Below are 288358 nucleotides of genomic sequence, written 5' to 3'. Positions count from 1 at the left end.
TATTAACTGGTTGCATATTGGAATGACATGCACCTGATATAGTCTGGGCAGAGAAACTAGACACAGGAGGGGACAGCTTGTACTTTCTCCCGTGCTCTGCAGGAGACTGGGCAAACTGGACCTAAGAGCACATCAAAAATTACAGATAGGTTGTCTAGTAACAGTCCAGAGCAAGAAAACAAATAAGGAAAACAGAGAGATGAGAATCTTATATATTCCACAGAATAAAGTACTGGTTAAAACAATTCTAGCAGACTTGTTTCACACCCACACCCATACCTCATATATGGGACTTGCTAAATATGCCTGGCCCATCAAAAGAAAATTAGGAAGCTTAGATTTGTAAATCATCAACCAAATATGTACATTGTAATATGATGCATGAAGACTAAGGGTAGATCAGGATTTGGCTTCCAACAGGGAGGCTGTTTTTACTGATAAAAAGCATTCCTTCATGAAATGGGAATGTTCTGTTGGAGTGGGCGGTGGGGGGGGGCAGGACCCAATGTGGTGCTGATACTGATACCTGATGTACTGAAATCAGGACATTGCTTTTGGAAAGTTCTCGCAGACCCTGGAAAAGGGATTGTTCACACTGGATCAGGTAATGGGTGGAGACAGGGTACCTACTTTCCAATTCCTAATATAATAAAGCTACTTTTATTTTCTTAGGGCAGGGATGGGAAACCTGTGGCCCTCCAAGTGTTATTGCGCGCAAGCCTGTCCCGCCCTTCCCCTTTTCTGGTACCAAACACATGCGCACATGCACAATTTTCTGTGCGCACATGCACAATTGTAGATACATTGAACGTGCACAAAATGGGAGCTGCCTGTACAATACTTCCTAATTTTGCTTTTGGTTTCCTTTCAATATTGAGTTTGAAACAAATTATACTGACAACAATGTATCATGACTGTGGCCTTGCCTTTTTCTTTCCTGATAGTGACATTTTAAAAAACATCACCACCCAACACAATTTTGCCCTGAAAGATTTTTATTTTGCAGCTGTTTTCAACTTTGTCTCTGGTTTCTAGAAAAACCATGAGTTCCATGGATGGCCCCACCATAAGGATGCTTTTCTTCAGTTAATTCTAATTTGATGTACTTAAATTGTCCCATTCTAGCTAGTGTTCCCATGAGAAGACGCCAAAACTATTCAACTATTATTTACAGCTTTTGCCAACCTGGTACCCTCTAGATGTTTCAGTCCATTCCAGCAAAAAAAACCACAAAAAAAACAAACATGGAAAATCCAGCATAGAGATAACAACTAAAACCAATATAAAGCCATCAGTGGGATAAGGTTGGCCTTTAAGTAGGGGTAGGGAAGCACCTCAGCAACAGGCTGTCTCTGACTTATGGCTATTTGTTTCAACATCTGTGAAACAAGTGTATGCCTACAAGTGTAAATGAGTAGGAAGCTCACCGTGCAGTAAGGAAACATGCAAAGGCAAGGTTCCTGAGTGTGCAGAGGTGCCTGCCATCATCATCTAGATGGCCAGCACCAACGTGGACACTGATTTTGAGGGGGGATGAATCAGGAGGGTCAGAAGAGGCAGTAGCACAACCCACAGGTGCTAGACCAAGTCCAGTAAGCAGAGACCTTCAGAATCAGACATGCTTGGACTGGAGACCCCTGAGCTAGGACCACCAGTCACTGCAGCTTCCAAGCTGGACCCCATCATGAAGCCAGAATCATTGCCTTTAAGGGCCTCAAATGCCACTGAGAATGTTCACCGCAAAAGGTAGTGTGCTCAATTAAAAAGAATGAAGAGACGGCAGTGTATCAGACTCCAGGACAGAGGGCTGAACCTGTAGGAGTCCTGGGAAGGGTAGTCAGGGCCAATAGAACAGCTCAGTTCCTACACAGCACATGTTGGAGTTGTCTTATCTCAGGGTCCTGTCCAGGGTCCTGAAATATATACTGTATATCTCTGGTCACCATTACTTCCTGATTACTATTATTGACCTTTTGAATTACACTGCCTTTGCTTGTCAGTCTCTTGCTCTTGCTACTTGCTCAGAATTATTGCTAGATCTGCTTCTTCCAGACTCCACTGTGGGCTCAGTCTCGAAGTTGATCCTTCTGCCTGTGCTCCTATGGGAATCTAATCTGCCCTGTCCCAATTTTGTTGGAGTTTGTATGTTCCCAGCACTGAGAAATAAGGCAATACATATTTCTAGGGCCTTAAATATCTTATTTTCCTCGTGTGTGCACTGCCTTCTCAGAAGCAATTCCCCCTTCCCCCAAGTTCAATGGGACTTACTCCCAGGTATAGGATTTTTTTGGCCTTGGATAACGTTGGTACGAATGGTACAGATGTGGTGAAATAACTAAACAATGTTACTACAAAGGCTAATGACTCTTGGCTTAAGTAACCCCCCCCCCTCACTTAAATAGCAGTGTTGTCTCTCAAGTAGGTTCAGTATCATTATCCATGCCTGGCTGATGGAAAAGTGACATCAGAAGACAGGTTGTGTTGGGGCACAAAGTGGTTCAGCACCCTCTGCCCAAACACCTCTTCTGCTCTGTAAATTGTGCCCCACACACCACTGTCTGTCTCAGGAGGGGGGAACCTCTACCCTTCCAGTTCTTGTTGGACTCCAATACCCACCAACCCCAGCCATCACAGCCAATGAGAGATCAATTTTTTTCCTGATCCTTAGTTCCTCCAGATGACATGTTTATTGAGCTTGCATAGCCTGATCTGCTTTCACAAAGCTTACATGGAAGTTATACCATGTACAGTCTTTACCGAGCATTTGTTCTGATTTGTGGGGAGGCTATATGCCAATGAGCATTCGTTCTGATTTGCTTGCCACTATGGTTATATGGCTCCCTGTTGATCAGTCTTCTATCCCACACTTTGCATTTCCTTGTCACTTGCTTAACTGCAAAAAGTCCTTTAAATAAAGGTGGATTTGATGTGCCAGAACACCCTGATCCACTTTATTTGCTCAAATCTAACCTTGTGGTATACAGTTGAATTCCTCCTTTTTGCAATTTGAATTGCAAAAAGTACTGATGGTCCGGAGGCAACCCAGTTATTTTTCTAATAGAGCTTCTTGAATTTCCAAAAAGGAGCAGAGTCTCCTTTTGACTGAGTTTTCTTCTTTTACTGCACCCACAAGTGGACATCTTATATAAATGACTGGGTGAGGCAGAACAGTTAATGGGTGACAACTAAGGTGTAACTGGAACGGAGGCTGCTTTGCAGTGATCATGAAAATTTTCCACCATTGCAACTTCCTGTGTACAATCTTGGCTCAAGCTAGGACAGGGATAAGGATGGGGATTTGCCTTAAAGAAGGGCTAGAGGGGTTCTGAAATGAATTATTTTACATGCACAGGCTGGAAAGCCTGCCGAAGGGGAGGAAGGTGAAGTGGGGGGGGAAGGGGGGACTCCCACTGCCACAGAGCAGCCCCATTTAGTTCCTGTGCTGCCACTAGAATCCCACTGTGACCCAGATTTAATCTATTTTTACCTCTCTTGTTTTATTGTCTTCCTTTTTTCTGCTCTGCATTTCCCTACTGCATCATTTCTAACAGCAGTCACACCTACTAATCTTCCCTGTCCTTAGCTCTTTGCTCTACTGCCTATAGTTATTATTTCCCTTATGAGTTGGTTCTCATAGAATTACCCCAAAGCAATTCAACAGTAAAAATATGTAAAAAACAGTAAAAAAGAATTTCAAGTCTAACACAGATACAGACTGGGATTTTTATATTTTATTTTAAATGATCTTCACTTAAAAGTATTGTTGGGAAAGGAAGGTCTTCAACAGGTGCCAAGAAGATAATAGAAAAATACACTACGAAAGACTGGAGAAGTGATACCCATTTCCTTTTACTTTTTGTAGGTTGAATTTATTATTAACTCCTTCTTCCCCTTGTGATTTTTTCTCTGTGATGGCACTTGGTAAACTACTTGTTCCTCCAGCCCAGAAATGGAAACCTGCAGCCTTCAACACATTATTGTTGGACTTGAACTCCCACCAGCCCCACTCAGAATGGCAAATGGTTAGGAATGATGGAAGCTGCAGCCCAGTAACAACTGAAGGGCACAGCTTTGTCATCCTTGCTCTAGCCTATGTACCACATTTTCTACTTGGTGACATTCCTGCTGAGATACAACAAGCTACCACCACCCACTTCCTGCACTTTCTGTAAACAAGTGAAGACATTTTTGTTCCAACAAGCTTTCACAGCTGGACAAGTGGGTCTTTATCATGAGTGTCCTCTTCTTAGGGTTTCAGTCTTTTTCTAAATGTACCTGTTGTTTTGTGTTTTTAACTATCATCTATGTAAACTGCCCTGAGAAATCAAAGATGCTGATGATAATTTCTTCTTTCTACCACTTGCACAACCTAAGCATATTTCCACTGTCACCATCTTCCCGCTTCTTGAATTCACCCTAATGCATCTCTCCATCTTTACTGAGAGGACCTGTCCATCTGTCTTTCCTCCCGCCAACATTCTCTCTCTCTCTCTGATTGGATTTTTTTATCAACTTTTATCAGAACTGGGATGGGTGGGGGAGGAAAGTTTTATGTCATTCAGAAAGATAGTTGTCAATATTGTGTTGCTTCCAGAGATTATGAAAAAATAAAATCGATAAGATTATATGATTTGGCTTACTTTTTGCCTTCCTCTGCTGTACATCTTGCATTGCTTGACTGAGCTATTTGAAGTTATTCGCTCATCAAGCACCTTTTGCAACACCCTTTCATTGTGGTGTGCAAAACTGAAAGTTAGGCTCACAGGATAGGATCCAGAAGAAAGAAGCTTGGCAGCAGTACTGGAGTCACTGTAAAGAACTTGCAAGAGATTGTGCAGTTCCTTGTGCAAAATTGAAGCACACCTCAGAATTTCAGTTCCCTTTTCATGTGCAGCTATCCTTTGCTAATTCAGAAAAGGCCTCAAGAGCAACCCTAATATTATTTCTGATTAACAGTGGGAAAATTATTCAATAACTTCTTTTAAGTTAGTGATTTAATTAAAGTAAAATAATACCTTCACGTTCTATTTGTACCATAGTTACACTTTTGGAAGACTGAAAAAATATGTTCTCCCTGATAGGGAAGTGATGATTGCACCAGGATTTAAGAACGATTGTTTCTTAAAGTGCTTGTAACTTCCACTTTATTAAGTAACTATCACTTGTAACACAGAATCCTGGAGTTGTGGACATTTATTTTCCTTCTCATCACCTCTTTAGACCTTTTCAGTCTTAGTATTGCCAGTGCTTAAAACCAAAAATTCTCAAAGTTGAATGCGCCCTGAGGCCAGGGTTTATGTTACAGGGGGACAGGCCTTATGTTGGGAGGAGGGCACAACTAAGCTGTCCGCAATGTGACTGGTCAGTTATTTATGTATTTTTATTTACTTTATTTTATTTACTTGGTTATGCCCATGCCCAGCATTGGGCAGAACGCAGATCAAATTTGGGGAGAGGTAATCCAACAGTTTTTGGTGGGTTGGGTTTTGGGGAGGATAACCTAATGTGGAAGTGTTTTTCCCCCACATGTATGAACAAAGCCCAGCAGTAAAGCTGTCTATTCACTTGTAAAAAAAAACCAACAAAAAAAAACACCTGATCCCCTTTACCTTTCCTGCAACTGGACCATGAACAAAAACCTAAGTTTTTCTCTTATTGGTTGAAATACCTACGATTGAGGGTGCTTCCAGATCATAGCTGTCAACTTACAGATTTGAAAATAAGGGGCCAGCAGCCTTGAAAATAAGGGACCAGCAGCCAAAATAAGGGACCGCCAGCCTAACCTGTTCCAGGCACTCCAGTCTTCCTGTCCTCCTGCAGTCTGGTCAAACTCATGCTGGGTAGCTTCGAGAACACTGTCCAACCAACTTTGTAACCAGAGGTTCAACTGAATAGAATCTGAATCACATGCACCACAAGGCCTATGCAGCTTCAACTTAAGATGGCTCCCCGGCCTGGCTTTGCACTGCAAAGTTTGCAGCAGCACATGCAACAAAATGGCATCCAGCATTCAAAAACCCCCTCAGCTTGCATTAACTAGCCACACACAAGGCATGCAAGCTCCACCCCCCCAGTCGTTCTTAGACTTCTTATTGGGTGAGCAACACAGCCAAGCAACACAGCTGGAGCCTCCCTCCTCCCTGGCCGGCAGGGAGGGAAGGAGAGGAGCTGCTTACTTTGAAATTTAAGGGACATCATTTAAGGGACATTTAAGGGACATCCATCAATAAGGGACAGCAGCGGGACATGGCACTGGAATAAGGGACTGTCCCTTCAAATAAGGGACACTTGACAGTTATGTTCCAGGTGGGTGTTTATCGTGGGGTAGGCACACCTCGCACATGCATTTTTTTTTACAGCATCTACATGACGTTTCTGGCATCAAAATGGCTCCCATATCTCTCCCCCCCAACCCTTATCAGATTTGCCCATTCCAGGAAAACCCCAAAACTGTAGAAAGAAAGAAAGAAAGAAAGAAAGAGAAAGAAAGAAATGTTACCAACTAGCAGTTTGCAATAGCAGAACTATCCTTTTACAATAGTAACCTTGCCCCATCTAGAAGTCCCCTCAGGTTCCCCATGTTGGAACATGCAATATGATGCCACTTGTTTCAATATTGCAATGGTCCTGTTTCATAAGTAATGTATTGAGCAACTGCTCAACATAGTGGTGTTCTGCCAAGTGCATGGGGGCAGACTGTTGCTTCATAATGGCTCTAGAGAACAAACCAAAGGCTGGGCACAGCAACTGACCCCTCAGTCCTTGGTGGGATAGCTGTACATGCAAATACGGTACATTGTACAAATCTGGTTTGCCTTTTGCTTCTGGCATGCCAACCTTTTCCATGTCATCTGCAATAGCTCAAGATTAATGGATAGATCTGGCCTTCCTTCTCCCAGACACCAGGTCTAATGCTCCCGCACATCTTACCAGATAGACCTGGCCTCGCAGCCATTGGGCACAAGTACTGCATCACTACAACTTAAGTTGATTCCTAGACTTGAGGTGCTAAACTAGTATCCTATTTACTTCTATTTACTTTCTTTAGCTGCTTCCAGGCAACTTGTTCATTAAGCATTCATCTTGATTACTTTGCACAAAGTTTGCAGGGAGGTTATACACACCAACATTCATTCTGGAATGAATTCATTCAGCATTCATTCTGATTAATTTGCAAAGACACTATTATATGATGTCACATCAATGAATTGTTATCCTACAGTCTCCAGTGCACCCTCCTGTCACTTTCCTTACAAAAAGAGAGAGTCCAATTTCTTAATTGTGCAACCTGATTTTACTGTTATGTGAGGAGAAATCAAGAACAGTTAAGAAATGCTTCTTTCAGTGCATCCCTTCTCTAGGCTCCACTAATCCTTGATGAGTTCACATGGTCAGTCTTTGTTTAAATAAGTCACAATCTACCCTCTTGTCAGATGAGCAAAATACAAGATGCAAACCCCATAATAACTAAAAAGCTAGCTCACAACATTATGTCATACTCTATGCCTGAACTGTGCATATAAACACAAGTAGCCCCTGCCCCCAATGTTCCTGTCTGCTCCCCCACCCCTGACCTTCCCATATTGAACAGGGGTCCTAACCACACAGAGACTTCAAAGCATGTTCACGTGAACACGCATGAAAAATACCCTTCATACCTTTACACGCAACATGCATGGGGGAAGCATGTTGGGGACAGGGCTAGTATGTGCACCCGCCTGCCATGCCCCATACTTGTGTTTGCATTCCCCTTTCAGGCATAACAGAGCAAGGCTTACTATGTCTAAGAAACTCAGGGCGGGTTTTTATGCTACTGCTTTCTACAGAGCACACTATTGTGCCTCCTGAAGAACGAGTATGAAAGCTATACTAGATAGGACATGGGAGTTTCATGGCTGGAACTCCTGACCACCTGTTTCTTTGGACAAATCAAACAAACTTTGTGGGTATTTGGATCAGGGCTAGAGCTCACAGCAAACCTCCTAACTCTTTGGTCATATCCATGCCATACATGGCTTCCTCTCAAAGGATCCTGGGAACTGTAGTTTGTTACAGGTGCTGGGAACTGTAGCCTTGTTAGGGGTAAACTACAGTTCTCAAGATAATTGGGAGAAGCATTATGCTTTAAATGTGCTTTCAATGTGTGGTGTAGATGTGACCTCACACCCAGACTCTGATCCAGATTTCCCTTTCTGGGAATAATTTACATTAGTGGCTGAGTGGAAAACAGACAAAAATTTAATTTGCTAGTCAGGATGAGTGAGGAGTGGGAATAGACTCGGATAAGAGATGGGAGCACTAACCCTCCAACACCACTCAGACATGGTGGGTGCAGAGCTATTATAATAGCAGGGATACTGGGGTGTGCAGGGGAGGGGAGGGGAAGCTCGTGAAAGGTAGTTTTTAAGGCACCTGGCAGGCCAAAATCTGACTGCAGAATTGCATTCAGCTTGGTCACAGATTCTACAGGCACCATTGGCAGGTGTTAAGCTGCTGCTAAGCCCCTCTTTGACACTTTTTCTAAAGCTAATTGGCCGCCCAACCTCCTGCACACTGGGGCTGGGGCAGGGGGAGGAATTCTAAACAGGATCATAGCTTCGTAGGAACTGGTTACAACTCCCCTCTCTGTGCACTACAACCCTGATGAAAACTAGGAACTTCTTCACTTTGTAACAAATTCCCTGGGTGGACTAACAATCCAATCCTATTTCCAGGGAACTTTTGTAGCTCTGTGAGGGTCTCCTATCAACTCTCAACACCCTTAACAAACTACACACCTCAGGATTCTTTGGGGGAAGCAGTGACTACCGTATTTAATGTGGCATGATACTGCTTTAAATGGATAGTGCAGATGTGACATCGAGGCACAGGATTTCTGTGTGCAATGACAATTTTATTTTAATTTGTTTATCTGGAGAAGTGTTAAGCATGTAAGCCTCCATCTCCAATCTGAAGTGAAACATCTTGCACACAGACTTCTGACCATTGAGGCATTGTCTTTGTTTTTTGTTTTCTCCTTCAGTTTTGTTCCTGGGAATTGTCTGATTACATTTTATCATCTAAGAAATGTAGAATGATCAATGAATTCAGTTTCTTTCTAGTGCAGAGAATAGCAGGGAGAGCTAAACGAAGGGAAAACGTATGAGGAAGCAGTTTAGAGTTCCATTTTAACATGACTGCACTGGTCCCTTCCCCTCACATTGTAAACAACCACGTAGTAAAATTTTTAATTCCTCTACAAATGTAAGAACAGAGTATTTAGATACTATGACAGCTCACTAGGTGCATAGCTTTGCTTGTCTGCTCTGAGTTGCTACATTTGCACTCAGGGTTTTGTTCCAGGGGATCTGTTGATTGAGCATTTATCATGATTTGTTCCCACAACTTTTCAGAGAGATTAGATGTTGCCTGTGTAGGGACTTCCAGGGAGTTGCCTCCGGTAATGGCTGAATTCCTCTGATCGGGAGGAATTTGCCCCGTGGGAATTTGGGTCTGGCCGCCACGGCGAAGGGGGAGACCCGCAAAAAATCACAGGCAGGAGAAGCCTGTGAACATGGGATTCGGCGGGCACCTTTTGCGCCTCCCCTACTCACGAGGAAACCCGGTTTCGGGGGTCCGGAGCAATGTGGGGTGAGTGGCGCGGTGCTTCGAATCGTCTGCTTCTTCCACGGAGCGAAGCCGCATAGCTGTTATTGGAGAGCACTGACCTTTTCCTGTGGACAATTTGACTTTAAAGTAATTACCTGTGAGTAGAGCTGAAGCGGGAGAATTGGACTTTTAAACGTTTAATTTGGTATCGTAATGGGGAGGTTCAATACAGGAAGTCCGCCTTCCCCTTTTGTAAATAGACAGAGGCAATGAGGCTGCAAGCTGAAGTCTTGGAAAGCCTTTTGTAAAAGACTAAATTTCCATCGGTAAAGAACATTAAACTCCCCCCTTGGAGGCAGGAGAAGAGGGGGGAGTCATGGACTGAGTATGCCTGCAGGAGAGAGCGAAGAGAGCTAAAACACCGCCGCTCTGACCCTGGGAACGGGCTGCTAGCAGGACTGACGTTTTTTGGAATGTTCATTGACAGTGTTTAGAACGTTCATTGACAGCTAGCATAAGAGAAAATACATTGTTTCTACTGTCTCCGGCTGCTTTTAAAAAGGAGTAAAAGTAACTGAAAACTGAAACTAACTTTGGATTGTTTGAACTGTGTTTAAAAGAGGACACTATTGACTAATATAAATAGAAACTGTTTCCCCCTAGTGGAAGCCTTTGAAACTGGTCACTTTATAAGAGCTGGGCTAGGGGAATTTCCAGCTGCAAGATAAAAAACTGTGAGACTCTGGGACTGACCTTGAATCTTTTAAGTGCTATGGCAAATGGAAAGGAAAAAACAGACCAGTCAACTGCTGAAAAAACATTAAGGTCTGCTGCCTCTGTACCAGTACACTCAAAACCAAGAGGAATGTCGGCAGAAGAGGCCTTGGCGGTTGCATTACATAAGATAAATGATTCACTGGAACAGCTTCACAAGAAAATAGACGTGATAAATGTGAAAGTGGATGTTGCAATTACTAAAATCGACTTAAATACAGAAAGTATAAACAATACCAATACAGAAACCACCCAGAAATTGATACAGGGGTCTACTTTGATACGGCAAACTGAGGAGGAAGCCAGGGACAAAGCTGTTGCTGCTGAATGTAAAGTGACACAGCTGGAGAGAGAGAGAGAGTACCAGCCCTACAGAGGCAACTTGATGAACATAAGTTGACGCTTGCTATGATTGAACTTAAAGAAAAACAGATGAATCTGAGGATTAGAGTTCACCTTTGGTGGACATGCCCAAGGATTAAGACATTCTGGGAGATGATTTATAACAAAATGAAAAAGGTATTTAGATATACCCTCCTGAAGAAACCAGAGGTCTTTCTCCTGGGCATGGTCGGCCAATTGGTGTTAAAGAAGGATAGAGCTTTTTTTACTTATGCAACAACAGCAGCAAGAATACTCATCGTGAAGTATTGGAAGACACAAGATTTACCTACCCGGGAAGAATGGCAGATGAAGTTGATGGACTATATGGAACTGGCAGAAATGACTGGCAGAAATCCGAGACCAGGGAGAAGAGTTGGTGGAAGAAGACTGGAAAAAGTTTAAAGACTATTTACAGAAATATTGTAAAATTAATGAATGTTAGAAGAATGTTGGAATGAGGTTATATGGCTTTAGTAGAAATGTTATAAGGAATTAAGTATAACTAGATTAATAGAATATTAAAGGAAAAATAAGGTTAGAATGTGTTAAGATAATTATAGGATAGAAAACAGAGGAAGATGGAAAGGAATTGCTGAAACAATTAATAGAAATGGAATACAAAAAGGGAGGTGTGAGGAGGCCGTTGAAATAAGTCAATGAAAGATAGGATATTGAAGTTGTTTGATGTGTTTTGAATTGTTTTTGTTTTGTTTTGTTGATGTGTTGGTGTTGTGTGGTGTTTGTGTATTGTATTGTATTGTTCTTTTTCTGTGTGTAGTGTTTAAATTGTTGGAAAAGTAATAAATATTATTTAAAAAATAAATAAATAGATGTTGCCTGTGTATTGAGCATTCATTCCGATTTGTTTGCATGAAGCAACTGTTCTACCACACTTTCCAGCACATTTTCCTGTCACTTTCCTTATTGCAAAAAAATCTGCTGAGGGGCAGGTTGTGTTTGTTGCACAAGAGTGCAACCTAAATTTGCCGATCTGTGATTGAATCCCACCCAATTATGGTATCAATATGGACAATCCAGGATCAGTTCCAGGTTTGGGAACCCTTAGGAAAGTGCTTTCTATGAAACCCCTCCTACATGGGTCCCCCACCTCCTCCAGCCACAAGCTGACCTGCTGGTAGCAATGGCAGTCAACTGTGAGTCAGGGTTTTAAATGTCCCACAATGCCCGAAAGCAACCAATGTAGCATTTGCTCCTGGGCATTGTGGGAAATTTAAAAGACAGCTTGTTGTTGCATGCTGTCCAGGACATTTTTTTGCTGCCAGTGGGCTGTTCAAGTGGGTACCCTGTCCAAGGGTATCAGGAGTCAAGAGGCAATGCTTGTTTTGGTTTATCTTACTGCTGCATTTGGAAGGTTTTCAGTTCCCCTGCAGCTTAGTTCACTTGCTTGAGTCATCTATATTTGTTCTACTGACCTCCCTTCACCTCCAAGGCATCGGTTGGCACATTACACTTTGAACCTTTTTGCTTTCTTTTTATGGTACACTATTAATCTGGATTAGATGGGTTGAACAGTTACAAATGTTTGGCAATGAAGAGCCTGGTTCAGTAAAGGAATTGGCATTGCATGATGCTTGGCTTTCAGAGCCTTACAATCCTATAGGCCAGTGGCGGCCAAACTTGGCCCTCTAGCTGTTTTGGGACTACAATTCCCATCAACCTTGACCACTGGTCCTGTTAGCTAGGGATGATGGGAGTTGTAGTTAAAAAACAGCTGAAGGGCCAAATTTGGCCACCACTGCTATAAGCTCTACAGTGTAGAGAGATGTGTGCAGACATAGTTTGTGTGCATGTGTGAATTTTTTATTAAGAGATTTCTATATCACCCTCCACCAAAAATAGTCATGGGATGGTTTACAAAAATGAGATGATATAAAAACATGTCACAGAACTTAAAGCAGAAATAGTAAAACAATTCTCATAAATTGCAGAAATAGCATGTTGTAAGCATGTTTCAGTATGTGTTTCTTGATGAGGGATAATAATGCTTCGTTAGTTTCCATAACAAAGTGACTTTAACATTTTAAAAATCTTGTTTTGTGGTTATTATAACATTCTGCACAGTTAATTCTAGGGGGGGGTGTGGATGTTAAAAGTTCATGTTCCAACACCTGTCTGCTTTCTGAGTCCATTTTGCTAGCCAAATTTCACGCATTAGCTCATCAAATTCCCTAAGAAAAGAATATAGACTAGCCTTCTCCTACATTTTCCAATGCTTTTAGTTGCTTTCTGTTATTACCAAAAGCTATTTTGATAATGAATTTCCTTTGCTAGTGTGTATGTGTGCTTACATAAGACAATGCAAAGTGCACCTGAATTGACAGAGACAAGAGGAGAGATTATCAAATGAGTCTGCTAACATGATGCATCATTTTTCATTCATTAAGCCTGGATTTTACATGTTTAAAAGCTTACTTTGCTTGCTTCGCCCCTCACAAGTGTGCTAATTTAGAAGATCCTCTTTTAGTAGGGGCCCAACCTGAAAGAAGTCGGCAACTGTCAGAGTACATCAAGTGACCTGAAGTCTCTCTCTGGGTCATATATTTCCCCAGAATGCACTGTGCATCTTTGACTCCAGGGAGTCCCTTGAATTCACTAGATTTTGATGGCAGCACCTGGCTTGACAGAGCCTACCTCAGCCACTGTGGCACAAATAGGTTGGTTTAGTGTTGTCAGGGTAATGTATTCTGAGCCTGGATGGGATGTTGCACCACTCTGAGTACGCCACTTTCAACAACTCCGAGTGTGTAGACACACACGGCCATAAAGTGCATTCATTGTCTTCTGCAGACACATTTTTTGGGTCAGTGCACCCACACCGTCATCTTCATATTGTTGGTACATTGTTCTTTTGGTGTTTTGAAAGTGCCTTTCAGTGGAACAGTTAAAAGCTGTCTTGCATTTTGTGACACATTCTGAAATGCATTTGGCTTGTGTGGAAACAGAGAACACCTCCTATTGGGCAGGGTCTTATGACATTGTTAGTCCGCACCTGAACCATGGAGATTAACCTGAGAAAAACCTGAGCCACTTGGTGTTCTAATCTACCTGGAAGATAATCAAATTGTTTTAAAATGTGGCTTAAAATGTCTGAACAATTATTTTGTGCACTGCTGTTGTTGTTGCTACTAAAGTGTTAATATCAGTTCACTCACAATGTTATTGTCTCATGTTCTGCAGAGCTCAAATTATGGGGAGAAAGGCAGGGGGCTCTTAATAAGACCCTTTATTTAAGACCCTTATTAAAATCCATCCATTTTAGCCAGAAAAAAATGCTCCTGTAGCCTTCTAAAAACAGTGACTGGGGTGGAGGGAATTAGAAAACGATAGCTTCACCTGTTCTCCTTTCCCCTCAGGATTGAGTAAAGGCTATGAGAACTTGACTCTATACAGCAGATGTTTATCCTTTGTTCCATGAGCATTACCCAGGGGTTCTGTGTAATTTTACAACCTCCTGCCTCTACTTCACTCTCCCGCTTCTGCAGACCAATCATCTAAGTTTCACACTGCAATTAAAAACTTTTTTTGCAGTGAGATTCCCCCTCAAAAAAGATTAAATAGAACATATCCCAATGTTAGTAGCTTATGCTGGAGGTGTCAGTTTAATCAAATTTTCCATATTCTCTGGTCATCTTCATAGAGCAGATCATATTGGCACCAAATATTAATGGAAATAAGTGAAACTGTGGAATACGAACTGCATCAAGATCTCTAATACAGTAATATTGTTTGGATACATCAAGGAAGTTGCATTACAGGAAGATGAATAAATTATCCTTCACCTTCTTATGTCACCCTGGCTTTAAAGCACATGATTTTCCCCCAAAGAGTCCTGGGAACTGTAGTTCCCATCTCACAGGAGTACAATCCCTAGAATCCTTAACAAATTGCAGTTTCTATGTTTCTTTGGGCGAAGTTATGTGCTGTTGGGTGTGCATTAAATGTAAGGTGTGGATAATGCCTATATGTCAAGCATGTGGAGTGGGGCAAGAATAAGATCCTCCAGAAAAAGAAAATTGGCTAACCAAGTTCTGAGATATGGTTCAAATGCTCAAACTTACAAATATAATAAGGATTAGGGAAGGCCGACAGCAAGATGATTCATTGAAATGTGAGGCTTGTTTATATCATACTGTATTGGAATGTAAGGATGCAGGAGGAAACAAATGCATATAGTTTATTGAAGCAGACATATATTTAAATATATTTGAAGTCTAGTTGCATATTAAATATGGCTGGCTAAAGTAATCTCATTTTAGAACTATGATTATTTTATAAATTAAAATAAAACATTGGGTTATATTGAAAAATGTTGAATGTGTTTGTACAGTATGTATCCAATATTTATATAACATTTCTGTATTTGTAGACGAATTAATTTAATAATGGATTTTTGTCTTTAGTGCTTATGATAATAAAATTTATAGTCATAAAAAGGAAAAAAGGAAAAGTTAATCTCGAGTGTCAATATAGTGTGTCAAGGATGAAATACCGTATGTGATTTGCACTAAGAAGATATCATTGTAACTTTCTAGAAGATTGTGAACATACGCAACCTATCATTTTTTGTTTTTGTTCATAGTCGGCCTCAAAGACAGAGAAGAGAAACACATGGAGAATCACACAAGCAAGGCAGGTATGCTACTAAAAATTGAACAGGCCAATGTCCTTTCCTATGCCTTCTCTCCTTTGTAACCACCCCTACCCTCAGCAGAAGTCAGTACTGATAAAGTTTTCAGATCACACCCATGCCAGTGTAACTAGAAGAGTAACACAGCAGAGCTTCAAGATCTTGGTTCTTTTCCATTGTCAGCTATTTCAGACTTGACAGTGAGGAAAACTCTTTGCCACACAGTTCAACGTGAAGTGTTTTAGAGCCTCAAGTCACAAGACAATTATTCACACTATATACATGAAGTTAGAAGATGCTGGTGCATCATAAACTATGCACTACTAATAACTAAGTATAATAACCTGGGCTTAGGAGGTTGTAGTAAACATGGCACAAGAGACTCAAAAAGGGGAGAGATCCACACAAAGCTGCTGGATGCTGCTAGCTTTACATCAGCCAACACACATACACACAGGGGAGGCAGGGAGAGAGAGACTTCTCCTTTGGGCAAGAAGTCATGCCAGAAGCCTGTCACTTTGAGCTGTTTTCAGGAGGCATGATTGTTGTCTGGGACCAATAGCAGGTGGTAGAGCACCTGCTTTGCATGCAGGAAGTTCCTAGCATCTTCAGAAAGGGCTGGCATGGAGCCCTGTCTGAAACTGGAGAGCTGCTGCCAGTTAGAAGATATTAAGTTAGGTGGACCAGTGATCTGATTCAGTACAAAGCAGCTTCCTATACAAAATTAAATCCAGGGGTATGAAAGCCAACGGAAGATGCTACCTCTCCCTCCCATTCTGCTAGGTGATACTGGTAATGGTGAAAACAAGCAGCCGGCCAGCGGAGCTCTTGATCTCGAGTCTATTTCCAATGGTTACAGTGGAGCAAAAGTATTTAGGCTCGAGTACCACTACCAAGTCCCTGTCAACATATCAAGTAACCAGCGTGTTGCAAACTTGAAATCGAAGCTGTGGGCCTGAGCAGCAAATTACCTCAGCCCTGCTTTCGAGATAAACCAGGCACACATCCAGCTCAGACCGCCTAGACTGTGCAACCAAATTTGCTTCCCAAGCAGAACTAGCACAACTTTATACTCATCCAGCTAAATGCAGCCTGCACATCAGCCCTGTATGAGGCCTGTCGCATGCATGGCAGCTTCCCGATTTGACAAGCCCAGACAGACAGGAAGAACTGCTTTGCCGCGTCTCCAGTGATGGGCTACATTTGGCTTCTGGGGTGTGTGTGTGTGGAGGTGGGCCTAAGCTGAGGTGACTGTTCTGAAGTAACTGCTTCTGTGTTTTCGCCGTCCCCTCTTTAAGGCTCTCTTTGCTTTTCCTAAGATACCTGGAGCAGGTATGGAAGAAGCCTTTTCTCTGCAAATGTGCTTCCGGCCTGGCTGGGTTCCCAACTTGCCACATTTGCACTTGGGCTGCAGCCAGTTGGCTTTTCAGCATTGTTTCTTTAATGCCTGTCACAAAACTATCTTAGACTTGCTTACAATTCACTTCTCAGTGCTTCCTGGCCCTGCCCCTATTCCTGTTTACTTAGCAATTACGGTAAAGATACATTAGATAGCGTGCTACACGCTGCACAATGTTGTGTTTGTTCAATAGGGACTGAAGAAGCTGAAACGTGCTTTAGCACTCCTATCACACTAGCTGTCTAAAAATACACCAGATCATATGGGGTTATTTTTCAAAGGTTTTGCATAGCTCCCCTACTAGTCCGTGGTTGTTGGTGGGTCCAGTTACTTGAGCAGAGCTGGAGGAGATGAAGTCAGTGACATGTCAAATGTCATTTCATCTCCTCAGTCTGTAATCTTATATGCTCTTTTCTGAGAGGAGGTTCCATTCAACACTGCAGAACTTACTTCTGAGAAAACAGGCATAGGATTGAACGGCCAATGAACTCGGCGAGGTTATCCACCACTCTAGGAAATATTGGGGCTGGACTATTTTTTAGGCATTTAACCAATACAATTACTTGATTTGTGTCTCCACACACCAGATTAGTGTTCTGTGAGCCCCCTGGAGAACCCACATTAAGGAATAGTGCAGTAGTACAGTTGTGTAATTGTGCTTTTCTCTTTTTCCACATAGTCCAATATTGAAACGAAGTCCTGATATCACCAAATCACCACTTACAAAGTCAGAGCAACTTCTGAGAATAGATGACCATGACTTCAGCATGCGGCCAGGTTTTGGAGGTATGACATGTAAATTTCTGATGATAATCTCTTTTCCTCTCTGTGTTTTCTTAAATAAAAGAAGTCTATAGGAATAGTCAATATCTACAGGTAAAGGTATTCCCTTGCTTTAACCCTGAAGTTTAGCTTTCATGCACTCCCCTCAGGAGTGGCACGTCCTACTTTGCCGCCTGAGGCAAAACAGGAAGGTGTCATTCCGCATCACCAAAGCCTCCCTTACCTGGGTCATGTGGCAGCAGCAGTGATGGCGGGTTCTGGCAAGATCACATGGAGTGCACAGGATCTTGTGAGATCTCCCTGGAAGCCAGTGCCCCTGCCTCTTCTCTGCCAGCGGTGGAGAAAGCAGGATGGGCAGGCCGCCTCTTGGCATTCTGCCACCTGGGGTGCTGCCTCAGCCAACCTCATGAGTAGGTCGGCCCTGACTACCCTCACAGAGTCACTGTGCATTCAGTTAACGCCAGGGCAGGCGGAAATATACGGTAATAAGTGCAGCTTCCTCTATTGCTGCATCCTGATGCTGAGAAGAGCTGTGTACATTGAATACCTGCCTGCCATTAAGCTGTTAAAGCCGGGGTGGAGAACCTGTGGCTGTCCATATGTTGTCAGGTTACAGTTCCCATCACTCCCTGCTTCATTGACCGTACTAGTTGGGGATGATGGGAATTGGAGTCCAATAGCACCTGGAGTACCACAGGCTCCGCCCCCTTGTGTTAAGGATGAAACCAGGTGGTCGCAGAGGCTGGGGGGGGGGAATGTGACAAGCAGCTGATGTGGCTTGTTTGCTTGAGTGAAGTGGTTATATTTTGATAAAACTCAAGTAATATATATTTTTTAGGAGAGTGAATCAGTGCCCTCCCCCGCTAATCCCAGATGTGGGAGGAAAAGGGTATTTTGAGGGCAATAGGGAAGAGTATTTTCTGTGGCACTTTTTCTTATTTCCGTATTGAAGGGCTCAGCTCTGGTTTTTAAAACGGGTTCAGATGCCTGACTGAAATTAAGCCACAAATATGTCTGTGACCTTATTTAGCTCAGTAAACGCTCCTGTTGTGCTAAAGTGCCTTCAGTTTGGCTCTATCATATTCCTCATATAAGAACATAAGAACTGCCCTTTGCTTGAGGGTTATTACGGATGGTGGTTTAAATGTGACGTTTGTTTGGCTTTGCTGGCTAGTTCGTCTCTCTTAACTGATGGGCAGTTGCCTTTTTGAAAAGCTTAGGAACAATGAGCTTTTGTTTGTTTCTGCAGCGTATCTCTTGCAAGCTTATTGGCCTATCTGAATTGCCAGAGAATATTTTTTTAAGTACAATGTTATGTGCAGATAAGTACAATTCCCTCATAAACTTAAATTATAAATGGAAGCCTTAGAACCCCTCCAGACTGGTATTTTATTGTGGATGTATTCTGTGGCACATGTTGGATTAAATCCACTTTCTTTGTGCTTTCTTTCCCCAATGCTATTATATTATCGCTGTCTGAAAGAGCCACAGTGCAGCAGAAACAGGACAACCCTCTACCCCACAATAACATTTGTTACACGAACACCAGGAAGCTGCAGGATAAGCATTTATTTGAAATGAAGACCAGAAACGTGACTGGCAAAATACACTTTGACTGGAGGAGTGTTTGAGGCATAGAGCAGAGTATATTGAGTATACAAAAACAGAATCCTGAGAATACAAAAAATTAGGCATGCCTGTTCTAAAAATGGACATGCCTTCTATTAAAAATAAATTTCATGGCATTAAGCTGAATCTTACTGCCTGGTTGGGTCATATTTCTCTGCAGATGGCAGTGAAATCCCAAGGCTTTATTTCACAGCGACTGTGTGTGTACATGCACATTCGTTTATTTTAGAGGTGAGGAACCTCAGGCCCTGGGGCCAAGTGCAGCCCTGTAAGCCTTACCTATCTGGCCTTTGGGAGTTGCCTGAGGCCCCACTCCCTCCTCAGGCCCCACCTCTCACCAGCCCGGCTTCATACCCTTCTCCAGTGTTTTTGCCTGGCTGGAATGTGCCTTTGAAGACTGATAATGCCTCTTAGCTGCCCGGATGGAGAACTCAGAGGGGCATGTGGGTGTTTGCAGAAACTAGCCTACTGTAGAAGAGTAAAATTTACATTTCTTGCTCCACCCACTTTTGTCTCCAGCCCTGCCTGCTCACCACCACCATGTGGCCCCTTGAATGCTGCCCAGAAGGGAATAAAACCATCAAATTGAAAATGGTTCCCCAGCCCTAATATATATAATATGTCATCAACTAATGCACCATTTTGCTGACCTAGCATTTTCACTACAGAAAGAATATTTTAGATTGCTCCAGGTTAATGTTTTACTTCCAGCATTGTGGTTGCGTGCTATACAAAATCCAAGCTTTTAGGACAGAGGATTAGGAAAACATGCTTTCTTATGCCCCACCAGATTAAAGAATGTTGTAATTTATCTACCCTTTCCTGGCTGACAGATGGTCATTCAAATCCAAACTACCGGTACTATTTTACCCCTTGATGAGGGAAGCTTATTGTTACTACATGCGCAATATGCACAATACAAGTTCAATTAGTTGTAAAAGGTTAAGGGTTTTTTGTTGTTGTTTTTTTGTCCAGCACTGTTCATGGACCTTTATGCTTTTAGCAAATCTCATGTTCTGTAATTGCATTATTAACTCATGTAGAATTTGTGTATGCATTTTACTAAGATAATCTTTGCTGAAATAGAAATGATAATATTTATCTCCTAAGTATAAAAAGTGGAAAGTGGTACACATATTTGGCTGAGTTCAAACAAGTGTGTCTGCAACATCATGACTGTACAAAGTGTCAAATGTCTCAAACCATGTTTTCGTATTCTCCTTGCTTCTCCTTGATCATGGAACTTATTGATGGAGGCAGACAGGTGGTTATAGCACTTGGGGAAGGACTGTAGCTCAATGGTAGAGCATCTGCTTAGGATGCAGAAGGTTCCATGTGCAATCTCAGCCATCTCCAGGTAGAGCTGGGAGATATCTTTTTGTCTAACATCCTGGAGAGCCACAGCTATGTAGACAATACTGAGCTAGATGGACCATCGGTCTGACTTGGTATAAGGCAGATTCCTATGTTCCTAATTGAGAGCTAAGTAATGAACCTGCATGTGTGAATAGGCCATAAGTGTTTTGCGTATATATCAATATCATTTTCATTTTTGATGTCCTGGCTTTTTAGATATTGGTCTGCCCAAAGGGACCCCCCGTGCTTCTTACTTTGTGAGTAGGGGTGGCACATTCAATCTTCATCCTCTCTTGCTGGAGGAGTAAATGATAAGCCTCCTGTATGTTGCTTTCACTGCGAGCATCAGGATCTCTGTAATTAGTTAAGGGAAAACACAATGCATGGTTTACCTGTTCCATATTAAACCAGCCTTTGCCAACCTGGTATTCTTCCGATGTTTTTGACTATGTATCCCATCAGCACCAGCCAGCATTGCAGTGTAGTCTAAAACATCTGAAGTCCTCCGGTCTGTGAAGGCCTCTAGTTTGCCTGGGAACCAGCCCAGAGGTGCAAATGGCCTGTGATCTCACCTAGCAACTGTGTGCTTCTCTTTAATGTTAATGTTTCGTTGTTAGAAGGTTCAGCTCACCCCTAAGTTAATTCTTGGCAGCTAATGACAAATAACCCAGGTATGATTTGGAGTCCTTTGCTGTGCGGTAACTGCCTGTGTCCTTAGACATGGCAGCCAGCAAACCATTTTGCATGCTTCCCTTCTTTGTGAGAGCCCTACTGCAAAATACTTCTTCATGTGTTCTCTTTTAAAAACATATAAACAATTCTGATGCGTTGCATGCTGTGTTTTTTATAGGCCCTGCCATTCCTGTCGGAGTAGATGTACAAGTTGAAAGCCTGGACAGTATTTCAGAGGTTGACATGGTAAGTGTCATGCCCATGTTTGGATGGTTGTTCTTTCTGAACAAGAGGTTTTATGGAATGGGCTACTCTGAAAAACAGAAATCATGTTAGGAGTAGGAAAAGAGATTACTGAGGGGGAAACACTTAGGCTGCACGCACACCAAACACTTTAACCACATTGTTTCCTCCAAAGAATCCTGGTAACTGACCTACAATTCCCAGCACACTTAACAAACTATAGTTCCCAGGATTCTTGGGGGAGGGAGCACCATGACTGTTAGATTGGTTTAAGAATGCTTTAAATGTATGGTTTGGGTATGACCTAAGACATGGATTTGTACATTAGTTTCAAATCCAGTCCAATATTCCAATGGGAAAAAATGTATTTAATACAGCACATCTTTAACTATGGAACAGGGGCAGCCAAACACTTGTAGGATGTCTTTGCCATTCTACCTGAATCTTACAATTGCAGTGTAAAACTTATTTCCTTTATTACATTGGACTAAGAAATATTTATGGATTAAAAAATAGTAATGTGAATTAATCATGCCAACCTAGCAGTCTGAAAGCACATCAAAGTGCAAGTAGATAAATAGGTACCGCTTCAGTGGGAAGGTAAATGGCGTTTCCGTGCACTGCCCTGGTTTGCCAGAAGCAGCTTTGTCATGCTGGCCACATGACCCGGAAGCTATACGCCGGCTCCCTCGGACAGTAAAGCGAGATGAGCGCCGCAACCCCAGAGTCATCCGCAACTGGACTTAACTGTCAGGTGTCCTTTTCGTTTACCTTTTTAATGTGAATTAATTTTTCCCTGTCTCAATTTCTGGCTTATGCTAGGACTTCACCATGACACTTTACCTTAGACACTACTGGAAAGATGAAAGGCTATCGTTTCCAAGTACCAACAACCAAAGCATGACCTTTGATGGCAGACTAGTGAAAAAGATCTGGGTGCCGGATATGTTCTTTGTGCATTCCAAACGATCCTTTATCCACGACACCACCACAGATAACGTCATGCTCCGGGTCCAGCCAGATGGGAAGGTGCTTTACAGCTTGAGGTAAGGAGAAATCCACAAAAATGCTTGGTTGAGCTTCTGGAAGCATGCCAACCTCATCTCTTGTATGGCTGTGTGCATGAATTCTCAGTGGGTGTAACCCAGATCAAGACATATCACAAGTTTGTGCCACTAACATTATCCAAGTTCAGAATAACAGATGACTTAGTGTATATGGAGAGTCATCTGGTGGACGGAGCCATTGTCAGCTTCAGATTTGGAGGGGCCCTTGAGAACGATGCTCTCAGTGGACCCTCTCCTTTGCCATAGCCATTACTGCCCATTCCCTTGGGTCTCCCTCTGGGCCCACTCTTCACACTGCCCAGAATGAGGTGCTGCTGTTCCTTCTCTTTTGCATTTGTCACTGCTTGCAGACTTAGCAATAGCAACAGCAAGGAGAAGCAGGGCAAGGGTGCTCCAGAGCTCAGCAGTGGACCTTATGCTGGAATGTCAGGGGTTAGATTCACTAGAGATAAGTAAGCATAATATTTGTTATCAGTCAATTTCACAACTTGTAACAAAAGTCAAGAATGGCAAAGGTCTCCTGACAGTGTTGTCTGGGTGTTGTCCTGCTTTGGGGATTCACGTGTGCCAAGTTTGGTGTATAAGACAACCCTTTTTTGCTCCTAAGTCAGCAGGGTACCTCCCACCACAAATCTGGTTCACTTCTTTTCAGCGCAAGCCAGACCTGTTAATTCAGAAGCAAGACCCCATGAGTGATTTCTTCCCTAATCAGTGCAGCCAACACAGCCTACCATGTGCATGTTGAATGAGACGTACTTCCATTGGATCATTGGGACATCTAGGCAGAAGCACCAGCTTCTCCAGATGATTGAGGGGGCCCGACGCAACGTCTTGATGTCACACACATCGTACAATGTCCTGACGTCGTGCATGGGGCCCTTTGAATATTGAGGGGGCCCCACCCTCTTAAAAAAAAGATAGGGGTCCCCATAGTGCCTTGGTCCCAAGGAGCCGGCGCCCCTGCTCCTAGGTATGTGTGCAGAGGACTACAGCCTTAGGGAGTGACCCTAGTTGAATGCAAAGGAATTACTTCTCCATATATAAAGAATTGTACTGCCTTGAAACATGTGAAAGTGTTACAAACTAGGCATGCATCTAACGTGCATTATTCCTGCTTTGTGTTTTCTTTTTAAAATATGTCGCTTTTTAATCATGTAAAAGGAAGACATTTTAAATATGCTTATTCTGTTTCTAGGGTTACTGTAACAGCTATGTGTAACATGGATTTTAGTCGCTTTCCCCTTGACACGCAAACGTGTTCACTGGAAATTGAAAGCTGTAAGTAAACGGGATCTCTGCAGAAGGCCCAATGCTGATGGCTCACATTTTGTTTCAAAATAGGGGTTGTGTGCTTTTATTCTGAAAGGGTGTTCCTGTGCTTTCCATAGCTGTGTGCTGGAGAAATTATGCAACCTCAGCATGAGTGCTGTGCGCACATAATTGGTACTGCTGCCCTAAGAAGAGTGAGCACAGCTCACAATGAATTGTCCCACAATTCTTTTTTTCCTTTTTTCTCACAAAGATATAGGAACAAACACCCTGCTTCTTCTCTGTGGCTACTTTAATTTCAGTTAAAGCCCTCTTGCAAAAGGCGACCGAGTACAAACTCCCTCCTCTACTGCCCCTGCAAGTCATGGCCCTTGCAGGTCTGTGACTAGATTGGATGACGAGGAGCCTAAAATAATAATTATGTGGTTTTTTTTAAAAAAAAATGTTGCGGAATAGCCTACAGCTTATACTCCAGCAAACAGTCTACAGACAGTACAGTGCCCCTTGTTTTCTTATCTCTTGTTGTGGCTAATTACTGGCATCATAAAGCATTGTGCAAAAAAAGGAGTAAGTAAAATTATTAATGTAAAAATTTATAAATTAACAGCTGCCCACCTTTTGCTTCCACTTGATTAAAAAAGAAATGGATGATATTTTCAGAGGTGAAACTGGGAATTGCGAAGAAGCAGAGGCAATACATGTCCTCCACCCCCCAACATTGATGTTAAAGACTCTGCTCTCAGGTCCTTTCCTTATTCTCATATATGTCAACAGCAGCTATTCACTTAAATGAGAGAAAAGTAAATAAGAGCTCATATTAAATAGAAAATAAAATCCTGTCACTGGACTATATGGTGTATATCTGTTGACAGTAAGATAGCATTCGGTACGCGACTTAGGCCACAGTGCCAACTGGCTTCATTACAATAAATGAGTTAATATTTCCTCCCTTTCTAGATGCTTACACTGAAGATGATCTCATGCTGTACTGGAAGAATGGCAACGACTCCCTGAAAACAGATGAGAGGATATCGCTATCCCAGTTCCTCATACAAGAGTTTCACACTACCACCAAACTTGCCTTTTATAGCAGCACAGGCGAGTGAATTTTGACAATAAAGGCTGGACAAGGCTCAATTATTGTCGATTTTTATGGAAATAGGTTTGATCTCTACTTGGAGAAACTGTCTTTGGACTTGCCAGAGAGGCTGCTGTGGCATCATGTCACACTTTGTCTTCAAAGGGCTTCAAAGGGCAAAGGGCTCAGCAGCCGATGCCAGATTGTGCTCCTGAACCCCAAATTTGGGTTTGTGCACAATGCTGTAACCCAGTATCTTTGGTACTGGGTTCATTCAGAGAGCTTATTATTAACAGGGTGATAATCTCATCCTGTAGCAACTGCGTTTTGAAAAGGCTATTTAGAAAGGAGTTGCTGTGCAGTAAAAGCTTCAAAGTTCTATGACCACCACCATGCAAACAACATGGTAGTCATCTTTGGGGACTGCTGTTTTGAAGTCTCTATTATTCAGGAGTACATCTAAGGTGTGCAAAACGTTTGGATAGTTGTAGTTATATGAGGTCAGCACCCTTCATAAACTACAGTTCCCAGGATTTTTTGGGAGAATGCAATGACTGTTAAAGTGGTACAAGATCACTTTAAATGTAGTGTGGATTTGGGCTTTTGTGATTGACTTCTACCTTCTTTGTCTCCTGTAGGCTGGTACAACCGCCTCTACATCAACTTCACTTTACGCCGGCATATTTTCTTCTTCTTACTCCAGACCTATTTCCCTGCCACTCTGATGGTCATGCTGTCCTGGGTGTCCTTTTGGATAGACCGCAGAGCTGTGCCTGCAAGAGTTCCTTTAGGTAAACAAACCAAACCTTGCTGTGTCTGACCTGCTCTTTTTATAGCATTGCCAATCCAGGAGGGTCTGTCTGAACAGCAGGTGACGTTGCAATGTCTGAGACTTTTTCTCACTCCCTTCTCCTATTTGTTGGGGGAGTATTAGCTGGCCATGGGGGGGGGGGGTCTGTGGCAGGTGGAGGCCTGGATGCATCCACATTCGGGGATGGCACTGTAGAAATAGGCTAAGCGTTGCTTATTTATTAGTCACTTTTCTGAGCTAAATACTCAGAAAGCAACGTAAAATAGAGAAATAATTTTAGTAATACATTTTGCAGAGTATGAAGCATCGAGTAGGAAATTATATTTTAACATTTCAGTGGTTCCATCAGTAGGCATAGCTGTGATTATCTTCTCTGGATTATTATTTATTAAATTTGTATTTGGATCTCCTAGTTCTCTCTTCCCTTCCCAATTCATTGCTTCTGATATTACAGTTGTACTCTTCTCTAGCCTATGCAGAGTCCAATGAATTCATGCCTGTTAGGAAATAGGCAGGGGTTTATGGTGTAGTATCTTGAGAGAGTTTGAGTAGTGTATATTTGCAGCACTGCATGTGACATCATAGACTCCAAAGGAGACGGTATCAGCTCCTGGACCTTTTGCTCTTTCTCTCACAAGTCTTTAGTCAACGGCATAGGGCCAGTGCAAAGCAGGATTCTGTCAAAGCCCAAGCAGGGAAATCTTTTTTTGCTGATGTAAATGATGAGAGAAAAGTCTTCACTCACAGGGATAGGATATAAAGTGGTCACTGCGCTCACACTTTCAGCAGTGATTAAACTGCATATGCAAAGCTATTTGGTTCTGACCAATATTAATTGATTGGTAACGAATACAGGGTTGTGGCCCCTTGCTAAGGGGTAATTATGCACTACTGTGACTTCAGATTGTCACATTTTGTGGTCATCTGCCTATTTACCTTCTTGTTTTGCATCATTGCTATTTCGATCCGTAACTTAAATATGTAGGAATGTCCTGTCCTTTAGATAATTATTTATACTTTTCAAATGGAATGTGGAAGTGGCACAGAACGTAATCATAGCTTAGATTTAAAATGTGTGAAACAAACTAGAAACAGTCAGATTTATCCATCCTTCCTTGAGAGACTGAATAGTTTACAGCACAATCTGCAGAGAACTGAGTCTAAGTTGAATGAGGCCTCTAGGTAATTGTGCTTTGGATTCCTGGTTTGCAATGCAATCCAACCCAGAAGTAAACCTCAGTGTTTTCAGTACAGCTTACTCCCTAGTGAATATGTTTAGGACTGCAGCCTTGGTCTAAATCTGTGTCCAAGGACTATAACACCAGCCCACAGGTCATCCATGCATCAGCTCATGCAATCCAGCACACAATTTGCACCAGGCCACAACCAGAGAAAGGTGACACCATGGAAGATGATAGCACACTATTCAAAGAAGGTAGAGCAGCCCACCTCAAGCTAGCATTTCATTTCTTAATGAAACGCTTGGCCCTCTGTTTAGGGTAAACAAAGCCAACTTGTCACCAAAATGACATCTCCAAACGGATTATTGTATGTCTCCAGGGATCACGACGGTGCTGACCATGTCTACCATCATCACGGGCGTCAATGCCTCCATGCCTCGGGTTTCCTACATCAAAGCTGTGGACATTTACCTCTGGGTCAGTTTTGTGTTCGTCTTCCTTTCGGTGTTAGAGTACGCAGCAGTAAACTACTTGACTACAGTGCAAGAGCGAAAGGAACGGAAGCTGCGAGACAAGGTAAATGTAATGTCATTTGGTGCCGTGCAGATAAAATGGTTGTGTACGGTGCTTTTTCCCCTAGAAAAATAGGTGCTGGTACTCACCATGAAGTTATCACAGTAAGTGCCACACTTTTTAACAACAAAAAAAGAGGTGTCTGTACTGCGTACCCTTGAGTACCCCCTGGCAAAAAAAGCACTGGCTGTGTAGATTCTAAAGATGAATCAAACAACAGATAGACAGACAGTCAGACAGTCACACACTCACTCACACACACACAATGGGGGTCTAACAGTAAAACTGTGTTCTACCCAAGGGTATGTTCAAACCAGTTTTTGTTTTTTTTACTCGGGTTGGATCTACACATGCAACATGAGATGCCTGAATACTAACTTTTTTAAAAAAAGGTAGAAATGGTGCAGCTCAGATGCCACCTCTGAACATTTCCATGTTAAGAGCAGCCTGCTAGATCAGGTTAATAGCCAGCATCCTGTTATCACAGTGGCCGAGATGCCTATGGAAAGCCCCAAAACAGAGCCTGATTGCAACAGCACTCTCCCACTAGTGATTACCAGCAGCTGGCATTCAGAGGCATGTTGCCTCTGACAGTGGAGGTGGAACATAGCCATCGTGGCTGGTAGCTGTTTATAGAATTTGTCTAATCTTTTTTAAAACTCATTCAACTTGGTGGGCTCCCACTAGTTTTCAATTCATTTCCTAGCATGGAAATCACATTTTTCACAGCTGTCTTGGCACAGCGATGGAACACTGCACTAACTATAGGAAGGATGGTCTGGAAAAACCATCAGTTTCTTCACATGAATTTTAATGCTCATGCTATACAGCCTACACAAGCACACTGACTATCTCATATTGGACAAAATGAGCCTGAATGTGGCTTGGTTCCATGGTGCCCTCTATTAACAGAAAAGCACTTGCAAAAGTGGGGAGGTGCCCTAATTTCCACCCTTTTCTCGGCTGCATTAGAGCAGGGGTCAGCAACCCGCGGCTCCGGAGCCGCATGTGGCTCTTTTACACCTTTGCTGCGGCTCCGGGGCAGATACTAGCGAGGGGAGGAGGCGCATTGTGCGCCCTGACACTCGCCACTGTGGTGGGCGCTGTACTGGCTGTGATGTCGCATGGGGGCGGTGTGTGCGTGAGTCACGCACCGTCCCGACGTCACCTTCCCGCCCGCCCGCCCGCTACATTGTAAGGGGCAAGTACTCTGGTCACTGCATTGAAAGGGGGCATGTACGCTGGTCACTGTTTTGAAGGGGAGTGAAGAACACACACACACAAAAAGGTAACTTGTTAATTTAACGTTTATTTCTATGAGGAGGAGTAATTCTGAGGGGTCAAACAAAGAAATAATAAAAAAGTGACAAAAAAGTTAGTTTTATAATCACGAGATTTGTGGCTCCCAGTTTTTTTTTCCTTCGGAAACGGGTCCAAGTGGCTCTTTTTGTCTTAAAGGTTGCAGACCCCTGCATTAGAGTATAGGGTGGTATATAAATTATAACAACAACAACAACAACAACAACAATAGAGGGTCCTATTCTGCGAGCATATATCTGCTCACCATTTGGAAGAGCAACTCAAACTCCCGTATTGTGTATTTTCACAAATTTACCTTTATATCAGCTATCCTGGCTAATAATGCAGGAAATCATAGCCAGATAAGAGAAACTGTGCTTAGATGAGATGAGTCCTCGCCTATGGATCTGTGACAGAAGCAAGAGCTTAAGCCTGCATTATTGCTACACTCCAATATGTCAACTGCCAGTTTTTCCCCTTCTTCAGACCTTCTACCCTATACAGCCAGGCATTAAGATTATTCCTGAGTACAACTATCTTCCTTCTTTCCTCTACAGCTTCCTTGCACTTGTACACTACCTCAGTCAAGGCAACTGATGGGGATGGATGGCAGCTATAGTGACGGGGAGGTGAATGAACTGGGACAGTATGTGTCTGAAAATGGAGATAAACAAGACCGAATGATGGTTCAGCTGGCACTTGGCTCAGAAAGGAATTCAAGCAGGAGGAAAAACCAGAGATACAGCAGCATGAGGATTGATACACATGCCATTGACAAGTATTCCAGAATAATATTTCCAGGCGCATACATTTTATTTAATCTGATATACTGGTCCATTTTTTCATAGTTATTTCTTTAGCCAGTTTCCATGTGGGTGGGACATGTGTTAACTGTATGAAATTAATGTCCATCAAGAAAATGTGACAATAGAGACTGTTTGATACTCCCGTTACATGAAATTCACACAATGTACTCTCCAATTTATTAAACTGAGACCTAAGTGGAAATCTCTGCTGAACTGCCAGTTTCACCAGCCTCAAAATGGCCATCATGGTCAATCAAAACAATAAAAAGTGGGGAGAGGGAGGAATGAAAATTTGCAAAGCGACAAATGCTTTTATTTCAAAAGACAATATGTGATAGGCATTTTTAAAGTACAGAATATTCTAACAGTGTCGCTATGATGGGAAGAGGAATTTCAGAGCACATCTGTGTTCCAATTACAGAAACGATGGACCATGTTAATATTTTTGTTTCAGTTTGTAAATATATACAATATTGTAAAATTATCTATTTAAGTGTAAATTGCAAATCTAAACAGTGTACTGTACACTTTTACCACCAAGACTCCTCTCAAGTAAAACATCTACTTTTTTGGCTTACAGGCATGTGTGTGTGTTATTGCTAATCAGTCACTTGTTGATGTCACCCTCTAAGGAAAGTCAGGGACCTACAAGGTTCTTATACCATTTTCCTTATCAGGATGCCCAATGTTGGTTATATTAGGCGTAACATTGATTAAACTCACTCACTTACTGAACATTTACCCAAGCTGAATATCCTGGGTGAGACCCAAGGTTAATCTGATTAGATGCAGTGAAGCCAATGGATTAACTAAATTAAAGCTGTTGGTTTCAATCGGTCTACTCAGAGTATGACTGCCACTGGATATCATGCCCTACAAGAGGTTCCACAGGAGTTTTCACAGAGAGCTACCAGGGATGTTGCCTGTGCCTCTCTCATATTGAGGTATATTGACATAGAAAACAATTTCTAAAGCAGGAATGCAATTTAAACCATTGTGTTTAAAAAGTAACATTTGATAATACTCTATTAAGCAATTGAAATTAGTCTGCTAAGAGAGATCATATGCAGCATCACAGCTTAACAAGCAGGATCACAGAGATCTTTTTAAAATTTCCATGGCCTATGGAATTCTTCCAGTTTAAGTATATAGTCTAACAGATTTTAGTTCAGAAATGTTAGAAAACTTTACTGTGTCTCCAAGAAAGGATTATCTAGGCACCTTTATACAATTTTTTATAAAAACTATGTTAAGAGAACACAATACAGTGTTTCTGCACATCTCAGGTGCTCAAGAGGTCCACTGTTATAAACAAACCGAGTCGTGTGTTCAAGACTGAAAATGATTTTAATACATTACAAGCTCTTGGTGGTTTTTGCTGGAATGAACATCTCACTATAAAAGCACAAGGCAAGATTGAAAATGGTTGGCGACACATCTCAAGTGGTCAATACATTGCAGAACTCAGGGCTGAGCAGGTAAGATTTTCAATTTGACCTTTAAACTTCATCTGTCAAAATGACTAAGGCAGACAAGCTTGAAGACATCACTACACAAGAGGAAAGCTTAACTTCTTCAAGCTCATCTAGGCAACTAAGAAGCACCAGAATTTCTCTGTTACATTTAAAGGTTGAAAAAGAAGCATGCATTTATTAGTTTAGCAACATACCCAGAAAGCTTCACTGAGCTAAATTAATGGAAACACATAATTGCTATCATCATCATCATCGCATACCTCATTGCCCTTGGAAAATGAATGCACCGTAGTTGCAGAAGAAGCCCAAGCAGAGGGGTGGCAGTGGCGATTGCAGCAACAGCAGTGGGACCAGCGGCATCTCTGCTGCCGCCTCAGCTCCTTCAGGCATACCACTATCCTCTGTGGTTGGCTCACTTTGCTAAGGGTGGAACTGGGAGGGCGCATGAAGCAAACTTTGCCAGCGGCCCTTTAGCCTAACTTCCAGCTCATACACACTCAACGTTGAACCCTGTCTTTTGCCTTTCTAAGTACCCATTTGTTATCTGGCACAGAGCTACTTCCTTTGTTACTTTGATGGCCCATATGTAGAAGGCCATAACATCACCAGGAAGGTTGAATCCATGCTGGATCCAGGAATTAGAAGGGTTTCAGGCAAGCTGCCACCCTACCTGGTTTGTGGGTCACCCGATTCTGGTGCACGTCAAATAAATGCGCTCCCACCTTCCCCTTTCAGATTCAGGTGGGTGGCTAGGGCAGCTCAGAAGGGCCCTCGCACAAACGTCTGTGTGTGCAACAGTAGAGGCCTGGCTGGAAAGCTTAAAGCCTGCTCCTGCAGCTACACAAAGGATGGATTGAAGAAATATGAATTGACCCTGCCCTGTAAGCTTGACCAATTGCGGCTGAGCTACATGCACAGATCTAAAAAAAGTGTAGACTCACACATGCTGGCCAGCTTCCATTTTAACCTGAAATGTTTGTTTTGCACTTCTCAGAAGTGGGTAAAGGCAAGAAGCAGGCAGCACACAATGGCACCCACCTGAGAGGTGCCAGAACTGCCCTCTTGCGCATTCTGGCTACAAAAAAACACTGAGTATGTTGAGCTGCTCAGTTGAAAAATTTGTACTGCAGGCCTTACAGGATTTAGTGAAGGATGATCAGCCAAGTAGGGGTGTGTTGCTGCGTTTCTAGAGATTTATACTCAGTTATTTGGCAGTTTCCAGCCTGTTTCATAATGGAGCATACCATTTATGCTTTTAAATTATTTTAAACTTTCACCCAGAGAAGTTAAATGACAAATAAATGAATGAAATAGCCTTAATGTAAGGCATAATGTGCTTCCTCAACAGAGATTTAGAAAGCTCTGGAAGTCCTCTTTTTGCAAGTTTCTGTAAACCGCTGGGAGCCTTATTACTATCTGATGTGACATCTAAATCATCATGTGGTGCTACTTCGTAGATAGACATTTACTGTTAGTTTTGTTGACAATCACTATTCTGATGGTCTGTTTTATGAGTTCCCTTATAAGTGGCCTCTAGCAATTATTAAGAGGGGATAAATATTCAACATTTAAAAAAGATACAGCTGCATAAATCTTCTTGCCTTTATGGGTTATTCAGCTGACAGCAGGTAACCTTTGACAATGTGGAACGCTGCTGAGTATTTAATAAATTATTGCAAATTCCTTTCTTTGGCAAGCTGCCCTGCCTGATTAAATGATGCTCTCAAACCAACATCACAGGCATAATCCCCAAAGAGTGTTGTTTTATCTTACTTTTTCCGTTTTGTCCCTTAAAGTTCCTGTAGTTTTGCATTCTCTGGGACTCAATTTCTCAGCTTCAGCCAAACTATCACAATGAGCAGTCTTCGTCAACTTTAACCAGACTCTTCCTATGTTTAAGTAGTGTATTTGTTTATTAGGATATACCTGAGAAACACAATATAATGTGCAAGTCAATTTTATTCTTACAATCCAGAATGTACTTACACACAGCATACCAAGAAAGCTGAATGTACAAAACCAAGTGATAGCATCAACAGTGGCTCACTAGAAAATCATAAAACACGTTTAGCAAAAGTACTTTTATAGCAATAGTTTATAGCGTAGCTCAAGTTTTTATTCAAACAAAACATTCTGTGTACAGATGGCACAGGAAGCTGCTTCAGCCCCTGAATGTACCTTTTCTCAAATACCTGAATTCACTGCAAAACATTACACTTGCAAAGATAACCCTTAGTAGGTATAAAAAAAAAGGAAAACCACCAACTCCTGAAATATACTTGTGTATGTTTGCTGTCACATTTGTTCAAGTAAATTCACCACCCAAGCTACATATACATTTTTACCAACCTGCTGTTGCAGGCTCTTCATTCTTCAAAACTGAGTATATAGATTCAACAGCATACAAGATTTGGTGCAGCAGCAATAGCCAAGACACTAAAAAGCAAATATGCCTTTACAACAGCTTGCAGCCTAAAAGTAATGTTGACTAAAACCTTTGTCTGGTGTCCTTGTCCTACTTAAGATCCAAGAATAACTGTTGTCTACTGTAAAGTTGCATTCTATTTAAGGAAGCAGTGAAAAAGTTGCTTTTTCTTGTTAATTCAGGTTACAGCAAAAGTGCAAAACCCTAGGATTTAGCAGTGCATTGTGTAAGAGGCCACAAATGGCACTAGTGATGAAGCGCACACTATCTAGTTTGGTACATTAGACGAAAAGCCGCCACCTAGTAAGGGGGAGCCATATACGTCCTGTGGAATATACAGAAATGGCACTCACGCTTCAGACTTTACTTATGGCTTACTTGGCAAAAAGTCTGTCCAACCTGGCATACAGAATCACTGCATAACTGCTAGACAAGAATCAGAACTGTAAAGAAAGCCTCAGCGTTATTAACAGAAATAAGCAATGGCGTACTAACAAAACTAACGTTACTGGACAAGGCGTTCTGAAATTATAAACCAATGGGACTTACTGCCTTAGCAACTCACCCGCACACAAAAGAAAACAAACACCAACCCGTCAGATCTTACAAAGAAAAGACATAAAGTTCAACCATCTCAGATACAGTCTCTAACCCACAATTTCAACATGCCACATGGTCACATGGAAATCGTATATCCCTACAGGTGCTCCATGCAGCAATGATCCGTGCAAGAGGCCAATGCAAAGCACTTCCTCTCTGATCACTGGTTGCTGGCATGGCATGGCATGCTAATGCTGTGCATGGATAGCCTCACATTCAAGAAGACCCTTTTAATATGAGTGTGCGGCTGCATAAATGGTTCCAGGTAGCCTTATGTTTATCTTCTTATTGTTATTATTTTCCAGATTATTACAAATCAAACCAAATTACTATAATTTAATACAATTACATAAATCCTCTCCTTCCCCTGCCTGAACTTCCTCGCAGCCCCCGGAGGGCTATGAAGAACAACTGTCAATGATCATGGGCCTGGCCAGAAACCCAGGTAGCCTTATGCTTAGACTAGATCTTTTCCTGACACTTGAGCTTTAAAGCAACTGCTGCGCAATCCATGTGGCCTACAGCTTGATTGTTTTTTCTCACTGGATTGTGCTTTGTAAACAGAAAAAAGGTAAATTGTACTCTCCTATGATAGTAGCAAGATTCCAGCTGTTTGATCTGTCAAATAACATTTTTGCATATATTTTAAAAAAACAAATTAAAACTGTGATATTAAAAACCATGCAAGAAACACAGGAATTCACAATAAATCAATTTCCCTCTTTTCTTTCATGTTCAGGAATACAGTATGGTTGGGATGGCTTCTACCACTAAAAGTCTCAGCCAAAATCTCCTTGCAAAGTAGGCCTCTGCTAAGGAATCAAGTTTGGAATAGTAAGCAAAATATTGAAATAATGCCCGTGACACTGTTCAGCGGTTGCCACCTAAGCAAGTTTTCATTGCAGAACACTCAGAGCAACAATCCAAGACCAATGGGTCCATAACAACATTAACCATGCTGTCTTGCAACCTTTGGGTTAGTTCCAGTCTGTTCATGTCAAGTGGCACGCCTCGATCCAACCTTTTTGAGTTTGCAATTTTAGCAAGTTGTGAAGCTATAACAGGAGTCTTTGCCAGGTTTTTAAAAGACTATCAGAAATATGCAGCTTCTCCAGTCAATGTATCTTGCTCACATCCTGCTTAGGCAGCAACTTGCACAGCTATATGGTTGGAGCAGAAATAACCCTGAGCTCAATAAAATATCGAGTTCACCTTTGGTACTAATGTTTTCAGAAGCAAAGCTTACACAGTTGAATGAGGAGACATAACAAGAATCTTAAGAGACACTGATCCTTTCAGTGCAAGTACTGATCAGCTCCAAATCCGACTGAGGACGACTTGCCCTTGCTTACTAGAGGGAAAAACAACCTTCCAGAGCCTTTCTCCCTCTTCTGAAAAGGTGAAGAGTTATTGCAAAAACTGTGTTTAACTGGATGAAAGAAGCTGAAATACTAAATACAGCATGGTAAGATTAATATTTTCTTCTGAAGTTGACCCAACTCTTAACAGGATCAAAGTATTGAAGCATAAGTTTGATACAGTTATGCATATTAAAATTTGCTATGCCTACTAACTAGTCCATGATTCAGCTGTGTATGATTTCTGTTCCCTAGCAAGTTAGGACAGTGCAACATTTGGGGAAACAGCTGTATGCTGGTAAAAAGAAATCCGCTTCTCTTCTTACAGCACTGGTGGTGGTGGGAAAAAATAAGTGCTATAGGTTAATAATTTCCTAACATGGTCTTCCAGTGCTTGCTAATGGATGTTAATTTGCTGCAAAACATTCCAACATTCAAATGTGCAGCTCAAAAAGTTGTCTTCAGAACAGTTTCTACAGGTGATGTACAAAATATACATCTGTTTCTCCCTAGATCGATTTGTGCATTTGAGCATGTGTGCGCTTCAGTCAGAAATGCATATACCTTAAGCTCTGCTAAACTTGCTGCAATTCTTTCTGTTTATGAATAAAAATAATGTCGTATATTCATTTAAACCAGTAGAGCTTTTGTAACTGACTCAGCAAAATGTGAATAGCCTTTTTTACTGAACCAACTGACAGGTAAAAATTGAGAAGAAAGGCAAGACAAAAGAATAAATAACAACATAATAATGGGAGTATTTGACCCTCAAACAGAATATTGTTTAGGCAAACAAGCGGGCATAAAGACAGCATTTATATTGTTCTAGAATACAAAATTCTGTGCAGAGTTTGCTCCCTACAACACTTACAAAGGAAATTTCACATTATGCTTAAGAGGACAGGAAATTAGTGTTTTCTTTCAGCATAAGATATGTTTATCTACTAGGCGGTGGTGTGTTACATAATTATGGTTACAATCCTGCAGCATTTTCCTGGGAGTAAACCCCATTAAACTGAATGGGAGTCACTTCTGCATAGACATGCAAAGGATTGTACTTCAAGTCAATTTTGGTGTGTAGATTAATATATGCCAAATACAAAGACCAGCTTGATTAGAAGACAGCTGATCTTAGCATAGGCAAAGAATAATCTAGACAGTCTAGTTAGAAGAGGAGGAGGAGTTTGGATTTGATATCTCGCTTTATCACTACCCGAAGGAGTCTCAAAGCGGCTAACATTCTCCTTTCCCTTCCTCCCCCACAACAAACACTCTGTGAGGTGAGTGGGGCTGAGAGACTTCAGAGAAGTGTGACTAGCCCAAGGTCACCCAGCAGCTGCATGTGGAGGAGCGGGGAAGCGAACGCGGTTCACCAGATTATGAGTCTACCGCTCTTAACCACTACACCACACAAGTTAGTACTTATGAGTTGTCTAAAATGCCTCTGAATTTGTCAGGTGCAGCTACTCCAGTAGGAGTAGAACAAAGAACAATGGAAAATCCCTTCCAAGAGTTCCTGCCACTTCTCTTTTGCCATACCGTGGGCAGCCGACTGATGATCTGCAGTGGAGTTGGCAGGAAATGGAGATAGGAGATTGTCCCTGCCCCAGGTATATTCTCTAAAAAAGTTTTACTTCCTGCCAGTGGAGGGAGGGGCAGAGACAACCCATACAGGATCACATTCCTCCCCTACAGGAGAAGTACCTTTTACCTGCCAAAGGCCCCAAGAATTCACATTCTCACCATCTTTTGCTTGTTCTGCAGAAGAAAAAAGCCCATCTATGTTCTCTGCCTCGAAAGGCAACATACGAGCCCCCAAATAGTCCACTACTGCTGACCCAACTCACAATGGCAACATTTAGCCTTTGCAAATGCATTTGAGGCTCACCCAAAATACTTGGGTATCAACTTGAACATCCATAGGATTCATCACCCCTTTCCTCATCTCTGTCATCAATGTACACATCTTGGGTCCTGGGGAGTAACTGGTGGTGAAACTGACAAAATTATAGACAATTCTATTTCAGAAAGGAAAATGAATGTGAAACATAACAAGTTCTACCAATCTACTTTGTTCAGCAGCTACATTAATGGACTGGAGCCATTCATTTTCGAAATGCAGCTATGCATAAATAAAACAGTAAAGCAGGGTTCATGTACCAGGTTTGCACAAGTATTTCTTTGATTCTGTACAGTACCCTTAAAAACAAACCAGCCGCCTACCTACTGTTTTAACTTCTTCAATGTGATTGCTTAATTTGTGTCAAATAGGAAGACTTTTCACAAGAAACTCAGTTTTGGGTTTCATTTTAAAACTTATTCCTGGACACTCATTTTCATACAAGTTATTTTCTTCTGGTGTATCTGTATGCTGTATAATTCTATACTATGCACAAAACTACTAAAGGATACACAGCGTTTGGAAATTGTGCAGAACAAGAGGTCAGGAGCCCACCTATAAACATCAAGTGATTACAAGGATAGTCCTTCTAGAAAAATTTAGATGGCCAAAAGAGGAAAGTGTGGTATGTTCAAGTGTTGAGATACCAAAGACCATGAGATACTGAGTGAAAAACCATTCTAATGTGAAAGTCTAGGCACATCTTGAACAACCACCACCTAACCTTTGGTATCTTCAGTTCAAATACATATAGCTTTATGAAGCATATTAAGCCTGTCCTGGTGGATTGCATTTGGTTCTGCATACAATAAGCTAAACATGCAACACCTCTCACTATTCCTTGGCAAGAGAACAGCTGCTATGAAGACAACCCAACATTCCTTTCCAACCAGAGTAAATAGCATTTAAAAAGTTTTTCCAAAAGTATGCAAAGCTGCAATATTCAGCACATTTTCAATCACTGCAGAGAAATCACTCATTTTGTCTGCCAAATTAAGACCACTACATGATATCAGACAATAGCAATATTTTAAAAGTACTCTGAGGTCGCTTAGTTGCACCACTTAAAATATCAAGCATCTTTCCAGCTATTAAACATTTCCTAGAATTCCAAGGGGGAAAAATCTTGACGTTCTTTTGTGTTTAGATTTGTAATATGCTGTACTATTTCAACGTGATGCACATGCTGCTCCGATACCAAGACCAGACACCTTTCCATTTTCAGGGATATTCAAGTAACCTTCCTCTTTGAGTTTCACCAGTCTGAAGTCTTCTCTGACTTTTTCCAGCAGATCTGGCTTGAAAATAACATCCAAAGCAGTCATTGCCAAAGCTTTCGCCGTTCGCAAGGCATAGAACTGAGCTTCTTCCGACCCTAGGATGAATTAAATCCACAAATGAGAAAAGAAGGGATCAATAAAGAGGTGGTGGTAGGGAGCTGCATTGGGAGGGAGGGACTGGCAAAACCAATTCCCTCCTCATTCTGAACAGAAGCGCCTGCTGGATCAAAGAGAAACAACCCACCATTTCTGAAGTTAACTTAAGCTGGTCTGCTGCCTTCAGAAAGGGCCACAGGAGCAGGTCTTACCAAGAGCTAGGCAGCACATTCAAGACTGAAGGGATTTACTGTATAGCTATACCATAACTGAAGGGATTTGTAAAGGCCATTTCCCCTTCCAAAACAATTCAATTTGAATTACCCTGGGAATAAAAAGATACTGTCTTCTCCTAAGTAGCTTTATGTTTTCTTTTCCTGCATTAAAATGCACATCTTTCAATTTCAGTGCATCTAGCATATATATGTGTTTCATAGAAGAAATTCAGGCTCATTGTAAGCCTGAAGTTATTGCTTCTTGTGAATAAATCAAAGTCCCAAATGTGGACATTTATAGAGTTTCTTCACTACCCTCTCATAATTTCTGCCACAAACATACTTCTCATAGTAGGAGTATCACTGGATCTTAAGATGCATATCTGCATAAGAGATTTCAACAAGTTATCCGCACCTGACCACCAGGAGGTTAGGTTAGCTTATTAAAAAACAACAACAAAAACCCTATAAAGATTGATTTAAGTCAGCAGCACATTGAGAGACCTGTGCTTGCTCTTGCTAGTGTTAGTCAGCTAGCAAGGCATCAAGATTTCCAGTTGCTTCAGCTGCAATAAAAAAAGCCAAGACTTTTGGAATAGTGTAGCACAGACTTCAAGAGAAGTGTGAGCAAACAACCTCTGAAAATTTGACTGATTTTAACCACTGAAGTGCTGGCTAGAACAGTTTTATTTGTCATTGCAATTTTATCTTATTATTGTATAGTATAGTATATTATTATAACCCACTCAGGGACCATATGGTAAAGGACAACTTAGAATTTTTGCAAATAAGCAAATATTTATTACTGACTATTCCTAGGAACACAGTACACGGATGTCCAAGACCTAGTAAGAATAATCACAGAAACATAGGTAAGACACATTAATTCCAGTCCAGTTCCATTCAGCTGCACTAAGCATAGGCCAGCTGGGAAAAACCTTTAACTCAATGTAATTTCCATCTTAGTGTTCTTGTATATTTTTTGGTGGGGGGGGGCAGGAGGAATACACACACACACAAATAAAACTCACTAACCTGCAGCTGTTGTGTACTGCTCAGTATGGTTTAGTGCATCAGACCCAATATAAAAATAAGGATGAATCCCAGGAACCACAAAGGTAACATTCCCAAAATCAGTAGAACCTAGGAAAAGGTAGTTTTAAATGTATCAGATCAGGCTACCAAAAGGAATATATGTAAGTACTGCTCAGCTATGCATGCTCTGCAGCAATATAATAATTCAGATCTCATACAAAGAAAGCAGCTTACAATTGGAACAGTGCAACTAGGCACATTTGTTCATTTTGCATTATTATACTGTTCCAAATGTCAGGATCACAAAGTTATTTATTTATTGACTGCAAAACCGTAGGATTGGACAAAGACAGTGATATGGAGGCACTGGAAACGCAGTGAAATGAAAAAAATCTGTGCGGGACAATCAGCTCCTGTCCCACGGCATGAGAAAGTATGACAGAGAAAAGAGCACATAACACAGACAAAGGCAACAGGTTGTGGGGTTTTTTTAGGTGTAAAATAAATATTTTGGGATTAGCAATGAAAGTTGATAAATGATAAGATGCAGAATCAGGCCAATTTCACAATGCATTTTTCAAGTACATTAGGTAGCTCCCAAACATAAATGTTTCACTTTGCCAAGGTAAAATAAACAGAATGCAGAAATGATTCCAACAGCAGAATGGAGATTTTGGTTGAGAGAATTTAGTTAATTCTTAAATAACAGTTCAACAATTCCTCACATAAATGGAAAAAGGCATCACTCTTAAAGGAGGGGAAAAGACAGTTCTGGAGAAAAAGTGATATACATAAATAGCATGCACATAAACTGGGTTTTTCCTTTCTGCAGTATCAAGATCAAGCAGTCCTGAAATAATACCGTAGATTCCGGCGTACAAGGCGACTTTTGAACCCCAGAAAATCTTCTCCAAAGTCGGGGGTCGCCTTATGCACCGGGTATGGGCGGCGCGGAGCTGAGCCCGCCCCCTGTTGCTGCCCAACGTATTAGGCGACTGGGCTTATAAGACAAATCGCCAAATTGCAGCTGCCCATCTATGGTAGTTTAACTTAGAGACTACCAATCCTATCCCTTGCATGTTGATGGACAGTAGGGTTTCCACTGCCTTTCAATTCTACATCCTATGTTGGTTTATGATGAAAAACAGATACCATGGAATGGCAAAACCACAATAGCACTGTTTACTGCACATTTAACTCAACCTGTCCTTACTTCATAGATCAAGTTGAACAAAATGCTAAGAGTATTACAAGAAAATAAGTATATGGTAAAAAGGTAGACATTTTTAGCAGGTTCTTCTGAACATGTGCTGGTTACCATGCTTTAAAGAAGATGAATTTAAGTGTGTGATTGAAGTTTCAGAACAGCCCCATTACATTTTCCCTTACCAAATTCAAATTCCCTTCAAATTTGTTTCTGCATTCACCTAGCGATACATGTTCTGATACTCTAAAATATAAAAACTGATCAGACTTCCCAATTGTTGGGAAATTCTTAAAAGATTTATAAATGTATTTTCTAGTAAAACCAACCAACCAACCAACCAACCAGAAATGCATAGAAAAGGAGTAAAAGCCAACCTGATGAATGTAAACACGTGGATGTTTTATTATTTATTACCTGACAGCCCAGTCAAGTTATCTTCTGGGATGAACTCCATGCCAAGTTTCTTCCCATTCTCAATGTAAGCTTTTTCCAGGCTCTTGTTAGGGAGTACGTTGTAGTAATCATTTGCACCACCTTTTAATTCCATCTAGAGAAGAAAAATATTCATTTGCTTTGACACAAAAATACCAGATAAAGTCTAAACCAAAGGGCCTCCAACTCAATCCTATTTGTCTTACTCAGAGGTCAGTCCCACTGAACTCAAAGGGGCTTACTCTCAAAAATGCATAGGACTTAGTGTTAGGCTGAAATCTGAAACATACTTACCTGAGAACAAGCTGCAATTCACAGTGTGGCTGACTTCAAAGTAAACATGCAAAGGATTACACTTTTAGGAACTAATTGGCTTTCTTCGGCATTTCACATCCTATTTATACGAAGCATGAATGTGGCATTATCTCCTAGAACAAGCAAGCAATTTTCTGCTTCCTGCCCTTAGACAACTGCAAGCTTCTTGCAAAACAGGATAAATTAGAAATGTGGAATGTCAGCTCCAAAGATGCCAAATGGAAAAAAACACAGAGCCAAGATTGTGTAAATTCTTGGAAGGGAGTTCCAACTGAATATGGAAGTGAGCTCCAGTTGGAAATTACTTTGAAGTAGAACCTTTAGAAGCAGGGTTAATTCCCTCTGGCTCCTCACTACTTTTATGATTTAAAGAAAATACCAAAGAAGGAAAAGTACTTAGAAACTGTTCAGTGAGAAAGGAAGCTTTTTTTAAAAAAGAAAGAAAATAAAAACAGCCCAATGCTGAGTCCTTGTGTATTTAAAAGCATGTGAAAGGTCGCTCTTACTTGGGTATGTTTGCACTTTTGAGAACCAAGACTTGACAAAGTTGAGTCCAAAATATCAGCTATGCTGAGATGTTAGTTCAACGGGATCAGGGTTTTAGTTCAGAGATGGATAAACCTTTTCAGCCTGAGGGTTGAGGCCAATCCTCTGAGGGCCACATGCCAGTTGTGGTCATGGTCAAGCACACCCTGCTCTCACCACACACAGACCACCACTTACATACACACACATACATATGGAAACACATTCATTCCCATTGCAGCACTGAGCTGAAACTTTTTCTCCAAGCACTGTAATGAGAGAAAGACAGAGGTGACCAGACCATTTCAAACATCTTGACAGGCCTAATCACCCCAATCTAGCCTGCTTGGAGCCACAACTATAGGGGGAAACTGTCAGAGGGTAGGCTGACATGTAGATGTTATGCTTCTTTCAACTAAAGTCACTCAACAGGTCCTGGGTGGTTTGGCCAAGAAGTCATCCAGAGAGTGGCTGAGGCAACAGTCAGACAGGTGGGGAACAAATAATAATATTATCATTATTAGTCAGCTCACATTGTCACTTAAAAGCAAAATAAATCTTTATGAACCTTACTTCACACCCTGTGGCCAGGGCTGCAGATTTAAAGCAGTTCTCTGCTTTTTCTGTCAGGATGGAGAGTTCTTTTAACGAAGGAGCACGCAAGTAAAATTCTAATTCAGCATAAGAAGGGATGATATTAGGTTTCACACCTCCATTCTTTATTATACCTAAAAGAAGGAAGAACTGTGTTACTGAAATCAGAACTTTGAATAGTAGGTTTCTGAGGCTTCTGGCTAAAACAGGAAAGCCACACTAGTTTCTGCACCTGAGCCAACTCTCCAGCAGATGTGGGAACAAAAACAGATTTTCTTGCTTTCTTTAAGGAAAAAAAATTTTTTGTCTTGAAATTTTATTTGATTTCAATAAAAAACCCACAAAGATTTGCATTCACATTCTTCTCAGTTATTCATCTGTTGTCTTTCAGGATGAAATAAAACTAGATGGCATTGGAACAAGGGGGATTAAGGGAGCAGTAACACAGAGGCTGAATATATTTACTAGACCAGAAGTCAAGGCGTAAAAACATCCCTTTCATATTCTAACCTCTGGAGAAAAGACTAAAGTATAAATTAAAGCTGAACAATTTAACATGTTTTTGTGGCATAATTCAACTTTGCTTAACCAAGTTAGGCATCAGTTTTGAACAGTATACCTCCTAACATCTTTTTTCTGCCTTTTTTCTTCCACATAGTGCATGCTGGAAGAATACTTAAGTAGTGGGTTATACATCACCAGCTGCCCATGAGCTGACCAAGAGAAAGGAATAAGAAATGAAAATATTTCAAACTCTTAAACAGTATCCATTTTAAGGAGCTTTTTTTGTGCAAGCATTTGAAATAGGTAAGGGGGACAAAATTCCAGAACACCATCTTTTCCACCCTGGATAATATAAACAGTGTCACCCTTTGTCTGCCCATATATGCACTTTCCTTCTTCAAATTTTGTTACAAAGCGACTAGAGCGCTATCAAGGTGCAGCGTCATCAAATGGTAGAAACAGGTTTTAGATCAGAGAAGAGAAGTTTCTGTATCAAAAGCAAGTGTGTCGTTTGTTTGCTTTCCTGTTGGCCCAGATCTAACACACAATAGGCTGACATTCATCATACTCAATAGACCCATTGAAATCCATTGATTTCAATCAGTCTACTCCAAATATGATAATTATCACCCAACAGCTCAAGTAAAGTTCCAATTGAAACCACTTTGAATAAAGTAACTCTTGATCTGATATATATGCATGTATGAAATTTTGCCCAAGCAAATGAATCTACTGTCAATTGGGAATTTCAAACAAGAATAAAGGGGTATGATACATTTCCATCTTAAAAGTCTTGCATGAATAGAATCTTGTTTGACTGAGTTCTGAATGACTCCAGCAAGAACAGGCTCTTTGTTTTAAGACAGTTTGAATTGCTACAATATTGTTATAACTCGGTGGTGCCCAGACCTAATGAGCTTGCAATCTATGGCAATTTTAGGCAGTAAGTTGTTTTTAGGTTTCTTCAATATACCTGGAATAGTTGCTTACCTGAATAGTTCTTTAGTTGTCTTGGGCTATTCAAATCACTTGCCAGAATCCATCTGCTACACTACAGTAGCTGAACATCGGCAGCAAAACTGAAAGCTGCATCTAATATTTATAAACCATCTAAATTTTATTAGGCCATGTACATAAAACTGGCAAGCTTCCCTGCTCCAAGAATCACTTTTACATTATGCAACAGCTATATGAAGCAAATCAAAGTGAGTGTACAGAAACAGAAAGGTTTAACTTTAAGCAAAAACTGGCTGGCTCACAGGTGAGAGGCAATACTCAAGAGAGCTCCTGAGAATGCCATCCATGTATAGCAAAACTACTTGTTGTCTTTGCTTCCACTAAGATTCAACAAAGTTCCTACAAGCACAGGTTATCCCAAAATGTATTATTCTAAGTATTATTCTAAAGAGCAAGACCATGCTTGCACCATGCTGTGGCATCAATATGCACACTTTGACTAAGCTTCAATATGTACAAGACTTTTAAGATGCTATCTTTATATATGGCTGATAAACAGGCTATAGAAAAACAAAGTGGTACACTGCTGGTATAATCCCATTCTCATGTGTTTCTGCACAAACTAGCTAGGAAGATGTAGACAGGGCAGTGCAGTGTTTTTCTGATACTGGTGGTATAATCCAATTTGGCCTCAATAAGGTACCAATGCTCACAAGAGCAAGAAGCCCATCATATAAAAATGTGTAAGATTTAAACCATGCACATGCTAAGAGTATTTTAATGGAAAATTGTCACTTGAAAAGCAGCAAATCACTTGCCGTGCGGCCTGGGCCACAAATGCTTTAAATAATTTAATGGTTTTGTGCAAAGAAAACTAATTACTATTAGCTTTCATGACCACATAAAAAAATAAATGTTGACCAGCAAGGTAACCTTGCCTATGGGGGGAAAAAGTTAAAAAGCAGTAGAGCTACTCCAACCAGTTTAACCAGCAACTATGTGCTATGAAGGGAACATCACAAAAAAACAAAAACAAATCGGGAATGCAAGAAGACATACCATTCCTTTCTTATCATCACTAAGAGATTAACTTTGCCTCACTCTTTTCAATTTGCTATTCTTATTTGATAGCTCTAGTACAGATAAACATTAACAAGGGCAGAAATTTGATGGGAGGAAACAAAGACGAGAAAAAGTAACAAGTCAGAAAGACCATGTTACTTTAAATTGAAAGTATTATGGATGACAAGTTGCTCAAAACCTTTTACATTTTAGTTTATATGGGGTGAGGGGGAATCTTCCACTGAGAATATTTTTTTATGCAGTATTCAGAAGTACTACAACAGTGACCCACAATTCTATCTGGAAGGTATTAACGCCATTGCTTTGGAAATCAAACAGCAACATAAATCATATGGGTGCTTCTGGATGAGAGCTTATCCAATAGGGTGGAGAGGTATCCAATGGGGAACTCCTGAGAGAAGCTGATCAAAGCTGATTGTTGGGGCTATGCTTTGAAGACCTGATAATCAGCTGACAGCCAGGGTTTCAAAGTGTCAGCCCAACACACATCAGCAGTGCCTCCAATCTCCTCTGTGGCCCAGGTGCAACTTTACCTGCCTCACACCTGACCTCATGGGTAGGACCAGAGGTGTAGGATAGGTAGCTGTGGATTGGTCAAAACTGCCTGATGGGCCTATTGGGCTTTTAGAACAATAGTTACTTTACCATGCAGATGCAAACCAAACCTTTTCACTATTAACTAACTTCAGTCAAGTTAATGAATTGCAAGTGTTTATGGCTAATTTGATCCCTTTGGTTAGCTGTCTAGATTAGTTGCCACATATCTTTAAACGACGTTGTATAAACTAGAAATCCTTCTACAGTTAGACCCATATTATTATGGTCAGGTATAGACAAACAGTAGACTACATGCTAAAACTCAAGTGTGGACCATAGCACTTCAGCCTTGCAGCTTACAAAACTGTGCCTCGTCCTCACAATAATCCCTATATATAGTTAACTAGCACTTAATAGAAAAGCTAAACTAGAATGCTATTTGAGAATTCAATTATATAACCATCACCTCTTCCAGGACTCCACTAATAAATGTATCAGTTGCATGAACTGCAGAGCTTGTGTTACAGACACTTATGAGTATGTAACTCGTATGCTTTACACATCTGGATGACACAAGCCTAGCACAGCATGCGTTCTAACCTCTGACTAAGGGTGAGGGGCAGATCCTATAAGCATCCCCAAAGCATAAAAAAGATGGAAGGAAATAGAGAGCTGCACCAACTGCCAGGGTATGATAACCCACATTTGGGGGGGAACAAATGTGTGAAGACTCACTGTTACAATACACATTATTGCAGGTGTTAGCCATCATAATACTCAACCTTAACACCAATCATCTGATGAACGTTCATTAACCTTGGCTAATTAAACCATACATGGAGCCTAACTGCTCTCACCACCCCTGGTATGAGCAGATAAAATCAGCTTAGAACAACATCCAAACTTGGGTTCATGGTTTGTTCTCCCTAACAAGTGAGAATGTGCCAACAACAAACTAAGTAAACATAGCTTGTTAGGGTGAAACAAATCACAATCCAAACTTCAGACATCTTGCTATATGGGTTCAATTACCTATGGGCTGCATACACCAGCATGCAGCTCACACAATATGGTTTCTTAAGCAAACAACCCTGACATATTGTTTTGGGAAAACATGACCAAAGTCTATTAAGTGAACATATCCGTACCAAAGTTGTATAGCTCTTAAAGAACTTTCAACTTTACCAACAGATTGAACATTTATCAGAAAACTAAACACATGAACAGCCATTTTCATTTTAATGTTAACATGCCAGATACATTATAAAACAGTGCCTGAAGTATTACTTGCTGGACATAAGATTTAATGAACATCTCACCATGAACTCTCCATGTTGGTTTCATTTGCTGTCTTAAAACTGACAGATTGTTGTATGCAAGAACAGCAGCATCTAATGCATTTACTCCTTCCCAAGGGTAAGCAGCAGCATGAGAAGCTTTTCCATAGTATTTCACAGTCACACTAGGAAATAAAAGCCATCACTGGTTTTTAAACACTTTTTGAAAGGAAAAATATCCCTTTGGATTCATTCAACGAGCTTAAGTTCTAATGAGATAAAGGTCTATGCTATAATATAGGGGTTTGATTTTTTTAAAAACCTCAATCCTCTATAAAGATAATTGCTGGAAAAACAGACCAACATGTTTTGAGAGTAGGAGGTATTCAATACAGAGCTTTGATAGTCAAAGCTGATCTTTGTCATCACAAAACCAAGTCTGACATTTATATGGACCACTTGTACTGAAATAGGTACATACAAGACAAGAACTAATTTCTGTGGAAATAAAGAATATTAGTATATTAGACAGAAATAAATTGTGTCTGGTAGAGAAATATCTTAACAAATCAACTAAGAAAACAGACATTTTCAAAAGGCGTGAAGCAAATAACAAACTACAATCAACTGGTGTGAGATTTCCTGACAACTCAGTTCACCACCTCCCCTCAATTACAATACCCAACACAGTTGTCCTCATCCAGAGATCCTTTCCAAATGGAGAACAATTCAAGCATTTCATGAGAAAGAAGTACACATAAATGTTTATTTATACATGGTTCATCCACTGAATGGGGGGAACCATTCTCAATGGAGGAGCTCCATGCATTCTGAGCTGCCTTAGCCAGAACCATTTGGTTTGTCAGGATGAAAGAATTTACAGAACACAACAGATGCTTTACTATTAGCAATAATATTGAATAACTGCTGCAGTGTTTTCTACCTTTAAAACAAACAAACAAACAAACAAACAAACACCACTGCATTTTCTAAATTTAAAAAGACCAGATGATGGCCAGCTCTGCCACTGAATTGCATTATACAGATTGCAGTATCCCTGACACATTTAAAAACCTTGCCTTGTTTATTTTCATGAAAAAGAACTGTGTTCAAATCAACATAATCCTAAATTAAAATTTAATCACAACTATGTAAGATCTGAATTTTGAAAAGCAATGTTAAAAAATTAGCATGAAAAATTTAGAGTTCAAGGAACTAGCACCGTTATAACTTTGGCCTATAAAACCTGCTGGGATCAAAAGATTAGTAAGTGTCCTCTTGTATTTATTTATTTATGTATGTATTTACATTTATATCCCACCTGTCCTCCAATGAGCTCAAAGGGATGTAGGTGTTTCTCTCTCCAGATGACCCTCACAACAACCCTGAGTGATAGGTTATGCTGAGTTGGTGAGCATCACAGCCAAGTGAAGATTTGGCACTCTAACCACAATACCACACTGGTTATCTATCATATTCTGGCATATATCATATTCTTCCTAAGATCTTAAGAGATCTATAAAGATATGAAACCAGCTGCAACAAATTGCAACTACTCAAGAGTCTAAATAAATACATCTGATGACTTTATTCTGACCTTGGGAAACTTGAGTTACACTTAGGTAAGATGACTACCTGAGGCTTAGTAATAAAAATCATTAATTAGAAATAGGTGTTAAGCACACTATGAACTGTGAGCAAACAATCCCAAACGTCCCGCATTACACAGGACCCTTGCATAGGCTTTTGCTTACATGGCTTCATTTTCAAAGCGTGATTTATCATCTAGAGTGTGTGTGTGATTCTGTTGCAAACCTATTCTTCTTTGGCTGCAGCCAAGTTTGGAGACTGTGCAGACTTTGTTCAAAAATACAGTGATATGTGTTTAATAAAACTTGACAGAAATTATAACGAAAAGGTTAGGACAAACACAAAAGCCAAAGGTAAAGACAGCAGTTTGCAATGTCCTGTGTGAAGACAAACTTGACACATTTCCCAACCAAAAACTATGAAGAATTCAGCAAACAGTTTTCTAGAGTGCAGAATATTTGTTGCTGAGGTTTTCCTAGAATCAAGTGTTATAAAAACATTGTTAAATAAATGTGGATATGCTGTGTATCAGCACTATCCACTTCCAACATGACCCAAACATAACCCCAGCAATACATGCTAGGTGCAACCTATAAAGCTATATCCGAAGACAGCCCAGCCTTTTAGGGTCATGCCAGGCTATGGAGTTCAGCAGCATAAGTTATATAAAGTAGGATAGAGAAGCAGCATAAATGCTATAGATAAGAGAAACAAGAGAATCATACTTCTGTCCCAACTGAATCATAGGGAATACTGTTGTTAAGCTCAGAATGCCAGTGCTCTTCCATCCTTGTGCATATATATAGTTAAAAAGTCTATACTATCAGTCTACTGAGAGCTGCTGGAAATGTTGATTCAACACTGCTGTTGAACATAGAAATGCTAATCATGAAATCCTACAGCTCCTCTCACCGAGGTATGATGTACTGGCAAAAATTGGTAGCAGAGTTTGCTTGTTTTCCTCTTCCCTCCCTATGCCTCCTCTTTTCCCTTCTGTGCTGTGACTGATATCCAACTAAGCCATACTTAAACCAGACCCATTAAAACGGGCTAAAATCCATTGCTGCCAGTGGGTCTACAGCATATTATGACTATCACTGAATATCACTGTCTTTCAGACTGCATGCCTGTGAGCAGGTCATCTTGTTACTGATCTTATGTCATCTGCTCTGGGAAGCCTTTTCAACAGAAAACTGGGTAAAAATACTTAAGGTGGCCTGGCTCAAGAACTAGGATAGAATCCATCCTAGTTCTTAGTTTTAGAATCCATTTGTCAAAGGCCTCTCTCTCTGCGTCCTGAAGTTAGGTGAGTGACTAGTGGGAGAAGTGCCTTTTCAGTGCTGTAACTCTCAACTGTTCCTTCATCATTACAATTTAGGCAAATCTCTTCTGTCTGCTTGGAATGCTAATGGCATTTGGTGGCCTGTTATGATACACACCACCCTTTTAATTGGATCACTACTATAAGTGTTATTTTCTGACTCAATTTTATTTGCTGCTATGTTTTAAAAATTGTGTTAGCCACTTTAAGATGGATGCGAAAGGTGGGGTATAAATTCCTAAAGTGAGTAGCATTCAAAAACTTGCTCTGTACAGTTCTCTCTTGTAAATCTCAAATGAGCTCTGAACTTCTAAGCAAGAATTCAGTACTGTACTGTAAGTTCAATACTCCCCCATGTATCAAAAATATTACTACAACGGCAATTTTGAGAAGTAAATGCGTAGAACTTTCCTACTAGTTGTTTTGGTATGTGGAGGGATATGGAAGCTAAGAATACAAAAAGCATCTGAAAGTACACATTTTCAAACAGAGCTCTGTTTTCAGTTAGTTTTCATATACTGATGTCCACCACCTCCCTTCCCGCTAATCCTGCTATTATTGTGCAGGAGTAGAGGATCAAGCATCAGGTGTACTGCATCCAGGGAGGGGGGAAAAGATTATGTTCTGCAAATGGAGACAATTCAAAGGGCTGTGTTTTTACTTGATGAATCACCTGCAGAAGAAGACGTGAAAACATTAGAATTAGTACTGATCTAAAGTAATCTGTTACATGAGACCACGATTAATTATAAAGTTCATAGCTTCTGGCATTAGATTTTGTGCCCATTCTGTTCAATATGAAGAACAAAGGAAGATTAAGTCAAGACAAAACTGAAGAAACTGTACTAAATTTCTATGAAGGGATAACATCCCTACCACACATACTGGGGGTCGAGGGGGGAAGGAATCTCATCTTAGTCTCTATAAAGATGTTGTGTGGTTTTCAAAAGAAGTGAGGAAGTGTTCTTCTACCTCTAGTCACAAGAAATCATCTGTGCTGGTCAGCTCGCTTCAAAAATGGAAAGCCATCTCTAACAATGATGAGGAAAGGCACTTGAAGCTTGTAATATTTACTACTGAACCAATGAGAGCTAGGTGGTGAAATGAAGCCACACCTTTTATTTATTTAAAGCATTTTTATCCTGCTCTTCAGTCACAAAAGGTGCCCTGAGTGGCTTAAGATGAGCCTTTCTATTAAAAAAAAACACCAATTTGGGGTGAAACGACTTTTGCAAAGGAATTTTTTTTTTTACAAATATAACTTGCTTGTCATTGCAATATCTGCAACACACCACTGCTTTCCTGATACGGAAGGCTACTGAGATGTCAACATAGCCATCATATACCCTGGGTGTGAACTTCACTATGGCAGAAAGGCAGTCAAAAAACAGAATACCAAGAGGAATGGGGCACTCTGCATTTCTGGGTTGGTGTGTTAACTGCCAGAAACTTTTAAGAAAAGTACAATGTACAGTAACACCTCTGGTTACAAACCGTCCTCCTTGCGAATGCTTTGGGTTACAAGCTCTGCTATCTTGGAAGTAGGTGCTCCTGGTTGCAAACTTTGCCCCGGGATGTGAGCAGAAATTGCGCTCCAGAGGCGCGCAGGAGGCCCCATTAGTGAAAGCGCACCTCAGGTTAAGAACGGTTACAAGTTGAGAGCGGACCTCCGGAAAGAATTAAGTTCATAACCAGAGGTACCACTGTATTCAAATCTATATACAATCTAAATTGTATACAGCCGAACATCAGTTCTACTTGTTCTTAATATGCCTATGTGTGGTCATCTTTGCAGAAATGTGAAAGGAAATATAAAAGTTTTTAACACTCAACTGTACAGCTTTGAGTCACAAGACATTTAGGTCTACATTGCAGGCAAACACCAGATCTAATTTCTGGAGATGTTCGGTAATGAGATCAGCTGAAACAAACTCCTTTAATAATCACATGAAGCAAGACTGTATAACCAGAATTGCTTCCAGCTAAACAGAATGACTTCAAAAACACCCAGCACCCTCTCTAGTCCGAATAATGGTTCCATCCAAATATATTAACAAATGTGTATAAACAATAAAACAAATTGTGGGTGGAAGGGTGTTTGTTAAACTGCAGCATCTCCTATTCCAATAAAGTTGGCAGTTTCATGAACGCTATCATACATCAGGAAATGAAATTTATACCTTGAACTAAATTAAAAAATCATTGTTAGGGTTACCTAGCTACTGGTCCAACTGATTTAAAAACAAAACAAAACAGAAGCTCATTAGGCAACTTGAATAAGATGATGTTGAATAAAGAAGATATGTTTCAAATAAGTAAAAGTCCCTGAAAACGAAGCCCTGCTGTAATTCACTACAAAGTGACATAATTTTGCAGGCAATACTTTACTCAGAATGTGCATATGATTGTAAATATACAGAATAAGGTCAATAACTGAAGATCTTAGGACCGAATCTAGATGGAGGCTCTATCTGCCCGCTCCTCCCAACAACCAGGGGAGTAAAAAACATGTAGAGAGTAGCAGTTCTGGAACTAAAACTTGCTGGCAGATCACTGGGTAGGAAATAGCTTAAGGAGGATGGGAAGTAACTCCGTGGCACAGCATCTGCTTTGCATTCAGGAAGTTGCAGGTTCAATCCCCTGCATCTTCAGGTAGTGCAAGATGAGCTAGCTAGACCAATGGACCTGTGTTCTGTGCATGGACTCCATCACCCATACCGAAGGACTGGTTACTGGGAGCAGGTTGGCTTTGGAGGTCCTCATATCTTCCTCACGCATCACCCCAACTTTCCCCAGTGAACAGCTAAGAGGGAAAGTACGTAGGAGAATTGTGGGTGAGCTTTTTCTGGACAGCACAGTGAGAAAGAATGGGACCCTTGGCACAAGAGGCCTTGGCAGCTGTTTCATAATGCCACCCAGCCTTCCTTTCTTACTGGGGCCCTTTAGGATAATGAATTAACGGTTATGGTATAAAAACTCAAACCTCACGTAATACAAGTTAATTGAAGTAGAAACTTGTTTCGCTTGGCAGCACCACACAAGCACCACGTGCTCATTAGCGGTTTATTAGAAACAGCAGCAGAACGTTACATAAATTGTTCCAAGTGCCCTTTGGAAAGCCAAATGAGTAACTCAAAAGTGGATCAAAAGTGAAAGGCTTGTTACAATGGCCAAGTAAACAATGCCTCCCATTCCAGTTTACTCACTCATGTTCTGCTACGTCGGGCAAATACGCTGCATCTTCTTGGGACGGATGGGCCATGAAAACAACGTCCAGACCATCGAAAGCTCCGGCTTTGATCAAGTCGATTTTGCCTCCTCCATCTTCTTCAGCAGGGGTGCCCAACACGGTGACCTGAAAGCAAAGGTGACATGTGGGTCAGGAAGTGCAGCAAAAACCAAAGCATCCCGGGATGCGGGATGTGGCACTCTCTTTACGGGAGGGTCTTTCTTTCTTTACCCATAAGTTTACAAGTTGCATATACACCTCCAGAGATCTTTCTAGGGCACTTTGCGAAAACAAGACGCGAAGAAGGGGCATGGTGAGAACTACAGCAGCGTCCCAGCGAGCCCACCCCCCAAAAAAGGAAAGAAAAAGAGGGGGCTCGGAAAGGTTGTGGGCTGAAGGCAGGAGATGCGGGGCGCAGCTTCTCTCCCTCTCCCACCCACCCTGCACCTTGACGGCGGGGACGTGGCGGGACAGTCCGTCGGCGGCTCCGCTCGGGCGGAGGCTCTCCAGGGCGCCCTTCAGTCCCAGCGCGGCGGCGGCGCCCACTTCGGCGATGAGGTTGTGGCCGCAGGCGTGGCCGATGCCCGGCAGGGCGTCGTACTCGCACAAGAAGCCCAGCCGGAGGGGCGCCTTCTGCCCGTCCTCGACGGCGGCGGCGGCAGGAGCAGCCCCCGCGGCGTCTCCCTCGCCGCCCCACTGCCAGTCCGCCCGCAAGGCCGTCTCCAGCTTGTAGCTGCGCTGCACCAGCCAAGCGCCGGCCGGCGAGGACCCCGAGGCCAGGCCGGCGAAGAAGCGGGCGAGGGCGTCGTGAGCCTGGCGCTCCTCGTAAGCCAGCTCCGGCCGGCTCCAGATCTCGCGGCTCAGCTCGGCCAGCCGCTCCGACGACGCCTCGATGCACTCGGCCGCCCGACGCTTCAGCTCCTCCAGGCGCGCCGCCAAAGCGGGCGCCTCGGACGCCTCGTTCGGCCTCATCGGAAAGGAGCTCGTTCTAAAGGAGAATAAACGGGAACAACAAGGGCGCGCTGCAGCGTCAGGAAAAGAGCCACCGCCGGCTTCGCAACCACGACAGCCACCGGCAAATGTCTGAAACCCGCGCCGCCCGAGGGGCTTATATAGCCTCGGTTAGCAGCCCAGGCCGGGACTTTCTACCGCAGAGCTTGCTGGGAAAAGTAGTCGCTTTTCTTTAACACTCCGCGAATAGTTCTAAAAGGAAAAAACAGCTCCCGCCTCCGCCGCCGCGTGCTGCTTAAGCTACCGAAATGTTGTTGCTCAGGTGTATATATAGGGTTTAACCTGAGCCGAGGATCAACACCGAAACCTAATCCTACCTCTTTTCCTAGAAGTAACTCGATACAGGGCATTGTTCAACCACCAGGGACAGAGGTTAAAAAAAGGTTACAGTATTTCTGGACTAGGCTATTGGGTCAATATTATGTTTACTGTTGTGGTACCCGAATGAAGATAGATAAGAGACAAATAGAGTGGTTTGTGAAAATTTATGTATATCTGTGTTTATATGCAATTTTCACATCTCTCTATTCAGGTACCACAACATTAAACATAACACAAAAACAGAAAAGAATCAACATTGAAAGATACCGGTGAGAATCTGTATTGTTTCAGGACTTTGAAGAAACGCTGGCAAGTGTACACTCAAGTCTGATCAGGTTTGTCTTCCAGGAGTCAAGTGTATTTTTATCAAGAGTATTGCATCAAATAAACATCTGTATGTTTATGCTGGTGGGTGTATGAAGCTCTGCAACTTTCCATTGGTCTACCAGAACCACCATCTGTTGGGGTCATAAGGGCCGGGAGATCAAGTTTAATGCAGCCCTCACAAGTCTCATTAAGTATTTAGCTGTGCATGGCTTAATCTGTTCATAGCAAAAAATGTTTGGTGTGTGTCTGTTTAAAATAGAAGTGCCTGCTTCTGTCCCCAAGGATGTCTTGAGCCTGCTGAAGTCAAACAAAGAGTGGCTGAAATACAATTGATTGCTGATTGAAACCAACCAGTAGCAGTTTAGATCGCATGTAAATACCCGTAAGAGTTTTATACCAAGGATTTGACTGATTGTGTCAAATTAATATTCATATCCCCCTCACCTCCCAGTTCTTCCTAGCCTACCTTTTGTCACATGTTCCCTTGTTGAGACCACCACCCTATTCATCCTATTGTCTTTGCAGTCTGTATGAGCTGTGGTCCCCTAGTTTCTCACTGTTCCCAGAACTTCCTGCCTACTTAACATCACAAGTTTTGACAGTTTATGAACATTCCCTATCATCAGAGAAGTTTGGTTATTAGCCAGCTACAGAAGCTATCCCAGACCAAACGTCAGCCACTGTTATCCCACTGTTATCTCCCCCCCCCCCCGAATGTTTTGCATCTAATTTGAAAGACTATTAACATACTGGCACATTCATGCAGAAGTTGAATTTCCAGAAGGGTGTTGATGGGTTGCAGAATTCAGGTTTTTAAGGCCTAAAATGATCCTCCAGAGCCTCTGCAATGTTAGAAAGGCAGTGGCAGCCAGAGGGGACATCGGTCCTCTGCCAGCACAGACCTACTTGGACATCAGAACAGATATACCTTCAATATAAAAAGAGATAGGGCAAGCAAGCAAAGGGGACAATGGCCGAGGAAGTATCGCTGGGGCAGCGGGAGCAGAGTGTAGGGCATTTTGACATGGCAACAAATATTTTTTAGCTGCCAATGTTGTATCATATTTATAAACATCTTATTTAGCAGAGCTCTTCTGGTAGCAAATCACCTACTAAGGCTAAACTGTTTCCACCAGGAATCAGTCAAGTTCTTACAGGCTTAATATATATTGCCATTCATCATTCAAACAAATGAAATCAATCCTTTCTAAATCCCCATTCTAGCAGGATGCTTCTTTATTGCTCAGTTTATTGCAACATGTGTTTATGACAGTGAATTTTAATGGGCTGATTGACTCACTTTAAGAAATATACCATATTTTTCGCTCTATAACACGCACCCGACCATAACACGCACGTAGTTTTTAGAGGAGGAAAATCCGTAGGCATGCCACCCGTAGGCATTCCCTCCATAACACGCACAGACATTTCCTCTTACTTTTTAGGAGGAAAAAAGTGAGTGTTATGGTGCAAAAAAATACGGTATATTGGCTAAAATGCGCCTATCCTGGTAATAATGGGAAGTAATAATTCTAAACATGCTTGGATTGCAGCTGTACATGAAGTTCAGCTTTCTTTTGGCTTAAATAACAATAATATAAAACATCCTCCAAACCACAAATTAATATATATTCAGGCTCTAATTGACATCATAGACTACAATTAAGAGATTATGCTAAGATACATTTAGTATCTCAACAGTTTCCTGCTGTATCTTCTGATAGCTGGCTTACTATTTTTAACAACTGCAGCACATGTATCACATTATTTTAATATGAGAGAGTGCTGGAATATTCTGTTTGAAATGTTGATATATTTAAGTACGTTAGAGAAATAATTATAATGGGTCTCAAATCCAAGTAAACGTGATAAAAACTGAGCTGTTTGCTTCAGAGGTTGAACAGTGACTATACATTAATCAAAATTTATGGTATAAAAGCCATATGAAAAGGAGAGAAAGGATTAAGTTAAGCACTGCATTGTTTACCCTGAATTTTGTGCACTAACAGCTGAATAACCTGCCTAGTTAGGATTAATGGAAAGATGAAAAGAACAGCAGAATACAGGGATGCATGCAAGTTTCAGCAATGATTTTAATATATATATATATATATATTTAATTAAGGCGGAGCCAAGACAAATAATTTAAAAGAAAACAAACATTTAGCATACCTAATTGCATCTATTTATTATTAAAATGATCCCCCTCCTTTCATCCAAGGAGCTCAACATGTCATACACAGTTCTCCCCCTAACTCCATTTTACTTCACCACAACCCTGTGAGGCTGAGAGAGCAGAATGACTGGCAAAAGGTCACCCTGTGAGGTTCATGGCTGAGCAGGGATTTGAGCCTGAATCTCCCCAGTCCTCACCCAACATTCTAACCAATATGCAACATTTATGTTATAAATATAATCTTTATGATAATTATTAAAGCAGTAAAACCTCACTCACTAAAGCTGCAATCATATCCACATTTACTTGAGAATAAGTTCCACTAAACACAGTGGGACTGACTTCTGAATAAACATATGTAGGAGTGGGCTGGGTGTCCCTGTCCCATGTCTCAACAAGCAAAACCAGGTCCTCCCTAGGATTATATACAACTAGAATAGACATGAAAACATGCTTCCCCTCCATTATTCAGTGAGGTTAACACTGAAGGATATGTTGATGTGCAGTTCACAGTCTCTCTGGTTTCTCCCTCCCTTTGCCAAATTTGATGAAAATTATATTTAAATCTGGCTTCTCCTTCCTGTTTGTATTCAAAGCTAGCAGGTATTTGGCATTTAAGCCTTTCTTCCCTTCTCTGGGGCTATTTAAAGACCTATGTGCCTAAGGGAAGGCAGAAGAGTACCCCAGGCCAGGAAGTCTGTAATAATTGGCTCCTGAAGGAACCATCAGTGGGCAAAATGCTGAGGGCACTGTTGGAGCTGGCCCTCCTTTCCTTTGTTGTTGTTTAGTTATGTCCAACTCTTTGTGACCCCATGGACCAGAGCACGCCAGGCACTCTTGTCTTCCACTCGTTTCCTTGTTGTGGTTGTTTAGTCGTGTCCAACTCTTTGTGACCCCATGGACCAGAGCACGCCAGGCACTCCTGTCTGCCACTCCTTTCCTTGTTGTTTAGTCATTTAGTCATGTCCAACTCTTCGTGATCCCACGGACCAGAGAACGCCAGGCACTCCTGTCTGCCACTCCTTTCCTTGTTGTGGTTGTTTAGTCGTGTCCAACTCTTCGTGACCCCATGGACCAGAGCACGCCAGGCACTCTTGTCTTCCACTCGTTTCCTTGTTGTGGTTGTTTAGTCGTGTCCAACTCTTTGTGACCCCATGGACCAGAGCACGCCAGGCACTCCTGTCTGCCACTCCTTTCCTTGTTGTTTAGTCATTTAGTCATGTCCGACTCTTCGTGACCCCATGGACCAGAGCACGCCAGGCACTCCTTTTCAAGAGCTACCTAAAGACTTGTATGCCCTGAGGGAAGGCAGAAACCCAGACTAGACAGCTGATGCTACCTTGTGGTTTTCCTGCTGGCAATAATAATAATAAACAGGCTAAAGCAGTTGAGGCCAACAATGCACAGTTGGCATAATGTTCGTATGTGCTTTAAATCTGGTCCTTCCGAAATCAGGGCCATCTCTACCATGGCCCTGGGACCTTAGGGTGAAGGGGTGCGCAATAAATAAATAAGACTATGAAGCAGAGTGAAGCGGCCACCTTGGGCTTATGAGGGGTGTCTTTAAAGGGCAAGCAGGCTATTTCTACAAATTTCTACTGCTGTCACTTCATCATTGGCTAACGCGCTCCATCCTATTTATGAGATATGAATTAATGGAAGCTATTATGGCAAATATAATGTTCTATATCTCAGATAGCCCCAAATGATGCAAAGGTATTAAAGATGGCTTGGCATTAATATTACAATGCAGTGGCATTTAAGAACGTAAGAATAGTCCTGCCTGTGGGAAGCCTTGCAAGCTGGACCTAAGGGCCACAGCACCCTCCCCTCCTGCAGTTCCCAGCAATTCAGAAGCATATGTCTTTCTTAACACTTGTGTTATTGACAGTTCCCCATGCCTCTGCTCTGATACATGGTTCAAAACCAGAAGCAAAGCCGTAACTTATCTCCCATGCATTACTAAGGTGCTCCCATCTTGGCACGGCTATGAGCCGCATCTCGATTCCCCTACAAAGCCCAAGCTTGAGTGTGGACATAAATAAAGCTTAGGCAGAGACTCTTCAGCTCCTGAGCCCATTTCTCCAAACGCTAGAATTATTGCACTAGCTCCTTCCGTGGGTTATTGAAATGTGAGACCTGTCACTTCTCTCAGCTCAGCTGCCTTTCCTGGAAGCGTAAGCGCGTCGATTGTGTGCAGTTCTACATTTCCAGGCAGCGGAACTGGAGCGCCTCAGCAGCCCTCGCCTTTTTCCAAAAGGAAAAAAAAAGAAAGCGAGAAAGGAGGAGCGGTCCATGATCCCGCTACCTGACACCCCTTGAAAGCAGGGAGTGAACTTGGGGCCTGTTGAAGGCGGCAAACTTTCCCGTGGCGGCGGCGGCGGCGCCCTTCCCTCGGCGAGCTCAGCGAGCGGCCTCCGCCGTGGTCCCTCGTCGAGCAGCCCGCGGGGAGAGCGCTCGCTGCTTCTGCTTCTTCTTCCTCCCCTCCTCCATTGTTCCCGCCCCTTCTGGTCTCCGCCGGCTGCCGCCGTTGCAGCTCCTACCTCCGGCCCCTTCCCCTTCCGCCGCCTCCATCTCAGGCTCTCCGGCGGCTGAGCGCGGAGAGCGCCTCGCCCTGCCCAGCCCCCGTCCCCGTCTCGGTGGGGAGGAGAGTCCCCGGGCCCCCCGGCGCCATGTCCCGGTACACGCGGCCTCCCAACACCTCGCTCTTCGTCAGGAACGTGGCCGACGCCACCAGGTAAGCGGCGACGACGAGGGAGGCGGCCTGCGCGCACCGAGGGGCGGGCGACGGGGACCTGCCCGGGGCGGAGGCCTCCTGTGAGGATGCTGGGCCTCGGGGGGGGGGGGCGGACAAGGCCTTTCCGCTTCCCCTTTTTGGGAGAAACGCGGTTTTTTGTGTGTAAAATGGCTGAGCCCCAGCGGAGAAACAGGCAGATGAGGGGCTGGGTGTGGGTCCCTGGAAGATAGAAGGGGCGCTTTCTTCTTCGGGGGGGCTGCGTCTCAGAAAGGTGTGCGGCGAAGATGTGCACAGCGTGGCTCTATGGGCCAAGTAAAACGCCCCCTGCTATATTTTCCTATCGACTTTTTTTTCTTTTTTAAAATTAAAATTGTTTCCATTGTTATCCGCCGTCGGTCCCACTTGCCGGAAAGGCGGGTTATAAACGGAAGCAGGCCCCGGGTTGTTTTTTGAAACGTTAGTCACCCTCCTTGTTATGGAAGAAAATGAAAATTGATCTCGTTCCCAGAGGGCAACCTGCCCTGGGAAAACCAGTGCAATGATATTTATAGCAGTATCTCTCCCTCCCCCCCCCCCCACCGCTTGGGTACAGGGTGTCGCTTTCTGGCTAATCTGTGGGCGTGGAGGAGGAGGAGGAGGAATTGGTTCCTAAGCATTTGCTAAGGGATGACATGGACCTCCATACACACTGCCCAGGGTTGTGCCCCAGGGAGGACACTTTGGTGCTGCTAATGCAGCACTTTGATTTCACCCCCCAGAAGGGCACTCCATTGTCAGAAAGGTGCATACAAGTGATGTGGTCCTACAGGCACCCTGTGGGTTATAGTTACGTGGCTTGAAAGTTTGCCACAGACTATGTTCCATGTAGGCCAGTACAGTGGGCGCTTGGGTTGCGAACGTGATCTGTGCGGGATGCACGTTTGCAACCCGCAGTGGCACTTCTGCACATGCGTGGGTTGCAATTCGGCGCTTATGTGCAAAGCGTGACCCCCGAAACCCAGAAGTAACCCGCTCCAGTACAGTGGTACCTCACAAGACGAATGCCTCGCAAGACGAAAAACTCGCAAGACGAAAGAGTTTTTCGTTTTTTGAGTTTCTTCGCAAGGCGAATTTCTCTATGGGCTTGCTTCACAAGACGAAAACGTCTTGCATGTTTGTTTCCTTTTTCTTAAAACCGTTAATACCCAGGGTGCATTGCTTGAAGAAGTGCTTTGCAAGACGAAAAATTTGCAAGACGAAAAAACTCGCAGAACGAATTAATTTCGTCTTGCGAGGCACCACTGTACTTCCAGGTTTCGGCGGGTCCGTAACCAAAAAAACCCAACCTGAAGTGTCTGTAACCTGAGGTAAGACTGTACTGTCTATTCTATCTGTCAGGGACCACAGTAGTATGAGACCTTTGCTACCACTATTCAACTAGACATTTAGCCCAGACCTTTTGCATCATAAGCGTTACCCATTTATCCAGGTCTTTGTCATCTTTTGTTATATTAGTAATTATGTAAATTTATTCATGTTGGAAGCCGCCTTAAGAATGGTTTTTTAACTATGGAAAGGCGGCATACAAATAAAATGATCATAGATCATAGAAAGATAGTTGTAAGGGAGCCTGAGAATCCTCTAGTGTCTAGTCCAACCCCTTGCAATGTAGGAATATGCAGCTGTCCCATACAGCAGTGGTTCCCAATTAGCTAATTACTCAGGACACCCTATTTTTCAAAAGCCAAGGCACAGACGCCCCCTACTTTAGAAAATTTTGATAACTCTATGGTAGTTACCTCTGCAAAACAATTTTTGAACAAAATGTGAGGTGGCCCCAAATAAGCAAAGGATTTTAGGTATACTAAAAAACAAACAGATCATAAAATTTGTGTTATTACAATGCAAAAATAACAAAAAAATTAGTTGAGGGGGAGGCAAGGGATGGGGCTGCGGACCCCCTGGGTGCGTTCTCCAGACCTCTAATTGGGAACCACTGCCATACAGGGATCAAACCTGCAATCTTGGCATTAACAGCACCATGCTCTAACCAACTGAACTGTATGTATGTATCCTGTCTAGCTATTTTTATCTGAGTACTTAAAAGCATGTTTTCAGTCAATTCTTCCCTGCCACTTTGCAACCCCAGTAATGAAATTAAATGGAACGCCACATAAGGTGACAAGATGTGAATGAAGCAGGGCATTGAATTTTGATAGTTGCAGCTAGCTATTAAAGTTATGGAGCCCTCTCCTCCATTGCATTTGCTTGCCTTATACATTTTTTGTTTTGTCTTGGACAGGCTTCAGTACTTTTGTGGGTTTTTTTAAAAAATTGCTAAAAAGTCTTCCCATATTCAGCTATGAGATTCCTCTCTTCAGTGGGGAGCACTTTGTAGTGAAAGTTTATTCAGATAGCAGAATACAGCTAGTACTGCAGCGTTTAAACCATTAATTAGTTAGATGAATCACTTTCATAACTCTTTAATTGAATAAAAGTGCCCCAATTAACTGGGCAGCAATATTAAAATATGGCATTCTCTTTAATATATGTACTTATAAATAGAAATGGCAAGCAGCATATTAAAAAGGTATTCCTCCTTTTTTCTCACATTAGGAATGCCTCCTCTAATATCAGACCAGCATCACACAGCAATGCATTATCTAAAAACCAAAAAAGCAGTACTATTGTTTCCCTTATTTGCAAAATTGATATCTGTCTGCTAGCAAAAAATCTTTACCCTGTGCTCCAAGCATAGTAGGGTTTCTTTTGTTCCTTTGTAGGGCGTGGAAGACTCTTTCCCGCATGAGAACCCAATATGCAAAGAATTGCAAATAATTATCCTTTCCCCCTATGATTGAAAGACCAGCCAATGAATAAGGCATATAATTAAAAAGCTAGGTATTATATTGTATAACCTGATGTTATCCATTCTAACAAGTGCCCAATAATTACTGACTTGTGTGGAGTCTTTTGATATGTATGGAGTGACACCCCTACTTCCCAGTTATTCATTTCACAGAAAGGAGCAAATTTGTGCATGCTTTTCTCTGTGGGTTTGTGTAATCCTCACCACATCTAGTGGCAATGGATTCAGCATAATATTATTCATTGTGTAAAGTTATTTCTTTTGTTTCTCCTGATACTTCTGCCTATGTGAGGATGTTTGTCTTATGTGAGGGAAAATATATCTGAATTCATCTTCTCCATTCTGTGTGCTCTTTCATGATCCCCCCCCCCCATGTCTGAATCTTTAGTATATTTGTTTTAAACTGAAAACTCATTTTCTGGTGCCCCAGTCCCATGCTGAAAAAATAGTGGCATTATATTCAATCAAGTTGTTGACCTGTCTATCTCAGTACAGTACAGTGTGCTTCAGTACAGTGTGCTTCAGCTGGTGTTTGATCTCCTGAGCGATATTGTAGTCTGACAAAAAAAGCAGGGGTTCCAGAAAGAGAATTGTGCCTTTGGGGAATTTTCAGTTGCAGGATTGTTGGCATTCATTTTTGTGTCTGCCCCATTTCTGCAAATCGCTATTAGAGTAATCACAAAACGAATGATCCAATACCAGGAAAAATACATTTAAGTGAACCCTAAACAGACTAATAAGTTCCTAGCTCGTTTTAGTTTCAATAATTATATATGTTCAAAATTTATGGCTATGATTCCCAATACTGATAGAATTATTGAAAGTGTGTCTTTAATAGTCTTAATACACAAGATGAGTCTGCTGCGGCTAGGTATTGCTAAAGCAGGTACAATGATAAAGAAACACTCATTCTTTTTGCCTTATTTCTAAAACACTTCAGGCCTGAGGATTTGCGTCGTGAATTTGGTCGGTATGGCCCTGTAGTAGACGTATACATTCCGCTTGACTTCTACACAAGACGCCCAAGAGGATTTGCTTATATACAATATCCTTTATGTCACTGTATTTTTTATTGAGGTGCATTGTTGTTATTGCGTCCTAACTTAATGTATTTATTTCTTTGTCTCAGAAAATGTAAAGCAGTCCACAGTGGCTGGCAAGCACCCCAAAGTTTGAATGAACCTGGTTAGATAGAGTCCAAGCAGGCAAGCCAAAAGACACCTTAAAGTTCAAGCTTCAAGGAATAAAGAGGGAGGGTGGAAAAAGATAAAAAGAAAACTGGAAGAGGGGAAGTCCTTTTTCAAGGAAAAGACAAAGCCACAACACCAAGTTAAGGCTTCGGCTTTCCGACATTTGCTCAAGTTCCAAAGTCAAAGCCAAGTCTGATTTGGTTGGTTCTCCGGCCCTTGTCAAGTCCATCTAGCAAGCCCTAAAGAGTAAAGGTCAAGATCAAGTGACGTGGAGGTAACTGCCAAAGTTTCCTTTTGTATCTTATCGCTCAAGCTCTTACGTTGCAGTCAAGAATTTGTTTGTTTATAACTGTTTTAGTTTAAAATATTGCTTCCTTAAATTGGTACGAGAGAACTGTATGCAAATATTTGTTCGCTTTTCCATGAGTCATTTTCCTAACAGAACAGATTTCATTGGAATACTGAAATATACCAGTAATTTAGATGATCTGGTGGCATATTTTTGTGGCATTTACAGCTATTTGTTTTAAATATTGGGAGTAAAGGAGGAGGAAAAACAAGTCAGCTGTTTATAGATATGAACAATGTCTGCAGTAAATCAGAACAGAAGTAATGAACTGAGGCTGCTTACCTGAGAGTAATCCACATTGACTTCAGTAGGACTTCCTCCTTAGTAGATATGGTTAGGAGTATACATCTAGATAATACTATTTTCCACATCTAGGTAATATTTCCTATTAATGTGTCACGTTTAAGGGCCTTCAAATAAGGTGCACACCTTAAATATTCTTGCTTTAGTTCAGTTATGCATTACAGATGTAGGGACTCCAAATACACAGCGAGTCCCTTCCTGCCATTCCTTTGCCATTCAGATCTGTAGAGAAACAACTCTGTGTGCCCACAGACATGACATTCAAATGGAGGGGAAACCACTGTGTGTGGGAATTTCATGTGCATTTCAGTGTACACATGAGTTTCTGAATAAGGGCACCTATATTTTAAGGGCATTTATTATTACCTTGTTTCTGCATGTCATTGAGCTGCCTCATACTTTTTGTGGCAATCCAGGTATACTGACTGGTACTTGCTGTGGCACACATACAAAGTGTGAAAGAAAGATGCACATCTTGCAGAATTTTGTGGGCCTTGACACTTACTGGGTTCCCTTGGGAAAGATGGAGCTTGCAAAACAAAGCGGGGATGACAGTGGGCCCTGACAGATGCATGAGCTTGCCATTCTCTGGAGTCAACACTGTTTTGAAATATGCATTGTACCCTGGCCGGGGAGTTGTGGCCAATCCTAGTTTCCCAGCGTGCTTGCGGTTGTGTGTCCTCCTTCCATACATACATATATGTATATACAACCAGACACACTGCTGGAGTTCTGCTGTATTTGAGTGGCAATATAAAGTATGAAGCAGCTCTCAGCTTAAGTGGCATATCAAAATAACTCTTGCTTTTTAAAGTATCTGGAGTAATTTGGTCTATGTTACATGATACAATTTTTTGCTTTGTGCATGTTTAAAGCGTCCTTAACAGACAGTCATGTTTGAAGATGTTCGTGATGCAGAAGATGCTCTTTATAACCTCAATAGAAAGTGGGTATGTGGCCGGCAAATTGAAATACAGTTTGCACAAGGTGATCGCAAAAGTAAGTGAACACCACCTTGTCACTTACTTATTCTGCAAAGCATTTCTTTAAGATAGTTGCCTTTCTTATCTCTTAAGATTGGAAAATAAAACAGGCACAAGCTTATAAACTCTAGTTTTTAAAATTGCATGCGTGCTCAGTATGTAAGAAGCTGCAGTTTTCTTGCGATCTTCCAGTTCTGCTTTAAATTCTAGCACCAGGTCAGATGAAATCGAAAGAGCGCCGCCAGTGTTCTCCAATGGACTACAGAAGGTCAAGAAGCCGTAGCCGAAGGAGGACACGTAGCAGAAGTTCTTCATGGGGCTGGAGCAGGAGACATTCTGATAGTTTTAAAGAGTAAGTCTGAGGATCATGAGACAAAAATTCAATTGCATACTAATGACTGTGTGTATTATGTTCCAGGAGAATGTTTGTGAACAACAGTGATGGTAACCAGTGAGGATAAGGTAAACTTGAGCTGGTCCTGCAAAGGTTCAGTCATCCTGGCTCCTTTGTAAATAATTTGAACACTAATACTGTACAGGTAATACTGTACTTGTTTATCTGGTAATAAATCTCATTGAATGCAGTGGGGCTTACATCTGAGTAGAAATGCATAGAATTGTGCTGTGTGGCTGGCTATTCTCAGGCAGGCAGGCAGTGAGGTAGTATAGCTTCAAAATTCTGGCACTGCATTTGAAATGTTGGATTAAAATGTAAGTATTAAAATCATCTTGCTGACTGACTCCTAGTGAGCTCATTCTTGTTGCACCAGGTTTGAAAAAATAAAGTTTTGAGACAAAGTAGATTTTGTCTGAGATAGTAACAATGCATAGATAATTTTTAATAGCTTGTTATTCCAGTCTGAAAGAATAGAATAGAATAGAATAGAATAGAATAGAATAGAAGCATAAACCATGGGAATCCTCAAAACTACTCTTTAAATTTTCCTTTTGGGGTACTTTTGGCATACAGTACCGTTACAAAAACAAACAAACAGTACCTCAAACAAATTAAGCAAACTGTTTGGGTTACAATGCTCCTTAAAAAGCAGGAGAAGATCAAATATCGCTTCTAATGGAGCTTTGGATGATTTTCAGGTCAAGGCGTAGACGACATTCTTACAGCCAATCTAAGTCTCGCTCAAAATCTCTTCCAAGGCATTCCAGCTCGCCCAGACGATCCATCACCCCGCAGAGAAATTCTAGTTCTAGGGGAAGGTCACGATCCAAGTCACCCCACAGAAGTTCCAAATACGTTGAAAAGTCACCATCCAGTTCCCATCGAAGACGTTCCGGTTCGAGAACGAAGTCACGATCACATCCAAAACGTTCCGGCTCAGCTACCAGATCCCTGTCGAAATCCCCTCGGAAACATACTAATTCCAGTTCTCGCTCACACTCTAGGAGCTTCTATCAGAGAAACAGCAACCAGTCAGTATCTGAAGAAGATTAATGCCTCTATTTCTTTAACACCGTTTTTTATGAGCACAAAATAAGGAGAACAGAAATTGTCCAAAGCTTATATGATATGTAAGGTAACTGATAAATGAGAGATCTTGCTATGTGCCCTTTCAGTCCCTGCTTCAGTGTGCAGAACTCCTTTTAAGATTTTATTTTTAATTTTTAAAGAAACATTTACCTAGTCTAGATTCTATTTGCCTAGACTTGTAACCCAATAGTAGGCAATCCTGTGCCCAAGTTAAGCTCCCTGCATCCATGCAAGCTGTCGTTAGTCCTGGCAACTTCAGCTGCTGAAAGACCAATCAGCTTTCCTTATCAGAACTGTAATTGCCTTTTGCTCCATGTTCTTTCAGTTGGCAGAACCTAATGTCAGTTTAACATTGTGCTGGATAGAAGCTGTATGAGAGGTTTCCTCCTGTTTAATGTGGGGATAGAGGCAGAGCCATTCAGCCATGCCCTCCTTAGCTCTCGCATAATGCTTTTGTAGATATTGTAGTGCAAGCAAGGCTTGTACTGCATATCTGCACCTGGAAAAGGGCAGAGCTGCTCAACAAGTAGCCTTTTGCTATTCGTTTTAACGTGACATGAATTAGATGAAGCTACAGGTTGTTTTACTTCATTTTGCTGTTTTCTTTGGCATTATTTTTCTGCCTGCTTTATTGTCATACCAAGAATAACCAGTTCAAATCTGAGTCTACTGTTCTTGTATGTTCTTTGGGTAATTAGGGTCTTTTGTTGAGGGTGGGGGTGCTGAGGGAGGCATTATAATGTGTGTGTTGAGTTTGAAATGCCATTTCAAATTCAGGTGGTCTAATTGTTTCAGAATAGAGAAGTACATTAGCAGGCTAGTATGGGAAATTTTGTATAACATAGGGTAGTTGGAATCTCACATCCTTCCGAGTTTATGTTTTTTAAAATATAATTTATATTTAAAAGCCTAGCAATTTATTTCCATTTGGGGGCTCCATTTTGAAAGAGAAGTGCTAACCGTTCTTAATTAACTTCTATCGAAATCCCAATCTATAGATCTGCAAGCACATTAAAGCTTTTGGAACTCAATTTTCTTGTCAAATAGATGATGGGCAAGAGGGAGAAGGAGTACCCAGATATCCTTTCCTTTCCTTCACTAACGTACAGGCTGTGCATGCAGATTTGGCAGTGTGTTGGGATGGGGTGCATTCCAGTCTGGTCTGAATATGCAGCAGAATGAGGTATAAGGAAAGGGCTGGATTAGACTGTACTGCTTCATATGGGCAATACCACTTTTGAATGCTCTCTCCGTTTTTTTAATTCCCAAAGGCAATGAAAATAGAAAGTCATATCAGGCAAATAGTTTGGCTACAATCTACTCCCTGTTGTACTTACCTTCTATTGGTAGGGAGTGTTTAACATGAGGGAACATTCAAAATGTGATTTATCTACAAACCGGAATTGGTACAGTTCACTCTATGAAAACATTCTGCTGTATGTGTGAGATACAGCCTTTGATCCTGTACAGTGGTCTCTCAGCATTTGGAAAGTGGATGATTATCACATTGTCAGTCACTGGATTGTGACCAATGCTTAGTAGAAAGCAGTCTAATAATATGTAATGGAAATTTAAAAAGTGATAATTGGTTATATAAAGTCATTTTGTAATACTGTAATATAAGTTGTTAAGCACATGCTTTTCATGTGTAGTCAAAACATTTTTGTGAAATCCTTAAAACAGTAATATTTGTAGTGTAAGAATCTTGCTACATTATATATTTTCGAACTGTCATTGTATTATGAGATTAATGTAGAAGACACCTTCTTCAAACATTTTAAAGTTCTGAGCCCCTGAAACTATTGAACTATTGAGTATAAAATAATTATTGGCTTGTCTAACCCAAGTAACAGAAGGTATTCTGAAAATATTTTGTATTTTATAATATGTTACATTTGCATTGTGTAGTAATGTTTGGGAACCTATAATTTGTGTTTAAGTGTATAGTACTAGCTGTGATGTCTGTTACGTAGTACAAGCATTGTATTAAGTAACTGTGGTGGCAGTAAAACCACGTTTCACTTCATGAGCAATTATACAATTTTGTGTTGGAAATAGCATTATTGTTATTTCATAACTTAAGATATTATTTTCAATAAAACACATGAAGTTCCTTGTCATTCCCTTTTTCAAACAAACAAACACTTCATAACAACTGTGCACACCAGCATAGCAGAGTGTTTCGCATAGGGGAAGAGTGACTTGCCCAAAGCAACAAAATTTATCTAGGATTGGGTACTTAATTTTGTTCCACACTGCAGGAACTTGCTTCCACACTGCTGCTCCTCACAGTGCCAGGTTGGATGAGAAGTTCAGAACCATACAGGAGGGCTCATTTGGCAATACTGCCCCCTGTGACATTAGCACAATGTTTGAGGGTTGAGGCTATTGTGGGGAAGAGTTGCAGCATGGACTTCTCCTCTTGTATGATCCCAGGCATGTCACACCACTGAGAAGACATGAGATCCCGGTTTTATTGTAGATCTGCACATAGGGAATAAGATAGTAAGATGCTGGGCTACTGCTGCAGTTCAGACTGTAGAGTGGATTTATTTATTTGCTTTCCCCCATTTTTTGTAAAATGCACACATTCATCCTTGCATGCAGTGGTCAGAACGCACAGAAGAAAGATTAAGTGTAGCTTTCTCTGTTTTCAGTTTACTACATATGTAGATCTTTTATTGTTTGGAGCATTAAAAAAAGAATCTGCAAGAAGCAAGAGGGAATAGCAACATAGTCTGGGAAATGCTAAGATTTGTGGATGTATTAAACAAGATTTGGGTGGGAGACTAAGAGAGGACCCCTCAAAAAAACACAGTGAGGACTGAGCACAGTTAGTGACCACAGAATGTGTGAGAGGTGTTGGATCAATCCATCAACCTCTGATGGATGATTTAGAAGGATTGGGTCCAGCATCACTTTTGCTGTGTGTGTATCCATACTTGGCAGTTACATCTCAATGCAACTCCTTCCTTGGAAGCATCTTCAGGTTTGAAGGTACACAAGTAGGCAATAAGCGCTCATGGATGTCATAAAGATTCAGTCAAGTGCAGAGGTTTACTTGACAGGCATAAAAGCATACTGGTAGCAAATATATACAGACGTTTACCACTGCTGTGGTCAAGGCATGCTTAGAGTTCAACAAGAGTCCAAGACTCACTCACTGCTCTCACCACCAGGCTCAAGCAAGAGACTGAACAAGTTACAAGAAGTTTCACTGAACCATTGTTATCATTTCTTCCTGTGCGTGTCCTTACATAGACAAAACAATCTCAGCCTTCTGCTGCTGCTTGAAACTTTTCTGTTTCTGGAACAAATTATTCTCTCACACAGAATATCCAACAAGGGGAAGAATGGAAAACTAGGAGAGAAGGAATGGAAGGAAGAATACATTGCTAACTGGCAAGAGCCAGAACAGGATCACTCTACCCAGCAACCTTCTGTTGCAGGTACAGCTTGTTCTGTAAAGTTTGTAGATAAGTTATTAATTAGCAAAAACTAGTTCTTAGAGTCTTGGTAGAAAGTTAAGCTCACTTAAGTATACAGTAGCAAAATGTAGATAGGTAGCCGTGTTGGTCTGCCATAGTCAAAATAAAAAAATTCCTTCCAGTAGCACCTTAAAGACCAACTAAGTTAGTTCTTGGTATGAGCTTTCGTGTGCATGCACACTTCTTCAGATACACAGCATGCACACGAAAGCTCATACCAAGAACTAACTTAGTTGGTCTTTAAGGTGCTACTGGAAGTAGCAAAATGGTAAGTTCAGTGTTAAGAACTTTTTGAAAGAGACTGAACAGCAAATACCTGTTCAGCACCGAAATGACCTCCCCAGGGTGTATATACCGTACTTTTCTCTCTATAACACGCAGATTTTTTTCTCCTAAAAAGTAAGGGGAAATGTCTGTGCGTGTTATTGAGCGAATGTGTGGTCCCTGGAGCCGACTGGCCGGAGCGCAGGGGCAAAAATCTGGCAAAAATCCAATCGAGCGCGTCAGGGAGGAGGGAGCTCCGTGAGAGAGGAAACTTGCTTTCCTGCATTCTGCCTCAGGGTCTTACTGCCCACCCTGTTCTGTTTCGGTTCCTGTTTGCTCAAACGGAACAAAGAGCAGGCAAATCCCCTCCCCTCCAGGCAAGCAGAGGGGAAAGGAAAGGATCACGTCCTTCCTTCTAATTCCTCTCCGTGCTCAGGTCCTGCTGTGTCCAGGGAAGCATTTTAGGGACTCGCAGGCAACTGGAAAACATGCAGGTGGGAGATAGGGGGGACTGGCTTGGGTGTGTGTGGGGGGGGGAACTTTTGCCTTCCTTTCCTCCCTCCCGTTAAACCCCTCTCCTGCATTCTTAGCCAGCTGTTTCTCTGCACACCCCTCGTGCTCCTTGTCCCTTTGTGTTTTTCCTTCCCTCCCCACTTAAAACGTGGTTACAAATCATGGATCCACATGGATCCTCAGGATCTTTGCATTGGGTCACCCCAAATTCACCATCAGATCACATAGCATGTCCATGGCTACAGCCTGCACCAAAAAAATCACGCACCCACTGTTGCCTGGGGCTGCAATGGTGCAAAAACGTGGTTACAAAGCATGGATCCACATGGATCCTCAGGATCTTTGCACTGGGTCACCCCAAATTCATCATCAGATCACATAGCATGTCCATGGCTGCAGCCTGCACCAAAAAAAATCATGCACCCACTGTTGCCTGGGGCCACAATGGTGCAAAAACGTGGTTACAAAGCACAGATCCACATGGATTCTCAGGATTTTTGCATTGGGCTACCCCAAACTCACCATCAGATCACATGTCTGTGGCCACAGCATGAGGCACAAAAATGATACATCCACTGTTTCATTCAGAATTTCCCCCCCTTGTTTTCCTCCTCTAAAAACAATTTGCGTGTTATGGTCAGGTGCGTGTTATAGAGCGAAAAATATGGTAATCTTAGTGCCATTACAGTGGTACCTCGGAAGTCGAACGGAATCCGTTCCAGAAGTCCATTCAACTTCCAAAACGTTCGGAAACCAAGGTGCGGCTTCCAATTGGCTTCAGGAAGGTCCTGCAGCCAATCAGAAGCTGCGGAAGCCCTGTCAGTTGTTCAGGTTCCAAAGGGTGTTCGTGGAACACTCCCGGGTTTGCGGTATTTGGGAGCCAAAACGGACAAGTACCAAGGCATTCGGGATCCAAAGTACGACTATATACATCCATTACATGCTGACATTTGGAATATTGTGCAGTTCTGGCTTTCCTACCTCACTCAAAAGACCCATCCTAAACCTGGAAAAGAAATAAAGCAAGACGTAAATGTCTATAACTTACTGAATTACATAACAGAAGATGTATTACAAATGAACATGTCAAGCTTCCTTAAGCTAGGGAGCCCATTGGACAATCTAGTTCAGTCTGTATGTCACCAAGTTTCCAAGGTCTTGGAGGACGTCTTTCATAGGTCTGTTCCCCAAGATTCTTCAGCCTAGAGATGTACGGTAACCTGGAAGCTTTTGCACGCAAAATACTTTTTCTACCACTGAGCCATGAACGCTATGCCACTACTGATGGATACTAGCTCAGAAAGCTTTAAAGAGATAAATTAATGGAGGACTGTGCTATCGATACCTATGGCAGCTTAACAGAATCTTGCACATATTCCTCTGAGAAGATACCTGTTGCTTTCATACCCTTTTTGTGAATTTAAAGGGATAGCTGTGTGTTGCTTTTGGAAAAGGGTGGTCCCTTGTAGAAGTCTTGTGCTGCATCTCATTTCTTGATGGGAGGTGTGCCCGTAAGTGCCCTCTACCATCCCTTCCCATTACTTACCGCAAGAGCTGCCAACTGAAATACATCTCAGCTAGTTTTATGAGCCTATGGATGGCTTATAAACTCTCACAAATGACTTATGTTGTACAGAAGAAAGTGGAAATGTTCTGAATGTTCTTAATAAGATATTATGTTGTATGGCAGAAAATGGAAATTTTTGATATTGGAAATTTATGAATGTTCTTCATAAGATGTTTTCCCCATTGGCTCTTACATGCTACATAATTTCATAGCTTTCAGCGCTAGCATAAATGACTTCATACCTTTCCTTCTTGTTTTTGTATCCAGTTTGAACTGTAAGTACCATTCTTTTTCTCAGTTTTTTCTCTTATGCTGGCCACCTTCAGGCATTTTTTCTTCTCCATTTACCAATTCTGCATAGAAGATACCAGGAAGATGGTCCGGTATATACCAACAGCTCGTAAGTGAACTTTCTGTCTGGCATTTTTATTTACATTAATCTCTGGGACTTTGAATAAGCAATACATTTTTTAAAATAAAAAAATATGGGATATATGTTATGCTTTTTTCAAACAAAAATAATTTACCATCATGGTTTTTCAGTTTAGATATATGTCAAAGCTGCTTATAAAATCTGTTGAGAGCTAATGTAGCTTTGCATTGAGCAGTCCAACAATGATAAGAAAAGTGCCAGGCAAAGCACCTTCCACTTTAATTTCCTGAGAATGCCGCTGAGCCATACACTGGCCCAGTCTACACCCCCCCCAAAGGGATTCTGGCATCAGATCCAGGGGGCACTCTGGTCTATCATTTACTTCTCTATGGATTGGATCCAGAGACACACTTGTGGAAGAAATTATTGCACTGATGCCATACCATTAACAGTGGTAAATGAGCTAGTGGAAGACTGACTTTCTACGGGAGATTGTGCAAGACTGTGTGTAAATGAAAGAATAGCTATCTCTAGATTTCAGATCTCTTGCATAAGGATCTTGAGCTAAGTCAGAAAGAAATCCTGCTTGCAGAAGTCAGGACGCCTATGGATCTAGTTTTCTATGCCAGTCCTAAAATCCTAATTACAATGGTTCTGGTATATGTTTGTGTTAAGGGACGCGGGTGGCGCTGTGGTCTAAACCACAGAGCCTAGGGCTTGCTGATCAGAAGGTCGGCGGTTCAAATCCCTGCGACAGGGTGAGCTCCCGTTGTTCAGTCCCAGCTCCTGCCAACCCAGCAGTTTGAAAGCAAGTCAAAGTGCAAGTAGATAAATAGGTACTGCACCAGCAGGAAGGTAAACGGCGTTTCTGTGTGCTGCTCTGGTTCGCCAGAAGTAGCTTAGTCATGCTGGCCACATAACCCGTAAAAACTGTCTGTGGACAAATGCCAGCTCCCTTAGCCAGTAAAGTGAGAAGAGCGCCGCAATCCCAGAGTCATTCACGACTGGACTTAACTGTCAGGGATCCTTTACCTTTTTTTTTAGGATGAAGATACACTCAACAAAGTAGAATTTACCTCTGTAAAAACATGCATAATATGCAGCAAACTATCTTACCTTTTCTTCGGTGACCAAAACACACTTTGAGTAAACATGGTATATACCCTGTTAAGACAAAGAAGAGACAATTTTTAACCTTAAAAAATTACAACCTAAAAATTATGTACTGGAGCATATGGTTCAGTGTCTGCTCTTTTAACTTGTCATGCCCTATGCGACTAATTCATGCAAGTCAAATCACTTTGCAGAAGCATGGATTGAAATTGATTGTTACGGTATGCAGTTTAACTGGGACATAGAACAGAATGCTAATCTTATCATTTGCAGTTGTTCTTGTTTAAAGATTGTTCTGAGACTTGGAATTTTGCCTGCATAATTGTTTTGAATAAAGCTGAATTTAAAAGAGATTGTTGCTGATCCCTATTTATTAAAGCTAAGAGTTGTCTGCCAAAACAAAGTCTTTTGATCTGAAGCTTATTGTAGTACAGTATAGCTGGCAAAGGCAACAAAAATCCACTAGAGGGTGCTCCAAACTTTTTGTACATCTCAGCAGGAGACTTACTATGAACATGTCTCCCTCTTATTTACATTCCTTTTTGTTTTGAAGACACGCTAGGAACGGCAAACAAGCAGAGAAGGGCATACAGTTAGAAATGCAATGGAATATTTGCTGTATGCCAACTGGAAAAAGAATAATGTGGAGATGGGATACAGTAGACAAGAAGCCTAGGAGGCAATAAGCTGCTCCTGAAATGGCAGCAGTTCCTCTTGGGAGATCTTTCTTCCCGTGCAAATTCAGCGCTATAAAATGATTTGTCTCCACACTGCTGCAAGCTGCTGCTGTAGACACTGGAATGTCTGGATTTAACATCTTTTGTTATTTTTACGAAGAATTCAAAAGTTGTCAGCCAGCAGCATTCCAGTGCTCTTTTTTTAGACCCAGTTTCTGGCAATGCATGTTTGTGTGCGTGTTTTTCTTATGTATCCACAGTACTAGTCCAATGTAGATTGACAAGAACTAGTGTTGTTGTTTTTAAGCACGGGGTAGGGTGGGGGTTGGGCAAAAAGGAAGCTACTAAATAAGGAACAATTGAAGGCTGAAGTAAAACATATTTTGTAAAGAAACATGAGCTCTCGCCTAAGGGACGGGCATTGTTAGGTTTTTGATGTGGGGAATGAAGCTGTATATTTAAGTGCCTTGTGGGAATACCATTGTGGAAAAGCAGTGCCTCGGTAGTGCTAAGGGACTGTAACATGGAAGCACCCAATGTTTAGTAGAAGGGGCTGTGGTAAACTGTAATTTATTCTTTTGTACGAAGATCAGTGGGGAAAACCCCACCATTAGAGAGCTCTGGAATCTGGTTGGAGACTCTGAAGATAACCCAGCCTAAAAGCCAGGAGATTGGGGATTTGTACTTTGAGAAGACAACCATCTGACCATAAAAAGCACTGTCCCTACAACATTCCCAATTAGAACTGTATCTGAACTTGATGAAAAACATTGTTTACAGTATGTGCTACATGCGTTCGTCATGTGTTTTTCATAAGCCCTTAGATGTCATAGAAGAGGCCAAAAGAACCAGCCTTTTGGTGTGTACATCAACATTCCCCAAAACAGCAGATTTTGGCAACCTTCAAGATTTATCTTGAGCAGACAGCTGGTTGTGTAGTATGGTATTAATGTTGCTGTCTATCATGGGTTCCATTTCAGTACTGGATACTTTGGACAACTTAAGATACTGGAAGACGTGTGAGCTGTTTTTCTCTCAACAGTCGTTTCACTGTGATTTCACTTGTTTCCTTAGCTTAGGCATTCCTTGGAACTATAACTAATACAACACAGTAATAAGAAAATGTAAATACTATATTGGTTGGTCTCCCAATATAAATGTACAGGGCTGTATCATATGGTGATATGATCTCAGCTTTATCTCAGCTGATAAAGGCTTCCATCAGCAGAACTGTAATAAAAAGACCCGACTGCTGTATCCACAGGTGAGAACATAGTTTTCACCTGAAGACCTGGAAGACAGTGATTTTACAGATGAACCAAGGTACAAACTAAATAAATACAAGGTGGCACTGTTTCTAGTGTTAATATGTTATAGCTATGCTCTTACTGTGAAGGGAAACTTTGAACTGTGATACATTATTGCTGAAGGTCAGGATGTTAGGATATTTCCGTTCCACCTTAAAAGGGAGCAGGATGTTTGTGTCACAGCCTGCGTATTTCCTGTTCACAGGATGTTTATGTTTTGCTATTGCTTTCGTTTTCTCTCTCGGTCGGAAACACTGACTCAGAACGGTCATGTCTTTCTTTGTTCTGATCAACGCTAAATAAAGTCTGTAAATATGCTCTCCTGCTGTGCATCTTCTGCTGTGTGCATTATCTGCTGATAAAGAGTGTGCACGAGCCCTGGAATGTGGCAAGGTATTTCCAGGAAACTCGTGTCGCTAGAAGCTGTGTGACTACAGGGATCGATGGATCGTCCGGCAGCCGGCTTGGGGCCATGATGGACTATATCTCCCTGGCAGTATCCCAACACAGAATGCCACAGGGTAAAGTGAAGTATGCTTTGCTATGATTGAAATATGCCACAAAAGCTTTATTTGGGGCATTTAATAAATTAAATGAATCAACTTTTGAAAATATTCGAATTGTCTTTTGTACAAGGACCAAAGATGGTTTAATTTCAAATGTTTCCTTTCTGGTGATAGTATTTCATCTGGAATAGGGCTTATGTCATGCCCCCCAAAATGGGCTAATCCCGAGTCACAATAAGTAATGCCCCATTCTTTGCATATATTTAACGAAAGCCACTGTTCTACCTCCATTCTTGGGTACTGCAGTCCACTTCCTACTGAAATCAGTGGGCAGATCTGTTTGCTTCAGGGTCGCGAGTAGCATTTTGTGTTTTGCTTCTTTATAGTTTTTTAATGTACTTGTATACACCTAGCAATATGGAATCTCAGCAATGAATACTTCATAGTAGTCTGCAGAAGACTTCTTAAAACTGTTATGAAATTTTAGAGTTGCCTACCTATGTTTCCTATAACTGAAAATAATTACCACATATTTTCCAAGGCAAATGCAAGTATCACTGGGAAGGATTGTGGAGAACTTTGTGTTGGTGCTTAAGTAATTGCAAAACCAGGGTGTAAGGAAGATCTTAAGCTAGAATATAAAAAAGGATGTCCTACCACTAACAAATCACAGCAACATTTAGTACGTGCTGCAGCATTACTGTTTAGACAGAGCAACTCAAAAGAATGACAACCAAGTAAGGGGAGGCCAAATTGTTTTATTTAAGTTCTTTTTTAAAAATAGCCAATTATTTCTGGCAGTTTGCTCTGCTATTTTCTATTAAGAGAATCAACAGAGCTATGTTTCTGGGCTAATTAATCTAATCAAAAATTTATATTTCCAATGAGAAATAACTCCATATACTGTTTCAAGCTCATGATTTTATGAGCGCTTCTTATCCAATGAAGCATTGTGCCAAATTGTAAAACTTTTCAGTAGTGCATTAGCAATGTTTTCACATTTCCATCTGAACATTGAGATGAGTTCTTCTTCTTTCAGAATCTCAGCACCTTGTGCAAACGTTTTCAGGTCTTTCCATGTGTCAAGCACACATTAGAAGGTGTCCGTTATTATATACAAAAACCACTTACCACGTGGGCAGTGTAAAATTCATCCTTTCATAACAAAACTAAAATGTACTTCAAAATATGAATATACACATTACATGATATACACTATTTACACAACCATAAAAAATAGAGTAAAAGTTTGCGAATTTAAGATTTGACAGTCTTTCGCACTTCATGTTGCAACAAGGCAGGTTTCAAATTCCTGGTATGCTCTCTGTAAATACCCATAAGCTACGCTTGAACTTTTAAGAGAGTTTTTAGATGGACTGCCATCATCTTCCTGTTTTGGTCAGAATATTCAACAGGGCTTCCTACCCAATGACTGGGAGGCTTTGGAAGGACACTGGGTGAAGGAGGGTCACTAAACTTTGCCCCAGCATAGTTTTCTTTTTGGTTAGCTTCAGTCAGAAAAACAGGTTTCTTTGATTTCACATTTTCTGCATTTTTCAGAGGCTTTTTCTCCTGCTTTTTAATGAGTTCAGGTGACACGGATTGTTGCCAAAAGTTATTTTCACTTTTTTTTGAAGGTGGAATCTTGTTTAGTGGTATATTACATTTGTTCCTTGGTCTGTTAATCTTTGATTGGTCACAAAGGTGTATACTGTGAATAGGTTGACTGTAAGGAATGGTAACCTTCTCGGACTTTCCCATCCTGTTTCTGAACAACTGCAAAGATAAAAGATAATTTCATAAATATATTTAACTACATCCACAGTTATTGTTTCAAAGTTAGTTGTCCTTCACATTCACTCTTTATTGTGTTAAATGATTCTGTGATGTCGAAATACCAGACATAGAAACATGCAGATGCAACGAACATGCAATTCTTCCAGATGCCCCGTTTACTTAGCATTCATTCTGATCTGTCTGCTGAGAGATTACGATGAGCACTGTTCTGAAATCATATTGAGTTGCTAGTGCAGTGGTTATACATCTTCCCATTAATCATGTACACTTTTCAGTGCATTTCCCTACTGCTATATCCCAAACACAAAAATCAGCTTGTGGATGTGTTGCACCAGTGTGACAGATCTAATTAACCGGTTTAATTGTGCAAACCTAAATTTCTGGTATGCGTTCAAATCCCTTCCACAAACTACGGATAATCTGGAGGCAATCTAACTAGGGAGTGATTCCAATTGAAGGCACCAGGAGTTAAGTATGCACAGGATTGTAATATTTTCTATGGGGCTGTATAATTCAAATTTCAGTAAGCAACAGACAATCAGCAGAATTTTTAATTTTTTTAAAAGTTTTGAGCTCCATTAATATGGAGCAATGCTGCTTAAATTCAAAGGGATTTGGGGGAGTTTGCTCCAGAAAAAGCGACTCTTTGATCCCATAACTATACTTCAAAGTTCTCCCACAAAATGGAAAAACTATCCCGATTAGGTAACTTCTATAAATCTAAAGAAGACAGGAAGATTTTTTTTTTAAACCCTCTCAATCTTGGTTATGCAGGAAGAACTACCAGTCAACTTGACGTCAACACTGGCTCCTCGCCCAGTACGGCTGCGCACAAAGCGTAGGCCTTCCAGGCGAATGCGGCTCCGGCTCCTCCCCGGCCTCCCCCCAACTCAGTTCACTGAGAAGGCGAGTCTTAAGAGAGCCCGCATCCTCTTCCACGATGCAAACCCCGCCCCGCCCCAGCCCCTTCCCCTTCGTCCATTGGGCACGGCGTCGTCGTCACGTCTCCCCCCCCCCCGCGTCAATAGCCACGGACAACGGGCTAAATCGGGCTGTTGCTGGGGCGCAGCCGCCAATCCGATTGGTGGATTCCTTCAACCTATCAGCCCCGGAGGAATCTCACTTCGCCCTCTCCCACTAAAGACAACAGACGTAACGGAAACTTCCTCACACCCCCCCCCCGCGACCGTCAAATGGAAACTGCGCAGGCGCGTCCCTCTCGAGATGAGAGAAGCAGCTGGCTTCTTTTTTTCGCCTACCAGCAATAGCCCCCATCGCCCCGCCCCCCACCAGCCGCGCTTAATATTATTTACCTCTTTCCTGAGGGGTTTACTGATACTGACGGGGGCTGTTCTCGGCGAAGGTGCCGGCGGTTCTGCGCTCGGAACCGTTTCTAGCCCTGGCTCTGAGGAGGGGACGGGGACTTCGTAGGGGTTACACGTCCCCTGCGCGGTGTTCCTTCGCGTCAAGCCGGCACGGTGTTGCTGGTAGTGCTGGTAGCGGCTCTGCAGGAGGCCGGAGGGAGCGGACCGTATCTTGGCTCTTCGCCGCCGCACTCTCTTCAGCGCCGGCCGCGCGCTGCCTCCTGGTCCCACCGGGCAGCAGTTGGGCTGGTGGCTTTCCCCGCTGCAGTCTGCCCGCATGAGGCGCTGGAACAGGGATGCAGGGAACCGCCGGGGGTCCTCGGTGCCGGCCGAGATCCGGGCTAGAAACGGTGGAGGTGCCGTAGTAGTCACCATGGTCGAAAGGAGTAGGATTTCGCGCAGCAGCGCGGAGGTGGTTAAAAAAAAAAAAGTTGAGTTGGTGGGCAAGGGGGAAAAAAGAGCTGGGGCGCAAGGGGTGCGAGTGCGGAGCGTCCGCTCGGGGTTTTAAGTACCTGCGCTGGTTAGGCGATCAGCTCCGCTGCTAGGAGAACATGGCGGGGGAGTGAAGAGAAGTCGCCACAACGCCCCACTGTTGTTACTCGAGAAGGCCGCACCCCCTTCCCGCTGCCTGCCTATCAGAACGGAAAGCTTGTATGGGAGCCCGCCTTTCCGTCGCCGTTGCCCAATCAGCCCCGAGCATGTCCTGTGAGGGCCTCCCTACTTTCCCCAATGAAGACGGACACAAATACTGTGCAGGAGGTCACGCCCCCTTTCTAGAACGAGCCGTTGCTTTCTCAGCTTCTCGCTTAGCGATGAGCGAAATGAGGAGAGGGTGCTTCACCTCCTCACTGCCAGCCCTCTTAGGAGTGCAGACCACCCACCCTTCATTTGAGAATAAGCCCCATTGAAGTCAGTGGGATTCACTTCTGAGTAAACAAGCGCAGGGTTGCGCTGTTAGGCGGCAGCCGCCAATCAAGCGCGACAAATCGCGGGAGCCACGCCTCCCCCGCCTGCGCGCCGGCTAATCCGAAGCGCGTATGGAGGCCAAGGCCCGCCTCCTTTCTGAGAGAGGGGGCGGTTGATACCTCCGGCAGTTCCGAGTAGCGCGCCGGGCAATGGCTGAGGCGGCGGCGGCGGGAGTTTCCCCGCGGGGCGGCGGCGCGGGTAGCCTGTCGGAGGAGCCGCCGAGCGGCCTGGAGCGCGAGGGCCCCGTGCGCTGGGACGGGCGCCTCACGCACTTCGTGGCCCGCGACTTCGAGCAGCAGATGCGGCGCAGCGCCCCGCCGGGCTCCGGCTGCCTCATCCCCGCCGTGGACCCCGCGGCGCTGCAGGACCTGGCGGCTCTGGCCGTGCAGGCGGCGTCGCAGGTGGACGAGCTGCTGCGCAGCTTGCACGGCGCCCTGCAGGCCCTGACGGCGCTCAGCGTGGGCTGCATCCAGACGTACCGCGACGGCGTGGAGAGCCTGGGCGAGGCGGTGGACACCAGCATCCGCTCCATGTACACTCTGATGGCGCGCTGCGAGGAGCTGGACAAGGCGATGCAGCCGGTGCCCGCCTTGGCCCGGCGCATCCGGGACATGAAGGGGGCGCTGGAGAAACTCGAGGGGCTCTGCAAATAGGCCTCGCCGGGCTCGCTTGGTGCCCGGCGCTGAAACGAAGTAAGCTGGTTTCCGGACAGCAGCTCTCTCTTCGGCGCTGGTGGCTTCCCTGTCAAAATCCGCTCTGGCCTTTTACTCCGTTGATCTCAGGACAATTGCTTTCTCTTAACCAAGCTTTTTGTTCGAAACTGTGCAAAATCAATTGTGCCACGTAATAAATACTTTCTTCTCCTCTTGCAACAAACTCTGACACATATCGCCTTTCCAATACATGCTTATGTGGCTTTGTTGAACAGATTTTCTTAGTGTCACTTATATTGCTATAAAAAGCCATAGAATGGACTCTTACCGATTGATCCTCTATATAATTACTCAGGAGTACGTCCTTCCTAAGTAAGGGATTCCTAAGCTTTCTGCCTGAGGCTGCAATCCTGAAGATGCTTACTAGGTAGAAAGTCCCATTTTGAATTTTCCAAATAAAACATGCAAAACACTTTGTCTACTGTACAGTATCTGAAATTTTATGTCTGCAATTGCTTATGCGGATACAGTTAAATGGAATGTAGTCGTAGTTCTGGAAGGACAAGGTGGCTAATACATTCACTGGCTGAGAGACGTTGTGCTGCGTAAGACACAGACGTTTATTACAACAAATATTCACTATCTTGCACTTAACTTGAGTATAATTCACAAACTTGTGCTTCTTCTATTTAATAAAATACTCAAAATAGATTATTAGCAGTATTGGTTTTTATAACAAACTAGAGATTAACATTCAGCTTCTAACTTGTGGCAATTTCCAGCCACTTACTCTGACAGACAGTAAGCCCACAACTTGTGTACATTTAACTTGTGTACATTCAGCTTTAAGCATATGGCAAAACTTAAAAAAAAATTAAAAGGGGGCTCTGGGAAAATTACTTTGTCAATCTCACCCACTATTGACTCTGCATATGTAACCCCTGCATAAGTTGTAGGCCTGCTGTAATTTTATCTGTTTCATAGAGGTTTTTTGGCTCAAGTTTTAACTCTGAGCCAACCAAGCTATGCTTCTTGGATTTAAAGCTACTGAGGGAAATACGGTAATGTGAAACCAAGAGCTAGTGTGCTGCAGTGAACTTGGAATTCCCAGGCTCAAACCTGGCCTCGCCCATAAAATGATTTGGCAAGGCCACATTCCCAGGGCAAGGAATGAGGGCACATGATGCAGGAAATGTGCTGAAGATAAGCAAGTCTGGATCTGCTCAGAGCTTAGATTATATATACAGAGTTCCATGGAAGAAGAGTAGGATGTAAACGTCATAAAATGTCCCCGACCATACTTGTAATTACCCTGACACAGTGTCATTATATGGTAACTTCAAATATTCACAAGTAATGGCACCGGTTAATGAACCCTGGCAGGGGTTTCCCCCGATTAACATCTGCCCTCTAGTAGGGGTATTTCCCAAGCCTTCTATCTGATAGGCTTTTCAATGGGAATGTCAATGGTAGAAACTGGGACCTGACATACAAGGCGTATGCTCTTACAGAGCTTTGGCTTCTCGCCACATCAAGCACATTTGAAGCCATACACTCAGAATTTCCTATTCTGGATCATATTTTTAAAACAACATAATAATGCTCTAATAACTGAAACCTGTAAATTCTGACTTCTGTAGCACAACCTTACCAACTGTATTGCCAACTATAGAAAGTGATACGGTTTTTATGGACATATACCTATGCACTTTTATGACACGAGCTATAATGTAAACTCATTAAAGCGAGAAACAATGACTTACTATTGCCTGCAAAACAATACCAATGGAGCAAATAACAATTCTGTGTTGCTCATCACTGACACTTGTTAAAGCTCCCTGGTGCTACTCACAAATAGATAAGATTTGGGCTGCACTGTTGGTATCATTAATCCCACTCTGTTGGGTTTGGGTTTTTAAAAGGCTTGAAATAATACATGTTACAATGGAATGCAACTACAAGAATAATAACTATTTGGTTTTAATCACCACTGGAGTTGCTGAAATTAAAATAACTTGAATGCAACATAGACTGAGGCAGTTCTGCCTATAATAATAAAAAGACCTATTTAATATTAGGATGATTTTGTATAACTTTGCAATTCTGAAGAGTTAAATATCAAAGTCCTTGTTGGTTGGTATAATAAGATGTACAGTAACATTTTCTTTCAGCACCAGCACTGGGGGGAAAATGTTTAAAATTCCAGGTTGTAGTTATGCAAATGTTTTATATTTGAAAATGCTAGCATTAGATTTCTAGTGCATATAAGCAAAAATGACATGATTTTTTTTCCAGCCCTAAGAGGAGCACTGTAGTAACAATGATAATAATATAATACAATACAACACTTTGGACTGCAATCCTAGAAGCTGGCAATATGCAATCTTTATCCTTTATTCTATAGCATATTTATAGTTTTATTTATTTAATTTGTATACCACCCTTCATCCAAAGAACACAGGGTGGATAGTGTATTTTAGGGATAGCATTTTCATTTTATGACAAGTTGCTTTTTCTCAGTTAATTCTCACAGCAAATAATTAAGTGGATTTTAAAACAAATTTAAAGTGTCATATGAGTGAGAGAGTATTTACCCTTAAGGCCTTTTCAGGAGTGTTTAATTAAGTCAACAACTTGGTAGCAATTACTTTAATCCAGTAGACTAAAAAGTGTGCTTTTTCTTGATTTATTTGAATCTCTTTGCTGCCAGTCAGTGAGTTATGAACCGAAGGCTCTCTTGTACTTAGATTTATGAATATTATTCTCACTGGTTTAAGGTATATTAAAGACTGGGTTGTATCCAGTGCCCTTGTGAGAATATCCTCTCATTTCCCTGCATACCTCCAAATCTGCTCAAGAAGATCCCCAAACCAGAGTAAATTTTGGAAGTAATCGGGGAGAGCGAAGGGCAAATTCCATTATTTGAGCAGAAGGATGTCATTGGGTACGATCTATTGCCTCTAATACATACCTTTTTAAAAATTATTGTGATAATGAAGTATGTAATACTGTAAAGGTGAGGAAGCCCTCAGTGACTTTTGAGGCAACGATTTGTGTATCCATATCAGCTCTCAGCTTATTTTCATTTCAGATCCGGCATAAATATATATTCTTTTTCCTGTACCTGCAGGGTTTTTGTTGTTGTTTTTGCTTACTGATTTTGAACAAAACAACTTCCTTTTGAGACTTTCTTATTTGAAAGGAGAATGTCATATTGTATGACTCCAAGATCACTTTGTTTTGTTTTGTTATAATGGATTGCACCCTAATCCTCTTTCTTTCTTTTCTTGGAGCTCTGCAAGGTGCTATTGTTGTAAATAAAAATATGCCCTTTTCCCTTATGGGGTATCCAAGAGCCCATATAGAGTCCTTACATAGGTTCCCTATTGGTAGGAGAAAATAACAGAGGCCAACCAGAGAATATTGAGAAGCAAAGCAGATAGTAAGCCTGATCTTTATTGATCTGTTGCAACAGGGTGCTCCCCTCACACGCAGGAGAGGAAGAGGACCCCCCAAAATGCCGTGCAAGGGCTTATAAAGACTTTTGAAATTCCCATTCTCTAGATCAAGACCACCCCCAGAAACATCACAGGAGGGGTGTAACCTAAGACCACCCCTCAGATACATCCCACCTACATCACAGAAATTTAAATGTTGTTTTTCTCCTGTCACAGTTTATCTCCTGTCTGGCAAGTTACTTGATTGGATTGCCTGGGGAGCCTGGCCATTCTTTTGTAGTGGTAAAATACTTATTTCCTGGGCCAGGTCACAGGCTCACACCTTATTCAAACAGACATATCCTTGAGACAGGATTTGTGAGGAAAGAGACAATGGGGAGGCTTTTCCAGTTTAACCTTGCAGAGAAAGGATTTGGTCAGTTTAGGAATCAAAATGGCTCCAGGTTGGTCTTCCTGTGTTGATCTATGTATGTGCAGTTATGAACATTACCATATATCTAAGACCATAAAATTCCTATCACACTATAGAAGCCCCTTCAGTATGTGCTCCCCCCCCCAAGACATCAAAAGCATTTACACCCCAATTGCATTTCTTGCCTCATTTCTCTTTGACATAATGCTTTCAGAATTATGCTGGTTTGGGTCAGTAGACAGAACGCTGGACTTCAACTAAGGAGACTTTGGTTCAAATCCCCCCACCTCACTCTTACTACAAAATTTGCTGGGTGATGATTCTGCAGTCACTCTTTCACATGGTGAATATAAGGAAAAAATAAGGTAAGCCTGTGTGTAGTTGGAGGTCCACAGAGGAAAAACAGAATTCAAGTATTATTCCTTGTTGTTTAGATGACTTCATTGGCTTTTCATAGGTTTTTTTTTTCTACTATAAAATATCTTAATCTCTGATTTTACATTACAGTATTTCCTTAAAACGGTTCCAGTAATTATCTAATTCACATTCTCTCCCTTGTCCTTCCCCTCCTTGTTGCTGTTTGCATGGAATGCCTTTGACGCTAGAATTGTCTGTTTCTCTGAACCTTTAATTTGGGGGACAGATTTTACAAGCTGAAGTCCTTGATATATACAGCTGTAATTTTGCCAAGCGCTAAATATGACTGCATCCTTTAACAGAATATATTTTTTCCCTGTTACATGAAGTAATAAGAGACTCTGATGCAATTTAAATATTTGACAATCAGAAACTTGTTGCAACCCTAAATTACATATGTTGAGCACTTTGAAAGTATACCGATAAGGGGGTTGTCTGCTATAAATTAAAGGCTGTTAGAAGAAAATTAAACAGCTGCTGCCTAGGCTTGCTCTTGAGGATTATATGCAAGAACACTAAATGACTCAGCCTCAGGTGATATGGAGAACGGGGTGATGTAATTGGTATGAAATACACATGACATCCTAGGGGAACACACACACCCCGCCCCGCAAAACTGCCTGGTTAAAGCTACTTCTATTATTCTGTGCTGATAATTTGGCTCTTGTTTTTTTCCAAGTAACAGCAAAGGAAGGAAGGGTTAGGTTGATAGTACAAAGTTGATTCTTCTAAGTATATATAAATGCGGAAAAACAGAGTTTGTATATCAAAAAAGATGGAGATTCATTTTAGATGGCATGGTGGGTTAAAAAAAAGAGTTACCTGGTATTCAACCATAGCCTGTTTATTTTTCGCAGCATCCCCTGGTGCAACCTGAAACCGACAAGACTCCCTTATTAATAGTGCCTCATTTAAATGTCTGCTGTCTCTTTCCCTCATTTCATCTTAAGGCTGCAGGCCTCATTCATGGCTGCAGCAACAGCCAGTGTTTTTCCCCCTGCTCTGTTTTGTTTACTATCCACCCAGCCTGAAGTTGGATGGAGAATGGAAAGCCTGCATGCTATTTTGTAGCATTTTGTTTGGTTTAACAGTGCTGGTTTTGGAATCGTATTTATAAGTGTTTGTTTGAAATGAGAGATTAGCAAAATGAGAATTTCTGGAGTAGAAAAACACTTTTTGCTCTGGAAGCTTTCAAACATTATTGTCAACTCGCCTGTTATTACCACTGTTACAGGAATTCTAAGGTCTCATATATACTGTATAAATCATATGTTCATAGGAAGGAAATGGGAAAACCCTCCCCATTGTCTCTTTGTTCACATATTCTGTCTTAAGGGCGTATCTGTGTATGAATAGTGTGAGCCTGTGACCTGGATTCAGGAACTAAGTGTTTACCATCACAAAAGAATGGCCAGGATGCCCAGGTAAAAGCAATCAGTGACCATTATCAGGTATCTTGGCAGACAGGTTTTCTGCTGTAGACTGCCCCTTCAGTGATGTATGTATGATGTTTTGGGGGGTGGTCTTGAGCTACAGGGGAGGCAATTTTCAAATGTCTATATAAGAGCTTGCACACCATTCTTCTAGGTTCCTCTCCTTCCTCCCTGCGTGGGGTGAGCGGGGGACCCTGTTGCAACAGTTTAATAAAGATCATGCTTACTAGCTGCTTGGCTTCTCAATATTCTCTGATTGGCTTCTGTTATTTTCTCCTACCGATAGAGAACCTACTTAAGGACTCTATATGGGCTCTTAGATACCCCATAAGGGAAAGGGAGCAGTATTTTTCTTATAACACCACGTTGTGATACAGATATTCCCTCCCTAGAGGAAAGTATGGACATTATTTTATTACCTTCAGGATCTTTCTTGAAGCTCAAAGTTAGAAATGAAACAATTTAGGACTTCTTTTTTAAATAATGCCAAGCTGAAATCTTAACCGTAGCAAATGTAGATTTTTATGGGAGGTTGCCTTAGTAAATTGCATTTCATTGGAAAAGTATTTCCGTGTAGATATTTATCAGAACCTTAAACTGAGCAAGATGGGACAGAATATCCAAGTATGCTCAAGGGCTGGGTTTTCCTCTTTGTGTTCAGACAGAAGTGAAACTGCAAAGCTTGTGGATTATTGCTGGCATTTACGTAGTACTGGGAAAAGTCCCGATTGCAACATTCATGCGTCAGCCGAAGAGAGAAACTCTATTGGCCTCACAAAATATATGCGATAGAGCAGCAGAAAATGGATTATCCGGAAACCAGCTTTGCTGGGGGGTACATCCTGCTGGTTTTTTTCATTAGGAAATATGCAGCGGGGGGGGGGAGGGGAGGGAAAAGGAAATATTTGACCCAGTTTCAGTTTTGAATGGAAGCAACATCATGCAAACGCTCCAGGAGCCTTAATTTGCTTCTGTTTTGGAAATTCCTGATTTGGAAATGAGTGAGACAGTGGCACATATTTAGTTAGGACATTTAACTATTCAGTGTACATTTATGAGATAGTTTATTTTGAGTCCTAAGATCAGACAAATTTAAGCAGTATGGAAAGACATGTTGTAAGTTTGCTCCCTTCTCATGGGCAATTTTCCTCACACACTCCCCCAGCTAGAAACTATTTACTTCCTTATTCTTTTATGCACTGATACGGAAGGGGGGGCATGTCTTCTTCACCTCCTTCTTCGCTACAATATATCCATTTATTTCCAATTGTCAATGTCAAAAGGGACTAAAATCTATAAAATTCATAGAAAATGAACGTGCCAATTTGCTCAATTTCTCTAGGACTCCATGACACCTCCCCTGTCCTCCATAAACCCTCAAGCAAGGTGTCAAGACCCTAATCCTGTCAAACCACTCTGCCAAGCCTTTCCTCCGGGCAAGGCCAGGTGGCAGACCATGCATACATGGACCATTGTCTTCTCATCAGGTACTCAGGATGTGCTTATCTGCGCATATCTCCAGCTCTGCATATTCCCCCCTCCCTCCTCCATATGTAATCTGTGTAACCCAACCTCTTCTTAATGTTACAGATAGGTAGCCTTGTTGGTCTGCCATAGTCAAAATAAAAAAATTCCTTCCAGTAGCACCTTAAAGATCTTCTTAATGTATTCATGATGTAACTGGGATGCATTTTGCACTGTATTCTGGGACATGGAGGGAAATTTCAAAAGTTCATGTCACCCCTTTCTCGCTGTTCAATCTCGTCTTAAACCTGTTGCGCAATAAACTTGGATCTTCTGCAGTTTGCTCTGTGATAGGAATTTTATGGTTTTAGATATATAGTAATGTTCATAACTGCACATACATAGATCAGCACAGGAACCATTTTGATTCCTAAACGGACCAAATCCTTTCTCTGCAAGGTTAAAATTGGAAAAGCCTCCCCATTGTCTCTTCCTTTAATCTGTGTTTGAATAAGGTGTGAGCCTGTGACCTGGCCCAGGAAATAAGTATTTTAGCACTACAAAAGAATGGCCAGGCTCCCCAGAAAATCCAATCAAGTAACCTGCTAGACAGGAGATAAACAAGGAGAAGAGAAAAACAACATTTAAATTTCTGTGATGTAGGTGGGATGTATCTGAGGGGTGGTCTTAGGTTACACCCCTTCTGTGATGTATGCATAATGTTTCTGGGGGTGGTCCTGATCTAGAGAAGGGGAATTTCAAAAGTCTTTATAAGGCCTTGCAGGCCATTGTTCTGGGTCCTCTTCCTCTCCTGCGTGTGAGGGGGGTACCCTGTTGCAACAGATCAATAAAGATCAAGCTTACTAGCTGCTTTGCTTCTCAATATTCTCTGGTTGGCCTCTGTTATTTTCTCCTACCAATAGGGAACCTATGTAAGGACTCTATATGGGCTCTTGGATACCCCATAAGGGAAAAGGGCATATTTTTATTTACAACAGATGGCGACCACGAAGGGACTTTTGGTTACCCGGATTCTGGAAACGAGGAAGGACTGGTTATCCAGCGCGCACCAGGCAGTTTGCCAGGAGGAATAACCAGTCTTCCATCGGTCCCAGGGTCTGGCAATAACTTGGAGTTCAGCGGGGCTAACCAGAGGAAGCAAATCTTGATCAGGCCGGCCTTAAACAACCAGTCAAGACATCGTGGGATCACCAGGAACAGCGCATGCGGAAGTGAGTATTAAGTAGGAAACACGGGTAGTGGGTTGGGGTCTCTAAACCACAGCAACCAAAATTCTTTAATTCTCCCTTTTCCCTTCAAATCTAAAATTTCTACTTTTTTCCTCATCTAAAAATTGCCTTCTCCTTTCTGTCCCCTCAATCTCAACACCAGCCCTAGCCCTTCGGAGTATGCCCAGGCAAAAGTTGTGTGTGACTTCTTTCATTTCCCTTCTACAGTCTATATGCCGACCTATTCCTTCGGAGTTTTGCCCAGAAAAAGGTCGTGCTTTTTCTTCTGTACTGAAAACTATTTAACTCCCAGGTGTAGCCGCACCTCTGCCATGGCGATCTTTGTTAGAGATGACCTGTGAGCAGAGAAAGCAAGGGCACCTGATTCCTTTCCTTCTTTGTCATTTCTGAGTCCCAATCTGGCACTGCGCTACGCAAGCGTCCAGTAGGGAACTCTCAGGTTAGATTGTAAGAGGCAGGAGGTTGCTGTGGGCTCCCTGGCTGAGTAATGACCAAAGGGGGGGGGGTTGAGATCGCTGACCGCACTGTTAGCTTAGTAGCCAGGAAAGGCCAACAGCTGTACCAGCCTAGTAAGTCAGGCCAGACGAACGGCGGTGTGTCACAGTACTAATTCTCGGAGTTGTCCAAATTGAGTGTACTGTGGGTTATTTATTGTGTTTCCTGAAAAGTGGGGATAAAACCCCGACTGCAGTATAAAAGTAAAAGCTAGCGCTATTAAAATTCTTAAAATGGGTGCACCTCAATCAAAAGAAATGAACCCACAGACTCCTGATGGGAAAGAAGCCCAGTTGGTGCTTACTTCCCGCCTGGACTCTGACAGTCCCCTTCAATTTGTGTTTAAGAAACGTTTTTCCAGTGTTTAAATTGTGCTTAGGCAACATCCAGCAGCTGCTTATCTTAAATGTGCCATCTAAAATAAAAATGCAAGCTTGCTCCAAATTCTAAATCTAAGGAAGCCATGTTGAACCTTATCAGTCTTAAAAACAAGACAAAATGGAGAATGAAGTGTGCAAATGTTTGTTATTTGAGAGAGGCTCTAAAAGAGAGTTTTTCTCCCAAGTGGTAAAATCCTGTATACGTGCTACTTGTGTTCTGAAAGGAGGATTACCCCACCTCCTTCCTCTAGTTTCAGTGGGGAGGGTAACCTAATGTTTCTGCTGCAAAAGCCTAGTTGAGCCAACTGCTCTCTCAAGCTAAAATGCAGTGTATGTATTTCATTAAGCATATGCCTATGAAAGTATGGTGTTCCTTCTAAGAAAAATATCTGAGTCCAGTTTTAACTTTGATCTGGTTGGACAGAAGAGTTATTGTAAGGCTCCTGGTATCAGTCTCTATAAGACGTCCTGGCCTCTTTTCTTAGAAAATGCCCCCCCTTGTTTCATTCTGTCTCTTTCAGGGTTTTTTCCCCTTCTCCTTCTTATTCTGTGCCAGGTAAATTTACTCCCGAGTAAGCTTCCTTTAAAGGAAACTGCAAAGGGGGGGGGGCATAAATTAGGCTTACTATTCCTCTGCAAGTTCAGGAAAAATTGTTCACTCTTGTATTCCTTTTAAATCAAATCTATGGCTGTTTAAACTTTGCTTTATAAAAGATCCTCTCCCTATCTTAGGAAAAATGTAAACTTCAATCTTCTTTTAAAGATAATTTCTATAGGAATTTGCACTCTTTAGTCTAAGGAAGTAAACTCTCACTCAAACTAGCTTCAAGATCTGCTAAAAGGGTTGGGTACTTTTATTTTCCTTTTCCTTAGTACATGATAGGCGCATGGTTTGTGATAGGCGCATGGCTTGTGATCTCTTCCCCAGTTGTGTCTGTGTACATAAGTATGTGTGTGTTTCTGGTAGTACAAATCTTGCTATGAACCCTGTATTTTAGGGTTGGACTAGATGACCCCAGGTCCCTTTCAACTTTCCCAATTTGTAGCTGATGTGTTGAAATTCAGCCCAGATTTGCTCGTGATGTTTGAAGCAGAACTGGTGATATCAGGCATTTAAGTGATTAGTGTTTATCATTTTGTCTATTATTTACAAAAACCAGACTTAAGTCTACTCAAAGTTTAAGCACACAAAAATTCATATAGTTAAGTAGAATTAGCCTTGACCATGACTGAGAATGTTAAAAAAATAAAATGAAAAATCCTATGAATTCTAACTCTCTGGCCATTTTTACTCATAAATAAGAGAGCGGTTGATTGTTCCGTGAATGGCCAGAGGGATATTAGCCCTTTCCTGTACATAAAGGAAGCTTGGGCTGAATGGTGAATACTTGAATTGCTGAGTTTCTCTTTTTTGTTTTAAAATCTAACCCTATTTTAAAAAAAACCACTCCTTACCTGGCCATTTTTACTCATAAATAAGAGAGCGGTTGATTGTTCCGCGAATGGCCAGAGGGATATTAGCCCTTTCCTGTACATAAAGGAAGCTTGGGCTGAATGGTGAATACTTGAATTGCTGAGTTTCTCTTTTTTGTTTTAAAATCTAACCCTATTTTTAAAATCTACTCCTTACCTTTCCCTTCCTTATTCTAATTGAGCCAAAAGATGCAACATTTTCAGTGGTATAAAAGGTTTGCTGAGGCATGAACTCTGCACATGCACAGAGGCTAGATCAGCTTACAAAAGAGAGAGAGAGAGAAAGGAGGGGGGAGAGAGAAGGTTTGGAGAGCCTGAAACCTATACAAATTTCCTTATGTAAAACTTGGGAGCCATTGAGGGAAATCACCCTTAATGTCTTGCCCCAGGGGCTAACAAAAGGTTCGCCTCCCAATGGAATTTAAATTTTATAAGTTTTTGTTTTTGTTTTTGTTTTTGGTGTGTGTGTGTGTGTATATGCCTATGCATTTTAGGAACAGCACTTCCTGACAGACCTCTCACATGAAATAATTTTCCCTTTCAACAGAGTGTCCTTTTCTCCCACAGCACAAATGATAATGAGAAGATGCAAACAGTGATTTAAATACTCTATAAAAAGCAATTGCATTTGTTTCTCTTTTGTCTTTCTTCCCTAAAAGCCAAACAGTCACTTTCTTTCTGTTCAGCAAAACAAGTCTGAATCCCTGCTACATTAGTTCATTTCCTTCTATCTCTTTGTGGCTTTGACATTTTTTTTTTGGTTACAAATAATCTGTTTTCGTTTATTAAGTTCGTTTTATCAGTTCTTCCATTATATATATGAAATTAATCGAAGCACAACCAAACATTGTTTGTGGAATGGTATTTGTTTACTACCTTTTTGCCTGAGCATTTCTTATTAATTCTGTCATTTTGGCTAGTGCAAGTTACTTGCACAACTTTAAAATTGCCATTCATTTTTTATTGGTATTAACTCATTTCCCAGTATTAACATTACAGCTGATGTTGTCACATCAAGAAACACTCTTTTATTTTCATTTGGGATGTTAGAATGCCAAAGCAGATTACTTCAGGTTACTTATTAATTGTGTGTCTTAGCATTTATTTATTTTTGGTTCCTCATAGGTCATTTGTGTGTGTGTGTTTTACTTTGGGGACATGTTCATCACATGTTGAAAGTCAGTTTCATGAAGTTCTTTTATCAGATAGCACATGGTGAATTTTAAGTTTCCCCCCATTGTTTTCCCATTTTTTCAGTCCAGGAGTAATCTGTGCGGTTTTTGATAATATCTTTGTATTATTTAATAATAATTCTTTTCTAAATCTGATGTCTTTGTGTCAAGTCTGTTTTCATCTGACTGGTAATCTAATTTTTTGTTTCCTTTTTATTTTTTTACCTTTGTATTTTTACAGTTCTCTTTCTATACATGTGGAGTAATTTTTTATTTTATGATATGAAAAGAACAACAACAACAAAAATTAAGTGAAGGAAAGCAAACAAACTTAGCAGATAATAACAGTAATTATGTGGAAATGTGATAATAATATTGAAATAAATAAAATGCTTAATGTGCTAAGATTTTTTATTATTTGCAGCTTCCCATGGAAACTGGAGGACATCCTTCTTGTCTAACTGTGTTTTTAAGTCACCCCAAAACCCTGCCCCTTACAGGATATCACTTCTACAGATGTGCAATGATGAGCAGCAACAACCCCTCAACTCAGTCAACCCATCACAAGACCAGCAACAACAGAGTTTTCAAAGTGCCCACAGCTATCTCTTTCAAAGGATATAGACTGCCAAAGGGGGGAGTGGACCTGACAAAGGGGGGAGGAGTTGAATTGCAAGGACATTTTTTCACTTGAACCTCAAGCCTCTGCTCCAGGATTCAAAAGATACATACGTAAAAGATCACAATTGTGTCAAGATATGCAACAGATATTTAATTATTTTGTTTTCTATTATGTGTTATTATGTAAGAATGTTGAAATGTGTCTGACAGTGTGATTTCCACAAAGGGAGGCAATTTATTGTGTGTAACTGTTTTTATATTTAATGTCTTATTCCTTACACACCAGTGGAGAATTCTCATGCATTTTATACTTTCCAATAGCTCACACTATTGTGTAGTCCAATGTTTAGATAACCACAATTCGTTGTCCCACCTGGCACTATGCCAACCTTCCCTACCCATTTTAAAAAAATGTGCTAAAACTTGCTTTACCAAGGAGAAGCTTCTAAGAAACATGAAGGTGGATATGCTTTGGTTTAGCAGGAATGATCCCTTATAGACTTAAATTGACTTATTTGGACAACTGCCCTTGTTAAGAATGGTTTTCTTTTAACAGATTGGTTTGAAGAGTTGAGAACCATGGGGCAAGATAAATTCAAATTGGACTCAGTTTGAATTGGGCAAGTGTATCCAGGCTGCAATTAGCTTTTTGGTCCTTTAAGTGCAAGTGAGCAACTTCTCATGAGCCCAAGACCACAGCCTATAATAAAATCCCATAGCTAAAGGCCAAGGCGAAGACCTCTCCCTCACGAGATGCCCAAAACCTGTGCCAGCTATGGTGAATGCCAGGCGACATGGTTAAATGAAAGCCCTGAGGGGATTCAACAGACAAGATGTGTTGCTGTAGCACTATGTCAGTGTGAGACCACAGAAGAGCTACCTTGACACCTGAGAACACAAAAATGGCGGGGGGGAAGCAAACTGCACTTTTCAGTCATTAGTGGACCTTACCTTCCTGCTAGGTGTAAAGCATAGAACACTATTGAGTAAATGGTCTCTCCCAAAGTGTTAGAATGCCACAAGTAATTTAGTAGCAAAACGCAACATGTGTTATTTTTTATGATATATTTATACAAACACATCCATTTACAACATACGATGTTATTATTTGTGGGGCAAAAATTTTTAAGAAAAATTCTAGCCCCAAAGGGGGGAATAATGTGATAGGAATTTTATGGTTTTAGATATATAGTAATGTTCATAACTGCACATACATAGATCAGCACAGGAACCATTTTGATTCCTAAACGGACCAAATCCTTTCTCTGCAAGGTTAAAATTGGAAAAGCCTCCCCATTGTCTCTTCCTTTAATCTGTGTTTGAATAAGGTGTGAGCCTGTGACCTGGCCCAGGAAATAAGTATTTTAGCACTACAAAAGAATGGCCAGGCTCCCCAGAAAATCCAATCAAGTAACCTGCTAGACAGGAGATAAACAAGGAGAAGAGAAAAACAACATTTAAATTTCTCTGATGTAGGTGGGATGTATCTGAGGGGTGGTCTTAGGTTACACCCCTTCTGTGATGTATGCATAATGTTTCTGGGGGTGGTCCTGATCTAGAGAAGGGGAATTTCAAAAGTCTTTATAAGGCCTTGCAGGCCATTGTTCTGGGTCCTCTTCCTCTCCTGCGTGTGAGGGGGGTACCCTGTTGCAACAGATCAATAAAGATCAAGCTTACTAGCTGCTTTGCTTCTCAATATTCTCTGGTTGGCCTCTGTTATTTTCTCCTACCAATAGGGAACCTATGTAAGGACTCTATATGGGCTCTTGGATACCCCATAAGGGAAAAGGGCATATTTTTATTTACAACAGCTCCTGTCTCCGGCTGAGCTCATTTTCTTCCGCAGGGACCCGCGGACTTAGTCCGACGAGCTGGGTGGCAGAGTAGCCTTGCACCCAAATTTTACCGTAACATGCACTATTGTAGCAGAGTTTTTCTTTCATTTTCTTGTAATGTTTGTACATTATGCTATCAAAAGCAGTGTAATCCCATTAGTACTTCTACATGGATTGTGACAAATAGGAAAAAAGCTAGGGAAATAAACAATACAGTAAGCCCACAATTTACACAGGGATTATGTCCTGGGGATCGCACCTAAAGCCAAAATTGTGTATAACCAAAACACATCGGATGCAATGGCGGGTGGAATTGCCAAAGTCTCTTTTTTCTCGACGCCCATCCCCTTTTATTTATATTTTTAACCAAGTGTGTAAAGCTGAATGTGTGCAAGTTAAACGTGCATAAAGTTGCAGGTTTAATGTACATCGAAAGAAAATTTGATCTTAAGTACAGAATGCTGAAGCAGACATCTTGAATGTTTTTCTCACCTTGAGACAATTGGGACCACAATTCAGTTCCAATAGTCTGTACAGTCCTCAAACTAGTAAGGTGATACATGATAGACTGGGGAAGCTCCATTTGTCCACTTAAATTGTTCGTCAGCACACTTCCTCTCACTTTCTTGAGCTGGGCCCAGGGATTTAGAGAGGAGTTGGGGATTTTCACTTGATCCTTTCTTGCCAGAGTGTATACTCCTCCACAAATTTCTCCTTTTAGTGTGGCGGCTGTAGTCTTGTTCTCACAGCTGCCTCTTAATTTTCCTAAGCTTGCCTCGAAGCGTTTATTCCTGTCTTCTGTTTGCACAGTGGAAAAACTGCTGAAGACATCTGCCCCTTTATTTTGTATGTTTCGAAAGCACCTGGTATAAATGGCATCCACTCAAGATTTCTTAAAGAACTGAAATGTGAAATTGCTGATCTTCTGACAAAAATATGTAACTTATCCCTAAGATCTGCTTTTGTGCCTGAGGACTGGAAAGCGGATAATGTAACATCTGTAAGGAAAGGGATCTAGAGCAGGATCTGGGAAATTACAGGCAGGTTAGCTTCTGTTTTGAGAAAACTGATAGAAAGAGTTATTAAAGATAACATGATCAAGCATGGTTCTTTAAGAACAAAGCCAGAAGAACCAGCATGGTTTCTGTAACAGTAAGTCTGATAACCCTTTAGAGATATTTAAGAGTATCAATAAGTACGTAAATAGGGTGGTGTGGTAATCACAGTGTACTTGGACTTCCAAAAAACTTTTCATATAGTCATATTTCCAAACACTTCTGAGTAAGTTTAGTGGTCATGGATAAGGGGACAGGTCATCTTACGGATCAGTTACTGATTAAAGAACAGGAAACAGAGAGTAAGGCTAAATTGACAGTTCTCACAATGGAGAGATGAAAGAAGTAGGTTTTCCCAAAGATCTGTACTGGGACTTGTAGTTTTTAACATGTTCTTAAATGATGTAGAGTTAGGATCAGAAGTGAGGTGGCCAATTTGCTAATGACACTGAATTGTTCAGGGTAATTAAAACAAGGTTACAACATTTGGGGGCTTTTTAGTCTGGAAAATTGTGAGGGACAGGGGCATTGACAAGTATAGAAGATTGTGTATGGTGAGGAGAAAGTGGATTGGTCCTTTCTCATAGTATTAGAACCTGGGGCCATCTAATAAAACTGAACTTTGGAAGATGCAGGACAGATAAAACAAGTGCTTCTTCATGCAGCAGATTGTTAAAGCCAAATGTGCATAAGTTAAATCCTCATAAGTTGTGAGATGCCTGTGCCTTCTAAGCAATTTCTGCAAAATGAGAGTGGTGAGGATACCTTGTGTATTTTGCCTGTTATTAGACAGCAACAGCATCTGTCTATATGTCTGCATGTGTGTGATTTCTATTATCAGGACCAGCAGGACATAGCGGACTTTCCATGGTAAACATAAGGTTGTGGGGGTGGGATGATGGTTTCTCTAATTTTGTTGTCTGCCATGCTTCTCCACTAGTCTGAAAAGCTTGGTGACTCCTGGGTTAGATAAATTTATGGAGGACAAGGCTATCGGTAGCTACTAGTCATGGTGGTGGTGTAAGAACTATCTTCAATATTATAGGCATCTGAATATAAGTTTCTCTGGGATACAAGGGAGCAGAATACAGTTCTGCTCATGTCCTGCTTGTGAGCTTCCCATAGGCCTCAAGTTGGCCAGTGTGAAAACAGGATGCTGGACAAGATGGACCTCTGTCAGATCCAGGAGAACTGTTCTCACGGTAAAGGGAAGTGGCAGGCATTGTCCTCAATTGTTTACAGGCACACTGAGTCCACTGCAGACCCATCATGAAGTCACAATTGGTTTAGTTCTAACTCAGTCTCTGTGGATCCCTTATCTGTTAAAAGTGAAGAAACCAAGCTGATTCCCTTCTCTCTTATTGCAGGGCCGCTAATATTGGTGTTCCAACTCTTCTAATCGCCTCTCTTCTGTCCAGTCATATCTCGGGTTAAAAACGCTGCGAGTTGCGCATTTTCGGGTTGCGGACTGTGCCAAACCCGGAAGTACTCACACTCACACATGCACTCACACATGCACAGAAGCACAAAATGACACCATGTGCATGTGCAGACACGGCGCTTCAGGCTACAAACACTGCGGGTTGTGAATATGCCTCCTCCACGGATCACGTTCGCAACCAGAGGTATGACTATTTCCCCCAGTTCCACACTAATCAGGCTCTCCAGAGACAGGAGAACTACTACTTTGCATATAACCTTTTTGCCTTCCTGTTTCTTTTACTTTCTGCACAGCAAATCTGGGTCTTTAAAGACTTTGTCTCATGGTTCCTTATTAGGCAATTTGCTACTTTTAGTCTCGCTTCTCTATCACCGCAATAACAATTAAGTAAATGGTCCAGGCAAGGCGTGGGTGAGCTTGCCTGTGTTTGGAATTATTAAACCTATCCTTTTCTGTGTTTTTCTGCAGCTGCTAATGAATTATTTTAGATTTGCATACTGTCACCTTTAAGCATTTATTTATGAATAATTATTATAACTGCAGCTAAGGTGTGTTCATTACTGGCACTGGGACGTGGGTGGCGCTGTGGTCTAAACGACTGAGCCTCTTGGGTTTGCTGATCAGAAGGTCAGCAGTTTGAATTCCCATGACAGGATGAGCTCTTGTTGCTCTGTCCCAGCTCCTGCCAACCTAGCAGTTTGAAAGCATGCCAGTGCAAGTAGATAAATAGGTATCGCTGCGGCGGGAAGGTAAACAGTGTTTCCATGCGCTCTGGCTTCCATCACGGTGTTCCATTGTGCCAGAAGCAGTTTAGTCATGCTGGACACATGACCCGGAATGCTGTCTGTAGGCCTTTGAGATGAGTGCCGCAACCCCATAGTCACCTTTGACTGGACTTAACCATCCAGGGGTCCTTTACCTTACCTCTGGCGCAAGGAAGCTAAACCCCTAAATTAAGCAAAGTTATCAAAGTCATTGAAATTCTGTCTGTCTACAACCGTTTCCAGTAAAGATCCCAAGAACAGTATTGCTAATTCCTCAAAATTAGACTTTTGGACCAAACACTTGTAGGACGTGCATACATGTGTGCTGTGGTGCACTAGCAAATCTGGTAATAACACACTCCTTTGCTCTAAAATCAGATCTCTGCCTACCCTACCATTGGTCACAATGTATTGTCTCAGGGAATGGGATTGGAGGCACAGTGCAATGAGCAATGAGCTCCTCCTGTCCTGCTAGAATGACTGTACCATGACAGCTGTGCAAACCCTCAGGCTCACACTGCTGGGCTGCGAAACATGTATTTCAAACAAAAGAGAAAGCAAGAAGTGCAAGATGCCTGGCAGGCACTCCATAGCTGTCAAGAATCCAGAGAGATTGGATAGCAACTGGGGCACCATATGAAGCAGCAGCCAACCATAGAGTATAAAGGCCTCTCCCAATTATAACCTGGCTAAGTCTTTGCCACAGGCTTGGCAAAGCTTTGGAAGACTTGGGGTGGCTTCTTTGAGGAACCTAAGGTAAATAGCTGTTGTTAGCAGGGTGAAACATCAGCATCTGGCAGCAAAATAGCTTGGGCCAGTCCTGAATGTATTCCTAAGGAATGGAGACATGTGGATTGAAATATAGGTAGGGGTGTGTGTGTGTCACATTGTGCTGCCCTCCCTCAGTATTCATACGTGAGGCCTTCTGTATTCCCACATAGCAGTCACATTTACTTTGGGCTGGCAACTAATACAGCTGAGCACATTATGTTCAGATCATAGGCCTCAGCCGTAATTTCCAGAATAGACATGAACATGCTTTACACTTAGTTCCTTGGACAGCTGAACTGTGTTTAGGGAAGCAATGGTTGGGCCCGTTGCCGATGCCAACTGTTTCAAGGTCAGGCAGCTATCTTCTAGTGTCAGCAAGGTCTGGAAAGTAGGTCACATTTCTGAAAGCAATAGTTCCATTGTTTACCTTCTTGAAGGCTGAGTTTTAGTACAAACACAATGTTTGCTCTTTTAGTAACCTCCTCTAGAGCATTTTATTTGTATAGCTTAATATTAATAGTTAAAGTCCTTTTAAAATTATTATTAAACCCCCACAGAATGCTAATACTTATTTTAACTTTTCCTGTTGCTTTATAAGTCTGATGTTCAGGGAATTTTCCCTTAAGGCTTCAGTTCAAATCATGTTTCTTCTTATATTATGGAGATACAGTTGTCCCCCTCGTTACTGACTTTTTGTTGCTATCTAAAGACATTTATTTACACAGGCATTTGGTGTTGAAGGCTGAAACCTGATACAACGTTTTGAAATCTGCTGATGAATCATTTGACAATTGTTTCTTTCCTTCCTGTTTTTTATATATTATGTGTTTATGGATTGTGCTTTATTCATACACCAATGAGATGAAGCTTTGCAATTAATGCTGTGTGAGTATGTGAAATCTTTGCGCCACCTACTGACTGAAGGCTGCATTTAAATCAAACATGAAGAATCAGAGTATTTTTGTTTTGTTTTGTGTGCACATAGACTTGACTCCAAAACAATGTGAACCCTGATTCAGCTAATGAACTATATTGGCAGTAGTTAAAATTAAAGACACACTTACTGTTTTAAATTCCTATCCTGCCCTTCCTCCCAAAGGAGCCCAGGGTAGCAAACATAAAAAGTTAAAACTAAATAGTTATGAAGACACAGGAGACACCCACTTTGGCCCCTCGCACCTGAGATTATGCTTAATTTTTAGTGGTTCTGTGATTTTATAAAGCTTACTTATGATTGGAGGATGATGGCTAATTTGTTTTTTTTAAAAAATAATATTTATTCATAGTTTCAAAGTAATAGAAAAAAAGAAAAACAGAAAAACAACAACACTACAATACATAAAAAAGAAGAAAAAGCGCAAAACATAAAAACCAATACAGCAATACAAAAAAAGAGACAAAAATAAAGACACAAATCCCAAATTTCATATCTTTAATTTCCATTTGCTTGTTTCATTGACCTCCTCACACCTCCCTTCTTGTATTCTAGTTTAATTAGTTATTTCAGCAAATTCTTTCCATCTTTCTCAATTTTTGTTAAATAATTTATCTTAACAATTTAACCTAATAATTAACTCAACAAATCCTTTCCATCTTTCCCCATATTCTGTTATTCAAATTACATTAATTTATTTAACCTTATCTTACCATAAAGTACCTTAAAGCTTGAATCTTAGTACTCAAATATACATAACGCCTAATATCATTTCTGCTAGAGTCATATAGCTTCATTCCAACATTTTCCTTGATATTCATTGATTTTAGGCTAATTCCCCAAATAAAAAAAAATTCTTTATAAATTTTCTTCCAATCTTCACCCAACGTCTCTTCTTCCTGGTCTCGGGTCGGGTCATTCCTTACTGTCCATTCCATCTAGTCCATCAACCTGGAAGTCTTATGTCCGAGGCCCTTAAGTCTCTTCCATGTCCCTTCTGCAGATCTTCTTCTTCTTGTTTATACTTGCCCTTTTCCTTGTCATTTGTTGGTCTCTTTCTTAATTTCTTTCCTTTCTCATTGAGGAGTAGGTCTCTGGGGGGTTCCAGCCCAAAATTGTCTCCATCTCCCTTCATCAAACCCGCCCATTCCCCACAGCCCCACTCCCCACAGTCATCAATATAATCCAAAAAATATTTAAAAACATATTTCAAGGTCTCTCCAAAGTTAGGACCCTCCTCAGCTCCAGACTCCCCCTGGCCCACTCCAACTTCAATCTTCAATGACAGCGGCTTATACTCCTGTAGGGCCTCGGGTTTCTCCATTTGTATTATTTGAGGTGCAACCGCATCCTCCTCCATTATCTTCTGCACTTGCCCAGTCAGTACAGGTTCATGAGTTGGTCCCTGAATGGTTTCTGTATCAATATTCCCTGTTTGTCCACAGTTGTTAACCACAACAGTCATCAAGTCCATTTTCTCATTCATCAAATCCATCTTCTCATGCATCTGTTCCAGCAAGGCACTTGTCTTGCATAAAGCAAGCACCCAATCTTCCTCCCAGCTCATCTTTAGTCAAGGTCAGAAAAGACTGGTCCCACAATCTTAATCTCACAGCTGTTGAGTCCTCAGGTAAACTGCAGCAACAATTTAACAAGCTCCCTCTCGGGGAGACAATTTCTATTTGTATCCATTTTTTTAAGGCAAGTCCAACAAAGGAAAATTACTTTCATTTTTCAGATATTTTTCAGATATTTTGTTTCTTTAGAATGCAAAAGGCAATATTGGAATCAGTCTATTTCTCTTCTTTAGCTATCTGTCAAAATGTTCCATTCACAGTCAGTGAACCTTTCCAACTATTTCTGTCTCTGACACCCCGTTCCCAGGTTAGAGACGGTGGAAGTTTATCCTTCACTCCCTCTCCTGCAGGGGTTAAACAAAGTTCTCCCCCCTTTTCTCCTACTTCCAAGGGGGTTTCAGTAATTATAAATGAAGGAAATTAGACTTTTTTCACGGCTTTCCAGGCTTTAGCTTACAAAATTTTTGCTTTAGTCTATATACAAAAAGCGGATACTTGTTTTGAATCCAATTGTCCACAGGAAAAAGTCAGCGCTCTCCGGCAATGGCTGTGCGGCTTCACTCCGTAAAAATAGCAATCAGTTCGCAGCACCGCGCCACTCACCCCACTTCGCTCTGGCGCCCCAAAAAGGGGTTTCCGGTGAGTAGGGGGGCGCTCCTGGTGCCCTGCTGAACCCCACGTTCCCAGGCTTCCTCCGCCTGGGATTTCTAGCAGGTCCCCACCTTCGCCGCGGCGGGAAGACCCAGTTTCTACGGAGCCCGTTCCTCCGATCGGAGGAACTCCGCCATTCACCGATGGTGCTGACCCAGAAGTCCGATGATGGCTAATTTGAAGTTGAAGTATCAGTGTGGAATAGGGACGTTGTGTCTGAATTTCCATGGGGTTGTATTTGTTTTTTTAATGTATTCATAATGGATAATTGGTAGTTTTTTCAAAGTGGCATCGGTTTCAGCCCATGTGCCTTACAATGCCTGTTCTCTCCCGCAATATAGCATTGAGTTTGGGTAGCTGCCATTCAGCTGGTGGAATCCACCCCCACCCCCGCACTTAGGACTAACCCACATAGGAGTGGCATCACAGTGTCACCATCCTGACCATGGTGTGGTCACTGTTTACCTGAATGGTGCATAAGGCTGCATAAGCACATGGGTGAGAGTGCTGGATGGGCTCTACAGGTGCATCCCTGACCTCACCACCACCTTGTATCGCCACTGCGCCGCCCAGGCAAGTGGCAGTAAATGCCAGTCCTTGGAAGATGGCTTTGAGGTACTGCCCCAGCACCTGCTCCTGAGCAGATCCCACCGACAGCACTTTGCTAAGCACATAAATGCAATTTGTCTCAAATTGTCTGAAAACGAGGATGTGTCTTAGAAAAAGGGGACACATGGTAACCCTGTTTTTATTTATTTTTTAGCCCGGCCGTTTCTTGGTCTTCAGAAGGGGTTTCCCCAATGCTTTTGATGGCTCAAAAGTAATTTGAATCTCTTGCAAAAGCCTAGACTGTTTCTCTGCCCTCCAGGCTTGCTAAAACAGTAAAAGTGAAAGCTGCACACAGGAGACAACGGAAAAGTCTACGATTGACTTTCAAACTCAGGTCTTCTTTGTGGGCTTTATTTATTATTTTTTAAAACGCAACTTACATCTTAAACATGTCCTGTTAACACAATTGCATTGCCACAAGAAGCAGTCTAATATTGGATAGGGCGCCCATTTTTGGTGCGAGGAGCGAGACGATGTTAAGACGCATCGCCTTCCAGCAAAGCTGGACGGGATCCAGTAGTTGCGTGCAAATTTAACTTAGTCCATTAAAATGACATATGGCGCGACGGGACCTCCCTTTTTCCGCCGCCTCCCCAATCCTCTCTGCGGGGTTTGGGTGAGCTACGTTAAATCCCACTCTATATGTATTTTACAGTACAGTACAGTATAAACTTTATTAAATTAAAACCCCTTGCTTGCAGAAACCATATTTTACTTGAAAACCCACCGCATTACAGTAATAGAGTTAATAATGACTCCCCGCTCCTTCAAGCCTGAGGTATTCCTCTACATGTTTCGTACTTCTATGGGAAGAAGGGCGGCGTCTCCGCTTTGACAACCGTGCTGCCACAGAGAGGACGGGACACCGCCTCCTTTCTTCCTAGAGTGGTCAGAGCAAGCGGCAAGTTCGATGGATCCCGGAAGCGGAACCGGCCGCTCTCGGCCGCGGTGCATTGTGGTCTGGCGGCTTCCGTGCGAAGTGCCTGGGACTGCTGCCGCCGCCGCTGCTACTGGTGCGGGAGGGGGAGCTGTCAGGGAGTCCTGCCTCCCGGAGAAGCGAGGCGGCTGCGTGAGCCTTCCGGCCTCGGGGCCGCCATGTCTTTCAACAAGATCCCGCCGCGGTGGCTGAGCTGCCCGAGGCGCGGGCAGCCCGTGGCAGGTGAGCGGTGAGCGGGGTGGCCGGTGAGGTGACGGCAGGGCGGGACAGGCGTCGCTTTCGCGCGCGGCAGCCGTGCCTCTCCCGTCCCCGGGACACTTGCGCCTGTGCCTCCTGGCGCGCCGGTGCGATCGGTGGGTTGCAGGCGGGTAGAGGAGGACTTGTGCACCGCTTGGTGCCTTGTTATCCTTGCCATGAGAGACTCGGCCTTCGCGGAGACAGGTCCTCGGGTTTATTCACTCTCCTCCAGTCCAAAGAGATAATTGTCACAGTCTCTCCTGGACAGACGCAGGTGCGCAGGTTACATGGGCTCCCCGTCCAGACACAGATCAGGTTCACGCAGCTCCCCCGTTTACGTAGGACTTGGGAGTCCCACAGGTGTATGAAAGCATTTACTCATCGTTCTGGATATGGCGGTGCTGCCAGGGTTTCAATTTGGTTTGTTTTGGTTAGTTTTAAACCGAAACGAAATCTTGCAAACTCCGCTACAGTTCTCGTGAAAGTATTTTAACAAAGATTCAGGCCGACGGTCGCACATGTTTATATGACTCCATAGGTGTGCTGTGAGACGTAAGGTTTTTTGATTTTGTTGCCACACAGGGAAGTTTTTGCCCCTGAAGACAATGTTGGGACCAAAATATGATGATCAAGTTGCTGAAGAGTATCGTTTCCACCCCAGTATGTTATCAAACTACTTGAAAAGTCTTAAGGTAAAGAATAAAACCAAATAAGTGTTTCTTTCACTGCATAAACATTTGATTCCCCCTCCCCTTTGATAAGTATAATAATAGAAGATTTTACATAATGGCTGTTTGGGACAGTGGTATATAATGGCAGTTTGGGGACAGTGATAGTGGGAAATCACAATTGCAGAGGGAAGATGTACAGATAGAAATAAGCCACTTTCTCTACAGAATCACTATCCTTTTGCACTGGTGAAACATTATACATTAACTGTATAAACTCTGTAAGCATATGTGCAACAGCACATCAGAGGAAAAGTGCCCAGCGTGCTTCCATAGCATATGTTGTTGTTGTTTAGTCGTTTAGTCATGTCTGACTCTTTGTGACCCCGTGGACCAGAGCATGCCAGGCATATATGTAGCCTCAAATTCACATTTAGATGTGGCTATGCAATTGTTTCTTGGTACTCTCCATTTTATTATTATTGTTGGCTGGTAGCCTGGGGCTATAAATCCACTTTACTACTGTCTACACAGTGGCCACAGTGATCCATGCGACGGTCACCTCCAGGCTTGACTACTATAATTCGCTCTACGCGGGGCTGCCCTTGAAGCTGTCCCAGAAACTCCAGTGGGTGCAGAATGCTGCAGCGAGACTCCTCACGGGGTCTCTGCCATGGGAGCATATTCACCCAGTGCTTTTCAAGCTGCACTGGCTCCCGGTGGAGTACAGGGTCAGATTTAAGGTGCTGCTTTTGACCTTTAAAGCCCTTCACGGCCTAGGACCCTCGTACCTACGGGACCGCCTCTCCCGGTATGCCCCACGGAGAGCCTCAAGGTCCATAAATAGCAACACCCTAGTGGTCCCGGGCCCTAAGGAAGTTAGATTAGCTTCAACCAGAGCCAGGGCCTTTTCAACTCTGGCCCCGGCCTGGTGGAACACTCTGCCTCATGAGACCAGGGCCCTGCAGGATCTGATTACTTTCCGCAGGGCCTGTAAGACAGAGTTCTTCTGCCTGGCCTTTGGCTTGGAGCCAATTTGATTCCCTCCCTCCCTCTCTTTCTTTTTTCTTTTCCTTCTCCTCCTGCGATGAGGCTACATTTTAATATTTTAATGTTTCATTATTTTAATATTGTATTTTAAGTTTTTTTTTAAGTTGTAATCATTCAGCTTGTTTTTATTATTGCTTGTAAGCCACCCTGAGCCCGACCTTGGCTGGGGAGGGCGGGGTATAAATAAAAATTATTATTATTATTATTACACTCAAAGTAGATGTCTACATTTTTTAACCAAAATAATTGCTAGTTTGAGAGGAGTGAGGCAAGGTATGTTAGATGTGCAGAGGATATGCATGCTGAAGATAACAAACAGAAGGTAAATATACTAACTTTTGAGGCAAAAGTAAAAAAAATAACAATATGCGCACAAACTTAGGAGACTGTTTTTGGGATGAGCTTCTCTATCACACACTTTGCTGTGGTGGTGGAGACTGCTAAAAGCACTTTTATCAACAGCAGCATTAAGGAGTTGGAGAAGGGTTGAGACAGTGTGGAGTGGTTGATAAGTTCTTTTTTGGCGGCGGCGGGGGGGGGGGGGAGTTAGTCCTGGGAAGAACTGTGTGTGGCTTAAACACTGGTTTTGTTATTTCCAGGTTAAGATGGGTCTGCTGATAGACTTGACAAACACTACTAGGTTCTATGACAGGAGTGATATAGAGAAGGATGGGATCACATATATAAAACTTCAGTGTAAAGGGTAAGTTGATTGAATTCACGAGTATTTGCTTTTACACAAGAGGAGTGTTTCTATAACTTTGACTGTTTTGTTTTGCCAGGCATGGTGAATGCCCCACAGCTGATAACACAGAAACATTCATTCGTATATGTGAACATTTTAGTAATAAGAACCCAACAGAACTTATAGGTACGTGTTTAATATTTCTGTTTTTGCCATTCTTCTGCCTTGTTTATCTCTCTCTTCACACAACACCCTTCCAATCCTTTCCCCACCATATACCAGTTTTATTTGGGAGTGAGCATTTCCCGTAGTAGTAGTGTGGTCAGTAGTACTTATGGGGGGGAGTTATTTAGTACACCTATGTTATGTTCCAGGTAAAAGAACCATCTTCCTTTAAAGGCAGTAAATTAATTTGGCCAGCATCACACAACTGGGACAGAATAAAATAGGTGTTAGTCAACTGAGTTTTACTCAGAGTAAACCCATTGAAATTAATGGGCCTAACAATCATTCTCATTAATTTCAGTGGGTTTGCTCTGAGTAAAACTTGGGTGAATCCCACAATTTGAGAAAAATATAGTTGTTATTACTGGTAATGTATGTATAGGCCTGAATGTATAGTTGGGTATATCTAGTCTTGAAATTTACGTAATGAATTTCTACAGTGTAGTATTAGCCCTCTTGGCTACATTACTTGGTAGTAACTATAAATCATAGGCATTGTATAAAGCAGTGGTTCCTAATTGGTGGTTGTCTGTGGAACCCACCCAGGGGGTTCATGGCACCATTCACATAATAAAAAACGACCATAGTGATATCAACATTTTCAAAAGTAGGGGATCTATGGCTTGGTGTTGCGACCTGCGGAGCCGGAGAGCTCACAGGCATTCAGATTTTGCAGAAGAACCAAGGAAGAAGCCTAAAATGCCAGAGTGTTCAGTTCTAGTGTTTTATTAAAGAGAAAGGAATAGACTTAGCAACAGCAACCTGCCACTTCCCCTTGCCCCAGCTCAAAGTCTTCTGTGGGACTCCATAGCAAGGAGATGGCGTGTCCGATGTTGGACTGTCCACACCCAAGCAAACGTGCATACATTCTTTATACAACAGAGCAGCATACATCACATGGAAACAGGTGGCTGATACCCCAAACATTACAGATGTTTCCTCTTTCTGGGCTCTGGGCCCAACTTCCCAAGCCCACAAATAAGAGTACCGTAGATTCCGGCGTATTAGGCGACTGGGCGTATTAGACGACCCCCAACTTTTCCTGTTAAAATATAGAGTTTGGGATATACTCGCCGTATAAGACTACCCCCGCCTGTAGCCAACTAGCAGCAGCCCAAGGCAAGGCGAGCGAGCGAGCCCCGATCGGCCATCCAGCAAAGCGGCAGGCTGCGCTTACCGGCTGGTAGTTCTGGCAGTTCTGGGGATGCCCAGCTCCTTGGAGCCCCGGCCAAAGCCATGTACCACCTCGCCACAGGAAGGGGAGGCTGCAGTTGCTGCTGCTTCGGGATAGCTGCCTGCTATTTGGTGGTCCCCATGGTGGGCGGACGAGCGAGCGAGCGGGCAAGGGCTTGAAGGTGGGTGGGAAGAGTCACCGCACGGGTTAACTCTCTCCAGCCCGCAGCCGCTACCTGGCTGCCTCCCGCGCAGCCGTCGCTGCTCGGGTTAACTCTCTCCAGCCTGCAGCCGCTGCCTGGCTGCCTCCTGCGCAGCCGTCACCACCTGCCACAACCATACCGGGCGTATAAGGCAACCCCCAACTTTGGAGAAGATTTTCTGGGGTTCAAAAGTCGCCTTATATGCCGGAATCTACGGTACTATATCCAGGCAGGCCAATTAATGAGCTGTGTATGAGCTCAGTGCTACAGCTACTAACAATCAAGGATGGGGTCACCTTGACTATCAATATGGCATAAGCAGGGCTTTCAGAGCACTTCACCTTTGGTTCAACACCAAGTCCGCAGTACTTAGCTAGTTGGGAACCACTGGCATAAAGCATAGGCTCATTTTTAACCCCCCCCCCAATTGCCAGTTTCAGAGGCGTGAGTAAAATTAATGAAATACATTATTTCTTACATAGTATTCCAAGTTCTCCACAGGAAAAATGTAAGTGTACACAGTCTCAGTGGGTAGGGGCGTAAATTGTAGGAGGGCACATTTCAACTGAGCATTAGGAGAAACTTATCGACAACAAAATCAGTCCAGCAGTGGAACCAATTTCCTAGAGGTAGGAGCTTTAAGGGGAGGCTGAACAGCCATCTGTTGCAGATGCTCTAGTTCTGGCTTTTCTGTACTGAGCAGGAGGTTGGATTAGACAGCTTACAAGTGCCCATCCACTTCTGTAAGTCTTTCCACTTGAGACAGCAGCACTGAATTGATCAGAAGTGGAAAGAGAATGTCCCTATCTGCTCTCTGTTGCGGCGTCTGTGGGTTTCTTAATGATATAAAATGGGGAGAGGGCATGTGTGTAGCCTCTGTGGCATGGTTCTGTTTTAAACACAGAACTGGGGTATAGTGTGTGTACATTTTCCTCTGTTAGAAGGAGAAGTTTGATACCCAAATGCCTGTTTGAGGTAGTTGTTACTCTCCCCAGATGAGCAGACAAGTGATACTTTGCATAGTTCTCTTACAGAGGTTAAGTTGGGGTTGATAGGAACATCATTTCTTGGGGGAAGAAAAGCAGTTTTCTTAGAAGCTTTCTGTGTGTTCAGGAGGGTGTGTTTGTTTGTTTTATTGGTGTATGTGTGAACAGTGCACATGTGTTAAATTTATACAGAACAAATCAGCTTGTCTTGCAATAAGGTAGGTTTTTAAAAAAGGGTTATTTGATTTTTATGAGCAGTTAAAGCGCTATTGTTTGGATCGCAAAGGGCTCTTTACAGAGGGAACTGGGATTGAGCAGAGGCTTGTCTGGAGTACAGAAGAGGCCTTTTTTTTACCCGTCTTCCTTTCCCCCTCCTACTACCTCTCATGCCTCTTCGGAGGGTTCCTTCACCCTTTGGATCAGATTTTCAAGGGGATGAAGGAGGTAAGGGGAGATAATCAAAATATGCTACCTCACTTCCAGAGGAAGGAGAGTCCTTTGAGCCTTTATCTTTTGACCTCGGATAACATGTTCACATCAATTGTAAATTGTGGTATAGAATCATGTTGTGATGAATGGTACACAACATTTCTCTTTGTGAATACCTTTAGCATTTTAAAAAAGGTTTCTGTTAGTATATAACAAAACAAAAAACACAAAAAACAAATTCAGAAATATACAGCAAGCATGTTTTTAAAATTACCCATAGAGCAAAGTACTTTAGTGGGCTCATATCTATTATGCATTCATGTGTATGGTTGGGATATTGCACTGTTATTTCTGCAGCACACAGTGGCTAAAACTGCACATTCAGTTATAGTGCAGAAAGGACTTGCCACTGGATAAGCAATTTGCAGTGAAACTGGGTATTGTTACCTGGTTCTAAAACAGTTCATAACAGATACTTGTTTTAAATGTAATTTTCAGTGATGGGCTGTAAACTTTTGATGTTAGGATACAGCGAACATATAGTGTTTCACATTGTTTATTTTATACTGCATAAATTAAAACATTTTTGAGATGGTTCACAAGGCTGACATTAAGTTTCATCTTGCATTAATATTTTAACCTCTTTTTCTTGAATATTAGCATATTAAAAACTTCACATCTGGTAGGTTTTCTGCAAACATTGCTAAGGGAAAATAGGTGATACTTCTGCAGGTAGAGTCAAGTATAATTGAGAAGTGCTGGAGAATTGTAAATAACATCATGACACTATTCCATTTGTTCTATGCATTGGACCTTATTTTATTATACTCCGCCTTTTCCCCTGATGGACCAAAGGACCAACAGTGAAATAATTAAGTCTCTAAAAATGTTTTCAGCAGATGACCAAACATCACTGTAGGTGCCTGTCTAATTGAAATAGGAACGTTGTTAAAAAGTACTTGCTGAAACCATAGACTCTAGTTCTTTCCTTCTGAGGTGAATTTACTAAACTAGTTGAGTTTTTGCTTGCCTTTATAGAGAGACTTAGTGGAAGTGGGGGAATCTGAAGAGCTGGATTAATGTAATTACAATAAAGGAAATGCAATTGGATAAGTAAATGTCAGACCATACGGGTCCTGAGTAAAATGAAGTAAAAAACGGAAATAAGCCAGCAAATCTTTCACTTCTGAAATACTGAGAATTAAGTAGGAACTGTAAAGGACAGAACTATTTGCTTTAATTAGTTATTGTCTTGAATAACAAAACCAATGCAAACAAAGACATCCAAATCTGACAGTTGTATTTTAATTTAGACTCAAGATTAAAAAAACCAAGCTGGTTATAATCAATAACTTTGTAGTTTTAATATATTTTAAAATTGGCCACTAGATGGAGATATTGCCACAGGAATAATATTCTTAAGCGGTTTTTGTATTAAAAAAACCATACTGCAGATATAATAACTTAAGTCATAAATCTAATACTTCAGGAATTTTCTTGTAGCTGATTGATGATCTTTGACCTTTGTTTTAATAACAAAGTGCAATGTGGTCATAAAATGCAAGCTATTGTTGAAGGTTCCCTAAAACATAGGGAGAGCCCTGTTGGATCAGACCAAGGACTCCCCTCGTTCAGCATCTCATACCTATGAGAAGCCTTCAAATGGGACATGAAGCCTTTCTCCCAGTCACTGGTATTCAGAGGCGTATTGTCTCTGAACCACGAGGTTCTGTTTAACTCCTCATAGCTAGTATCTTTTGACCCCATCTGTACTCTATGAATTTTCCTGATGCCCACTTAAAGCCATCTAAGCCGGTGACTGACATTACATCTTGTGAATCCCCTAAGATAATCATGTGTTGATTGAATATGTTACTTCTTTGCCTACCCTGATATTCTAGTCAGTAACACTAAGTGAAGATTCTTTGTCTGTTTGTTTGATAGCAAGTAAGGGACGTAGGTGGCGCTGTGGGTTAAACCACAGAGCCTAAGACTTGCCAATCAGAAGGTCGGCGGTTCGAATCCCTGCGACGGGGTGAGCTACTGTTGGTCCCTGCTCCTGCCAACCTAGCAGTCTGAAAGCATGTCAAAGTAAATAGGTACCGCTCCGGCGGGAAGGTAAACGGCGTTTCCGTGCGCTGCTCTGGTTCGCCAGAAGCGGCTTAGTTATGCCGGCCACATGACCCAGAAGCTGTACGCCAGCTCCCTTGGCCAATAAAGTGAGATGAGCGCCGCAACCCCAGAGTCCGTCACGACTGGACCTAATGGTCAGGGGTCCCTTTATCTTTTAAAGAGATGTAATCTCCCTTACCCTCCCCACACCTCCAGGTTTTGGATTGCCAAATTCTTTATAGTCCTTTCTTTGGTTCCTACAAATACTTGTGTTGGAGAAATGGAATACTTGCACCTGTTAATCAGTACAGTAATTGATGTTAAGCTGCTTCCGTGCAGGCTACTTTTATGGATGTGTATTAGTAATGAGATTTTATCAGAATTCATGTTATAAGAATGGGAATCTTTTGATGGAAGTAATTCAAAGGAAGACAAAAAAACTGACCTTCTGTAATGTGCAAAAGCAGTCTTCCTTTTAGCTCAGGCACATTTATTTGCCTAATATTTTGAAACAGAAGAATAATGTTGGATTCTGGAAAAACTGTGGTTAGAAATATTGCTTAAAATGTGCCCAGTTACAGATCATAGCACTACTGTAGGTGCTTGTTCTCTCTGCACATTATAGTGGAACAGGGAGGAGAATGGCAAAGGACAAAGAAAGACGTAGCTGGATATAGCTGCTGTGGCCAGGGTAATTTGAGGAAGTTTGAGTAAAACAGTTTGGAAGACCTAATGGGTTGGGATTGGGCACTGTGACCTTGGCAAGTGCCTTGTACCAAATGAGAGCAGAGTTCAAAGTTCTCTCTCTCACTTTTCCTGAAAAATGAAAGATCGACATCTTTGGTGGGAAGGAAAGAAAAGCCTCTTCAGAATAATGTAGGGCCTGGTGCTTGCATCAAGGAAGCTCAAAGCCATCCTTCTTGGGAGAACTACATTCAGGAGTAATAGGTTGCACTTCTGCCTTCAGCCCCTGGCTGAAAGTAGAACGAAAAAAAATGAAATGCTTGTTTACTCATGGAAGCATTTATAGCCTACCTAATCCAGCTTCCGCTCTGATCTCTTCCAGCACAGAGTTGCTGTTCCAAATATGTGCCAGGGGGAGAGAAATGTAGCAGTCAACTGACCCCACCCTGAAGGGAGAACCTATTTGAGGGCTGACTGTGTCAGAAAAGGAATATTGGTGCTTTAAAATAGTCTCTGTAACTGCAATTAATTTTTGTTTTTTAGGTGTTCATTGTACACATGGTTTCAATCGTACTGGTTTTCTTATCTGTGCCTTTCTGGTTGAGAAGTTGGACTGGAGGTAACTTTATACTTTTTTTAAATTTAAAAATGGATTGTCTGTAAACATTGCATTGTTTTATGGGTGGGCTGGTTGCTGTAATTTGTAGCTTAATCTACTATAGCACCCTTACCTTTTAGTATACAAGATTCAGGAATGCTGATGATAATATTAGATGATCTTTTCCAATATCTCTTTCATTAATGTGGCAAATGTGGAATAGTAGTTGATAGATCGTAGTATTGCCAGGGAGGAGTTAGTTGACTGCAACTTAAGAAGAAGGAAGTTTTTAATGTTTGAAGTTTTATTCTGTTTTAGTGTTCTGTTTAGAGTGTCTGGGGAAACCCAGCCAGATGGGCATGGTATAAATAATAAAATTATTATTACTACTACTACTACTACTACTACTACTACTACTACTACCTCCACCCTATCCACCCTCCCCCTGCCTCCACCTCCAGGAAAATGTGTCTTGAAATTAGGAGCTGATATGATTACAAAGTCCCCACTGATAATAAGTTGGATGTTACAGGTTAACTAAGTAAGTGTCAGATTTTGGCCCTTTTATGTCATAAATCTGTCAGCAGCTTTTGACATGGTTGATCACGAACTTCTGGACCACCGCATTGCCGACGTGGGGATCCAGGGCACAGTCCTTCAATGGCTGCACTCGTTTCTCTCTGGTCGGGGACAGAGGGTGGCGCTTGGGGGGGAACTGTCATCGCGCCACTCCTTGGTGTGTGGAGTACCTCAGAGTGCGATACTCTCCCCGATGCTTTTCAACATCTTTATGCGCCCCCTCGCCCAGCTTGTTCAGAGTTTTGGGCTGGGTTGCCATCAGTATGCCGATGACACCCAACTCTATCTGTTGATGGATGGCCATCCTGACTCGGCCCCAGACACACTGACCAGATGTTTGGAAGCTGTGGCTGGATGGTTACGTGGGAGCCGGTTGAAGCTAAATCCTTCGAAGACAGAGGTCCTGTGGCTGGGACGGGGCGATATGGGATCGGGGGGGCAACTCCCATCTCTTGCGGGGGCGCAATTAGTGCCAGCACCGTCCGTTAAGAGTTTGGGTGTAATCTTCAACACCTCCCTTTCCATGGAGGCGCAGATTGCAGCTATAACAAAGGCGGCATTTTTCCATCTCTGCCAAGCTAAGCAGTTGGCTCCTTACCTCTCTTGCCCTGACCTAGCCACTGTGATCCACGCGACGGTCACCTCCAGACTGGATTATTGTAACTCGCTCTACGTGGGGCTGCCCTTGAGACTGACCCAGAAACTCCAGCGGGTGCAGAATGCTGCAGCGAGACTCCTTACGAGGTCTTCGCTGCGAGATCACATTCACCCGGTACTATACCAGCTGCACTGGCTCCCGGTGGAGTACAGGATCCAGGTTTAAGGCGCTGGTTTTAACCTTTAAAGCCCTATACGGCCTAGGACCCTCGTACCTACGGGACCGCCTCTCCTGGTATGCCCCACAGAGAAACTTACGGTCTTCAAATAAAAACATCTTGAAGGTCCCAGGCCACAGAGAAGTTAGGCTGGCCTCAACTAGAGCCAGGGCTTTTTCGGCTGTGGCTCCGATCTGGTGGAAAACTCTGTCACAAGAGACCAGGGCCCTGCGGGACTTGACATCTTTCCGCAGGGCCTGCAAGACAGAGCTGTTCCACCAGGCCTTTGGCCAGGGCACAGCCTGACTCCCTCCCTCGGCAATCTTCGCGGAGCTCTGGCCCAATGGTTGCCAGTGGCTTGAATTAATTAATTTTATAATGAATGATTTTAGAGTGTTGTTTATGCTGTACTTTTGTACTGTTTTATTGTTGTTAGCCGCCCTGAGCCTGGCTTCGGCTGGGGAGGGCGGGATATAAATAAATTTATTATTATTATTATTATTATTATTATTATTATTATTATTATTATTATTATTATTATTAAAGCAATACCAGCAGATGCGAGAGTGCTGCTACTGGCATTCAGTAGGTACCTAGCAAGATTCCTGGAGGAATCCTTGTGAGTTGAGTGTGTGTAACTTTAACAACCAGTTTGGTCTGGTTTGGTTACATGATAATGATACATGGGAATATTACCTACAACTTATGTGCATTTCAATCTAGTATTATGATTTCTGAGGCCTTTTTGTATCATAACAAGAAATATACTTTCCTTTTTTTATTTAACTGTTTAAGATTTAGATTGATACCCCCCTTTTTTCTGCAATGAAATGCTCAAATCAAGGTGGATAGTTTTCAGAGCTGCTCTACTGTGCTCCAGTCCAATAATGCAGGGCAGCTGGGTTTTATGCACCTCTGGTTGCTCCTCCTTTTGTGCTCCCTGCTTGGCCCTCTTTCCAGTTGGATCAAAACACATACAAACAAGTTTTTTTCTCACCCACAAAGGTGTAGTTTTAGCAGAAAGAAGAACTGTCTGGTGGCTTATGACAAACTGCCAGCCATATTAATTAAATTGGAAACAAACAATTCATTCTCTATCTCTTTCCCGTTGCCTGAAGGTGGAAAACTGATACAATTGCCCCTTGAGGCAAGCTACAGGCAGCTTCAGGATTGCATCCAACACTTCTTTTTTTGCTCATGCAACAGACTGGGGGTTGGGGACCCTTTGGAGCAAATTTAGGGGGCACATGGGGAGAAGAGAGGAAGGAAAAGTGCCACTGTGTGTGTGTGCAGAATGCTGCTCACATGGTATTGGATACAAGCCTTAGTTTTTAAACATTTTGATCCTGTGAACACCATGGCGTCCTCTAGCTCCTCTTTGAATCGTGATCTTTCATATACACATCTTGTTGAACTGGATTGTATCTTCTCTTAAGATACTCTGTTCTGATTCTTAAGGGCTTAAAGTTACCTAGTCTGCTGTTGATTTGCTTTGATGAAAAGTTTCAGTGGATTTTATGTATACCATGTTTCTAGTTTTAATTTTCTAGCTTTATCTTTTAGCCCTTGGGTATGTTTGTTTTGCAGCTGCGAAAAGATTCTTCTGTTTATCAGAAAATTGTTTTTCTGTGGCTGTCCTCATAAGTTGTCCTAGTATTATTTGTGCACTGACAGGTTTTTAAGGTGTCACATTAATAATAGTGCCTTTAAACCAGAAACATAAAAAAGCTAAACAATACCAGGTCTTTTGCACTTGGCAACAACATCCAATCCTTCCCCCCTAAAAACATGCATACAAATACCTTTATTTTAACACAGGAGCTTTTAGCCCAAGGTCTTGCTGAAAAGAGAGGTCTTTCACTAGAATATTAAGAGCAGGAATAATTTCACTCGTCCAAAATCATGTAAATGTTCTCATGCATTTAATTGCTAAAAAGCATGTATGTATCCTTTCCAAGCTTTTACAGGATACTTTACAGTTCTGAATAGGGCATAAGTTTGACAAAGAATGTTGGTGTTTACAAACTTTGCCAACAAATCCGGTGACACCAGACTTCATACGCCATCTGACTGTGCAATTGTTATTCCTAAATTGATTTGGCAAGTCTACATACCACAATGTGTCACTTATTGAAGGATTAGCGATAATGTATGTTACAGACTTTGCATTTTTGTAGCTATCCTTGGAGCTGCATGTTGGGAAATTCAGGGCAGATAAAAGAAAAGATACTTCTTTACTCAGTGCATAGTTAAAACTGTGGAACTCTCTGCCACAGGAGGCAGTGATAGCCCCAAACTGGGATGGCTTTAAAAAAGGATTAGACAAATTCATGGAGGAGAGGGCTATTAAAGGCTACTAGCCATGATGGCTGTGGTCTCCCTCCACTGTTGGAGGCAGCAATGCTTCTGAATACCAGTTGCTGGAAACACAGGAGTGGGCAGAAATCCTGCTTGCTGGTTTCCCATAGGCATCTGATCCGCCATTATGAGAACAGGAGGCTGGATTAGAGGGGCCATTGGCCTGATCCGGCAGGCTCCTCTTCTCCCTTTCTGTTACTTCATGAATCCTGAAGGTGGTTGGGACCCACTGCTTTTTGCCCACTGTCCTTTTTCATTATTGACTTTGTTGCCAAATGGCTTGCTCTGAAGTTTAAAAGGATGATGTTTGTCTTGACCCTTGCTGTGGGATTTTGTGTGTTGAAAGCATCTTTAAGCACATACTCTTTTTAGATGTAATAGATGCAAGCAGTGGTGCCATACCTTCAATAGCTAACAAGACAGGTAAAATGGAAGCATTTGAATCAGGAGGTCTGATTATTTAAAATGGCTGTTTAAAATGAATTGGAATAAATAGATATGTTTATTCAGATGTAAATATATATAGAAATGTAAGTAATATAATTACAACCAGTTAATTACTGTTTTGTGAACTGCCTAGGTGTTTTTTCTTGAAATGAAATGCGGTCTATACTTTTAATCACAATACTGTATTAAATGTACTTCGAGAAACAATAACCAGAAAAATAATTTAGCTTTTCTAAATAGTAAAGGTGAGCCATATATTTCTGGAATAAGTGCTGAGAAAAACCCAAACAGCATTATTCCACCAGCAGGTTGATATTATCAGCAGCACATTGAGTTGTATTCCCAACGAAGTTATACTCTTTGAAATCTCTAGACATAAGTCAATACTAACTTAAATCCATTCATTTTATTGGGTCTACTCATTGTGTCTTTGCTGGATACAACTCATTATGGACACACATTATCCCAGGAATATACGTGTGTGTGTGTGTGTGTGTGTGTGTGTGTGTGTGTGTGTGTGTGTTTGAGGAAAGGTCTTAGCACATCATGTTAGATAGCTTTCCTCTGGCAAATAGTTAACTAGTAATTACACTTGTTCATCTTGCCAAAGGCAAACCATTGTGGGCTAATGCAGCAGATTTAAAACACAGTTTACTAAAAATGGGGAGCAGGGAGAGACTATTAGGAGAATTTCCTTAATGTGACAATTATATAGAGTGGGTTCATTACCATTAGAAAAGTCCCCTTTGCTGCATTGTTCTTTAAAGCTAGCAGACATTATTTACTGGTGGAAAAATGTGTTCCTTGTAGAATAGTCCATCCACATCATCCCTTTAGCATATGAAGTAGAAAAGCTGTAGATACATGGTGACTTCTGAAATGAGTTTTAGAGCTAGTTTATGGAAAGGTTGTCCAGATGGAGAACTCTCCAGTTAATCAGTGGGAGCCTACTTCAGACTCTCCTTTAGCAATCAGCTTGATCTCCCCCAAGGCAGTTTTACCCCATGAAAGTACCAGGCTGTTTCTTAATATATGATAGGGCTGCCAAATGCCTATTATTTGTCATTTCCTGCATTTGCAGGGGGAAAGTGCAGTATTGAGGAAAACTGGGTATTTCGCCTAAGATGCAGACGTTGAAAGTAGCTAGTATCCATTGTTCCTCTTGCCAGTTTTTTTGCTCTCTTGGCGTATCAGTAAGATACTGAAATATGCACTTTCGCTAGGTGCTGTTCTATGGGGAATGTCCTCTGAATTGCCTTGATCTTCAGTGAATATATGTCTGTGGAGTCTCATAAGCTCAGTAAGGTATTGCCAGGACTCCAGGGTTTGGCCACAAGAACTCCTGTTCAGCATTACAATAACTTGAATGCCCTGTGGACCATAGAGTGTTCTGAGTTACAGTCCTGTAGGCTGAGGCTTGTCATAGGTTTGGAGACTTTCTGAATCTACCCTGCAGAAATGGGTGGGCAGCACTGAGCCTTGCTTATGGCATTTCAGTCAGGCTTACTTGGGAAGATTCCTTGCATTCTTTCTTCATTTTGCAGCAGGGCTGCATTTTGTCATTTTGTCATCATAAGGAATGCATTCTTGTGTTTGAGACTCTTTCTGAATACTTAATTATATGCTTACTCAACCTGAGCAGAATATTGATTAAATTTGATGGTGAACTATGGTGATACCTTGTTGGGGACCATAATGATTGGGGTTGCAGAAATGAAGCATTTAACGTGCTGAAATAATTCCCTGACAATTTCTGCTTTGTTGCAGCATTGAAGCAGCTGTGGCTATTTTTGCCCAAGCCAGACCACCTGGTATTTATAAAGGTGATTATTTGAAAGAACTCTTCCGTCGATATGGCGATGGAGTGGAGGCGCCGACCCCTCCCCCTTTGCCAGAGTGGTGCTTTGATGAAGATGAAGAAGAGGATGAGGATGATAACTGCAAACCAAGAACCCCCGAATCAGAAGCTGGGTCATCAACTTCATTTTCAGGCAAAAGGAGAAAAGAACACTTAAAGCTGGTAATGTTGTCCCAAGAGACCTTAGCTGTATTTGAAGTTAGCTAAAACAAAGTTTAGGAACTGCAGAGATTTAGGAAACTGTTTTCATGTTATTTGCTATACTAGGACAACAGAGTTGCTCCTGAAATGTAAAAAGTAGAAGACTCTGCATAGAGTGCAAACAGAATGGGCTGGGAAAATGGACAAACAAGATGTTTGGGTTGCAGACACCAATGTTTTGGATTTAGCCACACATTCTTCTTTTAGGCAACTTCTAAAATGCATGGGGGTGGGGGTGGGATGAGTTCTAATGTTGACAGAAGGAAAGTTAAGTACCTCTGGGCGCATGCAAGACTTTCAGGTCTCAGCGTGTCAGGGGTTGGGAGGAGTGAAGGCAGCAAGTGTGATAAAATTCTGGAAAGCAGGCAAAAGGGCTTTGAAATTGTTCCTTTTCTGCTTTGCTTGGTAGTCCTGTGTTTCCATGCTACTGTTCAATGCTTTCTTTTCACTTCCTTTTCACCAACCACCAGAACTTCATTCAAAAGGCCCTGAATTCTGTAATAAACCAATACAAACATTGATAGCTATTTGTATCTAGTACCCTATGCAATTTCCTTAGGGTAGAAGTAGTTGCTTAATTTTGAAATGCTCTGGAATCTAAAAATTTTGCTACAGAATTAGCACTCTATTTTTGTGTTGGATAACTGGGGTGTAAGGGACGAATAGTTCCAGTACAAGGAACCTGGATACAGAAGATGATGGAAACCCTTTTTGTTTTCTAAATTTGGGGTATAAAAGTTTAGAATTGTGTTTCTCTAGGGAGTTAGAGTCATGTAAATTCATAACTGGTAACTTAATGGCTTTTCTGTGAATAGTTTTTCTTTCAAAGATTAGAGCCATGGGACTTTTAATTAATGGATGGAAATTCACAACTGTGATGCTTTTCAGCTAGCCGCGAAATTGAAAGTCTGAATGCTTAAATTAGTAAGCAGATTGTACATAACCTTATCTATTTTAGTTGACATGGCAAGCAGTTATGTGAACTTTTAAAAATAGATTTCTGTGACTAATGGTTTAGCTGAAGACAAACTTTCTTTCCTTGATGGGATTGCAGCAAATGGACTGTGTATTTGATTGGATAGGGTTTCACATTCTATATATTTTATCTGCCTGTTTTGCCATTCTTGGCATATTGGAAAATAATAGTGAGGTTTATAATCTTAAACCTCTGACTTTGGGCCAGCTGGTGAAGCAGCAGGTGCAGATGATGCTGAGGACTGTGCCTCTTGCCTCCCTTGCTGCTGTCCTTTTCCTGACTGCAGGGCCTTCAGTTCTGAATGGCTACTAAGAGGCGGGGCTTAGCAGTGGTTCATACTCAGTGGAAGGAGTTTTTTAACACCCAGAATTTTGAAAGTGATGCTATACTACAGATGTGTGCATTAATTTTTTTAAAATTAAAAATTTCTCTGGCATAGGGCAAACCTCCATAAGCATAGATAGAATGGTTGTGGCAATGGTAGTTTCCCTCCATTATCCCTTCTTCGGGAAAGTGTGATCTGCCATCAACACATTAGGCTGTATCTTCTTTTATTCAAACTAAATTCTCATCTGTTAATTCAAAACCACAGTAGAGAAAGAGATGCAGCTCCATGACTGTCCCTTGTTTTATCACCTAGTCATTTGAAAAAAACCATAAAGCTAAATTGTGCGAATAAGCATATTAATAATTGAAGCAGAATTCAAAGATGAAGCGATTCGAGGGAGTAGAATAGTTTGGTTAATATGCATATTCATATAATTCAGTTTTACATCTTTGGATGCGCTCTCTTTGTCAAGGAGTGTAGGGAAGAAGAGTTCTATTGAAAGCTTTAGCTTTGCCAGTAGCTGAATAGAGGAGGAGGCAGCCCTGTATCTGACTGACTATAGGAATGCAGAACTATGAGGAGAAGAGCTTGTCAGGTATCCTTTAGCATTTTGCTTGTTGAGGTCACTAAAAAGCTACCATTAGCCGAATGTAAGAGTGGGGAGCCTTTTTCTTGCTGAGGGGCCGCATTCCCTCAGGTGTAATGTTTTTGGCACTGCATGCCAGTGGTGGGCCGAGCCACGGTTGGCAGTGGGCAAGGCCAGAGCCATTCAGCACTCTTCATCACTCATATCTCTTCCACATACATGCCTCACCCCATCTGTTTGTCTGTTCACACACATATACAGTTTATCCTTATTTCCATTCACAGACACTTATTCAATCCAAACATCTGTTCACACACCCATCCCCCGCTTAATTGAAAGCAGGCAGGTGACTGGGGGAGCAATAGAGCCATCTCTCGGAAAATGACAAACAGCCGAGAAGAAGGTGGCTGGCCAGTTGGAAATGTGCTATGGGCAGCATTTAAAATTTGCCAGGCACATTTTACACCTGGCTAGGGACACCGGTGGTGCTGTGGGTTAAACCACAGAGCCTAGGGCTTGCTGATCAGAAGGTTGGCGGTTCAAATCCCTGTGACGGGGTGAGCTCCCGTTGCTCGGTCCCTGCTCCGTTCGAAAGCACGTCAAAGTGCAAGTAGATAAATAGGTACTGCTCCAGCGGGAAGGTAAACGGCGTTTCCGTGTGCTGCTCTGGTTCGGCAGAAGCGGCTTAGTCATGCTGGCCACATGACCTGGAAGCTATACGCCGGCTCCCTCGGCCAATAAACCGAGATGAGCACCGCAACCCCAGAGTCGGCCACAACTGGACCTAATGTGGTCAGGGGTCCCTTTACCTTTACTGGCCACTTAGGACCAAGTGAAGATGCCTGGGTGCCAGGATAGCACCTGATATCTCCGCTATCTGGAGGTGCATGCCTTGAGATCATTGGACCTTGCCTGTTTTCATGCACTAGCAACACATTCTGTAGAAATCTGTCAGTTATATTTTACCTGCACAATCAGAATGAATTTCAGGAACCAAAAAGTCATATTAAAAACATGACTTTCAAGCTGTCTGGCCCCCAAGTGTCAACTGTTTTGGTGACTGTAACCCTGGGTTAAGGAGCCATTTGGCGCCTAACTTATGTATCTGAGTTTCTAAGACTGGTAATGGGTCAGGTTTGACCCAAAGTAAGAAGGAGGTTCAATAGTTCCCCACACATAGCCTAAAGATTAAGGGCTGTCTAAACAAATTAATAGTCTGATAAATTTTGAACTTCACAAGATGTACAGAGAAAATATTTATTGGAAACATTCCAGGATGTAATACCTTGCATATCATTTCCTGTATCTAGCAGCCAGCTACAGGGAAGCTTTTCCATTGCTTCCCTAGACTTTCAGCACTGTTGGGTTCGTCAGTTCTCAAGAGTTGTTAATACATGATAACGAAACTGTAGCAGCTTCACTGGCTGATGTTTGAATTCTGTAAGGGCAAAATAGTTGAATTCTGATTATAAAACACACTTCTGTGTGCTAGTTGATAACAGACAAATTAGGCTTAGAATACATTTTTCGCAGTTCAATCCCTATGAAAGCAAAAACTGAGAAGCATGTTTGTCTAATGTGAAATCTTGTGTGTTTTGAAGCTTAACTGTGCATAGCGTAGCTGAGCTTGCAGATGTAGAGATAAGAGAAGATAGCGTGGCTTTTGGAGTGTGCAAAATATGGGTATCTTTGGTTGAAAAGGTCTTTTCCTGTTCTGAACTTCCTTTGTACAAACAGCTTTATAAGATAGGCATGGCAGAATAAATAGTATACATTTGTTCAGAAAGGTCACATGAAGCATGATGTGGTTTCTGAGCAGCGTCAGAAAGAAAATCAATTTTAGATTTTGCCCGGGTCCTGTGCTTTTTTTCCTGGTATGGATTTATTGTGCTTTTTTTTTTTTTTAAGGAGATGCAGGGTGGGTGAAAGCCTTGCAGATAGGTCCTTGTGAGGTGCTCCAGCCCACTCACAATGGTACACTTGGTGATGCCCTGCTTGGATCAGGGACATCTGGGTCCATATGATCTGCATAGCCATGGAGCTCAGTCGGTGACCTTGAGTAAATTGCTGTTGGGCCACAGCGTTGGCATTTTGTGAAAAAAACACCAAGGTGACCCTATGGTACACCTTGAGCTGCCTTGAGGAAGGGCACAGTAAAAATGATACAAACACACACACACACACACACACACACACACACACACACGGCACTGCATCAAGGGAACCTGGTTGGTTTGTTATCCTTGTTAAACAGAGCATAATATGAAGATATATTTATTTTGCTATTAATCAGTTGGCACATTTAAATCAATAATACAGTATCTACATCCAGAAGTTACCGTATTTTTCCGTGTATAACACACACCCGGGTATAAGACGCCCCCTATTTTTGGGGACAAAATTAACTCACCCGCCTGACCAACACTTCCTATTGCACGCGACAAAGAAGCTACCAATTGTCTCACTGCTTGCAGACGACAGCTGCAAATCACCCTCCATATCGCTGCAGCAGCGGCTAGTCGACAAAAACCCTTGCTGCAGCAATGAATCACCCACACTACCGTCACTGAAAGTCTCCTGCTCATGGCAGCAACCAATCCCTAGTCCCAATTCAACACTATCCATGTATAAGACGACCTCAATTTTAAAACATTATTTTAACGTAAAAACCCCCTCATCTTATACATGGAAAACTACGGTACTTGGGAATGTTTGGTAGAGATCAGAGGTTGAATCTAAGACAAACTTAGAGCAGACACATTGAAATCAATGGACAAGACTAACTTTGGATTACATCATCCATGTAAAATTTAAAATTGCATCAGCAGAAATGTGGTGCTGGACAAAAAATGGCAATGTAATCTAATTTCTTAAATCTTACTTCAAATGTGAATTTGATCCCACTTAATGCTGAAATCTGGATAACCCTATCATCAGAATTTCAGGTTGTTGTTTGTTGTATTCTAACTGCTTTGTTCTGTGTGTTTATTTTTAGGGTGCTGTGTTCTTGGAAGGAATATCAGTTAAGCATGTAACCCAAGTAACAACTCAACCAAAGTTAGGAGAGATACAACGCAAATGCCAGCAGTTTTGTGGCTGGAAAGGGTATGGAAACACATATTTGAAAAAAATAGTTTATATACTGTAAACAAGAAATAGGTATGTCTGCTATGCCTCTAACAATGCTAGGTTTCTTAAAAAGATAAAAGTGAAATATTTCAGTACATGGCATCTTTAGATAATTGTTATCTCCTTTTTGAAGTGCTTAATTAAAAAATGCTGATTGCAAGATATGGAAATAGAAATCTTCATCTAAACTTTCACTGAACTGAAATGGTATCAGAAGTTGCATGGAAAAAACTACCAGATATCAATTGGGAACCACTGTTAGTCATACTCAGAGTAGAACCATTGAAATCAATGGACTGGTGGGTGTACACTAAGTTTGACATAGTTGGGTATCGCCTTTTGAGTGTATACCAATTTTACTACCTGATTAATATTTTTGAATTTGCTTCGGAAACTCACAAGACCCTTTCAAAAGCTGTTGTCCCAGATGGGGGAGCCCAGTATCCAATTGCTCTGAAAGATTTAATGGGTGGATATTAGCTGCAGCTAGTATACTAAACTCCTACAGCAGCCATTTTGGTCACAAGACGGAAACATTTTGCAAGCACTTCCATCTTCCCAAAAAAGTGATTCCTGTTTGAAAGCCACTATTGCAGGAAAGCTGATTGCCAAGAAAGGCTGATTGTAGAGTGATGCTGCAAGATATTAATAAGGATTCTTTCCCCAAACTTTAGAACTGGATTCCCCGGGGCACAACCTGTTTCTATGGATGAGCAAAATATTAAACTCTTAGAGCAGAAGCCATACAAAGTAAGCTGGAAAGCAGATGGAACTCGGTAAGTTGAAATTTCTTTATAAATTAGTGTTCCAAACACAAATTATGAATTGTTCTGACATGCCACCTTTTTGATATGCGTGATGCGTGTCCTTGCGTGTGATTTTTTTCTTTAAATGGGGTGTGCTTTTTTTTGCTGCACAGCCTTACATCTTAGTGAATTAGAAAGCATTATTAATAATACTGCTGCTAAAACTTTATTAGGATGACTTTCAGCTTGCTCATTCTGCAGGAGACCCAACCCAACTGATCTTCCCATAGTTTTAATTTATTGTTTTAACTGATTTTGCAATGCTTTGCAGTATATTTATTCATCATACATATTATGTAATACCACTCATAGTACAAAAGTGTTTATAACTGATTGAACAAACGCCTACCAAATGAGAAGCAGAAAGAAATATTAGCAAACTTGTAATTAAAAAAGCTATTTTAATTTATATGCTTTGGCTTTTGTTGGGATTCTTTAATGGTACTTATAGTTTATGCAAGGAGACAGTATACTGTTGCTTAGACTTACTTCTACAGGGTGAGTCTTTTAAAAGAGGCTCTGTGGAGCAAGTGTACTCTGTATGCACAGGGCCTCTTTTAAAGGACTCACCCTGTACATTAAAAAGATTTGTGCATACCTCCCCCACCCCTGGCTCTCAGTTCTATTCTTGTGCTGACCTTGGGTGTTAACTACTTAAATCTTTACAATACTGTAATGAATTACCGTATTTTTTCGCTCTATAAGACGCACCAGACCACAAGATGCACCTAGTTTTTGGAGGAGGAAAACAAGAAAAAAAAATATTCTGAATCTCAGAAGCCAGAACAGCAAGAGGGATTGCTGCACAGTGAAAGCAGCAATCCCTCTTGCTGTTCTGGCTTCTGGGATAGCTGCACAGCCTGCATTCGCTCCATAAGATGCACACACATTTCCCCTTACTTTTTAGGAGGGAAAAAGTGAGTCTTAGGGAGCAAAAAATACGGTATGTGTTTCTTCCGCTCTCCTGCTGTGTTATGCTGAGGAAGACGTGGTCTTCTTCAAAACTCTGTTGCCTTGTTTTTACCTGCTGCATTTGCCATATGTCCCTGTCATTTGTTATTGCCTACTCTGTATACCCAAAGTTTGCTCTTTCAGACAGTCCTAGGCAGTCCTAGACAGTCCTAGGTTGGGTTTCCTTTGACTTTGGGTACAATCTAATGTACATTTTTTTCTATTAGAAAGGTTAAGAAATGTATGTACGTACTCTAGTTTATTTGAGAGTTTCTAGAGTATGAAAATACATAGACATGCAACATCAAAACAAGTGTGCTCTCTCTTTTTGCCACTCTTAAGCTATAAATAGACTTGCTGGACCACCTGGTAGTCATGTGAGCTTTCTCTGAATTTGTTCTGAGTAAATAATGATTTTTAACTCAGGGCTAGGATCTTGTTGGCTGGAGTTGTTGGTTATTGGGTGATAGTTAAGTCACCTTTGGTTACTGTGCTCTCCTACCAAGACTTTCATCCATGTTCCTTAAAACTAGAAGCTTTGCATATGCTGGGTGATGGGGGGAAACTGAGACTGCATTTTCTGACAAGGTGAATTGATTGCGGCCATGCAGATTTCCTGTTTACCACTGAATATGGTTATTGGCACACAATATTTTTGGTAGTCTTAAAGACCACATCATTGTGCAGAGAAAACAAAGGACCAGTTTTTCTGGCCAGCTCATGTTAATGCCACTTACTAGCATAGTCAGAGAAGAACCAAGTACACCAGGACTTAAAGATTCTATACTTTTGTATTCACAACTACGCTAGAAAACAGTGCACACCACCCATCTCCCCATTATTCCTCATGGTAATATGGAGAACTGGAAAGCGAAATGCAGTAGCACACATTGACATCCTGCATTATTTTTGGGTATGCAGTATCTACTTAGGCTAGCTCCTGGAGTTACTAGGTTTTGTCTTCTCTGTTACTGGGGAAAACTTACCTGGCTTTGATGATCAGCTTTCATTTCTGCTATACCTGTCTCAAAACACCATGCACAACTTTTCACCTTGAGCAAAGATGCTAAACTGTGGAATCCCTTCTTAGTAATTCTATAGGCTGTGTGGCTGCTTCGTTTACACATTTCTAATAATGATGATGATGATGATGATGATGACAAAAAGTCCAGCACACCAAAACACACACAGAATAGTACTTTGACTTACAGATCTGTTTCCTTCCCTACTGGGTTTGAACTTCCTGACAGTAAGAGCTGTTTGACAGTGGAATTTGCTGCCAAGGAGTGTGGTGGAGTCTCCTTCTTTGGAGGTCTTTAAGCAGAGGCTTGACAACCATATGTCAGGAGTGCTCTGATGGTGTTTCCTGCTTGGCAGGGGGTTGGACTCGATGGCCCTTGTGGTCTATTCCAACTCTATGATTCTATTCTAAGATTTGCAGTAGTAGTCACAAACGTTAATCTAGAAACATCATCCTGAAATCCAAATAAGATTAAAGGTGGTGCACAAATGTTTTAAATAAATAAATAAATAAATAAATAAATAAATATCAGGGATGTGGGACTTGTGCTTTCACACATACTGGAAATCTTTGAGTTGGAGAAGGCAATTCCTTTATAACTATGAATATATTAATTCTTGCAGAATACATGCTGCACTTAACTAAAATATACAAACATGCTTTAATCACACTGTGCTTACATATTTATGTTTAATTCATCTGCGTATATCCTCTTGTTTTCTGGCACGGAGCTCAGGGGAAAAGAACTTACTCTGATACAATTTCAATGTCTGAACAATTTAGGTTTTAAAACTTTGCCTCTAAACGTTCCATGAAATGAATTGTATAATGAATTTACTGAAATAGATTTTTATTAAGCTGCTGCTGTCTCTGAAATGTTTTTATGCTAATATATTCATGAGAAAGAGATCTAAAAGGCAAACTATTTTTTTTCTATTACACAAATTATTCTTGTGGTCCTGATATGGGGTATAATATTATAGGTTAGGAGTAGCTAAGGGAAGTATGGTTTTACAAATGTACCCAATTTGGAAGGATGAGGTTATTGAAATTGAAATTGTATGAATAAGATAATTATCACAATATGGTGAGGCGGGTTCTATACTTGCTGCTGCGATTGGCTTTTGTAATGAAAAGTATAATTAGGCCAGGTGGTTAATGGTTCGCTTCAATCCCTAGATACGTATCTCATTAATAATGTTTGTAGCAGATGTTTGTTCTAATGAGTGGAGGTGAATGCTCAGACTGGAATAGTGTGGGGAGGTAATGAGACACCCATCTTTGGGAGACTCAAACAACTACTGAGAATATTACAAAAGGGTTTGAGTTGTTTATGAAATAGATAGCAATAGTGAAAAAGGCAGTTCTAAATTTTATGATTAGAAAATTTGTTAGCCAACAAAAACTGTTAACTGATGGGGTTTTTTAGGCAAATACGATAATTTTGTTTTTGAGATAACACATGTAATTTTTTGAAATGATTCTGAGAGATAGACAGATGAGTATTCTTCAGGTTGAGGGAATTGTTTTCAATAAAACATTCAACATAAACTGTTATGGGAAATGGCTATTATATTTTAATGACCAGTCCATGCTAGCTGCCATGTAAAAAACAGAATTATTCAAAAATTGTTCTGAATGTGACTAGGCAACCTCAGTCTGTCTTTCCTTACAAGCCACAGTTTGAAACCAATTGTTCAAATCAAATCTTTGCAACTTTCGTGTATTCATTTTGTATATAAACACTTAAATAGGAAATCACATTGCTTGCACAGTTTTGCCAAACACATAGAATTTTCATATATTAGTAAACTCAGTGAATAAGGTAGTATTTGTTTCTTGGAATAAAAGGAATACTGCAGCACGTTAGGTAAGAGAAGTCTTTTCTTATCCATGCGGTTGATGAAATTTTGGTTTCTGTAGATTCATATTGTAACTGCATCCCTGAGGGTGCAGTGCTTCTGTGTGGCTTGGAAGGTAACCGCTTATAATACTTTAACGAAGGTGGTGATTGCAAGGTAGCACAAAGCAGATTGGTAATAGGGTACGACAGATCAGGCAGAACTGGAGAAATACCAGGCAGTTCCTATTTCTGGCATCCCTGACAATACTGTCTGTGCATGTTAGACTGTGTGTGTGTGTGTGTGTGTGTGTGTGTGTGTTTAGTAATAAATCCCCTTAAAATCCCCTTAAAAATCTTAAGTCCCTTACAGAGAAGGAAAGATAAGGCAAACTCACAGTCTTACGGACACAATACAAAACTTGGAAAGGCATGGGGAGGGAAGAGGAAAGCAAGCAGATTTAAGCAAGACTTTTTGAGATTATGCAATCCGAGTGGTATCATCTCATCTGAACCAGTGAGCTTTTAAGTACACTTTTAAGTACACTTACAGGACTCTTTGACATAACTGGCATTAGATAGTTAACCAGGGGGTGCGTTGGCTTAAGACCATCCAAGGACAACTGGGGAGCCTTCTAATTTCCCTTGCTTTCACATTAGAGTAAGCAGGTTCATTTTAGAACTAAAATGATCCTGACTTTTCTTGGCTTTGAAATAGTTTCTTATTCAGATATTTTTGATGTATTCTACTGCCCCTATTTAGTATAAATGTGCTGTTTACTCAGGCATACCTTCCAGGGACCCATGCCAAAAGTGGACAGGGTCAAGATTTTGATTTTCATCAAAATGAAATGATAATTAATAATGAGTATACTAAACTTGTGGTTTAGTATAGGGACGCGGGTGGCGCTGTGGGTAAAACCTCAGCGCCTAGGACTTGCCGATCGTCAGGTCGTCGGTTCGAATCCCCGTGGCGGGGTGCGCTCCCGCTGCTCGGTCCCAGCGCCTGCCAACCTAGCAGTTCGAAAGCACCCCCGGGTGCAAGTAGATAAATAGGGACTGCTTACTAGCGGGAAGGTAAACGGTGTTTCTGTGCGCAGCGCTGGCTCGCCAGATGCAACTTGTCACGCTGGCCACATGACCCGGAAGTGTCTGCGGACAGCGCTGGCCCCCGGCCTCTTAAGTGAGATGGGCGCACAACCCTAGAGTCTGTCAAGACTGGCCCGTACGGGCAGGGGTACCTTACTAAACTTGTGGTATGGAAGGTAATCTCCCCCCCCCACCAGTATTTAGATATGACTAGTTTTATACATTCAGAAGTTGTTTTTTAATTGCTTGAGTTGTGGCATTAGCAAGACTATGCAGCTCACCATGATTAAATGATACTTTTTAAATGTACGAATCATCATAAATCAAACTCCCTCACACTTTTAGATGGGACTGACAGTCATAAGAAATCCTACGCAGCTCACCAAGATTTAATGATGATTATTATTTAAGTGACATTGGTGAAGTTGCTTAAATTTATCTCCAATTTATTAAGTCGCTTTCAGGTTCTGACTAGGAACTTTGGAATCAAGAGGTGGGCAGAGCACCGATTTTGATGGTGTCCAAACACTCCATAAAACAACTCTCATCTCCAGTGAAGGTTTCCAAGAGCAATGAAAGTTGTTGACCAGAAAAGGCAGGAAACCCAAGTGGCACAGAACACTGATGAGTGGTTGTTTTGTGTTTCTCTTTGCTTCTTCACTACAGAAAGCTCTCACCATCATCAGGCCTTGGAGTGCTTGACCAATGCTCAGGAAACATTGGACACTTCCAAAGCTTGTGGATCTCCTCTGATGTTTCTTGTTATATCCAGTGCTTCCTGATCTCTTCCAGTTTGTTTATTTATTATTCTGTTTATGAATTGCTTCCCATAAAATATATTGATTCCAGTGCCCTGCCTACTTTCAGGCCAACAAATATTGGACAAGCATTGGAGGAAATCAGGAAGCATTCTGATGTATGTTTAGTGCTGTTTGAAGACACATTCCTGGGCCTGTTTGAACACCATCAAAAAAAGGCAGTGAAGGTCCCTGAGGAGGGCCAGAACTTGAGCACTGATGGGACAGTCCAAAAAGTTTCATGGGTTTGATCCAGATTCTTTGCCTCTGGCTTAAATGTTCATATCTGATGGGTTTTGGAGATCAGTGGGGGTGGGGAGGAACCAAGCTTTTAGATCACTGAATAGATGTTTCAGTTGCAAAAGTTAGTTTTGTTAAAGTCTGTTCATAATTATGTAGTGCTTTTTATATTTAGTACTTAAAACAAACCAATACTTTCCTTTCCCCTGGGGGGTCTTTATTCCCATAACTGAAGGAGAAAGGAAGTTTGAAGTTTGGATTGCATTTATGTGTAGCCTTTATTTTATGTGCTGCATTTCATGTAAGCTGCCCAGATGGTTACTGCTGATTCCAAGTTCATTTGAGTATCCTGCTGTGGAGTAAATGCTTAGTTATAAAGAACAAACATTTACTAAAAAATAATCATTCTTGATTTTGTCCCACATGAAGTGGTACATACTTTTTGAAATTGGATGGAATTGAATTATTATCTTTTTATGGATTGTTGTAAAAGTTCCTTGAGGCTTATGAGCAGCACTGTTAATCAGCCAGTCTGAAAATGGAATAACCAATACAATAATGTGCTTTACATGCTCATTCGATTATTTACAAAGATATAGTACATCAAAATGCTAATTATCTTGTTTGTGTTGTGAATAATAATCTTGTAGTCCTTTTGTCTTAGAGTACTCTAATTAGATCAAGATAAATGGGATTCTTGTTTGTACGCAATGTTCAAGTTGCATAAGTGTAGACGACTATTTAATTTCATATTGTAGAACATTGAGAAAGGTATACTAAGCTTAGTATTCAAGAACCATCCAACCCTTAAGTGGAAGAGAAGCCAAGTGAAAGCCATCCTCCTAGATCAGTGCTTCGCAAACTTGGGTCTCCAGCTGTTTTTGGACTACAGCTCCCATCATTCCTAAGCTAGCAAGACAAGTGGTCCGGGATGATCGGAATTGTATTCCGAAAACAGCAGGCGACCCAAGTTTGGGAAACAATGTCCTCGACTAAGAAACATAAAAGTACCACAATGTTTATGGTGAGCCAGTGTGGTGTAGTGGTTAAGAGCAGTAGACTTGTAATCTGGTGAACCGGGTTCGCATCCCCGCTCCACATGCAGCTGCTGGGTGACCTTGGACTAGTCACACTTCTTTGAAGTCTCTCAGCCCCACTCACCTCACAGAGTGTTTGTTGTCGGGGAGGAAGGGAAAGGAGATTGTTAGCCGCTTTGAGACTCCTTAGGGTAGTGATAAAGCGGGATATCAAATCCAAACTCCTCTTCTTCTTCTATGTACCATAGCTTGTGATTTTTGGGGAATTAGCTCCCTTTACTACCTGGGGGCCATCCGGTACATCATCATCAAATTTATATACTGCCCTTCATCTGAAAATCACAGGGTGGTTCACAACATAAAAAAGCAAAATTAGAACACAAAATACATTTTAAAAAATCCCAAAACCTACTCCTACAAACATATTTAAAAGGACATAGTGCTTGTATTTGGGCTTGGAAACTAATTTTCATCCAGTGCAGTTGGACCAGAATCAGTGTAATATGCTCAAATTGCCTTGCCCTGGTGAGCAACCTGGTTGCCAAATTCTGCACCAAACGATCTTCAGAGGCTGCCCAAAGTATTACGTATTGCATTAATGTAACCTAGAGGTTACTAGAGCATAGATGACAGAAGTTAGGCTATCCCTGTGATGACAGAAGTTAGGCTAACCCTGTCCTGATAGAGGTGCAGCTGGGCCATCATCTGAAGCTGATGGATCCTTACTAACTGAAACTCATCCAACACAACAGGACTCAACAGTGCTCTGGACACCCCTTGAGATTCATCTGCTGTAACAGTGGAGTGAAGATCCCAGTGGAAGCAAGCAAGTTTTATCTTCCAAATGCTCTGCAAACAAGTCACAGTGAGCTACTGTCAGTTCTGCCACCTCCTTCAGGCCATGATGTACGAGGCCCCACACTATCCAGAAAAGCTCTGCTAGACAGCACAGTGAGGATGCAATAGAGGCAGCAAGTATGCCCTCTGTGCTGCCTTCACTGCCAGTAGGTAGGCTTGATTATGAGCCTTTACAAGTGTTTGAAAGCATTTGACCAGAGTTTTCCTCCACTCACATTTGAGTTGTCTCCCAGCTTGTTTCTTTGCCATAAGATCCGAAGTATACTAGGGAGCCAAGCAGGCTCCACAAAGTGGGAGAAGGGTGCTCTGGGATGATTGTTTCAATGGCCCATGCCATTTGGACGTTCAAGAGGCCAGCTAGATCTTTGACAGTCGTATCAGCCGGAAAGCCCATTTGAAAGCTCATTGGATCCATCAGCCTCTGAGGGTGAACCAGCCCTCATGCTGTACTGACTACCCAGTTTGAGGGAGAACAGAGGGAATAGAATCCTCCCCAACCCAAAAAAGGACATTCTGTTGACAATTAGAACTTACAGTTGTAAGTAGTCATTTGCTATATTTCATTATCTTTTTTTAAAAAAAACCATGACATTTTTTTTTTGAACTTTTTTGGCAGTAGGTATACATCACCTGAATGTTAAGCTTTATTTTAATAGCATCAGTAGATGGCAGTAAATCATGACTGATTTTTATCCTTCCAAGATGACAGATTTATTTCCAGGGATCCTACCACCTAGTGACAAATTCAGCTAACTTGACTGTTTATTAGAAACCAAAGAACTATTTTGGGCTTGCCAAAGGGCTTTGATATACCCAGGGGAATATTTGACTTTTCTTTTGTTGTGCCACTTCACAAACTGCTTTTGAAAGTCTTCATTGCAGGCATGGAGGGTTTGCTGTTTGAGGAACATGAGCCCAATGTTCTTTGTGATATGCAAAACAAGTAACACACTTTTTTGGATTCTGTCCTTTATTAAATACCGTATTTTTCACTCTATAAGATGCACCAGACCACAAGACGCACCTAGTTTTTGGAGGAGGAAAACAAGAAAAAAAATATTCTGAATCTCAGAAGCCAGAACAGCAAGAGGGATTGCTGCGCAGTGAAAGCAGCAATCCCTCTTGCTGTTCTGGCTTCTGTGATAGCTGCACAACCTGCATTTGCTCCATAAGACACACACACATTTCCCCTTACTTTTTAGGAGGGAAAAAGTGAGTCTTATAGAGCAAAAAATACGGTAATTTCTTTCCCCAAAGATGAAAGAGATTGGGCTTGCTCTTTCTGGGGATTTAAAAATAGCAATACACTTGTTTTCTGTTTACATTCATCTGACTTGGAGGGTGGGTTGAAGAAGGTGTGTTCAGTGCCTGACCTAGGGCAAAGTGAAGTTACAATTTCCTAAATCCTTATGTTTACAGTAACCAAAAAGTCTTCTTCTTTGGTGATTACTTGTAGCCGAGTAAGATTGTCTTCCATAAACACGGTTTTAACAATGAGTCCGTACGTGACTGTGGAGGCCAATTCTGGATCTACACGTCCTTCCACAGTGGGGACATTGGTTTCTAGGTGGGAGTTGATCACAGTGTGGATTTGCCAAGCGTGCCTTCCTCTTAGCATGTTTCTCCCTTGCGTTCTGAGTTTGAATGTCTTCAAAGCCCATGAAACCTTTGGTAAAGGCTGTTCTCTAATTGGAGCGCTCGCAGGCAAGTGTTTCCCAATTGTTGGTGTTTATGCTACATTTTTTAAGCTTCGCCTTGGGACAGTCTTTAAGCCTCTTTTGTTGACTACCAGCATTACGCTTTCCATTTTTAAGTTCAGAATAGAGTAGTTGCTTTGGATGACGATAATCAGGCATCTGCACAACATGACTAGTCCAACAAAGTTGATGTTGAAGAATCATTGCTTCAACACTGGTGATCTTTGCTTCTTCCAGCACACTGGTATTAGTTCACCTGTCTTCCCAAGTGATGTGTAAAATTTTTCGGAGACACCGTTGATGGAATCTTTCGAGGAGTTGGAGATGGCGTTTAAAGTGGCTCATGTTTCACAAGCATACAGTAAGGTTGGTAGTACAATAGCTTTGTAAACAAACATTTTGGTTTCCCTGCGAATGTGCTGGTCCTCAAACACTCTGCACTTCAATCGTGAGAAAGCCGCACTCGCGGAGTTCAGGGAATGCTGGATTTCGGCATTCATGTCAGCCCTTGTGGAAAGGTAACTGCCCAGGTAGAAGAAGTGATAGAAATTTTCCAACGTTACACCATTGAGTTGGATTTGTGACGCTGCAGAGGGGTTATTTTGTACTTGTTGGTGCAGCACTTTGGTTTTTTGTATGTTGAGTGATAGGCCAAGCTTCTCATAAGCTTCTGCGAAGATATTTAGGATGGTTTGGAGGTCATCCTGTGCCTGACCTAGGGCAATTTGAAGTTACCATTTCCTAAATCCTCATGTTTACAGTAACCAGAAAGTAGAGATGCAATAAATGAACCAAGCACATAGGATACCTGTAATGCACAGGGACAGATGCTGGTGACATCATTTAGGAAGTAAAACTTTACTGGAAGCTGGATGCATTTTATATATTTTAAAAATGGTTTCTAGAGTTATATGCCTTTTGTAATTTTGTGCTATTGGTGCCATTGGGGATGCCTAACAAATTAGATTTGGGGATCGGAGTAGGAAGACATGCAGTGGTGCAAAAGTGGAATGACCTTCTACTCGTGCAGACCTCCTTCTCCTCTTCTTCCCCGCAGTTCCCTCAATGTGCTGGGAATTTGCTCTGGAAGGCTAGGGGACCTGCAATTTTAAATATTAATATGGCAGTATTGTTAAAGTGTATTAAAGTTGTTTAAACACCTGGGACGCACTGAAATACTTGAGTCTCTAACTGTATAATTGAATTCCTTCCCAAAAGTTGCTTCAGATCACAGCTGAAATCTAATTGCATTTGCGACTTAAGCTATGTGATCTCATAGACTAAATCATAGTTGCATTGTTCATTTGGCTTAAACTGCAGGAGAGACACAGGATCAATAAACCAGCAACATGATATTTTTAAAAATAAAGTATCCTGGGGAAAGTATTTCAGAGGTGAATGGCGTTCTGAGTATTTCAGCTGCTTAAGGGCCTTCAGATCATTGTCATAGAGCCAAGGCTATGTTACTTTACCTACCAAGTTGTGGGCGGCATGTGTGGATATGTGGCCATAACAATGACCTACATTTAACTTTGTTGGCAAGTCCTAATTTTGCTTTCCCTTCCAAGTTCCTGCTGTCTCCTCCACCTCCTCCATATTTTAAAGTACACAAAGTTTTCTAAGTGCTGTACAGAGGCGAAACAGTACATTCCCTTCCCACAGGCTTATAAACTAATAGGTGCATAACCACCATCACCACCAATTTCAACAGTTGGAAGTACAATTACTTACATCTTAAAATGAAATCTGTACGTAAAGGTCTCATTGTTAATATCGGATATATTTGGAGACAAGTGGCAGATGAAATTTTAACTCCTAAAGAAGCTTGTTACCTGACCTTTCAAAGTGTCTCTGTACTCAGACGGAAGAACGTTCAATCTCAGGCATGTGCCTGGGAATAAGCAGGATGGATCATCACATAATTGCCTTGTGTTTGAAAGACTAGTGTAGAATGATGGAATACTGATCTAGCTGTGGGTATTTAGCAGAGGTATCACCGACTTTCTACATTCACATCTATCAGAAGGTGGTAAACAAGTGACAGTGCACCCACCAGTGCAGCAATTTTACAACCATTTCCCCACGCATTCCATTAGTAGCACTTACGTGTGAACTGATAATTAGCTCTGCTATTTGTCCATCTAGCCTAGTATGGTCTAACATGACTGGAAGCAGCTCTCCAGCATGTTAAGCAGAGATCTTTCCCATCACCTCCTACTTGATCTTTCTGACAGCAGATACTGGGATTGAATTTAGGTCCTTCTGCATATTAAAAAAATGTGCTATTGTGCCAGTACTAAGGCATGGTCTCTTCCATAAATGGAATTGGTATGTAAAAGAGAGAAACATACAGGAAAAGGTTGGCAAGGAGTTCCTCTGCAGACATTACATTAAAAATCGCTGGACCCTTTATGATGATATTACAGGCACCTCCCTTACACGCATCTTACTTACGTGTGATCACGTTTATGTGGATTGCCATTAAATAAACAGATTAGCCTTCCTTTTATTGGGGCTTCTGCAATTTCACTTTTGCTTACAAGGTCTTGGAACATAACCAATGTGTTAGTGGGGGGGTCACCTGCACTGAATGGGAATGTCCTTAGCAGTCAGTCAAGGCAGCAATGGGATTATACCCTATCAATGGCTTATAATTAAATATTTTTAGGGCAGAGCACATTGCAGGAAACACATTTAAAGCTGTAATTACAATAGTTTATAACATATTTTTCATAGTACAGCTTATCTTGGGATCTCTCAGTATGTTGGGCTTTTCCCAAATGAGTAAGAAACTCCACTTTCCTCTTAGAGGAGTTAGAAAAGCTGATAATTCTTTGACTGGTCTCAGATATAACTAATGTTCTCTCTTGAACAGAGCATTACTGTAGTATTTGAAGATGTAGTTTGCAATGATAGGTTTCGCTGAAGAAGCCAAAAAACGGAAAGAAATTATGTGTCCTGACTGTTGTATTTTCTGTCACTGGAGTTTTCTTTCAAGTGACATAGACAAATGTTTCTGTACTGTATAGACCTGTGCTATCATTGAAAGAACTACATGGGATATTGTATATTTACTGTAGTTACCGTGTTTCCCCCCATTCTTGAATTCTGCTTATGCTCCTTAGTTCCCAAAATACTGGGAGCAGATTGTTGGGACTTATTTCGGGAAATGTTTTTGTGTGTTTCCTTCATAAATTCTGCTGCAGATGCAGAGCTCTCAGATTACACCTGTCTGGACAATTTTTGGTTTCATTTGGATGTTATGTAGATCTGCTTTGTTAATAATCCAAACAAAATGTGACATACACCGAACAGCATATGTAAAATTTTGCCTGCACCTGTGTGTTACACTGAAGAATAATGGCGTACACGGGAGCATAGCATAAAATGAAATAGGCGAGTGTTCATTTCATGCATAAAGTGGTTTGAATATATTTTACCCTCAGTAACAATAGTAGCTTATTTGACTTGGTTGCACAAAGGGATTTGGGAATATGAATATATGCTCAATTTCCCCCCCTAGAGGCAAATAAGCTTCCGGCTAGTACTTCATTACCCCTGGTAGAATCCTAATCATAAGTGCTGAACAGCCAGTAAGTTTCTTTCTTGACATGTTAGGAATGTAAGATTTAGATACTATGTGTAGCCATACTCTCCCTGGGGAGAGACAGGGGAAGAGACACATTAACTTTGAAAATTTAAGTTTAAGAAGCACCAAATACTTGTAGTTTATTGAAAATAACTGTATGGACTCAAGGTATGAGCAGTGTTGATCCCATAAAGGGTGGGTGCCATGTTTTATTGGACTGACCAGGAATTAAATATTTTTCCTAAGATTTTGAACTTTGCAAAGGTTGACTTCAAGCAATGTGAGGAATAGAGGAAAGGTTGGGCATACCCAGTGAGGTTTTGCACAAAGGGTGCATGTGGCTGGTTCATTAGATTTCTCCTGACTGCATTGGTGAGCTGGTCTTTATTGTTTCGATATTTTTACTTTTTGGTTATGTGGCAAAGGCGTGTCTAATAAGAAAACAAAGTACCTTCATCGTTAAATGAAGCTGTTAAATATTTGTGTTAACTTAGTGAATGCCATAACGGTAGGAGATGAATAAAACTGGGAGACGTCAATGCTTTTGGCTTAAGCTGTATTTAGTAAGCATACCAGGTAAAATTAGCAATTAGCTAAGAACTAAATACGACATCTAGGAAAGCAAATACGGCAGCATTTGCCAATCTGATCTCTCCAGATGTTTGGACTGCAACTTCAGTATATTAGTGAAGGCTGAAATAGGAGGTGATCAAATATGTGATGGCAAAAATGATTTCGTTGTTGTTGCTGCTTAATTTGTAGTTCCACCAGAGAGCTGTGAAGGCTCCAAATTAGAACAGTACAGTGGTACCTCTAGATACGCACACCTCTAGTTGAGTATCTTTCAGGATGCGAATGTGGCAAACCCGGAAGTATTTTTCCAAGTTTCGCCGCATGTACAGAAGCGCTAAACTGTGTCATGCGCAGAAGCAGCAGCCTCTGGTTGCGAATTCCTGGGGATGTGGCCAACCCTCAAGAACAGATCCCATTCGCAGCTGGAGGTAACACTGTATTTGGAGCAAATCTGAGATTTTACTCCCTAAGGACAACCCTACTTCCTGGAGACAGAATTGGGGGTGTCTGTTGTACATATTGAGTAGGACCCCTAGTACAGGCAGCGACCGTCTAGTCTGGAGGTTATGTTCCTGACCCTCGTGCATCGGCGGAACACGCATAAACCCCTTCTGACCCCGTCCCCTCTTCATCCCACTCCACTTCTGGGTTGCAGTGATGCATGTGTGGTGGCACCATACTTTCTTCTGCTGAGACTTGAAAGGGACCTCCTGTCAAGCATTGTAGCCCCATAAGTGGGCACACGATGTAGCTTTGACTGAGCCATCCAGAGTGGGCTCTGCTGAGGTAATTGGTACTGAGATATGTGGCCATCCTGGTGATGAGAATAGTCTGTTCTAGATTGTTCAAGGAACAGGCCTGCAACAAAGCTCTCGGGCGGGGATAAGGAGTTTCCAGGAGCACAGTTTCAGTAGCTCGCCTTCTCTGCTAGTGATCCGGAGAAAGTTTACCTGAGCTTCATTGTGTTACCCAGTGAGTAGAGGACATCTTCTATGCACATAATGTCCCAGGTTCAGTTCCTAATACTTTCTTTTAAAGAGATCTCAAGTAACAGGATTGAAAACACTTGGGTCTGAGACCTTGCATTGCTGCCTCCAGTCAAAGGGAACATTATTAGGGTCAATGGACTGGCAAAATAAGTCAACTTTTTGTGTACTCAGCGTTATTGACCAACAAAGCTGAATGAGATGGTAAATTTTGCAACTTCTATTTAGATATTGGACACATAGGAGTGCCTTCCAACCAGCAGGGCAGAATTTGTATGCATCAAGAAGATTTGTTCAACATGAGGATGTGAAAAATCTTTTGATATGTCTTGTGTCTTGGAACTCTAAGCAAGCTCTGTCTTCTAAACAAATGCATCAAGATGCCTGAATATTTTACCTTTGCTGCATTTCAGCTTATGCTATTCTATTGTGCCCATAAAAGAAGTAAAAGGAAGAGACAGTGGAAATTAAATGGTTTGATTTTAAAATATTTTCTTTTTAGAAAGCTACAAGCCAGATATGGATTCGCTGACATAGAGGGATCAATTGTACATCATCCAGATTTTTGGAGCCTGGTCACTAAAATAACCATATTCATCTTTTATCTTTGTTTCCAGATGTCCTAGCTCTTTGAACCAAAATAAAAGTTTATCTTCAAAAGAACATTATAACAAAGGACTTCACTTTATGAAAGACTTGTTCTGTCAGGGAAAAATATATATAAAAGCTGAATGCACATGTGGATGTGGGTTGTTAACTTCAGAATTTTAGCACACGTGTTGGTATCACCCCTGTATTTTTTCCTTCCTTCCTTCCGTAAAATTTAAATGCCTCATTTCTGCTGATTTGTATTTTGCCCTATACTTATTTGCTTTTTAAGATTGCATTTTACAATAGTTACTAATTGCATGAGAATTATACTATTCATTGGACTCAAAGTAACTGAAATGTACACGAGTAATTGGACAAATCTGCTTTGAAATATATAGAAGATTTTTTTGTTTGCTGTGTTACACAAACATTTTCTTCCTTCCTAGAATGTTGTGTATGAAATATGAAAAACAGCTGTATGGAATTCCAATTATTCATCTACTATGGACAGATGGAATTTTGCAGCACCTCATAGGCAGTTCAGTTAGTAGCATAAAGATTTATGATGTGGTTCTCAGTGCATATTGGCTTTCATAAAGAGATAGTGTCATCAGTAAGAGCTGTTTGACAGTGGAATTTGCTGCCAAGGAGTGTGGTGGAGTCTCCTTCTTTGGAGGTCTTTAAGCAGAGGCTTGACAACCATATGTCAGGAGTGCTCTGATGGTGTTTCCTGCTTGGCAGGGGGTTGGACTCGATGGCCCTTGTGGTCTATTCCAACTCTATGATTCTATGATCATACACTTTGAGGCCTGTTTTGCTACAGTGGTATGTGTTCTGTACAGTTGTGTCAAATGCAGGACGAGGACTTTGTTCCTTGCCGACCTAGAACAACTAATTTAAAGCCTTTTGGGGCTTTAACCAGCATGAGTTATTACTTGGATCCTGGCCTCTTTTTTCTGAAATAATGCTGCTTATATGACTTCAAACAAACATGTCACAAGGTGCAGCTTGTCTGTAGTAATTGTACTCTTTTAGATTTAAAGGATGTGAAGTTAATAAAAACTGCTGCTGGCTTTGGGGTAAGTAGTGCTTTGATTGTCTTTAATTTTTCTTCGCAGGTATATGATGTTGATTGATGGCAAGAATGAAGTGTATATGATTGACAGAGATAACTCAGTGTTTCAGGTATCAAATCTGGAGTTTCCATTTCGTAAAGATCCACGTGTACACTTAGAAAATACTCTGATGGATGGGGTAAGAGGCTCTGTCTTTCTGTACCATATGCATGCTGTTTTCATTTCAGTAGTTTAAGATAGTGTGGCAACAGTGAGGGAAGCCTAGTGTTCAATTATTTCTAGAATTTGCCCATTCTATGGTTTCAGAAGAAAATTACAGCTGGGGCTCTGTGAAGGTAGCCACCAGATTGCCAGTAGTGACAGTCCATATTGTTCAAGTCACTTTGGGCTGACTTTGCAGAAGGCAGAAGCTCTCTGAGCAGCTCTGCACAAAGTAAAATGATACTCCACTCTTCCGCTGAGTCCTTTGGCATTTGGAGAAGAATAAGGAGGGCAGGATCTTTTATTTCTGCAACAAGACTTTGGGGGAAGCAGCACTGCAGTCTTCCTCACCGCTTTTTCTTTCTCACTACATGTGTAGAAGACATGTAGGAGGGGAGGGGTCAGTGACAACGACACATAATAGCTTTCTGTGCTGCCATTGGTGATCCTGCTGCATACAACAGTTTCACAGAGAGATTTATCACTGTCTCCAAAATGGTCACAGTGTAAATAAAATTAGCTGTGAGGAGCTAAAGGAAGATAGGTTCAAATTTGGTCCACAAGACACTCCCCCCCCCCCATAAACCATGCCTGCCTGCCTCACAGGTAGAGTGGGAGCCATAGAGTGAGCTCCTGATTATGCAGTGGGCAAGAAAAGCACCCGATGGGTGGGAGCTCCAAAGACTGCTGGATTGGCTGTGAGAGAAAGTTCCCTGTAGGGAACTTGTTCATACAGACAATGCCTGCAAAAAGCAAGGCAAACGCGGCTGCAGGAGTGAGACGTGAGCCTTGTATGCATATTCCATCACTATTCTTCAAACTCTTCACTGAATGTAGAACGTGACTTCTGTACTGGGAAAGTCCAGACTTTATTTGAAACTGGAATTTCCCTGAACTTAACAGGATAAAACCTACTTAGTGGCCCTAGTTGTTTTAATGTCACAAAAATAATTTTGTGGAAGGCTTAAAATTTGTGGTAAGTGATTTCCAGTGTAGCTGTGCTTCTAGCATGTACTTTCCCTTTGGAAATATTATACAGTCGTACCTCATGTTATGTCTGCTTCATGTTATGTTCTTTCAGGTTACGTCCCGCGCCGACCTGGAAGTACCGGAAAGGGTTACTTCCGGGTTTTGCCGCAAGCGCAGAAGCGCAAAATGACATCATGCGCATGCGCAGACACAGCAAATCGCAACCCGCATGTGCGCAGATGCGCCACTGTGGGTTAGTTCTTTTCATGTTGCAAATGGGCCTCCAGAATGGATTCCGTTCATAACCAGGGGTACCACTGTCATCGGCCCTGGTCCTTTGGTTCCGTTGATTTAAATCTGAGGCTGCTCTTCAGTTTAGTTAAATGAGTATCTATATACTGTTTTATATCCATAATAACCTCCATCACTTAGAGCAGTTACATATTTAGGGTGATGGAAAAATGATGAGGAATGCCTTTTTGGATTTTTAACCCAGTTTGTGCCCTTTGTGCTATAGCTGTCATTCCAGTAGATCCTGAATATATCTTACTTCAGGTGAACTGCTTAGTCTTTCCAGGAACCATTTAAATACAATGTGAGGTGAATTTCTTTCAAAAGTCAAGTGTTTTCTTTCCATCTTGCAAGGCTAGGGAGCAAAGGATTTAGAATGTGACGTAAAATACAAACATAAAATTCATAGCCATGTGAATAGCAATTGAAATCTATAATTAATATTGTAGCAGTGATGTGAAAGACTCAACAGCACCCTTGGACTTGGTGTCCTTTCTTCTCGTGGTTGTTTTTACTCTTTTAATATTGGCCTGAGCAATGATTTTTGACCGTATTAAATGTAAAACAAATGTCTTCAAAGTAAATTTGGTACAAAACACACACTTTATTAGAGATGCTGTCTTCACTTTACAACGAAAGCTATTACTTGTTGTGAACATTACACCAGATAATCAAACTCCTCACAGCAACTCTAGCATCCATTGTGAATATACTCATTTTTAGTTTCCATGGCAACACAACTGTATAACAGAAACCCCCAAAGATGCATTTCTGGTCTCAAATGTTGCCCCAGAGCTCAATAATGCTCCTGGTGTTGTGCTTGCTTATTGATTTCATGTTAGTGTAAAAGCTGCAAGGAGAAAAGTACTACTCAGACTTGAATGCTGAGGGAGAAGAATATGAATTTCCAGCAACAGCTTTCCTTCAAGATGGCAATGTCCTGTTACAATCTTTGCAAGCTTTCAGCCAGAGCTATCTCTCTTTCTGCCACAAGCTCTCCTTGAAGGGCTAGCCCACACCAATATCTCAAGGAAAGAACATCAGAATTTCAGAACAAAGACCAGAAGTGATGTTGCTAATATCCCTAGCACTAGAACTCAATGCTGAAAAAAGAGAGTTTATGCACTGCTACACCCCAGTACATGCCCTACAAGAGATTTACCATTTTTCTAGGGTGGTTTCGTTGATGACCAAACAGTGTCTGCCGTCAATATGGAGCAGCCCTGAAGTGTATTCAGACTTTGATTGGATGCACACATTTCCTCTTTGAACGATCAGTCCCAAACCCTAAACATCTGTTTTGTTTGCATGAGTTTGTTATCTATATGCTAATAGGAATATTCTGGATTTCATAGTAGTAAGAGCTTTATCATTATGTTGGCGCTGCAAACAAAAGTGAACCATATAAAACCAGAAATCTGGTGTTCATATTATTGTAAGAGCCTGGTGGTGTCATGCATTATGCAGGTTTTGCTGACGCACTGCCGTGCATACAGCATGCATTTAATTTACCTGTCTGTCCTGCTCAGCTCCACCCATCACCACCCATCAGCTGCCACATGGCTTTTGGCTTTTATGCAGTGTCAACCCCACTCCCAGCAAGAAAATTTCATGAAAAATGAATCCATGCTGGAAAACTGAGGGAGGGATCCTAATGGTAAAGCAAAGCTAGTTAAAGGACTGCTTGCAAGTTTTGCAAAAATATTAAGATGTTATTTTGCTTCTTTTTTTCAGGAAATGATTATTGACAAGGTAAACGGCCAGGTTGTTCCTCGGTACTTGATATATGACATAATTAAATTCAGTGTAAGTATATCATGCTTTGAAACATTTAGTTAGGGTAAGGAAGAGCCAGTTCTAATAACCATTTGTATAAATGTATTTACTTATTTAAACCAATGTACTTATTTAAACCAAATAAAAACCTCTATATGGTGAAGAACAGTAGTATTTTTAGACAGCAACGAATACTTAAAGTCAATTACTATCACACCTGTCAAGTGAAACTAAAATGTGTAATGGGCAGCAGTATTGTTCAGCATGGAGGCTATGCTGAATATATTTGTGGATTTTTCGTGTGTGACTTGGTAAGAGTGTGCTCCCTGGAGTCTTCTTCACTCAGTTTTTCTGAGCTTTTCTTACAGGATTCTGGGGGGAATCTTTTAGTAAAATCTCCCCTTCTTAGGGAGCAGAAAGGAGAACTACAAGGAAGGTTTGCCGCAGCAGTGGCAACCACTGGAATACACCCCTCCCCTTCCCATTTCATAGAAGTAGTCTAGGAGGATACCATGATCAATGGTGTTGAGAACCACAGAGAGACAGAAATAGGAATAAAGTCATACTCCCTTTGATCTCTGTAAATCTCATTCGCCAGGGTGACCAAGGTCAACTCAGTCAAGACAGCTATCCCACTACAACTCTCTGCACCCCCTTACTCAATAAGTATATATTTGTGACTGTTTTGAAGCTTTTCCAGTCCGAGGGTCCAAGGTTTTATTTTGCAGTGGCACTACCCCCTCATACATTGCACATTCTGGATCCAACCAGCCAAACCCCTTTTGCTAGATTTAATAAACCGGGAGGGACAGGGCATTAAGCAGCATCTTGTTCTCAGCAATTGCAATAACTGCAGAGTCAGGGTTACTCCAAAGCTGAGGAACTTAATCCTCAAAGCATGAATCCAGTTAATCACAGCAGAACCTCAAATGCTCCAGATGTCCTTCCCCCACAGTGGGAATCAATTAACATCTAGAAATAACTCCACTGGCTGGATCCTAGAGGATGCAATGCAAGCTGTGAAATGAGCTTTCTCTGCAGTCCACACTGCCACATGGTAGGGTATCTTATGTGCCCCATGGTTAATTAACCATAGTTTGTTCTTGGAAACAAGAATTACTAGGTTTGAAACAAACAGGATCTGAAACCAACTTCATATGAAACAGTTGTGTTTGTTTGCCGGTGGATTTGATATTGCTTCTGCAAAAGGATTTCCTTTCCCCCTCCTCTTCCTTGTAACCTTCCATGTACCCCCCAAATATGCTTCAGACAGTTGGCGAACCATCAAGCAGATTTGGAGCTGGGTGGAAGGCTGCATGGGGGAAGGAGAGGAAGGAGAAGTCGCTTATCTCTGTTATTTTAAGATGTTCACAATGGTTTTTAATACTGTGTATTAAATTTTCATGGTTGTAACCTGCCCTGGGACCTTTGGGTGAAGAGTGGGTTGAAACAAACAAAAACCAACCAAAACAAAACAATAAATGTGGGGAGTCAAAATCCACTGGAAATGACTCAGATTTTCAGTTCCTATTTTTACCTCCATAGCTGTAACTATGGATTTCCAGTTTGCGTGCAAAGAGAAATGGTGGTTAATTAAATTGGGAAACATTTAATTGGGGTCTGCCAAGAAGGCAGGAGGGAAGACATGCTTCAAAAATGGAGTGTGTGGGCATAAGCATTTGTGCGCATATCATAGCTTAAGAAACTGAACTGGACCCTATGTATTGCCATGCATTCTGTTTCTCTGATTTAGTTAACATGACTGTTCTGGGTCAACAAATTAATTTTTAAATTAATGAGTTGTTTATTTCTTTACTGAAAGGCAGTTTCTTTAGCAGCACACATACATCAAACAAAGTAGACTATTCTAGAAGTTGGTGTGCTTATTTTAGGAGGAAAGGAACACCTATGCCGATAGGGTAGATTTCAGCCATCAGGAACTATATTAACCCTGGTTGAGATTAGTAATGCTTGAAAGTCAAAATACTTTAGGTTGCTTAGAATATAGTGGGAATCTGAAAAGGGAATTTAATAAGCAGCATTGTGCTTCCAGTTCAAGGGCAGTTCCAGACAATGTGTTATCAGCAGGAGCAGAAGTAAGGCTTTATCTTCAAAAGGCCATTAACAGTAGCCAAGCTGTAAAGATGAAAAAAGCTAACAAACTGTCTTTATGCTAATTATAGAAGCCTAATTACAAAAATAGTTTAGCTGGAATGTTTGACTTGGCAAGAAGAAGCATAGTTTTTTCAGAGTTATTAGGTACTGAACAATGAAAATCAATGGGACGCGATGACTTGTCGCAGGGGAAAAGTGCTAGTTGTTGCTTATTTATTTATTTTTTAAAATTCTGCTCCACCAAATGTTTGAAAGAGGCCCAATGGGTCATTACGAAAATGGTATAAAAACAGATTGCCACTTCCAATTTAGACCCAAATACAAAATCAGAATATAAACATTAACACTAATTTGTGCTGCATTGAATTATGTGCAGTCAATAGTAAGAGAAATGTACCGCTTCCAGATCCTTATAAAAGTAGAGTTTATAACAGTTGCTTTAAAAGTTTTGTTTTATTTATACATTATATATTCATGCCATTTTAAAAAATAGTCTTTCAAACTGGCTCATATAAAAAAGCGCACAATATCCTGTTTCGTGCACAAACTAAACCTTAATTTAGCACTATATGCACAAGCAGTGATGAGTCTTATGTGCATGAGCCTTGTATCCAATTGTGGGCATGAGGAAGAAGTCGGAAGAATCTGCTTCTGTTTTTAATCTAATTTATATACCTTAATGTCTGAAACTTGGGGAAAATCTGTTGCTAAAAACTTTTGGACATTGGGATGCAGAAAGGGGAGGTATGGGGGAGTCTGAGAAACATGGTTTATGAAAAAAAGGTTATGAAACTATACGTGTTTGTATGTCTTTTTACATGTTTGTATTGTGTTTAAAAAATTCTGTAAAACTAATAAAATTTTTTTAGAAAAAAAAGAAACTTGGGGAAAATCTGGTTCGTGTAATCTATAATTTGTTCAAACAAGCCATAATCGTTGATTTAGAAATCGGAGAAACCCTGGAGAGAGCCACTGCCCATCAGTGTAGACAACAGTGAACTGGATGGATCAATTATCAGCTTTCAGATAAGGCAGCTTTCCTATGTTCCTAGTTTTGTGTGAAATGGACCATTGCTGCTGATGGGAACTGTACGTAAATGAAAATAAGACACCGGACAATGTTTACTAATGAAGCAATGAGACATTGAAGGCACGGGGGTGGGGAGTGGGGTGGAAGGGAAAACTCACAAGGGACTTTGCAAAGCCAGAACAAAGAGGTAAAGTTTTAATAGGCAGTAGTTTCCAATTCAGGTCAGTTACCACTGTGCTGTACTTGAGGTGTTCCATAGGTCTTTAATCTTGTAGTTGATGATGGGCTAGAATGTCTCTGAGAGGGAAGGGGGAAGTAAACTCACTAGAGATGCTCACTTGGACGTCTCCCAATGGGGTCAAGCTAATCTTCCGCTTGCGACAAATAGTGTTCTTGGGAGGTAAGAGCTACACCTTCCCAGTGGCCCTTGGTTCCCTGGCTGTTGACAGAAGCCAATGTGACCTTCTGTTTGCTGCTGCACAGATAATGCAATTAAAAGTTTTAAATATTCTTCTGTGGGAGAGTCTTTCCTATCAGTGTGCTATTTTGTTCTAGGTAAAGAATGGAGGGAACATGTAAAAGCTTAGGGGAGGAAAAAAGAACAGCAACTGCTACTACTACTTTGTGTGAGTTTGTAAATGCATCAAGAGAGAAAGTAAAGGGCAATGGTCAGATTGATCACATATATTTTTCTCAGACAACTTCTGGTCAAATGCAAATTGGATGGGCTACATATTAAATAATGGGAGAAAATGTAATTCTTTGTGCTTTACAGGAGGTCAGACAAGTTAATCTGGTGTATTCTGGCTTTTAGAATCAAAGTCTGACTTGATAATGTAGTCCATATGTGGCGAATTAATTTACCAAGTTCCCATCCATAATCATTTCTACAATACGCTTTTTAAAATATTGCTTCAGTCGCAAAAAGACCTTCAGAATCTGAAATCCAAGCACCTAGATAGAAATGTGGTTTAAAAAAGAATATTGTGTGAAATAGAATTAAGGATTGACTTCATAATTGAGTTAAACATTGATGGAATTGATAAGTAGTTTAGGCCATAATAAGAGTCCTGCTGTACCTTAGAGACATTCTGACCCATTCAAAACTTATCTTTTACTTTGAATCCTTCCTTTTAAAATGTCCAGCAGTTTCGCTTCCACTATGTGGGATTCTTGTGTATACAAGGTCAGGTTCTAGCATTAATGTGTCCAGAATGACACTTTTTCACTTGCTGCCTTACTGATAGTGAATGAAAACTTGCTTCAGGTGAATAGCCTGCCCAGGTGCTGCTCTTCCTCAGTGGTGTTTTTGTGGACATATCAGCTTTTCATGGTGTGCAGGGTTGAGGGAGCAAGTGCAGGGGCTACTTATCTGCTGGGTTGAATTAGTAGATAAGAAAACACTTGATAATCAAAACATCACTGGAATCATTGTAATTTCAAATAAAATTACAGCCTTCCTTAGTAAATTGCCTCTGTAACTTGAGGCAGCTTTTTATGAGCAAATAACTTCCCGGCCTTATGATTCATCCACACATTTGGTAGAAGGTATTTGCAGCTGAGGGACAACGTTTTTGAATGCACTTCCACATCAGAAACTGGTGGTAAGCTAGCCCTTAAGGACAATAAGTTCTTTTTTTAAACAACAATATTTTTTATTAAAACATTTCGATTGTTTTAACAGCCAATACTATACCGTCAAAATAAGACAGATAAACCTCAAAACAATTAAATAAAGGAAACCCAAGCAAACAGGCTTCAATGGCCAGCTGCTCCTCCTCTCTCGTTTTCAGGGGGAGCCAGCTACCAAAACTGCTCTGCGCTTGGTCTCCTCCACCCCCTCAATATTGAGGGGGCCCTGTCCCCTCCCAACAGTTATTGGGGGGCAAAGACACCTGATACCTTTTTGGATGCATCAAACTAGTTGCAGGCTCCTTGGATTCCAAGTGATAGAACACTTCAGTCCAAACTAGTGGAAAGGCTCATTCTAACCTGCCCAGGCTTTCAGTGGAGTACCAGAGTCATGAGAACATTAAGTAGTCTGCATTAATTTATACAGAATAAAAGAATGAGATGTTGGATAGATGCTGTCAGTTATTACCAAATCACAGTGAGCACATGGCTGCTGCAGAATGAACTGCATGCATTCTGTTTTTATTCCTCTGTGAATATTGACATTGTTCTGTGGAAATCTCTACTGTCCTGAATGGCTTAATTGGCAGAAAATGTTGTTTTTTTAAAAAAAAATGTTCTTGGCATTGGTTCAATTGTCCCTAGATTCCCATTATACATATATGTCATTCATCTACTATTGTCTGTCTTCAAACTGCACTCTGCTTGTGGGAATAATAAATTAAAGATCTTTGACTGAAAGAGTTTTTCCAAGCACTTTGTGAGTAGGCAAGCTAAAACGATTGTTTTATGCCTTCCTTTGGAATGGGGCAGGAGAGGGAGCAACTGAGCCAGACACCTGCTTTCCCTGTCTCCCCAAGGAGGGAAAAGCAGTATATAAAAATGCAAGTTAAAAGGGTAGCTTGAGATCACCTGAGTTTATATAGAGAGGAACAGAGCCTTTTACTTGCTCTTCCGGATTTCCTTGTGGGAGATGCTTGGGTTGCCTATATGGTCCTCTCTAATTATTGTTGGGCCAGCCCTGCCCATTGGCCATCTATGTGGGGTTGATGTCCAGCAACATCTGAATGGCACCACATTGCTGCTTCAGTCCGTGGTGGTCTCTGTTGCCATCTATGCCTACAGTCTTCACAGCAGAGGCACCTATGGATTTGTTAGCTACCACTGAAATTATGTTAGCTAGACCCTGGAAGATCTATCTTCTATCTTGGCATGGTTAACTAAAATGCGAAATAAAATGGGGAGGGGGGGAATGATGTGAATTAGGAGATGGCAGGTGCTTAATGCTAGGTTTTGTTGGTACATGGTCATAGCTTGCAATGATTGGAATCAATATGGTAAATATACCAAAGCCCAGCTGTTATCAGAATGCATAGACTCCTCACAAGAATCTACACATTGTGGAAACAATTTGCATTTGTAATGTAACAGTAATAAAATTTAGGATTAACAAACACACACTCCAGCGTGTTAGCAAGGACTCGAGCCTTTCCTATTTGTTGCTTGCGTGTATTATAAAGAGAAAGCAGTAATCTATAAGGCATTCTTTTCTGAAGTCCAAAGCATTTGGGAAGTGGCCTTCCTATAACTTTGTCATATGAGTACTCCATGGCAGATGACACTGTGCTATCCAGGTTCTTGAAGTTTTTTAAGAGGTTGTGATATCCATTGTGCAGTACATAGAATCTTCCACTTCAAAGACATAGGATTATAATGCAATTTTGTTTCTCATTTCCCTGAAAGTTGCTATTTAATGTAGCAAGTTGACTAAGAGCAAATAGTTATTTTGCTGTCTCATGCATTATTTATAAAGTGACTGTGGTATTGTGTCAAGTTTAAAGATGCTCTTAATAGGATTCTAATAATTTTTAAAGTAGGTTAAATTGAGCTTAAATAGGAAATGGGTTTTAGCTTTGTAGTCATGTGCATAATTGCTATTTGGATTGAGTACTTGGTTTTGTATTTTTAAAATCTTTTAAAATTTGTGTTTAAAGAAACACATTTTATTTCTTTACAATATTTATGAATTTCACAAATTAGTCTTTATAGGAATTAATCAGATGTAGTCTATAATATTAGAGGCTTTATGTATTGATTTTAAATCAATTCATAGTATAAGGTTTGTCCTCTTACTGGTTCTCTAATTCGGTCAGCTTGCAGACTTCATGTACATGGACTTTCCTTTTTATATTAGTTTTTGAAATATATCCTTTTAAAATGGAAAAAACTATAATTCATGATAATTATTTGTTCTCTCCTTACATACTAAATAGATTTTCCATTGCAACTTTTTTTTTGTTAAACTAGCTTTTAAAAATATAAAAGCTACTCAATGGTTTTGAGCATTTTTTTTATACAAATGATACTTGAAATATTAAAAATATGTGTTATTGAGATTTAGTAGAGAATTACCTCCTAAGGTCTTTGAATGCTTAAGGACGTTTTTGGGATTCTGTAATAGTGATTTTAAGGGACGCGGGTGGCGCTGTGGTTTAAACCACAGAGCCTAGGACTTGCCAATCATAAGGTGTGCGGTTTGAATCCCAGAGATGGGGTGAGCTCCAGTTGCCTGGTCCCTGCTCCTGCCAACCTAGCAGTTTGAAAGCATGTCAAAGTGCAAGTAGATAAATAGGTACCGCTCTGGCGGGAAGTAAATGGCGTTTCCGTGTGCTGCTCTGGTTCGCCAGAAGTGGCTTAGTCATGCTGGCCACATGACCCGGAAGCTGTACGCCGGCTCCCTCGGCCAATAAAGCAAGATGAGCACCGCAACCCCAGAGTGAGCCATGACTGGACCTAATGGTCAGGGGTCCCTTTACCTTTAATAGTGATTGTACAGAAGTGTCATAAAGCCTCAAGTCCAACTTCTGGTAAGACTGAAGGGCAGCATTCAATCTTAACAACAATCTCAAAGCTGCGCTTGTTGCTAGTCTGGCAGCAGCATTCTGTAATAAGCAGCTATCTTAAACAAGCCTTTGCTCTGGCATTGTAGAACCTTGATCATCTGTTGGTTATGCTGGACTGTGAGCTAGACACCATTTAAGAGAAAAGATGGATAATTCCAAAGGCGTTACCATGCTACTTCCATTCCAAGACATTAGATTTCATCTTCTTTAAGGATGTTTAGATTTATTATGACACTTGAAAATGCAGATGTTAGCCATGCATGCTTTGAATTATCATTAGTAATGCTGCCAAAAGCTGATATTTTAGCCTGTTGTTTTACAGTTTGGTTTCAGAATAATAAAACTTGTTAAGAAAGTTGTGGCATATGCTCTGCTTAAGCTAAGTAAATTAAGGCAAGGACATGCCTTATGTGCCTAACTTGTGTCGGTGTATACTCTGCCTAGTTATTCACGTTATTCAAGGTATAACACTTGAGGGGCAAAAAGTGACTGTTTAGGAAGCAGCTTGCCCATTTTGAAATTTCTCATTGCAAACATAGTAACATATTTAGCTGTGTATGAACAATCCAATGCAATGTAATGGGTCTTCTTGCAAACATGGAAGCTTCATACTAGCTGAAAGTGCTTCCACGCAAGGTGATGCACCTGATTTTGGCATATCCCCAGGGTGGGAAACCTTCCTTAGATGGAGAGCTGGATCCACAATTGGCCCACCTTCTGTGGGCCATTTTTGATAGGTGGGTTAGGCCATTCACCTGACAAATCATATGGTTGATTGAAATGTCAACCAAGGAGTCAGCACAGACTTATCTCTGATTTTAGAGCTGTGGAACCAGGAGGCAGAGGCTTACATCTGATCTAAGTGTTGTACAATATTTTACCATCCAAGTGTAATCAGCCTCTCATATTGTTCCAGGGGCTCCTCAACCCTCAGAAGCTCTCTGCGTGTGGGGAGAAACATGGACTGCAGTTGGTTGGAGGGATTAGTGAAAATCCTGTGCAGTACCTTAAACTCTATTAGTATAAAGCCACCATTAGACACAATCTGTAGCTTTTGGGGTTGAATGACTGGTATCACGTGTTGAAAGAGTGGTGTGTTTGGTTATGTTGCAAGGAGGGATGAGAAGAATACTAAGGGTGAATTTTTGAAAAAGGTCCACCGATCTTTCTGCATTTACTCTCCTACTGCTACCAGCAAAGCTTTGACATTTTCTGCCCGTGTGATTAGGTGTTGTTGCATGATACCATGTGGATTATGTAGACAGTATCAGTAGTGTGGTACGGGAGCAACCGTGGAGAAGGTAACAGCTGTGCTGTTCCAGGAAGTCTGTAAAGAAGGTATTATTACTTACAGGTTGGTTTTGTCACTTAATCCTATGTGAGAATATATGTACACACTCCTTTCTCCAGCAGCTATACTATATCTCAAATATGAATGTGTTAACTCTATTCCTTCCCATTCCACACAGTGCAAAATTTTGATAAGTGAAGTAGTCTTTTGCAATCTGGCAAATATACAAGGGGTCAAGAGTGGTTTTTGATGCTACCATGCCTAAAGGTGCCTCTTTAGCACAAAATTGCTGGGGAAGGAAGGACTAGAAGCGAGTATGAGACATTCTTAATTTTTGTGTCAATTCAATTTCGAATAAATAAACTTGATCTTTTGAAAACCACCATACTAGCAACACATAAATATGTGTGATGGATTGAAAAATTCAGTACCTTCAAAATACATAAAGTTCTAGGGACCAAATATAGCACTTGCTTTTTCTATATAGTTATAGCACATATACTTGTATCTTAATTCCTGTTAAATCTTATTTCAAAAAGCTAGGAGAACGTTAAACCAAACCTATTCCAGGCAAGGTAGCAATCCCAATACTATGATTGCTGCAACAATACCTTGATGAAAAGTGCTAGAAAGGTGATGAATGTTTTTCAGGAAGTTGCGAATGTTATTACTGTTTGAAATGTCAACACCCTGTTTCAATGAAAATGCTGAGTATGTAGAATTTAGATTGCTTTCACTTGAATCACAAAAATGTCTCAACATGAAAAATTGTGAAATTGCTTTTTATACTTGGATATTAACAGGACTTACAAAAGAGACAGGGATTCTAGATCTGAAATACTTAGATGGTACTTGAACATAATACGAAACACTTTGGGGTACCCTGTTCCAAGCAGATTAACTCTCCCATACATGAGGCAATCAAAGAGACTGGCAATCATCTGCCTTAAAGAGCTGATATCACTGTCTTAGGCTCAAGAAGGGGCTGAGAGAATCATGACATTTCTTTCTGTGAAGCCTCAGAAGGAGCTGTAAGTAGTGACAGTAGTCAGCAAAGGGGGGGGGGCGTCTATGGTAAGGCTGCAGGGAGCTCAGCCAGGGTGAAGACTGCAAGAGAAGCTCCATAGAAACTCCTTGTGTTTCCAGGAGGCAAGTGACATCCAGGAAATCCTCAGTATTCAAATCCGCTGGGAGGAGTGGCTCAGGATAATTGGCAGTTCAGCTGAAGCAGTTACAGTGGAACTGTCATTTAGAGGAACAGAACCCTGGTTAATGTGAACACTTAATGTATTTTAGTAACCTTTTGAAAATGCACATTTTTCTTCTTATAGTTATTTTATAATGAAGTATAACTATTGGTTAACTGCTATTGAGTCTGACCTGCCTGGTGTGACGCCTAACTCTCACAGCTGTTTGTGTGTAAAAACAAGGGGTTGTCATTAGCAGATCATTTAGATATATGGTGGCCGTGGGACAGAAAGGTTTAAAACATACCTGGTAGGTATAGGTAGAAGTGTGTGAGTGGGAATAAACGGGATCCCTTTTACACATTTAGAGAATCAACAGTGTGAGTAGAAACTGTTTTCTCCACGGTAGCCATTGTGCTTTTTCTACCTCTGTCTCTCGAGACAGACTACTGCCGGCCAACCATAAGAACCATCTAAGGCCCACAGAAATGGTGGGAAGGAATGAACACTGCTTTTATCAATACAACTGCACTTTTTCTGATTCAGAAGTGTGTGGTGGAGTTGGCTTAATTTCTTCAGTTTGTTGTAGCCACCCAGCCATGCTGCCCACCCACCTGTGTGTCATACTCCGGCAGTTTCTAAATTCCTGGGAGAGTGAAAGCCTTGTCAGCTATTGCTGTCACACACAGCATTGATAGGGATCAGAATCAGCCAAAAACAAAAAAGACTTAAAGAAGGAAAAGGGAGGTAACTGGTGGGGTGTGTGTGTGTAAACCTGTGTAGGAGGAAAAGATATAAAGGTGGGCAATATTGCATAAAAATCTGCAGTGGCGCAAAGAGGAGAGTGCTATGGGGTGGATGGAGAGAGAGAGAGAGAGAAATGAGCGATATGGAATGCATAGGGTGGATCAAACTGACTCATTCTGTCAGCACAAGGATTTCCTCTCATGCAATGGAACCCCTTGCCCTGTACCCTCCCCAAGTCTCAGGTAGGTTGGGAGGACCCCCAGAACAGATTCAAGGGAGCATGGGGGGAGAGGGGGGAAAGTTCTGTTGCACATGTGGAAATTCTTGCACTGATGGAACAAGTTAGTTGGCTATTGCTCATAGATACCTGTGGAGGAATAGCAGAAAGATGGGAGTCTAGTGAGTCCTATAGATGAGGAAGCAGAAAAAGAGGGGATAACCAAGAGGTGGTGCTGTATGGTGCAGAAATAAAAAGCAGGATTTGCAGAGAATGGGTAACAGTTTAGCTTAGTGGTTTCTTTGGAATATTTTTCTGCAGCTGACTGTGTGATATAGCCCTCTTGAATTGATAAAATTGTAAAGTCACTCTGCTGATTTGAGTAAAAGGGTTGTGACATGGCATACCTCCCTGTTATTTCTTTGCTTATCATTTTATTACTAAAATTGTTTAGTTGTAGATCATTGTTGGGTGATATTTTAGTGCATGCCACTTAGATTTTTATAAATGTGCAAACATTTAACAAATTGTGTATTTTCTTTTGGCAGGCACAACCAGTTGGAGAGTGTGATTTTAACATTCGTCTGGCATGTATTGAAAAAGAGATTATATTCCCACGACATGAAAAAATGAAGACTGGACAAATCGACAAAGCACAAGAACCTTTTAGTGTTCGTAACAAACCATTTTTTGACATCCACGTTTCAAAAAAGGTAAACATGTTTTTGATTATTTAACTCTGTGTCCTTTGAGTAGTCATTCTCTTTGCATATGGTTTTTAATGTCTTTCAAGATATCCTTGCATTTTAAAATATACCTTCAAACATAAGTTCTTTTGGTTTTATAGCCATTATTTTATTTATTTTATTTTATTGATACAGTAGAATGTGCATTTTAGGGGAGGTTTTAAAAAAAATACTTAGAGAAAGGTAATGAACAAGAAAAAGGGTTGTCTCTGTGCTTACAATGTAGTGGTGCAGGTACTATCATTGCTTTATTGGGAAGTCTTCTATATGTGTGTTTGAAATGAGGATCATTCATAGGAGGAGAATATACTGTCTTCTTCATTCTAGTTAATTATTGGAGTGAATTTTTAATTAAAACATTTTGTGGTTTGAGTGTTTGAATGGGGCAGCCTGTTATGTTTTTCCGCTGTAGACAAAATACCGCCCCTGCTCTGATCCGGGCCTCCTCCCTGTCCCTGATGTTGTGCCTGTGTTGCTGCCTGCCTTGCTACCGCAGCTGCACTCTCACCTGCAGCTGCACCTGCATTCCCACCATGATGCAATAACAGCGACAGGGGTACAATATTAGAAGTGAGGGTGAGGGTACTGTGTTAAGGTCAGATCTCCAGCCTACGGCAAATTGCTTCACCTCGCCTCATTGAAGTGTCAGCCTTGGTGTTGAAACTATGTAGAATATTATTCTACTTGAAATGATTAGCTGCATGGGAATTCTGTACTGCTTTGGGGGCATGTTGGTGTCAGGATTTCCCTTAAAACAAGTGACAATCCTTAATGGCAGTGATTCTGGAGAAGCCTTAGAAGTAGACCACTCTTAACTACATTCCCTCCCCTTCTGCTTGACTGCCAAAGTAACTGAGAGACAGAGATGGGATCTGAAGGTAATTATGTCGCAGTCTTTTAAGTCTCTGAATGAAAAACCGCTTGGGAATCTAGTGCATGGTACTTTAAGTTCTCTGAAGTGTTAGAGGGATATAAATATAAATAATACAATTTCGTGATTACCTATTCTTTTTGAAAATCAGTCTCTCACAATTGTCTATTGCTTCCCCCTCATCTTTTAATATAGGTTTGATTTAATGTCACGATATAGCATCTATAACCACACACTATGAAAACAACATTTATTTTAAAAATTGGCAGAACAATTCTGTAATCTTCCTCTGCCACTTCAAGAAAAGTCACTTCAAAAACTCTTAAATTGCTGCCTCCCCCCCCCCACCCAGTTTGCCATGAGTTTGGGGAAGCAAAACATGACTGGTTAGGTAGGAATGTCCTTCACCCGATCAGTTCCTGTCAAACTGAAGATAATAATAATAATAATAATAATAATAATAATAATAATAATAATAATAATAATAATAATAATTTATTTATACCCCGCCCATCTGGCTGAGTTTCCCCAGCCACTCTGGGCCGCTCCCAATCAAGTGTTAAAAACAATACAGCATTAAATATTAAAAACTTCCCTAAACAGGGCTGCCTTCAGATGTCTTTTAAAGATAGGATAGCCGCTTATTTCCTTCACAACTGAAGGGAGGGTGTTCCACAGGGTGGGTGCTACTACTGAGAAGGCCCTCTGTCTGGTTCCCTGTAACCTCACTTCTCCCAATGAGGGAACTGCCAGAAGGCCCTCGGTGCTGGATCTCAGTGTCCGGGCTGAACGATGGGGGTGGAGACGCTCCTTCAGGTATACAGGACCGAGGCCGTTTAGGGCTTTAAAGGTCAACCCCAACACTTTGAAGAAGCATTTGGCCTACCAGCTTTTCCTTGATACTATGGAATATGATACTAGAAAAACAGAGAAAGAGGGAAAGGGAGTTCTTCCGTAGGAACTGCATGCTTGTAATGTGAAACTGGATTTCAAACTGAAGGTTTAAGATGAATGTGGACTGGCCGCTCTCCTTGCATTTAAAGGAGAGACAACTTTCTCTTCCTATTCCTATAAAGTCCTATTGCTGTGGATTCTATACTCCATAGATTCTCATCCACTGAAAGGGAGGAATAACTAGAAGGGTGTTTATTGAATGCAGGTGCTAGTTTTAGCCCTAGTGCTGTTCTGTGTCAGGGATGTACTTTTGAGATATTGATAAATAGGAGGCCTCAAGTGTGTCAAGAATTTGTAAAATATTTTGAAATAACATCAGTACACTGAAGGCAGGATGTAAATAGCATGTAGCATATATTGTTTGCCAAGTAGTCTTTCATTGTAGAGGCAGATGAGACGCATGTTGGCTTTTGACAGAACAACAGATAGTGGCTGTGAGATTCCTACCCTTTCCTCTTCTCTTCCTTTCTTCTTCTATATCCAATTCATATGGTCATGATTATTTCCCCCTTTTCTAACCAGATGGTCTGCAACTCCCAGGTAGCAAAGAATGGTAGCAATATCACATTCCTGCAGAGAATGGGCTCTGGCTATATGCTTGAAGGTGATTTAGAGGACAGCTTCTCCCTCCCTCCCTTCCTCTTTCAGTGAATGTGAGAGTTACATTCTCACTAAAATTTCCCCAATTCTAAAGCTAGAAGTAAAGAGAGGCAGTGATGGTTTGGGGAATGGTTAGCTCTGGACTCTGTCCAGACATATGGACATTTCTCCAAAGCTAAAAATGAGCAAAATTTATCCTACGGGGAATGTCCTTATATATGTTTCCCTGGTAGAGAATATGGTGCTTTGGCAGAGTCTACTACATTATTTTACAGTGCAAGCATCCTGTTCTGCAGGGACCTGAGGTTTGCAGAGAAGTAGTCTCAGTCCAGCTGAGTTTCTTCTGGGCAGGTGAAGTCAGTCAGTGTGAACTTCAGGGGTGGGGAACCTTTGGCCATGGGCTAAACCTGGTTTGCAACGCATCCTCATCTAGCATATGGAGCCTTATTTGGGAAGGCACATTCATGCGCCCTACTCCTGATGTCATAGATCTGTGGGGTGGATCAGGGCAGTTCTTCAAAGGAATAATTGGGAGTTTAAAGCGGGCTTCCAATTGTTCCTTTGTTGGAGCAAGAAATACTCTCAACTGATAATCAGCCGATGGGTTGTAGGAACATGCCTTGCTCAAGGAGGAGGAAGTGTTTCCATTAAGTGGAAACTGCTTCTCCAGATCTGCACTGCTCTTTGAAGCCACTTCATGCTACTTCTTTCAACCTCTGAAAGAGGAAGTTGAAAAGATAAGTGAGAAGCAGTTTGCAAAGCATAGGTCTGGCAATGCATTTTGAACTGTGGTTCCTAAGCTTGGGAACCTTATGCAAGGGATTTTGATAGGTGGGAGGGAGAACATACCTGTCAATCGTGTATCATCAGAATGACATAATGTTATTGGCTGGTGGGTTGCCCATCTCACCTGTTGAAGTTGGCCTGTTGGCAGGATCAGATAGAGACCTGGCCATTGGAGCAAAATAGGTCCCTCCCCCCGGCCCTGCAGTAAGGTAAAGTCATGAAAGGTCCAGTCCTGTTAAGTCATTCAGGTAAAATCAAGGGATAAAACAGAACCCTGGACAGCTCCAGTGAGCCCTGTTGCAAAGATAATTGCCTTAACAGGGAACTGAAACCACCATGGAAGGGAAAACTGCTTCCCAATAGGGCATACTCTCTTGAAAGAGATGGCTGTGTTTCTTAAAGGGCCTTGCCTGATTCTGTATTCTTTGGCTCTTGAATGGATCTAAGAAAAGGACTTCTGGGGACCTATCCTGTGAGTTCAAAGTTGATGGAAGGGAACAGATGGAGATAGTAAAGGCTGTCCAGGTATAGTAGACTGAACCACCATCTTATCCAAGCCTTCCTCAGAGCACTGTGAGACTCCAGGGTCAGGGGCCATGGCAATCAACTTTTGGATTTAGAAAGTACCGTTCAAGTGGATGATTTTTGTTTTTGTTTTTAAAGGAGATGCAAGAGTGATTTTCTCACCCTGGGAACTCTTGGAAATTGAAGGTGTGCAGGGTAAATCAAATCAATCAATTAAAGGGCAAGCCAAAGTCTTGGTAGATTGTGGCCTGCCATTTGTAATGGTTGCTTAAATTGTGCTTTCATTAGAGAGCATTTCCTCTTGGGTCCTGAGCTGCTTGTGAGAAGCAGATAATAAGAATTCACCAGTTAGGCCTGCTTGAGAACCTGTTAATCAGAAGTGACAGACACATGTGGGGCTGCTTCTGGTTTTACATTGTGTCCAAGTAGAAACCATAGAGAAAACTATGCTTTGCCAGGGGAGGGGAGTAAGGTGTATGTTTTGGCTATTTCTGGCTGGAAAATGAGTTAAGTTTAGTGGATAATTTCATTTATGAAACTTTTTCCTTCCTAGTTTTCCATTGAAAAAGCAATGCCCAAGATAATAACCAAATCATAAAACATAAGGAGAAACAAAGCTGAGAAACAGCATGTCAGCTCTGCTTTGTAAATTAAGTTGCATATTAGGGGACAAGGGAGGACCTAGTTCTGAAAAACAGACTTGTATGAAGAATATGTTTGATGCTATTTCTGACTTTAATGAGTTCAAAGGGTATAAATAGATTGTTTACTATAGGTAAAACCAATAAGTGGTTAAAACAGTGTTTGCCAGTGATTGTAGTAATCCGTGTTTGATTTGCCATACATTTCAGCACATCAAGTTAAGCCAGTGATGAACATAATTTAATTAGATTTGTAGTTGACCATTTCAGATAGCATTTACTGCAAGGGTGGGTATTGACTTCCTTCCTCACAGACACAGCCTTCCCATTCACCACATAAATACCCACCCACCTTTCCTATGTGGCCTGTCTCCCATCACTCTGTGCTGAAATGCTGAGATCCAGTTGTATCCCTTGTCTCAGCCAAGCTGATTAGTGCATGGAACAGCTGAAGAATGCTCCAATCTGAGCTCTCCTCAGCGCTAATCAACTGGGCAGTGAGAGACTGTGGACCACACCAAAGTTGGCTGAGGGCTGTGTGATTTCTAATGTACAAATACCAAGAATAATTTTCAAAAAAATAGAACAAGCTTGTCCATACAATTAGTCAACCGATTTCTCCTCCAAAATCCAATTTGTTCTTTTATATTTTTACAACTGTTTAAATGGACAGTGACATTATTATTAATCAAATTTGTATATTTCCCTTCATCTGAAGATTTCAGGGTGGTTCACAACATAAAAATACAAAAGAGAACACAAAATACATAATAAAACAAAAGCAAACCAAAGGGCAGTGACATTAATTTTAGTTTCTGAAGGACATTAGATTAGTATTTTGGGGTGATATGCTAATACACCAAAAGTCTAGATATCCAGCAACCATTTCACTGCTGTCAACAGGCTTTCAGTTTTTAAGGTCAGAATAAATGCCTTTCTGGAATAAATATTTTTATTTATCTGCAGTTTTGAATTTAACTGAATCAAGGGTCAGCTACATGTGCCCATTTATGTGGCCTGCCATCCATTAGACTGGCATATTCCCAAGATTCTCTTTTTAATGACCTTTTTAAAATATGGAAATAGTTGGGTAAAGAAAATATGTAGGAGGCACTGTAATACAGATATGCCGTTCCACTGGGTTGGATGCACTGGGCCTCAACAAACAGCAGAAATTTTGGAGGCTTTTTGCTATTTTTACTGATTCAGGCCTCTGAATCAGATCCCCCGAACCTCAGGAGCTGCTTTTCAGGTTGTAGAGAAGGCTACTAGTTTTACATTTAACTCTGAGGTATAACAACAACAACAACAACAACAACAACAACAACAACAACAACAACAACAACAACTACTACTACTACTACTACTACTACTAATAATAATAATAATAATAATAATAATAATAATAATAATAATAAAATGTATTTATACCCAGCCCAGCTGACTGGGTTTCCCCAGCCACTCTGGGCAGCTCCCAACCGAATATTAAAAACATAATACAGCATTAAACATTAAAAACTTCCCTAAACAGGGCTGCATTCAGATGTTTTTTTAAAAGTAAGATAGTTGCTTATTTCCTTGACATCTGATGGGAGGGCGTTCCATAGGGCAGGCGCCACTACCAAGAAGGCCCTTTGCCTGGTTCCCTGTAACCTCACTCCTCGTAGTGAGGGAACCACCATAAGGCCCTCGGCTCTTGGACCCTCAGTGTTGGAATAGAATATACAAATGATTCTATCCTATTCATCCTCCACATCATGTATTTCAGTCTTGATACTACCTGTTGTTTTCAACATGAAGTTCCAGATTCAATGTATTAATTTAGAACGGGTATCTTATTAACAAGCAAGCACCCATATAGGTACAGCCATCAACTGAACAATCTGACTGACAGGCTTGTTCTTAAGATTCTGTTCATCTCAAAGATAAAGCAACATACATCGTCATGGGGCATGTGTGCAAAGTGGGCTGTAAAATAGGAAAGAGGAGGAGACATGGAAATGGCAGGTAGTCCGTGTGAAGTGAGAGCTGAAAAAAGGAGGAGGGAAAGGGGTGGGGGTGGGAATAATGGGGTGTGTGCCAGTAAAGTGGGACTGTGGAACAGAAGAAAGAAGTGGCTTCAGAAATAGAGTTGGGAAGGTGGAAAATGGAGCTTAGCCATTCATTGTAGGGGAAGGGGAAGTTCCTAGGGGGTTAAGCTGAAGGAGTGGTGGGGTTTGGCGAGTGCAGCAAGCTGGGGCTCAGGCTCTAGTTACCGCATTTTGGGGATGTGACATGTTGTTGGTAAACTAGTGAACTTATGGGGATGTAGACCATGTGGGTGTACTGTAATGTCCACTCTTAACCTAAAAAGCAAAACAGAAAGCTTTTGGAATACTTGGTGATTTGTTTCTGTCCTTGGTGATTGCAGTAGTATACTTTTTATTATTTAAATGTCTTTTCTGTTGACACTTGTAAGTTCATGTATAAAACATAACATACTATTATGTCCTCAACTAAAATGTCACTCGGCAAAGCTCATCAACCCCGGCGTATGATTCTGCTCTACCATTCCAACTGGTAAATGCCCGAGTGAGCTTTGCAGCATGCCACAAAGGTCATCAGACAAGGAATAAATCTTCACGTTTATGGAAGCATGAACTCTTGCTGCATTTGAATGCTGCATATACTTTTAACTGAAATAATCAGATATTCTTCCATTCTTACTTTTTTAGTCTTTTGTTTTTCCTCCTAATTAACAGTGGTGAATATTGTTTACATCTACCTCAAGATGTCAATATGGAAATTGCTTCTCAGTGGCCATTAGACTTTCAAATACACTTGAAGTGTAACCCTGTTCTTATAATGGACTATATTAGATCATGTTATCAATCTGTGCTCTTTGTGTAGTCGGTCATATCAGTGACTATAGCAACAAATGATTTTCTTCCATTAAATACATTCAAATGAGACCCAGAAAAAGTTAAAAGTATGGAGCGTTATTGTTCATTGTTCCAACCAGTCATGCCCCTCTTTTGAAGGATACTCCTATTTCTCCTTCTCCTGATTTCCTGCCCCTGCTCCAACAGTAAGTATTCCATAGACACTGAGCATACTCAGAACTTACCGGGTTGTCTTTCAGTTCCCCTCTTGGGTTCCCGCCTACAAAGGTTTATTGTACTGCTGCTAACCTTGGAGATCCCCAAGCTTGCTGATGCCTCCCTCTTGCATGTAGACGGTACCATTTCGTATACATAAGGACCATCACTCACCTTTGAGCATTGGAAAGGACAAGGGACAAGTGAATATCTACAACAAAATGTTGCAGTGTAGAATGCTTCTTCTCAACATTCCAGTCATTCCATTCAACTTCCCCAACAGTCAGTTGAGTTTGTGCTCAGTTCTCATTGGGTTTTAGAGTGTGGAAGGACATACTTGATGCCCCATCCAGTTACTTTAAATTAATGGATTTCTCAATTGATTTCTGTGGGCTGCTCTGCAATCTTGAGGGTTTCCTCAAGGATACCTCTCCCTTGTGGCCTGGAGCCATTTTGGGGACTGCGGTCAGAGAATTGAATCCCAAGAATGATTATAAGAACAACAGAGTAAGTAAAGGTAAAGGTAAAGGGACCCCTGACCATTAGGTCCAGTCGTGGCCGACTCTGGGGTTGCGGTGCTCATCTCACTTTATTGGCCGAGGGAGCCGGTGTACATCTTCTGGGTCATGTGGCCAGCATGACTAAGCCGCTTCTGGCAAACCACAGCAGCACACGGAAACACCGTTTACCTTCCCGCCAGAGTGGTACTTATTTATCTACTTGCACTTTGACGTGCTTTCGAACTGCTAGGTTGGCAGAAGCAGGGACCGAGCAATGGGAGCTCACCCTGTCACGGGGATTTGAACCGCCGACCTTTTGATCGGCAAGTCCTAGGCTCTGTGGTTTAACCCATAGCGTAACTGTAATTCTAATAGGCATTTTAATCTTGCTTAATCAGGGTACATTGTACCAACAGATCTTTTGCCTTTCCACCAAAATGATACTTGATCACCAGCCATAAAGTGTAAACATCTTGAATTTTCCCCCTCGGCTTAAAGGAATGCTGCTTCATATCATGTTTTTGTTTAATGAGTATAAGTTTCTTGGGGAGAGGCCATCGCTCAGTAGTAGCCTTGCAACCAAAAAAGGCTCTGGTTCAATCCACAGCATCTTTATGTAGGGTTGGGAGAGACTCCTGCCTGAAATCCTAGAGAGCCACTTCCAATCAATGTAGACAATACTGATATCCTAGAGAGCTACTTGCAATCAGTGTAGACAATACTGAAATCTTAGAGAGCCACTTCCAATCAGTGTAGACGATACTGAGCTAGCTGGACCAATGGTCTGACTCAGTATGAGTCAGCTTGCTTACTATATATTATTACAGCTTCAGATTACTGTGCTATTACTATATGCTTACTATGTACTCCCTTTAAGAGGGTTTATAAAGTGTTCATCAGTGAATGGGTTCCCATGAGTGAATTTGCTTTAAAGAAACCATTTAACTCATAGGGAAGTCAGCAAAATATTTTCTTTTCTTTAATTAAAGAAAAACTACATTATGTTATGTGTCTGTCGTCAACAAGTTCTCATAGACCCAGGATGGGGAGAGCTGGAATTGATCTGAAATTCAGTTCTGCCTAGCCTGTATTTTTAAGAATTAGAAGAGGAGGGAGGGAGGTGTTTGTGACATGTTAGAACTCAAAGAGGGGAGAATGACCCGTCCTTCCAGAATGAAAGGAAAAGAGTTGGATTGAATTCCTACTTGTGTTTTTCCTGATAACAGTGACCAGAGAGGCCAGTCAAGTGACATAGATAAAGGAAGAAGGGAGGAATGTTTGCAACTCCTGCCACTCAAAAGTTTCTTTCTTTCAAAATCAGATATTTCTTCATACAGTGGCCGAAAGATGATATAAGTTTGGGCATGTCACAGCTGGTTTTTGTATAAGAACAAAAGGGCTGTGGAAAGCTCCCACCTACTCATTTTGGATCGAATAATTAGTTCATTTTATTTTGAGGTTTATATTTGTCCTTAATATATGAAATAAATTCAGGGGGCACTTGAGATATGAGATCATTTTATGAAACAAAGGGGGAACGTGTGCTTAACAATAATAAAGTAATTTAATAATGTGTAATTATTTATTGCTTCTGATATTACTACTGGAATAATTTAAGCTACAATGTAATTAATTTCTTCAAATGAAAACTTTGCATAAAGCTCACCTATGTGATTCTCATAGAAAAGCAATTTGCCATTTGCCTTTCATTTTATCCAAAATATTACATACCTCTCTGGTGGTCAGGAGTTACTTTAGCAATGGGTGACCGGGGTGGGTGAGAAACACAGGTGCTTCTTTTTGTTTTTTTAAATAATTTTTATTAAAATTTTCCATTTTAACAATCCAATCAAATCACATTAAGTATTCCAGATTATACAAATACATATCATATAGTCCAAATATTCTGCCAAATTATAAATTTTTGTTGGGGCTTCCCATGCTTCACGTTCAGTGGGTTCCAATCACCTTATGTTTATACTGCCTTGAGTTTCCAATAGTTCCTTCTTTAAATCTTCCTGTTGTTATCCTTCCTTCGACAGGTGCTTCTTTTTGACTATGGTAACTAATTTGTGAAGCTTTCTCTAAAAGTCTAAAATATTAATACTTGAAAATGGATACATTTATGGATAAAGTAATCCTAAGAAATGCCAGCGGTAGCCACTATTGCTAAGTTGAGTTGCACGCAAACATTGGGGGTCACAAATATCACTTAAATTGTATTAAATTGCAGAAGTTTTAGACTTGTCAGGGCCAAATCTTCAAAAACCCTGCCTCATCACATCTTCTCTAACACTTCCATTTTTTGCACCCCAAGTCCCTCATCAAATGACATTCCTGTACCCTCCCATTCTTACTCCCCTAGTCATACACTTCTCCTTGTACATTTTCCAGTGTGTAATCTTCTCTAGCTAAAAAATCTGGGCTTCCTGGACACTTGTATGCATAGTATAAGTATTTTAGCAGCCCCGAAAGGGGGAGAAAACTTGTCGTTTGGCTATTCCCATTATATGAAATGAAGCTCTATCTTTATTTAATTATTTCAAGAGTTTATATACAACTTAACAATGAGGTTTCCAAGCAGTGTACAGTAAGATTAAAAAATGCATGCCCTGGATAAAATTAATAAGGAAAACAAAAACAATGCCTATGGAAATATAAAGGTCTTTGTCAAGCATCTGATCTCAGTTGGGAGGGAGTTCTTTAGATTCTGTCTTTGTAGGTAAAGGCTTGCTTGAAACCTTGAAATTTTCAGAAAGCTTAAGAGTTGCCAATCACAGATGGTGTAAGGCCTTGCTCTTTCATGATCTTTCAGTGTGGTTTTGCCATGGGTCCAGATAGTTGAATCCAGAGGATAGGGTGGGGAGGTGCACCGCACTTTTGCTATTGGGTGCTGCAGGGCACCATTTTGTCTCCAATGCTACTTAACATCTGTATGAAGCATTTGGGAGCTGTCATTAGATGATCTGGCTCTGCTCAGTTCTGGTATTCAAAATCAATTTACTGGGCTCAGAATTCTTTAATTATGATATTGCCAGGTTTAGCAAAATAATACAAAGTAAATCCTGCAAGCTTAAAACATGCCTACCCTGGATGTAGGTTGCTGTTCTTATATATTGTAAGCGAGATAACTGAAAACTAGTTCACAAGGGCACCTTTATGACATGAGGATTGCAGCATGATTTGGTAACTTGCATGTGTGAGTGAACTTTCACATAGCAAGGCATGGCAGATGGAACTTAATATTTCCTTAAATTTGATGTTTTCCGTAGGAATCTGTTCACATATTCAGCTGTCAAATCATGTGATGTTCATACATGTGTGAGCCATTGTTGACGTGCATGAGTAGACTTAAGGTTCACATTTTTTGTATACATTTTTATAGCATTATTAAGCCAGTATTATGGGACATGGGTGGCGCTGTGGATTAAACCACAGAGCCTAGGACTTGCTGATCAGAAGGTCGGCAGTTCGAATCCCCGCAACGGGGTGAGCTCCCATTGCTCGGTCCCTGCTCCTGCCAACCTAGCAGTTTGAAAGCATGTCAAAAGTGCAAGTAGATAAATAGGTACCGCTCCAGCGGGAAGGTAAACGGCGTTTCCATGCGCTGCTCTGGTTCGCCAGAAGCCGCTTAGTCATGCTGGCCACATGACCCGGAAGCTGTACGCCGGCTCCCTTGGCCAGTAAAGCTATATGAGCCCCGCAACCCCAGAGTCGGTCATGACTGGACCTTAATGGTCAGGGGTCCCTTTACCCTGTAAGCCAGTATTATCCTTGAGAAAGAGTATTATTGACATTTCCTCTCTGTCATGATGATATTAAAAACTGTAAAGACTTATTAAGACTTTCTAGTATAGGCACATGATGGTTTGTCTCCTTGTGCACCCTACAGGGGTATGATCCCATGGAGGATTACTGTAGATCACAGTGAGCAAAAGAGTAGTGCAGAAAGTTAAATAATGACATTTAAGTCAACCTATGCAACTTTTTTCAAATTCCACAATACAGTATAGCAATGATGTGTTGTTTCTAAGAATATTTTGTGTTTAAAACATGACAGCTGGTCCTAGCACGAGACAAATGGAAGTGAGTAAACTCTGTCTCTAAGAGTAAACCATAAAACAGCATGGTACTTTCTTCAAACCCTGAGGCAAGTATACGTTCTGAAACTGTACACCTCCTGTTTTTCCCCTGCTTTGTTTAATGTTTGCACGGATGTCATTTTCTGAAGTCTTTGTTGTCTTTAGATAGTACCATATTTAATAATGTTCTGTCCTCTAGCTCTTAACAGTGTAGGGAGAGGTTTTAAATGATGAAATTCCAGTCTCATACATTTTGAATTAACTGTAATTAATATAAGTTGGAAGGCTACTTTGGGGGACTCCAATCCATCAGTGTAAAGTGAAAAATGCAGCAGATAGGGAATAGAAGTAAAATTACATGAGAAGAGATGTGGAGAAATGTGTGTATTTGCTGGATGCTTCCAAGCTCCATATTTAGGTGGAGAAACAATTGACACCATCTGGTGATGTATTTTTTTTGCCAAAACTGTGACCCCTTTTCTTTGTTTGATTTTCAGTTTTGTTTTCATTTTCCATGCCTTCAGGAAGGACTGAATCACCTCACCTATCAGCCCTCTGTTTCCTGCCAGAATTGGCATTATTATTCTCCCTGCCCTTCTTCCAGCTCCATCTGTTCCTTCTTGTTTTTTGCCCTATTTGTCATCTTCTCCTGTTTTCTCTCCTCTCTCTGCCTTCCACTTTTCAATATTTCTGCTTTTCTCGCTCCTTTATTTTGTCCAGTTGCTCTCAAGAAAACTAGAAGATATGCGCCTAGGATTAAAATCAATACTGTTCTGCTATGCTATTAAGTCTTTCCATTGCTCTATCCTTTAATGCATCCTTTCACTACCCTTTCCTTTTGCATAGTTCCTGCTTTATTGAAAATCATGTTTTGATTTCAAGTTTTTGTTGAGAAAATGGCTTTGATCGGATCATGATTAACATCATCAACAGCAATCTTTCCAAGCCTAAATAAACTACGCCAGAGCAGGGATGTTTTCAAGTTGGCAAGCCACGCATGGTTGTCTTGTATCACAGAGAACTGCCCCCACTTCTGTTGTTTCTTCCTAGTTGTGTTCTAATGGCTGCTCCCCCCCCCCCGTTTGCTCTTCTGTTCCCTGTTCTAACAGCTGTCCACACTCCTGGTTCATACTTCCTTTGAACAGTGCACACTACGCATCTTCCATCCTCTGGTGCTTCCCCCAGCAGCCTGGCCAACTGTCCTCTGGCCTTTCTGTCTTCTGTGGATAGGGTTGCTGTGACCTAGAGTTCTTTCTCTTTCTAAGTTCCCTTGATGCTAGCCTAGGCTGGAATTAGATTCCTATATTTTTATTTAAGGTTCATTAATGAGTAATATAAGCAAAACAGACACACATCGTAGTTACCTGATAAAAGGGAAGGGAAGCAGGGTTGTCTGTAGGAGGAAAAGGCATGATTGGGTATTCCAGACAAGTATATGTCTTCACCAACCCAATATTGTCAAGCCAACATACTTTTTATGCTTTTATGTATTGAGTCAAATTATCAATTATTATGCAAAGTAACTAATTATCTGCTTGGTATAAAATAAGGATTTAGTTATCTCTCTTGTGTAATAAACTTGGAACTTGGACTTCCTTCTTTATCCAGACTTCTGGCCTTTAATTTGAAGTGTTTTGGGTATCTGTGGCCTCTTTTAATGGGCTGGAATCTGTAAGACCTGCATTTTATCTGAATAGACTTTTTAAAGGCTTTTATTGGTCATATTCCTTTTACTTGGTTACTAAGTACCTGAGTCTGTTAGACAGGAATACCCAGAAGAAGCTCCTGGACCACTAGAGCCTGCAGGGCCAGATTCTGGACCCCATGGGTACGTGAGGAACCAGATGCCTCCCATTGCAGTTCGCTAGTCCAGCAGCGTAGCGGAGCATACCATGAGGGAGGCTGTGGAACAAAGGAGGGCTGCTAGAGGATTGTCCCTTGAAGGTGCTGAAGTTCTCCACAAGGGCATGGAGCCTGAAGGAAGTGGTCTAGAAACAGAAACTTAAAAGGCACCAGTCTGCACTCCATCTTCATTGGAGCAAGTTGCTAACTTGGGAGCTATCTGTGGTCCTGAAATTTCTGATCAGCCTTACATTGTCAGCAGCCTTGTCTCTTCCATAGTATTCAGCGATGGACCAAAACATGACAACAACAGGCAATCAGGAATATCATCCCATTTGGTGATTAGCACATCTAATTGCCAAACTCTGCCACTTTGCATTTTGCACATTTTCTTTGGAGAGAAAATGTATCCACTGACCATGATACTTGTATGGCTCCACAGCATGCCAACGCCATGGGGCTGACTTAGATCAATGCTTCTCACCTTCAGCCTCTAAAAGTGTTTCATCTGCTAAAGATATACAGTGGTACCTTCGGTTAAGTACTTAATTCGTTCCGGAGGTCCGTACTTAACCTGAAACTGTTCTTAACCTGAAGCACCACTTTAGCTAATGGGGCCTCCTGCTGCTGCCGCGCCGCCGAAGCATGATTTCTGTTCTCATCCTGAAGCAAAGTTCTTAGCCTGAAGCACTATTTCTGGGCTAGCAGATTCTGTAACGTGAAGCGTATGTAATCTGAAGCGTATGTAACCCGAGGTACCACTGTATTGATGACTTCTTTATCATCTGTGCATATGGACAGGAGATATTTCAGAAGTTCCACCAGGATTTTGATAAGTTTCACCCCACCACCGCCAGCTAGACCAGAAGTCTCAGACTTCAGGGCAGAATGCAGCCCTCTAGGCATCTCTGTCTGGCTTCTCCCCATACCACATCCCTCACTGGCCCTGCTTTGCACTCTCCTCAAGTGCTTTTACCTGGCTAAAATGTGCCCTTGAACTTTGATAATGTTTCTTGTTTCCTTGGATGGAGGAAGAGAGGACTATGCAAGTAAATTAGCATTTCTTGCTCACCTTTGCTTCTGGCCTTGCCGACTACTGGCCTGCCACCCCTGGTAGGTTGCCTAGAAGCTCAGGCTGAAAAGGTTTCCCAATCTCTGAACTATTTCATTTAGTGGACATTATTGTGCAACTACATAATGGACAGACAACCACCACCTGAAAATGGAAACCTTGCTGAGCACTACACATTCCTACATGCTTCCAGCTTCTACCCAGCGCATATCACAAAAGCCATTGTTTGCATCCAGTCCTTACGACGGCATTTGTATTTGCTCAGAGACATTGGACAGAAACGCAAACTTGAGAATTCACACCATGTATTCCTCAGACTACAATACTCCTATTCAACTAATGAAGTGAAAAAGCAGATCAGCAAAGCCGGACTCGTACCCCGGAATAGTACAGGATAGGCGATGAACAGAGCTATTATTAATAATAATAATAATAATAATAATAATAATAATAATAATATTGCATTCTTACTCCAAACCAGCATGTTCACCAACTCCAGACTGCCAAAACGCACCTTTTCTTGTTGCTTTTAAACAGTATATGAAATTGGTGGGTTATTTTCAAAACTTGCTTTGAATTTTGGCATTACTGGTAGAGTCATAATGGCACAAAGAAACCAGGCTATATGAACCACACCGCAAGTATTTGGCAGCTTACCAGTTTTGTCCCTACTGCAGCAGAGGAGTCTCCCATGTCTCACTCCGAACTTATTCTGCCAGCTACTGATGCAAGCAACAATCAAACATGAGTAAACCCACAGGAGAATTCCTCCAGCAATATAGTAAGGTCTGTAAGGCCCAGCATAAACTGGGACATCTTTGCTGGTTCCAGCCAAGCCATAATTTAACCACAGTTTGTCTGGGTCCGGATGTCATGAAAAGTTGCATTTAATATGAAGCAGAAGTGAAGTTTCTAGGCTCTTCCTTGCAGCTGTGCTAGAGTAGGAGGGAAGAGTGCAAGAGCCTGAGGTTCACTGTTGTTTGTCCTTGTAATGTGAATGGGCAAAAGCAGCCATTGTCTGATTCTGATTGATACATTTGGAATACACAGTAATGAAATTCCGAAAAATATTTTCTTTGAAATGGTGCTTTATGCCTTAAGTATCTCACTTCCTTTTGAAGTGTTCTCCAACATCTTACAGCAAAATCATCTCAAAACATGTTTGGTTTTCTTATTTGAGTAGCACTTGAAACCATCTTGGGGAAATTAATGGAAGAATTTTACCTTTTAAAAGAATAACACACCAAGGCACTGAATTATCTCTCTGAATTTAATAATGTGATTGCGCACTCAGTTTAAACTTTAATATATTCTCACTACATGTATGGGGGATAATTTATTGGAGGCGTTAAATATAACAAGGTACCCATATTCTTAATCCCTTTTGCTCTCAGGTTCAATGTAACATGTGATTTCTGTTGCCTGGGTTTCAACTGATGTGCCATTTAAAAAATAGGTGATAAAAAGGTGTCCATTCTCTTTAGGCTGCAATTGTTTTGGCTACAATTCTGTATATAACCAACTGAGAGGACACTCTATTGTAAAGTTGGTGGGACTTCCTCATGAGTAGATAAATTTAGGATTGCTCTGTTAGATAATTACTGGGATGCGGGTGGCGCTGTGGGTAAAACCTCAGTGCCTAGGACTTGCCGATCGTGTGGTCGGCGGTTCGAATCCCCGCGGCGGGGTGAGCTCCCGTCGTTCGGTTCCAGCTCCTGCCCACCTAGCAGTTTGAAAGCACCCTTAAGTGCAAGTAGATAAATAGGGACCGCTTACTAGCGGGAAGGTAAACGGCGTTCTGTGCGCTGCGCTGTGCTGGCTCGCCAGAGCAGCTTTGTCACGCTGGCCATGTGACCCGGAAGTGTCTTCGGACAGCGCTGGCCCCCGGCCTCTCAAGCGAGATGAGCACGCAACCCTAGAGTCGGTCACGACTGGCCCGTACGGGCAGGGGTACCTTTACCTTTACTGTTAGATAATTACTTTGAAAGTTTCTGAAGAACAGTTGAGCAGTGGATAACTCCCCCCTTTATAAGATCAAGGAGGAGAGAGAACCTTTTTTGAGATGTAAATATAGAGGCTGCAGGGTCCATCTGGGAGGGGTGCATTTGGGCAGAGACCATTTTGCCTCAGGGCACTGACTAAAGAGACTGTGGGGAATGCTCCTAGATTTGCAGTTTCATCATTCTGGAAATCCAGGTCTACAGTAAGATTATTTGTTGATTATGAAAACCAGATCTGTATATTGAACACTGCTCTGATACAATGTTTTATAATTGCTTGGAACATGTTGAGTGTGATTCATCTATAGTTAGTAATAATAATAACATAGGCTTCTAAGATCAGGCATGTTTCATTTTGCATGATTGTTATATGAAATCATATACAATTTATATGAAAGAAGATGCAGTAGTAGGAATAGCCTTTAAAGCAAGCAAACATATGTCAGACATGCTTTCTAATGCTGTCAAATGTTATTAGTTTAAGTGTCCTGGACAACTTTGAAAGCATACATTAGTGACTAGCAGTAAGTCAGAGTTACCGGTGTTCTGACTTATTTCTACATGTAACAGATGGTGCTCGCTGTGAAAGACTGACAAGCTGTGGGATAGCAAAGCATTACTAATAAACCCCGTCATATGTTAAACTTGACCTGACATTAATCAGGTTTGGAATGCTTCTAATGAATCATGGATAGTAATTAGTGAGCTGATGCTATTAGTGAGCAGCAGTTTCATACTGTTTTCCTTTTTTTCAGGAAAAAACCACACAATTATGTTGCAATTTATAGTTAGTGATAATAACATTGTGCTATCTTTAGAGTTTTGTACAGTGAACTTTCCTTCTCTCCAACAGCCATCCTGACCTAGTATGTTGAAAAAACTGGCCAGATACAGTAATTACATTGCAGGTTGGGGCTGTGGACCGGCAAGGCACTAGTTGAAATTTTACCTCAGCAAGGAGCTCTCTGGGGGCAGCGTGGGGTAGGGGCTTCAGTTTTGTCGTCGAAATAGGAGTACTATCTCACTTTTCCTCCTCTCAAGAAAAAAGACAAAAAGTAGCGGAGAACGCAGCCGTTTTTCACTCTGATTTATTGCAAAGGCTGGAAATGCTGCAGTTGCTTCGTTCTATGTCTGTCTTAACTGGAGGAATACAACAGGGTTTTCTTTTTTAAAATTGCTGCTGCTGTTCTTTGTTTATTTTGTTTGAAGTTAGATTTTTATCCTGCTCTTAAGGTATGAAAAACTCTTACTTGTATTTGGTTGTGCTTGGTGTCTTCATCTACCTGTATTCCAGCCGTTCTATCTCTGCTGCTCAGAACTCACTGGTAAATTAAGGAACTGAAGATGAGAGAGAGACAACACACATAAGGAAAATGGTGTCTAATGCTCAGGCCATCTCTGAATACCAAAGAGTTACCTGTAACAAAATTGGAAACTTGGCTGGGATAGCTGAAGTTGGTCCACCTGACATCATGGTGATGTCAGGAGATGTTCATGTGGGTGGACCCAGCCACCTGTCAAAATGGTCTGTTGGGGTGGGGAAGCTGACCAACACCTATGGCTCACCCCAGATGTCCCAATAATCATTGCTTGGTTTATCTTTGTCTTATATTTATTTATTTAATCTAAAATAAAGGTAAAGGTAAAGGTACCCCTGCCTGTACGGGCCAGTCGTGTCCGACTCTAAGGTTGGGTGCCCATCTCACTTAAGAGGCCGGGGGCCAGCGCTGTCCGGAGACACTTCCGGGTCACGTGGCCAGCGTGACGAAGCTGCTCTGGCGAGCCAGCAGCAGCGCACGGAACGCCATTTACCTTCCCGCTATAAAGCGGTACCTATTTATCTACTTGTACTTAGGGATTCTTTCGAACTGCTAGGTGGGCAGGAGCTGGGACCGAAAGACGGGAGCTCACCCCGCCGCGGGGATTCGAACCGCCGACCATGCGATCGGCAAGTCCTAGGCACTGAGGTTTTACCCACAGGGCCACCCGTGTCCCTTTTTAATCTAAAATACCATACCATAATCACTGGAACAAAAAATTGTATCATATTTATGTATCTTTGCAAGGATTATTTTATTATCTATTGCCAGATGCCAGATTAGTTTTGCCTCCCATCTTCAAGTGCACTGAAAAGCATCCTCATCCTCTTCAATCTACCATCCTTAAAGTTTTAGAAAATGTGTATATCCCCTATAAAACTTTCAGAATTCAGATAGGTGGAGACAGAGTGTATATTTAAGCCCTGCTCATTTGAGCTCAGTGGTTGAAACTGACATATTCCTTAGTGTGAATTATATTTCATTCAGCAAGTATTTGTAGTATATGTATGCTTTAAATCAGCAAGCTACTGAATCAATTATGCTTTGTGAGGCCATTTTAGTATTTTTTCAAAATCTTTGAGGAAAGTAAGTTAGTTTTTAGTGTATTTTTTTACCATTGCCATGGGTGTTCACCTTTCATCTTTTGCAGAATAAGATCAGTAGTCTATGGTGCTTTTTTTAAAAAATGGAAATATTCTTCAGTTCAGATGAGGGCTAGGTTTTAAGAGTTCTGTTCATCCCACAGATTGCTGCGAAGTAACTTTTGTCTCCAGGGACTTGTTTTGAGGACATCATATAAAACTGCTAATAACAAAATGTTCACCTCAACAGACTTCTATCTCAAAATATTTGTGGGTTTCATAATAAAATCTTCACAAATAAAAGCTTCCAAGTTCCACAAGCTAACAGGAATAAAAAAATATGTGGTGTTGGGAAGGAAATTCAAAAGCAAGATGACTTATAAAAAAGAACACATTGGCCACATTAGTGTGCTATGAGTGGCATGGCTGGGAGAAGTTATTAATAGTAAATCATTGTTTACTATTATGTCTGGACACAGCAATCATTCACATGAAGTCGGGGGGAAATAATGCAACCCATATAGGGACAGTTAATATGTAAAATGGTTCCTATGCATTTTCCTTGGAATCATCCAGGTCTACTGGCGGTTGCCTCTCATGGAGGCGAGGTCAGGGCACTTGGTTGCAAGGCTTGTACAATGTCTAATAAGATGTGCTTTATCTATGGAGGATTGTTGAGTCTGAATTGGCCGTATGACTTCTTGCAGTGCAATCGTCAGCGTGCAAACTTTAGAAAAAAAGGAATTAGTTCATGGCTTTCATTGTTCTGCTTATCTTCTAAACTTACCTGTTTGTTTTATTTAATGAGAAGTGAGTAGTAGATGCTGGAAACCAGTGTTTTCCAGTAAATGCCTTATTGCATTGATGTAGATGTCTATGTCTTATTTTTTGGCATGGCTACTATTATTATTATTGTAAAACCAAATAACTCTTTGATGTTTTTTACAGCTTCTTGAGGGAAATTTTGCTAGAGAAGTCAGTCATGAAGTGGACGGACTAATTTTTCAGCCTGTAGGAGTAAGTTGCCATGATTTTGATTTTTTAAATCACTGTATAATGCTTTTGCTATGGGGTGGGGGGTTTCATCAACTTGTGCTCTTGAGAATTTCATCATTCACTGCCAGAAAAATATTTAAGCAAATATTTATTTATTTGACCCTAAAATCCATTCTTTTTGGCTTTCTGAAGAATTCGTTGGCTTAGATATGCAGTATCCTGTGTCTGTCTTGAAACCTTCACAAAAATTTATCAAATTATTAGTTTTCCGCAAGCACTTCTTAATACAAAGACCATGAATATTTGAGCACATTGCTTGTACTTTTCTATCTTTATCAATATTTGATTGAATGTGTTTGAGTAAATTATCTTAAAGGATAAAATAAAAGCTGCCACTGAATGAAAATGTACAAATCTTGCTTATTATTTTATTTCTGAATTGTAGAAATTCTCCTGCAAAAAGACATTCTTGTTAATGGGAGAAAGAATGGCATACGTATTGACTTGGCAGTTAAATATACAGAAAAGCAACAGATAGGGTAATTATATGGAACAAATATGAAAAGGAAGCAGTAGTAATACTACTTTCCTTTCCTCAAATTGTGGTGACTTTGAATAGGCTAAATACAGGACATATTTATCACCCATAAACCTGTGAGGAACATGAATAAAAAAATTGACATTTATGTCATTAGCTTTGGTGTTAAACCCCAGTTTCCGTACAAGTTAATAGTAAGTAGTTTCTTTTATCTCAGGGACTTTGCTGCAAAGAACATTTGTAAGAGAAAAATGTTAATTCTCTGTTGTAGTAGACACTGTACGGTAGACAGTAGCATGGAGCTGTCCTGCTTCATTTTTTTAATGTGTTACCTATAGCTAGAATAATAATAGAGAGTATTTTAACTATATGACACCTTGAGTTAGCCTAGTCTGGATTTATGATAACTGTACAGCCTTTTGTAGTGTTGGAGCACCGTTGGCAATCAGTCTGACCTCTGTATCCCAAAGATAGAAGCCAGATCTCTCATATTATTTTCCATAAGTTGTAACACATAGTGAACCCATATTAGGTCACTGTGTTTATATAACCAATGAAAAATTAGTCTTTTGGAAACCCACCCATCCCACATATATATTTCAAGATGCTGCATCTGTCTTTGATTTTCAGTGACAGCTTTGAAACATCTTGTCCATCTTTTTATATCAATATGTATTAGTGATTGCAAATGCTAATCATGTGATGTTTAAAACTTTAGAAGACACAAGGCTCTTAGTGTATCTTTTTCATCCTGTTTGTAGATATTCTTGTAGGTATAAATGTTGTTTTTCAAGTGTACAAATCTTTAAGACTTTGGAAATCCACCATAGAAAATTGGATAATTTTGTGCTGCTGTATTATTCTCTGGTCTATATCCTTTCCTATGTACAAGAGCCCACATTGCCAACATGATCTTGTGAACTATAGATTACCACTGTGGCCAAAGTTTCAGACCTTTTGAGCCACAGATGCCAACCATCAAAAGTTTGAGAGCCACGAGATATGCACAACCTTTACACAGTAGTTAAACATTAATTCATTTTTAGATTGATATACAATATTATCAGCTGATTTCAGTTTGGCCAGCTACTCTGATGAATGCAGAAAGTCAGGTTTGTTGACTGCTTAATTTTAATGTGGTTAGATTATTTCTCCTTAACTGTGATCCAGGAAGGTATTCAGATAAAACTTTTTTTTGTTATTTGATCATAGTGGGCCTTCATGTGATGATACATTTCATAGGGCTATGCCTCCTTTAACATTGAATACAATATCTTCCATTCTGGCTTAAATTTTGATTTTCTTCCTCATACTTGCTTTTTTTTTACATCCTGATAATATTATGCTTTAGGCTACTTTATGTATATAAATGGCATTTCCCAAGACTCTTGCATGAATAGAAGGGAGGATAAGATGCCACTGCAAACTCCACCATCAAATTAGAAAATGTTACTGCAGGGTGGTGAGGTGGGTCCAGCTCATTTCCTGCAGAAATAGTTACACAAGATCCTTTTTAAATGCTACAAATAAAGATTAAGGTTTTTTTTAACTTGGAAGGAGGGAGACAAACGCCTCCTTAATGCCATGGGTGGAAGGGAAAGTTCTAGGGTAGGTGCAGATTAATTCTCTCCTGTAGGTTTTAATGCCTTTTGAAAAGCCCTTGTAGAGAGCAGAGTAATAATCCCCCTTTCTAGGTGTGGCCTGCAGATCATGGGTGGTGGATGAATTGGGGAACGCCCCATAAACTGGTGACGTTCTGCTCCTTTCCACATCATTAGGCAGCTGCTTCTCTCCCCCACCCCATGCTGCTTCAGCATTCTCGTCCCTCTCCACTGTATAGTAATTCCCCACCACCACCGCCTGCCTCTTAAATTACCTCTTCTGTCTGCTGAATTCCTGAGACTTCCCCTGTACCCCCAGTGGCACCTGCAGCCCAAGTGGTTGCAGAGGGCAGGGGATGCCTTGTGTGCCAGGGAGGATGCCAGGAACTCCAAAATGCACAGACAACCTTGTTGGCTCAAGAGCTACAGTTAGATTGGTCAAAGAACCACATGTGACCCCTGAACTACAGTTTGACCATCCCAGTACTGTTATTTTATATACAGTGGTACCTCGGGTTACAGACTCCGCTAACCCAGAAGTAGTTACCTCAGGTTGTGAACTTTGCCCCAGGATGAGAATGGAAATTGTGCGGCAGCGGGAGGCCCCATTACTGAAAGTGCACCTCAGGTTAAGAACGGTTTCAGGTTAAGAACGGACCTCCGGAACGAATTAAGTTTGTAACCAGAGGTACCACTGTATAGCCTTATCAGAGTACAGAGATATTTCTGATAGCATTTAAAATACGCCAAGTGCCTTGATTATAGCAGAGGGAAGTGCTTAAAGCTGTCCTGCCTGCAATGTGCACATAGTTTGACATTAATACGCACTGTGGGGACAGAAAATGAGATGTTACTTCCTTTCTATTTCTTCTTCTATTTTCTTTTTCAGACCCTTTGCTTTTATTCTGCTCATCTCTTTTCTCTGCTCTGCCACTTGTTTGGAGAGAGTAGATATTTAAAATGCCTATGTCTGCAATGAGAATGCAAACTTATTTATAAATCTACAATCTTTCTTATAGGGAAAATTGTACCAATTTAGTGATAGTTTTTACTATTGGAGCATTTTTCAGTCTAAGCAATACTGCAGATTTATAAATTCACATTCACATGCCCCTTTTGCAAGTGTTATCCTTTTTTTGTTCAAACCGATACTTCAGAAATCTTTGCTTCTTTTTAAATGGTACTGGTCAGAGAAACTCAAAATGCTTACTCTTAAGGAAAATTATTTAAGCTAGCTGCTTTGGAAATTACAGCCTTCTGTGGGATGTCTTTTTGGGCTTTTGAGGCCACTTGATATTTAAGTAAGCAGTCTCTGCAAAATTGATTTACCTACTGCATAGAAGCATTATTGACTTCCTCTGAAAAGGGAAGACAGCTTATTTTCATTTATAAAGCTTTGCTAAAGTGATTTCTGACTCCACATAGAGAAAGATGAATTAGAAATGTGCATTCTGTAAGGAAAGTTTTTTTTTGTTGTTGTTGTTAATCGGGAATGAGTTTCGAAATACATTTTTTGACCTTTGGTTATTTTAGGGTTTCAGTATCTAGGATTTCTTTTAAATACATTAAAACCCACACTTTAAAATGGTGCATTTTCCTAATTTTTCTTTTTAACCAACATCTCATTAAATTAAACTAGCTGTATTATCCAGAAATAAGTGAGTAAATTTCAATATGCCTTCAAATTCTTTGTACTTTTGAGTAGAAAATCTTTCACAGCACTTTTAAATACATTTAAAGGAGTAAAGGAGTAAAGTTCGCTTTAGCCACAAATATTTTATAATACTCTTTAACAGTCTCAGCTAGCTGGAATCCATAATGACCTATTAGTTATTTACATCATACCAAATGAAGCAGGGCAAATTCATCAGTGTGCCACATTGTAAAAGTGCACTTCAGATTGCACCGGTTAATAATCTATTATATGGCTCCAAAAGGTTATGTTTTGTGCTACACCACAGAAGCAATTTCCCCTAAACCACCTCCTAGGGTATAATTGGTGCTCTATGTTTCTTAGTTCTTTATGATTTTTAAGAAAACTATTATGTGAGCTGGCAAGAGATTTTTCAATAATGTTAATTAGAAACTGTGCATGCAAAGCTAAGATTTGGCTTTACTTACCATTATTAGAAGTAGATGTCCTTGCATTATTATTATTTAATATTGATATCACTGTAATACCCACTGCCTGCAATCAGTGTCAATTGATTAATGTCCTATGCAGATATGTATGACCCCTTTATATGAAGAGCTGTTTAAAGAAAAAATGAAGACAGGCAAACACAATATAAATGGGAGGATTTTTTTTATTGGTTGGGAGTAAGGGTACCTTATACATTGCACTGGGATATTATAAATGTTCCCAATACACATACAAATGTGCTACCAGTCAATCTTATACTCAGTTCCTGTGGAGCGGGGACTCCCCTAGAATCTAGGGTCTCACAGTGGTTTTTGTATCAAACCTAAATTGAAGTCCTGCCAATAACTCTTTTCTAAAAATGTATTTTAAAAATAAAGAGAAAACATTCAAGCTTATATTTCTCACCATATACCGTATTTTTCGCCCTATAGGACGCACTTTTTCCTCTCCAAAAATGAAGGGGAAATGTGTGTGCGTCCTATGGGGCGAATGCAGGCTTTCGCTGAAGCCTGGAGAACGAGAGGGGTCGGCGCGCACCGACCCCTCTTGCTCTCCAGGCTTCAGGAGAGCCCCGTCGCCAGCCCCGCAAACTCGGGGGACAGCGGGAGAGGCGCAGCGCGCCTTTCCCGCTGTCCCCCGACTTGGCTAGAAGGCTGGTGGGGGGAGAAGCCTGCTCCTCCCCATCACCAGCCCCGCAAACTCGGGGGACAGCGGGAGAGGCGCAGCGCGCCTTTCCCACTGTCCCCCGACTTGGCTAGAAGGCTGGCGGGGGGGAGAAGCCTGCTCCTACCCGTCGCCAGCCCCGCAAACTCGGGGGACAGCGGGAGAAGGCTGGCGGAGGGCTTTTCCCTCCTCCAGCCCCGCAAGCTCCCAGAGCGATGCCAAAGCTGCCAAAGCCCGAGCTTCCCCAGCCCCGCGCCTGGGGGAAAAAAATAATTTCCCCCCCTTTATTCCCCCCCCCAAATCTAGGTGCGTCCTATGGGCCGGTGCGTCCTATAGGGCGAAAAATACAGTACTGAATATTAGCACCCATGGTACATATTTGTACCATAACTTGAGACATTTTAGACATACAACTTTAGTAGATATTTTCTGCTGTTATAATAACGTTCTCAGTGGTATTGTAAACTTGAACATCATTAGCATTTTTAACATTGTTCAGGAAATAGCATGTCTACAGATGGCATTAGTTTCCCAGAAATGTGCTATTTTATGTTTTGTTGCTGCCATTGATATACTTTTTGAGTTTTCTGTGCTATAGTGCTTCTAGTGATAAGAACATCCCACAATAAAGGAAAGAGGTCAAGTGGAATTGGGGTGCTGGGGAGTTTATCAGAGAATTACAGAATTGTAGAATTGGAAGGGACCAAGGGTCATCTAGTCCAACCCCCTGCAATGCAAGAATCTCAACTAAAGCATGCATGACAGATGGTCATCCAGCCTCTGCTTATAAACCTCCAAGGAAGGAGAGTCCATCACCGTTCAAGGAAGCAAGTTCCACTATCAAACAGCTCTTCCTGTTAGAAAGTTCCTCCTGATGTTTAGTTGGAATCTCCTTTCTTGTAAATTCAAGCCATCGGTTTGAGTCCTACCCTCCAGAGCAGGATCTGAACAGATGTGATTATATTGTAGGACTTGGTTGTAGACAACGGTTTTGTCTTTCTGGGTAGAAGCTAGAAGAAGCAGGTAAACATGGGTCAATGGGTTCCCTATATAAGTTGGTTCGTACTTGTCTATTCTGTAGCAGCACAGTAATTTGCAGAAAGTGAAAATAAAAAAATTCCTTCCAGTAGCACCTTAAAGACCAACTAAGTTGCAGAAAGTGATCTGGTTAAGGCTTTGATTGATGGTGGGTTTCTAAAATGTGCATGGAGCCTCTAGAAGTGCAGGAAGAACCCCACTGGAGAAGTAGTAGATAGGTAGCCGTGTTGGTCTGCCATAGTCAAAATAAAAAAATTCCTTCTAGTAGCACCTTAAAGACCAACTAAGTTAGTTCTTGGTATGAGCTTTCGTGTGCATGCACACTTCTTCAGATACACTGAAACAGAAGTTGCCAGAAGTGTGCATGCACACGAAAGCTCATACCAAGAACTAACTTAGTTGGTCTTTAAGGTGCTACAGGAAGGATTTTTTTTATTTTGCCCACTGGAGAAGATTGCCCTGCAACTTGTGGGCATTATGCACAGAATGGAAGCAGGGGGCAGAGCTAGCTTGTTTATTCCCACACCTCCCCGTCATGTGTTCCCCAAACATGATTAGAGTATACCTAAAGAGTGGCTTACATGTTTGTGCATGAGCACCTAGTTACAGACCAGAATCGATACAGTGCAGTTCGGTTGATTTGTCATGTAAAGCACAAGAGACTTGGCTTTTTAAAACCTGCCATCATTTCAGAACTAAAATATTCATAGACATTTCAGAACATGTTTGGGCAGACTGATCAGGTTGTGAATATTCTGCAAATGAAAGGGAGCTAAACTTGTCATAAATTATTTATAGTAAATCATTAGCCGAGCTCTAATCTTCGTATTGAGCTAGTTCATCTATATGGATTTCTTGTGCAAGCTGCCTTGAGGTTTTATTATTGTTATTTTTATTATTATCGAAGAAGGAAGGATAATAAACATATTGAACAAATGTTCTCTGTAGTTTCAAAAGCCCTGAAAGGTAGGAGTTTATTAAGTTGTGGATGACAACATGCAAGTTTCTAGCAAGTCATCATCCTCGTGATATTTATAACTTTGGAACAATCGCTTTGCTAGATCCATGCGTGTAAAGAAATCGAAATGATGTCCCGCAGCAACCCCAAGTCTCAAAATGTGAATTCTGTCACATGTAGACATTATGTAAACTAAAAATAATTGAGTGGTTGAATGCTGCAAATAAAGATTAGGTTTTTTTTAACCTGGAAGGAAGTTGTTGGTTGCAAAATAATAATTTTGCAGAACTCTGGCTTTCCTGGTCATGGTGACAAGGACAAGAATGCCGGAGATCTCCACCCCACCCACTCACCCACCACCTCAAGCCAACCTCTGAATATCTTATTGAATCATATCTCTGATTTTTGAGATTTTAGCAAGCTTTGTTCATATACTTTCAAGCATACCTTTAAAAGCTATGGCAGCTAGAAACTGGCTTTTAAAAAGTGGAAGAGGGTTTGGGGCTGAGAGTCCCAGGAGTGAATTTTGTGCCCAATGCCATATTCCATACCCCTCTGTAGTATTGCACCACAGAGAGAGCCCTGGTATACTTTATGAGTTAAGCTGAAACATGTACCGAAGCTTTGATACTTTAAGGACCAAGCATAAATAACTTTTGTCAACACCTTGTTTTCTTCACGCTTGTCTTTTATAACAGCTCATCAGCTTCCTCTTGTGTATATTCAACTTCAGACTGAAACTGGCATATTTGAAATTTAATGGATTAAATTTGTATAGTTGTCAGGCACGTTGAATATTGTGAGTAGTTTGAAGAATAAAAAAAAACATGTTATGCTCCGGGACAAGGTCACAGTATGTTCGATGTTGTTGTGGCTAGGTGCTGTTCCAGGGATGATGTTACCATGGAGAGAGCTTTCGTTTCCATGACATTTGCTTGCAAATGTTGATAGGCCTTCAACCTGCAAAGGGTTTTGTCCTCTGACATGCATAGTGGGTGGTGGAATATTTCTTCTCAAACCTTTTTGTGTGTTTTGCACTGCAAAATTAATACAGTGGAATATTACAGAATTCTTCTGACACCTAGGCATTGTACTTTTGTTTTTCCTTTAAAATTAAATTGTACTTTTTGCTTCTTCAGTATTAAGGAAAAAACAACAGGTAGATAGACATGCAACTGAAATCTTTGCTTTATTGCAAAGTTGTGAGTTAGAGAAAAGAAAGCCTTTAAACTGAGTTGCCAGACAATGTTTTGTGAAGTAATCAATAAATTGATGTAAAAGACTATAAAATCTTAATTTTCTCTGTCTTTTTTTAAAACGGCACCTTGAGGTGAAGTAGTTAGGTACATTTATATGGGTGCCACTTTATATGGTAACAGTTTTCCTAGAAAGGTAATTATGACAAATGTGATAGGAATCTGCTGGCAGCTCTTGTAATTCTTATATGTAGAAATTATTCTAATTGCTGTCATAAGTGCATCCTCTATATTGTAAATAATGCTTTCATATTGGTTATTGATGCTGGCACGGAAAGATTTTCTTTCCTCCTTCCTATTAACAGTTTTCTTTCCTCTCTAGAAACAAAAAAGTCGCAAACTTACAATTACGTTGCTTCTTTTCAGCATTTCTGTATTGTAGAAGGAATAGAGAAGAAAAGGACAAGATGATAACATTTCAGATTAGGGATCAGCAACATTAAATTACTGGTTGTTGTTTTTTTAAAAATGTGAATGCAATAATATTACCCCTTTTTGCTTCACCACTACCTTTAGGATTAATTTAATTTAATTTCAGCCATCCCACAGTGTTCATTATCCTTTATTAGGTTATTTGGTCCAATTATTTGAAATGTTCAGTGGGTCCTACAGTTTGTCCCATAATGACTTTTATGAAGGTCCTAATGGTAAGCTTTTCGCTAAAACACAGTATTGTCCTAGAGAGATCATGAAAACTCTTACATCCAAATTTCGCTTGTGAACATCCAAAATATCAGCATCACAAACCAGACATTGTCCTGACCCTGTACACTTGTAGAACTATTGTGGCGTGACTGGTAAACAACTCTAGTAGCTGCTCCTTTCCAATCCCTTCATTTCTTCCAAACCTGTTGATGTTCATGAAGATCCACAATCAGTTTTTTGACATGAACATGTAGCAATTATTGTAGCTCTTCAGGTAGGTTTCCATAACTTCCCCTTTGCATTATATCAAAATAATTCCGTTTGAATACCTATTAGGGTTTTGTCTGGGCAGACATTTTAATAACCCAGAAAAAAAATAGATTAATTGGTGGAAATATAACCATTTTGTTTTTATATATGCTGGAAGCTGCCCAGAGTGGCTGGGGTACAAATAATAAATTATTGTTACTATTAACCTAGATTCAGGTGTAGCAAAAGAAAAGTAAGACTTTTTAACTAAACCAATTTCTTCTGTGTATGAAAACAGATAACAAAGGGGGGGGGGGTTTCCTATCTTATATAGGCATGTAGATCATTTTCAAATAGCTGTTTTGCTCACAGTTTGCTCACAGTGATTGTTAGCAGGGTTTCTGTCAAGTGGTCATTTGAGCATTAACAAAAATGTAAACTTTTACTGTCATGAGTCACGCTGGAGATGCCTTTTTTCTTGGTTTGGAATTACTTCTCAGCCCCTTATGTTTAAAAGCTTCCAGCTGCATTTTAAGTTTTATGTAAGTGTACATTATTAGAACGTCAGTACAGAGGTTGTCCTGGGAAAAGGTAATTACATTTTACAGATCTTGTTAGCATAATTATCCCATATTGCACACTCACTGGAGTCTGACAGGGTTGCTCAGAGCAAGGGGAAGGCAAAAGGAAATTAAACTTGAAAATCATTTGGTATACATCAAAGAGGGAGGGCAGAATAATTTGGAATACAGACAATAGCCAACATTTTAATTCACAGAATAGGCCCATTTTGACCCAGCCATCCACCTTACACAGCAGTTTTAATTCAACTTCACACACAGCAATTGATCTTTTTATAGCATGGCAGGTGCTGATTATTCTGCTACTTGGTAAAAGTTACATTTAAAGCAGCCCTCAGAGGAACACACATTAAAAGGAAAGAAACAGAAGAAAAGCATCCATAGAATGTCTTAGAGAGGTTCTGTAACTGTGGTCTGTGAACTCCATTCAGGTAGTTCATGAAAAGGTTATAGAACACTTTCATCACAGAAGCAGGTACGTCTGGTGCTCTAGAAAGGCAAGACTGTGGTTGTGAAACATAGTATGATCTCATCTTACATTTAACTTGCACAATTTCAACCATACAAGGTTGAAAACAGTCTGGTTAAAATTGCACAAGTTAAATCCAAACAATGAGGAGAGCTCAAAAGCCCTTTTTGTACCAGGTGCGATCAGGATTGACTTTGCTTGCAGGGCAAGGCCTGCTCAGTATGCCAGCTCTGGGCATACAAATCAGCCTTAGGAATCCAGAGCTGATGTGCCGAGAGAGCCTTGCCTAGCAAGCAAAGCAGGAGCTTAAAATCTCTTTTTTGCATCAGGTCCACTTGGGTTACCCAAGGCAAGAAAGAGCTTTTAACCCAGGCATAGGCAAACTTGGCCCTCCAGATGTTTGGGGACTACAACTCCCATGATCCCTAGCTAACAGGCCCAGTGGTCAGGGATGATGGGAATTGTAGTCCCCAAACATCTGGAGGGCCGAGTTTGCCTATGCCTGTTTTAACCTCTCTGTCTTGCTTGCTTGGAGTACTAGGACTTCTCTCCCCCTTTTACTCTCTAGCCACAGGGTGGCTCCAAGAGTTAGTTTATACAGTCATACCTCGGGTTGAAGTAGCTTCGGGTTAAGCATTTTTGGGTTGCGCATTACTTCCGGGTTTCGCCCGCTCATGCATGCACAGACACTCAAAATGACGTCAGGTGCATGCGCGGAAGCGGTGAATCGCAACCCGCGCATGCTGGTTGCATTGGCTTCAGGATGCGGACAGAGCTCCGGAACGGATCCCGTTTGCATCCAGAGGTACCACTGTACATGATTTTCGTATCTGAAACCCACACATAAGAAATGATTCTACTGTATAAGTAAGGCATGTGCTTTGAATCATAAAACAAAAATCATTAAGTGATCTACGAAGACCCCCAGCCATTCTCAAATGATCCGTGATGTGTGGGAAGAGGGAAGCTTGAGAACTGCTTTGTTAGATTTTTGTTGTCATAGAGGTAGACCTTGAGATGGAATCATGAAACAGCTGGTTTGAGCTTCAGTTCTCTTTGTCAGATGCTGCTGGACAATTTAATCTGGTATGCTGAATATAAAGCTTTATTTGAGGCCTTTGCTCAGTCAGCTCTCCTGCCCTCAGCTGCTCCATATCTTATTTCTTAAACAATTCTACCAATTCTCTTTTTTTGGTCCTTTACCCCAAAGCTTCCTCCTGTGTATTATGTCCCCCATTCCTTTTTTTAAAAAAAACAAGCCTTTACTGCAAAGCCATTGAAATGAAACTTAATTACATCGAACTGCATTTCCTCTCATCCTTCCCTTATTACCCTTCCCCTCACACCTTTTTCTGTCTTCACTTCACTTTAAAATTTAGACTGCAAACCCTTAAATAGCAGTGATATTTTTGTTGTTGCTTGTATTACCCTAAAATTGTGTGAATGGCACTAAACGAAGATGAGCTTTTTTTGATCTGAGGCTCCAATCACTGAACTATAGTAGATAGTAGATAGATCCCCCCAGTTTATAGAGAAATATTGCTGCCGTATCTTCCTGAATGTAATGATTTATCAGTGTAAGTGAGATGTTACATGTGTTCCCCTCTATATTAACTCTTTGCCTGTTGAAGACCAATTTATTCCTGTGGAATTAACCAAGGTTAAATTTATCTTTTGCAATTTTAATCTAGAACTCAGCATATGAATTTAATGTAATTAAAACTCATCATTGCATAATTATACACCAGAATATGCTTTTTGAAAGGATGATTTTGTTTCCGCTGTGAGATTATTTGAATTTAAGTTGTACAGTGCTTTAACAATATGAAGCTATCAGGGGACAAGGTCCTCTGGTGATTAAAACAGCTTGTCCCTTGTTTTCTGCAAATCTAACCGTAATTTGGGCTCTTCGTAAGAGAGCAGCACACAGAGCTTAATTATCATTGTTTACGTAGGTCTTGTTTTTATTAATATATTTATAATATATAAATAAGGTAGTCCTGTAAAGAGTCTGATGCTTTTGTACTCAAATTAGGAATGGACTGCAGTGACTAAAAGACGATCTTATTACTTGAGTAAAAGTAATTAAAGGTGGGGAGCCTTTTATTCTTTACCTGAAGGTGATGTCTTGCCATTTTTGTCTGTGGCATCACTCTGCCAGTACTATACAGTGTTAGACTACTGACTAACTAAAGAAGATTGGCACAAGGATGACATACATTGAGGAGGAAAGCCAGATGATTCAAATGAGTATTTTGGAGGACCTGCAACCAATCCATCACTTAATTCTCCTTTCCATAAATTGTTGTTCAAAGTGGAGGTGCAGAAGGAATGGTAGATATAATAACACCTCCTGTGATTTGGGTGAGAATAGTGCAACCAAAAGGACAAAGTATACAGATTTAATAGCTTGCCCTTTTCTGAACCAGGGACACATGCTGGAAATACAGTGGTTTCTAATTGGTGGGCTGTGGCTCTGATCTCTGCATCAAAGCAATTGTCAGTTGAGTCGTTTTGTAGTTTGTATGCTTTCAGATCACTTGAGATGGTCCTAGAGCGGTTTTGTGTTTAATGGGGCTGGAATGACGAATTTGTATTTCATGACTGCACTCAGATGCTGCTGTTGAAACACATACATGGTTAGAGTTTTAATACAGTAAAGAAGTAAAATATCAGTCAAATGATACTGGCTTGAAAAAGTCACTTTTAAGGCAAAGTGGGAAACCAATGCACAGAGCCATTTTCTTAACTACAGATAGGTAGCCGTGTTGGTCTGCCATAGTCAAAATAAAAAAAATCCTTCCTGTAGCACCTTAAAGACCAACTAAGTTAGTTCTTGGTATAAGCTTTCGTGTGCATGCACACTTCTGGCAACTTCTGTTTCAGTGTATCTGAAGAAGTGTGCATGCACACGAAAGCTTATACCAAGAACTAACTTAGTTGGTCTTTAAGGTGCTACAGGAAGGATTTTTTTTATTTTGACCATTTTCTTAAGGCTTTCTTAATGCTGAAGGTGGTGAACCTGAAAATACTTATTACTCATTTTTACAATGAGATAAAGTGGCAGCATTCATAGCTGTAGCTATACAACCGAGCACACAGTCAGCCATGCAGGATAGTCTACAGCTACTGCCAGAGCCCTGCATATGTGTGCAGGCTCATATTTCAGAAAGGTAAAGAATATGTCGATGACTGAATTCACACTCGGTGGTGGCAGCAGATCATGGTTTTAGCTCCTAGGGGTCAGGGTGTTATGTACTTTAACCAACTCTATAACCGAAACATAACTTCTTAACTCTATCTCCCCACCTCATCTATTGCAATTAATGACCAAATTGGGAAGCATTGCACAGGAATGTAGGATCTTAACCTTATTCATAACTCAGGGAAAGAGTGCTTGGCAAACTGGCAAATCAAATTAGAATGGAGTTTAATTACTCAGTTTTTAATGATACTAACACATTTACCCTACCTGCTGGTTATTTCATTTATCTCAAAGCAGCAGGACTATCAGACTAGCCATTGGAATTAAGGTGGCACTCATCTTGTTTTCTAGCCTTTCTCTTACAGTTTCTTCCGGTTCCTACTGCCATTTGTCTTAATGATCATATGGGATAGAGGACCACTGGCTAAACCATGAAGCTTAAGAAAATGAACACTGATAATTTTTGTAGCTGCTTTAAGTCTGAAGGTTTTCAGCTGTGAACTCTCCTTTATATATACTTATATAATTTTATTTGTTTAATTGAAATAAACAAAAGAAACATTCTTCATCATCCATTAATACAAAAATATAAAACAAATCAACCAAAAGAAAGAAATTTTTTTATCTAACATAATAGAATAAAGAATATCTTCTTACTTTACGTACAACTTCCCATCCACCCCATATTTCACATATTCCTTATTAACTTATTGCCAAAACTTGTCAGATTGTTATCAAAGCCAAAAGTATAAATAAATAGTTAATTATCTGTGGTCTCGATTCTTACTACCAACTAGTACAGATGTTATTCGAATGCTACAACAGAGTTTAGACTGCGACAATTAAACAAAAAACCAAAAAAACCCTCTCCTATCATATCAAATAAATAATGGGATTAATTATAATATTTAAATGAAGGTAGCTATGGAGAAAAATTTGTCATGTTTTTGTCATGCTCAGTGGAATATCAAGAAAAGCTATTAGTAGGCTTTTGAAATGAGATGTTTAATGAGGCCTGAGCTCTGAGTTTAAATTATGGCACGTAAGAAGCAGACATTTAACCGCTGTAATTACAAATATAATGTACAATAAAAATGTGTTGATCACATGCTTTTTGCCTGAAGACTAAGGAACAATTGAAATATCTCAAAGTATTGACAAGTCTAGTATATACGTGAATAGTGCACTCAGTTCTCTGTGTGTCTCTACTTCTTACGTAGCCGGTCAGCGCCATCAACACAGAGGAGGCTGATATCAGCAGGTTGGGGAGGGGACAGAAGATATTTAGACACATAACCTTGAAGGTAGTGGCGGGGAGCCCAAAAAAGCTTATGGAGGACTAGGTGGGCTCAAGGGGCATGGAATGCTGACTGACCATTGCAGGCACTGTAATGGAGTGGTTGGAAGTCTGAACAGAAGCACTGTAGACGACAATATTTCGTTGCAAGTCCAAGCTGTAATAGCTACTGTAATTTTCTAAATATTATTTGCTTGCCATTGTTGTTTGGAGTCCCTGCAAACCCAATAAAACCTTTTACATAAAGGTGCATAATCCTCTCTAACTGATGAAATTCAGTCATGTTTTGTGCAATTACTGGAACAATAGACATTATTTTAAAATCAGACATGTTCATTTTTCTCTGTCTGACATTCTAAACGGTACAGACTCGATCGACCGTGTGGATTACAATGCGTAAGTCTCTAGACCAGGCATGGCCAAACTTGGCTCTCCAGCTGTTTTTGAACTACAGTTCCCATCATCCCTGACCACTGGTCCTGTTAGCTAGGGATGATGGAAGTTGTAGTCCAAAAACAGCTGGAGGGCCGAGTTTGGCCACGCCTGCTCTAGACCCACTAGCTTCCCTATATGCCACAAGCAGAAGCATTTTTTCACAGAGAGATACATTAAAATGTGTCACTTCACTCTCTGTGACACATAGTAAACTTCCTAAAAGATCCCAGTAAATAATGCGTACCTCCTTCCTTCATATGAGGAAGAGAGATGCAAAATGCACATTCATATATTTGTGATCCCTTTCATTAAGAACTACAAAACTAAATTGAAATTTTTTAGACCTTGTATCTCTGAAATGTATATATATAAAATTGTGTGACCCTGATCTTTGAGCAGTGTAAGAGATTTCAGGGGGTGCCACTACATATGTAATTTTTCATTTTCTTACACTGAAGATCACTTCAGATCCTTGTATCTTCATGCTATATGATTTTATTTATACACATATAAAGGCTTAGCATAGGATGGAAGGTCTTTGGCTTTAACATTCTAACAGATCTTGCTCCCCATTAATTTTATAGGACCCCACTTCCAAGCCATAGCTTTGGATTCAGCTCAGAAAGCATGTCAAGGTGTCTCTTCCCTGCCCAGTTCAGAATTTCTTGCTGCTTTGTACAGCTTCAACACTCTGAATGGTATAACCACCAGCTAGGGAAAGGCCTCCCTCCCTCAACCCACTTTCTTGAAAGAGCTCCAGCTCTTTAATTTCTATGGTCACACAAGTCCAGTTCCTTAGCTATGCAAAAAGATACTTAACAGACATGACTAGAGCCATTAACTTAACAACAGTCTAAAAAATGTTTAGGGGTACTCTCATTTTCCTACTCATATTGAAATACTGCCCCTCAGTGAGGCCAAACTTAGATTCACAAAATGTTTAGGAGTATTCGTACCCCTGCGTCCCCCCAGAAAAAAGCACTGCTTAACAAAGAGACTGTTTCAACAGCTTTAGCATTATCTTTTTCTACAGAATCCCATCTCACATATATAATCACAGGCTTGTGGAGAGATCCCAAAGATAGCCTCCAGATTAACCCTCCTAACCTGTAATGTGCTGGTGTGTCTGTGCGGCCAGAGAAGTGTGCATGCACACGGAAGCTTATTCCAGAACAAACTTAGTTGCTCTATAAGGTGCTACTAGACATTTATTATTATTATTATTATTTTATTTCGACTGCGTCAGACCAACACGGCTACCTACCAGAAGCCAGAGGGAAAGGTACGGGAGAGCAATAGAAATTATTGACTTGACCGTTTCATTTTAAGATAAGCACCTGGATGTTGTTCTTTCAGTTATATTCTAAATGAATGTTTTAAAAAGATAAAGGTAAAGGACCCCTGACAGTTAAGTCCAGTCACAGAGGACTCTGGGGTTGCAGTACTCATCTCGCTTTACAGGCCGAGGGAGCCGGTGTTTGTCTGCAGACGGTTTTTCCGGGTCATGTGGCCAGTCTGACTAAGCCGCTTCTGGCGAACCAGAGCAGCGCACAGAAATGCCATTTACCTTCCTGCCGGAGTGGTACCTATTAATCTACTTGCACTTTTTGGCATGCTTTCGAACTGATAGTTTGGCAGGAGCTGGGACGAGCAACGGGAGCTCACCCCATCACGGGGATTCGAACCACCGACCTCCAAGGTCATCAGAGATAATTTACAGTGCAAGCCTGTGTGTGTCTATTTGGAAGCAAGTCTTACTGGGTTCAGTAGGACTTATTACTACATAAGTGTGTGGAAGATGGCAGTCCCTTGCAAAGTAACATTACCCTGCACCACCATTTAACTATGTTTCTTGCAATCAAAACAAGCAAGGAAGGGAAATAAACCATAGTCTCCTATGCTAAATTTGCAGGTTGTGATGATCCAAGTGCATAAGTGTGGGGACTTACTTCACCCTGTGTTTAGAAGCATGGAGTTAGGGAATGGATGGGATGCATAGCAGTAGGCAGCACTATTGTTAAATTGTGAGAATTTCTTTCATTTGTGGTATCTGCAGCTGAATGCCTAAGTACATTTAATGTAGATGGAGATAATTCTGGGGATCTTCACCCTCCAGAGGCTGTTTGCCAAAGGGACTTGACCAAGTGAGACTAATGAATGGAAGGTTTGGCTTTTGTCTTTCTGGAAGGTTGGGCAAATTAGGTAATCATGGTAATGGCTCAGCCTTTGAGAGGAAGTAATTTATCTTGTGTGTGATTTCCCTCTCTCCTCTCATGGACAGTTAAGGGTAAGGACAATGGCAATCCAAGGCAGATTGCTACTGATTAAGACTAGCTGTCATAAGTGTAGGTGTATGGGCAAATTTTTGTTTAGATAATAAAGCAGAGGAAATGCTTGTCCAAAACATTTTTCAGCCTAAATGATTTGATTAGTCTCCTGGATTTCCAAATCCCAGGAGTGCTATTCTAGTTGTGGAATTCTTCTTCCAATCTAAAAAAATATTTCCAGAGGTATAAAGCTTTAATATGCTTTATCTTAGATGGAGATATATGGAAACGCATTGCAGAAGTCAGCAGGGTTCTAACATCATTGGAGGTAAGTGGTTACCACCAAATCAATACCTCTTTGGGCCTTTATTTGGAAGAAGAAGAAAGTGTGGGGCCCATATTTGGCTGGTTTCTTTTCCCCAGACTTCTAGAACCAAAGCTAAAGCTAGTTTTAAGGCTGGCCTTGATTGCTGGTGCAATGGAGAGTTCTCAGTTGAAGAAAACATCATTTAACATGTTGTTTTTCCATCATAATAACTCTGTTTATGTAATAAAACTTTGGCTATTTTAGGATAAATTCCAGGGAAGCTGGTGATGAGGAAAAGTAAACACGCAATTTTCTTTAGAAGCCTTGGGTCAAGGGAATGATCCACAAAGGATCTGATCTAAAATTTTGGGGCAAAAAGCTTATATTAAGGTAAAACTAAAGCAGAAGAGGATCTCTAGGGAAGGATCCCCAGCAATCTCATAGGCACTGGGCCTTTTGGCAGCAGACATTGTTTGTGCTCTCTTGATAAAGCCTGTAGTCATTCATGAGCTGTCAATGTGGCGATCTCCGGGTGTGGTTGGGTGACAACGCCCATCACCCCCTGTCCAAATGGTTATTGGTCAGGGATTATGGGCACAGTAGTCCCAAGAACCTTCTGGAGGACACTATGCTGGCTGACCCTGCCATAGCATATTGTAGGGCTTCCAACACAATTTTACCTTCACCAGGGATACTTTTATATCAGTAACATTCACATTGATGTGTAGTGTGTGAGATTTTTTTTTTTAAGCAGGACATTGATATCATAGACATGGATAAGCCAAAAAAGAACCTGCAGGTAGCTATGAGACTGACATGAAGTTATGTCTGGCAGTGCAGTTGCTAGCATTGGAAAAGTATATAGGAGGATTGGGGAACTGAAATGGTGTGGATGGCTTTTTAACAGTAAATTTTAGGTATGGAGGGAAAGTGTGATTCCGTCCCCTAGGAAATAGCAGTCTCAGGGTCCCAGACTGGGATAAGTAGAGGGGCTTTAACCCTTACTTTATTGTGGTCCCAATCTAAAAACCCCTACCCACCTACTAATTACCTTAGGGGAAAGTGCCCATTCCTCCATTCTAACAATTTGCATGAATGGCCATTTAAAAATAATTTAAAACAACGTGAATGGTGTCTAGTTTGGCCCTAAGATAGGCAGGTACGGATTGAGCTGCAAACACCTATCCCTTCATAGCAGAGGTGAAGTCTTGTCTTCATTAGCCATGATTATTTCCGGTCGGATGTGCTTACTCTGACTTAAAATGTGAACATTTTAAAGATTGGCATTGTCTGGACAACAGTTTTCAGGTACTGCTATGTCCACAATAATATAGTTTTTAGAATTTAAAACATAACATTTAATTATTAGCAATTATGAAGGGGGAATGGAGAGACTGCAGTTCTTGGCAGAAATTGTGTCATTGAAGAGTCTTTTATCTAAAAATGTCAGAATGAATCTTCATATCCTATAATGTATTTTATCACTCAGGTATCAGCTTTGGGTGGTTTTGTTTGTTTTAAAAGCAAATGGGCCTGTTAAATTAGTGGTTTCAAACTTTGCTTTGAGGAATCCTAGGGGTTCTTGGAAACTTATTAAGAGCTCCTCAGCAGAAAGCTCAAGAAAGTGGAAGACAGCTTATCCATCACTTGTAATGCAGAACCACAAAGAAGCAATAAGTGAATTTTCATTCAGGAATAGCATACCCTGGCAGCCTTACCCAGAGTTCTGTATAAGCTCCTATAAAATGCCCCAGAATTCTTCCACTGAGGTAGCATACCTCCAATATAAGAACTTTCACTCTCTCCTAGTCAAGTTGAACACTTCTTTTTTTTTATCTGAAATCCTGCATGGACTATATAAGTTGAATAACTGTGTTTAATTTTTAAGGTTAGAAATCTCAGGCATACAAGTTAACTAATGTAATGTTACAGTAATAATGTTCAAGCAACAGTTTTAATTACTTGATGTCATGTTGCATGTAAAATCTCCTAACAGCTGTTTAAATAGGACTCAGAGGAATATGGTAGTTCAGGTGGCAAAAATGCAGACTTAACTACTGCATGTAAATGAGTTTGGGTAGGCTTTTGCCAGAAAATTGGGTAGTGCCTGTTAGGATACATTCTTAATAATGACTTTGAATATTGTGACTGGCAATATTTGTTGTTGCTGCTGTTTAGTCATGTCCGACTCTTCGTGACTCCATGGTGCCTCCCACAGTTTGGTCAAACTTAAGTTGGTAGCTTCGAGAATACTGTCCAACCATCTTGTCCTCTGTCGTCCCCTTCTTGTGCCCTTAATCTTTACCAACATCAGGGTAAGTCTTCTCTTTTCATGAGGTGGCCAAAGTATTGGAACCTCAGCTTCAGGATCTGTCCTTCCAGTGAGCACTCAGGGCTGATTTCCTTCAGAATGGATAGGTTTGATCTTCTTGCAGTCCATGGGGCTCTCAAGAGTCTCCTCCAGCACTATAATTCAAAACCATCAATTCTTCAGTGATCAGCCTTCTTTATGGTCCAGCTCTCACTTCCATACATCACTACTGGGAAAACCATAGCTTTAAATATACGGACCTTTGTTGGTGGCAGTATTTAGTAGATGGAAATAAAGGACTATGCTTAAACAAGTTAAATTCAGGAAGAAGAAAGACTGTTGGAGTCCGGTGAAGAACATTACAATGTGTTGGCTGTTAGTTTGCTGGGGGAACAAATGACTGCGTCAGATACATATTTTGGAAAGTTGGTTGTCTCTCCGTCTCTTCTCTATGCATTTGGACACCTAGTAAGATATCACAGCCAAATTTACATGGTGGTTCTGAGATCAAGGAACAGGTTTGTCTATGTTTGGTTATGTTTGGCACCATTTTGAATCAAGATGATGGACTGAACCTTTCACAGCAACACTGACTTTAACCTCTGATTTCAAAACTGCACTATGTTTTTTGTTTCCTAGAATTCCCAAACAACACCAGTCACTTTTTGTTAGTTGGCTAGAGAGACCAGTAGGAAAGAAATGACACTCTCTCTGCTTTTCCATAAAGTCATACATTGTATCGTACTAGGTTGTAGCTAGTGGTGACCCTCCACTAACATAAGGTACTATGATTCAAGAGAGACTTATGTCAGTTAGATGGGGAGGGAAGTGACTGTTGTAGATCCAGCAGACCCCTGCACCACCTTCTGTGCTGTTCCAAAGGACCCCCCAACTCTGGTGCAGACCGGGGTGCGTGGAATTGCCAAAGTAGCCTCATTGTCTGTCCTGCTGATTGAAGCTTCCACTGCATTGAAGAGCCTTCCATCTGTGGAAGGACATAATTGGATATAACACATGTTAGTAAACTCTGCATAATTGTCGAACATCTTGGCTGGAGGTGGGGCATGTTGCAGCAGGCTAAAGCACTGATGTACTGAGGGCTATAAAGAATTGGGAGCGTGAGCATGTTCCATGCATAGCATACTATATTAACCTGTTAATTGATTGTTTTTTTAATGCAAAAGTGGCAGGGAGGTTCATAGGCTTTTTCCCAATGCAAGAAAAACCTGTGGCTATTTCAGCCACTCACCAAGAACATGCCCATAATGACAGCTGCAGTCAAATCTCTATAAACGTGCTCTGCCAAATACTGCTTCAAGATTCTACCTACAGATTTCCATATTTTGTACGGAGAGGAAGTATAAGTAGCAGCTTGCATAACATTTACTTTGAGAGCCATGCAGACCTTGAGATTGCAGCCAATGGGATTTGCTTATGAAAACTCTGGTTCACTTCCTTAGTTTCTTCTGTTGCGTGGGAGAAATGAGTCTGAATATGATGAGAGAGGAAGATAAGTTTCTTTATCTGTTTCCCACTTCTATAATCATGCAATCATGATATATCATGATTTCCCCTCGCCCAATTCCAGCCATCTTTTTTCTAAATAAATTTTTCGTTGTAAGGTAGACATTCGTTTGAGTTCCTTGTTTTTCATACCTTTTCCAGATACTCTTTTTTAGATGGGGCATAAAGCTTGATACATAAAAAGTAAAGAAATTGAGTAACTGAAACCACTTCATTAACCTTCTTCACATAACTAGCTCACAGTTAAACTAGGAAGCTCACTTCTATAAGATGACATAATGACCACCAAGTTGGATGGCTTTAAAATGGTTTTAGACAAATTTATTATTGTTATTATTATTTATTGAATATATATACCACCCTATACCCACTGGTCTCAGGGCAGTTCACAGAACAAAATCAAAATATAAAACCACAAAATATAAACAACCTAATAACCCCCCTAAAACCCACATTTTAAAAGGGCATAGGGTGTCAATCAAATCAGCTAAAGACCTAGTTACAAAGGAACCTTTTTGCCTGGCACCTAAAGGTATATAATGAAGGCGCCAGATGAACTTCCCTGGGGAGAGCATTCCACATACAGGGAGCCACTGCAGAGAAGGCCCATTCTCGTGTTGCTACCCTCTAGACCTCTAGGAGAAGGCAGACAAAGAAGGGCCTCAGATGATGGTCTGAAGGTCCAGGTAGGTTCATATGGAAAGAGGTGGTCCTTGAGGTATTGCAGTCCTGAGCTATTTAAGCACTTTGAATTGGGTTTGAATTTATGGAGAATGGCTATCAGTGGCTGCTAGTGATGGTAGCTGTGGACAACTCCAGGACTGGAGGCAATATGTCACTGAATACCAGTTGCTGGGGAGCACAAATGAGGAAGAGTATTGTTGTGCATATTTCCTGCTTTGAGGATTCCCATATGCATATAGATTGCCACTAGGAGAACAGGATTCTGGGCTAGGTAGACCTTTTGTCTGCTTTAGCAGGGCTCTTTTTGTGTTCACATGTGGCTCTTCCAAGAGTATTCTGTTCCATTAACCTACATTTTGGTGTGTTTGGTTATAGGTGTATTCATGTTCCCATGCAGGAAGGTGGTGGTTGTTGTCAAAACTGCTGTGGGTGTTACTGAGGAAGCTGTTGCTAGAGCCAGAGCTGTTGAAACACTGACTTGTGGCTTCCTACAGTAATTCACATTGTGTCCTATGAAATCGTAATTGAGTTTTAACTTTATGCATACACTGCTTAGTATTCCAGTCACTGCTTAGTATTCCAGTCACTTTCATGACTCCTCCCTGAAACGGCAAAAATGCTTGCAAAATTATTCTCCCCACCCAATTTCAGCTTGCCTTATGACATGAATGTTTTTTTTCTAGACTTGGTTGAATTTCAAACTTCCATCCCTATTTTGACACACTTCTGCAAGAGTTTGAAATAATCACAATGTTATGAAAGCTGATTCTTATCTTTAGAAGATATAATTTGTGTGTTTTATTATCCTGTTACCTTTCTGAATTGCATATTGTGTTACATTTATAACAAACCAGCTTTGGGATAAAGGTACAAACATCCATCGTTAGCCATACCAGGTTTGCTTAGTAACTTAATGGGTTTGGCAAAGCGAGGGCAACTCAGCCATTTCATTAATTCATTTAGTACATCTGACCGTTTGGACCACATGACAACTGTGTGCACTGATCCCCAAATATCCCCCTTAGCAGATTAAGAAGAATCATAGGGGCAACATATATTTTACAGAAGAGGCTTGTAAAATCCCATATAGCATGGTGCCATCTTCTAGTAGGTCTGATTACTTCCTGCTTCATGTTAAAGCACCAGTCATGAATTTTGGGATGTTACAGTACAGACATGGCCATTCTGAAATATCTGACAAGCTATCAAATGCTGGCTTAAAAACAAAACAACGTTCCTTTAATTTTTATTCTTTTTTTTTTAAGAAATACAAGCCGGGACGATGTGATGACATTTTGAAATGGAAGCCACCCAGTCTGAATTCGGTGGATTTTCGTCTAAAAATAACAAGAGTTGGTGGAGAAGGGTATGTAAGCTCTTCCCATTCATCTTATTTTTAGCCTCATTTTTATATATAAGTGGACTGTGTACTATTAGGTGTGTTGCAGACAAGTGGGCTGCGGATGAGGAAGCTGGGTGAGACCAGAGTTATTTCAAGATTCCTCTTTAGCCATTCTTCAGACTCTTTGTAGGTTCCAAATAATTTCTAGCCTTGAGGAAGCATATGCTTAATTCCAAGCAGCAATTCAATTTTATGTGTTGCTGTAGCAGTCCCCCACCCCATCCGCAAGTTTTCTCTTACAAAGCTTTCCCTTGTGCCAGGTTAACAGACCCAAATTTAGAAAGCAACTTTTGAGTAGCTGCATCATCAATGCCAGCAAATACAGCAAGGCTCACAAAGGGAAAGCTACCACAGCTCTTACACTGGAAAAAACCAAGCCTATCTGGAGGATAAAGGTAAAGGGACCCCTGACCATTAGGTCCAGTCATGACTGACTCTGGGGTTGCGGTGCTCATCTCGCTTTATTGGCCGAGGGAGCCGGCGTACAGCTTCCGGGTCATGAGGCCGGCATGACTAAGCCGCTTCTGGCGAACCAGAGCAGCGCACGGAAACGCCATTTACCTTCCCGCCGGAGCGGTACCTATTTATCTACTTGCACTTTGAGGTGCTTTCGAACTGCTAGGTTGGCAGGAGCAGGGACCAAGCAACGGGAGCTCACCCCGCCGCGGGGATTTGAACCGCCGACCTTCTGATCGGCAAGTCCTAGGCTCTGTGGTTTAACCCACGACAGCTTAAAGAGGAGGTAGAGGCACACTCAGCAAACACAGAAGCTTGCAGAGAAAAGGGGAAAGTCACAAACTTTGCCCTGCCCGCTTTTGTCATGCCACAAGGTCAGCCACAAGGGAGTGTGACCCCCAGGTTGAAAAAGGTTCCTCACTTCTTCTTCAGGATGAGGGTAGAAAGGCAATCATGGAATAGTGATTTATTTATTTAGTTCTGATATTGCATTAGGCTCTGTGGATTTCTTTTCAAGCCCTGCCAGTGGCTTTAAGTTGGACTTCCCAAGGCACAAGGAAGGATTGGGAAAGGGTGGATAGATGCACTCGGCTTCAATGGATGGGCACAAAGAAGCATTCTGTAATAATTATGGGAAGGTGCTTTGAAAGTGTGAGTGGAGGGGCTCATCATTTTAACATTTGATATGCTAGAGCAGCAAAGAATCTGCTCATTCTGTTCTAGAGCTATGCAAAAAATGCTCTTATTTAATAAACTTTTGGGGGAGGTCGTGTATAGGGATCACAGATTCTTAAGTTTGCTAAAATTGCAATATCCCGAGTAGCTTTTTTTGCTTGTCTTAAAATTAGAAAAGTTGTATTCTGGTCTGCCAAAATCAGGTGTGTACCTTGACGTGATGAAAAGGCAGAGTTATGTGGTAGATATTTCATTCAAATTAGGGAAAGGAAGAAAGAAACTGTCAGTTTCTTTAAAATAATGGCAGTGGTAGGAATAAGCTAGCCTAATAACTGCAAGTTTGTCATAGAAGGATACAGATGATCTTGCATAGTGGTTCTTATGAGTGTTAAAAATCATATGCTTGTCTTTATTAGAGCTAAACTACATATGTGTATGTAATATAGGAACTGGAATAACTTTACTTTTTAATGTGAATGTTTAACGTTGTAACCAGCTAGTTTTAATTATTTGAAACAATTTTCTTTTACAAAACTTATCAAACAGTAATTGTTGATAAATAATCATTTATTGCTGCAGAATTTCTGCTTCTGTTCAAGCACTGCAAACCTTTATATTTTGCAAAATATTACAGAATTATCAGGAACCAGTTTTCCCACGATAAAGGCATAATAATATGGTTCTGTGCCTACACATAGTAGTGTTTGGAACTCAACTCCGGGATCTGGCATCTAAGGCTCCAATTGTGGACTTCTCACTCAAAGAAGAAAAACAACTTCTTCCTTGCAAGTGATGATCTTTGAGTGGTCATTCCGTGCAGTCTTACATCATGTAGGAACTGAGCAGAAAGGTTCATGTCGTCTGTCTCTTGAGGCATGTATAAAAGGAGAACTCTCTCCCCTCAAGAGAAGGGCAGAAGTACTACCTCATAGATGACTACTGAACTTGCATCAGTAAACAACCTGTTAGCATTTTTGTTCACTACTGCAATGTATAATCAAGCAGAAGAGACAGTGAAGACTGCAACCAAATCAGTCTTGAGTATGTGGAATTTCCAGACATACTGGAAAAATGTTGGATAGTTTTGGGAGAATGATTCTCCCCCCCACCCCCTAGTATGGAAGGTATGCTTCACTTTCTTAGATGGAGGTGCCAACAATTTAAGTATCTTTAACATTTTTTTAAAGTGCCTTTCCTTTATTCTAACTCAGATGGGGAAAAGGTTTATTTTATACTTAGCAATTAGGATTTTAACATCTGATGCCAATTGGGCTTATAAAAACACATTTTTCTTTCTTATCTTATAGTTTTAAACAAGTTCCTACAAAGTATCAGATTTAGTTATAGCCTGTACATTTATGAAAGTGCATGTTTTTAGTGACTAGCCACTCAATAACACTTTTTTTCTTTTTCATTGTCCTTTTAAAGAAAACAACTTTTTGTTAATGTAGAGGTGTGGGCTGTGCTGTGGATTTAAATGGGTTTCCATCTGTATTGCTCATGCTATAATTTAACGATTCAGTGATAGATAGATTATAGATCAAATAGAATAAAAATGTACATTTTCACAATGGATTAGGGTATGACTTTTTACTGCCTGTGTATTTTAATGCTTATTTTCTAAATGCATTATTTCATTAATTGAGCTGAGTTTGCCATTTCCCAAAGTTTTTTCTTTTTTTTGGCATGCCAACATTATTAATACACAGGCCACAAATTACTGCTTTTATAGCATCCCAGAGCAGAGCAAATGACCTGGTTGGACCAGCATTTAGCTGGAAAGGGGAATTAATGCCATCTTGGAGTCTTTCTGCAATGAGGAATGTAAATTGTTTTGCTCCAGTGGTGTGAAACAAATTGGAATGCACAATACTGTGAATACCCTAAAGGCTGATTACTTATGATACTCACTGATAATATTGAGAAGGGAATCTTAATTGGCCAAGTGAAATATGAATTATTATCTCATTGACCAGTTTTTAAGCAAAAAATAAAGATGGAAAATGTTTATTATCATCCAGTGTGAGTTAGATCTTTGGGGTGATGTCTGAGGTAGACAAGGCAATTTCTTTGTAGTACGGTTTGATCATGAATAATTTAAATTAAGTAGAAATCCTCAATCAAGTGCAATGAGGTCATTATGGTACCAAACTGAACAATCAGTTATCAGGCACCATCTGATAGGTGCATTTTATTTGTTTACACACGTTTGGAGAAATTATTTTACATGCATCTCACAGTGTAATTCTGTACTTGTCTACTTGGAAAGAGATTCATTGAGTTCAGTGGGCCTTTCTTCCTGGTTAGTGAATGTAGGATTTCAGTTTTAATTGTTCACTTTGGTTCCTTACCTAATTGAAAGCATAATGGTTAAGCATAGTAAACTTAGAAGTATATTTGTTGTAATGCGAATATAGCAGTTTATTCCATATTTTTCCAACTGAATTGAAAGAGATAGGTTTCCTAGATGCTTTAAGCACCCCTAAATTCAAAGTGATCATCCTTGTCATTGCATGTGCAACAAAATAAGTTTATAAAAAGCTGCTTAGTCCAAGTTTTGAAAACTCAAGTAAGCCTTATTAATACAGGAAATGGGAAGGGGGTGTCACAATCCTATACCATTCTCCCATCTGCAAAGCCCATCCCACCACCAGCATCAGTGCCGATTTCAGGCAGGATTTCGCAGGTTCTTGTGTGATTTTGGCAAGATTTTGCCCAGCAAGGTTTTGCCCAGCAGCAGCCTCACATAGCCCATTGGGAGTAGATTTGGGGGGAGGGGGCATGGGGAGATGAGAGGGAGGGGAAGTTTGGTTGCACAACTGGAAGGCCTTGCGTGAGTGGCATGACAACCCTAATATAAATACTCTATTTGCTTTAATAGGATTTTCACCTCCACTAGCTTCTCAATTTTTGTGTTTCTTTTTCTCAATCCCTGCGCTGGAATACCATCCTCTTACCGAAGAATCTGTTCCAAAATGACACATATTACATCATAACACTTTCTGTTAATTTGGAGCAGCACAGGCTAGTGGAGAAAGCAGACCAGAGTTTGGATAACAAAAATAGCATGCTTCCAATAGGGACAGCAACAGCAAGTTAAAACAAGGCCTTAAAAACAAACGATTCACATGGCAATTGTTAAATGCACTGAGTGTGCTGCCAAGTGGATATATACAAGACTGGTGTTTGGTAAGGTAGCATTTGAAGAAGTTGTGCAGAGGATTATGTTGCAACAATACTTTACTTACACAAAAGGCAGAGCTACAGATAGCAAAACTTCTTATTTCAATACTGCAGCCAAAGCCTACAGCTTTTTTGGACTGCATATGCACAAATACATTTATCTTGATACATTTGAACTGAGGAGGGAAAAAGGTCTGGATTAAAATAATATAAACTATGAGGACGTAGCCATTAGGATGAATAAAGTATTGAGTCATGGGAGACAGGAGAAAGGGACGATATTAGAATATACCTCTAAAATATACAAGGATACGGAAATGCTGTTTTTCAAAAGCATTTTTTATTATCTCATTCATAAACTAGAGAGGAGGCAAAGGAATTGAAATGTGTCAGTCCAAAGTCACTTTTAAATACTGTGGAAACCCCATGAATAGTTTACATATCTCCAATCCCCAACTGGATAAAAACAACTTTACAAAGAGATGAAATGGAGAGAGAGAATTGAGAGTTCACTGGGGGGTGAGGGGAATCTAACAGCAGTGGCGATTAGACCGCGCAATCATATCCCAAAGGAATAAGAGAAGATCAATTATTTGAATAATTTATAAATAGGTGGAACAAAATGCTCAACACACGATAGGAAATCTGTCAATTGCGGGTAAGGACATGCTACAGGATTATCTAGGCCTCCTTTTTCACATATTTCACAAACTTTAATAAAAATGAAACAATAACTTTGACCAAAAGGTTGACCAACTGGCATATATTTATAGAAAATGTTCAAATGACTGCAAATGGCAATACTAAACCATTTAAAAAAGTGCTGCAGAAAACATCTGGGCAATATCCACCCTAATTAAGACACATACTCGTTTGCTTCCTGTTAACAACCTGCGACTCCCCGGGGTGCATCTAAATAAATAACAACGAACACCTGTCCTATGTTTATCAATAATAAACAATGATATTGCAATTTCCCTTAAACTTGAACTGTTATCAACCTCAAGTGTTCATGCTCATCTCCTGTGAACATTGCCCTAAACTGAAGAGACAACCATAGTAACTGAAAAGTAAACCTTGTGTTTACTTTTTATTAAAAAACTATTTAATATTATGCTTTGCATTGCTGAATAAAACACTCCTACAAAACATGCTCAGCAAAAATGCACCCTTTCAGGAAAATACTGCCCTCTGCAGAAGTCCATCAAACCTTAAGTTATCTTGAAATGTTGATCATTAGAACATCGACTGCTGACTTGATGCACTTTACTGTATTCAATTTGTGAAGTAATTTGAAATAATAGATCCTTAAATAGCACTTAAATGATGCCTGGTGCTTGTTTTGCCAAAAAAAAAATGCAACTTCTTACATTAGGACAGTTTAGAATATTTTCCCAAACAGTCTTTCTTACTGTTTGGGAAAATATTCTAAACTGTCCTAATGACTGTATTACTATGAGAGTGACTAAACAAATAAAGCATCCAAAGTTTTAGAGATGAGTTATTGCTAAAATGGTACTTCTGCAATCTACAGAGGCAAGCTTATTCTAACTAGACAATCAATCAGTCAATCAATCAATCAATCAATCAATCAATCAATAAATAAATGTTGATATGGACATTTTATGGTTTTTTGCCTTGGCAAATACATTTCTGTTTGTAGTTAGAAACTGGATAAAGAATTAATGCTTTCAGGCTAAGTAGCTAATATTGATTGGGTTGTAATAAACCTATAATACTGTATCTATGTCAATGTTAGCATTGTAATTGTACTGCATGTTTACAGATACAGGTGAGAAATTCAAATGTTACTAATGATGCAGATAAAGTTATACAATTTCAGACATTTGCTGCACTGGTCTATAGTATTAATTTTTAGATGACTTGTGAGCCTTCATGAGGCAGGAATATTCACCAAAATAAGAGAGAACATCTTGTGTATTCTGAATCAGCATATGGGCTGATGACAGTGGACAACACCTGCCTTGTGCAACGGGACTTCTCTTCCTCCCCTGTGGCCCCTCAGTTGTATTCCAGAGGGTTCCTCAACCCCCCAGAACAGTTTGGGCAGGGGAGAAGGGGGGGGGGAAATGTATTCATTTTTCCAGTGTGTTGATTGTGCGTGTGCGTGCATGCGTCATTATTTTGAGGTTCTTGTTGCTAAGACATTTTATTGATTTACTGTTGCATTACTTGCTTTCAGCAACAGGAGTACTGTATTATTAAGAAACCAGATTTTCTTACGCGTATTTAGTCATTTCTACTGCTCTTAGCAAGGCATGTGACTCTGAATATTCATTTCTTAAAATGCATTTTCTTTTCTAGGCTTCTTCCGCAGAATGTTGGACTGCTTTATGTTGGAAGTTTAGACACTCCTTTTGCACAAATTAAGGTAAGAGAACTGAACCATCTCTCTGTGTGTGTTGGTAAAACTCTTTCAGTGCAATTCTTTTGCCATCGATAACATATTCCGAAGCAGTAAACACTGTATTGTTGCCTTAGTTGCAATAATATTCACTACTAATGGTTTTGTTTCTGTTTCACTTCCTCTTGTGATTGCTTAGTTGTATCTCTAACAAAGTTGGAAAAAAATATTTGCCAAACTTTCTCAGCCATGGAATATATTAGCAATGTAACATTTGTAAAACATTTTAGGATGTATATATTCTTCAGTACTTCAGAAGGTGGATGTTTTCAAACATTCGTGAGCTTTATTGCTTTCTTGGAATGTTGCGGTTCTTGCTGATTTGTAGAGCTGCAAACTTGCATTTGGGGGCTGATACAGGTTTCTATGGGAGGCATTTTAGTTTATGCCTCAGTCTCAAAATGCTATATAAAAGTCACCTTCAAATATAATATTATGTACTACATATGCTATATAAAATCCATTTGGTCCATTGTAGTGACCAAGTTTACAGATGACACCAAATCATTTAGGCTGGTTTTTTAAAAAAGCAAAAATGTGTGTGCAGGGAGATATTGTGAAGTGTTCCAAATGAATTTCTCCAAACTGGGTGACTAGGCAACAAAATAGCAAATGCAGTTCCATGCTAGTGCAAAGTGAAGCATATTGCGACAAAAATTCCTAACTCCAGATATATATTGGTCTGTGCACACAACTCTAAACCATGGTTAACATTAAACATAGTTTAAGCTGAGATCTCTGGCAGATGATTGTTTAAACCTTGGTTTATTAGGTCACCAAATAGTTAAAAGCACCCAGGTGCATGTATTAGCATGTAAATTAAGGACTTAAAAGTACACACCAATAATAATAATAATAATAATAATAATAATAATAATAATAATAATATCGTCAACGTCATTAAAATTTCTATACCACCCTTCATCTGAGGATCACAGGATGGTTTACAGTATAAAAACACAAAAGTACAAAACATAATAACAAACAAAAAATACCCCCAGTTTAAAAGGCTATAGATTGTTTAATTAGCCATTTAGCCAGGTTTAATGGTGTTCAATCTTATGCCGCTTTCAGTTGTTGTAATGCCATTAGCATTTGTAAATGGGTGCCTTCATTTACATTACTGTACCTTATTTGTTAGAATCTATGATTTTGCTGTTTTAATGATTTAAATAAAAAAGGTTGTTGTTTTTTAAAAAAATCACATATGTTGCCCCACCCACTTTGGGCTTCTGGCCCCACCCTTCAGAGGCAATCCCTATTTTCTAGCACCCATCTCCCAAAAAACATAACTGCACATATTTTGTCCATTTTTTGCCTCTTGAGGAAAATATTGGGAAGTCTATTAGAATTAAATCGGCGCAGTAAGATGCACTCAGTTGTTTTTCTTCCCATCTCCAAGAACTACCGTGTAGCTAAAGTCCATGGCTGTGCAGGGAGGGATGGAGAAGAGGTGGCCCCACAGACCCTGTCAGAATCCAACTCCCATCAACCCCAGCCAGCGTGGCCAGTGGCCGGGGATGATGGGAGCTGCAGTCCAGCAACACCTGGGGGGCTACAGGTTTCCCACCCTGCTGTGAAGCATTTGCTGCTTCAAGTTGCTAGTCCTCAGGTGCAGGCAGTGCATTTGTGTTTCTGGCCACGGAGCCACAGTCTTTTCTGCAGGAATCAGGTGAGCCGAAATTTGGAGTTCATGGTGTCCAACATCTTTGTGGCTGCTCTGGTGCAATATGTGGCAGAAGCTTTCCCTCACCACCCAAGGCAGTGTTGTTTCTTCTCTTCCTTGTTTTATCCCATTGCCCCATTGCCTGTGTGGAGCTATGTAGGTGGCTAGCTTGCTAGTAAACCCAAAGGGCTTCTTATGGCGACTCTCCTTGTGGTGAATGAGGCTTGAACTGCTGTGGAACCGTGGCCTGCAGTCGTTGCACCCGTAGGGTTTTTCTCTTGGGAAAGCTTAGGCCCTCCCTGTGCCTGAATGACAACTGGCACTTGAAACACTCATAAGGCTTCCTGCCTGTGTGGATCCTCTGATGTAAGAGCAGCTTTGCTTTTCATATTCTAGTTTGAAGAGCATAATATAGGAAAACTTTCTCAGAATGATGGGGGGAAATGCCATGGCTTCATGAGCAAGCCAAAGGCAAAAATGGCAAAACATTTTAAAATACAAGAGTGAAATGGAAATTCAGCTCATAAAATATAATTTGCATCTTGGCTGAATGAAATATATGCCTTCAGATGGTATCATTTTGAAATAATAAGCCTGCAGTTGTTCCTGATCTGTTTCCTAGTAACGTTTATGTGACTAGGTATTTAATAAAGTACATATTTCTCAGTTGCCAACATTGGCTATTGGAAATATACCATAATTAGCCTTTTGAGATCACATTTGTTCTTTTAGTGTGCCGCAACCCAGATGAGAGAATATAAAGGAAACTGAAAAAATGTGATTAAATCTTCCTCTTTTTATTGAAGAATGTTCCTATATAGGGAATATTGTGCTATGGGGAAAGCAGAGCTCCTATCGCACAAATCTGGGGCTTTGTTAGGCATAAAAGTAGACCCATGCATATTATTACACGCAATTATCATAAAATTATGGACTAGAAATTGAAGAGTCATGCTGTTGCATTTTAGACAGCATATTTGTAATAAGCTGTAATAAAGTAAACATTTTGAATGGATATAAGAATAGGCCTTACTTGCAATCACAAATGTGTGCTCAATTGAAATGCTTTTGAAGCTCAATTTAACAAAGCAAACACATTTTCTGGCAGTATTAGCATAATTGTTCCCAGTGTTAAATTCTCATTTGAATTTTTTAAAACTTGGATAAAGCTAGCTGTTTAGAAGCTAGGCAGAGTGGAAAAGTACTATTTCAGATACCTGCATTTCACTGTTTTATGGTATGTTAGTAAGTTAAGAATAAGTGCCAGACTACTCGTGTTAATTATTCCCTGCTTCAGCCTATGATTCATATCATTTGCTGATGTGTGATGACTGACTTTTTAAATATATATAGTTATTCTACAAACTTTACAAAGGGAATTTCACCTATTCTACAGTGCAAACATCAAGCATACTCATAAGGAAACGGAAACCTGTCCATCTTCCTTGACAAATTCTGAATATAATGCATGAGTTGGACATGTTAATTGGTAATGTGTTCATGTGTACCCTTAAAAAATAATTAATGAAGTTGCCGTTAGGCTAAGACCTCAGTAAATCACAAAGACGGATGATAGTGAGTAGAAGCAGCAATTTAGCTGACTAAAATTATCTTGTATAAGAGTAAAGGGCAGATGTTTTGCAGGTGAAGAGATTCGTTAGTGAATATTATTATTATTTATTGAATTTATATACCACCCTATACCCGGTAGATTGCAGACATATCATATAGTAGTTTACCTGTTCCTGTGTTAGTGGGAGAGATTTAATTTTTTTTAAATATGTCTTTGAACTATAATTTCATAGAAGAAATCAACACAAATTCTTCTGCTTATTCCTTCTGTTTGTGGATGATTTTTTCTTGAAAAGGATAGAAATCCATCCTGTTTACTACTGGGTTGATACATTAAAGCTGCAACCCTAAAGCCACAATCTTGATTTCCTATTTCAAATTTTTCTAATTAAATTATATATCTTTTTAAATTACAAATGCTCATGGTTAGTTAGAAGAGAGCATAACCTTGAGTCCTAGTCGGGAAACCAGGCTAAGCTAAACCATGGCCTAACCATGGTAGAATTATTTCACTTTTATAATATTAATTTTTGTTCCCCTAAACTGAAATATATTGCATAAGCTAGTTTAGATCCCCTTTTGTATAAAAGGTATGGTAAGAGATGCATTGCTCTTGTAGGAAATAGTGTGGACAGTTAACTAGGTGAAGTTCTCTACACATGAAGAAAACTGCTAAACTTTGGGTGAATTGCAGCCATTCTAATAACAACACATACTTATTTATTGTTACATTTACATTTCCTCTATGGAGCAGAATGTGGCATATAGCATCTCCGCCTCCCTATCTTATCCTCCTCACGAAAACATTATGAGGTAGATAAGGTTGAGAAACAGTAACTGAAGCAAGGTCATCCGGTGAGCCTTATGGTTGAGTGGAGATAGGAACCCTGGTCTCCCAGGCCACAGTCCAACACTCTAACCACTATACCACACTGGCTCTGATTCTTCACAGAACCTGAGGTAATTTTTACTAAAATTGATGGTAGTTTTGCTTATGGTAGTTCTTGCTTCAAAGAAAATCCTCATCTAAATTTTTGTAGCCATGTAGTCTTATGGTCAGTATTGAACAATTGTAATTTTTAGGCCAGGGGCAATTTGAAGAACAATTTTAGGATATTTTAGGACAACATTCTAATTGATTGTCATTAGCTATTACCTTAAGCCTGTTAGGCAGCTAAAGGGTTGTATGTCTGTTTAGTTATTCCTGCCAAGTATGTGTTTCATTAGTTACTAGGAGCTCTGACATTATTGAGATTATTGTTGTGTGAACCTAGTCCTCCTCAACATTGTGTGAGGTACTTTTCAGTGGATGAGAGCATGTCAGCTCAGTGCTACTAAGGAGGATTTGTGAGGCGCATCCTCCCAGTTTTAGTATGGTAACGCTATCCCAGAAATGCAGGTTTGCTAGCCTTACCAGTTCTGGCTCCATTACATGTGTATCACCACTGCAGGACCAGCAGTAGCTCATACAGTGATCGTTCTGCTCTCATCGAATAGATAAATGCAGGATGAAGTAAATGGAAATCCAATTATTTGAAAATAAATTCACAGAATTGCTCAGATTTCTTCTGCAGCTGAAAGAACCCTTAGCAAAATGGAAGACCCAATCTGCTTCATGTTCTTTTTGAAGGAAATATAGCAGTGTAGTAGCACACAATTTGAATGTGTCCTGCTATACAGGTAGTTTTTAATCACTAGAACTTAGACATGTGGGAATGGTCTAATTGTCCTCCCTGTGCAAAAGGGCAGGTTGAAGTGGTTCTGAACATGTACAAATGACCATGCATCACTTTGTCTTCCCACTAGGTTTATCATGCAGTAGTCGCTTCAATCCTATACCTGCTTACTAGGTACTAGTAAGCCATTTGAATTCAACTGAGACTTTCTTTAGACTGGCACGTATAGAATTATACCGTTAACCTATTATTACCACCTTGCTTGCTTTTACTGCTTGCAAAATAAGTGAGTGATATGGTAGATAGCAGTCACTTAAAATGATACAGGGTATAATTAGCCCAGTGTTTATTCTTGCCCTCCCCATCCCTCCTTCCATGTTCAGAGTAATTATGGGAACTTTTTATTGTTTTAAACTGATCAGCAGTTTCTGTTGGGAAAATGGATTTAGGCCATTGCACTGGCAGATGTTAGCATTTTCTGGAAAGTTTTGTCTTCCAGATTGCTAATGAATGGCCAAGCAAGTTAGTACATAAGATAGTTAATACTGCTTAATTGTCACAGTCAAATAGAGCAACCACATAATTTTCTGCTATTCTCATCCTGTGAACACTGCAAGAATGATCAACAACGAAGCCTTACAGAGAGTTCTAGTTTGTGAAAGTCTTTGGCTGCTGCAGAATATCTTCCCTCACCCCCTTCTTTCTCCATCAAGCAGGTGGTTCACTAACAACCTTTTCCTTCTCCAACAGGAAAAAATGTATATAAATACCAAATTTATTTGGCAGCTGCTACCAGTTAATATTCATTTCCAAGTCATTACACAGCCTCAAGTTTCTTCCTGTGTTTAAACATATTCACTGTGGATTAGAAAAGGATGTTGTATTTTCCTGAGTGTGACTTTTATGCTAGCTGAGTCCATGGTTGCGAAACATCTGTTTGAAAAATGCTTTCCTCACACATAGAGGAATGTGTAAGGTTCTGTACAAAGGAGGATTACTGAAAAGGAAAGATAGACACACCAGGGAGTTAATCAAGCTAGCAAGATGAGAATGATTCTACAAAACTGGGTTTGTAGTAACTTCATGGCTATGTAAAAGCCAAACGCTTCTCATGGTATCACCTTTCCTAGAAAAATAAAGTTCCACAGTTTCCTTTTTCAGAAATCAATTTAGCCATCCTAATACCTGCTGAGTAAATTACTGTTTTGGTTCTTTGGGGTGGAGGAAACTTGGCCAGCAGAGCTAAGGGAAGAAAAATAACATTTTATACTAGACTCTCAATTGTGCATCATGTACAATTTTGGTCAGAAATGAAGTTGATAATAAGCTATACCCCACAAAAAATGATGTGGAAGTTTGTAACACACTTTCAGAACAAAATAATGCTCACATTATTCAGCGGTAAAATCCTCTATTTACTTGTGTGTTGATAGCTAATACAGATCAAAACGAATGCTAGTGAAATTGAAATATTCATTGTTGTTTGTTGGTGAGGAAAAATACTTCTGAAATACACTGTTCAGTCTAGACTCTTCCTTTCTCAAACTGCAGCACAGCAAATATTTCATCAAGTGGCGATGGACCCAATCATAACAAAGTTCTTGTTAAGAAAAATGAAATGTTCTCAACAAGTGGAGTTGCCATAGTTACTCAGAAATTTTGCAGTGGCTAATAACATGCATAGAGTATGGTGCGCAAAACAAAAAGGAAGTTAGTGAGCTTAAGCGATTCTCAGAATCATTTAATAGTAAAATATTTTTGGGGAATATATCTGTCTCTGGTTGGCAAGTAATGAATGATTTTTTTTTAAAGCCTGTGGAGTACTCCAGACATTTGATATGTAAAGATACCAGGGGAATTTTCAGAGCAGAAAGAAAGTAGGGGGGGGGGGAATGGTAGAATGGTACAAGGTAGGAAGTATAATGCATTGAGGCTTTGAAACCAGGGGCATGCTGACACTGCTAAGGTTCAGTGCCAGGTTGATCCACTTATCTCATTGCTAGTCTGCAGTATTTATAGCTTAAAACAGTTAGCGTTGTATCCAACACTGAAGTTCAGTTCACACCACTGAGTTCCATGTGTGCAACAGAACTTCCCCTTCCTCTCCCGCTCCTGCTGCCTGTAGCCCCCCGTGTGCCTTCATTATAACCCCTTGGAGTTATTGTTGGCACAATTCATGACCACTGCAACTACAGCTTTAAAACTTTGGATCCAATCAAACAGTGATTAGAATGCAAAACCACAACTATTACATAGCAATGATGGAAGCAGAAAAAGGTCCACATACATACTCAAGTAGTCACCCAGCAGAGCTATTTGAATGGTTTAAAAGTTGGTGCTACCTGTCCCAGTTAGTTGGGCACTGGAACCAGCCTACTGTGATAAGTTCACTAGGCATTGAGGGTAAAATTGTTCACCGGCATAGTGATATTGATGTCAGGAGCTCGTCCTACACTCGTGTAGGGCCCTGGTAGAGACACAAGCTCAACTGGCATGTTCTCTCCCTCTTGGTCGTTTGTTTGGGAGCTTCAAAAGCTTTCTTCAGCCCAAACATGACAGTGACCGATGCCAACAGACACTGGCACACTCAGGGATCCACAGAGTTTGCGCAGTTCGCGTAACAGAATTCAGTATCTCAGCATTTTGCTAATCTACGTTTATTTATTATTAGTGGAATTTGCGTTTATTTATTATTAGTGGAATTTGCTGCCAAGGAGTGTGGTGGAGTCTCCTTCTTTGGAGGTCTTTAAGCAGAGGCTTGACAACCATATGTCAGGAGTGCTCTGATGGTGTTTCCTGCTTGGCAGGGGGTTGGACTCGATGGCCCTTGTGGTCTCTTCCAACTCTATGATTCTATGATTCTATGATTCTATGATTCTATGATTTATGTACAATACACATGGAGCATTCTGACTTAGCTCTTTCCTCTTTCTCATCAGATAGCAAAGAGAAAGGGCAATAGTCCCACTTCAAGGAACACAGTAACATAAACATCCTGTCTCCGTCACTTCCCACTCTGTGGAGTCAAAACATACACCGTCATGTGATAGACAATAATCCCATAACTGCAGTCACGGAGCAGGAATCTTAACAATTGATGCCTAGTGAACTTATCACAGTAGACCGAGTTTGGCATGAAATCAGCCCTGACCACCCTGGCAAATGAACTCCTTTGAGGGAGAGATGGGGGAGTGCAACCCTGCTGCTGCTGTTGCTGGATATCTCAGTGGCTTTTGATACCATGGACCATGGCATCCTCCTGGACTGTCTTCATGGGTTTGGAAGTTGGAGGTACGCTTTTATGGTGGCTCCACTCCTACCTACATGACGGTTACCAGAGAATAGCATTGGGAAGGCTGCATGTCTACATTTTGGCAGCGTAAGCTGCAGGGTACCACAGGGCACAATTCTGTCCCCAGTGCTATTTAACATCCATATAAAGCTGTTGGAAGCAACCATCAGGGCACAAGGCATCAGTATGCTGATGATGCTGAGATCTACTTTTCTATTAAATCTACTCAGGAGATGATCTCTCATATGCCCTACTGTCTCATCTTCTGGTGCAACAACAGAAATTTGGTGATTTGGGTGGCAAATAATGGTCAGTCTCTTCCCTGTGCTCTGAATGTTCCTGAGACTTTTGGAGGGCCTGTGGTTGATGCAGAGATACATGTGCCCACTCAGGAATCCAGGAGTTTCCCATTTTCTCAGGGCAGAGCTCACTTTGCAGCAGATGAACTCTTATATGCCCCTACCACATAACCTGGTGCAGTTCTTAACGATTTCAACAGCATTGCAGGGGGTGGAATAGATGGTCGATGGGGGCCCTTCCAACTTTGCGATTCTATGAGATGTGGTGGGGAGTTGATGTCCAGTCTTTTCCTTGTTATTTGGATAGTACTACTGTTTCTACCCTTATGTGTATTTGCTAGCAGGAACCAAAAATAGCTACTTCATGGTCTTGTCTAAAACTCCTTCATCTTTTGCAGGCAGTGGGACGGGGCAATGTCCATAGTATGTTGTACAAGTTGGGAAAAAGTTTCATAGCTATGTGAAATGTGCATTGGTAGTTTTGAGTATCCTCACTTAAGAAAGAAATGTTTGACTTCCCCCATCTTTGACAGATGTAAAACTTTTATTTATTTGTTTAATAAAACAGGTAACAAAAGACTTGAAACAATATGACAATAAGATTATAGAATGCAAGTTTGAAAACAATAGCTGGGTCTTCATGAGACAACGGATAGACAAAAGCTTTCCAAATGCCTACAACACTGCAATGGGTGAGTGCAATAATTGGTCCAATATCTCAGCATTTTATGTCTGCCCTGCTTCAGTAAGGACATCTTTTCAAGGACTTTATACTCAGCTAAATTTCTTTAATAGCATCAATGTTTTAATGACACTGGTTATAATTTGAGTTCACAACTTGAGTCTGAATTGCGACTGCTTTAAAATAACAATTTTTGTCTAGCGTGGACTGGCAAAGCATATTCACAATGTTGTGTTGTGTTCCATTGATATACAGAGAAAAGGTAGCTTGGCACATGAATGTACTATATAAGCTGAACTTGTGGAACAAAAATCCTTGATAATTTCAGTTCTATTCAAAATGGCGCAATCATTGTTCACCAGATGGAAGAAGACTAAATTAGGAGGAGAAATTGTAATTTTCAGATCCCAAAATAGTATGCAAACAATAGGGAATAAAACAAATGAAGGCTGCAGGGGTGGGGGGAGTATGTCCTTTATGAGACTGTGACATACTCTAATTCTCCTTCAGATAATAAAAGGACATTATGAAAAGTGCAAGGCAGCCGCTTTCATTCACAAGGCAAATATAAGAATTTTAAAATTAATGCAAGTTTGTGTGATATAGGTATTTTAACGATTATTCTTTGTGTCAGACAAACTACTAGACACAAATTTATTAACTCCTCAGTAACGGATTTCAGCTCTGCACATTTCAGATACTGTTTAAACTACTGAAAAATTCCTGTGGGGTAGCCATGTTAGTCTGTTGTAGCCAAAACAGCAAGTGTCTTCTGGCATCAAAAAAGGCTAACAATTCCATTGTGACATAAGCCTTTGCAGGCTAGAGCCCACTGGTATTTACTCACATATACAGTGTCACATATACAGTGATACCTCTAGTTTTGGACTCGATCTGTTCTGGGGTGCCGTTCGCATCCTGAAAACTCCGTAAGTAGAGCGCCGCTTCTGCGCATGCGTGAAGCGCGATAGAGCGCTTCTGCAGATGTGCGAAGCACACAGAACGCTTCTGCACATGCACACGTGGCGAAACCCAGAAGTATACACTTCCAGATTTGCCGTGTTCGCAGGCTGAAAAGACGCAACATGAACCTAACGCAACACGAGGTATGATTGTACAAACAGGTGAGAGAGTTGGTAATTGCTGGGGCCAAAAGCCATAAGAATGGCACAACTCATTCATAACAGCAGTTGCACTCTTTTTCTTGCTATGCCAATTTCACACCTGAAGAGATGCCATTTCTTTAATGAGAAGGATACTTCCAATTAAATAATACTGACCTAAAATTTTGATTCAGGTCACTGATTTGGGAATTCTTATGACCCCCTACTCTCGAGGTAATTTCAGGAGGCACAAGGGGGAAAGGGGAAAGCCCTGTTGCACAATCAGAAGCCCTTGTTTGTTAGCCCTTGTGAATGATATCCTTTGTGTTTACATTTTCATAAAGCAGATACAGAGTTCAACTGTAAGTCCTCATCTCGCCTTTGTGGTTTACCATAGCAAATCATACTGCAGGGCCAGGAAACTAGAATGATGGGCAGATCATACCTGTCTGACGATAGGGAGGTATGGAGCAGAGTGGAAGATCCTCTCCCACATCTGAGGCCCTGCCATCCAGGGTAGAAGTGTGTGGGGGGGGTAGGCTTTTGTGCCTTTTTTGCTGTTATTGCTCCAGGCAGAGGTGGATCAGCAGATTGAAAAGCCTCCAATGCACCAAAATGTTTTCTACTGGCGATTGATTGTGGCAGAACCACTGGTGGTAGTTTACTGGCTGCCGTGCTGGAACCAGTGGGGCTCCTCTCTACCAGTGTCACCTGACAGAACAACATGGTGGGGGAGCAAAATGAAGGCTCAGGGAGGGCATTGCCCACTGCTACTGGAATGAAGAATTTGGCCTTCCTCAGGAGACCAGCATTGCATTATTTGTCCATTTCTCAAAGTTCTGTTCTTTTTGCCAGCCTGGAATTTGAATTACAGATACTGTGATATATGTAGTAATCAGTCTTATGGATCATATCCAACAAAGTTGTCCTGTTCATGCAAAGACTTCACTTTATGCAATGGAACGTCAGCGTCTTCCCTTCCTTTGTGCAGCCTCCAGATTTGTTCTGGGGGTCTTTCAACCCTCCAGAGCAGATTTGGGAGACTCATGGGCTGGAGTTATGTTGTGTAAGTGGGATGACTTCATTGGATACAACCCTGTGTAATTGACAACTTTGTGACATTTCTGTTCATCATGAAATATTTGGATCAACATTGCTTTTAGGGTACTTCTGTACTGTACATGTAATGTTTATAACTTACTATAGAGGTTATTTGCAAAACAAGCCAGCTTCAAAATATAGGTTATAAAGCTGGCCTGTTTCTTTTAAACAATAGTTCCTGATTTGTGTATAATGACCAGAATCAGAAAACAGGAAACCAAATTTTGGTTTGTACAGTCTTTTGGCTGAGAGGGGAACAGGAGTGCTACTCTTGGACTCCCTGAGGCTTGTTTAAATCACATGATATCCTGGCTTAGTATTTATTATGTGTGGACCGTGCCAATGGCTTACTGCTTAGGAGGGATGCCCTAAATTGACTAGCTATATTCAACTTAGGAAAAGTTGACTTTATCCCATGACTATTTAAATGTGTTATTATCACATAGTTATTTGACTGTGTTTCTCTCCCCGTACCCCTGACAGCTGTGTGTAATAGCATACGACATCCAGTGACAAAGGAAATCCTTTTCGACTTCATTGAAAAATGTACAGCAGCAGCTCCAGGACAGACCCGCAAGCATCACCTGGATCCTGACACTGAACTCATGCCACCGCCACCTCCTAAAAGACCACGACCATGATTTAAAGACTGAGAGAATACCGTGTTGTTTACAGTTCTACAAAATGATGTGTGTGGGACATTTGCAAAAAGTTATTGTAAACATCCTGTAAATACTTATGTGCATTTTTTTTGGAATGCCACATCATGGACTCAGATTTGTTTTGTACTTGACAAGTTGAATATTGCTTTGTGGAAACTGAGAACAGATTTAATCCAAAGGGTTAGATGAAAAAAAAAGTGTAGAATCAATGGAAAGCCACCTTGTTTGATAGGTACCTTTCAAATCTAACGTTTTATACTAGTAAACTGGAACTGTGAAGCCATGACAAAGCGGCCCTTTTCTTTTTCCAAGTGGTGTTGCAAAGAGTGTGATGTTGCTTCTAACCAGTTAAGATTTGTTGCTTTGTTTTATTTAGCATAGTTCTCTTATGTTTCTTAGGCTCATGTTTAAAGACAAACGGCAGCAAATGTTCATGCAGTGTACTCTTTAAAATAAAAGTTTATCAGGTTTCATTAAATTTTTTTTAGAAAAAAAACCATTTTTATATTAAAGAAGTAACACAAGTTGTGTAAATCCTTTTGGATAGGTATTGGGTTTTGTTTTTTGTTTAGTCTGAAGAACCACATTCATCTGTTAACGCTCTTTTTAATATCACATTTTAGGTTTTATGCTTTGGTAGGCACAATCAATCCTCCATATGAAAAAGCAAAGCTTAATTTCTGTACAGCAGCTGTAAATGGATTATGTCAAAAGATGTTCATCATGTTGATGTGTACGCTAACCATGTTAATGACACTGCAATAATTCTGTGGAGAAAATGTTGGGGGAAATTCCAGGAGATACTTGAGGTGATGAATAGAAGTGAAGTGTGGTTTCCCTTCCAGGGAAATGGCCTCTTAGAAACTTTAATAGAAAAGGGTAAAGTTTTGTTGCTGAAAGTAGCATTAGGAACCCCCACACCTCTTATTTTTAAAGCAAGAGCCATGTTAGGTACCAAACAAGAGCAGTCTTCTTCCCTAGCCTAGTGGCCTTCAGTGGTTTTGACTTCAGCCCCCCCAGCCCCCAGCTAGTCTCACATATATGGGGGGCACTAGGTTGGCAAATGCTGGTTATGAGTATTCTCATCCAGTGATTGTAGCTAAAAAATATGAATTAAACAGTTTTCCTAGTTTTTGCTGATGTATAGCAAATTTATTAGTTATTCCATCACTACAGAGGAGCCACATTATTTAGACCTTGAGCAATTATTACATGTTTAAGATCTAGGAACAAATGTAATAGCATTTCACAAGCTGACTGTAAAATAAGCCATTTAGTATTTTGATTGTTTATACTTATTGATATGTATAAGTCACTTAGACATTCAGCTAGCTACTGATCTGCGAAAACTTTATTTGTTATGTAATGATAACCAAATGGTGTTTATATTAGGAAATATTTAAAAGTTTTAATATTTCCCCCCTGTTTTTATACATGAAAATGCATTTTATGCTTTGTTCAGTAGCCATTTTGAAACCTGTCTATTAAAATGTTACATTTATCTTTCTGGGCACTGAACAGATAAAATAAGTTTATTCTTCTTGAGAAGTTGAAATTTGACCAAAAATTATTTTACTTACATATATTCCTGTTCACCTATAGAAGATAGCTGCCACTTAAGCAGTAGTTTCCCATCAGCCTTATAAATAGATGTGAAAAGCTATGCAATCACTTTGCACTCATGGATAAAATGTAAGTTTCTAAATGGATAAAATTGTTTTGCCCTAGATTTAAAGCTCTGTCGTGCAGGTACAGCATAACATGATTTCTAGTGCCATTTGGACACTTATGGTAATAGCAACCTTTCAGCTATGTTGCAAATAATACGTGTAAATTTTAAATATCTATTACTAATATTTATCCTGTCTTTCAGTATTCTAGCATGCTGTAACAGCTGGTTATGACTTAAATGCTTCTAGATCCATAGCTTCGTACCAGTATTTATTATTTTCATAAATTATGCCCATTGCTTGTGTCCTCATTCACATTATTAATGGTTATATTGAATTAATGAGATTTCCATTTCACTTGTACAAATGCATTTTTGCCTTTTAAATTTGCTCTCACCCTTGCATTTGTGGGTCAGGGGAGCTGAATAGATGCTTCACATTTTATTTCCAAAGGGTGAAAGCCTTGACTTAGCTATGAAAGAACAAGAGGCTTCCATGAGAAACAAATGAAAGAATAATCCTAAACACAATTTCAGTTGGACCAGCTCACCTTAATCAGTGCAAGGCCTCCATCTGTCTGAGACCGAAGTCATCAGCAGCAGAAAAGTTGACTGGACCACATAAAAGGAAGCTTGAGTGGGCTGGTGTTTTAAAAATAAAGTAATGCAGAACATTTGCATTCAATGACATTCCAGGAAAATGTGGTTACATTCTGCTGCAAAATATATTTTAAATATTTGAGGGAAGTCAGTTATCTAAAATAATGGTAGTTCAGTTTAAGGGGGAAAATAGGTCTCATTTACAAATGGGGGCACTTTTTTTTGTTAAGCTTCACTGCTTGGTGGGGTCAAGAAGGGGATGCCAGAGCCCCAGGCATTGTGGGCTGCAGGTTATACACCCCTGATTTATACTATGTTCCATCTTAAGGCAGAGCTTTCTTTGAAATGAAGTTATTACTTAATTTATTCCAATCATTTCAAGCCTGCTGATTTGTGTACATGTACAACATAATCTAGAAAAACTGAACAGCAAGCAGTAAGATGAAATAATTCAATTCTCTGCAAGAATAATGGTAGAAATAATGGCTGCCTAAATGGATAAAATGAACCAAGCAAATCTGTAGCCACAGACTATATTCCAAAAAGGAATTTGCATTGGCAGAGCTCATTTTCAGATACGATTGCAGAAAAGAGGCTGAAGAGAGCTGACAGATCCCTGCTGATAAAATTGCCTTCTGCTAGACAAAAATGAGGAATAAATTAAGTTGCCTGATTAAAGGAAAAGATAAACAAAAACAAAAACAGGCCCATTCTTAGTGATGACCGGTCATCAGTGTCATGTATAGAGGTTGGCAGGATGGCAATGAAACTTTTCAGTTAGCACTTCTGTGACTACTGGAGAGAGAAATGGTAGTTATATTGAGAAATCCTACGAAGGATAGGAAGAGCCAGATGCATCTATAAAGGCTCTTGGAAGGAAAGGGAAAAAGGCTGGGAAGAAACTCAAAGGCAGAGTCTCTTCATTAGGGTTCTCACCTCATTTGTGCCCCAGGAGATTATTTTATTTTGTAATGAGAGCAGCCACCCTATCTATACATTTTTTATACTGGTTTGGCTCCTACGCTGAAAAGCAAGCCTGGCATGTTGACTCCATTGTGAGTGCTGTACCCAGTCAAATCTCCATGTTTGAATCGGCCACGAGCCAACCACACTGAAGTGGGAGCGATTTCACTCAGAACAGACAACTAAATAAGCTGAAAATAAGCTATAGTTCCCAAAGAGGCTTCTGGATTTATTTGGCTGTTTCACAACCAAGCAGTGGTGTCTGGTAAGATGTTGACTTGGTAGGGCTGCAATTTTTATCCTTTCTGTTCTCATCACAATAGCATTTATTTAGGAAACTGTGCCATTACCAGGGCTTTTTTTGAACCAGAAATTGCCAGAACTGAGTTCTGGCAATTCTCAGGTGGGCACCATTGCCATTGTAAGAGAACAATGGAGGTGTTCATTGTGAGTTCCAGCACCTCTTTTTCTGGAAAAATAGCACAGGCCATTCCACATGCAGAGAGTACCACTGTCTCCTCTAAAACACCATCAACATCACTAAAAAAACAAATATCAAATTCTTCTCTGCATATCTAAGGACAGGAAAGAGCTTCCATGTAAGAGGGCTCAATCATGATTTTCAGACAAGAATGACTCCGTACCTCTTATTTAGAAATTATGGTAAGGCATACTAAATGATGTGTATGTTTTGGAATTCATTTATTGTTTATACATCTGTTGCAAAAAGCTAAACATAAATGTTTAAAATGTGATGGAAATGTGCTTCCAGTTGCATGCAGTTTTCCTCACCCCCTCCCAAATCAATCCAGCTTTTCATTATCCAAAATATTCCCCCCCAAATTAAAAAGATTATGCAGTCCCAAACAACAGACCAAAAACGATTGTTTCATTTGAGCCAGGGCACATCAGAACACAGCAGAACATATTTGCAATGCATGGCTCAGTCCTGAAAATATGAAGTGATAATGTCTGCTTATGTGCAGACTTCATCACATCAGACTAATCACAATCAACCTCTATTATGTCTGATATTTGGGAGAATATCTTCCAGGTTTGGAAAAGGATGTGTAGTCATATCCAGAGAGGCACAGAGCTGAAGTGCTCTGTTTTAGAGCAAGGTAGAAATAGAGTTGCCATTAGCCTGGATGTGTCCTCTTTTTCAAAGATAAAATCACCCAGGTGGATTTTTTATATTTTGCAAAACGTCTGGGTTTTTATTTTTTGTACTATTTGTACCAGGGTCGCTCTAGGACTCACTGGTGAGGCCTCATGTGGCCTTCCGGGGCTCACTTAGACATTGAATTGTTTCCAGTGGCCGCCAGGCCTCACACAGTCTTCCTGGGGTCGCTCTAGCCTTTGTGTTGTGTTTAGCGGCCGCCAGGCCTGGTGCAACTTTCCTGGGGCCACTTAGCCTCACATCTTCTGGAGACACACCATCTTGTGAGCAGGAGGCCGAAGACAGCAAAGGTAAGAGAGGGGAGGGAAGGAGGGAGCAAGGAAGGGGTTAGCAGCAGGGAGGGGGCGACCCATGGAGATGTGAGATGGGGGGGAAGGTGCTCTGAATTTTTCTCACAAAATGTTGGGAGGGTATGTCATTTTCATTTTTAGTTCCCATTATTAAATATTTCAATACACCTGCACACACACTATTACTACTATTTTTCTTCCTCCCCACCCCTTCCTGCCCCACCTACAAATGTGTGTCCTCTTTTTAGCTCTTTGGAATATGGCAACCCTAGGGAGAAATAATTGTGTAACGGCATTTTGCTCCATTCCTATGCATTCAATATAAATTTCCTGCTAGGGGAGGGGCTTGCTGGAAGCAGATCCACACACCCTTTCTGGAAATATTGTGGAACTGCATGTGACTCAGATTACCTTACATGCTCTATTCCACCCAGCAGCTACAGCAGCTTTTAATAAGTTAATACAGTGGTACCTCAGGTTACATACGCTTCAGGTTACATACCCTTCAGGTTACAGACTCCGCTAACCCAGAAATATTACCTCAGGTTAAGAACTTTGCTTCAGGATGAGAACAGAAATTGTGCAGCGGCGGCGCAACGGCAGAAGGAGGCCCCATTAGCTAAAGTGGTGCTTCAGGTTAAGAACAGTTTCAGGTTAAGAACAGACCTCCGGAACGAATTAAGTTCTTAACCCGAGGTACCACTGTATAGGGAAATGGCTAATACAGAGTTTGTTGCAACACACACAGGTCATCTCTCTCAATTGCTGTTTGCTTAAAACTCAGACACTGGGCTTTAAAAGTGGACTGTGCCTGGAAAGCGTGGAAGAAACTATGGATGGGACTTGGGCTACCTTTCTAACAGCCTGATCACCTCGTTTTTCTTGCTATAGTTGTACTTTTTGGCTTAGGAGTGGTAGATAGAGCTGAATGGCCAGAGGACAATAAGATGGACAGAAATGCCTCTGTAAGTTCATGGAAGTATACAGTTGGGGGGGGGGGAGGCAGGAGAGGTGGTGCAACTGTGAGATTTGAGGAGAATATTTCATTTTCAGTAGGGGGTGGCATTCCCCAGTAATTCCATTAGACCAGCCTCCACTGCATATGAGGTAGATGAAGTACCATTTATGAAGGCAAGGCTTCAAACCCCTCCCCCCAGCCGGAACTCTCCAGAACACAGTTCTGGCACCTCAGGTGGGCACCATTTCCATTCTAAGAGAAACAAGGGAGGCGTTTCATGGTGAGTTCCTGCACCTCTTTTTCTAGAAAAATAGCACTTCTGGAGGCAGGTATGAAAGTTAACATTTCCCCAAATGGAACATGACATAAGGAGATCAACTCAGAACAACAAAACACAGAAATGGGATTTAGGATGGCATCCTGGGCACCTATAATAGGAGTTGTTTTTTCTTTTTCTTTGTCCTACAGGGCTGCTTCATTTTAGCTCAACTTTAGTCGTAGGCAGTGGCTGTGAAAAACTGGCTTGTGTTAAAAAGAAGCAAGGGGACCCATGGACATGAGAATAGTGAAGGAAACTAATAGCTCTGGTTAGCTGACATCACCACCCATTTGGGTGGCAAAGTGAATCCTAGAGAGGGAGAATTATAGCCACTGAAAATATGTCAAGTGCTGTAGAAAAGGGAATCTTAAAAATATGGGATACATACCGGTAATTTTTCTATATGAATGTGGACTAAAGATTCCCCCCCCCAATATATAAATATCATATAAACACACAGAGAAAAATAAATCTACATTAAAATTATGAGAAATAGAGTTCATTTTGGGATATTTTATTTGAAGTTGGTAATATATTCTGAGTGTGTAGCTGGTAAAATTAAAAAGACAGAATTGCCAGAAATGTTGAAGGCTCAAAAATAAAAATGGACTTGTTCCAAAATGTCTATAGATACAAAAGAAATTCATATTTATAGAAACTTTTCAGCAATTAGCATATTTAGATTATTTAATTTCTCCCAGACACATTTTTCAGGTGTGCCTACGTGAGGGGAGGCTATGCTATGAGATCTGCTTTATAAATGTGGCAGATCTATTAAAAATGACAATTGTAGCATAGAGGGAAGTTCTGTGTTTCTAATTGCATGTTCAGTTACAGGAAATTATCCATATGTTGTCTTCAGGAAAATTCAAGATATCTCTAGATACCTATTTATTTTATCTATCCTGTATGCCTATTCAAGTGAATAACCCTATGGCAATTTCAATTATGTTAGACAGTCTTAACACAATCTCTCTCTCTCTCTCTCTCTCTCTCTCTCTCTCTCTCTCTCTCTCTCTCTCTCTCTCTGTGTGTGTGTGTGTGTGTGTGTGTGTGTGTAAGTAGAAAATGTTAAATTATGTTTCAGCATAGAAAGCAAAAGCATGAAATGAAGAGATGTCTAGATAACTGTTGAGGACTACTAAAAGACTGGAATATCTGTGGGCTATATGAGCGGAATTTTGAAGTATTGGGTCTCTGAAGTCAAGTATCTTTTGGAAAATGATAGCCTGGGGAAATTGTAGCATTGCTTCAGATTCATATGCTTTCATTCCCAATGAGATTTGGAAACAATATTTTTCTTTGTCTCTACCGTGCGCTGCAAACCTAGGAACTATAGCAGTATTTTTGCATATAGATCTTTAGATTTTGCTTAATCAAAATGGCTGCTGGGTTCTTTAGGGTATGCTAATATTAAATTCCACATAGTCCCTGGGATTGATCATATACACATGATGGATAAGCTGCATTTTCTACCTTAATTGTTACCTCATGCTACTGGGTGCTTCCAGATGGGTACCGTATTTTTCATTCCATAAGACGCACTGATCATAAGATGCACCTAGTTTTTAGAGGAGGAAAACAAGAAAAATATACATTCTGAATAACAGTCTCCTCGGGAGGAGAGCAATCCCAACAGAGGCTTGGGAGGGAAGTTGCACACCCGCCAGCCATATGGTTGGTGGGGCACAGCTTCCATCCTAAGCCTCTGCAGGGATGGCTCTCCTGTGGAGGCTTGGGAGGCTTTCCTTCTCCCCACTTTTTTCTCCCCCTCCCCAAGCAGCACAGGCCCCTTTTCCAGCCTCCTCCTCTCCGTCCCTTTCACCCAAACTCCTCAGGTGACGTCTGCAATTTCTCCCCTTCGCTGCTGCCTCTCCTTTGCCCTCTACCATGACTCTCCACTCGCAACAACCTACCTCCTCTCCCTTCGCCCCGCTTCTCGGTCCCCCTCCTCTCCGTCCTCTTCCTCCCCTCTTTCGGCAGCTGCCTCTTCTCGCCATCCTCCAGCCAACATTCCCAGAGCCATCAGGGGAAAGGGGAGGCCGTTGGCAAAGCCTCTCTCAAAGAGAGCAGCTCGGGAGTGTGAGGTAATGTCGCACAGCCTGCCCACCACTCCCAAACCTTTCAGGGGAAAGGGGAGGCCACCGCCAAACCAGGAGGGCAGGACAATGGCGGGCGTCGCACTTGGGCAATTCGACTCCAGGGACCACACATTCTCTCCATAAGACACACAGACATTTCCCCTTACTTTTATTCTGGGATCGCTACTCCTCTCAAACATGGAAGTTTTTTGCAGCAGCCACACAACATCATTGACCTAAAAATGCCACCCTAAATTTCCTCCTGTTTAATCTCAATTTACCTTTCTGGAGATAATCCAATACATTCTGTTTTAAAAAACTAAAACATTGTTGCCAATGACCTATTTGTAATATCCCCCATTCCTTACTTCACAGTTCTCATTTCAGATTGGTGCCCCCATAATTGCTTTTTATAAATGAGCCATAACCATTCACAAATATGACTCAGAAATGTTCCTAAAGTTGCCTATACTTTATGTAAATAGATGGATATATCTTACTGGTAAAGCAAAAGTCTGGTTTCAAAAAATGACATTGGTAAAACTGCCCTATTCCTATGTTAAGTACAGAGAGTGTGTAATCCATAGACATTAACTAATATGCGCTGGTTGTTTTGTTTTTTTAAAAAAATAAGGATTTATTGGGCAGAGTATACTTAACAATTTGAGTCTTTTTCAATTTGGGGAAATGGATTAGCTTAAATGTACTCACATTTGTATATCGAATCCCAACAACATGTTTGGATTCAACTCCTTCTTACATTCCTGTAGCTCCGTCTAGATTAGTAGCACAGTAAGGTTTTGAGTAAGGTCCAAGTAAAGTAAGCCAATAACTGGATAAGCCTATACATGTTTACTCAGAAGGAAGCCAAACTTAAGTTGAATGGGGCTTACTCCAAGGAAATTGTCCATAGGATTATGGAGTTTTCTCCTCATTCTTCTTTGATGTTCTTCCTACTGTTTCAACTAGTCCCATCTTTCAGGTAGCATTGTGAATGCTCATCAGGTACTGTGATCATAGGATAATTTGAAAAGGGAGTTAATGGGAAGAATACAGAATCTGTCTTTTTCTTATGCCTTGGTTGTCACCCTAGGTTGATAACTGACCTGTTAAATGCCTGTATGTCAAGCAGCACAGAAGAAGAAACATTTCTGGCCTCTGAATTAATGGGGAGGAGGGCAAGGTGCATAGTTCCAAAGCCATTAAGCTCCACAGCCATGTAAAAAAGGATAATGACTCAGGACTCTTCATTCCGGCTTTACCTGAGCTTTGTATAGAGAGATGCTTGTCTTTTATTTAATAAACTATTGTACTTTCATGACACAGAGGCTGTCTGCAAATACCCAAATGTGGTAATAATATTCATAGCTGACTGTTAGATAAGATCAGCCATCACATGAACTTAAAATGCCTTCTCGTTAATTTCGTACAAGATGCAAAGTTCAGTGTTAAGAATATCCTTTAACGATTTGCCCTTTTGACAGCTTCCTGTACCTTGAATGTCTTGATTTTTTTTCTATGCTGCCTTTGATTTCTTTCTTGGAGAATTGCATTTACTGGGCAAAGCCTAGCTCATGGGTAAAGAACCAGTGTAACCCTCCAGAGACCAGATGTTGTTGGAATCCCATCATCCCTGAACATTGACCATGCTGGTTTATGAATATATCCTTCTGATGGGAGCTGAAGACCAAAACATAGAGAGGGCTACACTTTCCCCATCTCTGGTCTAGGTGATTGTACATTGGTTCAGCTTGGCGTGTAAACAGCAGTATGCACTACAGGGTTTAAACATAGTTTCTTGACAAATCTGCCTTCTGCAGTGGCAATATTTATATTTATATTTGGCAGTGTTCTTTGTGATGTATCTACTACAAATTTATAGGCCAGTAGATTGTGAAGAAGCTACCTTGGGAAAGGTGACAGGGAAAGGAATGGAGACAGCAGTGGGTGTTCCCACAGATGTGTGGAGTTCCCACCCCCTGTTGAGGTGGGATGTAACTAGTCCTAAGATCCCCAGTGAGAGAACGATGCTCTGTACAACTACATCTGTGGAACCACCTGCCACAACTACCCAGCTGTCTTCCCCAAGGTAACTTTTTTTGTCTAGGAAGTAGTAGTAGGAGGAGGCAGTAGCAGATGCTCAAGGGGCTCAAAAACCCAACATAACTATCCCATTTTGGAATAGGGAGGTAATCACTCCTCCCTATTTCCAGTGAAATTACACCGAGTTTTCTAGACACAGAGTCTAGTGGTTAGTTTGACTATTGTGCATAATTAAAACCTCAACCCCTATCTTTCCTAATGATGAGTATATTCATAATAGCCCTCACTAAAATGATCTGCCACTGTGATAAAATGCAATTTACTGTGAGACAGTGGGATGCTTCTATCATTGGCAGTGATGCGCATGAGGATTCAACTGTTTAGAGCAGGTGGGAGAGCAGGTGGCACTGCCTCCCACACCGGATGTGCCTGCCTGCTGTCCACACATTAGATGTGATGGAAGAGGAGCTATAGTGCAATGGAAGTTGGGTCTGCACTGACCCTAAATCACTGTTACCTCCAACATGTGACACCATCTTTCTCTCCCACCACACCTTTGCAGCCTTGCATGAGCAAGTTATAACCATCTCACAATGCCCTACTGGGCTAATTTGATCATATTCTGAAGAGTCAATATTTTAAGTTTCTGTTTAATTCCAACATGGGTGAGTTGCTTCACATCATTTGGCATTGTATTAATGTTAATGCCTTGCTTAGCATTCATTTTAAATGATTGCGCAGTAGAAATTTGCCATCTTCACAGCAAGCGGAAGCTTTCTGCTCCTTTAATTACCCGTGCATGATTCCTCATGCTACGCATTGGACAAGTGTGTCAGCTGCTGTGAAGGATAGGTGCTTAATCAATTATGGATTACAGAACTTCACAAGAAGACTTAATCGCAAGGGACTTGGCATTGCTTTGAAATGCTCTAACCAGCTTTTGTTTTAACCGAGTAAATTTTCCAGATTTTCAATTTGCCCTCTTAGAAATATTAAGCGATTGGGGGGTGGGGAAAGCTTCAGTTGTATAGATTCCATGTGTCTGTTTCAGTGTACATACAAATCTGGCATATAGGTCCACTCTTCTGCCACTGACAGCCATCCATCTCCAATGTTGTGGTGAAGCGGCAGCATTCCATATCATGCTATCTCCATATGGTCTAAATAATGCATTTGCTAATGGTGTGGCCTTTAGCTGCAATTTCCTGACATTTTGGAGTGTCTGTGAACATCGAAAGCCCTTAACACAGCATGCAAAGCAGAAAGCTTTTTTTATTAATTGAACCATCAGTGTACCCAAGACTACTGGGGAAAGGGCTTCAGAGGCAGCACTCAGATTATGGAATGCCCTACCAGAGAGGCAGATTTTTTGTCTTCTTTTTGGTACCATATGAATACCTTTTTATTTACGCAGGCTTTTAAATGGTGAACTTTTTGAATCCATCCAATTTTAGGTCCGCTGTATAATTTTCATGATGCTTTTTTACCCCCTGCTGATGTTTGGTGTGTGTTTTTTAATGCCAAGTGTTTAAGCTATAATTTGTTTACTTCTTTTATTGTTCCATTTTTTTATTTATTGTATGCTTTATTATTTCCAGAGAACACTGTTTGGGGACAGCACATAAATGGTTGTTAATACAAAAATAAACAGTATTTGATTTATGGGCCCTAATGTGGAGATCCTAATGTACAGCATCATCGTAATTTACACATTGTTGCTTACAGGGATTTCTTGCCTGCTAATTAATTAAGTGATTGATGCTGCCAATTCAGATGGCAGCTGATGCAGAGGAGATGGGCCTACCTGGGTTAAATGTCTCCCATGCTCAACCAGATTATCAGAGCTCCTTGGTGCACCTCCGGCCCAAAGGCTATGCACATGCATTGCCCCACTTCCTGCTATTCTTCAGGGGGTAGGAATCCAAAAAGAGCAATCTAGCTCCTATTTCTGCATGTGGATTGTCTTTGCCTTGTTGCTCCTCTGGTCTTCAAATTTGTGAATCTAATAAATTTTCACTCACAAGAAAATAAATACATGACAATAAAATAGCCATTAAATAAGATAAATGTGGGGAGGGGAGGGGAGGGGAGGGGAGGAGGCCATTCAAACAGAAGACAATTGAGGAATTGAGTCTTTTTATTTTTTTAAGTCAACTTACACTTTGCTTTCTGCTCCACAGAAAATGTATTCCTTAAAAAAAGATTTAATGCGTTGCTGGTGTAGAGAAATCAATTCTTTCAAATCAATGGTAATTTTGTAGGCAGTTAGTACTTATTCACATGAATGAGTGTGCCTCTGCTGGTGTTCTGCAAAAATAATCAGTGGCAGAACAATATTAAACTTTGGAGCTTAATTTGCAAGTACGTAAAATAGCATCTATTGATGCTCATGCCTCTTTTATGTCTTTATTGAAGTGTATGATCTCACCCTTTTCTACAAGCGCAGGACAATGGACAGCACTCAGATGTATCTCTCTCTCTGTAGGTAATGAACCCCCTTCATTCTTTGCCTGGGTAGTTTAGCCTGGGGGTGCTGCCTGGGAGGTTTAGGGTGCGCAAGGTGCTGTAATAATTAGTAAGGTGTAAATTCTTTGGAAAATCATACAGTTGACCCAAAAACTAGTACCATACCATTGCTTAAAATGTTGGAATAATTTTGAAATGCAACAAGCCCCATAAGTATGCAGCACAACATGTGTTAAGTCAAAGGTGTTCAGCTGGTGACTGAAAGAATGTTAGGGCACCACACCACCATCACAATTTTTAAATGTTCTTGCTCCTTTTGGTATCATTGCCTTTCCTTTTAGCCAAGACCATGCAAACTTGGTACATCATGAAAGGAAGAGGAGAAATGTATTTTGATCCAGTATGATGTCCACCATCAAAGGGGCCAAGCAATATGTAGCCCAGTAGGCCTGCGGTTGTGTAACAGAGGAAGATAAAAGAAGGCGAGGAACTTGGACAGGGACCAAAATATTGGTTCAGGACCATGGTTAATAGTCCTGCAGAACATGTTGCCTGAGAAGCAGTTGGCAGAGCTTTATAATCTAAGTCCAGATGAAAGCCCCACCTCACCCCGGAGTGCTGCATCTGCCTTGTGAAAGGGCTGGTATATTTTCCTGCAGCTGGTGGCTTCTTTTAGGCAGTGGTCTGCACAAGAAAAGTGAGCGAGAGAGATGTGCAGATACCAAAATAGGGAGGGCAGAGGAAGATAGAGCCCATCTGAGACTGGCTGGGGGCAGCTAATCTCAGTGTAGGTTCCCCTACACTGGGCACCAGGCCAAGGGGGTGCAAAATGTTGATCACCACCACCACCTATATTTATACAAGTACCTACTGAGAGATTCATTTAAAAAGCAATTTTTGTCCTTAGGACATCACCAAAGTCCACCCCTGCCAGGGCCTGGGTCCCCACCCTCACATGTTGGGGGAAAGACTGCTGTCGTAGTCAAGGGTGATTGAAGTTCTATAATTTATTTACCTAGATCCATGGAGGAAGCCATTAGGACAACACATTATTTGGATGGGTACTCAGAACTTTGAGACTTGGTCTCCATGGCATAGTGGCAGTTTGAAAAGACTTTTTTTAAAAAAAACTAAAGAAAAAATTGATTTAATTCAAGGGAGATTTCAGTGGCGATCCTGGTGTGTGCTTTCATAAGTGTAATTTCCCCCCCATTGCTGCTGGTTTCTTATCTGTCAGAAGCACACACATCTTCATTCCAAATTGGGCAGAAAGTGGCTAAAATATTCATTTGCAAAGGCCTCCAACTGTAAGCAGGCTAGCGTTGTAGCATGGCTGATATGAATAAATGTTTGCCAGTAACATTATTAATTTTCTAAACTTGCTGAAAATGAAAGAGAATACCAGACTAAGCTCAATGTGATTAAATTTATCTGCTTTGATGTTTCTTAAACAAATCTTTGGCAGAAGGTTATATTCCAGCCTTGCCTGTGTGTCCTGTATAATTTAATATCTTGACAGCCTCAATGGCTGCAAATTTCAGTGATATCTAGTTGGCCTTATATTTTTGCTCTCTTGGTTCTTTAGGAAAAAGAAAACCCCAAAGCAATAATCCCTCTTTCACTGTACTCTGAGCTGCTAGTTATCCACGGCTCCCAAATCTCCTTGTCTGCCACCCATTTCTATTCATGTTCATATTCTTTTCTTTTCTTTTGATACACTTAAAAAGCTCTTAATTCAGATGTTGATTCTTCCATCAGACTTTCCATAGCAAAATATTTTCATTTGCCATTGATTCAGCCTGTATTCGTAAGTTGCTGTTTGCAGATGAGACCATCAAGCCAGCCTCTGGGTGACTGGAAACATTTTGCTTGTGTTTGCATAGAGAGATAGCAACAGCATCTGAGACCATGGAGCAAACTGAGTTCTTGGTAGGGCAGATTTCTTACAGCTCTTTTGATCAGAAAGAAGGAGTCCAAAAATATTGTAGGGTGAAGATCAAAAGGGAATATTCTTTTCATGCTTTAAGCTGTGCAGCATCCTGCAGGCATTTCTCCTGCACAAGCCCCATTGCAATGCTTGGAAACTGCTCAAGCTGTGTTTTTGTACAGTTCCCATTCATGTCAGTGGGGCTTGGAGCAGAAAGAGATTATTTCCTTCTAAGGGAGGCACTTTAGGGTTGCCATATTTTGAAGAGCAAAAAAGAGGACACGTTCGCTGGCTTCTACTTTTAACTATGGATCGCTATGACAACTCTACCCATGGAAAAGAAGGATGTGTCCTGGAAAAAGAGGACGTATGGCAATCCTAACGGTTTGGGGAATCTGTGGCCCCCCAGATGCTGGGCTCCAACCTCTATCAAATCTGACCATTGGACATGCCAGCTAGGGCTGATGGGAGTTTGAGTCCAACGACATGAGGAGGTCCCCAGAACAGCTCCATTCCTGCCCTAAAGCTTGTAGTGCTTTCTTTTATTGGACCCGATGCAGAAAATTCTGACTCAAGCCACAATGCTCCTCAAGAAGGTGGGAGATTTTGCCAGGTCAACTTTATCTTAAGAGAGGGCTTAAAGAAAGAAGCTGCTTAATGAAACCCATAAACTGTGGTTTTTAAAGGGTTCACAGTACCAGCACTTCTTTTTTTGTTGTTAAAAAGTATGGCACTTACTGTAACAACCTGAGGGTCAGTACTGGCACTTATTTTTTTAGGAAAAAAGCACTGCCCATGAGGCTTATTTTTTGACACTCCCCAGCAGGACTGGTGAACAATGTGCTTGGGGCAGAAGGGTGATGGCCTGGAGAGCATCCCAAAGCCCATAGAGAGAGGCCTGGAGGGCTGCATTTGACTCCTAAACCTGATCTTTCCCACCCCTGCTCTAAATGGGAAACAGTACAGTTTGGTTTTTCCTTTATCATATTCCTATGCAGGTGAATGCCCTTCATTGTATGGGAGAGATGAAGAACAAGGACAAGTTGTGTTCTAGGCTGACAGGGCACAAAGTCCTGCATCTTAATTGATCCCAGGAGAAGTCTCCCATTTCCTGGTGGCCTCTGGGCTCCTTCGGGGTGGGGCTTAAGAACCTGGTGAATTTGCATTCTTTAGCCGCTGCGGTTCCCCGATGCTCTCTCAGTTGATCCTGTGTTCATTGTCCTAAGGGTCCCCTCACTACTGGGATCCATCACAGAGCTCTAGCAAAGGGGGTGAGCTAGCACCGCCTCTTTCCTACCTTCATAATGATGGACAGCTTGTATATTGGCAAGTGATGTGAGGCAAGTGACGGCTAAAGAGCAGACCTTTTCAGGCTATGGAACAGCCTCGCCAGAAAGGCTCAGCAAGCACTGTGTCTCTGGTCTTTTCAGTGCCCGGAGAAAATGTATTTGTTCGCTCATATATTTTAAATTTTGTTTCAAATATGGACTGTGAACTGTTTATACTGCCTCTGCTGCAAGGGAAGATGTTAGCTGTTTCTTTCTGACATTTAATAATTCTAAAAATAACTTTCTTTCTGATTTTAATAATTCTATATTATATTTTTAGTATTATCTTAGTAAGCTGACCAGGGAATCATGATTGATGGGTGGCAATATAAAGTGAATGAATGCTGATAATTGATATGAAATGATTATTTGAATTGATAGGAAAATATTATGGGGATGTTGCTGGCCATGTATATTTTCTATTGCAACTGTCATGGAGTACGCGGCTTAGAAATTTAAGAAATATACTCAGCCCCTGTCCTGCACTTGTGCCTCTTTACCTATGAGGGACAACAGGATGGACAGAGAGGAACTCCTTATTGAATTGGAACTTGAGCTCCTGTTCTTTCATTCAAAACCATGCCTGAAAATTGTAAGTGGCACCTGTGTTAGAGCTCATTCACACTTCTGACACTCATCATAACAACTTGTCCTTTTATATATATATACAGAGATCACTGTAGTACCTGGACTGAATATATATATGAAAGTTGAAAGAAAGGAAGACTCATTTCTTTGGTACATTTTTGCATTTTCATGCTCCAAAGGCTGATGACATTAGCATTTCACTTGCTGTGCACCGACAAGACCTTAACCACCTGACTTGCATCATATTTTCTTTTTACATAGAAATGTTATACTTGGGGCAGAGAGGTGCTGCTGCTATATATGTAGAATGGCCGCCCTATAGAATACGTGTTCAGGGTGGAAGGCAAGGTGGGGTATTCTGAAGGCAGCCCTGTATTGGGAAGTTTTTAAATATCTGACGTTTTATTATGTTTTTATATGTACTGTAAGCTGCCCAGAGTGGCTGGGGAAACCCAGCCAGATGGGTGGGGTATAATAATAATAATAATAATAATAATAATAATAATAATAATAATAATAATAATAGGAAAACACATACAACCAACATTTCCCCTATGAAGAAAGGCTTTGGGGCTTTTTAGCCTTATAGTTTAGAGAAAAGGTTACTAATATAGGACATGATAGAGATGTATAAAATTAGGCAGGGTAAGGAGAAAGAAGGCAGAGAGAATATTTTCTCCCTCATAATACTAGCACTCCAATGAAGATGAATCTTTGGGAGATTCAGTTCAGACAAAAGAAACTATCTATTCACACAGTGCAAAGTTAAGTGGACTATCTCTCCTATCTTCTTTGACCATTGATCATGCTGGCTAGCGCTAATGGAAGTTGGAGACCATCAAAATCTGGAAGGCACCAATTGACTTCTCCACTATATCTTTCTTAAATCTCTCCATAGTTCAGAAAAATGTGGTGTTCCATGGGTGTTTCAGGGCATTTGCCAAATACTGAAGCCCCTCAGATATAGGATTGGACCCTATTTTTTATATATATATAAAGATATGTCTCTGAAAACCAAAGACGTTCTTGCTCTGTGCCTGAGTGCCTATGTGGTTTAGTGGTTAGTATTGGACTAAGACCTGGGAGACCAGGGTTCAAATTCCCACTCAGCTGTGAAGCTCACTGGATGACCTGGGGCAGTCATTGCCTCTAAGCCTAACCTACATCATAGGGTTGATGTAGGAATTAAATGAGGAGGAGAACAGTGTATGCTGCCTTCAGCTGCTTGGAGAAAAATGGTGGCATAGACATTCAATAAATAGTAATAATAAATATTCATTGTGGATTAAAAAAAAAGAAAGGGAAAAAATGAGTCCCAATCCTTTGTGGCATTAATAGTGGGCAAATTGTTCTACAAAACTAGTGAGTTGCTCTTGCGCCCCTTTTCTCTTAAATTATTCTTGAGTAGATAAAAATGATGTGAATAATTACCTTCCGAACGTCTAGCTATTGTGCTGTAAGAGGGAATGTTAGATATATGGCTCATAAACTGAGCAGAGCAACTTAATAAAAGAGTTTGATTTATTAATTTTTCTAAGCTGTATAACATCTGACATTGTGGTTTCCTGTGATAACAGGCGGTTTTGATGGATGTGAAATCCTTTTTTCCCCTGGCTCGGTGTGGTCTCTAATTAAATGATACACTAGGGCTCAATAGGCTCAGATGCCTTTTTAGCTCTTCCAGATTTTTTATTTTAATAGATCCAGAACCTCTGGGGGGAAAAAAGTTTGATATTGTGTCTATGTGCTGTAATGGATCTTTGACTGATTCATGTCTGCTAATGCCAGGGTAAAGAGGTTCCATTGTTCGGCCCATTTTTACCATGATTTGGTTCTTGAAAGCATCTTTTTTTGAGAGGGAGAGAGCCATTAGCTCAAAACTGTCCTTTCTCAAATAGCACACTTTGCAAGCAATTGTCTCAGCTGTTCACTCCAAAAAGGCTTTGTTCTTCCAACCAGACTTTTTGTGTGTGTATGTGTGTGTGTGTGTGTGTGTTAGAGAGAAAAAGAGAGAGAGAGAGAGAGAGAGAGAGAGAGAGAGCGCATGAGCAGGGGGAGAGAATGATTTAAAAGTAATCACAGGATCAAAACATACCTAAATGCAGATAGTCCCAGGTATAGCGCTGCCAATTGGATCAGGGCTTGTGTGAAAAGCCACCAGAGCAGCAGAACCTTCAGAACTGGCAGCCAGCTGGAGTTAATATGGAGGCAGAACATCTGATATAAACTGCAGCGCTTTTGTATGGAAGAATGTTTTGTCCGTCAGCTTCACAGAGAAACGCTTGCTTACCCCTCTTGGAGAGGGAATAAAAGCTCTAGGGTGGGGTGGGGTGGAGAGGAAGAAAGGGTGAGGGAAGGGATCGCAGGTGGATTAAGGTCCACTGAAAAATTAGCCAGGTAAGTATGTCTGTGTCCTCATCGACACTATTCATTTAAAGCACGATTACATTCATAGCTTCTCTCAAAGTATCCTGGTGTCAAGGGCTCCGAGAGTTGCTAGGAGACCCCTATTTCACTCATGGAGCTGCAATTCCCAGAGTTCCCTGGGAAGAGGGCCTGAGTGTTAGTTCTGTGAGGGGAATGGGGTGTGTGTGTCTCCTAACATCTACAGCTCCCAGGATTCTTTGTGGGGAGCCAAGACAGTTAAAGTGATAGGACCGTGCTTTAAATGCATGGTGCAGGTGTGCTCCGTGTGTTTCCCTGCCTGCTTTCAATAATGTGTTCACTTGCTTTGTTTATTTGGAAGGCTTTGACGCAACCTGAAGTTGAATGGCTCCTCCATGAGCTGTTGCTGAGAGAACGCAGCCCTTATAGCACTCGGTGACAGCTGGATCACTTAGCACTTTAATCAGAATCCAAGTGGTTGCCGTAACGACTATTTGACCTTCTGTATCATAAAAACAAAACAAAAACCCACTTGGGGTTTTTACCTTTTCTTCATTGGTGCATTATTATATAAGTCCACCTTGGAAGTCAGGACAATTCAGGCCCTTCTTCATGTTCTCTCTCTCTCCCCCCGCCCCCGCCTGGTGTTGTTCTTCTGGCATCCACATTTTGGTGTGCGCAGCTCATCAGCAATATCTGATCTTGCAGTAGGGAACGCTCAGTCGCTAAAGTATGTGCTCAGTCTGAAATTAAAGCTCAATTTAGTTTAATTGTCCTTGATTTTATCAAGTGCATCAAACGACTCATTCCATATGCAAAAATAAATGCAGAGGAAAAACAACTAAAAATGCCTCCATCTTAAGAATAAACTGCACTATCAAGTGTCACCATCAGCCCTGTGTTATTTTGGTTGCTGCTCTCAAATCCAGTCATATGGCAGCTGTTGTTGCTTTTTTCTGTTGGGGGTGGGGGGGGAGGACTGTCTTCAATTCACGACCATTCAACAAGGAAAAGATCAATCGTAAGAAATCCTCATACTGGCCTCAGGTGACCTGTGAATAGGGGTAGACAAGTCTGTCAAATTCAGTTTCTCTCAGTGTCTGGTTTTACCAGTCTCAGGCCCTCTGCATTTCCACATCAGTATTCATTTAAAAAATAAATACCCAAATACAGAGCTCCTCATGAAAATTCACCGGCATTTAGAGTGAATGTCTCCTATTATACACATTCTACATATGTATTTTTATGCATACTTCAAGCTAGCATATGCGTTTTTGTACATATTGCTTCGCTTTTGAGCTGGATGACCAATGGCCTGGCTCAGTGCAAGGAAGCTGCCTATGTTCCAGAGAAAAGCAGCTCCGCAAAATCCCAAATGCTCTCCATTTGCTCCCCTTCAAGTTCTGAATGCCCTCTGAAATTTGTTAAATTGCCACCAGGGTGGAGCATATTGCCCCAGTTGAGAATCATTGGTCTAGGTAGACAATGCTCACCTAGACAAACCAATGGTCTGGCTTTGCATAAGGCGACTCCCTGTGTTACTATTAGCAATTTCCACAGTGAGACAATTGGTTACCTAGACCTGCCAGACACAGACATAAAGAACTCACTGAAATAGCAGAGGTAGTGAGAATAGCAGGTTGTAGGATTTCAGCCAAAATTCATCATACTCTTAACAAGTTTGTTCCCCGACACCACAGACCCATCTTGTATGACTTGTGAACAGCCTTCCTTCACGGGTTTCTTGCGGTATAAACTTTATTGTCATTTTCCCTTGTTTGCTTTTTGACTGGCAGGTTGCCTTATTGCACAATGGCCCCCAACGTGCTTGTTTCCCATCGGATGGTAACTGAGGCCTTCCGGCAAAGGGTCGCCTGCTTTTGTTCGCATGAGTAGCAAATTAAATTTTTCCCTCCTGCCATGTAGCACAGATCTGAATGCCAGTCCAATGAGTCATCAAACTTCACCTACTGTCAAGTATGCCACTGAATCTTGTTGATGGCAGAAGCTGAGTCTGTCAGAGCAGAAGCACAGTTGAGAAATGACTTCCTTTCCTTTTCATTTTCAAAACCCCTGTCCATACATAGAGATTTCCACAAAGCATGAAACCACTGCTAAACTGTTTTTGTCTCTTGGTCGAGCAGAATAATTTAGCCCACTTCCTTTTTATCACACCTGCATCCCTTGAAATGTGCCATGTGAGCCCTCCCTGCCTCTCTGCTGCTCAGTGGCTCGGGAGATTGAGAGCTTCCCCGTTCTTTGGACTATCAAATACACTTGATTTGCCCGAGAGCATCTTGGCAAGGAAGTCAAACAAAGGCGGTCATGCTGAAAATGAAGTCTCTGAAACAGTGAATATGGATTAATTTAATGTTGAGGCCACCGTCGCTCACCCTGTTGAAATCTTGGACCCTACGCTGCCCAGGAAGGCATGGGAGGGAAAACTTTGTGCAGCTATTCCCTTCATAACATTGCACTGAGAAACAAAACACTCTGTACTTTTCTGCTTTGTCTAGCTCTGTAACTGAATGATCTGAATGATGGCCGGAGCATATTCTGGGTAGGGCAGGAACATATTCTGTATACAGTGGTACCTCGGGTTACATACGCTTCAGGTTACAGGCTCTGCTAACCCAGAAATATTACCTCGGGTTAAGAACTTTGCTTCAGGACGAGAACAGAAATCGTGCAGCAGCGGCACAGCGGCAGCAGGAGGCTCCATTAGCTAAAGTGGTGCTTCAGGTTAAGAACAGTTTCAGGTTAAGAACAGACCTCCAGAATGAATTAAGTACTTAACCCGAGGTACCACTGTATAAGCAGATGTGGGGCTTTATTCACCGCACAGATCTATGCTCACGGTCTCATCTTGGGCATGGTCCATGGGCACATGACACCAGCTGGCCCGCTGAAACTAAGCAGGTCTGGGTCTGGCCCAATGCATGGATGGGAGACCATGTGAGAATGTCCTGTATGCCATCTTCCATAAGAGAAGAAAGGGGGGGGGGGATATAAAGGTACCAAAATAAATAGATAATGTGATTTATAAAAGTATGCTTAACTGTTATATTCAGTATGCTCCAGACAAGGGGTTCTGATCTAGTGCAACTATACAATTGTGTTTCTGTTTCACTGGTTTCCCAACTAATAGGTTGTAAAACACTGTGGAGTGGTGGAAGCCTCTTTTGTGTGTTGTTGAATTCTCATCCATGGCTGCTTGAAGGAAATCATGGATGGGGAATGTCGGGCCTGAGGCAGAAAGATTTGTGTATGTGTTGTGTTGCATTGCATTGTGTTGCATTGCATGTGTGCATATGTGTGCAAGATCTTCCTAGTACAGGATTTTGGAACTGAACTTGCTGCTTATGATAGCTTTCTTAAATCTTTCCATAGCTCCTTTTTAACTCCATTTCCAGCTGATTATGGAAAGGCAGTGCCTCAGCAGTGCTAAAAATGTTCTGGTTCAAGCTAGTCCTCCCTACATGACTATAGGAACCTGAGACTATAGGTATGACAGGATTGGGTATATAGGTTTGATAAGGCAAGACCCTGAGCTGTACTTCAGCACTGAGTTCCTCCCATTACTATTTCCTGTCCTTCTGGGAAGGATACCATAGTACTGGACAGACCCATCTGTATCTCAAGTTGCTGTTAAAGCTCTAAATATTGTTTTGTGTCCCATTCAATGTGGTTTATTCATGCAACCACAGCCATGGCAAATGTGTCCATGGTCTTGATAGGGCCAGTCCTCTTGCACTAGGTCTTTCCATCTCTCTCTTTCCCACTCTCTCAGTAGTCTTCATCATACACGCTCTGAACCCTCTAGATGGTTGAGCTGCTTTACAGAAAACAAAATGCCTTTCCAGAGCCAGTGCCACTCTTTGCTGGGGCCTGTGGAAGAGCAATGAAGCTCTCGTCTGTCAGCCTCAGATATGAATTTAAATTAAATCTCATTGAGCTAGGCTCTCCCTTTTGATTTATTGGCAGATGCCTCTTGGTGTTGAAGCCTTGTTAAATTTTGAGCAAACGCTTCACTGACCAGCTGTTCCTATTAAGCCAAAAGTGGGCTGTAGCACAGGGTCAATTTCTCCTCACGTTTGACGATTCCGGCGTGTCATCTTGCGTGGCACTTTTGCAGTTAGGGCATTATCTGCCGAGCACCCTGGGAGTGGGCTGGTTAATATGAATAAAGTATAAGCCTCCAGTCCCTTTCCACTTCTTGTGTTTTTGTATGCTACAAATCAACACAAGCTCTAATAAGCTTCCTGTTGAGAGATGAAGCAGCATCATTTTCTAATTTAAGCATTTCGGTGACTTATTAAATGCTGTTGACTATGAACCAGTCGGTGATTATTCCGATGAGTGCAAAAAGAAAAAGAAAACTTTTTTAAAAGTGCTGCTGTGTTGCATGTGTTGGTTAAGAAATCAAGATTTGTTTTTGTGTCTTCAAGTCTCAGAGCACCGAGGCTGGTATTTAACATTCAGAAGAGGGTGTTTTAGCAAACAAGAGGCTGCTTCAGGCACGGAGTAATGATTCTGGGGCTCATTATACCAAAGGCAGGGCACTGGATGTTTCTCGACTCCCTTCCTCCAGTGCTTCAAGCTCAGCACAGTGACCTCGCAGGCATACAGTTCAAATGCATCTCTCTGTCAGGTGAAGCATGCAGATCAGCTGTTGCTCTTTTCACGCCAAGTCAGAGGGAGAAAGTAAACAACTGGCTATGGACACACCTCAGGGACTCCCGTGGCACCTGAAACATTAATGCATGAGGTGTTTCTATGGTGAAGAACCTATTTCAGGTGTAACCAATATGGTGCCTTCCAGATATTTGTTAGGCCGCAGCTCCCATCATTCCTGACCATGAACCACGCTGCTCTAGGGTTGATGTGAGTTGGAGTTCAATGTCTTCTGCAAAGCACCACCACATTGACTATGCCTACTCTATTTAATTCGGTGCTGGATGTTTTTGCTACATTGGGCTAAAGTGGCTGCTCTTAGGGACAGAAGAACGACCCTGTTGGGTCAGACCCAAGGTCCATCTAGTCCAGCATACCATATCCTACAGTGGTCAACTAGATGTCTATGAGAAGCATGCAAGTGGAGCATGAGTGCAACAGCACACCACTCTTCTGCTCTTGTTCCCCTGCCGCTGGCATTCACCTGCTAAGTGGCAACTTATAGTTTAGGAACCACTTCTGCCCAATGTAAATGCAACAAGCAGCCTTTTTAAAAAAATAATAATGATGATGTTGCACATCACAGGCAGCCAATAAGTGCCACTGCTGCCACGAAAGAGGACACACACGCTCAAGAGAGGGAGAGAGGTGGTAAGGCAGCAATGCAAACATTTGCCCACTGTGGCAAAATTTGTAGCACCTGCACTGAGCCATTACTATAACATGTGAATCAAATGCCACAGGCAATGCTTTTTATGTCACCTGACAAGTATGGCATTATGAAAGATCCATTTCTAGTCACCAAGGAACTGAGCATGTGCAAAGGTCTTATAGTGCTGACACTATCTGGGATGAAGCCATTTTCCTTGCTCATTGAAAGAAGATTGGGGGTGTGTGTGTGTGAGGAGGAAGGTGTGGGCTCAGGCATGGACCTTATCTCCAATATAGAAGCATGTCCTTAAAAAAAAAAAAGCAGAAAATCCAGACACCAGTAAATTATTTAATATTTATAGGCAAAAGATTTAAGAGCGTGAGCTGAAAGCTTAATGCGTGGTGGTGAAGACATCACACTTTATTCCCAGCCCTGTCACTTCCACTTAGGCTTTCCCTGTTCCCAACATAGACCTTGTCGAACTGAGCTCATCAGCATCTTTTTAATTCCATAAGAGTTGCAAATTGGCTTTAAAAACCCCAAAGATCTGATCTTGCAGTTTCCTTTTCTTCCCTTTCAGCTTCAAATGATCTGAAGGCCTTCATCTAGCCAAACAGCTATGATATTTAAAAGGCTTAAGAAATTCAGGTTATTCTAATCTTTCCCTCTCTACTGCCCCCCACCCAAGAATGAGTCGTCCAATGCTCTTAGGGATTTGCCCTCAATATTTGAACTTGGAATTCTGGGTCAGATTCTCCACACAGAGTGAGAGGGAGGGAGGGAGGGAGGGAGGGAAGATAGGAAAGAAATGTCAGTTTCCTGCTTCTAAGTTGTCTTGAGCCTTTTCAGACCCAGGACCCACTTTTAACCAAAACATGCAATTCCCAGTACGTTTCCGAGCACAATTCAAAGTGTTGGTGCTGACCTTTAAAGCCCTAAACAGCCTTGGTCCTGTATACCTGAAGGAGCATCTCCACCCCCATCATTCAGCCCGGACACTGAGATCCAGCGCCGAGGGCCTTGTGGCAGTTAGTTCCCTTATTGCGAGAAGTGAGGTTACAGGGAACCAGACAGAGGGCCTTTTCGGTAGTGGCGCCCACCCTGTGGAACACCCTCCCTTCAGATGTGAAGGAATTAAGCAGCTATCCTATCTTTAAAAGACATCTGAAGGCAGCCCTGTTCAGGGAAGTTTTTCATATTTAACGCTGTACTGTTTTTAACACTTGATTGGGAGCCGCCCCGAGTGGCTGGGGAAACTCAGCCAGAAGGGCGGGGTATAAATTATTATTATTATTATTATTATTATTATTATTATTATTATTATTATTATTACTATTAATCTCTTCCTATATATCTCAATCTCTTACCATATATCTGCATGGTGGTAGTGACAATCCACGAGTGGGTCCTGGTCTGCCATTTGAAGGGCAGTGGTCTGAAGCATGCTTTTGAAATGTGGGAGATATCTTTACTCATCTGCATTCCACAGAATTCACTGCTGATGACAAGAGGCGAGTAGTTATTATCTGAAGAGGCCCATTTGCCTGCAAGCAAAGAAAAGGGATTTGTGGGTCAAGGTTGTTGAGAATTCTTGTTTGGGTTTATTTCAGTGTATAGCAAGATTGTATCTGATGAAGGGGGCTCTAGGCTTTGTGCTATATGCTAGGCTTTATGCTATAATAAATCCATTCCTACAGATGCCCTAAGACTCTTTGTTGTTGTTTTTCCTCATGGTCGGGGCTGGACTTTCCCCATGTGATCCTGCTGGTCCCACAGGGTCTCTGCAGTCCTATGTTGTGTCAGAGGAGCATAGGATGGGACCACATGGAAGCTACAAATGTTCAATCCTGAATGTCAGAATCAACCATTAATTCAGCAGGCAAATACAAAGTAGTATGGCAAGAGGTGGGGAGCCTCAGGCCCTTCTCTCTAGTCCCTATGTTACACCATCTCCTCAGGACATACCCTCCAGGAGCCCTTCTCTATGTGCTCCTTGTGAGATATTTTGCCTGGCTGGAATGGTCCTTGACCTGTGAGAATGCTTAGTGGATGGAGAGGTATGTTTGCAGAAGTGTCTTTTTGCTTGGCTGGAATGTAGCACATTCCACAACCGTTGCTCTTCCGCCCCTGCCCACTACAGACACGAGGCCTGCGGAATTTCTCACCCTTGTAGTGGGACCTCTTCTTCCACCATCATCGCCAGCTATCAGGGAAGGAGGGAAATACCAGCAGATCCTGGGTTCACATTAAGGCCTCTACTCCAACAAGATACCATACTGGAAACCAAGCCTTATGAGGAAAGGTTGTAGGAGCTGGGTATGTTAAGCCTGGGAAAGAGGAGACTGAGAGGAGATAGGATGGCCATCTTCAAATATCTGAAGGGCTGTCACATGGAAGATGGAGCAAGCTTGTTTTCTCCTGCTCTGGAGAGTAGGACTTGAACCAATGGCTTCAAGTTATAAGAAAGGAGATTCTGACTAAACACCAGGAATAACTTTTTGACAGTAAGAGCTTTTTGACAGTGGAACGGTCTCCCTTGGGAGGTTGTGGACTGTCCTTCCTTGGAGGTTTTTAAGCAGAGGTTGGATGGCCATCTGTGGTGGATGTTTTAGTTGAGATTTCTGCATTGCAGGACTAGAAGACCCTTGGGGTCCTTTCCAACCCTACAATTCTATGATTCTGTTATTCCAATGCAAATTAACTCTGGCCTCAGTGCATTTTAATTATCTTTTGCACTCAAAACAAGGTTGCTTAAAGACTGGGGGAAAGGAGGGCAAATTATTTAACCTCTTTCAACCATGCTAAACTTATCAGATCAAATTCTGAGCAGCAGATTCCAGGGGTGGCAACAGTTCCCTGCCTGCCTCCATATCTGTGCATTGCTGAAATTGCTGTAGCATATATATAACGAGGTGTTTGAGAAGCTGCCAGTAAATGGTTTTAATCCTCTTGTAAAGCCTATGCAAAAGCACTGGCAGAAAGCACGGAATCTGGAGCAGGGCTGGATCCAGACAATTTGCTCCCTGAGGTGACAAATAAGCAAATGATCTTGTGCCTCTATCAAAGCCAAGATGCTTCGTTCAGAAGGCTGGCCAAGTTCTTTTGGCATCTGAGGCAGAAAAAAATATCCCACAAACACCTCTCCCCTTCCCTGGCATTTAAATACAGCAATAATGAAATGCCTAACAATTAGCTCCTGCTCATGACACCCCAAAACATAGGAGATTAAACCTACCTATGTCTAATTTCTCTGAAGGTGAATTTAATTTAATTTAATTATAACACCTGACTGCAGGTAGTCCTTCAGCTACCACACAGTTCTAAGTTTGCTGGGGTGAGCCAGCTTATTCAGGCAAGACCAGAAGACAACAGAAATAGATTATCTAAAGAGTTTATTAGAAATAGAATGCTTAAACGTTAGAGTCAACAGAGCAAAGCTGACACATACTTGCAACCAGTAAAGTAGTAAAACAATGAGTCAGCAAGACACCCCTAGGTAGGTATGAAGGTAAGCTCATAGCAGGTAGATGTGAAATTGAAGACGAGGCTTGGGTTCTGCTCCTGGTTCTCTTCTCTCCCCAGTCCTAGACTTTGACCTAGGCTGGATCTTGACATGTCAAAGAAGCGATTCAGTTAAACGTGTTGTAAACTCATACAAGGAGATCCAGTAGGGAAAGAAGGGACTCCACAGCACCATCTGGTGTCTTAGTGTTATATTGCATATACAATGCTTTTTCTTTACCAATCTAGCTGAGTCCCAATGGCATTAAACTCCATTTTCTCCCCTCCTTGGGGGAGAAACCTATTGTTTAATTTTTGCAGAGGTCCTTAGAACTGTTTCTCATCGCTCCCTTCCTGATGCATTAATTCATCTCCTGTTTCCCCCCTCCAATAGGTACAACTGACCACAATTTCTTATGCACACCCCTGTGTGCTAACATTCCTCCTTGCCTGGCACTTTGTTTCCCATTTGTGCTGGCTATCTCTGCTCTTTATTCTGTTTTCCTGATAGTTGCATCCAAATGTGCTAGAATGTACTTGCAGCTAGAATTAATGCCAGCTATTAATGCTTTTATTTTAGCTTTAGGCAGGGCTTTCTTTCAGCCAGAACTCACCGGAACTCAGTTCCTGCACCTCTCATTGCCATTATAAGAGAACAACGGAGGTGTCCATGGTGAGTTCTGTCTCATTCTACCTAATGCTAGGGCCAGTCCTGATCAACCTTGCCCATAAGATGAGAAATTTATACATTGCTGCCTATCAAATATTTGGAAGGCAGAGGTGAGCATGGGTGATTCAAGTGCAGAGCTGTTAGTTTGAGCCCAGCCTGACCCCTGTGGGATCTAAGCTTTTTACTTACGCACATCTACCACCCACATCTGTGGTTCACTCTTGAGGCTGAATATAAATTACAGTGTTACTGCTGCTTTTTCCCATGTCTTGAAGTTCCCCTGGTATCAACCTCAGGAGACCAGATATATGAAATGGATCTAATCTGTGATGGGCAGTTCGGGGTGTGGGTGTGTCAGGAAAGCCCTGCTTAATATGCTGTTTGTAAGCTGAAATGGCTTGGCTAAGCAATGTATTACACATGGAAGTCACCAGAGTTTCTTCTTTTTCATGCTTCTTAGCAGGCTGTATTTCAGTAGCTCAGCCAGAAGGCTACATAGGGAGGTGGCTCCAAGGTGCTAAATGCAATTATAAGTTTGAGCTATCAAAACACGGAAGTTTTTGATCGCATGTTAATGATCTCCTTGATGAAATGCTTTTCATCATGCAATTTTCATCTCAAGAAAGTGTGTGTGTGTGGGGGGGTGTTCCACACTATTAGTTCACCTCTAGAAAGGTTTGGAAAAGCGGGGAGGGAATTAACAGAGGATGTAGCTCAGTCCACCAACAGCTATGCACATGCAGAAGCCAGAAACTATTTGTGCCAAACAGTGTGGTGTTTGTAGGTGAAGGAACCTGCTGCAGCCTAGGTTTCCTACCTCCAGGGATGAAGGATCCGGATCCTATTCCACAGGGGCTGCTGGCAAGGATTTTGATAGAAAACAGAGGGAGTTGGATGCAGCTGCAGAGAATGACTTTGAAAATGGCTCAGAGCCTTCTATAAAAGCAGCTCTGAAGGAAGAGAGGGGAGATAAAAGTAGACAGGGAAGCAAGTCTTATGGTGATGTCAAAAGGACCTGCTTCTTTCCCATTGCCACCCTCTTCCTTATATAAATGGTCCTAGTCACAGAAAATGCTTGGCTCAATGGCTTTTATAAGGCATTAGGTGTTACAGCACACTCTAAATACACCAGTCCACCGGTAAGCTCTCCTGCAAAGAGTAAGTGCCCTCCATGTTTTACTTGTTCAGTCAAGGAATTTTCTTTCCTGGCAGCTCTGATGAAACATTTTTTTTCTGGGGCAGGAAAGCCCTCTTGCAATTCCTTCCATGGCCATCCCACATTCCTAGGCAAGCAAACCAGTGTGGTGTAGTGGTTAAGAGCGGTGGACTCGTAATCTGGTGAACTGGGTTTGCGACTCTGCTTCTCCACGTGCAGCTGCTGGGTGACCTTGGGCCAGTCACACTTCTCTGAAGTCTCTCAGCCCCACTCACCTCAAAGAATGTTTGTTGTGGGGGAGGAAGGGAAAGGAGAATGTTAGCCGCTTTGAGACTCCTTAGGTAGTGATAAAGCGGGATATCAAATCCAAACTACTACTACTACTACTACTACTACTACTACTACTACTACTACTACTCCTCTTCTTCTTCTTCTTCTTCTTCTTCTTCTTCTTCTTCTTCTTCTTCTTCTTCTTCTTCTTATTCTTCGGGTCTGCTTCCCTGTGAGGTCTGCTTCCTTGTCTACACTTGCTCCATTCAGGGACTTGAGGTGACTCTTTCTTCATCTGATTTGTTTTGTGTCCTAGCCAAATCCAGTCCACAGCTCTACTGAGTACCTGCAGAGGGTGCCCTAATGGAAATGTTATCCAAATGTATCAAGTGCACAAGGCTTCAGTGGACCAAGGAAAGAGCTGTCAAGCAGTCAGAACTTTGCAGTCCTACTGGGATTCCCCCCCCCCCCCCGGTCAGTTTTCAGAATAGGCGGAGCCAGGGAAAAAATTGTTTGCTCACTGTTTCAGTTTTTTTCTTGTTCTCTATAAAATGTGGCTTTCTCTGTGTGTGTTAAAAAAAATGATACTCTTCTGACTGTGCTTGGAGGTATTTTCCTTGTTTTCTTTAACCACATTTTTCCCCTGGTTGGTGAAAAGGCACTCTGCACATGCTCAGTGGCAGCCTGTGACTCCGGAAGGATGGAAACAAGCAGGCAGAAATCCTTCAAAGCAACTTGCCTGGGGGCCTAATTAAATGAGCTAAAGGTGTGTCTTTGTGTGTGTATCATTAACCCTGTGCCCAGGTGTAGGTGTCATAGCATATGTTTAGTGGAACGCTTGGCAAAAGGAAGAGAAAAAAAGCTTTGTAAAGCAGCAGCCCAGGAAGCCACCTCTGAGCATTGCTAAGCTGCCAGCCTGCCTTGCTCATTCGATAAAATACACAAACATCTGCCTGCTTGTTGTGAGGCAAGGACACAGCAGTGATCTTCGCCAGCATACTCACCTCCAATGGTCTTCCAATGTAATTACCCTTCAAGGCTTACTAAAACAACAGTAGCCACAGGATGTTATTTACAAATGCGTCACTGTCATAAATCTGCTGCTCTGGACCCGACACATTGGATGCTTCCCCCAGACCCTGTCAGCTACCCACCCATATGGAAAATCCAGAAGCTCATCAGGCACACATGTTTTGTTCTGTGAGTGCCGAGCTGCATGAAAGGCTGTGAATGAATATAAATGAATATACTAAATGTGAGTAACACATTTGGGGAGTGGGGGGGGGGGAGTGAAGAGGGATAATAGCCGAGCCTAAGAGCTAATTTGAAAGAAGAGTCACAAATGCACACCATGTTGAAATGACTCCCCTGCCAGAGAGAAAGTGGGAGTAGGAAGCTGCAACAGGAATTTGGTTTTAAAAATATTTCCACCCATTTAAACGTTGCTTTTTGAGCATTTTGATGGGTGCTAAGCCCCCCCCCCAGCGATATAGTTGAGTCTATCACAGCCTCATGGCCCATTGATCTTTGCCATTCAATAGGCATAGCCTAAATATCTTCAAAGGATGGTATAAAATAGGCTGAGTCTTTGGAAGGCAGAGATTTTTTTAAAAAAGGCTTCGGGCTAAAAAATATATTAAAGGAAGCAAGGACAAAGTCAAATAGAGGTTTAATTTTGTTTCTCTATCAGACCCTGCCTCCCCCACCCCACCCCACCCCACGCCACTTCACACTGTGAGTGTGAAAGAAAAAGGATTTCTCTGAACTTTGAGTCCTTACATGGAGAGGTGAGTCTAATTAAACTCTCAGACTGTGCCTGTATTGGTAGAGAGGCAGGAATCCAGCCATAAAGGTCACCCATGGGTCCGGGTTTTTTTATTCTTTTGACATTCTGTAGAATTTTTTAAAATATAGTTTATGCACTTTTGCTTAGATTTATCTATTTGATAATTTAGTTCTGTACAAACATTAGCACTGGATCCTTATACTGACCTCATTCCTGTCTCCAAAATAACCAGTAGATTAAAAAGTAGTAGCCATTGTTGTCTCATGCTGCTTTCAAAAGATGCTTGGCTTCACTTCTCATGACCCTCCCGGACCAAGGAAGAGTTTCTTGTTCTGATGGTGAGCTGCTGCTAAGGTGAATGAAGTCACTTATATATGGGGCAACAGTTTGCAATGCTTTGGGACACCTGAAGCGGCATGCTAAAACCTAATGCACACCGTCACTCGTCCTGCAAGGACCTTTGCTAGTGGTGAGAACCAGTGTGGTGGAACCAGAAAGACCCAGGTTCAAATTCCCACTTAGCCATAAATCTTCTCTCAAGTTTCTCACTTTTCCAATCTTAAACTCAGATCTTCTATATCAGAAAGTGATTTTTAATAAATCCTCATGAAGATTCATTAGCACTTTGAAGCAAATTTCTTCCAAGGTACATGTTTGTATACCATTTTGCCTAATACTCATTTTTACAAAGCACTCTGCCCTAAAATAATGCATTTTTGTATGTTATTTTCATGCAAATATGCATTTTTATGCACACATTTTACCAAAGGCACTTGCATATTTGTACACATGACTTTGCTGAAGAGCGCCACCACATAATTCAGAGACGTGCAAATTCTGAAGGATAGCTTTCTTTTGGTTCACCTGTTGTTTCAGAAAGTGCAAATTAGGCAGGTTTGCCTTTAAATACAGGACCGGCCTCGGTCCTGTATACCTGAAGGAGCGTCTCCACCCCCATCGTTCATCCCGGACACTGAGATCCAGCGCCCAGGGCCTTGTGGCAGTTCCCTTATTGCGAGAAGTGAGGTTACAGGGAACCAGACAGAGGGCCTTCTCGGTAGTGGCGCCCACCCTGTGGAACACCCTCCCAGCAGATGTCAAGGCAATAGACAACTATTTTACTTTTAAAAGACAACTGAAGGCAGCCCTCTTTAGGGAAGTTTTTAATGTCTAATGTGGTATTGTTTTTAATATTCAGTTGGAAGCCACCCAGAGTGGCTGGGGAAACCCAGCCAGATGGGCGGGGTATAAATAATAAATTATTATTATTATAAATGCAAACTGAAATGACTTTCTCTGCCATCCCTGGCCATGAGGCTCACTGTATGACCTTGGGCTAGTCCCTCTTCCTGAGCCCAACAGTCTAATGTCTATCTTAGGGCTGTTGTAAGAGGGGGGAAGGAACTGTGTGTGCTGCCTGGAGGAAGGTAAGGCTACAAAAACGAATAAATAGTATTGGCTTGCTCTCAGCACAAATGAGTAATTCCCATAATACCACTGGGGTGGAGCGGTATGATAAGTGAATCTGGTGAAATTTCCTCTGCTCCTCGTTTGAAGGCACAGGAGCTCTTTTCCTTCATCCAGATACTCTTTAGGTGAGATGGAGATGCATGCCTGGAGACTATCTAGGAAGAACAACCACCCCCCTTGGAGGCATTGGATGCTGTTGCCTGAAGACAGAATTAGTTCATCAGACTCCAGCTCCTCAAGCCGAGCAAGGAGGCAGATAGTATATGCTTGCATGATACTGCAGAAAATGAACAGCCCTAATTAAAATGATAGCAGTGTTTTTCTAGACTGCTTAACTTCTGTCAACTTAATTTGTCCTTTAATTTATGCTGCCTTGTCATGGACTTGGTACATTTCTTGCAGTGGGTGAGAGAGGCAATATTTAATATTGTTGCACACCAGCCCAATCTCTGAGTGGTATGAGATCCCAGCAGTTCCAAACACTTGTTCAGGGTTTGGTTTCCTTGGAATGAGGAACAGCAGAGACTGTGGTGTCTTTATGATATATGGTTTATTTACACACACACACATATATAACTCAAGGGGCTTACAGCATTAACACCACTGAAGGTCTTGCATCAAACAGAAATCAAGCCTGGCTCTCACCCTTTGGCTTTTGCCAGCAGCCTGCTTCTTTCTCACTGCCAGCTGGGGTGGTCCGGTCTACTTTTGTCATTAAATGAAGTGCATAGGGGAAGGGACCAAAACAACTCTCTACTCCCCACCACCACCTAAAGCTCTACTGCTTTAATTCCCCCCCCCCTCAGCCTGGCTCTTCTCTCAAAAATGAGCTAAGTAGGGACTCTTCAAGCAGTAGAGGGTGGCTAATTTCATTCCCATCCCTCTGCACTCTGTTTTAGGGATTGTTAACGGAAAAATTTGAGGGCTCCCTTGGACAAAAAGTAAAGACACCAACCAGGATAACTTGGAGCAAAACAGCAGCCTGTAGGCTTGGCCTTTATTGAACTGTTGCAACAGGGTATTCCCTTCACTTGCAGGAGAGAGGAAAGACCCAGAACAATGGCCTGCAAGACCTTATAAAAACTTTTGAAATTCCCCTCCTCCAGGTCAAGCCCACCCCCAGAAACATCATGCATACATTACAGAAAGGAGGGGTTGACATCATGCATACATTACAGAAGGGGTTGACATCATGCATACATTATACAGAAAGGAGGGGTTGAGGGAGGAGTTGTGGTGGTAACCTGAGTGTCCAGTCACCTGGCTTTCCTCCTTTCCCCCTCCCCATGAGTCACTTCCAGGTGACAAAGAGGAGTTTGCAGTTTCCTGCCCCCAGAGGGAAAATCTGATTATTGTCCTTTGTTTCAGTCTGTGCTGAATCCATTCCCATATGCAAGTTCTTTGTCTTTTTTGATTGTCTTCTGTCTGGGATTATCAGGGGTGACATAGCAACTGGGCAGGGTTCCTGTGGATGTGCTGGTATGTTGAAGGGATTATGGCCGGACCAGAATCACCACCCCCCTTTGATAGTCTTTGTCATATGGAGTAAAATAAAAATGGAACAGTGCAAATCCGATGTATGGTTGATTTTTCTATGAATTTATAACAGAAATGTGGCGTATGTAATGTGTGAGTGTGTGTGTGTGAAGTTTGTACAAACAGAATGATTGGGGTGGGGGGGGGTTCCTGCTACAGGATAAAAGTAGACACACAGCTCCTGTTTTATAGCCAACCAGTGAGTGTGTGTTTAGCAAGCAGCTACATGTCTATTTTAGCCCTTGGAAGACCCTGCCAAAATGACCCTTCCTAAAAAGGAAGACTACTAAAAAGGTAGCTATATATTGCAGACAAAGTTTGGTGCCCCTGCCAGGGCGAGCTACCTTTTCTGCATCATTCCAGAGTGGTTTTGATAAGTTCATTCATTGTATCTGTCCTTCCTTTTCAGAAAACTGTCTTATAAGGGGGATTATTGGGTTGTGAAGAAAGCAAGAAACAGCAGCAAATATACTTCTAAAAAAGAAAGTGTGTGGAGATGATCTAGGGAAAGATGTCTGGTTTCCTAGAATGAAGGGATAGAGGTGGCAGAGAACTACTTTTGCCACTCAACAACATATCCAGGGACCAGTTCCCTGCTTCTGCCACCCCCACGAGATGCCTGTAGAGCCTAAACACAGATAATAGGATAATAGATAGCCAGATAATTCCCGGGCCTATGCTATTCAATGGAAACATTATGTCCAAACTGAATGAATTACGTATTGCATTTCCCCACTCAGAACTAAGATGGCCCAAGGGCAGCATGACCTGGATTTGCTCTTCTTAGGGGGAGAAAACAATGAAGACTAGTTGCATTTTGTGTAAAGAAAATTATTGACAACTGTACAGATGCTGCTACAAGGAGAGGGAGCAGTTCTGCTCCCCTGCAACAACCTCCCCCTGAAAGAAAGCTATCCTGCACCCAAAATGCCTTCACTAACTCCCAGCAATCTCTCTCTCTCTCTCTCTCTCTCTCTCTCTCTCTCTCTCTCTCTCTCTCTCTCTCACACACACACACACACACACACACACACAAAAAAAAAAAAAAAAAACCCCATTCTCACACACTCTAGTCCTCTGGCTAACTCATTCACGCACAGGAATAAATTGTCCACCTATCTCCCAAACTATAATAGAAGCACCAACCTAACCTTCATGGACCATTAACAAATAATCTCCCTAACAAAGGAAGGTTGGCCAGAGGTTATCACTCAGTTGCCTTCCTACTGGTTCTGTTCTTTACCACAGTTGGTTGCTCTTTTGGCTAGATTGCTATGAGTACATAGTAGTTAACAGAACTCTCATCACTAATGTCTGACCTGGGAAGAATGGTGGTCGAATGAGGGTCTTGTAGCACAGAATGAGTCCGATGCAATAATGGTCAATTAGCCTGAACAGGTGCTAGAGAGGGTGGCTGTAGTCTATATGGCCAGCAAGCAAGCGTGCTTTGATTTGTGCTGACACGGCACAGCAATTACAGGAGAACCTGCTGCTCCTCCATCTGTTGTGTCCTGTCCTTTCTTGTGTCCTCAGGCAGCTTCTGGACACAGCCACACAGGTTTCCCCCTTCTCTTTGCATATGCATTTAGCTTTAGGTTCTGTGAATACATATATGCATGTCCCACTGCAGGAAAGTGTGCTTTGAAGAGGCGATTGGGCAATATTTTATTTCATGCCATTAAGAACAAAGGAAATTGCCTTATACCAGATCAGACCATTGCCTTGTCTACCCTGACTGGCAGCGACTCCAGCGTTATCAGTGTGCATACTCTGGATGTAAGTACTCGGACAAAGGAGAGAAGGAAGGTACGTGGTGCAAAATATATGCAGAAAAAGACCACAATAGGAATGAAGTGAGCCAGGAGCCAACCAACAATTGTGTTGCAGTATTGACAATGGATCTGGGTGATGGTGGAAGTAAGGTCTAGGGTTCTCACCAAGCAATTTGCTGGAAAGTCTCTTTTGATGTTGTACAGGGTGCTGCTGAAATTTGAGACCCCAAGGTCCGCCGCTTCTCCAGTGGCCAAAGTGACCCTTGCAGTAGGGAGCCAAGATGGAGGAGAACAGCATGTCCAGTGGAGAAACAATGGCTCAGTTGCAAGCGGGTGTAGTCCTTGCATCCTGCCTGAGCTGCCTGGAGTGGAACATGGTGGTCCACTTGCCAACAGAGCTGTACTCCCTGCTTTGCCTGGTCTCCAGGGCCTCCAAGGAGGGCAAGAGAGCACAAGTGGCATGTAGACCAACACTGAAGGGCAGATGCCACAAAGCTTAGCTGGAGGTGTGATGTCTGAAGTCAGGTTGGAAAAAGGAAACATGCCGGGTGGAGTTAAGCACCGTCTCTCTCCATGGTGAACCTGTAGCCATCTAGGTGTTGTTAGACTACAACTCCACTCGTCTCTGGCCATTTGACCTTGCTGGCTAGAGCTGATGGGAGTTGAAGTCCAGCAACATCTGGAGGGCTATGGGTTGCCCCATCTCTGCCCTGGATTCTGAAGCCAGTTCTGATGCTCAGAAGGCTTGTTTCCTCACCAGGGGCTGTGTATCCCTCATTCCCTTTGGATACAGAGGTTTGGTGTCTGAGTGCACTCAAAACAGGCATCCACACATGTAAGCTGAGTATCAGAAGAGAAGCTGGGTTGTACCCCTTGGGCCTTGTACTGATTAGCAGTTGCCTCTAAATAGCGCAGCTCCCCACCTTTTGTAGTTTGCATGCTCTCTTCAGGATGAAGTACGAAGCCTGCTTATTCTGAACAGTTCACTAGGTGATGAATGTAACAGAAAAAAATGGTTTCTCACAAAGGTACAGTGATACCTCAGGTTAAGAACTTAATTCGTTCTGGAGGTCTGTTCTTAACCTGAAACAGTTCATAACCTGAGGTACCACTTTAGCTAATCGGGCCTCCCACTGCCGCCGCGCCGCCAGAGCACGATTTCTGTTCTCATCCTGAAGCAAAGTTCTTAACCCGAGGTAATATTTCTGGGTTAGTGGAGTCTGTAACCTAAAGCGTATGTAACCTGAAGCGTATGTAACCCGAGGTACCACTGTATAGAAATTTTCTGATAGGTGTGCTGTAGATAGTTAATAAAATGATTCTTTTTTTAAATAAAAAAGTCAAGCTTTGAAGACATCAGCAATAGAATGAACAGGTTAATGTGGAGCTCATAGAAATAATAGGTAAAGGTAAAGGGACCCCTGACCATTAGGTCTAGTCGTGGCCGACTCTGGGGTTGCGGCGGCTCATCTCACTTTATTGGCCAAGGGAGCCGTCGTACAGCTTCCGGGTCATGCGGCCAGTATGACTAAGCCGCTTCTGGCGAACCAGAGCAGCGCACGGAAACGCCATTTACCTTCTCGCCGGAGCGGTACCTATTTATCTACTTGCACTTTTTGACGTGCTTTCAAACTCCTAGGTTGGCAGGAGCAGGGACCGAGCAACGGGAGTTCACCCCGTCACGGGGATTTGAACCGCCAACCTTCTGATTGGCAAGTCCTAGGCTCTGTGGTTTAACCCACAGCACCACCCGAGTCTGGAAGGGATCCTGAGGGTCATCTAGTCCAACCCCCTTTAGTGTGGGAATCCACTTCCATCTCTGGATGGGCTCAAACCACCAACCTTCTGGTTAACAGCCAGACACACTGTGTGTGTGTTTTGTTGCGAATGATCTGTTTTGGCAAGTGAATATGAATGGAAAATGTGTTTTCAGTATTTTTGCTTGCATTCTTTATGATAAGGAAGAAACATATTTTCTCTTGGGGTGGACATTAGGAACAAAACAAGGCTGTTCTTATTACAATGTCCTTTATCAATTCTGCTAAAGCAATTGTGCTGGAACTGGGAAATGCATTTGCACACCGGCAAACACTGTGCTTTGGAGGTCTTTTCATGCTAAGAAGAAAAGGGGCTTTTAGAGAGAGTGGAAATGTAATATCCAGTCTCTGTAATGGTTTCCTAATGTTTGCAAAATGAGAAGGCTGTGTCATCTGAACACTTTAATATAAATAATGAGAAATTGTTCTACATTATCTGAAATAATCATGGCTGCTGAAGAACATTGATGTGCATTTGCTGTGTACCGAGAGATTTACACGCAATAATAGATACCTAAGGATTGCATTTTACATTCAATAAGTCCTGAATTCTTGCTACATTTACAGTACATTTCCTTTTCTTCCTAATTTAAGCTACTGTGCATAAACAAAACATCACTTGTGTACCACCACAGACTGAGAATATTATTTTCATCAACATAGAAACATATATGGTCTAATCCAATGAAGTAGATCAGTACACAGAAACAGCTTTCACATGTATCACTAGTGCAGTTGTGCTTTGGAAAGCACAAGTGCACCATCTAAGCCTCATTGAACTGTTTGGTTGTATCCTTGGATTATGATGGGTGATGCACATTTTCCTCTAGGTTGTGTTGTTTGTATGAACCTACTTGTATGTGACTACAGCATCCACAAAGTGTTACCCAGTTGAGGATAGTTTTGTTTGTATCATCTGTGCCCAGAAGTTGCCAGAGAGAGCAATTCTTCACTAATTTTTAGCAGATGACTATGAGCTTGACTGCACTGCCAAGCAGAGTGAGTCCAGATTCTGAGCAACTATTTGAAAGTCCTTTCCATACATTCAAGAGGCACAGTGGTAGGGTGGTTAAGGAGGGCTTCTCTCCTCTTCCGTAATCGTCTTATCTTGAAAATGTAAGCTTGTCTATATTCCACAAACAACACAAAAGCTTTTTTAAAATAAGAATGTTAGAGGTGGGTATGGGACGTATAGGATGTGCCATATCCTATATCTCTCTATATTGCTGAAACTTCAAAGTTGTTGCTGTCCTGCCTCGAGTGTAAGGAACAGAGTGAGTCACGAACTGGCAACATTATGATAATGACACAGATGATTGGACTTGGATGCTCTTTGCAATGTTTTTAGACAGATAAATAAATAAATAAATGGAACATGTTTAGACAAGAACTTTGTTCAGCCATATGGTCTAACACCCGTGGACATCCAGTGCATCATGCAAGTTGAAATTTAACAACGCTAGTAATTAGGCATCTAAATTTAGACAATACATTTGCACGTGTCAGTAATTATTCTTTGTTATCGGCCATGCAGTTTGCTACGTTTCCCACAGAACAACTTGATTTCCTGTTCAAACACTTCTGAAATTTAAAATGCAATTTCCCACTACCACATTATCTGCACACCATCATTTAGAATAGATGATGTAAATGCAGCCAAGTCTTCTCATGAAGAGCTTAAGATCTGTTGTGCTAGATCAAACCAAAGCCTACGAGCCCTTCTCTTGCTGTTGTTTCCCAGCAACTAGAATTCAGAGATAGGCTGTCTCTGATCCTGGAGGTAGCAGATAGTCATCATCATGACTAGTAGCCATTGAGGGCTTCATCCTGCATCAATTTGTCTAGTCCCTCAAGCCATCTAAATTGATGCCCCTGCCACATTTTGCGGTAGCAAATTCTGTGCTTTAATTATGCACTGAGTGATGATGTACCTCCTTTTGTCTGTTCTGAATCTGCCACCATTTGGCTTCATTGGGTGATTGTGGGTCCCAGTTTTAATGCCTAGTTCCATTTAGCTTGAAGTGAAGTCCATTCCTTTAGCTCAGTTTATCCCAACACATGCCTGTGTGCATAACAAATTCCTCCTGGCAACAACTTCTCATTCATGTGCCATCAACTTCCTACCCAGCCAACTAAATTTTGCTTCTAGGACTGCGTGACTACATTTCCCCCCCCCCATCATTGGTGCCTTCCCAGTGCTATCTACTCACATATTTAGATGGTGTGTGACATCTACTAACTCTGAACTAGACAGACATATTACCATGTAGTCTACACACCCATCAGAAGGCCGTCTCTCTGGGCTTCTGACGATTTTATAACTGATTACTTTGATCTCCTTATCCTAACAGACATATCCTTGGCATGAGATGGCATAAGTTTATCCCCCAAGAAATAGATCCCCTTTGTGGGATAATTTCCTTCTTTTTTGGAACGACACCCCCTTATCCAAGACCCTCCTTGTCAGTAACAGCAGAAAAGCTGTCATGCTGAGAGTGGCATGCCAGTATTTGAAACTGGAAAGGACTCTTCCACAAACCTTTCTGCCTTCCTCAGTTTCTCCAGGTGAATTACCTTGGTCTCAAGGGAATGATCTTGTTCCCTGAAAACCGGGAGTTAATTGCACCTAGCACACACCCATGATTTCTATCCATCAGAGACCTAGTTGTACATGTGACACTCTGTACAATGCTTTGGGTAGCCCTGATACCCCTGCAGGCTTTCTAACTTCATAACTGTTGGAAATCTTGGACAACTGGGATGAGTAAGATCAAAACCCAAGGATGATTAACTGCCCTGGCCTCCTTGCCCTATCGATACATTCACACAGATGTTTAACTCACCTGCCAGCTGTTTATCTTGGTGCTTTGTCACTGAGATGGAGGTGCTTCATAAGCTAGGGATCGCTTTGTGCTTGTTCCCATCATTCTTGTCTAACCTATTCATGCCACTCCAGCCGTGTCAAGAAGTGCCTTTAATGGTTAATTTAGAAGTGCTGGGGATTTGCCTCCCCAAAGCACTACCCTGTACTAGCGTGAGGAGGATGGATTCTGATAATAACACTTCATGGAACCTCATTTATAATCTTTCTTGCTTGGGTGATTGAATATTCCATATTATTAATATAATCTTTCCTGTTGCCATTATGAGGCAAAGGATATTGGCAGCTTACTAATGATATTTCCCAGCCTTGAGCAACTTGAATATAATTCCAGACAAGATGGAAGGTCTGTTGGTGGGGGAGACTTTTTTAAATGTGGGTTTAGACTGAAGTATAGCCTGTTCTAGATGGGGAATATAGCTTTGGAGTGATCCTGGATCCACTGCTCCTAATCTAGAAGCTCAGGGGGCATAGGGGACTAGGAGTGTTGTTTACCAGCTTTGGCTGGTGCACGAGTTGTGACTATGTCTGGCCAAGTTGGAACTTGTTTTAATCATTTGTACCACAGTAATCTCTAGGACAGATCACACACTATCTGGGGCTGCCCTTAAAAAGCATCCAGATATTTCAGTTATCATGAAGTAACATTTGATACCCTTTTTTAATGTGTTGTGGGAGGGGGAATTATTGATTTGGTTTTGCTCTTATTTTTCTTATGTATCTCTTTGTTTTTTATATTGCAAATTGCCCTGAGATCTATGGATGGAGGTTAAACAAACAAACAAATTTATTTTATCCTGTCTGATTTATACTGCCTTCCTCAATGTTTCCAGATTCAGTTTAATGACTGGCCCTGTGCATTATAGGCTTCTTTGCCATGTGTGGGAATGTCCAAGAATTTGAGGCAGGACCCAAAACATGGATCAAAGAAAGAAGAGAGAGCTTTTGAGCATGAGCACACTCACAAATGTGTAAGCACAGACCAGATACCACCAGCGTGCTGAACTGGCACGACAGCAGGGAGGAGGAAGAAGATCCCGGCGAGGGGTGCAGCTGCGACTGGGACCCACTGGGGCAAGCCTGAGATGGGAAAGGAGAGGTTGGGGTTGTGGAAGTACACACAGGATGACAGAGGGATGGGGGTCAGTGTGCAGAAGGGCAGGACCCCTCATCAGAGCCAGAGAGGCCCCCATCTCCACAAACAAGACAAGCTCCAAGGTGCAAGGAGCAGCAGGTGGTACACTCTACAGGCAAGGGCGCACAGCCTAGGTGGGGCTCGTTAGCTCTGGCAGGAAGTGTGTGATTCCTCAGGCTCAGAACAGGTGAGGGTCACCTGCCTCGTCAAACCCAGATGCTGCAATCAACATGCAAGGTACAAAAGGGAAGCAGAGGTGAGGTGCTGTGTCTGCTCAACTACCCATGTTGATGGACCTCAGCTTGGACGCTCTGGAACCTTTATGGGACTGTGCTTTGGGTTTGACTCGGGACTGTGTTTACTAACCATTGGACATTGGACTTTGCTTATGTGGAGTGACCCCTGGACTGGGTTTCCTGACTGTTGAGCTTTGAATCTGGCATACTGTATATGCCTGCAGGACTTGCTGCCAGATAGGCTGGAGGTGCAGGACAACCAGCCTCAAGTGAGCTTCAAGCCTCTATTGAGCAGGTAAGCTATATGTTTAATAAGTTTGTATGAGTGTCAATTCCTCTTAGTCTATCCTGTTGTAGTTTTAACTTTCTGTATGTTTCAAATTATGGTTGTACTCCCCCCCCCATGATAACTGGATTGTTTTATCTTACTTGTAAATCACTGAGCTCTCCCCCTCCCCCCGCACTGCACTCAAGCGGTATATAAATTTTAGGAAATAAATAAACTAAACCCTGTCCTTGACCCATTTTCTCCCTTCTGTGTTAGAGACAGGCAAAATATTTCCAAGTCCTGCTGACCAAATATTGGTTTATGCCATTTTGGGTCTTTAAAGAGTCTTTGCAAGTGCTGTTGAAAGGAAAGGGCTAAAGCCAGACTGAGAAGCAGATGAGTAACCATAGGAGATGTCAAAGCTCTCTAGTGAAGCAAAGGGCAGCCGCCATGAGACAGCAGGAAGTATCCAGGTGAAAAAGCTGTTGTCAGGGAATCAAAGTCTGTTTCCTTTCCCCCTCCAATGTACCAGCTAGGAACAAAGGACTCTGGGGGAGCGACCAGATCGAGGGTACAGGAGTACAATTTAAGGTGGTGGCGACTTCCATGGCATTAGTTGAAAAAGGGAAAATGGATAAAGTGCTTGCTTTTGTTCTTTTTAATAAGTGCTCACATTAAAGACTGAGGTTTTAAGAATATGTGCGGAGAGGGAGCAACACACTTGCTTTTTGTTATGAAAATATGTGACTATTTTAATGTGATAAGCCTTGGAAGAGCTGTACCATTGTGTTGTGTAATAACAGAAAGCACAGAAATTACTAAGAACTGAGAAAACAGCTTTACAATAGGTTTTCTTCGAGGTTGAAGGAAAGGCAATAATGATGCAACCTTCTGCAAAGCTGTTTTTTTTAATGTTCTAAATGTACAGGTTGGACAATGGGTGGCCAATCTGACAAGAGCCCCCGCCAACCAGGCAGATAATGAATTAAGTGGTTATAGTAAAAAAAAAAGATGCCACAACAAGAAGTAATGATCAGAAGTGTTATTATTTTGGGTACACAGTGTTGTCTGGGTAATTGCTGTTGGTGTTTACAGTGCAGGAAATCCAATCATGTGCAAAATGTCAGCAAATACCAAAATACCACTTAAAACCACGTAAAAAAAGATTAAAAGTGTACTCTGGGTAGGTTCTCGGCATTATTCTCCCCTCCAAAGATTATTATTTATCTTAACTTGTGACTAGACCTACAGAGTAGGTGAGCTATTACGTTGTTGTTTTTTTTAAAAATCATTCAATATCTCCCCACCCCTACAAAAAGAGTTTTGAGTTTATTTCTCTCAAAACCAATAAAGCAAGCATTACTTCACAAGCACTCCTGATGTGGGTCCCTTAACTTCCAATCCATTTGAAGAAACTGGATACTGGCCAACAGATGTTGGCAACACCATAGCAGCAGGGCACCACATATGCCCATCTTTCCATTTCCCATTTCTGAAGGGCTCCATTGCCTCTGCTGGAATTTCAGGAATCTGAGTGGGTGAAGCAGTGCGCAGTGAAGAGATGCTGTGGACAGGGAGTGGAGGAGGGATTGTTGCAAGTAGAAAATCTGTGGGGAGTGTTCATTCTGCAGTAGTGTTTCTTCATTAATTTTTTAATGTAAATGTGTCTCCAACTTCATAGCCCAGGATGATTCCCAAAGTGGCTTGTCATAAAAAGGATAAAATACTTAGAAGATAGAATAAATGGTAATAAAATCAAGAAATAAATAAGATAAAGTGTTAGCTCCAGTGAAATAGGCCTTTCTGAGAAGGATTCAGCCTTCTGTGCACAAACTGAATGAGCCTCTCTTGGCAAAGTTGGTGGTTACCCACAATACTGCAGGAGGAGGAGTCATTCAGCGACTCTTAAGCCAGTGGTGGAAGTAGTTAGGAAGAGCTACTCCTTCAGGTATAGGGCTTCAGGGATTAATAAACCTTTAGGCATGTCCCCCCCCCCCCGATACTACAGGGTAGCTTTCATGGACAGTTGTGACAGTCCAACATACGGTTCTGGCATGTCTAAGCCCTTTGAATTTGGCCTCTGTTGAACTGTGACTTTGGGTGTGTGTGTGTCAGGCTAGACATTTAATTTTAAAACTTGTGTAAAGAGCCTGCAACACGTACAGTTAGTTCAGCTGAGCACTTTTCAGGAATATGAAAATCTCTCCCCCGCTTTTCCCTCAGTAACTTGGGATGATTCCAAATATGCTTATGAGGCTGCTGAAAGGTTTTTTTTTCTTAACAAACACTTCCCTAAAAATAAGGCAAAAGTGTGTATCGAGGTCACTAAGAAGAAAACAGTGCCACTACTTGTAAATATTTGCAAGTCGCTCACAACCCAGTGGATCCTTGAAAGCTGGATGCAAACAACTCCACTGCTTTGTGCAAAAGTGGAAGGTGCTAGTTAGAGGTGCCCCCCTGAACTATGGGGGTCATGGTCCATCCTCTTCTTCAAAGAGACCCTCTCTCCCATATAGGAAACAACAAAGCTCAAGCTGTCCTTTGAAATTGTACTTTCCCATGTTTTACAATGCAGTTTTCCAACTAGGTAATGTATACAAAAATGTGTAAATTAGGGGAAAGTGTGCCTTAAATCGTATGTGTTATTGAAAGTAGCATACAAACTATACCATGTTAGGATAAATTACCTGCAAAAATGTGTGCATTAGAGCAAATGGCAATTAAAAATGTGTGTATTTAGGAGAATTTTTGCAACAAAATTTCTGATGAATTTTCATGAGGATGTTAAAGAACATTCACAAACAGATGCAAAAATCTTAAGAGCTGAACTTTGTAAAAATGAGAAACGGAGAAACTGAAACTGACAGATTTGTCCATCCCTAGCCTGCAGTGGCGTAGCGTGGGGGGTGCAGGGGGGGCCGGCCGCACCGGGCGCAACATCTGGGGGTTAGGGAAATCCACGGGTTAGGGGGCGCAAATCCACGGGTTAGGGGGCACAAATCCATGGGTTAGGGGGCGCAAATTACTTGCCTTGCCCTGGGTGCTGATAACCCACGCTACGCCACTGCTAGCCTGTGGGTACTGGGGGTGGGTTTTATGTGCCATACCTGTTCCCCCATCTCCATTTAGGCCTTTATGTGTTCAGGCAAATGCTTGGACAGGGTTGTAGAGAAGCCTCCTTGCATCTCTAGCTTTTGCAATAGAGAGGCCACTGTATTACTTGCCCACCACAGCTCCATGTTGGCGTAATAATGTGGAAACATCACTTTTGATTATTCAGATAGCTGACATTCCCCTCCAGGAACCTGTCATTCAGAAAGGCAAGACTGTATTGCTTTGATGGAGATCCATACCTGCAGTTTGGCAATTCCTTATGAGAGGCTCAGTACACACAAGCTAAGCAGGTCAAAACTAGATAAAAATATGCTACCCGTTAATGGGGACATTAGGAGGCTGTCTCCTACTGCCCCTTGTATATTCGGTACCAACTACAGTGGTGCCTTGCAAGACGAAAAGAATCCATTCTGTGATTCTCTTCGTCTAGCGGTTTTTTCGTCTTGCGAAGCAAGCCCATTGACGGATTAGCGGATTAGCGCTATTAGCGATATTAGCGGCTTTTAGCGGCTTATCTGCTGATTGGATCAGCTGATAAGCGGCTTAGCGGCTTAGAAAAAGGGGGGAAGGGAAAAAAACCAGCAGGAACTCGCAAGACATTGTCGTCTTGCGAAGCAAGCCCATAGGAAATTCGTTTTGTGAAGCACCTCCAAAACGGAAAACTCTTTCGTCTAGCGAGTTTTCCGTCTTGCGAGGCATTCGTCTTGCGGGGCACCACTGTATAGTCCTTAAAAGCTGTTTGTTCACCTTATTTTTAGACTTATGGTACATGAGTGGTGAAAATAATGCCACATTGATGTGTGTTGCTTTATTTTTGAAACAATTTTGGAAGGTGACAAGGTAGCCTTTGCTCTAGCCAAGATGTAATGTGATTGTTAATATACAACAAGTTTGCTGAGAAATATAGTTTAGAGCAGCAGCAGAATCTGCAATGGCTTAAATAATTTCTCTATCATCGGTGTCTGTAGGGCAATGTAAAAAAGAAACAAAGAAAAGTAGTCTCCTTTTTGGTTAGGTAAATCAAAGAGAGAGGAAATTTTGCATCTGATTATGTCTAAGCACCACAAAGATCCCACTGACCACAAAAGACATTTGGAAAGCACAATAAGAATGTTCACACTTGTTTCTACTGCCAGGTATATATGGACAGGACTTTTGTTTATTTTTTTAGAAAAAAAGGTGGTGGAACTCGCTGAGCACCCACCTTCTCTTCATCACTCCCACCACCATTTTTGGCAACACTGCTGCTGACCTCCACCACCTCTGACACGCAGCCACAAGCGCAGCACCAACATGATCACCATGGCAACTTGATCGTTGCGTCGCACAGCCTCAGGCCTGGTGCCCCCCGCCAGTGCACAGCCCTGACCTAAAGAGCTGCCGGAACACACCAAAGAGGTGCCAGAACTCAGTTCTGGTGAGTTCTGTCTGAAGAAAAGCCCTGTGTATGAAGAAGATGGTGCCAGCAATGTCAGCATGTTGTAGTCCACCTTAAGACTTGGGGAAACTCAAGTGTACATATCTATTTCCTCTTATTTATTTCTTGGGAACAAAAGACCAAGGATTTGAAAGGAGGCAATACAATTTGCATAATTATAAAGGAGTGTCAATCGTCCTTTGAATGAGCCCTACTGATGCTTGGCTTAGCATAACCAGTTGATTCAGGGCCGCCAATGCCCTGAATTTCAGCCAATAGTAGTTGCCAGCTATTGTGAGGTTAACTTTGTACCACTGAAGAGTGATGATTTTTGAGGCAGTCATTTCTGAAGTTGCGTGTCCATATAATGCAAGAGCTTCTATAATTTACTATGTCTCAAAGCATGCAGAATAAACAGGGCACCTAAATTAAAGGTTATATCCCACCTCCTGGGGGTATATGAGCAACAACATGGGTTTTGGTGAAAATAAACTACAGTAGAAAGGAAACAGGGCTGCATGCAACAAATATAGGGCAGAATGAAAATTAGCCTTCTTACATCCCCACCTGTTATGCATGGACTTCAAGGAAAGTGGCTATAGGATCACAGCCTACATTTTGCATGTGCCTGCTGAAGTGGTCCAGCAGCAGATACATCAAAGTGACCCTGCTAGGAAGCAAATTTTATAGGAACTAAAATAGTAATACCAATAGTTTTCGCTTATTATGCTATGTACAACAATTTGATATAACATTTGATTTGGAAGAAAAAAGCTTTCCTTTTCATGATGGATACATCAATGTCTTTCTTCTGCCAATGACTTCTTTGTTCTTCTGTGCTTGTGTTCTTCCTGAAGAAAACCCATCAAATGGGATGTGAGGGAGAAGGGTCTCCTGTCACAAATCATTTTTATCAAAAGAACCGAAGCAGTACAGAAATTGGTTTGTATTTCTTCTTCTATCTCCCTCACAGTCCAGAATTATTTTGCAGTGCAATATATTCTTTCTGCTTCTCAAATTGGCAACCTGAAAAATCAAACAATATTCCAGAAGAGATGCATCCTTTTTTGTTAAGTTAAGTACTTGTGCTTAGGGAATAAAGAGGAATAAATTACAGTTGTGAACTGCTACAGTATAGTGGTTAGAGTCTAAGTTCTTCACATTTCAGATAATTTTGTGGTAATTATTTTTTAAAGTCCTAATGAAAATCTCCCAGTATTCCTACGAATATACCAGTTTTGTACGCAATTTTGGCCAACATGCACATTTTTTGCAAACAATTTTCCTGTAATATGATGAATTTTTGTGTGTTATTTTCTTGGATGTGTGCATTTTTTAATGCCCACATTGCCTTTGTGTGTGCATTTTTGTGTAAGTTACTTAGCTGAAGAACCACATTGCAGAATTTGGAGAAGTGTGACTTTCAAAGGATTGTTGTGTTTCGGTTCTCGTATTGTTTTGGAAAGGACAAAATAGGGAGATTTGCCTTTTAAAGTGAATGGAACAGAACCTCATCCCTGCCCTTGGGATGTGGATGGACTACAATGTCTCCCATTCCTGACCCTTGGCTATGCAGGCTTGGGAGTTGGAGGGCACCAGGCTCCCTACTCCTGCTTCGATGTTTTCTGTAATATTTGCTGCCTAACTGATTGTAAGAGGGCCACCATGATTAATACAGGACAACCTTTTTGAGCCTTGAAAGCTTTGAGGAGCACTGCTGTAGGAGTTAAAAAAAACAACAAGGCCATATCAGGTGATAACTGAATAGTCATAAAGGCAAAAAAGAACAGGAGTAAACCCCCAAGGGGCAGAGGAAGAATCAAAGGAGAGATTATCCTAACATCTTTCAAAAGCACACAAAAGACTGATGGGGGGGGGAGAGCCGGCTTGATTCTATTAACTAAAATTTAACACCTCTGCCCAAGTAGACCTGTGAAAAAGGAAGGATTAACACTTCCAGAACTAGATATTGCTGCACTGAGAGAACAGAAAATAACCTGAATTACTATGGCACATGTTAAAAGTGAGAGGTTCACTAGCAAGGCAGTCAAGCTAAAAGCTCCAGATAGACAGCTGACAAATCTGCCAGGTAAAGATACCAGTCAAAGAGCTTAGGAGGTAGGTGTGCAAAAATGCCAGGTGACAGATATCGTAACTTCTATTTCCACTGAGGTAGCATCTCGATCTCTCAGAGTGAGAGCAAGTTTATATGTTAAAGTTTAAAAGTTTCAGTTTCAGGCACATCAATATCTTACACTACATGCCTTTTCCTCTGCAAATTTTGTCACCAATTCCTCTAGATCAAGTGCTCTAATGATAACCTCAGTCTCAGGCTGATGGTTTGATTACATCAACATAACATACAATCATTGTCATTTGTTCAATATTACTAACATCAGGTGTGCTGCCCACAATAACTGGGTAGTATTTGGCTGAGTTTGGATGTGCTTTTTTCTGTTTATAGCAGTATAAACTCATTTGGACTACAGTGGTGCCCCGCAAGACAAATGCCTCGCAAGATGGAAAACCCGCTAGACGAAAGGGTATTCCGTTTTTGAACTGCTTCGCAAGACGATTTTCCCTATGGGCTTGCTTTGCAAGACAAAAACGTCTTGCGAGTGTTCCGATTTTTTTTCGCTCCCCCCCTTTTTCTAAGCCGCTAAGCCGCTAATAGCCTTTTAGCCGCTAATCCGCTAAGCCTTTAATAGCCGCTAAGCGTTTAATAGCCGCTAAACCGCTAATAGCGCTAATCCGCTAAGCCGCTAATAGGGTTGCTTCGCAAGACGAAAAAACCGCTAGACGAAGAGACTCGCGGAACGGATTAATTTCGTCTTGCGAGGCACCACTGTATTTTTTCCTAGCTAGTGAACCATTGTATCTTGATCTTTAACTCTGCACAAAAGTTCATTCATGATAGGATAGAAAAGGGCCAGATATTCTACAAACTTCAAAAATATTCAGTTGCTAGCACTGTACAACTTTTCACTTGTACCATGGAATGCCAAGTTTTGCATGCCTAGAACTCTGACCAAAGCACTCAAACCTTCCAAGATTGGTCTCCAATCTTGCCTAATTTTCTGCTGCTTTATATCATCAATTGTTTTACCTTTAGATAAGTGCAATTCTAGTCTCCTCTTGTATGTTATAGGAGAAAATCTTTTGGTTTTTTAGTCTTTGCAAAAATAATGTGATACAACCTGCTGCGGTCCATATTGTCACAATTTTTCACTGCAATTGTTAGACCAGTTAGCCAGGTCACTGTAATTCAAATCAGGCACAATACCACCTTCTTCTGCAGACTTTGCAGTATTCTCTTTTCTTGACACCCCCCTTTTCTTCTGTTTTCCAGAAATACCTCCAATCTGTGAAACTTCTGTCTTAGAGTTTATATGATTTGTAGTGGGTGCACCACATTCAACTCCCTCAGTGCTAGTTTCAACAAGAGTATAGTCATATTCTTGTTAGTCAATTGCTTTCTGTGTACAAAGGAATTTCAGGAAGAACCCCTCTGACTTTGCTTGCTCCTTAGCTTTTTCAGCCTTTCGTTTGCAGTACTGAGCTCCAGATGGTTGATTTATTTTATCAGCCATAGCTCACTAGAATAATGAACACATTTTCTAAATAAGATGAAGATGTGACAGTACAATTTTAAATTAAGTGCATTTTAACTTTGTGTGTGGATACCCTCTAATCAACTCTATGGTCTATCTATTTCATATATACATAAAAAACAATTCTAATGTATAAATTACCTAAAAACTGATAACATCTTCAAAATATAAAATAAAAGTAAAATATTACCAGAAATTTCTAAGATATAACGAAAGATACTCTGTGTAAAACTGTGTCCTTGAAAGGTTCGTACTGGGCCCCTCTGCGGTCTGTGCCCTGGGTAGCTGCCTAGTTAGGTTAATGATAGCACTGGGAACCTTTGGATTGCCAGATGTTGCTGAACTACAAGTCCCATCTCCCCTGGCCATTGGCCATGCTTGCTAGGAATGATGGGAGTTGTAGCTCAGCATCATCTGAAGGGGCAAAGGTTCCCCACTTCAGTTGTAGATGACAGGAAAGACCCTCTGCCAGGGGAGCCACTGCAAGTCCGAATACACAGAACTGGGCTAGGTGGATATTTGAAAGGAGAAAGGTTCATGTCGAAGGACCGTTTCACAAGGTAAACATAGTTTGTAATGGACATACCTTGAAAAGGGAGCTGCATCTAATAGTTCTCTGACCAAGTGTTTCCATGAAAGTGGCTTTCACATTGGCAATGCGTACATATTTTTAGGTGTGAACCTCAGATATTTTATGAGTACACTTAAAAGTCTAACGTGAGAAACTTGCCTTTGCAAAGATGTGTGTCTGTCAGGTGCATTTTGTCAGAGGGGAATCTTTGTAAGTCAGTCCCCATTGCAGGTATGTCTCTGTGAATGCACATTCAAACCCCCATTAACATCAAAACACCATCTATGGAAAATCCCAAAAGTAGTAGTAGTAGTAATAATAATGATAATAATTTTATTATTCATAGCCCGCCCATCTGGCTGCGTTTCCCCAGCCACTCTGGGCAGCTTACAGTACATATAAAAACATAGCAAAAGGTCAGACATTAAAAACTTCTCTTCCTCCTGCCCTGATGTCAATAGACAGGGAGTTCCAAAGTGAAGGCACTGCCACACCAAAATATCAATTTCTCCCAAGTGCAGGACAAGTATTATGTAGTACCTGTAATAGTGCCAGTTCTAAAGTTCCAAGTTGTGGTGTGGACACATATGGGGTAGGATGATCCTGCAAATAAGCTGCTCAAAACCATTAAGGGACAGAAAGCAACACCTTGAACTTGGCTCGGTACATGCACTTAAAAAGAAAAGAGATGTGTTTTATTCTAGTTCAGGGGGAAAAAAAATGTCCTCCTGCTTTTGAAAGGGGCTACCCTGTTAATAACTATTCATTGGAGCCGAGTCTTTTGTATCCACAACGCCTCATCCCTGAATCCAACAAAAGAGGCTAGTCTCTAAGGCTCCTATATATGTCATTGTCAGAGGCCCTTCAGTTCATAAGTACACCGTTACCAGGAGATTAAATGAATTAAAAATTGATGAACATTCTGTGCTAGATGTCTTGCAGTCAAGGATATTTAAGCAGATAAAAGAGCGCCAGGGTAGGGGGAGGAGAAGGAGAAAGGCAGAGAGAAAAGGGTTAGTTGCTAATGTTTTTATAATGGAGAGGGTTTTCATAGAAAAGGAGGGGGAGAAAGATCTGCAGGGCTCTGAGCATGTGCTTATTAGAAAAGCAAAATCAAGGGGGAAATTAGCGTGCCAGGTTCTTTGTGAAGTTCTTTGTGCCGGCCACACAGAAGGACTCCAAACAGAAATAAGGATTTTTAACAAATTGCATCGGCATTACTTGTCTCGGCAGCAGCCTGTGCTAATGGGTAAGCCTAAGTATAAGGTAAAGAAGACGACCCACTGTGGAAGTTCACCGGGGCTATTGTGAGGGTGAGGTGCCAACCGTGTAAAAGGAGACACTGATTATTGACCCACTGTGGGAAGATGGCCTGCAATGTCTTGTGAGTATGGATGCTTATAAAAGAGAGGTGTGGAGAACAAAGTGATAAAAGGCCGGAAGCAGCTGAAAGTTCTGCTTATAGGAAAGCTACATTCCTCAGTCTACTGCATCTACTTGTGCAGATGATGGCAGAAGTAAGTTTTGAGATGGGGGTTAGGCAGGACAGGAGAAACCCACCCAGCCTTATTAGTTTTTATTTATCAGTAGTGCTATCCAATACATGTCTACTCTAAAATAAGTCGTGTTGTGTGCAATGCGGCTTGCTCCCAGGTCGGTGAGGTGCAAGTCTATATAGGATTGCAGCTTAAGTATGGTAAAATGGTTTAGAGGAGTGGATATGGAATGACTGGCTTGGATTTTACAGTGATCTATACCTGTGCTATGGGACGCGGGTGGCGCTGTGGTGTAAACCACTGAGCCTAGGGCTTGCCAATTGGAAGGTCTGTGGTTCGAATCCCCATGACGGGGTGAGCTCCCATTGTTCGGTCCCAGCTCCTGCCAACCTAGCAGTTTGAAAGCACGTCAAAGCACAAGTAGATAAATAGGTACCACTCCAGCAGGAAGGTAAATGGCATTTCCATGCACTGCTCTGGTTTCGCGAAAAGTGGCTTAGTCATGCTGGCCACATGACCCAGAAAAACTGTCTGTGGACAAACGTCAGCTCCTTCAGCCAGTAAAGCAAGATGAGCACTGCAACCCCAGAGTTGTTTGCGACTGGACTGTCAGGGGTCCTTTACCTTTATCTTTTTATACCTGTGCTATAAATATCTGGAAAGGGATTCTTCAAATCCAGTCTACATTAATTCCCTTTTCAAGATTTGATCCAAAGCTGACAGACTTTTTTCCTGATGTTTAATCTGACAGGGGAGCAGTGCTTTTTTTTCTTGTGGTACACGCAGGTACGCAGTACCGGCGCCTTTTTCAAGTAACAGCACCACCTTAAAGCAGGAGAGCAGTTACTGGCAGCTGCTAAATCTTCTGTGCCTTGGAAGTGTTTCCAAGATCCCCTTTCTCTGCTTCCCATCTCCTCCAGTTTCTTAGCATTGCTGGTGACAAAAAAAACCCCACACTCCTCACAGCTGCCCGTCCTGGCACCTTCTCAGTTCACTCAGCCAATCCCAGAAATTAACCCCCACCCCAGTCATTCCCCAAGTCAACCGTCTCCTCTGCCCACTCTAATTCATTATATGGAAGGTGACTGATGGCTGGTTTCTTGGTTGGTGGGTGAGCAGGTGGGGAGCAGTGACTGACAACTCTGCAAGCCATTGGAGGCATGATTTGCAAAGGCGGACGGTGCCAGCAGCCAATGAGCTTTGAGAATGGAGGGGAAGGAACTGAGGGAAAGAAGTCGTGTAAGGAAGGCACTTCTAGTGCCTTATCCCACCACGCAGATGCAGTTTCCCTCCCCTCTTCCCGCCTTGCTGCCAATCTCCTTGTGTGGCCATGTCACCAATGGAGATGCTGCAGGAGTGTGTGGGGGACTTCGCCTCAGCTGGCTACTAGGAGTGCTTCTTTGAGGAGGGAGGTGAGTGTGCCTTTGAGTGGTACAGTGAGTACCGACACCTTATTTTCTGGGGAGGGGGAGCACTGGATGGGAGAAAAACAATACCTCAAGAACCAGGTGATAGCAACCTGTATTTATCCACAAAGTTCATTTAAGGAGATAGGCTTTGTGTTTGGTTACACCAAATGGCCCTTTATTTAATTCTAGAGCCTGAAGATGAGGGTGTGGGGGTGTGGAATGACAGGAACAATTGTCCCTTCAGGACAACAGCTATGGGAACAATACAGCAGCAATATATCAGAGTGAAAGGAAGAGAAGGCAGGTGCACCCAGGCTTCTGAGAGAGAAAAGGCTTAGAAAGTGATGAACAGCCAGCAGGCTAAGATCAGAATAAATTAAAATTACCTCTTAAAGGCAATCCTGTACATTAAAAAAGAGAGAGATAAATGAGCTGTCATTTAGAAATGTAGGGTGCCAAAGATGTGGGTCTGGAGGAAATGCTTTCAGCTACACTGCTAGTATACTTGAGTGTTTAAAGGACGAAATTCTCCATAGAATCCTTATGTGCTCTTACCTGAAGGATGCTTTCAAAATCTCTGTGTGTAAATTAAAAGACTTTCTCATTCCAGCGCTCCCTATTTGCCAAAAGACAGCGATCTTGGAAAGTTTGTCTCAGAGGGTTGTTTATATTTTGGACCCTGTGCAGGGGAACTATGCTCACTGCCCTAAATCCTGTGCTGGTCACAGCCTTGGATTCAAACAGAAATCAAGGATGACTCGCACTCTGCCTTGTGCCTGCTTCTAGCCCAATTCACACACACTCTGGCTTTTGACTTTCTCCCTACCTACCAGATGAGGAAGGGGGTCCACCTATTTGCTCTCTGGCACAGAGCAACATCCTTTGCTATACAAATGACAGTACTCAAGACCATTTATTCACCAAGAAAGTTGCCTAGCTCATTCAGCAATGGAACCCTCCATTAGATTTTAATCCAAGACCCAGTAATCAGAAGGGACTCGGGCACCATGCACACTAACCCCCCAAACTCACAACACTATATTAGTGAAAATAACGTTAAAATGCATTATATTGGTGAAAACCACAAAAATATGTATATAAAGAGAAATGCACACTAAAACTATGACAAATGTTAAAAGAAAATTGCAACTGATGTTGAAATGTAGTAAGCTGAATGAGAAACTGAATCAAAAATTGACCAGTTTGCCCATCCCTGTATATGCTTTCAAAAAATAAGTCCCATTGAGTCAGTGGCGCTTAGTCTCAGGTAATGAAGTAAAGGATTGCAGATTGAGCTATTAATCAGGAAGTCCTCTAATTGAATTTCAGTACTGTCGTGAACTTACTAGGTAAAGGTAAAGGGACCCCTGACCATTAGGTCCAGTCGTGGCTGACTTTGGGGTTGCGGCACTTATCTCACTTTACTGGCCGAGGGAGCTGGCGTACAGCTTCCGGGTCATGTGGCGAGCATGATTTACTAGGTGGCCTCTATTTCAGCCTTGGTTCTCTCACCTGCCAAAATGGCAGATAACACCCTACCTTGCAGGGTGGTTGTCAGGATTACAGCTAGATAATGCATGTGAACTGCTTTGAACAGTTGACTGTGCTATACAGCTATTAAATATTAAGGTGGCTGTCCCAAAAGGAAGTGTGTGTCCTCTGAAAGTCTATTAAAACCAGGGTTTATTTTGTTCAGATTATGATCACTATTTACTGTTGAGCTGATTGCTTTCTTCTCTCTTCTCCATCCTTTTTTTAAAAAAAATCTTATTTTTTTCTCTTCATCCTGATCACTCTTTATGGTGTTCTTTATTTTTTTTATTTAAAAAATCTCCCATGTCTTCTTTACCCCTTTCTCCTTTTGTTCTGTGTCATCTGCAGGAGGGCTCCAGGTTCTTCATTCATTCTGCTACATCTTTTGTTGAAGCTGTTAGCAATGCCACCAGGTTTCCTTTGGAATCTGTGACAATAGTTTTGGGTTTCATTTAGGTCACCTTAATAAACGACCACAGGTTTGGCCTTTTACAGGAGCAAGGTAAGGCCACAGCACATTGTTGTGCCCTTGGTCTTGTGGTGTTTCTTGTGGGAAATGAAAAGAGTTGGTAAAGCTTTCACTGTGTGAAGGCTGATCACTGCTAAAAAGCTTTTCTTCTCATCCCCTCTCTCTCTTTTCGTCCCTGAACTGTATTATCTATAATAGGACTGGCTGGAAGGTACAGTGCTCTGATCTTTTGTAGAGAAGTTATCAAGGTAATTGTGCTGTTCCCTTTCTTAAGCCAGTTCTGTAATAAAATCAGGGGAAGGAGAAGCAGGAGAGAGAGTTCTGTGGGTGAGATCACTCCTTCCTTTTTAGGGCTTTCAAGGAACCCAAAAAAGTCTAGCTCCCTTCTGAGCACAGGTGACAGTTCACGTCTTCAGCAATTCCTTGGCTTGTAACAAATTGAGGAGGCCTCCTTCCACACCCTAAGTTCTTTTATATATATACTTTTTCTAAAAAAGTGAATTGTTGCATCCTGAGCTGAACAAAGCTGATTGAGGCTAAGGCTCTGGGCAGGGTGCCCTTGAGAAAACTGTTAACCCTCCCTCTGAACTCCAACATAAGACTATTATATCCAACCTGCTCTAGCTGACTTGAGACTTTCCCAGATTCTTAACTTCAGGGTGCTGCACTTGGTATCAAAATTGCACTGAACAGATGTGACTTTGGGAAAACATTGTAGTGTTTTGCTTGGAAATTAGTGTAGGAGAATGGAAATTTCATGGTCACACTACCTATCCACTGGCTGTAGAGAAAGATCAAATTATTTCAAGCATTCATAGAAAGAATGCTTTCTGGTCAGATACTCTCTTACCATATCCTATTATTCTCTGTGTTTAAATATACTTGACAAACATATCCAATAGACGATTCTCTTCAGCATTTATTAGAGGTGTGCATCTGTATGTACCTGTCAGGGAACTGCAATCAGAGGCACGGGAGAAGGAGAGGGTCTCTGATTCTGCAGGTGAAGGTCCAAGCGCTAGGGGGAGACTCAGCCGGGAAGAAGGGGAAGAGAATGAGTGTAACACCAGGGATCCAGGAGAGCAACGGGACAGGGAGGTGCAGGGGCTCCAGGACTCTTCGTTGGAAGTTAGCGAGGAGAGCCCAAGCACCCCGCTGCCCATGCCCACCCTGCACAGGAGACTCCCGCGCAGTGAGAGGCGGAAACGTTTGGGCGTCAAACAACTCTTATGTTGGCAACGCTTTAAGAAATGCCCACAGACAGATTCTACGAGTGACTAAGGGCAGCCACGCTAATATGGGCTGCGCAGTCCGGAGGATTTAACCAGGCAATCCGATGCTCAAACGGAGCAGTATTACGCACGAGTAACTCCCAACCACTACAGTACCCCAAATAATGTATGTACTCCTCACATTCCTGAGTCAGATCACATTGTTAATGAGGCCTATTGAGGCAATTCAGGGAATCCCTAATCTTACCAGTAGCTTTGTTCCTCGGGTTTCCCCCAAAATTTAAGCACATTATCTTTCCCCCTCACCTTGTGTTTTCTGGGAAACAAACCCAAGCTGACTGGGGAAATGCCCACAGTTAAAGAGAGGAGGTGATGTAAAGAAGTGATCTTTCTTTTGATGGACAGGTCTATGCTTTATTGAGTTGTCTTTAGCATTGGTAGGGCAGAAGGCAAGGAGGCCAACAGTAGGTGGTGCCAGAGCCAATAATAGACAGAGCCAACTAATTCTGTTTCTGTCTCCATCTTCGTCCCTGCTGACTTCTACAATGGCAACACTGAGTCTGAGGAGGAGGAAGCTGACAGGTATTGTCACCCCTTGCACTGATTGTGAGTAAGGCTATAGGCAGGTGGGGGGGCTTGGTGGGACAGCACCTCCCTTGCCCTAATGGACCAGCCTCCAGTTTCCTGAGTAATTATTTTATGCATTAGGAGGACAGGGTGGAAATTGAAGTATGATAAATAAATATATCCATTGCATGCTTGCATGAAATAAAAGCCACATTTTTTTGTATCTTTATTCTTTCATTTGTTTCTAAGCCTAGAAAGTTCTCATTATTCTTTGCTGACAGCTGTGCTAAAATACGCTCAACTTGTAGGTGATCTTAGGTGACAGCATTCATCTTCACACAGCAATGTGTTCCTCACATTGCCATTATAGATTTGCACTTGAGTGTTCTGTTGGAGTTGTTTTGACCACTGTATTAAATGGATACAAATTTCAGATTGGCCTTTTTCTTTCTCGTGGCTGACCTGCTATTGTTATATGAAGCTATGATACTGGACAAATTTCTTAAAAGTTACTACAGCCAACCTTATCTTATTACTTATAATTATTGATTTCTGGAGATTGGATTTCTTATATTGACATTAAGTTCACAATTTCTTACTTCTGGCAGTATTGACTAGCTCTTAATTTGCAGATGTTTCTTAACACTGCATGGTAGGCAGGCAGTTGCATAGCATAGTTTGTTTGTTTGTTTATCCTTGACTAGCATGCATAGGTTCTCTGTGTCAATGCATACCTTGAATCTGAAACCCAAGACCTTGGGTAGTTGTGGTGGGATGACTTTTGAATGCACCATCTTTTCTCTGTGGCTGATGAAGGTGACTTCAGGAACTGTGTGAGGCTGCAGCCACTGATAACCTTAAGCCCAGTGATTTGTATGCACAAGTATCCTCACACTATAATCTGTTTCAGCCTACTGGCTTTGTGCTTCCTCTTCCTTGATCTGTGTCTGAGTAACTCACGATGAGAAGTTATCCAGCTTCCCAAATGGTGCTACTTTCCTGTTTGTCATCAGCATTTTGCTCACCACTTGCTGTTTTTTCTCTGGTTGAATTATCTGGTTGTGACCTTGAACTCACTTGCTTTTCTTGTACATTTCCTGGTTCCTGATAACCAACTATGACTTACTGTTCTGTCCCAGGCAGCAGATGCAGGGCAGGGGTCATTCCCAAGTGATGGGTGTGTGTGCACTGGGCACAGATTCAAGGGATGGAAGGTCAGGCACCGCCAGTCCCAATTCATGATTCGGAGGTCAAGTTCAAGCAGGGCAAGGCTGAATGAGCTGTGCGGGTCCAATTAGGAGGGTCACGTTCCAGTGAGGTCTGTCAAACAAAGCAGAGAGTGGATCACAGAAGTGAAGTCGGCAGAGAGGCAAACAAGCAAAGCAGGTAGCACTCTGGACAGCTCCCAGTGAAGTTTAGACTAGACATCCAATAAACCAGGTTTGAATACTGCTCCAACAACTAGTTGGAACCTTAAGTAGGACTGCAGCTTTCTGTGGGCAGCTAAACACATCCCTGTTGAGTGGAGTATCTTCTCTTAATGGGCTCAGCCATTTACTTGAGTGGCATGAGGAGCAGGTTTCTGCTGAGGCCTCAGGGTCTGACAAAGGCAGTGCAACCTCTTCAGGTCAAAGAGGCATTATAGGCTCCTCTGGTGCTAGAAATGCCAAGGACATCAAAGACAGGTTCTGAGACCCAACTCTCCTCCTGGCCCAAGATGTCCAAGATGTCCTCTGAATCCGTGGCCTCCTCCCTTGAGGATAAGTCCTGGGTCACGATGGCACTTTCCAAGTCTGTTTCTGTCCATTCCTACCTACTGCTTCTTGCTCTGTGATTCATCAGAACTTTTTGACTTGCAGACACTGCTTTCCAAGGGGACCCAAATCTAAGATCTCTGCATGACTGAGCCCCTCTCTACCCCCTGATTCAATAAAATGAAGCGCTTGAAGGCATTAGGTTAGAAGTAATATATTTTGTTGGGATGCGGGTGGCGCTGTGGGTTAAACCACTGAGCCTAGGGCTTGTCGATCAGAAGGTCGGTGGTTTGAATCCCCGCGATGGGGTGAGCTCCCATTGCTCTCTCCCAGCTCCTGCCAACCTAGCAGTTCAAAAGCACATCAAAGTGCAAGTAGATAAATAGGTACCGCTCCGGCAGGAAGTTAAACGGTGTTTCCGTGCACTGCTCTGGTTTGCCAGAAGCGGCTTAGTCATGCTGGCCACATGACCCACATGACATGGCTCCCTTGGCCAGTAAAGTGAGATGAGCGCAGCAACCCCAGAGTCGTCCGTGACTGGACCTATAGGTCAGGGGTCCCTTTACCTTTACCTAATATATTTTGTTATTTTAAAGCTGTGCTCTTACAAGTTTGTGCTCAGCAGATTTTAGCACAGTAAGTTCTCAGCCTATGTGGGGGTAACGTTCCAGGAACTGTGCCTAAAGCCAAAATTGGTACACACAACTCTGGCTTCCAACAGAGTGGAAGAGCCAGGAGACTTAGGAAGAGCTGTGTGGAGCTGTGGTGGCTGTCACTGCTGCCCCATCACAATCTTGCATCTGCTACTTTGGACGGCTGTACAGTCTGTCAAGTGGTATGGAGAGCCTTGAAAGAGAGATAAGAGTGGTTAGGATTAGAATTAATGGATTAGATTAGAGAGTATGATGAAGATAAAGCAAACATTTAGGGAGTTGAATCGACTACTTAGGTCAATTCTTTATTGTGTCCACATTTTATCATCTGTCTCTACACGAGCGGCCATGGAGCTATAATTAAGAGGGAGGTGAAGCAAGGAATTCTATTTTAGGGCCTGCTTGGGCCATAGCCTTTAACAAATGTCTGTGAAAGCAAATGACTCAGAAAGAAGGAACTCTTAATGGATTTTCCTCTAGGGACACACGCAAGCGCGCGCGCACACACACACACACACACACACACAAACAGAGCACAGATGCCACTCTCCAGCTGGGCTTGAAAGGGAAGTCCTGGTGTTTGAAGATGTTCGGCAGATTAAGGGATTAAACAGAAAAGGCCCCATTGCAGCATTTTCCTATTCCAGCTGGTGCTCTGTTGCTGTAGAAAGTTATCTTGCTGGAGAAAGAGAGATGGTATAGAAGGTAATGAATTGAGCCCTTTAATGTTAATAAATTCTGCAAAAACATTTTTCTACTGCAGGGAAACTACATTACAGTAATATCCATTGCTACCTTTACATTAAGAGGAAGAATTTGCTATTACTAGGGAGCAGGAAGGCACCAGAAAACCACATAAAGCTGGGCAAATAAGCCATTTGTTCATGTGAGGCAACATTCTTTCCAACTAAAAATTAGCTGGATTTTTAAATATTGAAACTGAAGGTTGGACATGATACAATTATGAGTGGGGTGAGGGACAATGTAAGTATGGGTAGATTATATGGGAGGACTTTAAATGTGCCTTTTGCTTTAAAGCACATTTTAATTAAACCTTCTTATTTAAGATATTTTTAACATAAATATATGCATACGGCACCACATAGAGTGTGCTACCGTCATTCAAACAAGATGTACCTAAAGCATGCATCACTGTGCCCAGATTTAACATTTACAGGAATGCGTAGAGTTGGCACACTTGTCTCAGCTGAGCAAAAGTTGTCTTGGCCTCCTCTGCAAACTGGGCATTCAGACTCAGGCCTGAATCAAAGAGTGCACCAAAACTGCAAACTTGGGTCTTCAAAGTTGGTGCAACCCTATTTAGCATAGGAGTGGAACTGAACTTTGAAAGCCAGAGGATGTAGTTTTTGTTGAGACCATGGGATCATGCCTGAAGGGTCCCCAAATGCTGCAGTGTGAATAAAATTGCCTGCCTGCCTGCTATTGTATTTTTTAAAAAACATTGACATACTGTCTAATGATCATTTAGCATCATGCCCCCTTACCAATGCTACTCCTGCTCAGTTCAGAAATATCAGGGTAGCTGAGGTTCTGTATGGAAAATTGGATGTGTTCAGCTGACTCTCCAATAGTGGATTTGGCCTTATTTCTCTTTGGAAGCAAGGGGAATGTGTTTATTTTCTGGCCACTGAGTTGCTTTTCGTAAATGGAATTGCACTTAGAAGCTTGGGAATAGTGTCTTGGTTTGTGTTTCATTTTCACATTCCCTCCCTCCCTCTAACTTTCTCTTTTATTCCTCTTCAGTCTTTCACTAATGGTTAGAGAAAGTATTCTAAGCTATAAAATTGATTTTGTTTTTCTAATTAGGAAGAATTAACTCATTCTTCCCTATATGTTAAAGACTCTGAGGGACATAGTAATAAAAGTAAAATTACTTTATGTGTTTGTAAGAGTTTGACAGAACAAAAAATTGGCGGGGAGTGCCTGATTTTTTCTCACTTACTTAACTTACGAAATGGACTCTTTCAAACTCCAGCTAAATCTCTTCCCTTTCTGAATGTAAAATCAACCCAATAATGTGGTGTAATGGACAAAAGGAAAGAAATGCACAATCCACACTCTCCATTCTTTATAAATGTAAACAGAAGTTGTTTTGAAAGTGCCATTCAGAAGGTAGCTCTATACAAAGCTAAAAGCACTTTAATTGTACTAACAGATACTGTATGAGCAAAGACCATTAGTTTATCCCCTGCTAGCACAGCAGACACTCAGCCTGGTCCAGTAATCTGTTCTGATCATAAATGCTGTGATGTGTGCCTGAAACTCATCAGCATAGAAATGCTTACCCATTCATTTCCATAGAAGGAACTGACTTCTTTGGTACACCCTCCTTTGCAGCACACCTTTGCTCTCCCCTTTAGTCCAGGGGCTTCCTGTGCATAGCTGATGAATTGTTCGTTGGTGGCATTTGTATCCCACCCTTTCCCTCAAAGAAGATCAAAGGGGTGTACATAGTTCTTCCTCTCTTCATTTAACTCCCTGCAACAACCCTGTGAAGTAGGTTAGGCTGGGAGGCAGCCCAAGGTCACCCAGTGAGCTTCATGACCAAGCGGGGATTTGAACCCTGGTCTCCCAGACCTATTCTGACACTCTAACCACTACAATGCACCGGCTCTCTCACCAGAAACACCACACTTGTATTGGAATGTATTATCTTTAGGAGCTAATATAATCTCCATACGGTATTCCTGAATGCAACTGTAGCACAGACTATTTTATTTAACAAAATTTATAAAGTGCTGGATGTAGTAAAACCTCTAAATGGTTTTACAAGCTATGGCAGATTGTCCATTGAAAATACACATTTGTCTTGGTATTCTCCCTGCCCCCCCATAGCACACAACACACATCTGTTTGTTTAGATAAGTTCTTAGTTTAGCACTGAGACTTGGAGCATGTCTGCCATGTATTGTTATTTCATTCCAGTGCAACTTCCTTTCACTCCGGGCCATGTTTACTCCTTCCATGCTCCTAAATAAGCCACATGCTAAGGATCCAAATGCTGCACATTATGTGCACTTCTTGTAGAACAGGATGGTTTTTGTTAATTAATTAATTGTAAAAATATTTATATACTGCTAAATCATAAAAATATATGCATCATCATCATCATCATTACAGCTAATCCTCTCCCTACATTTTTTAATCAAGGTGGGTGTTTCTTTGGTTCAAGGGTGCCGGAGAACTGTCAGATTTTCTTCTATGAAATGGGTATTTTGTTGGTCCCACAACAGTTCCTTAATTTTCCAAATGTACACATAAGTCAAAAAAAGGTGGGGAACCCCTGATAAAGCACTTTCGAAGTGCCTCCCATTTCCCAATTGATATTTCATTATTTCATTGCTATCTCATTTCCAGCATAGAAAAGCAGTTTAATGCTATTTCCATTTTATAACAAACATGCTTGTTCAAGGTCACTATACAAATGCAGGGCTGAAATAAATTATAAATTGATTGGGTGCTTCATTCAGTATATTGCTAATCCAGAGTCTGTACCAAATGGGTGTGGCTGGATTGTGGAAAGTCTGTTTGACATATATGCAACACCATCGTTTGCCAGACACCTTTGTTTTGGGAATACCTCAAAACTTGGCAGCATGGGCAGGGGATGACAATTTAACACTTATTCCATGCTAGACTGAGATAGACAACAGCAGGAGAACTGATGCCTTTTCAGCATTTGTATTCACAGTTGAGATAAAGTTCACTGCTTCATTAAAGGTGCTTGTTTCAAGTTGCTCTCCATCAATCTTCATCAGCGACAGCCTGCGTGGGTGCAGCCTGCTGTATATGTCGGTTCTTGTGCAGCTACAGGTTCCTGACCTGAAAATATCAGCTGGACCTGGAACAACTGCAGTATGCAATCTCCGACAAGCGTTTTTGGCCTGCCTGCCTGCGGTGCGACTGTCTCATCACACCCTCTGCAGACAAACATTTTCTCATCCCACAGTTTGTGGACAGCTTCACTAAAGGGGGACTCAGGAATGCGAAAGGCAAAGCAGCAACTCATTTCCCAGGAGGTCCAAAAATGTGTCTGTCTAAGGACAAAGAGTGGCACATAAGAATGAGGTGTCAGTCTAGTACTGTGATGGTACCAGCAATCACACATTCCTGCAATGCGGTGTTTAATGGTTTTCAGCTCATCAAATGTTCAACTGCTGTGTCTGATGGGAGTTGTAGTCCAAAACATCTGGATGGCACCAGGCTGGTGATGGCTGCTCCAGCCTGGCCAAGTACTCAGAGCTGACTCTGATACCCACCCACTTCAAAGCTTGCTGTCTTCTCCTTCTTCATGAGGAAAGTAAGGGACAGACTAGGAGTGACTAGTAAGCTGAACTAAAGATTTAGACCTCTAGTCCATGTTTTATGGACTACTTGTATTCTGCTTCATGCAGATTGATTAAACTAGAGGCGATCTTTAGATGAAACTGGTTTTATTCAATGTACATTGCCACTCTGGTCTACTCCTGATTCAGCTGGTTAGGTCTGTCTAGAACTGGTTTCATGAGGTGACATAGTTGCCCTTAATGCTTCCTTCGTGTGTAGCGTCATGGCATTTTTCTTCATAAAATCTCTGAGGAGGTTGGATTGGATGTGCAGGAGAGAAACACACACTAATATGGGAGGGGAAAGAGGGGATCTTAGATCAGACTGCTAAACTTGGATTTATATTTATTCTGATGTTTATTTTGTGAGCACCTAGAAAGGAATGCTGTGATCACCAATAGTCAGCATGGATTTCTGAAAAATAAGTCATGTCAGACTAACCTGATCTCGTTTTTTGACAGAATTACAAGCCTGGTAGATGAAGGGAATGCAGTGGATGTAGCCTACCTTGATTTCAGCAAGGCATTCGACAAGGTGCCCCATGATATTATTGTAAAGAAGCTGGTAAAATGCGGTCTTGACTATGCTACCACTCAGTGGATTTGTAACTGGCTGACTGACCGAACCCAAAGGGTGCTCATCAATGGTTCCTCTTCACCCTGGAGAAGTGCCACAGGGTTCTGTGGGGTGCCACAGGGTTCTGTCTTGGGCCCGGTCTTATTCAACATCTTTATCAACAACTTGGATGATGGACTCAAGGGCATCCTGATCAAATTTGCAGATGACACCAAACTGGGAGGGGTGGCTAACACCCCAGAGGACAGGATCACACTTCAAAACGACCTTGACAGATTAGAGAACTGGGCCAAAACAAACAAGATGAACTTTAACAGGGAGAAATGTAAAGTATTGCACTTGGGCAAAAGAAATGAGAGGCACAAATACAAGATGGGTGACACCTGGCTTGAGAGCAGTACATGTGAAAAGGATCTAGGAGTCTTGGTTGACCACAAACTTGACATGAGCCAACAGTGTGACGCGGCAGCTAAAAAAGCCAATGCAATTCTGGGCTGCATCAATAGGAGTATAACATCTAGATCAAGGGAAGTAATAGTGCCACTGTATTCTGCTCTGGTCAGACCTCACCTGGAGTACTGTGTCCAGTTCTGGGCACCACAGTTCAAGAAGGACACTGACAAACTGGAACGTGTCCAGAGGAGGGCAACCAAAATGGTCAAAGGTCTGGAAACGATGCCTTATGAGGAACGGCTAAGGGAGCTGGGCATGTTTAGCCTGGAGAAGAGGAGGTTAAGGGGTGATATGATAGCCATGTTCAAATATATAAAAGGATGTCATATAGAGGAGGGAGAAAGGTTGTTTTCTGCTGCTCCAGAGAAGCGGACACGGGGCAATGGATCCAAACTACAAGAAAGAAGATTCCACCTAAACATTAGGAAGAACTTCCTGACAGTAAGAGCTGTTCGACAGTGGAATTTGCTGCCAAGGAGTGTGGTGGATTCTCCTTCTTTGGAGGTCTTTAAGCAGAGGCTTGACAACCATATGTCAGGAGTGCTCTGATGGTGTTTCCTGCTTGGCAGGGGGTTGGACTCGATGGCTCTTGTGGTCTATTCCAGCTCTATGATTCTATGATTTTGTTTTCTCTTGGACCATCATATTCCCTAGGATTAGAATAGTTGAAGCTTCAGATAAACTGGTTTGAGCCATGGTTGCTAATGTTATAGATTGGATGCCTGGAAAGTGGGAGCGCCATCTAGCACTGCCCAACTTGACTAATTCTATTTTGTTATTAAAGGGCTTCTGTAGCTTTAAAAAGCCTTTCCTGGTTTCAAAAGACAGTTCTGCTTATGCAATCTTTGTGTGTGCTAGTGCTAGCTGAAAGCCTTGCCCTTTTGTAATTTGTTCTGTTGGATATCCCCCCCCCTTGCATTTATATATATATTGTCATTTATAAAGGTTGTCAGGGGCCCATGATGACTGTTGTGTGAAGTGTATGCTAAACATCAACACCCCTTTTCTACTGGAAAAAGAAGCACCATGAGGTTGCACTGTGGTATCACATCTTAGGCTGCTATTCTGAGAGCTTCAGGCAAATGCTATTGTGAGCTGTGCCTCTGGGAAGCCCAAAAGGGACGTCAATGGCCCTCTCCTGTTGTGGCTCCCCAGCAACTGTCACTCCAAAGGATGGTGCCTCTAAACCTAAAGAATGCCTCTCATTGCCTGAGAGCCAGGGTGGTACAGTGGTTAGAGCATCAGAGTAGAATCAGGGTGACCTTGGGCCAGTCCCTACCTATCAGCCTAACCTACCTCACAAGGTTGTAGTGGGGATTAAATGAGAAGCAGAGCGAACCATGTTTGGCACCTTGAGATCCTTGGAGAAAAAGGAGGGATATAGATGCAATAAACAAAATAAATAATAAATAATACCATTTCGTAGGATTGGGTTGTTTGAAGTAAGATAATGGAATTATCTTACCCCCAGATCTTTGGGGCAGGTTGGAACAGAACCCTAAAAAAAAGAAAAGAAAGACCAAATAAACATTAATAACAACAGTGCTCCAAGAAGTCAGACAGATCTGTTTGTTGAATGATAAGAGGAGATTCCTGCCAAGCATCTCCAGATCGGAAACAACACATGCCAAATATTGCTAGCAAGGTGGCTGTGCTGGTCATGAACCAGGAAATCAGAATACAGGCTCTGCTGGCAAAAAACAACAACCCCAGAACAAAACAAAACCCTGACCCTTTGCAGCCTTATATGGAACCTGCGTGTTTAACTGTAGGATCTGTTTAATATTCAGTGGTGGTAGTTAGTGGTTCCTAGAGCAATGGAGTTAATACCAAGGCATAAGCATTTTACTTCTGCACCCAGATGCAGTTGTGCATACTAATACTGTATCTGCTCTGTGCATTCAGCTACGAAAGAAATGAGTTGGCAAGCTTAGCCAGCTTGTAAGTGTAGGGACTACACGGTAGGAAAAGTTATTAACGCTGTTCAAAACATCGCTGTGTGCACTGTAATATGTGTTGCCTGCTTTACAGAGCAACAGAGGAACAGGAAGCCTCTTAGAAATGGTTGCTCAGTGAAAGATGAGGACTTTTTTTGTATGACAAACACTGATTTAATTTTGCTTGTGTACTCTGCACAGGCAAATGGGATTCCTTTGACAAGAGATGGCAAAAATATCTAGCTACCTTATTTATCATGGTTTCCTGCCCAGTGTTTTTCCAGATTTTGGGGGCTTTGCCCATTTGCTTGCTCCCCCCC

The 288358-nt window shown here is 41.4% G+C and overlaps 5 protein-coding genes and 1 pseudogene across 19 annotated transcripts in view; 4 read left to right on the top strand and 2 right to left on the bottom strand.

Moving 5' to 3' along the window:
• Nucleotides 1-35392, top strand: part of GABRR1 (gamma-aminobutyric acid type A receptor subunit rho1) — a 37983-nt gene extending 2591 nt beyond the window's left edge. The window contains exons 2-10 of one of the 11 annotated variants that reach the window (XM_081186625.1): nucleotides 15347-15400; nucleotides 17473-17579; nucleotides 21412-21479; nucleotides 22299-22522; nucleotides 23739-23821; nucleotides 24770-24910; nucleotides 25529-25681; nucleotides 27262-27458; nucleotides 29312-35392. In XM_081186625.1, coding sequence (XP_081042751.1) covers nucleotides 15347-15400; nucleotides 17473-17579; nucleotides 21412-21479; nucleotides 22299-22522; nucleotides 23739-23821; nucleotides 24770-24910; nucleotides 25529-25681; nucleotides 27262-27458; nucleotides 29312-29602 — 1318 coding nt within the window. In that variant the 3' untranslated portion in view covers nucleotides 29603-35392. Of the gene's footprint in view, nucleotides 1-15346; nucleotides 15401-16566; nucleotides 16584-16627; nucleotides 16727-17472; nucleotides 17580-17803; nucleotides 18059-18251; nucleotides 18466-18776; nucleotides 20064-20116; nucleotides 20819-20863; nucleotides 21233-21411; nucleotides 21480-22298; nucleotides 22523-23738; nucleotides 23822-24769; nucleotides 24911-25528; nucleotides 25682-27261; nucleotides 27459-29311 lie in introns of those variants that run through there. The other 10 variants (XM_081186629.1, XM_081186634.1, XM_081186633.1 and 7 more) reach the window with 10 other exon arrangements.
• A 1810-nt stretch (nucleotides 35393-37202) lies between these two features.
• On the bottom strand, nucleotides 37203-55095 carry PM20D2 (peptidase M20 domain containing 2). Its single transcript, XM_081186639.1, has 7 exons — nucleotides 53963-55095; nucleotides 53493-53641; nucleotides 47418-47560; nucleotides 42997-43151; nucleotides 41566-41698; nucleotides 39945-40052; nucleotides 37203-38693 (listed from the first exon to the last, which is right to left on the bottom strand). The coding sequence occupies exons 1-7, from the start codon at nucleotides 54485-54487 to the stop codon at nucleotides 38488-38490; spliced, it is 1419 nt and encodes a 472-aa protein (XP_081042765.1). The 5' UTR covers nucleotides 54488-55095; the 3' UTR covers nucleotides 37203-38487.
• Nucleotides 55096-58847: 3752 nt separating this feature from the next.
• Nucleotides 58848-69359, top strand: SRSF12 (serine and arginine rich splicing factor 12). Of its 2 annotated transcripts, none has more exons than XM_081187520.1 (5): nucleotides 58848-60087; nucleotides 63876-63980; nucleotides 65673-65776; nucleotides 65971-66112; nucleotides 66856-69359. In XM_081187520.1, exons 1-5 carry the CDS (start codon nucleotides 60023-60025, stop codon nucleotides 67208-67210), a joined length of 771 nt encoding a protein of 256 aa, XP_081043646.1. In that variant the 5' UTR covers nucleotides 58848-60022; the 3' UTR covers nucleotides 67211-69359. The 2 variants fall into 2 exon arrangements, with proteins under 2 accessions (XP_081043646.1, XP_081043647.1); XM_081187521.1 differs by having other exon boundaries at nucleotides 59540-60087; nucleotides 66916-69359.
• An 8433-nt stretch (nucleotides 69360-77792) lies between these two features.
• On the bottom strand, nucleotides 77793-80780 carry PNRC1 (proline rich nuclear receptor coactivator 1). The gene is made up of 2 exons (XM_081187139.1): nucleotides 80165-80780; nucleotides 77793-78830 (listed from the first exon to the last, which is right to left on the bottom strand). Exons 1-2 carry the CDS (start codon nucleotides 80588-80590, stop codon nucleotides 78396-78398), a joined length of 861 nt encoding a protein of 286 aa, XP_081043265.1. The 5' UTR covers nucleotides 80591-80780; the 3' UTR covers nucleotides 77793-78395.
• Nucleotides 80781-81192: 412 nt separating this feature from the next.
• On the top strand, nucleotides 81193-82545 carry LOC308583325 (BLOC-1-related complex subunit 6 pseudogene; annotated as a pseudogene). The gene has a single exon. The product of its transcript is annotated as a BLOC-1-related complex subunit 6 pseudogene (transcript).
• Nucleotides 82546-100288: 17743 nt separating this feature from the next.
• RNGTT (RNA guanylyltransferase and 5'-phosphatase) lies at nucleotides 100289-224380 on the top strand. Of its 3 annotated transcripts, none has more exons than XM_081186608.1 (16): nucleotides 100289-100369; nucleotides 105803-105912; nucleotides 107538-107641; nucleotides 107721-107809; nucleotides 113979-114054; nucleotides 120000-120252; nucleotides 125177-125286; nucleotides 125985-126086; nucleotides 142504-142639; nucleotides 145657-145728; nucleotides 157369-157533; nucleotides 177866-177934; nucleotides 201350-201450; nucleotides 208126-208192; nucleotides 217299-217422; nucleotides 220100-224380. In XM_081186608.1, exons 2-16 carry the CDS (start codon nucleotides 105826-105828, stop codon nucleotides 220255-220257), a joined length of 1713 nt encoding a protein of 570 aa, XP_081042734.1. In that variant the 5' UTR covers nucleotides 100289-100369; nucleotides 105803-105825; the 3' UTR covers nucleotides 220258-224380. The 3 variants fall into 3 exon arrangements, with proteins under 3 accessions (XP_081042734.1, XP_081042735.1, XP_081042733.1); XM_081186609.1 differs by lacking the exon at nucleotides 100289-100369 and adding an exon at nucleotides 104995-105205; XM_081186607.1 differs by lacking the exons at nucleotides 100289-100369; nucleotides 177866-177934 and adding an exon at nucleotides 105015-105205.
• The last annotated feature ends 63978 nt before the right edge of the window (nucleotides 224381-288358 follow it).

Source organism: Podarcis bocagei, assembly GCF_964188305.1.
Source record: "Podarcis bocagei genome assembly, chromosome: 3".
Taxonomy (NCBI): domain Eukaryota; kingdom Metazoa; phylum Chordata; class Lepidosauria; order Squamata; family Lacertidae; genus Podarcis; species Podarcis bocagei.
Note: the sequence above shows the minus strand (reverse complement) of the source record. Positions and strands in the feature narration are given on the sequence as shown.

What these genes read in the sequence shown, in the direction of transcription:
- RNGTT (XM_081186609.1), top strand. Translation starts at nt 105,142, where the DNA reads ATGTCTTTCAACAAGATCCCGCCGCGGTGGCTGAGCTGCCCGAGGCGC. An exon ending in GAACCCAACAGAACTTATAG is followed by an intron (nt 107,810 to 113,978) that starts GTACGTGTTTAA and finishes TTTGTTTTTTAG; the next exon opens with GTGTTCATTGTACACATGGT. An exon ending in ATGACATAATTAAATTCAGT is followed by an intron (nt 145,729 to 157,368) that starts GTAAGTATATCA and finishes TTCTTTTGGCAG; the next exon opens with GCACAACCAGTTGGAGAGTG.
- PM20D2 (XM_081186639.1), bottom strand. Translation starts at nt 54,487, where the DNA reads ATGAGGCCGAACGAGGCGTCCGAGGCGCCCGCTTTGGCGGCGCGCCTG. An exon ending in CCCGACGTAGCAGAACATGA is followed by an intron (nt 47,561 to 53,492) that starts GTGAGTAAACTG and finishes TTTATTTCCTAG; the next exon opens with TGTGACTGTGAAATACTATG. An exon ending in GCAGTACACAACAGCTGCAG is followed by an intron (nt 38,694 to 39,944) that starts GTTAGTGAGTTT and finishes AATTCATCCTAG; the next exon opens with GGTCGGAAGAAGCTCAGTTC.
- SRSF12 (XM_081187520.1), top strand. Translation starts at nt 60,023, where the DNA reads ATGTCCCGGTACACGCGGCCTCCCAACACCTCGCTCTTCGTCAGGAAC. An exon ending in AGAGGATTTGCTTATATACA is followed by an intron (nt 63,981 to 65,672) that starts ATATCCTTTATG and finishes ACAGACAGTCAT; the next exon opens with GTTTGAAGATGTTCGTGATG. An exon ending in CATTCTGATAGTTTTAAAGA is followed by an intron (nt 66,113 to 66,855) that starts GTAAGTCTGAGG and finishes GATGATTTTCAG; the next exon opens with GTCAAGGCGTAGACGACATT.
- PNRC1 (XM_081187139.1), bottom strand. Translation starts at nt 80,590, where the DNA reads ATGGTGACTACTACGGCACCTCCACCGTTTCTAGCCCGGATCTCGGCC. An exon ending in GTAAACCCCTCAGGAAAGAG is followed by an intron (nt 78,831 to 80,164) that starts GTAAATAATATT and finishes TTATCTTTGCAG; the next exon opens with TTGTTCAGAAACAGGATGGG.